Below are 288,358 nucleotides of genomic sequence, written 5' to 3' on the forward strand. Positions count from 1 at the left end.
TGAACAGATGGAAACACGCAGAGATCAAATTCCTCCTAAAGAAACCCTCTGCCGACCACAGCGAACCTGAATGCACTGGTCGCAGTCACAGACAATGTCAAAACACTTCTTAGTCACGGGGACAGTGCTGCCCTGATCCTCCTGGACCTCTCTGCATCATTCAACACTGTTTCCCACAACACCCTCATTGACAGACTCTACATCGGGCTACACGTGAAAGCCCTCAAATAGATCACCTCTTTCCTTACAGGAAGCACTCAGACTATCCGGCTGCCTCCCTTCACTGCCAAACCCAAGAACATCATATGCAAAATACCCCAAGGATCATCTCTCAGCCCCACACTGTCCACACCTACATGAACCCCCCTTGTGGAAATTGTCAGATCCCACAGTCTCAACATCATATCCTAAACAGATGACACACAGCTCATCCTCTTGCTTGCTCACCGAACACCGCCACCATCAGAACAGACTTCTGTGATGCCATGACCAACATAGCCAACTGGATGAGAGCCACTGCCTCAAATTCAACTCTGACAAAACAGAAATACTGATCTTTGGGAGAAACACATACATTTAGGACCACAGCTGGTGGCCAGCCGAACCTGGAACCAACCCCATTTCAACAGCCCATGCTTGGAACCTCAGCATCATCCTCGACAGCGACCTGACCATGAAGCGACAAATCAAGTGAGTTGCCTCCTCCTGCTTCCACATCCTCTGCATGCTCTGAAGACTGTTCAGATGGATCCCTTTCAACACCAGAAAAACCGTCACCCAGCCCCTCGTTCCCAGCTGCCCCGACTACAGCAATTCACACTACTTCGGCATCTCCACCCAGCTCCTCAAATGACTCCAAACCATACAGAACGCGGCAGCGAGACTCATCCTGGACCTCACCAAACGTGCCCACATCACCCTCCATTTCAGAAACCTCCACTGGCTCCCCATACAGAAGAGACACCAGTTCAAGATTCTCATGCACGTCTACAAAGCATTACTCGATCTAGGACCGGCCTACATCAACCACCGACTGAACTCCATCAACCCACCAGACCCCTGTGCTCCTCCACACTAGCCCTCGCACAAACGTTCCATATCCACTGCAGGAAAAAGCGGTGGCTGTTCCTTCTCCCACATCGCCGCCAAGACCAGACGTTTGCTGTCAGAGACAATAACGCTCAGTTGAGTTCAAGACACGCAACTATTTCATATAAGATCCAGTACTTGTGAAAACTGCGTTATTACCATGTCCTGGAGGACTGATGAATGTGCCTGTTTTTATGAAGCACTAAGCAGTGTAGGAGGCTGGCCCTCTACGTAGTGTGCAAACCTAGGCACACTGTGCAGGGGGTCCAGGCAACCAAACATTGGCTTTCAGACGTAAACATCAGATCACCTAATGCCCAAATTTTTAAGGTAGCTGGTCGAGCTGTTAGGATAATCCAGGAGATGTGCTAAGCATTTGTTGTACTCACAATATCAATCATGCACCACACACACTCAATGAATAACTCGAGACCAGAATTTATCAAAAATACTTCAGATTTTTATATGATTTTTAAGGCCAAGATGGTCAAGATACGTTAAGTACTTTTTGAGTTATGATTTTTCTAAGTTTTAATAAAGTTAGTCTTTCTGTGCATAATTACGCACCATAGGAATCAATGGAAGCCACCTGTAAAAATGCATAGAAAATGACACAGTTGAGTTACCAGTCTCTTCTTTTGCAGGATGGTTGATGAGGTTGGTGGACACACCGTGCCAGATGGAGAGTCTCAGGTGGCTCCCGGTTCTGGCAGGAGCAGTGCTGGAAAGTCTCTTGGCACAGGGCCACTTGGAGGGGCCACCTGGAAAAGGAGCTGGTTTGCAGATTTAAAGGTGGTACCTTTGGGTCCCCTTGGGCTATTGAGTTCACAAGGGGTTAGGGACTCGTGGCACTCAGCAGGTTCAGTGATGCAGGGCTCAGGGTGGTCGAATGAAGGGCGAGTTGGAGGTCTTGGAGGCTGTGTGCAATGGAGCCCTTCGGGCTGGAGGTAAGTCTTCTGCCGGGGTTTTGCAGGATGACGAGGGTGCTTTGCTGGGAGGTCCAGTGTGTTTCTGAAGTCCCTTAACTGCGGCTTCCTCCTGGTCCGGTTTCAACTCTGGGGGAGCTGTTTTTGCTATTGTCCGATGTGCACTGACCAGTACCTGGAGTATTGGTACAACTCGGCCACGGGAGGGTACAGTGCCACAAAAGTTGGCACACTTGGAGATCTCATCCGGGCCGTCACTGGTGTGTTATCGAGTCTGGCTGCAACTTCCGGTTGTGGCGATATCGTCCGGTTGGTGAAGTGATCCTCACCGGTTTGCTGTTTTTTTCCAGGTTTCTTTGGTTTCTTAAGTGGTGCCTCTACTCAGGAGGGATATCTCAGGCTATTTGTGAAGCCTGAAGGTCCTCTGGGTCTTTTGAGGTCAGTCCAGTGGTCAAATCCTCCGCAGCACCGATTGTCGGGACTCCAGTGCAGCAAGCAGGGGTCTTGGAGCCTCTTCTGGTGCAGCAGGTCCTGTGTTCTCGGGCTGTCGGGCTCTTTGGTGCTGTCTTCTTTTCTTCCTGATGAATCTGATTTCTTGGTCTAGGGGAGCCCACTAAATACTGAATTTAGTTGGCGTTTTAGGGGGAACCCGGATTTTGTCCAATGGGACACTTACCCTTGGGTGGCTACACCCACTACAGTAACCACTTCCTGTGGGAAGGGTCACTACCCTAAACCTTATTGGCTATTTTCCTGCCATCCAACGTAGAGGAAAATGAAATGGAGGGTCGACTTCACCTCAAGCCCCAAGGGGTGGTGCATGCTCAGTGAGACCCCTTCTCCTACCCTTTGTGTGGTTTCCCGCCTTTGCTCCAGCCAAAAGTGGGGGTTGACAAAGGGGGAAGCTATCTGCAGCTAGCAGCAGGCCAGGGTGCTCGGGTTTCAAGGGCAGTAGCCCTTTGAAGCTTACCACCAGGGGAATGCACATTGCTGAGGGAGGGTGTGTTAGCTCCTCCACCCAGAAAGGGCTTTGTTTTACAAACCAGAGAGACAGGGCTCTCCCCCAAGGCTTGTATATTGGCTGTCTGGAGGTGGCATGCTGGATGGAACCAGTCAGCAACCATGCCAGTTAGGCTAGCTTGTGCAGGGGGCACCTCTAAGGTGACCCGTGGGTATATTTAGGGATAAATCAAATACTGGTACCAGGTTGGATTTACCATTCTGAGTTGTTTGATACCAAACAATCCAGGGTGCAGAGTGGCCATCATGTAGCTGGGGAACTCATGTTTGACCAGTGTCCAGTACATGTATTAAAATGCCTGCTCTGTTCACTCACTATCTCCCAGGTTTGCCTATGACACAGTGGGGGCATATTGCTCATACAGCTATGCCCTCACATATAGTATGGTGCACCCTGCCTTAGGGATGAAAGGCCTGCCAGAGGGGTGACTTATCCTTAACATATGCAGTGTAGGGTGGACAGGGCATACAGTGAGTGTGCCAAGTTGAATTGGTATTTTTAGGTTTGCCCCAGAACACTCAGCTTGCAATGACAGTGCTGGGTGCAGGGTCCTAGAGGGTGGCACAATCAGTGCTGCTGCTCTAAGGGACCTACCCCTACTATCCCATGACCTGGGTACAGATGTACCCATTTACTAGGTTCTTACTGTGATATTTAAGAGTGTATCCAATTGTGCCAAGCATCACAACAGATGTAGGGAAAGAGCTCTGGCCCAGGGAACCTGGTTAGCAGGGCCCTGGGCACTACAACGTCTGGGACACATCAACATCAGGCAAAGAGTGGGAGGCTAACCATGCAAAAAGAGTCCTCTTCTCATAGACATCTTGCTCTTTTCTCACTCTCTCTTTTTTGTGCCTCTTCTCTCTTTTCTAGCTCTTTATGTGTACTTCTTTCTTTTGAGCCTCTTTGCTCTGTTTTCTCGCCTCCCACTTCCCACTCCTTACCTGTTCCTCATGCACCTTTCTGTGCTCAATGCACACTGCCCCCTGAACCCCTCCCCCTCTCCCCAAGATTACTTAATGGTGGCCGCAGCACAGATGCACGCAGCTGGAGCACCAAAGGCAAGCTTGTCTGTGCCTGCCCATGAGTGGATCATGCCCATCACTACAAACTCTGGCCCTTCCACCCCAGCACGCTACTCTGCTGACCGCCTCCTGTTCCTGAACCTGGGGTGTCCATCCACGCACTGCTACCGCACCGCACTACACAGAAGAAGCGTTCGCCTGCACCCACTGCCAGTTAACCTGCACCACAACATCCACCACGCTCACACCACACAGACCTACAAGCATGTACCTCAAAACAAGCTTCCATGCATGCTCCTCAACACCCACTCACTCAGCAAACACACTAGGGAAATCTGGGACATCCTACACAATGCCACTCAGGATCTCCTCTTTCTTACAAAAAAATGGCTTACCCCGAGCCAGCACCTGACATTGCTATTCCTGCTAGATACAGACTTACACACCAACCTCCAAGGAGGCGGAATCGCAATTATTTTAAGAACTTCATGAACTGCTCTACAACCACAGAAACCACAACCCCCTACATCAAAAATCGACACCACAAGCTACAGACGTCAGCAACGTACAAGCAGGATCCTCATTTACTGAGGGCCGGGACCTAGAGCCAGTTTTGCAGCCAACTTAGCCAACTTCATTGCCTTTTTCGCCATCAACTCCAGTGACTACATTCTACTAGGAAACTTCAGCTTCGACCTTGAAGACAAGAGTGACTTCAACACCATTGCACTCCCCAAAAACCTAGAGAACTTGGAACTATCACAACATGCCACCGGACTCATACGCTCTGTCAGACATACCCTTAAACCCTGTCTTCACGACGTTCAACAAATTCGAAATCACAGAAACCACACCGCTCACTTGGACTGACCATGCCATCATCCAGTTCTGTATCAGCATTCCCCAGCTAACAAAACACAGCACCACAAAGACAGCCAAACAAAGCTGGAACAATATCCAGGACTCCAGCTGGGTAGATACCTTGTGCCGCAATCAACCAAACTCCACCAACAATCTAAGCAATTACATCAAAAACTTGGACAAATGGATCACAAAATGTGCTGACTCCCAGGCACCCTGGAAACACAGCACACAAAGAAGAACACTGAAACAAGCCAGCTGGCACACAGAGGAACTCAGCACTAAAAACAGCACAGCAAGCAACAGGAAAGGAAATATAGAATGAACCAACTGAAAGATGACAAAAAGTCTTACAAGACAGCCCTGAGACACTACCACTATCAATCAAAGAAACAAAGAAGAAGGCCCTAGCAGAGCACATAGAAAACAGCTCCAAAAGCGAAATCACCAAAGACTTCACCTTTCCACTTGCCACGATCAACTGCATCACCCCCTCACAAGAACTACGTGGCAGCCTCTTCGACCCTCAACCAAACCCCTACACCATTGCGTAGTCTCCCTTCAAACACCCAAAGCAAAGCCATGAGGGCCTGGAAAACATTCACCACGGAGGAAATAGCCAGCATCATGAGAGCTGTACTCTAGGGGTCCCCACTGTCCCTGCCCCACCACAACTATAACATGGAGCCGATCCCATTATCAAAAACCTTACCCACATCGTGAACACTTCCATCCCCCCAGAGACGTTTCCTGATGCGTGGAAGCATGCAACAGTCAGTGTGCTGCTCAAGAAACCCTCAGCAGACCCGGCACAACAAGCAAACTATCCAACCTGGCCAAAATAATGAAAAAAGCTTTAAACTTAAAGCTCTCCCGTCACCTCTACATGCACTAGATTCTTGACATATCAGGATCAGGTGTCCAATGAAACCACAGCCTTGAGACTGCCCTCATCAGAGCAACCAATGACATCAGGATGATCCTAGAATGTGGAGACACAGCAGCCCTCGTACAACTTGACTTCTCCGCCGCCTTCGACACAGTCTCCCACCCACCATAATAATAAGACTACAGGAGACGGTAATACAAGGGCCCACACTCAACCACTGATCCTTCCTCACGGACAGAACACAAAGAATCAACCTATTATTATTATTTGATTTGTAAAGCACAAAAACTGTCACCAAAACAGGCATCCTGGCACTGAAGGTAATAGAGGTGCAACATGCAGTTAAAGAGGAAGAAGCGCTTAGAAGGGGAGATGAAATCGCTAACATATAACATTAATTTGAAAAAAGCCAGGTCTTTAAAGTTCTTCTGAAAGGCAGTAATTAATTGGCTGATCTGAGATTAGGAGGTAATTTATTCCTGGTCTGAGCAGCCTTAACTGCAAAGGCACGGCCACCTTGCCCAATCTTGTGAAGTTTGTTTATAGATAGCAGGTTAGCGGTGCTCGAACTGAGACATCTCCCAGGGGTGTAATGCTTCAGTCTATGTTGTAATGGGCCATTTCCATGCAAGGGTTTGAACATGATACACTTGGCTTTGAAAGTATTCCTCTGTCTAATTGGGAGCCAGAGTAGATCACTCAAGGCCTTAGATGCCAATGATGTGGGGGTCTGTTTAAGGCCAGTTTGGCTGCTGCCACTTGAACTCTATGCAGTCTGCTGCCAGGTAATCTGGGCTCCAAGTAGGAGGGCATTACAATAATCTAGCCTGCTGAGTATGACACAACGCATATTGGTGGATTTGGTTTTGTTGGGTAGGAGTGGTAACACTTTCCTAAGACCCCTTAAGAGGACAAAACTAGTGCCTTCGACTTTGGTGGCATGCCCTTCAAAAGACATTTAATCATCGAATAGAATCCCCAGATTAAGGACTGCACTAGAAGGATGCAGTTCTTTGTCAAAAAAGGCCAGAGGTTCGGAGATATCTCCATGGGAGTTCTACTTGCTGAACGGCATAAGAATTTGGTTGCATAACAATTTAATTTAAGAGAATTTGAAATCATCGAATTGAGGATATCTAGAATACATAGATCGTGATTAAGAGACAGGATCAGCTGTGTATCATCTGCGTAATTGACAGGTTAATATAATGAGGCATTAGCAAAGAAATCAGTGACCTTATGTAAACATTAAACAGGTCTGGACTCAATACCAAGCCTTGTGGGACCCATCACGTTGACTTTTAGAGTCTGACCTTCCACTCTACAAATCAAAGGCCAAGGAACTCATCTGTGGAGTACACCAAGGATCAACCCTCAGCTATTCAACATCTACATGACCCCCATTGGCTGAACTCATCAGGTCATGCAACATCAACATAATCTCCTATGATGATGACACCCAGCTGATACTCTCCGTATCGAACAAGACCCACATCACAAAAAACTAACTTCGTCACTTGCATTACCACCTTAACCTCATAGATGAAAATAAACTGCCTCAAGCTCAACCAAGATAAAACTGAAGTAGTGATCTTCAGAAAGAAAACATCTGCCTTGTAGCCCACTAACCCTGGACTCCCACCCATCGTAACCACCAAGGCAGGAAACCTGGGAATCATAAGAGACGACAAGCTCAACATGACAACCCAAGCAAACAGATTGACTTCCCCTGCTTCCACATCCTCAACATACAAAGGATCTTCAAATGGCTTTTGGAGCACAACAGGAAAACAGTCACTCAGGCCCTGATCACCAGCAGACTCGATAACGCCAACACGTTCTATGCAGGAATCACCAAGAAGCTACTGAACCCGCTGCAGAACATTCAGAACATGACAGCAAGACTCACTCAACATCCCTCACTGCACACACATCACCCCATACTTCAGAGAACCACAATGGCTCTCAATCCACAGATACAACCAATTCAAACTGCTCACACACACAAAGCACTACACACAACCGTCCCTGCACACCGGAACAACTGCATACACTTCTGCACACCTCCCAGACACCTCCGTTCAGCCAGATACTCACTAGCAGGCATACTGGCATCTGCAGAGCCCCAGCCGGATGCGTGGAACGACCTCCCCCGTCTAATCAGAACCTCCTCTTCACTTCCCGAGTTCCACAAGTAGCTGAACACCCGGCTCTTTGATTAACTCTGCAGGTGTCAGCTGCTTGCCCACTGACCTAAAGGACACCCTTGCAGGTGATTAGCAGGCCATACAAATACCTTTAACATGGCATAACAAAAGTACTTACTAAACTGCCTCACCTTGATGCATGTCCACTTGTCGGCGAACAGCGCTTCAAGCATCAAGGGGCAGAAGGTGAGCTACAACTTCCCAAGAGCCAGTAACTGTGCATAGGTCCCTAGATTTAAATTTGGATATCTCAAGACGGGGGGCGCACAGACAAGGTTTCAAAGTGTGCACCAGCTTCAGTTCTGGGGTCTACAGGCAGGGTATAGTAGAAATGTCATTGCCTAGTTCTCACATGGCCTCTACTCGGCCCACTTGGCATGCCTGGGTTTTTGGACCAGACGCTAGGGATGACCAGCCAACAGGGAAGAAAACTGGTATTCTCTTGATTAGATATGTCTAACACTCAAGCCATCCATGAAGACTGCTCTGTAGACATCGGGGTATATCTATCAACGAGTTACGTTGCTCTTGCGCCACACAACGTGGTACAAAGAGTGACACAACCGTTAAGGTTTATCTAGCCAGGCAAGGCCACCTTGCGTGACTTGATGAATCTAGAGTAACGCAGTGCAAATTTGTGTTGCGTGACTCTGCCCTGGGGAGGTGTTCAACGGGTGGAGCGTGGGTGTTCTCATGCAGCCACCTATTGATTTTGGCGCATTCCCAGATTTACCATTACTGGTACACCTCGGAATGTGTCAAAGACATACGCCTCCCGAGGGGAGGTGCAACGAGGAGAAATATCCTTATTTCTTCTCGTTTTTTTCTCCATATATGTGTGGTACATTCAGCCGCACACATAGAAAGAGGAAAAAGTCTCCCAGGATTGTTTTTGTGCAGGAATGTGTGCGCTCCGTCACAGAAACAAGGCTGCATGCAACGCAGACAAGCTTGCACGGTGGTGCTAGGGTGCCGGTGTTGGTGCTAGGCTGCACATTGTGCACCAGCGCATGGGAAAGGACAGGAATGCGCCCAACACAGTAAGGTGGCTTGCTGCTCAGTGCTGCGTGATTTTATGATAAATATGTCCCAAATGTGAGTCATAAATTAAAAGCATGAACAGAACAGCACTGACAGTAATAAAATAAGGCATGACATTAGAAACCAGTCCCACGATGCAACTGGTCATGTTTCCTGGATGGGATGGATGGGGGTCTGTGCCAGAAAGACCTATATAAACCTTCCAGGCCCCCTGCATTGGGAGAGGGGATTGAGAGGTGGGTGGATCAGGTACACGGTGTCCTGACACATTCCTGGGCAGGCCCAGGACCCCCTGCAGTGTGGGGGGCATTGGGAGGGGTGGCTCAGGTACACGGTGCCCTGACACATTCCTGGGCAGACCCAGGACCCCCTGCAGTGTGGGGGGCAAGGGGGATGGGTGGATCAGGTACACGGTGTCCTGACACATTCCTGGGCAGACCCAGGACCCCCTGCAGTGACAGACACTCCACTGGCCCCACCCACCCCGATGTCCCGGTTCTCAGCGCGCTTCCAAGACCCATAAATCCCCTATCTGTGCACCTGAACAAACAGAGCGTGTCGGCGAGAAGCCCCTGTCCAACGGGGGCCCGAGCGCTTCCCGGGCATTTCGTGGCTTCATGAGAGAGGACTCGAGGCTCAGGGCCCACAATAAAGGCTTTTGTTTAGTTTGTCACGGAAAATAAATAATCTGACGGAGGAACATTCTGATGTTTTTCTGGCTTAGGGTGGTTGTGGTTTTAGGAGACGTTCCTCGGAGGGGATAGTTGTCTGTGGTTCTCAAGCTAGTCCTGGCCTCGCCAGTTCGGCCCATGCCACTGTGAGGCTCCGCTGCAGCCGGGCTGGGGTGGGGAGGACTGGACCCTGCTCAGGGGTAACCTCAGGGTCTTGTGGTTTTCTTACAGTACTAGGCCTCAGGTCCCAGCTTGAGCCATAGTGAGTCTGTTGTAACAGGGCGCGTAGGGACACACACACTCCTGCAGAGGTACTCAAGTTCAGGTGTGGACACACACATACACACACTCCTGCAGAGGTACTCAAGTGCAAGTGTGGACACACACACACTCCTGCAGAGGTACTCAAGTTCAGGTGTGGACACACACATACACACACACACACTCCTGCAGAGGTACTCAAGTTCAGGTGTGGTCTCACACACACACTCCTGCAGAGGTACTCAAGTTCACACTCCTGCAGAGGTACTCAAGTTCAGGTGTGGACACACACACACCCCTGCAGTGGTACACAAGATCAGGTGTGGACACACACACACTCCTGCAGAGTTACTCAAGTTCAGGTGTGGACACACACGCACTCCTTCAGTGGTACTCAAGTTCAGGTGTGGGCACACACAGACCCGTGCACGATTCAGGTGTGGACACACACACACATCTGTGCAGAGGTACTCAAGTTCAGGTGTCGACATACACAAACACACTCGTGCAGAGGTACTCAAGTGCAGGTGTGGACACACACACACATGCCGAGGTACTCAAGTTCAGGTATGGGCACACACTTGTGCAGAGGTACTCAAGTTCAGGTGTGGACACACACGCACACCCAGACACACATGCAGAGATACTCAAATACAGGTGTGGAGCGTGCATCTGATTGTGGTACAATTCTCACTCTCTGCCTGTCGCTGTTGCGTGTATGTGTGTTAGCTACCTTCTGTAAACTACTGTTAGTTTATAGCTGTCATAACACCACTTTTTTAGGATTTTACTTCTGCCTTACCAGAGCATCAGCGCGTGGCAAACCCTGACCCGGCATAGTTCGCTCTCGCTTGTAGGTTAGCTCCTACGATTATTTGTGTTGAAGTGATTGGTGGTAGTGCCATCTTCAGCCACACTGAGCTTCCTGCTCTCTCCCTCCAATGTCTTTTCCCTGTCTGAGTCCCCTCCTCCCACAATCACCACTGGGGTCGGCCTCTTTGGTCGGGTATTAGGTACCTGGCCCTGATTCTCACCTTCCGCGCAGTGGAATGGATCATGTGATCGGCCCCTCTGCTTGTGCTCATGTTGATCATGTTCTCAAAACGTCTTGAATGTGGATATGAGTTCTGGTGGCGATGGTGCCACCTGCCACTGCAGTCACATTTGTGGCCTTCTGTTCCATCACAGTCAGTGGTGACGTCTCCATAGCATCCTACACTTGCCTCCTGGGGGTTGATCCTTGGCCAATAAAAGATCTCTAGACTGGCCTTCCATCCTCATGGTCCTCTCTGCTTGCTTGCATTGTCTCTTCTTCTCCAGTTCCAGTGGTTCAGGAATCTTGCTTGGTTCCTCTTAAGGTTCTTCCACGCAGCGTAGACACCAGGTTGCGGCCCGTTAGATTTAGGGTGAGTTCACTGGAGCTCTCCCACTTGTCCATTGGCTGTTGGCTAGCGGGGCGTGAGCCGGTGGAGGTGAACGCCCAAGTTCTACACTTAGGGCCAGATATACAAAATTCATATTTTGCACTTCCGAAATAGCGATTCCATAGAAATTGCTCTTTAGGAAATGCAAAATGGTATCCATGAAATATTCTATTTCCAGAGTAGGAATCACTGTTAGGAAATCACTAAATAGGAAACCCCATGCCATTTGTTCCAATGGTCCGGTTTAGCATTTCAAAAATAGCGATTTCCTAATATGAAATCACTAATTTGGAAATGCTAAACCAAGGATGCCTATGGGCTTAAGCCCCCCCCCCTGTAACTCCCCCCCAAAGACAGTGGTTGACATGTAGAGCAGACACATGCCGTAGGGGTGTGTGTGTGCTCCACCGCACTTTAAAATAAGCATCTTTGGGTGCTTTTTGTAAATTGCACATGGTCACCATCGGATCCGAAGGTATTAGCATTTCCTAAATGCCCAATTTTCATTTAGGGAATGCTTTGTACGTGTGCTTAGGAAATCGCAAATAGATAAGTCCTATTTCTGATTTTCTATTTAGCGGATCGCAAATTGCAAATTCTACTGGGTAGAAATCACAAATTGCTTAAGAGGCTTTGGACCTATGAAAAGCCCATTTAGCATTTCTTAATGGCCCGAAAAAGCGATTCGGTCCGTTAAGAAATGCTAAGTGGCTTTGTACATCAGGCCTTTAGTCCTGGAAATTCCCTTCTCTGGAAGAGGAATGAGTGAGGGAACAGGTACGTACCAGGAGGAGTGACTGAGGCAATAGGTACATACCAAGAGGAGTGAGTGATGCACTAGGTACATACTGAGAGCAGTGAGTGAGGCAATAGGTACATACCAAGAGGAGTGAGTGAGGCAACAGGAACATACAGAGAGGAGTGAGTGAGTTAGGCAACAGGTACATACGGAGAGGAGTGAGTGAGGGCATAGGTACATACCAAGAGGAGTGAGTGAGGGAAGAGGTACATACCAAGAGGAGAGAGTCAGGGAATAGGTACATACTGAGAGGAATGAGTGAGACAACAGGTACATACTGAGAGGAGTGAGTGAGGCAATAGGTACATACTGAGAGGAGTGAGTGAGGCAACAGGTGCATATGGAAAGGAGTGAACGAGTCAACAGGAACACACAGAGAGAAGTGAGTGAGGCAACAGGTACTTAGAAAGAAGAGTTAGTGAGTCTATGGGTACATATGAGTGAACAAGGCACCAGGTACATCCCAAGAGGAGTGAATGAGGCACCAGGTACATACCAAGAGGAGTGAGTCAGGCAACAGGTACACAGAGAGAGGAGTGAGCGAAGCAACAGGTACATAGGGAGATGAGTGAGCAAGGCACCAAGTATATACCAAGAGGAGTGAGTGAGGCACCAGGTATATACGGAGAGGAATGAGTGAGGCACCAGGTACATACGGAGAGGAATGAGTGAGGCAAGAGATACATACGGAGAGGAATGAGTGAGGCAAGAGATACATACGGAGAGGAGTGAGTGAGGCAACAACTACATAAGGAGAGGAGTGAGTGAGGCAACAGGTACATATGGAGAGGAGTGAGTGAGTGAGTGAGGCAACAGGTACATATGGAGAGGAGTGAATGAAGCAACACATACACATGGAGAGGAGAGAGACAACATGTACATATGGGGAGGAATGAGTGAGGCAACAGGTACATATAGAGAGGAATGAGCGAGGCAATAGGAGTATCTGGAGAGGAGTGAGTGAGGCAACACGGACACATGGAGAGGAGGGAGTGAGGCAACAGGTTCATATGGAGAGGAGTGAGTGAGTCAACAGGTACATATGGAGAAGAGTGAGTGAGGCAACAGGTACATAGGGAGAAGAGTGAGTGAGGGAATAGGTACATAGGGAGAAGAGTGAGTGAAGCAACAGGCGCATATGTAGAGGAGTGAGTGAGGCAAGAGATACATACAGAGAGGAGTGAGTGAGGTAACAGGTACATACGGAGAGGAGTGAGTGAGTGAGGCAACAGGTACATATGGAGAGGAGTGAGTGAAGCAACACATACACATGGAGAGGATTGAGACAACTTGTACATATGGGGAGGAATGAGTGAGGCAACAGGTACATATGGAGAGGAGTGAGCGAGGCAACAGGAGCATATGGAGAGGAGTGAGGGAGGGAGGCAACAGGTACATACGGAGAAGAGTGAGTGAGGCAATATGTACGTATGGGAAGGAGTGAGTGAGTCAATAGGTACATAAGGAGAAGAGCGAGTGAGGCAACAGGGCATATGAAGAGGAGTGAGTGAGGCAACAGGCGCATAGGGAGAAGATTGAGTGAGGTAACAGGTACATATGAAGAGGAGTGAGTGAGGCAACAGGCGCATAGGGAGAAGATTGAGTGAAGTAACAGGTACATATGAAGAGGAGTGAGTGAGGCAACAGGCGCATAGGGAGAAGAATGAGTGAGGTAACAGGTACATATGAAGAGGAGTGAGTGAGGCAACAGGTACATAGGGAAGAGTGAGTGAGGGAATAGGTACATAGGGAGAAGAGCGAGTGAGGCAACAGGGCATATGAGTGATCACATTGAAGCAGGGGGAGGTGCTAGAACAAGGAGTCAGAGGGTTACCTTGCCAGGGCCAGGCTGAGGAGCAGCATTTCCAAAGGTTTTCCTTCATATGATACTCCCTCAGAAATAAAAGTAATAAAGCCATGAGAGAGGCACCAAGGATGAATTATTGGATGAAACGTGTGTCAGGGATTAAAAGCAGTGTTTGCCATGCTGCAGAGGGCAGGGACATGGACGGACTGTGTGTTCAGCAATTCACATATATGTGTCTGTTAATGTTGATTTTGTGACCAAGTCCCTTGGGCTGCAATGCCTCAGGTCAGCCGTCAGTCTCTGGGGAGTGACGGTCAGGAAGCTCTAGCTGCTGCTTTTTATGCATTAGAGCACGCTTGTTATTCTGTGCTTTGGTTTCTCATTTGTTCCAAACACTTTAAGTTATGTTCTGGTTTGTCACTGAAAAGGAACATATGTTTGGACTCAGAAGTGCCACGAGGCGTGCTTCTAAGCATTACGTTACAGTTGGTGTCTACAGTTCTGCATACTTAGAGATGGGCAGACATATGGAGTTAGGAGCACTAAGGGCCTCATTCCGACCCTGGCGGTCCTTGACCGCCAGGGCCGGGGTCGGCGGGAGCACCGCCAACAGGCTGGCGGTGCTCCTAAGGGCATTCTGACCGCGGCGGTTTGGCCGCGGTCAGAAACGGAAAACCGGCGGTCTCCCACCGGTTTTCCGCTGCCCTGAGGAATCTCCCATGGCGGCGCAGCTTGCTGCGCCGCCATGGGGGATTCCGACCCCCTCACCGCCATCCTGTTCCTGGCGGTTTTGACCGACAGGAACAGGATGGTGGTGAGGGGTGTCGTGGGGCCCCTGGGGGCCCCTGCAGTGCCCATGCCAATGGCATGGGCACTGCAGGGGCCCCCGTAAGAGGGCCCCACTGAGAATTTCAGTGTCTGCATAGCAGACACTGAAATTCGCGACGGGTGCTACTGCACCCGTTGCACACTTCCCACTCCGCCGGCTCCATTCGGAGCCGGCTTCCTCGTGGGAAGGGGTTTCCCGCTGGGCTGGTGGGCGGCCTTCTGGCGGTCGCCCGCCAGCCCAGCGGGAAACACAGAATAACCGCGGCGGTCTTCTGACCGCGCAGCGGTATTCTGGCGGCTCCCGCCGGCACCGCGGTTACCGCGGCCGGCGGGAGTCGGAATGACCCCCTAAATCTATACTTCCCTACATATTTTTACCTTCATGCTATGTATGGTGATAGTCGATATTTTGGCTGTGATATTTTTGTAGCACAATATTTGAAATATGATATTCTTGTAGAATGAGTGCCCACTGGCTTTGTCTCAGCTCTGCACACTGAGTGCACAGTAACAGTGCATTCATTCATAAGGATATGATGGGCGTAGAAAGAGTGAGCCCGGGTACTCTGGCAGAGTGAAATATCGGCATGTTCAAGCTGGGGTGAAGATGCAGGTACCATACCCCAGTTGTGGGCACACTGACCCTCTCCCGGGAGATTTAAGCAGGTCCCTGCTGGGCAAGTCAAGGTGGAACTCTAGTCAAGTCCTAAAATCTGAGCCTACGCTGTCAATAAACTTTCCATCAGAACTGCATCAGCTGAACCAACCCTTTTATGGCGATGCGGTTTCATCGCTAGTGTGGCACGCCTGCGCAACGTGGTGACCACAAGCAATAGCCGCCCTGGCTGCACAATACGCACTGTTCCGTGCCAGCACCTCAGTGCCCGGGACATGGCTGCACTGTTCACAAATAGTACATCAAATATGGTCCAACCTGACATCGAACCCTAAAAGGCAATGGAAAGACATGGGAGCGTAGAGCAGTCCTGGATGATGTGTCAAGGGAAGGTCTGGTTCCAACACACTCATGGACCTCTTGCGCAATAAATAGCCGAAGAAAGTGTCAACTTTGAGCTGTCGAATTGAGAAGCCACCCGAGCGGTGAGGAAGACTTGGCAGACCGGTCCTAGCGATGAAGACTGTGAGCAAGAAAACACTCTATTTCCAATCTCATCTCCCTTGGCTTCCAGTATTAATGTCCGTCACTCTCTGGCAGAGTGCGACCTCCTTCAGTGCTTCCAAGACAGCAGCGAGACAGCATCCATTTTAATGCTCCTCATAGGAAGCTGCCAGCTGGGAGAAGCCCTCTCGTAGATTTATGCTGTAAGAGCTGTGGTGAAAACTGATCTGAGAACAGGAGGACCGACTAAGAGAACTGAGATTACTTTTGTAGAGAACATGCATTTAGAGACACACGGCATGCACGTGTGGAGACAGACGTGCACACACACAGTGTTATGTTGTGTTGATTTTTATAGTGTCCTATCACCCATGAGAGCTGGTCTGCGGGGATTGCAACAAGGTGCCTCACCAAAAGTGCCATGGCTTCAGCTTCTTGCAGAGTTCAAAAAGCCATGAGGGGGATCTGATGTGGTGTGGGAGGTTGTTCCATGCTTTAGGAGGAATGTATAGGAAGACACAACCTTCAGATCTGCTTTTGTGCATGCATAGAACGTGTTAGTGAGAGTTTGACTGAGAGAGGGTGCTTCAATGGTTGGTGGAAATGCACACAGTTCTTCAGGTAAGATGAACCTGTATTGTATAGTACTTTGTATGTGTCGGTGAGAAGCTTCAACAATGCACACTTATGTATTGGGAGCCAGTGTAGTTTTTTGAGGTTTGGTGTGAAGTGAGACCGGATTAGGAAATTAAGGACAATTCTGGCATCTGCGAATTTGGCAGTCTAAAGTCTTTTTCTGTGGTGGTTCATGATTCCTGTGCAGAAGATGTTCTAGTAATCCAGTCTGCTGGAGATAAGGGCTTGGGTGATGGTCTTCCTGGTGTTGTTGGGTAGCCACTTGAATATATTTTTCAGCAGCCTCAGGGTATGGAAGTAGGCCATGGAGATGGTGTTGACCTGGGGCAACATTTCCAGCTTCTGAGGTTTCTTCCTTGTGTGTTGGGGGTGAGGGCAGGTCCTAGATCCATCGGCCACCAGGTGGAGTCCCACAGAGATGCATCTTTTCAAAAGATTACTACTTTGGTCTTGTCCGTGTTCAGTTTGAGGCAGTTGCACTTCATACAGACGGCCACTTCAGTCATGTCCAAGTTGAAGTTGATCTTGGTATTGGGTGTTTTGTTTGAGAGGGACAAAATCAGTTGTGTGTGATCGGTGTAGATGAGTATGTTGATGTTGTGTTCGTATATGACGTCTGCCAACAATGTGCTGTATATGTTGAAAAGGGTTGGGCTAAGCGAGGGACCCTATCGAACTCTGTAAATGAGTTTCTGTGCTTCTGAGTAGTAGGGTGGCATTATGACTGTGTGTGTTCTTATGATAAGAACGGTTCATATCCATTCAAAAGTGGGTTCTTAGATGCAAGCCTTGTGAAGTCGTCTGATCATGATGGGATGGGGACACTGTGATGAAGGCTAAAGAGAGGTTTGGTAGGATGAAGGCTGCAGTTTTTCCTCTGTGGAGGATCATATAGATGTCACGTGTTATGAGAGTTGTCTCTGTACTGTGGTTAGGTCTGAAGCCTGAATGTGTGGCCTCAAGGAGCTGGTGGTTGGCAAGGTGGTCGGCAAGGTGTTTGTTGATATCTTTCTCCAGGACCCAGGCTGGGTATGGAAGGAGGGAGACCAGTCTGAATTTTGCGACTTTGGCTGGGCCTGCTGAAGCCTTCTTTGGGCTAGCCTTGATGGCTGCGTGCTTCCAGGCTTCTGGGAAAGTGGTTGTGTCTATGGAGGTATTGAGGATGGGGATGAGGCTTTGCTGATGGAAGTTAAGCCTTTGTTGGATGCGTGATGTGGCATGAGTCAGACGAGGCCCAAGAGTGCATGGTCTCCATGATTTCTGTGGTTTTCTCAATGGTGATAGGGTTCTATGTTGTCAGAGTGCCACTTTTGTCTGATACCAGAAGATTTATTGCAAGGCTGATGGGGTCCGGTTGTGGTTCGAAAGATTACTGTGATTTTTTGCAGACGAAGTCTGAGAGGTTGTTGTACATTTCTTGGTTTGGGGTGATGTCGCTGGCAGTTGCTACTGGTGTGGTAAAGTCTTTGATGATAGCAAACATGTTTTTGCTGTTGTCGATATGCTCCGCTAGAACCTTCCTTTTGGTTTCCTGGATTTTCTGCTGGTTGTAGTGCACACATACAAGTAGACAAAGCAAGACATTGGTTGGCATCAATGAAGAAATAATACATCTACAGATCAACGGATGTAAAAGTGCACAGACTGCAAGACATCCAGGCATCTATACATATGCAGGCACTCATGCCTCCTGACCAAAGGCCATTCAAGCAGCCATGCAGACAGGCAACAGCGGTCTCGTGAAGCCAATCTTCCAGAGGAAATTAGCACTGATATAAAAAACAAGAATTATCAACACGCACTCATTCCAATTACTTATCCTGAACACTCGTGAGCTATTGTCACACATCAACAGCCATGTTGGTCAAAAAGAATCAAGGCCTTGTGCCATTTAACTACAATTCTTATTGCCACTGTTGCAGGAGAGTTCCAAACTATCTAAAAGATTAGAAAGTCTAAGAGAGGGAGAGGGTTGTCTCGAGTTGATACTTCCTCTTCCTGCATAGAATTCTGTTGTAGTCGGATGGCAGGGTCTTCACACAAGAGTCTGAAGCCAGTCAGGTAGGAGGTAAGTGCCTTACCTTACATCATTACAAAGCCCAAGACCCATAGTTAGATCTTTGTGTTGGAAAATCAAGACACACAGTCCATTCATAGCTGTGATGATCCACTGCCACCTACGGTATAGCTCATCCCTTCTAAACTAATTGTGAGAACAGACCATTCCATTCACGTACCAGCAGAGGCCAAAAAAACATCCTGATCGTTGGCGCTTTCAACTTGAGGGTCAACAGACGGAAGTCAAGGCAAGCAGAGGATTTACTTGAAAATATGCAAGTGTGTTAAGATGTTCTCACAGTGGAGCTAGTAGCCAGACCTAACAGAATCCTCTGTGTCGGACTTGGTAAAGTTGCAGTCTTGGGATTATGAGTATCTCATTTCTCTCAACCTGCTAAGTTCTCAACCTCCCTTACATGCCCCAGGAAAAGTTTGGAAAGAGTGGGTACACGGCGGCTTCAATGCAATCTGAAACTAAATCACTTCCAGCATGACCATGGATCTGGGATCAGGCCTGTGAAGGGCAATCAGTCAACCTTGGTAATATCCTGGAGGAAACCATCCTCCACTTGGATGAGAACAGACGCTCAACCCTCACTCTTCTCTACTCCGAAACAGCCAACCACACCATGAGCCAAAACAGACTGAGGAGGATGTGTATGGAATAGGCTGGATGGTTTGTCTCAGCCTTAGAACACCTCTCCCTCTTCTTTCCAAACTCTAGTCAACAAGGAGGAACTTGGTCATTACATCCGCCATCATGAAGGACAACTTCAAATCTGTCCAACGCCATTCAGAGAACACCCCGGTAAACCGGGGTAATATCACCTCGTGCCTGGACCATGGACCTGATTCACAAAGTTAAATTTACACTTTTGGGTAAATGGACTATTTTTTTGGTATTCACAAACTACAAGTTTAATTTTATCTATAGTACTTTTACAAATGCGGAGTCTCTGCACTTCTGGCGGAGACTCTGCACATAAGCAGATAGACCTGTCCTATCTTTTTATGTACAGAGTTCTCCACATGGACTGCACAGTCTCTGCGGTCGTACAATTACTATTAGTAAAATTAAACTCATAGTTTATGAATGCCAAAAAACTGTAGTAAATCTACACAAAAGTTTAGGGGGCTTATTTACAAGAATGTGATGGGGCACTGCAAGCCACGTTGCTGCGCTGTACTGCATCACAGGGAAAGGGCAGGACTGTGCCGCACTTAAGGCAGTACAGTGCATTCCTGCCAACGCAGGCACTCATGCACCATGGTGCAAGGGTGTCTGTGTTGCATTCAGATTGTTTTTATGCAGGAAGGGGCACCTTCCTGCACAACAACAATCAAGAGAGGCATCTTCCTCTTTCTATGTGTGCTGCAGAATGCACATAGAAAGAGGAAGTAACAAGGGGAAATAGAGATTTTTCTCCTCGCTACGCCTCACCTGAGAAGGCGTATCTTTTCAGCGCGTTCCCAGGTCTACCAGTTCCGGAAAATCTGGTAATGCCCCAAAGACCATGGGAGTTGCGTGGGAACACTGACGCAATGCCCATGGAACGCCTTCCCAGGGCAGAATACACAATGCAGCAATTTGTGCTGCGTTGCCTTACTCCAGATTTATGGAGCCACTCAGAGACACGTAAAGTGGCCCCCCACAGCTTCATAAATCCCATGTAAGGTTTGTGTCGCTCATGGCGTGGTTCAAGAATGACCAGGGTGCAACCAGGATACTCAGGATCTTCCAAACCAGCTATGGGTGGAGCTAATGGCACACATCAAACAGTTTATTTTTAGGGATGTGCAGAACGTATGTAATTTTCTTTCTTGTTACTACACAACATTTTTGAAAAATTATTTGAAATCATGCATAATTATGGAAAAGGCAAATCCATCATTTAGCGCTATATTTTAGTACAAAATGCATCCTTCCATCAATTTTTAACCCAGGTTATACTAAAAAAAGGGCAACAACCACAATTGCAGCAAACAATACCTGTTTGTATCTTGCTTATTCATGTTCTACCTCTGCGCCTGTGCTATAATTATTCAACATGGCATACTGGTGTAATTTTGGCAATTTTGTGTAACGCAAACTTCTCAAAATTATGCCAAGCCCTATTTATTTTACAGGGTTTTGTAATGCACCAATATTGGTTCTTTGATGTTACTTCAGAGTGCAGGTAGCACCGTGGTAAGACGAGAGTGATGCAGTTAAAAGGAACTGTGGCTGGAAGTTAGAGTCCAAGGGGTGCGAGATGTACCCCCCAACATTGCTCTCCTGGAGTCAGAGTTTAGTTGAAGGCCATACGGCCCCCACTGAGACTTAACAAGTCTACCAAAGCCCCCAAAACACTTAGAATTTGCCTTAACTTGCTTTGGTGTCACCATGTAAACAAGGTCTGAAATGCTCCACTAGCTCCTTGTAGAAGCAAGAATCAGCTTTAAAGCGCTCCGCACTGTGTATATAGCCTATGGTTGGAGGGACAGAGTAAATGCCTACACTAGCACACCTATGGGCTAAGGGAGGGGATACTTGCTGGCACTTCTATGAGGCAAAAGGTATGACTCAAGCAGACACTGTGGGACAAAGAGGTAAAATGCAAGGAGAAGCTCACATCCTTATGGTGCAGAGGGATGGGGCACCTGCAGAAACTCACACCCCCTATGGAGCAGAGTGATGGGGCACCTGCAGAAACTCACACCCCCTATGGAGCAGAGTGATGGGGCACCTGCAGAAACTCACACCCCCTATGGAGCAGAGTGATAGGGCACCTGCAGAAACTCACACCCCCTATGGAGCAGAGTGATGGGGCACCTGCAGAAACTCACACCCCCTATGGAGCAGAGTGATGGGGCACCTGCAGAAACTCACACCCCCTATGGAGCAGAGTGATGGGGCACCTGCAGAAACTCACATCTTTATGGGGCAGAGTGATGGGGCACCTGCAGAAACTCATACCCGTACGGTGCAAAGAGATGGACACCTGTAGAAACTCACACCCCTATGGTGCAGAGGGATGGGGCACCTGCAGAAACTCACACCCCTATGCTGCCGATGGATGGGACATCTGCAGAAACTCACACCCCTATGCTGCAGATGGATGGGACATCTGCAGAAACTCACACCTCTATGGTGCAAAGGGATGGGACACCTGCAGAAACTCACACCCCTATGGTGCAAAGGGATGGGGCACCTGCAGAAACTCACACTTCTATGGTGCAAAGGGATGGGACACCTGCAGAAACTCACACCCCTACGGTGTAAAGGGATGGGGCACCTGCAGAAACTCACACTCCTATTGTGCAAAGGGATGGGACACATGCAGAAACTCACGCCCCTATGGTGCAAAGGGATGGGACACCTGCAGAAACTCACACCCCTATGGTGCAGAGGGATGGGATGCCTGCAGAAACTCATACCCCTCTGGTGCAAAGGGATGGGGCGCCTGCAGAAACTCATACCCCTATGGTGCAAAGGGATGGGGCGCCTGCAGAAACTCACACCCTTCTGGTGCAAAGGGATGGGGCACCTGCAGAAACTCACACCCCTATGGGGCAAAGGGATGGGGCGCCTGCAGAAACTCATACCCCTCTGGTGCAAAGGGATGGGGCGCCTGCAGAAACTCATACCCCTATGGTGCAAAGGGATGGGTGCCTGCAGAAACTCATACCCCTATGGTGCAAAGGGATGGGTGCCTGCAGAAACTCACACTCTTCTGGTGCAAAGGGATGGGGCACCTGCAGAAACTCACACCCCTATGGGGCAAAGGGATGGGGCGCCTGAGGAAACTCACACCCTTCTGGTGCAAAGGGATGTGGCACCTGCAGAAACTCACACCCCTATGGTGCAAACGGATGGGGCGCCTGCAGAAACTCACACCCCTCTGGAGCAAAGGGATGGGGCATCTGCGGAAACTCACACCCCTATGGTGCAGAGGGATGGGGCACCTGCAGAAACTCACACCCTGCTGGTGCAAAGGGATGGGGCACCTGCACAAACTCACACCCCTATTGTACAGAGGGATGGGGCATCTGCGGAAACTCACACCCCTATGGTACAGAGGGATGGGGAGCCTGCCGAAACTCACACCCCTCTGGTGCAGAGGGATGAGACACCAGCAGAAACTCACACCCCTATGCTGTAAATGGATGGGGCGCCTGCAGAAACTCACAACCCTAATGTGAATAGGGTTGGGAAACCTCAGAAACTCACACCCCTATGGAGCAGAGCGATTGGGCGCCTGCAGAAACTCACACCCCTCTGGTGCAAAGGGATGGGACACCTGCGGAAACTCACACCCCTATGGTGTAAAGGGATGGGGCGCCTGCAGAAACTCACAACCCTCTGGTGCAAAGGGATGGGGCATCTGCGGAAACTCACACCCCTCTGGTGCAAAGGGATGGGGCACCTGCAGAAACTCACACACCTCTGGTGCAAAGGGATGGGGCACCTGCAGAAACTCATACCCCTATGGGGCAGAGGGATGGGACACCTGCGGAAACTCACATCCCTATGGGGCAGAGGGATGGGACACCTGCGGAAACTCACACCCCTATGGTGTAAAGGGATGGGGCGCCTGCAGATACTCACACCCCTCTGGTGCAAAGGGATGGGGCATCTGAGGAAACTCACACCCCTCTGGTGCAAAGGGATAGTGTGCCTGCAGAAACTCACACCCCTCTGGTGCAAAGGGATGGGACACCTGCGGAAACTCACACCCCTATGGTGTAAAGGGATAGGACAACTGCAGAAACTCACACCCCTATGGTGCAAAGGGATGGGGCATCTGCAGAAACTTACACCCCTATGGTGCAAAGGGATGGGGCACCTGCAGAAACTCACACCCCTATGGTGCAAAGGGACGGGACATCTGCAGAAACTCATACCCCTATGGTGCGAAGGTATGGGGCACCTGTAGAAACTCACACTCCTATGGTGCAAAGGGATCGGACACCTGCAGACACACACACCCCTATGGTGCAAAGGGATGGGGCATCTTCAGAAGGACCAACCTCTGTGAGGCAAAGTGGTCGGACCCCGTATGCCTCAGTTCCTTACTAAGCATAGGTCAGGACACTTATCCTGCACATCTGATCATCTGACAAGCCTTCAAACAGATGAAGCTTAGAGAAGGACCCCAACCTTCCAGGTCTCGTGATGTGGAATGTATTGAACCTTGATCCAGAGTGACAGGTTCTCCAGGAGACAACAGACGGCCACACTAATCTTGCTCACAGACACCTGAGCTCCACCCAAGGAGGGTGAAGCCAGAAGGACACTTTGCTGGGAATCTTTCTTTCTCAGATGGACTCAAGCCTGCTACCCTTCACTAAGCACCGACTCAGCATCATCACAGGGATCTAAAGATGTTCTTCTGAGCTCTCTAGAACTATATGGGAAATAAGTACATGTCCTGTCTCACTACACCGCCTCAACACCAATGCCCCTTTGACACACTGAACAACCATCAACAACAGTCTTTGCAAATGTAACTGAAGAGCTTCTGACACCTGACCGGCTGTGATGGTGGAGACTTCAAGTTCCACAATGACAAAAATGTTGGATTGAAAAGAAAGCACCCTTCTGTAGCGTCAGAAGAAGGACACACTTTAAACGAAACCCTGATTTCCTTTCACCGTGGAACCACCTTCAGAAACCTCCTTCCATTTTCCATAGTAAAATGAGTGCCAAGGATTTAATGATGAACTGTACATCCCTCAATAAGTTGCCAGCATTCTTTCCAGGTGCACTGTATCTGGACTCGTTCCTCTGTGCCAGGGCAGAATTATGTCTACACCAGCGGATCTTAACCTCTTAACTTCTGTGGACACCCACTATATCATTACTGGAACCCTGGGACCCCGCAGTCATTATTGGAAGCTGGGGACCCCCCCCCCCCCCCCACTGCATCATTACGGGAACCCTGGGTCCCCCACAGAGTCAGTATTGGCAGCCGGGGAACCCTCCCAAACTAAATCATTACTGGGACCCCCACTGAGTCATTATTGGATGCTGGGGACTCCCCCACTGAATTATTACGGGAACCCTGGGACCCCCACAGAGTCAAAATTGGAGACCCCCAGCCTATGCAGTTTCTATGATTTGGACCGCAAAACAATATACAAAAATACAAAAACAATAAACAAAACAAAAGCTCAAAAATTGAAAGATTTTGTGTAATTCACACTCAAATATAGAAAAAGTTTTCAATTTTTCAATGTTGCTTCGTTATTTGTGTATACTCTATTAATGTTTTATTATTTAATGTTGTAAAACAGTAGCGGACCCCCTGAGTAGGCCTTGCGGACCCCAGGGGACCTCTGACCACAGGTTCAAAACCGCTGGTCTACACTATTCACAACCAGCTCTCTACTCCTCCAACCTCCCTGCCACAGAATAAAAAAAATACACGCCCACTTCAGCAGATCGTTTCTTGGAAAACTGATTAAAAAGTCCTATCTGGCGGGATTTAATATTTATTTGAGCAAAGCAGTTTCTCCAGTGCCTGACCCGGAAGAAGCAGCGTATCATCCTCAGCTGTGATCCGGGATGACCCCTTGTTGACCCCACTCCAGTGCCGCACTTCCCATCCTTGGCCTCTCAAGCACCTCTGAAGCTGTGGAACATCAAGGACTGCAAAGGCTACATGACCGTCTAATTCAAGGCGGTGCCTGATACCCTCAGGGGTGACAAGAAGCGCTCTACAAATGCACGGATTGATTGCCTTAAAAGGAACTGAATCCGACTTCACTGACACACATGTGACTCCGTGGTCACTTACACCCTGGCAGACGTCTGCGGCTCCTCCAGAGGAGGAACTCATCTAATCGAACTAGGGAGATGGACAACTTTACAAAAACTACACCAAGGGCTGGTTTCCAGCTTGTACCACATTATACAAATAAAACTACGAGTCCCAGAATGAATATGTGTGCTGAAAATACCATATACTAAGCAGATCAGAGTGCATAGAATGTAAAAATGTCAAAATAACTCCGGCGATTAATGTTCTTTTTGGAGAGAGAACGTACATTTGTCTATATGAAGTTTGGACACATTATAAGGTAGCGCAGAAGGTTAATGTTCTTTCTGAAGAGAGAACATACTTTTGTCTAGTAGAAGCTTGGACTCCTTAAAAAGAGGGTTAATGTGTCTGCTGCAAAGAATGTGTGCTAGGCAAATCACAAGGTGCATATAATGTAAAAATGTCAAATTAACTCTGGCGATTTATGTTCTTTCTGAACAGAGAACGTACTTTTGTCTGGTGGAAGCTTGGAGTCATCATAAGGAAGCGCACAGGGTTAAGGTGCCTGCTGCAAAAAATGTGTACTAAGCAGATCAGAGTTTATATAATGTAAAAACGATACCGCTGGTAGAGTTCGCGCTCTGAGTGCCATGGCAGCCTAGAGAATGTACTTTTGTCTAGTCGAAGCTTGGGGTCATGATAAGGTAGCGCACAGGCTTAACATGCCTGCGGCACAGAACGTGTACTAGGCAAATCACAAAGTGCATTGTAATGATGAACTGTACATCGTAGCATTAAGAAAATAATATTTATTGAAAAAGCATCTGACCCCAACAGGAAAGCGTACAGAAGACAAAACACTGCAGTGCTGCCTTCCTTTGAACTCCCCTCCAATGCTCTATATCCCCTCAATAAATATACTTTGGAGAGCGAGATCACAATTCATATCAACACAACACATCTTCTTCCTCAACAAATTGACCTAACTAATAGAATAGAAGCTAATAAGTAAATTACATCCAATTAGCATTAATAGAGCTTAGTATAAACTGATGCTAAAGATGAATACAGATAAAAGGTGAGCACGGTGCATTACATGCATACACAATCACTGAATTTAGAAGGTTTGTGAATTATTCTGCCAAATCTTCCACTTTTAACACTTCCAGGAATTTGAAGTTCTCTTCCAGATTTATTGGCAGTAGGATTTGGGGTAACCCCCCTGGATACATTAGTCGTACCATCATTCCAATCGTTATGTAGTTGATTATTGTCAGTATCCCCATACAAGCAATCATTCCTGCTATGTACCGTGACCTCGTGTGTCAACCGTTCCACTAGAGAACCCCTGTCTTTGTAAAGTGATACTCTGCCTAAATGCCAGACCTTGTTATTTTCTAACAAAAACAAATTACAAAACACTTTCGCAACTCTTACCAGATCGTGAAACCTGCCTTCCCTTTTTTTGTACATTCCTGATTTTTGCATTCTTACTAAGTCTCCTACCTTCACAGGAGTTAATTTACAGCTATATCTTTGATCATAATATTTTTATACTTCTCTTTGGCTTTATCCAAATTGCATTTTACTGTATCAAGAGTCCAATCACGCAACCTGGCTTTACTCATCCATCCCACATTGTCCTTCCTCAATGGAAGTCTTCCCCTCATGAGCTTGAAGGGACTGAAACACGGCGTAACTCTATATGCCCACACAGTTTTCCGTAGTTCTTTCTCCCAACACTACCCAGCACATTTGGCCAATTGGATACTGTTTTTATGACACTGTTGAAGCGCTCCACTGCACCATTCCCAGCAGGGTGATAAACAGATGTTTTGTTGTGAACAATGGCATTTCTATGCAAATACTTTTCAAACGATTCACCTACAAATTGTGGACCATTGTCTGTAATATACATGTTTGTATTCGTCCCATCAAGAATATACGATCTACAAAACTCATCACGTTGTTTGTATCAGCCTAACAACCTATTCCAATCTCTGGCCACTTGGCGAAATGATCATTGCATACCAGTATATATTTTTCCTTGGAGTGGTTCGATTTAGGTCTAACTATATCCAACCCCAACAGCTTCCAAGGCATGTTAGGTGTCTTAATGGGTACCAGAGGTGGCTTGTGAGTAATCAGAGTCTTTTCGGAATCATTACACAATACACACTCGCTTACCTTCCTTTCCACTTCCACATCAACCCTCGGCCACCAATAACACTCTTTTACTCTACTGTTGGTTTTCACAATACCCAAGTGACTCTCATGACCAATCTCCAATATTCTCTGTTTTAGGGACATTGGTGGAATCATTCTCCCGTTATACAATACAACACCCTCCGCTACAGACAGTTCATTTCTCAGTTCCCAGAATGCACATGAGTCATCATCCATTTTGTTTTTGTTGGGCCATCCACACCTTACCCATTCACATATCTTTTGTAAAACTACATCTTTTTCTAAAGTTTCTTTCCACTCACCCTTCATCACACCACTAACTTCTTCACATACGTCCACTACGCAGAAGTCTTCAAATTTCTCATCATTATCTGTTTCCCATCACGAGGTTGTTCTGTTACAGACTGAGAATATTTGCTGTCTTCTTTTTAACTCTGGGAACATATTTGACAACATAATTGTAATCTAACAGTTTTATGGACATTCATGGGAGACGAGGAGAAGCATTGTACAGACCCTTGCGGGTAAATACCTTCGTAACTGGCTTGTGGTCACTGCCTAACTCCACTGGTAACCCTCGGATGAAGGATCTGAACTGCTGTAGGCCCCACACAAGCTAATGCTTCTCATTCTATCACAGAGCACTTCTGTTCAGACGGAGACAAAGAACGTGAAGCAAACACCATGACAAACTCACTACCTTGAAAATCAGTCTGAGTGAGAACAGCCCCACGACCTTTGCTGCTAGCATCTGTGGTAACTACAATTTTGTAAACTTGGGTCGAAGCCTTGAAAGGGAGGGGCACACGCTATGTCACTCTTAATAGACATAAAATCTTCATTAAATTCATTCGACCACACAAATTCACATTTATCTTTGAGTAGTTGTCTGATGGGAAAAAGTCTTACTTGAAATATTTCGGATGTATTTAGAGCAAGGAATGCTCTGACATGTTCCTTGGTAGCAGGGGCATCTTGTATTGCCTTAACTAGGGAAGCCTTAGGCGTGATTCCCCTACTGCTGATTTCATGCTCTAAATATGATACCCCAGTCCTGGCCACCTTACACTTGCTATATTCCACAGTCAACCCCTTTTCCTTCAATCTGTCCGTCACTGCAAACAAATTAGTATCATGATCTTACTTCTCTCTTCTCATTTTCAAAATGTCATCGTGGAAGAACAATACATTTTTTAAGTCCTTAAATATTAAGTACATTAGGCGTTGAAACATAGCAGCAGCGGAAGCTAATCCAAAGGGAACCCTGACAAATTGGAAACATCCGAATGGCGTAATAAAATCAGTAAGTCTGCGACTACTCTCATGAAGTGGGACTTCATGATAGGCAGATTTTAGATCTAAGGTAGTGAACCACTTTATTCCCTTCATTCTTAGAACAATTCCTGAATCTTAGGAAGAGGAAATTGTTTCACTAAAATATTTCTGTTCAGATCTCTCAAATTCACGCAAAGGTGTAATTTTCCACTAGCCCGTCACACTACGACCAACGGTGCCACCCAGTCAGAAGATTCTACAGACTCTATGATTCCTGCACTTAGCAGTTTGTCTAGTTCGTATTTCACGTCATCTCTAATGTTTAAGGGAATCTGTCTGACCTTATGTACACCGTACTGCTTTCTCCTTTAATATGATTTTATGTTGGAATCCCTTTAAGCACCCTACCTTATCAGAAAATAATTCAGGATATGTTAACTTCAAACTGTCATTAATTTGCTTCTTTAGGTCACATATGGTCAAAACAGGTTCAGAACTGTTGGGTTCTAGCACTGTCCCAAGTTCACCCTGATTCCACCATCCATCGACAGATGGTCCTATCTCAGATACTTAAAGTTTACACAATGCTTTTCTGCCTTGAAAAACAAAAGGAAGCTTCCTGTATCCCAATATATTAATGGTATCACCGGTAAAACTCTTGGGAGAAATATCTGGTGGCAAAAGTTCATTCCCTAACATAGGTGTAAACTTCTAGTCCCATGTATGTTTACTAATCAGGCAACACGGAGAACCAGAATCGTCAGTTAATAATATTCTAACCACACCCATAAATATTTCCTATTTGGGTTTACTTCTCTTTGCGTTCGGTAACACATCATGCTCCATATTCAGCACATTCTTATTATGTTTTTCATTCGTATTAGTACAATGCTTTCCATTGGCTTCCACACTCAAAACACACATATTGATTGGTACTGTCTTCTTCGTCACTGGATTGTGAATTTTGACTAGAATCATTGTCTAGTAATTTTATCGGCCCACTTTTGACCTTCCTACAAACTTTTCTAAAATGGCCAATGATGCCACAAGCTGCACAGCGTTGCCTCCTAGATGGGCATTTTATGTCATTGGCAAAGTGTCCCAATAATCCACATCTGAAACATTTAACATCCTTTAAACTATCCTTGCTATAAGATTTTTCTTTTGGAACACTGGGCAAAATTTTCAGACGAGTAGAATCTTTGTCCTTTTGATTCTTACTTTGTTTGATAGCCTGGACAGCTTCATTAGACTTAGTCAACTTGTCCACATTGTAACCTTTGCTATTTGCAAGTACTGCCTGGGCGCATCTTACTCGAGCGCTGCGTGTTTAACAATGTCAATTATTTCTTGTCATGTAGATTTGCCCTTTGCCCGCAAATTTTCTTGAATAGCTGAATTGGTAGATTACATGTCGATCTGTTCCCGGATAAGTTTGTCATATAAGGGACCAAAATGGCATGTAAGTGCCTAATTCTTTAAGACTGCCACATAGTCATCAATAGATTCTCCTTGCTTTTGTTTCCTGTGAAAGACTTTGTATTGGTTTACCCCTACACACAGTTGGAGCAAAATTCTTGTCTAAATCTTCTAAATTGTTAACATAAATAATTCCCTTGAGTCGATCTTTTCTCTAAATGATTCTATACTTTTAAACGAGCAGGACCTAAACAATGTAATAAAATGTTTGTCTTCTTTTCAGGTGTGAATTCTTCTTCATCTCCTAATGTAGTAAGTAGTTTGTGAGATGCTCACGCCATTCTTGACGTTTTAACGAGCATTCACCAGTTGACACTACAAAAGGTTGTGGTGGCATTAAATTTAAGGGATTATTGTATGCCATATCCAAAGAGAGCAGTACAAATCTGTAATGCTACCAAGTAAGCACTTAAGCAGTTAAGTAACTTCAATACCCGTAAGAACAGAAATGTGGAATCTCACTTGCATTTGTATAGCGCGCGCGTCGCTGCGTTGAGCTGCAGCTGAGGGTGGACCCTTTGGAGAAAGTCCTGCTGCGGTACAATAAGCGTGAATTTTATGTAAATATTAAGAGGCGTGCGTTCCGCTGTAGTTATTTGGTAACTCCTTTGTGACACGCATATGATGAGGTGTGCGTGTCACTGTGCTTAGAAGCCTGAAGGCGTGAAGGATGTTGTGTGTGCGTCCCTGGAACTCTGCTGTTGTAATCGCGGGATGAGGCGTGCGCATCATCAGAGATGCGCAGCATGCAGCGACCACATCCCAGTGCGGTTGGGAGGATGCGCACTGGGGCCGGTGCGCTTGAGCCTGGTGCGTGAGAGCTACAGAACCCAACGGATGATCGGTGAGAGCGTTAAAGCACACAAGAAAATTAAAGTACTCCTGATACCCCTCAGTGGAACATAAAAGATGGGGAAGGATCAAGGCAGTTGGTAGTCATTCCCGATCCCCGATCATAGCAGTCAATAGTTGATGAGAAGTTCATATATTAGTACCTGTGGTAAATACTAAAAGCAACGCGTAGGTTCGGTGTTGAGGTCAGCTAATCACCATAATATGTAATGATGAACTGTACATTGCAGCATTAATGAAATAATATTTATTGAAGAAGCATCTGACCCCGACAGGAAAGCGTACAGCAGACAACACACCGCAGAGCTGCCTTCCCTCCAACTCCCCTCCAACATTCTATATCCCCTCAATAAATATACATTCCAGAGTGACATCACAATTCATATCAACAGGACATGCATGTAATGTAAAAATGTCAAAATAACTCTGGTGATTTATGTTCTTTCTGGAGAGAGAACATACTTTTGTCTAGTGGAAGCCTGGAGTCATCATAAAGTAGCGCACAGGGTTAAGATGCCTGCTACAAAGAACGTGTTCTCAGCAGATCAGAGTGCATATAATGTAAAAACGATACCGCTGATCGGGTTCACGCTCTGATTGCTGTGAGCACCATGGCAGCCAAGAGAACGTACTTTTGTCTAGTGAAAGCTTGGAGTCATCATAAGGTAACGCACAGCAGTAATGCGCCTGCTACAAATAATACGTACTAGGCAAATCACAACGTGCATGTAATGTCAAAATAACTCTGGCGATTTATCTTCTTTCTGGAGACAGAACTTGCTTTTGTTTAGTGCAGGCTTAGAGTCATCATAAGGTAGTGCTCAGGGTTAATGTGCCTGCTGCAAAGAACGTGTACTAGGCAAATCACAAAGTGCATGTAATGCAAAAATGTCAAAATAACTCTGGCGATTTATTTTCTTTCGGGAAAGAGAACGTACTTTTGTCTAGTGGAAGCTTGGAGTCAACAAAAGGTCACGCACAGGGATAATATGCCTGCTGCAAAGAATGTGTACTAAGCAGGTCATAGTGCATATAATGTAAAAACGATACCGCCGATCAAGTTTGAGCTCTGAGCGCTGTGAGCGACATGACAGCCAACAGAATATACTTTTGTCGAGTGGAAGCTTGGAGTCATCATACAGTAGTGCACAGGGTTAATATGCCTGCTGCAAAGAACATGTACTAAGCAGATCAGAATGAATATAATGTAAAAACGATGCTACTGATCGAGTTTGCGCTGTGAGAGCTGTGAGCGCCATGGTAGTCGTGAAGTGCAGACAAAAGAAAAAATGTGTTCGCCGACGCTGAAGTATATCCCTGTAAGAAGGCTCGGTGTCCAAGGCGGTAACCAGACCTCCCAAGGCAGGACAATCGTAAAGCATTTACCAATGACATCAGGTGATGTTTGAACGGGAAGCCCACGAACGAATGAAAGTGATGGGTGTGAGGTAGGTGTGTTAAAAGCCCACAATACTTACAACAGGTCAAAGCACTTGTGTACTCGACATAACAATGGGGCAAAAAGCAAGTAGAAGACAGGAGCAAGAGCAATGCAGCAGCTCGGAGAGACCTGCGTCAGGGACCTGGGTTACCCTGGGTCAACCCCTGACAGTTTGAGATGCTCACATATGGACTATAGGAACCTTTGATGCCCCCACATCCTGGCCCAAGAAGACTAGATCACCCTTACCCACTAGTAAAACATCTGGTGTGATTATGCACTCCAAACTCTCCCTCCAAAGTCAGGTCAAAGATGTGATGAAAGCACGTTCAGCGCAGTGAGAACTTTACGATGCTCCTTCCTTGGGTTACCACCACATGGTCCTGGCCTCAACAGCGCTAGTGCTATCTCAACTTGACTATCCCACTGGATTTTATGTTGGTTTCATGACGTGTTTAATCAAAAAAAGAGCTGATCTAGATTGCTGCGGTAAAGTAAGTTAGGAGTGTGGATCGATGGAATAATATATCTTTTGTCCTCGAGACCCTATCCTGGCCGCCTGTCACAACAGTGATCTTCTTCAAAGCTCTCTGCACCAGCTATGCTCTACCTTCAAAGGATGAACCATAGGTGAAGACTCTCACTGTTATCACCTCCGGCACTCTGGAATGGTGCAGGTAGCTGCAGAAATCTCCAAAGTGACAGCTGGACTCCTGCACTTTGAGATCCTGCAGGTACCTTCAGAAATCTACAATAGATGCAACATTGTCCCTGCAGAAACCTTCACATCCAACAAAAAACATCTTTGCCACCCCCAATGTGCAATCCTGCAAGAACCAACAGGCATATCCAATGCAAACAGCGACAAACTGCTTCCTGCACTGCGGAATCCTGCAGGAACCTACAGACATCTCCAACAGAAAGAGTGGCACGCTTTCTCCTGCACTGTACAATGCTGCAAGAACCTATAGAAATCTGCAATAGAAACAGCACCACATTCATTCTGGCAGTGGAATCCTGCAGGAACCTACAGACATCTCCAATAGAAATAGTGCCACACTGCCTCCTGCACTGTACAGAGCTGCACGAACCTATAGAAATCGCCAATACAAACAGTAGCACATTCTTTCTGGCAGTGGAATCCTGCAGGATCCTATAGACAGCTCCACTACACACAGTGGCACACTGCCTTCTGCCCTGTGGCATCCTGCAGGAACCTAGAGACATGTCCAGTAAAGGAAGTGGCACACTAGAGCCTGCATTCTGTAATCCTGCAGGCACCTCCTGAAATCTCTAATAGGAACAATGACACAATGGCTCTTGCACCATGGAATCCTGCAGGAACCTCCTGACATCTCTAATAGAAACAATAGCACACCGCCTTCTGCACTGTGGAATCTTGCAAGAACCTACAGAAATCTCCAGTACATAGGGTGTCATACTACCTCCTGCCCTGTGGGATCCTTCATCACACATCTCTAATAGAAACAGTGGCACATTGCTTCTAACGGTGAAATCCTGTAGGCATCGCTATTGGAAGTAGTGGAACATCCCCTCTGGTAGTTAAATTCTGCACGAACCCAAAGACATCTCTAGTAGGAACAATGAAACACTGGCTCTTGCACCATGTAATCCTGCAGGAACCTACTTAAATCTCCAGTACAAACAGTGGCACACTGCTTCTGACAGTGGAATCCTGCAGGAACCTACTTAAAACTCCAGTACAAACTGTTGCACACTGCTTCTGACAGTGGAATCCTGCAGGAACCTACTTAAAACTCCAGTACAAACAGTGGCACACTGCTTCTGACAGTGGAATCCTGCAGGAACCTACTTAGAACTCCAGTACAAACTGTTGCACACTGCTTCTGACAGTGGAATCCTGCAGGAACCTACACAAATCTGCAATACAAACAGTGACACACCGCTTCCTGCACTGTGGCAACCTGCAGGAACTTACAGAAATCTTCTGTACAACGAGTGGCACACTCGTTCCACCCTGTGGAACCCTGCAGGAACCTTCAGACATCTCGAAGAGAAGCTCCAGGAAGTATTCATACCACCCCTGTAGAATACAGTGGAACTTTTAGATTGTTCTGACAAAGCCAATAGGACTCTGTCTGCTGTAATGCGGGGTCCTGCAAGGCACCCTGGAACCTCGTCCAGAGCCAGGGCGGTGCAGAAGCTCACACAAGGGGTGATTTACCACATGTGACGTACGCTCCTGCACGTGCTTACGACACTTTGGGTATTGGAGAACGTTTTCTTCCTCTCTAGATAGAAATAGACTAACCAGGTTGTCAAGAAAGGGAGACAACGTTACAATATTCACACACATGGCACACTGACACCTGTTGTGATAACTCTGGGTGTGTGTGTGTGCTGAATAACACATATACGTGTAGACACTGCCTGTGTGTGTGTTTATGTATCGACAAAAGCGCCTATTTTGTGGGGTCACTCAGTGGCACACTTCAAACCTTGCCTCTGCTTGGTGAACATACGTAGTGTACACATGCACATATTGTATTGTAATATTGTATTGTAATAGTATTTATATAGCGCTTACTACCCCTGACGAGGCATCAAAGCGCTTTTCGGCAAGTAGTACGCTACTCCGGAACCCAAGAGGAATCAGTGGTGGATTAGTATCGGGAAATATGAGTACAGTTTTAGTATTATTATGAGTTAATTTGAGCCGTGGATATATGTGAGTTAGTTGGATTGACTAGAGTAATGGAGGGGTACAGGAGGGAATAATCCAGAAGTGTTAATTGGGAGTTTGTAGTAATAGGATGAGGCTTGGGATGAGTAAAGGAGAGATGGAGGAGGGAAGAGTCTGTGGAAAGGATTAGGGAGATCATAGTAGCAGGAGGGTTTTGGATGAGTCAAAGGTGAGATAAATGCTGGAGAATTTAGTAGGGCTGTTTGGGAGATCATAGCAGTAAACTGAGGTTCGGGTGAGCTAGATGTGGAAGAGGAGGGAAGAGCTTAGGCAGGGTTATTTTGGAGATGAAAGTAGTAGAATGGATTTGGGATGAGTCAGAGGGGGAATGAATGATAGATTGATGGAGACATGACATATGGTGACGGGTAGATAAGTGTGATATAAGATGAGACCAGGATTCATACGTATCTAATATAACAACTTATCTAGGAGCCATGCAATGACCTATGAACATGTTAAGCATAGGATAACATATATACACACATGCACAAACACATACATACACACGTGAATACACACACATATGCACACATATATGTACATACATATACATATTTAAACTATGAGTAAATATACTTAGTTAAACAGGTTTAAAGAGTGTGTGTGTAGTTTATTGTACTATGGCATAGTAGTGATACATATTTTTTAAAGAACTATATATAACTAGAATATACACATGATCAGAAACAGATATTTATCGACATAGGCATATGCAGTCCATAGCTGTTTGAATATGGTGGTTATGAATGAAAGAGCCAACTCTTGAGTAGTCTTCTGAAGACAAGATAGTTATCCGTGGATCATATATTTGGGGGTAATGAATTCCATAGTTTGGCTGCTTGAACGGAGAAGGATGTACTACTTATTGTCTTTTTCTTGTATGGTGGTGTTCCAATCTTGAGTGGATGTTTCTTTGTTGAATGTATTTGGTTATTTTGTTTCTGATAAAAAGCGGTCATGTTCCATGTATAGCTTTGTGGGTGACACAAAGCAGCTTGAAGGTGCATCTTCTGGCAACGGGTAACCAGTGTAGTGCTCTCAAGGCAGGGGAGATGTGGGCTTGTGGCTTTACATGTAACAGTAGCCTGGCAGCGGAGTTCTGAATATGTTGTAATTTTTTCATAATAGTTAGAGATGATCCATGGTAGAGGCCATTGGCATAATCCAGTTTGGATAGTACAAGCGAGATAGTAGCTTGCACCTTGTGTGGAAATCCGAGGTGGGGAAGATGCGTCATAGAGTCTTCAAGGTAATGAAGCTTGTTTGTGCTAATTTGTCCACTTGGGCATTCATAGTTAACTTGGAGTTCATGGTGATCCCAAGGTTTTTAACTTCCTTGGATAATTGAGGATGTGGTCCAAGATCGTCAGGCCAGGCACACAGTGGGTCATAACTTTTCCAGTCACCACATGAGTATTTCTGTTTTTGAGGCATTTAGTTTGAGATGGCTCCAGGTCATCCACTGATCAATGGCTCTGAGGCAACTGAAGATTTCTGAGTTTTTAATGTTTTTGGGGCATTCTAATTTAAGTAGTATTTGTGCGTCATCTGCATAGTTGTAGCATGTGAGTTGAAAATCATTGATCAGTTTTGGTAATGATATCATGTAGATGCTGAAAAGCAAATATGTGTCTTTCAGATCTAGTGTAGTCATAAAGTAGCCTTATTAAAACAGTGTAATCACATCTTGGAGTGACCATGTGAAAATGCTCTGAAAGAATATATTCGTTGAGTGGCCTTAGACCTGGGATTTGCCTCAAAGGGCCATCCTTTTTTGTGTATGAAGCAGTATAGAGAACCTCTCAGAAGGAGAGCCTGAACCCCCTGTTTGAGTAATGTAGGATGTTATATTGAGAGCTGATGAGTGCGACGTGGAACGTTGTGAGGCGTGGTAATCAGCTCCAGACAATACCCATGTCACTGTCTGCTGGTGGTAGTGGCACCACATGGAATCACTCCTCCCTCATGTGCAGGAAAGTCTCCTCTTTCTAGCATGGTTACCCCCACTTTTTACCTGAGGTCAGTGTGCTTAGACTGATTTCACCGAGATCCTGCTAATCAGGACCCCAGTGATTGTGCTCTCTCCTTCAAATTTGGTTGTCTTCATACTTCTTACACCCCAGAATTGGCGTACTGGTATACCGCTGTGGGCACTTGGTAATTGGGTACACCAGGGGTATCCCATGGGCTGCAGCATGTATTATGCCACCCATGGGAGCCTATGCAAACTGTGCCTGCAGCTCTGCCAATTAAGCCTTAGTGAAATGGTGCATGCACCCTTTCACTTCTGGTCACTACACCAGGTCACTTTAAGTCACCCCTATGGTAAGCCATTTCAGCCAAAAGGGCAGAGTGCAAGTACCTGTTTGTGGTTACCCCTGCATAGACAATTCCATGGACTTCGTAAGTCTGGGAAAGCCATTTTACCTCTGGTCCAGCTACATGATGGTAACTCCAACCATAGGCATGTTTGGTATAAACCGTGTCAGAATCATACCTGAGTACTAATGCCAGAATTGGTAGCATGATTTCATGCCCTCTGGGGGCTCCTTAGACGACCTTCCAGTATTGCTCTTTCCAGTCTTCCAGGGTTTGTGGGCTGCCCATGCTGCTGCAGCCCCTCAGATAGGTTTCTGCCTCCTGCTGCTTGACTAGCTCAAGCAGGGGAAGGCAGAACAAAGGACTGCCTGTGAGAGAGGGAGGCAACACCCTCTCCCTTGGAAATAGGTGTTAAAAGGCAGGTGAGGGGTATCCTCCCCGCACCACCAGCTTGCTTTAAAGGGCACATTTGGTGCCCTCCTTGCATAATCCAGTTTGCACCAGTCCCGGGACGCCAACACAATCCTCCCCACCCCAACCCCCTCCACTCCTCCAGGTGGCCACTTGATTCTGCCATCTTGAAAACAAGATGTGCAGAGGCCCCTGGGAGCATCTGGTTTGTCAGGACAGGTGACTGACATCAGTGACCCTCTCTGATCGTTGGTCACCCTGCTCCGTGAACAAGCCCCTATTAGGGCTATTTATGGACTCCCTTGCAGGTGGGTCACCAGATCCGGCGGAAAGACTCCACCAGGGCTCCACTGCATTGACCTCTTCTGCTCCTGGTCACCAGAACCACTGCTGGACTTAACAGGAACCAAACAAGCATGCAACGTCCGAGACGACCTCGCCTTGCAACATTGTTTCTTCGGCTGCTTCCAGTAATTGCAACAGTCTGCAAGACTTCAGCTGCACCAAAGAAGCAAGAATGAATCTCCTTTGGAGTGAAGGAGTCACAAGCATGCATCCGCAGGCACCTAATGCAACAACGTCTTGCTGCTGGGATATGCTCTCCACAGGAACTGTATGGGTCCTCTAACACAGGTAACCGGATCCTCTCTGCCCTCTGTCCAACGTGGGAGTCAGTGAGCCCTTGCCTATCATTGCAGGACAGTACCCCTGTGCACTGCGACTCTTGCAGCAACCACGGCTTGTTGACTCCTGCTCAAAGGGATCTTTAGGCTCCAAGCAGCCCCAGAAACCAGCACTTTATCCTTGCAAGGACAGTCTCTCCTCTGCTGCTCCAGCGACGTGGAACTCCTCTCCAGGTGTACTGACTGGGCCTCACTGCAACTTACTGTGCCTGCTGCCTGTGGGTTTCCTATGGGGGTTGCGGCTGCTTCTGCTTGTTCTCCCGACTGCTGAGGGTCAGCCCGGACTCCCCTTCACATCCCACAATGTCTAAGTTATTTGTGAATCGGACCAAGTCTCTCGTCCTGTCTGGCAGGGAACCCCAGAAACCTGATATTCCACTCCCTACGGAGCCCCCGGACGTGCTGGCTCTCCTGTGTACACAACAGGTGCAGTGCTCTCTCACTAGGCCGTCAGTGAAACACTGACTCACAAAACATGCACGAGTCCTGGGGCCCAGCGATGCAACTGCAGAGATTTATTCACACTCAGCATCCGTGCATCAGTGTCAGGGGAGCCTTCACACTTTCTCATTACAAACCAGGCCTGTCAGGGACAAGGGCAGATGGTCTCAGTCCTGCGTGGCTCACTCTGTCCAGCCTAGGCCCAGACTTACCAACCTTTTACGCAATGCAACAAGGTAGCTTCCTGCACTGCTTTGTGTGAAAGGGAGAGAGCAGAAATGTGCTACACTACACAGTGCTTAATTTGTAAATAAATAGGTGCTGGTGCCCAAAGCTCTCTGAAACAAATGGCTGCTCCAATTAAATGTGCGAACATGGAATACTGAGGCAGCTAAAGCCATCTCTGGCATCTTTAATCCATTTACAGCCACTCCCTGCCCCTTCAGCTCACTGCTGCAGCTTTCTGCTTTCTTGCTTGTGGCGCTTTTCCGTCCTTCTCTTTCTCCGTCTTTCCCATCTGTGCTTTTGCTCGCAGTAAATGCCTGATGCAGAAAAATAAGTGCCGGCCCCCAAAAATAAGTGCTGATGCCCCGCACCGTCACCCACCGGTCCAAATTAACCCATGGCCATACCTCACTTCAGGCAACCTAACTCCTACTCAGGTACCCTTTTCCCATGGTGCAAGGATGCTAGCGTTATGGACAGTATTTTTTTTGTGGAGAGAGGGATGTCTTGCAGCACAAAAACAATCCTTTGAGGAATACTTCGCTTTCCATGTGTGCTGCAAAATGCCTCACACATGGAAAGAGTAAGTAACAAGGACAAATGAAAATATTTATCCTTGTTACTCCGCATTTGGGTAGGCACGCTATTTGGTGGAAACTCAGGTTTACTGCCTTCAGTGAATCTAGGTTTGTGTCAAAATACATGGGTGGATGCAAGGGAACGACCGTGATCCACTCATGTAATGCCTACCCGACGCAATGTAACGCAGTGCAAGGTTACAGCAAATCGGCCCTTGCATAACTTTGTAAATCTTGACTAGAATTTTGCCTTGTGGCTGCACTAAAAGAGTGCTGCAACCACGATGCAAAATTTTAGTAAATATGTGCCCTAGTTCCTATCAGCGGAACGTGCTGCAGCACTAAGTGTGCACAAGGTTTCTCAGCCCTGCATTGGAGTACCTATGAAATAAACAGGAATAATGCACAGCAGCAGGGCTTTAAGTGGGATGAAAAAGTAAGAGCTCTCTAGAAGGGGCATGGCAAATGTAAGGGTGCGGCATAAACACATAAACTAAAGGACACATTTACTAGTGTTTCACCAGCTGCTTTGCATGGAAGGGAGATATCAGAAATGCTCCATATTTACAAAGATGTGGGGTGTATCTGCTCTCTCTCTGCACTGGTGCGCTCTGGGCTGCCTAGCGCCAACATAGGCACCTTGCATCATAGTACAAGGGCGCCTGCATAATGGATGGATTCATTTTGGGCCAGAAGGAAAACAATGCTTAGGGCATTTTTCTCATTCCATGTGTGCTGCAGAACACATATAAGAGGATGTAAGGAGCAAAACCAAAGATATATCTCCTTGTTACGCTTCTGTTAGGGAGGTGCACAATTTTGGTGCAAACTCAGGTTTAGAGTTGTTTGCAAATCTGGGTTTACATCAAAATACATGGGTGGATGCACAACGACGTCGATGCTCCTCTCATGTAACACCTCCCTGATGCAAAGAAACGTAAACTAAGCGTTACTTTTTATTTACTAAGCCACACAAAGTGGCTTTGAATGGGTAAATAAACGAAAAAAAGAATCTTGTGTCAGGTCTGTGCCACAAAATTGATGCGACACAGACGGAAAATCATAGCTAATCTACGCCTACATTTCTGTGATTCCTACAGTGTGCTTCCCAACCAGTATTTTGGTGCTTCTATAAGCTTTCAGATATTGCATCCAGATGTATAATACAACAACTGACATACATTGAAAACCAGCAAACATAAATCTTGATGGATTAAACCCAGATCTGTGACTGGGGGTGAATATTTGAATGGTTCCGCATTCTGTCCATCATTTGTGTTTGCTTTGCTTTTATTGCCATAAGTGCGCCGGGTATGCCCAGACGTGGGTCCCGTGCTCACTGTGCCACTGGATTCAAGCTAGCCTGGCTGATGAAGGGTGATACCCTGAAACCGGTCCCAGGATGCTTGTTTCCGGTCCAGGGGGGACCTGGCCTGGCAGTTCGGGCTGGACTGTTCCCAAGACGAACAGGGTCAAGACTGATTTGCATATGGCTGGGTTCGAACTGGGGTGGCATGGTGAACAGAAGAATTGATGGATTAAACCCAGATCTGTGTCTGGGGGTGAATGTTTGATTGGCTCCGCATTCTGTCCATAATTTGTGTTTGCTATACATTGAAAACCAGCCAGGACATTTGGCTTTGTCAGTGATCACTAAGGGGCGTATTTATGAGGATGTGGTTCAGCACACAGTCATCTCGCTGCACTGCTCTGCGTCACAGAGAAAGGACAGGAACATGCTTTATTTGAAAGAATACAGCACACTCCTGTCCTTGCCCTCGCACTAGTGCCGTTATGGCTGCCTAGGGCCAACGCAGGAACCCTTGCACCCTGGTACAAGGGTTCCTGTGTTGCATGAGGGATAGTTTTTGTGCAGGAAGGGGAACCTGAGAATGCAGCACACAAAGAAAGTAATGAGGAGACATAAATATATTGGTCCTTGTTGGGCCTCCCCTGGGAAGGCGTGTCTCTTTCACGCATTCTCAGGTTTACCGGCCCTGGTGAATCTGGGAATGGGTCAAAATCTGCGGGTGTTGCATGGGAACCACCTCACTCCACCCATGGAACGCCTCCACAGGGCGGAGTAAAGCAACACGGCGATTTGCGTTGCAATTGTGCGACGTTGTGTGCTGCAACCACGACGTAACAGGGCTCAAAAATATACCCCTAACTGTTTCAGATAAAGCTCTGTCCAAGAGTAATATGACACACAGAAAAAATACCAAAAAAAACCATCCTGGAAATAGCATAGCTAACGCTCTTAAGGAATGCAAGAGTAAGTAAAACGTGAAAGATAAACAGTCACTAAATCCCTGACATGGATTTCTTTAACTTTGTTTACATTAATTGTTAAGAAATCAAGGACAATGATATAGTGCCTGATAGGGACCCACTTCAATGTTCATTTTTAATCACTCCTGGGTCTGCGGCCCTCAGCGACCCAGCCCACTTAAAGCCCTAGGCGTGGTACACAGTAACCCCCCTGCAAGTACTCTGTTGAGCAGTTGGGGCGCCACAATAGCAATAACAACATGTAACACAAACATTGTGGCCTAAATATTGTTACCAAAAATATCACTCCTTTGTGTGTCAACTTCTTATTATGATGCAATGGGGCTATAGTTTTGTAAACACTATTTAGAACACTATGGGCCAGATTTACAAGAAAGTGGTGCATCGGTCCTGATGTGCCACTTTTCGTACGTCGCCTCTCTCCCACCTAACAACGCCATGGCTGCGCCGTATTTACAATACGGTGCACCATGGATATTGTTTCCACAGCAGCATCATAATTCATGACGCTATTGCGGTGCTTTGCTGGATTAGCTCCATAAATTATGGCAGAAGCGCAGCAAAGCACTAGGGAGGCCCATAGGCTGCTATGGGCCCGTTACGTTAACGCCCGCCCCGAGCATGCGTTGACAATGATAGAAAAAATTTCGGAGTGCAATCTTGTAGATTTCTCTGCACCATTATTTGTGGCCTCCTTGCATGGGAACACCCCCTTGCATACATTATGCCTGGCACAGGCTCAATGCGGCGCAAGGGGTTACAAAGTGGTGCAATGCCACCATTGTGCCACTTTGTAAATATGGTGCGGGGAAATGGCCATCTTAACACTACAGTAGTGCACAAACAATGCTGCTGATGTGGTACAAGGAGGCGCGAGGGTGTTGTAAATCTGGCTCTATATTTTTTTCAGATGTGATTTAGGCCACAATATTGTGGTACACTAATGCCAGCAAACAGTTACACCAGACATGTCTCCTAACACTCGTATCTCCTGCTCCTCAGCTGGGAAGCAGCTTATTCCTATTCAGTCTCTTGCCCTCTCCTGTGTCTGATCCCCCTTCTCCACTCTCTGCTTCGCTGTCTTCTATCAGAGCACCATTTTATTCTCACGCCGTCCTTACTTCATCTGCAGGTTATTTCCCTTCTATTCAATATCTTCAATATTCCTTCTTTTCAGCGTCCAAACCAAGGGGCTGATTCACAAAAGCCTTTTGGAGTATTGGAAGCAGTCCTGCAGCAGTACCCTTTTACATACTCTTGCAGGATGACTCTTACACGCCCAAAACGTCCAACTCCCTATTAGTAAAACTTTAAAGAGGGCAAACTCATTTCTTCTAATTGTATATGAATATGATGCCAATATTACATGTATGTATGCATGTATGTATCTGATATTTCTGTAGCGTGAACCTAGCCACAAGGCAGTTGAGCGTTGTGCATAGTGGAAGATAAGCATGAAGTCAACAATAACAGGAGGGGAAGCTGGGTTGTGGGCGGTCAATGCATTCTGATGTAGTGTTCTTTACAAAGGTGAGTCTTAAACTCTTTCCTAAATTGAAGTAACTCTCTGGTGATTCTGACAGATACAAGTATGTTGTTCCGGATCCTGGGTCCATAGGTGGTAAAGATAACCAAGGGGTACTCCAAAAAAGGGGAGAGGGTCCAAAGAACCAAACTTCCTGTGTAGAATGCCTTTTTAATAATGTGGGAGCTTAACCAGAGGACATGGACCCAAATCCTCCAAAATAAATATACTGATGAGGAGAAGGTAAGATCCCACTTAGAAAGTCTTTTTAAAGTCAATATGCCATGAGTTCAATGAATTTTGTGTATGAGATTACGACAAAAAGCCTTTGTTGCTCCAATGAGAATTTTTATTTTAGAAGACAAATAGCTTCCAGTAGAGATATAGCAGGATGGGTTCTTTAGAAGAAACAGAGGGTCAGCCAACACTTGTTTCGCCCCACAGGCGCGTACGCCTGGGCTTTCTCAAGGCATGTATACAATATGCAGCTTTCAAAACAAACAGTTGTATTAACATTATTCCATTCTGATTATCTGTTTGAAGTCGGTGCAGTTTAATAATGAAGCAATCGCGTCCGTCGCCATAATTTTTTAAAAGAAGGCCTTCTTTGAGAAAGCCCTGGCGTACGCGCCTGTGGGGCGAAACACGTGTTGGCTTGCACTCACATGTTGTAATTGGGGCGTGGATGTTCACATACCTTTCCAAAAAAATAAATAGGTTGTTTAGAAGTGTCAGGTAAATGGAGTTCATGGGATGAGAGATGATTTTAAGCACTAGGTTGACTATGGGGTAGTGTTTGAAGGATCTGAAGGTTTGCCCTTTTCTCTTGTGTTGACCTCAGCTTGTGGGTAGGATTCTAAGCAGGGAGATTGGAAGGGCAAAGTGGCAGGCCTGGATACAAGGCTATGGAGATTTGCAGTGGATTGTTGTTGAGGTTGAGAAGACAAGGTCAAGGATGTGGCCTTTGAAGTGTCAGGTGTGTGACATGCTGAACCAAGTTGAGTGCGTCAATGAGATTGAAGAGGGTGTCTCTTGCTCTTGTGTTTTTTTAGCTTGTGTTGTCTGGGAGGTTGAAATCACCCAAGAGGGTGGAGTGGGCACATCGAATGGATGAGGAGCTCTGAGAATTCATCAATAAAGTCCTGATCTGGGAATCCTGTAGATGAGATGTAATATGGCATCCTGAGTTGCAGAGAGTGGGAAATGGGTCCTGTATTCGCACTGAATATTAAGTGTGATATATCCATTCAAAATGTTTGGGGCCAATTCACAGAGGCAGGTAAGAGTATGTAAAATGCCTTTGTGAATAGGCCTCTTGGTTGTCTTTCATTTTCTGAAGTATACTACCATCCCTTCTCAAGCTGGTGGTTGGTGCAATGTGGGTGGGCATGGGTTCTAAAAAGGGGTTCCTGCTGACTGTCCTGCCAGAGTCAGACCTCCAGTACACAAACATGTGATGCTGGAATGCTTGAATTAATCTCAGACACTAGTACAAATTCAGGCCAGATCTCAGTCCATTATTATTTTGCACTCCATGCCACCTCAGTGTGGACCCAGTCATGTGCAAATGAGTCCTGTCCCTGCTCCAGTAGGAACATTCTAGTCCAAAATGCCAAGTGAGGTCCTCTCTGAAACGGAACACATCCAACCCAAGTCTGGTCTTGTCCTACTTGGGGCTCATTAGTCAGGTGCAGCTTGAATGCAGTGGCTCAATGAGCAAGGGAATGATGTTGAGTCGTACCCGTCCCATTTAGGGTTCAAACTAAACAAGAAAAAAGTCATGGATTGAATTGAAGGTGTAAATATCAATGGGTGTGATGATTGAGTAGGTTTAGTGTAGGAGGCTGGACTGGCTTGTAGTGAGTACCAAGGGGTACTTGCACCTTGCACCAGGCCCAGTTATCCCTTATTAGTGTATAGGGTGTCTAGCAGCTTAGGCTGATAGATAATGGTAGCTTAGCAGAGCAGCTTAGGCTGAACTAGGAGACGTGTGAAGCTACTACAGTACCACTTAGTGTCATATGCACAATATCATAAGAAAACACAATACACAGTTATACTAAAAATAAAGGTACTTTATTTTTATGACAATATGCCAAAGTATCTTAGAGTGTACCCTCAGTGAGAGGATAGGAAATATACACAAGATATATATACACAATAGCAAAAATATGCAGTATAGTCTTAGAAAACAGTGCAAACAATGTATAGTTACAATAGGATGCAATGGGGAAACATAGGGATAGGGGCAACACAAACCATATACTCCAAAAGTGGAATGTGAACCACGAATGGACCCCAAACCTATGTGACCTTGTAGAGGGTCGCTGGGACTATTAGAAAATAGTGAGAGTTAGAAAAATAACCCTCCCCAAGACCCTGAAAAGTGAGTGCAAAGTGCACCAAAGTTCCCCTAAGGACAAAATAGTCGTGTTAGAGGGAAAATGCAAGGAAAACACAAATCAGCAATGCAACAATGATGGATTCCTGACTGAGGGTACCTGTGGAACAAGGGGACCAAGTCCAAAAGTCACAAGCAGCTCGGAGATGGGCAGATGCCCAAGAAATGCCAGCGGTTGGTGCAAAGAAGCTCTTACTAGGCTGAAGAACTGTGAATACTGCAGGAACGACAAGGGCTAGAGACTTCCCCTTTGGAGGATGGATCCCACATGCCTTGGAGAGTCGTGCAGAAGTGTTTTCCCGCCGGACGGACGCCAACAAGCCTTGCTACACGCAAATCATGCGTTTGGCGTTTTTGGACGCTGCTGGGGCCCAGGAGGGACCAGGAGGTCGCAAATTGGACCTGCAGAGAGAGGGGACGTCGAGCAAGACAAAGAGCCCTCACTGAAGCAGGTAGCACCCGGAGAAGTGCCAGAAACAGGCACTACGAGGATGCGTGAAACGGTGCTCGCCGAAGTTGCACAAAGGAGTCCCACGTCGCCGGAGACCAACTTAGAAAGTCGTGCAATGCAGGTTAGAGTGCCGTGGACCCGGGCTTGGCTGTGCACGAAGGATTTCCAACGGAAGTGCACAGGGGCCGGAGTAGCTTGCAAAGTCGCGGTTCCCAGCAATGCAGCCCAGCGAGGTGAGGCAAGGACTTACCTCCACCAAACTTGGGCTGAAGAGTCACTGGACTGTGGGGGTCACTTGGACGGTGTCGCTGGATTCAAGGGACCTCGCTCGTCGTGCTGAGAGGAGACCCAAGGGACCGGAAATGCAGCTTTTTGGTGCCTGCGGTTGCAGGGGGAAGATTCCGTCGACCCACAGGAGATTTCTTCGGAGCTTCTGCTGCAGAGAGGAGGCAGACTACCCCCACAGCATGCACAAGCAGGAAAACAGTCGAGAAGGCGGCAGGATCAGCGTTACAGAGTTGCAGTAGTCGTCTTTGCTACTATGTTGCAGGTTTGCAGGCTTCCAGCGCGGTCAGCGGTCGATTCCTTATCAGAAGGTGAAGAGGGAGATGCAGAGGAACTCGGCTGAGCTCATGCATTCGTTATCTAAAGTTTCCCCAGAGACAGAGACCCTAAATAGCCAGAAAAGAGGGTTTGGCTACCTAGGAGAGAGGAAAGGCTACTAACACCTGAAGGAGCCTATCAGCAGGAGTCTCTGACGTCACCTGGTGGCACTGGCCACTCAGAGCAGTCCAGTGTGCCAGCAGCACCTCTGTTTCCAAGATGGCAGAGGTCTGGAGCACACTGGAGGAGCTCTGGACACCTCCCAGGGGAGGTGCAGGTCAGGGGAGTGGTCACTCCCCTTTCCTTTGTCCAGTTTCGCGCCAGAGCAGGGCTAAGGGGTCCCCTGAACCGGTGTAGACTGGCTTATGCAGAATTGGGCACATCTGTGCCCAACAAAGCATTTCCAGAGGCTGGGGGAGGCTACTCCTCCCCTGCCTTCACACCATTTTCCAAAGGGAGAGGGTGTCACACCCTCTCTCAGAGGAAGTTCTTTGTTCTGCCATCCTGGGCCAGGCCTGGCTGGACCCCAGGAGGGCAGCTGCCTGTCTGAGGGGTTGGCAGCAGCAGCAGCTGCAGTGAAACCCCAGGAAGGGCAGTCTGGCAGTACCAGGGTCTGTGCTACAGACCACTGGGATCATGGAATTGTACCAACAATGCCAGGATGGCATAGAGGGGGCAATTCCATGATCATAGACATGTTACATGGCCATATTCGGAGTTACCATGGTGAAGCTACATATAGGTAGTGACCTATATGTAGGGCACGCGTGTAATGGTGTCCCCGCACTCACAAAGTTCAGTGAATTGGCTCTGAACAATGTGGGGGCACCTTGGCTAGTGCCAGGGTGCCCTCACACTAAGTAACTTTGCACCTAACCTTTACCAGGTAAAGGTTAGACATATAGGTGACTTATAAGTTACTTAAGTGCAGTGTAAAATGGCTGTGAAATAACGTGGACGTTATTTCACTCAGGCTGCAGTGGCAGGCCTGTGTAAGAATTGTCAGAGCTCCCTATGGGTGGCAAAAGAAATGCTGCAGCCCATAGGGATCTCCTGGAACCCCAATACCCTGGGTACCTCAGTACCATATACTAGGGAATTATAAGGGTGTTCCAGTAAGCCAATGTAAATTGGTAAAAATGGTCACTAGCCTGTCAGTGACAATTTGAAAGTAATGAGAGAGCATAACCACTGAGGTTCTGGTTAGCAGAGCCTCAGTGAGACAGTTAGGCACCACACAGGGAACATATACATGCACACCTATGAGCACTGGGGCCCTGTGTGACAGGGTCCCAGTGACACATACATATAGGCCACAAACCTATGAGCACTGGGGTCCTGACCAGCAGGATCCCAGTGACACATAACAACCATACTGAAAACATGGTGTTTTCACTATGAGCACTGAGGCCTGGCTATCAGGATCCCAGTGAGACAGTGAAAACAGTGACAAACACCCTGACATACTCTCACAAACAGGCCAAAAGTGGGGGTAACAAGGCTAGAAAGAGGCTACCTTCTCACACAACCCCCCCCCAAACGAAGGACAATAAGGCTAACCTTGGCCAGTTGAGACTTTATTGTGTAAGTGGTGATAAGTAGAGAGTAGCTCTGCAATAGACTGGTTACTCCCTTTATCATCCACTATATGGTTACTTCCCTGTGGGGATGTAAACCACCCTGTTTGAAGTTTTTTAGCTAAGCAACAATGTGAAGATGTATTTTCAGAGTTTCTATCAGTAAGTTTTAGTTTAGAGCAGTGGGAATTGTCCACTGAACCTATTTGTAGTGATGGAAATGCCAGACAGGGATGCTGTCTCAGAAAAGCCATAGCTGGGCAAAAACTTTGTCCATCTGGCTGGAAGAGAGAACAGGGATGCTGTTTCTCTTGAGTTGGAGCAGGGCAGGGATGCTGTCCTATGAGCTCCACACTAGGGCAGGGATGCTGTCCTAAGTGTTGTGAGGTAGTGCAGGGTTTCTGCACTAAAGTTTCTCTGGGAGGGTTGGAGGGATGCTCCATGTTAACTAAAATGGTGCTGTTTTTCTCACCAATGTTAGTTATCCCACAGAGAGGTACTTCCACCTCAGGGAGTCCAGCTTTGCCAGCTGATGATTCCCTTGGAACAGGTGCCACCCCAGGAGAGGTTTCTCCCACCACAGGAATAGTATCCTGAATGGTAGGGTGGTTAGGGGATACTGTGATACCCTTTTTACCTGTTGATGGAGAGGGATCCTGAGTTTTCAGGCCTTCTCTCCTTTGCTTTTTCATTTCACTTGAAATGAGAGGGAACAATTCCTCAGGGATGCCCAGCATGGCTGCATGGGCATAAAACTCTACATCAGCCCAACCTGAGGCCTCTAGGTCATTACCTAAGAGACAGTCTACAGGTAAGCTAGGTGATACCACCACCTGCTTAGGGCCAGTAACTCCACCCCAACTAAACTGAATTATAGCTAAGGGAAGAAACTTAGTGGAGTTATGGACATCAATAATCTTATACTGTTGTCCAATGATGTGTTGATCAGGGTGCACTAGGTTTTCAGTCACCAAAGTGAAACTGGCACCTGTGTCCCTGTAGGCCAAGGCCTCAACACCATTTATTGAAACTGTCTGCCTGTACTTATCCATTGTAAGGGGACAAGCAGCCAGTGTGGCAAGGCCAATGCCACTAGGTGTGACAGAAACTGTCTTGGGACTGATGACATCAGTTTCCACTATGGACCCATAAGTGAACCCAACTACACCCTTTGCTTGACTGTTGCCAGCAGTCCCACCACTAGTACCACTACTGCTAGGGGCACTAGAGCTTGATGTATTAGTGGTGGTAGGCTCAGGGGGTTTACCTGGACAGGACTTATCCCCTGGCCTATGGCCTCTATTTTTACACACAAAGCACCAAGGCTTTTTAATGTGTGCAGGTTGGGAAGAAGAGGAAGAATTTGTTTTATCCCCACCCTCTGAAGAGTGTTTAAGATTTGAAGTGGGATCTTTGGTTTTACCCTTATCCCCATGCTTATCTTGAGATTTTTCACCATCTTTCTTCTTATTGCCATCTTTGTCACCCCCTGTATGAACTTTTCTGTTCACCCTTGTTCTGACCCATTTGTCTGCCTTCTTTCCCAATTCTTGGGGAGAGGTCAGATCAGAGTCTACCAGGTACTGGTGCAACAAATCAGACACACAATTATTAAGTATATGCTCTCTCAGGATTGTGTTATACAGGCTTTCATAATCAGTAACTTTACTGCCATGTAACCACCCCTCCAAGGCCTTCACTGAATGGTCAATGAAATCAACCCAGTCTTGTGAAGACTCCTTTTTGGTCTCTCTGAACTTTATCCTGTACTGTTCAGTGGTTAAGCCATAACCATCCAGGAGTGCATTCTTAAGAACTTGGAAATTATTGGCATCATTTTCTTTCACTGTAAGGAGCCTATCCCTACCTTTTCCACTAAATGATAGCCATAGGATAGCAGCCCACTGCTTTTGAGGGACATCCTGTACAGCACAGGCCCTCTCAAGTGCAGCAAACCACTTGTTAATGTCATCCCCCTCCTTATAAGGGGGAACTATCTTGTGCAGATTCCTGGAATCATGCTCTTTTGCAGGATGACTATGGGGAATACTGCTGCTGCCACCATGGGTATCTAAACCCAACTTCTGTCTTTCCCTCTCTATTTCTAAAGACTGTCTATCCAAATCCAGCTGTTGCTTCATGAGCTTCAGTCTGGTTTGTTCCACTCTCAATCTATTGAGCTCCCTTTCTAACAATCTGTCATCAGGGTGGGTGGGAGGGACATTTCTAGATACAGAGGTATGATGGGAATGAACAGAAGGAGACCTGTCCCTTACAGAGGGCACCCTAACAGCTTGGCTACCAGCATAATGTGAGAGCACACCATCAATATGGTGTGATTCAATTTCTGTACCAACTATGCTAGACTGTCTAGTAATGGGCAGGCTGAGAAGTTTCTTTCCTGAACCTTTTCCTGGGGGAGTCCCTGGATCAGATTGAGAACCATTAGCTACTTTTTCACCAGATTGGGCACTTATGGCCTTATCCTGTACTCTAAGCATATTAATTAACAGTTCTAAGGAAGGATTCTTCCCTACACTCAAACCTCTCTCTATGCAGAGACTCCTTGCTCCTTTCCAGCTAAGGTGATCATATGCAATTTTGGACAGTTCAACATTTTGGCCTGTACCAGACATTTTTTAGAGAGAGTTAAAGTGATAGAAAAAGAAAAAAAGTTTTCAGAACTTTTTGGAAAGACAGAAAAAAACTTTTTAAACTTTTTAAGAACTTTTTGAAAGTTTTAGGAGTACTTTTCAGCACTTAGAAAAGAGTGAAAAGAAGAAATGCAAAACTTTTTGTCTATGTGTATATACACTGACCTTGTTTTGTATATTTTTCTCTTATGAAAAGTACAATGACAAGAGTGGTAAGTAGTCTCAAGCACTTATCCCACCACTGCACAACCAATGTAGGAGGCTGGACTGGCTTGTAGTGAGTACCAAGGGGTACTTGCACCTTGCACCAGGCCCAGTTATCCCTTATTAGTGTATAGGGTGTCTAGCAGCTTAGGCTGATAGATAATGGTAGCTTAGCAGAGCATCTTAGGCTGAACTAGGAGACGTGTGAAGCTACTACAGTACCACTTAGTGTCATATGCACAATATCATAAGAAAACACAATACACAGTTATACTAAAAATAAAGGTACTTTATTTTTATGACAATATGCCAAAGTATCTTAGAGTGTACCCTCAGTGAGAGGATAGGAAATATACACAAGATATATATACACAATAGCAAAAATATGCAGTATAGTCTTAGAAAACAGTGCAAACAATGTATAGTTACAATAGGATGCAATGGGGAAACATAGGGATAGGGGCAACACAAACCATATACTCCAAAAGTGGAATGTGAACCACGAATGGACCCCAAACCTATGTGACCTTGTAGAGGGTCGCTGGGACTATTAGAAAATAGTGAGAGTTAGAAAAATAACCCTCCCCAAGACCCTGAAAAGTGAGTGCAAAGTGCACCAAAGTTCCCCTAAGGACAAAATAGTCGTGTTAGAGGGAAAATGCAAGGAAAACACAAATCAGCAATGCAACAACGATGGATTCCTGACTGAGGGTACCTGTGGAACAAGGGGACCAAGTCCAAAAGTCACAAGCAGCTCGGAGATGGGCAGATGCCCAAGAAATGCCAGCGGTTGGTGCAAAGAAGCTCTTACTAGGCTGAAGAACTGTGAATACTGCAGGAACGACAAGGGCTAGAGACTTCCCCTTTGGAGGATGGATCCCACATGCCTTGGAGAGTCGTGCAGAAGTGTTTTCCCGCCAGACGGACGCCAACAAGCCTTGCTACACGCAAATCATGCGTTTGGCGTTTTTGGACGCTGCTGGGGCCCAGGAGGGACCAGGAGGTCGCAAATTGGACCTGCAGAGAGAGGGGACGTCGAGCAAGACAAAGAGCCCTCACTGAAGCAGGTAGCACCCGGAGAAGTGCCAGAAACAGGCACTACGAGGATGCGTGAAACGGTGCTCGCCGAAGTTGCACAAAGGAGTCCCACGTCGCCGGAGACCAACTTAGAAAGTCGTGCAATGCAGGTTAGAGTGCCGTGGACCCGGGCATGGCTGTGCACGAAGGATTTCCGACGGAAGTGCACAGGGGCCGGAGTAGCTTGCAAAGTCGCGGTTCCCAGCAATGCAGCCCAGCGAGGTGAGGCAAGGACTTACCTCCACCAAACTTGGGCTGAAGAGTCACTGGACTGTGGGGGTCACTTGGACGGTGTCGCTGGATTCGAGGGACCTCGCTCGTCGTGCTGAGAGGAGACCCAAGGGACCGGAAATGCAGCTTTTTGGTGCCTGCGGTTGCAGGGGGAAGATTCCGTCGACCCACGGGAGATTTCTTCGGAGCTTCTGCTGCAGAGAGGAGGCAGACTACCCCCACAGCATGCACAAGCAGGAAAACAGTCGAGAAGGCGGCAGGATCAGCGTTACAGAGTTGCAGTAGTCGTCTTTGCTACTATGTTGCAGGTTTGCAGGCTTCCAGCGCGGTCAGCGGTCGATTCCTTATCAGAAGGTGAAGAGGGAGATGCAGAGGAACTCGGCTGAGCTCATGCATTCGTTATCTAAAGTTTCCCCAGAGACAGAGACCCTAAATAGCCAGAAAAGAGGGTTTGGCTACCTAGGAGAGAGGAAAGGCTACTAACACCTGAAGGAGCCTATCAGCAGGAGTCTCTGACGTCACCTGGTGGCACTGGCCACTCAGAGCAGTCCAGTGTGCCAGCAGCACCTCTGTTTCCAAGATGGCAGAGGTCTGGAGCACACTGGAGGAGCTCTGGACACCTCCCAGGGGAGGTGCAGGTCAGGGGAGTGGTCACTCCCCTTTCCTTTGTCCAGTTTCGCGCCAGAGCAGGGGCTAAGGGGTCCCTGAACCGGTGTAGACTGGCTTATGCAGAATTGGGCACATCTGTGCCCAACAAAGCATTTCCAGAGGCTGGGGGAGGCTACTCCTCCCCTGCCTTCACACCATTTTCCAAAGGGAGAGGGTGTCACACCCTCTCTCAGAGGAAGTTCTTTGTTCTGCCATCCTGGGCCAGGCCTGGCTGGACCCCAGGAGGGCAGCTGCCTGTCTGAGGGGTTGGCAGCAGCAGCAGCTGCAGTGAAACCCCAGGAAGGGCAGTCTGGCAGTACCAGGGTCTGTGATACAGACCACTGGGATCATGGAATTGTACCAACAATGCCAGGATGGCATAGAGGGGGCAATTCCATGATCATAGACATGTTACATGGCCATATTCGGAGTTACCATGGTGAAGCTACATATAGGTAGTGACCTATATGTAGGGCACGCGTGTAATGGTGTCCCCGCACTCACAAAGTTCAGTGAATTGGCTCTGAACAATGTGGGGGCACCTTGGCTAGTGCCAGGGTGCCCTCACACTAAGTAACTTTGCACCTAACCTTTACCAGGTAAAGGTTAGACATATAGGTGACTTATAAGTTACTTAAGTGCAGTGTAAAATGGCTGTGAAATAACGTGGACGTTATTTCACTCAGGCTGCAGTGGCAGGCCTGTGTAAGAATTGTCAGAGCTCCCTATGGGTGGCAAAAGAAATGCTGCAGCCCATAGGGATCTCCTGGAACCCCAATACCCTGGGTACCTCAGTACCATATACTAGGGAATTATAAGGGTGTTCCAGTAAGCCAATGTAAATTGGTAAAAATGGTCACTAGCCTGTCAGTGACAATTTGAAAGTAATGAGAGAGCATAACCACTGAGGTTCTGCTTAGCAGAGCCTCAGTGAGACAGTTAGGCACCACACAGGGAACATATACATGCACACCTATGAGCACTGGGGCCCTGTGTGACAGGGTCCCAGTGACACATACATATAGGCCACAAACCTATGAGCACTGGGGTCCTGACCAGCAGGATCCCAGTGACACATAACAACCATACTGAAAACATGGTGTTTTCACTATGAGCACTGAGGCCTGGCTATCAGGATCCCAGTGAGACAGTGAAAACAGTGACAAACACCCTGACATACACTCACAAACAGGCCAAAAGTGGGGGTAACAAGGCTAGAAAGAGGCTACCTTCTCACATTTAGTATATGTGTTGTTCAATGGTACGAAAAAGACAGTTTGTAAAATGCTCAGCTGTGCACTTTTCTGAAATGTATATCTGATCTTGCTACTATGCAGACAGACTTTCGTACAGCTCACGGCACTGAAGTTTCCCTCGTTGTGGTTCATAATGCCGTCTTCATGATCGTCGACCCGTGCAGAGCAGTCGCCTCCAGCTTGCTCGATCTGTCCCCACCTTGTTACAGTATCCCATAAGACATTGATAACTTGGCTGCATGAGGTAGATCTTCATGGACAACCTTTGGGCTGGGTCAATTCCTTTCTATCTGATCCGAAGTCCTTCTCCCACCATACCGTTCTTCTTCGGTTCAACTAACTTGTGGTGTCCCTCAAAGCTTCTCCCTTAACCCCACCGTCTTTCACGTCTATGCTGCCCTTTTGGCCAGCTCAGTAGCTCTGCAATTAACCATCTATGTGCTACAAAGGTGATGCTTAAGTTATTCTAAGAATAAATGGAAAATGGGAGATGACCCATCATTTTTGAACATGCATTGAAGAAGTGGCAACTTGGAAGAACAACTGTCTGAAGCTAAATGATTTAAGAGAGAGGTGGCAGTGCTCGGAGGGTGTCCCTTGATCTGGTCACTGGTCTGGTATCCAGACTCTTGTGAACCCTGTCACACTCTGTCTTCATCAGGAAGAAATCTTGGGGCCAGATTTCACAGCACGTTGTGCTGGTGCAGAGCCACCAAGAGTGATACAAACCAGTGCAAAATGTTAATTTGGGATTTACTTTCTAACTTGAATATTATTTTGTGCCGGAAACTAGCCCTAAAGTAACTCAAAGTAGTTCTATTCACGTCTTTTGGGTACTTTGCACCAAGGCAGCATCCCATGGGGGGGACATTTCCCAGGGACCCGCCCAGGAGTTTTGACGCAAAGCCCTCTTTGCTAATATTTGTAAACAGAGCTTTGTGCCAAAAATGTATGCCTCTTCAAGGCAGGAGCAGAGTTGGAGAAAAGTTTTTTCTCCAAACTTCTCAAACTTTGTATGTATGCTGTACTTTACCCCAGGCATGTAGCGTTGGAAAAGATTTAAATTATGTCTCAGTATAGTTTTTGTACGGCATAGTACGCTTCTGGTGCAAGACCTATGCCAGATATCATGCAGATACACTTAGAGGCATATTTAAACTTTTTGGTGCAAAACTGTGCTAACGCAGTTTCGCACCAAAAACTTTACTGCCGGCTTGCGCCATTCCTGAGTGCCAGCTAGGTGCCATATTAATAGAATGGTGCAAGCCGGCACTATGCTTGGGCTAGCGTCAACAAAAATGACGCTACCCGGGTGGGGGTGGCAGTATGAGGTTAGGTTGGTTAGATGCAAAATAAATACCACTAACCAGCCTTGTGTAATTTCCAGGCACACAACCATCCTAAAACATGACTCCTGTCTTAGAAAAGACAGGAGTCATGCCCACCACCTCAATGGCCAGCACAGGGGACCAGTGTCCCCTGGGCATGGCCAATGCACCCAGTGCCACGCAGGGGGCCCCATGTTGGGGCACCCGATGGCACTTAAAAAAAAAAAAACGAAATACTTACCTATACTTACCCTACTTACCTGGGATGGGGTCCCCATCCTGTGTTGCCCCTCTGATGTGGATGGATTGTTCCTGGGGCTTGGGGTGGGCACCTGTGGGCTTTTTCCAGGGTGTTTGACCATAGAAATGGGTCCACAGGTCCCCTAACGCCTGGTCTGACCCAGGCATAAAAAATGGTGCTGAGCAAGCTTGGTGCCATTATTTGGGGCCACATCCCAACCGTGTGCCATTTTTGCACGCAGGGATAAATATGGCACTATGGGGATAACGGCATTTTACGGATGAGAATGCCTACCTTACATCTCATTGACGCAAGGTAGGTTCACGCATCCAAAAAATGGTACAAACTCGAATATTTTGACGCTAGACGTGTCTAGCATCAAAATGTAAATATGGAGCATAAATATGTCCCTTACACTCTTGTGCAAGATGGGTGCATGCATCTGGCAGCCTAAAGGTTGCCAGTGCTGGAGTAGAGAACAGCAGCACCATATCTTAGTGGATACGACTCTGTCCTGCTTTGTCCTTTTCATGCAACGCAGTGCAGAATCTTTGGGGCATATTTGGGGAGTTGGCACAGGGCAGCAAGTGGCTTTGCTGCACTGTCCTGTGTCAAAGTGAAAGGGTAGTGATGCGCCCTATCTATGAAACACGGCACATTCCTGTCCTTTGCCACTGCACTGGCATCATTTCAGCAGCCCAGCGCCAACGAAGGCGTCCTTGCACCATGGTGCAAGGGTGTCTGCATTACATACAGGATTGTTTTTGTCCAGGAACGAGCACTTTCCTGCACAAAAAAACAAACCTAGGAGCCTTTCTTCCTGCCCCAGGTTTACGTCATTAATTAAATCTGGGGCAGAGCCAAAATCCATGGGAACCACATGGGAACGCCCACCGCAACGTCCATGGAACGCCTATCTGGCGCAGAGTAAGGCAACACAGAAATGTGCACTGGCTTGCCTTACTCCATATTTATAAGGCCATACAAAGCCACCCAAAGTGGCTTTGCACGGCAACAAAGATATCGTTAAAAGGTTTGTGCCGCCGTTGCGTCACTACGGAGGCGCAAGCCTCTCAGAAATACGCCCATTGGTTTTTGTGCTACGTTGCATGACTACTAAGTAAATTTGTCCCTTGGTATTTATTGTGATGACCAGCTTTGTTTTGAAGGTTTCCTCGACTTGTACAGCGATTCTAAAGTCTAGTTTGGTGTGGCACGGCCTGCTTCTGCAGAGAAGGAGAAGCTGGACCCACGCTTCTGATATGAGCTCTGAAGGTGAGGTTGTTGTCGATGACGAAGCCAAGTGATTGCCGCAGGTGGTGGTGTGAATTCTCCCAGTTTCCTCTTGGTGAAGCCAGCCCTAGATCCGCACTCCTTGGGAGTGGTAGGAGATGAGGATACATGTGGTCTCGGTGGGGTTCAGTTCCATGTAGGTGCTTGACGTAGCAGCACAAACGAGGGCAAAACCATCACTGGGCTGGATGAAAGTTACTATGACCCAAATTTATGGGCTTTTGATGAGTGGCAGGGCAGAAAGTCACCTTGCTGCACTGCTCTACATCAAAAGGAAAGGGCAGGATTGTGCCATATCTATGCAATACGGCACATTCCTTTCCTGTCCAGTTGCACTGGTGCTGTTTTGACTGCCTAGCGCCAATGCAGCCACCCTTGCATCATGGTGCAAGAGTGCCTGTGTTGCAAACAGGATCATTTCTGTGAAGAAAGGGGCACCTTCCTTCACGAAAACAATCTTGAGAGGATTTTTCCTCTTTCTGAGTGTGCTGCAGAATGCAGCAGATATAGAAAGAGAAAACAAGCATTTGCAATGCAATAGGTCTCGCATTTTCTTGAGTTGGAGCTATTGGCAATGTAAATGCAAAACTAGACTTTTCTTGCCGCATAAATTGGTCAATCCTGCCTCATAATTTTGTCTTTTGCTGCCATATAATTCCAGTGGCCCAGCATTTAACTAAGGCACTTCTATTTACCTTCTTTCTCTATCTTAAAGCATATAAAATTAACATATAAACCTTTATCAGAAATAGACTTTTGGCATTTAGAGTGTAATGCTCAAAACACCACAACAAAAATATAATTTGGGAAGGATGGAAGATGAAAGGAAAGAGGTAGTCGAGAGTAAAGAAGGAGAGGACAAGTGGCGTAGTAACGGTTTTTGGGAGTTTGAATGAGGGGGTAGCAAGAGGAAGAGGGAAAGAAAAAAAAGGAGAGGAGTAGAAATAAACAGTTGAAAGAAAGAATTAAACTGTTACTTGTGGATTTTAAGAGCTGGAAAGAAATAAGCGAGTGAGGAAGAAAACATTGAGAGTAAACAGAGTAAAGGAAAGAACGGAGTGAGATAGGTGAAACAGATCCTCCCAAATAAAGATGGCAGCTAAGAACAGATTTAATTGGCCTCGCCACGTCCTCAAACGAGAGTCAGCGTATGGAACAGCAGGGAGCACTGCAGAACAGCAGGAGGTGCATTAGCAGAGTTGTATGTGAACCCCGATACAGCAATATTGGGGCACTTCAGATCAGGATTGGGGGTATAGACAGAGCTGTGTTCCGGCCCAGTGCTGGTATAACAGAAAGGCAGTGGGTGAGGAATGAGAAACGGAGCACTGCGTAATTCCTGGTATTGGAATAATGGGGCGCTGCAGGTTAGAGTTGAGGTGCACTGACAGAGCTGTATGTGTGCTGCAGTACTAGAATAGTATCGGGCACACAAGGTCAGAAGTGAGGTATATTAATGGCGCTATGTGTGGAACCTAGTATTGGCGTGCCAGTGTTGCCAAGTGTTAGCCTGAAAGTACCTTGGTGAAGCTGCGGGTGGGCCCAGCATGGGAGTGGCATTGCCTATGAACCACAGAAGCGAGGAGTCCTGAAGGGATTGTGTGTGAGCCTTACTAATGAGAAGAAATGTGCACTGACTATTGGAATTGATGGATTCTGGCGGAGCCTGTGGTGGTTCCAATCAACAGTGGTGTTGGATGTTAGACTTGAGGTGCACTGCCTGAAATGTGTTTTGCTCTTTTGGGCCAGTATTGGTTTGGCAGTGCGACTGAATATAAGAATTGAGCTGCTGTAATGGAACTGTATGTGCACAGGTCCCAGTATAGGAAAGGAAGTGACCTCGTCGGGGTAGAACTGAGGTGCACTGATGGAGCTGTGTCTGAGGTCCTACTACTGGAACAGCAGAGTGTACTGACTGTAAGAACTGAGGTGCTATGGCAGGGTGTGTGTGGGGGTCCTGGCGCGGGCACGGCTGAGGGCTTGGAGTGTGTGAACTGCGGTGCACTGATGGAGCTGCGTCGGAGGTCCCAGTACTGGAACAGCAGAGTGCACTGACTGTAAGAACTGAGGTGCTCTGGCAGACGGCGTGTGTGGGAGTTCTGGCACAGCTGAGGACTTGAAGAGTGTGAACTGCGGTGTACTGATGGAGCTGCGTCGGAGGTCCCAGTACTGGAACAGCAGAGTGTACTGACTGTAAGAACTGAGGTGCTCTGATGGAGCTGCGTCGGAGGTCCCAGTACTGGGACAGCATAGTGTACTGACTGCAAGAACTGAGGTGCTCTCGCAGACAGCGTGTGTGGGATTTCTGGCACTTGCACGGCTGAGGACTTGGAGCGTGTGAACTGAGGTGCACTGATGGAACTGTGCCTGAGGTCCCTGTACTAGAGCAGCAGAGTGTACTGACTGCAAGAACTGAGGTGCTCTGGCAGACAGGGTGTGTGGGGTTTGTGTCACTGGCACGGCTGAGGTCTTGGAGTGTGTGAAATGAGGTGCAATGATGGAGCTGCACCTGAGGTCCCAGTACTGGAGCAGCAGAGTGTACTGACTGCAAGAACTGAGGTGCTCTGTCAGAGAGCGTGAGTGGGGTTCCTGGCACTAACATGGCTGAGGTCTTGGAGTGTGTGAAATGTGGTGCACTGATGGATTTGCAGGTGGAATCCCAAAATGGATCAGAAGTGGGCACTGTCTCCAAGGATTGCGGAGCCCCGGTGGAGCACTTTGTAAAGAAAATCCAAGCCAAGAAAGGGCGGGACCTAGACAGCTGAGAGAGGTTGCAGAGAGCCCACAAAGATCAAAAGTGACCAAGATAACAGCCTGACTTATAGCCTTGTTTACAGCTAAGCTCAGAGCAAGAATTCTCTGCAAATGAAAAGGGAAGCTTCCCTGGACAGGAGCAAGAAACAAACTAAAACAAAAGTCCCCAACAGACCAGATAAACAGGACAAAGCGTAATCATACAGTAGTTGGTCCCTGCTTCCACACAGAAGAAGGAGGGCTAAAGAGGCAAGCAAGGATTTTTGAATGACTCTGAAACTAACAAATGAAATAGCAGGAAGCCCACAGAAGTACACTCAAAAGTATACAAGAGGTTGGATGCTTATGCCCGACCTAAAAACGGGGACAAGTAAAGATATTTCTCCTTGTTGGGCCTTCCCTTGGGAGGGATAAAGTTTAGCGCATCCCCAGGTTTACAGGCTCTTGTAAATTTGGGGATGCACCAAAATCCTTGGGTGTTCCGTGGGAACACATACCGTAACACCCATGAAACACATCTCTAGCGCAGGGGAAGGTTACTCAGTATCTTCCGCTGCTTTGCCTCACTCCGTATCTATGAGGCCGTTCAAAGCCACGCAAAGTTGCATTCTGTCACCTGATAGATGTGGTTAAAGGGTTTGCGGTATCGTTGAGTCACTAAAAGTGACACAACCGCGGCAGAAGATTCTCATAAATATGCCCCTATGAGTGGGAACAACTATCGGCGTGCTGCTGAATTATAATTCTGACCTTGGCCAGGGGTCTCTGGGAGTGTTCAGTCATAGGTTGAAGTTGCCAAATTTGGCACTTAATTCACTTTTGCTCCATGAAATGTAGATTCCATCTAAAAAAAATTTTCAGCTCACAGCGAGCAGAGCTTGTTAAGAGCGCTGTTTCCAGGGGAGTGGCTTGGTGAACGCAGTTTCCAGGGGCGTGGCTTGGTGAACGCTGTTTGCAGGGGCGTGGTTTGGTGAACGCAGTTTGCAGGGGCGTGGCTTGGTGAACGCAGTTTGCAGGGGCGAGGCTTGGTGAACGCTGTTTCCAGGGGCGTGGCTTGGTGAACGCTGTTTCCAGGGGCATGGCTTGGTGAACTCTGTTTCCAGGGGGGTGGCTTGGTGAACGCAGTTTCCAGGGGCGTGGCTTGGTGAACGCTGTTTCCAGGGCGTGGCTTGTTAAGAACGCTGTTTCCAGGGGTGTGGCTGGGTGAACATTGTTTCCAGGGGCATGGCTTGGTGAACTCTGTTTCCAGGGGCGTGGCTTGGTGAACGCAGTTTCCAGGGGCGTGGCTTGGTGAACGCTGTTTCCAGGGCGTGGCTTGTTAAGAACGCTGTTTCCAGGGGTGTGGCTTGGTGAACGCTGTTTCCAGGGGTGTGGCTTGGTCAGTAAGATTATTGAGGGAAGGGGTGAGCTTCAGATTTGCCAACAATCAGGCTCCCACATAATGTTTAAATACATCATACAATGAGCAGGGCGCGTTCGAGGGGCTGAAGGGGCAGCGGAAAGTGAGAGGATTGGAACTAAGTGAGAGAAAGCACAATATTTTGTGAAATAACCAACATTTAGGAAGTCTTTCCAAAGAGAGTATGTTTGTTTTTATCAGTGTGCTTGAAGCTTCCTGGTGAAATCCGACAGAGGCTGCGCCATACTTGACTGAAAGCACCTGCACCCAACTATTTTTCACAAAATACATTTATTAGGGGCAATGCTTAAATTGTAAGTGGTGCCCAAAGTCCTCCTCTTAAACATGTGGCAGCTGCAATTAAATGTGCAAACACAGAATACTGAGGCAGCGTAATCCTGAAGCCATCTTGGGCCTCTTCAATCCATATAAATGCACTCCCTGCCCCTTCACCTCACTCTTGCAGCCTTCTACTTTCTCCCTTTGTGACGCTTTTTGTTTTTTCTCTTCCTCCGTCTTTCCCAGTCTTTTGCTCGCAGCAAATGCTTGAGGCAGAAGAATAAGCCCCGGCCCTCAAAATTAACTGCCGGTGCTCAGCACCGGAAGCAACAAGCACAAATTAAGCACTGATTGGGGGAGGAGGGGTAACACCCCAAACACCACCCCTGGCTGTTTCCATACGTGTGATGCAGCTCCTGACACTTCTCAGAAGTGCCCTGGCTCCCTTCACCGATGTGCTTAGATTCTAAACAGATCTGACTTCCGCTCGGAGGTAGTTAATATTCCACACGCTCTTGCATTGAGGGACGCGCCTCTGTGTTTTGTCTACAGTAGAAAACCAGAGCTCCGCATGTTTTTAAGTATTTCAAACCGGCTGGAAAAAAAGATTCATTCTGTGTCATGAAAATGGTTTGTTTGCTGGTGATGACAACTCATGTTTCACAGTCCAAGTAGCAGTTATTGCAAAGGTTCAGTCGGACTTTAGAATAACCACAGACAATTGTCATCTCTTTTACGGTCTAATCGCCTTTCACAGCCCGTCCCGTGAGGCCCTTGTGCTGTACACGCGAGATGCGTGACCCTGTCCCGCAGGCCTGTTTCTTGTTGCGAAGTTGTGCTCTGAGAAGCCACACTGTGTGAACACAGAGGAAAGCAGGCGCTCAAGCCCGGGAGCCAAGTTATAATAGATGGCTCATGTGCCGAAGAAAGGAGGCGGCTTTTATTACACAAGTAGTGCACGCAAGGCATTGTGGGCCGGGCCTGCTGAGGACTTGGTTGTACTTCTACTTCTACTTGACACAATCCCAGATTCACTAAAGCCATTAGACCTGGGAATGCCCAAAATGGTGCGACTAAAACTGAGCGGCATAAGAAGGCCTTGTTATTTCCTCTTTTCATGCAATTGTTTTTGTGGAGGAAAGAAGCTGTCCCTTCCTGCACAGAACCAATCCAGCCTGTAACGCAGGCCCCCTTGCACCATGGTCTCTGCGCTGGAGCTGGGCAGCCTGAAGTACCCCAGCGCCAGGAGGGAGCACAGGTGCATCTACTTGACCCACAGTCTCATCATGTGCGCCCTCGCCGGTGGCATGTGGAGCTGGCTTCTAAAGCAAGAGAAAATCATCTGCAGCACACTATGCTGTAAAAGGCAAAGTTTAAAGAAGCTTCTGTGATAATATTTTGTAGCTATTTCACATTTAAACGTTTGTAAATTATGTACAAGAAAGAGAATTATCAATATTTTAAGAATAATCCCAGAACATTTGCAAGATATTAGAATGGTTTGTACAAACATGGCTTTGTCCTGCATGGAAAGACTTAATCATCATGTTGTAATCTTTTCATGTTTTAAACCGCTCCTTTCTGTCTCCCAGAGCAGCACAGCTTGTGAAACATAATGAACGATGTTTCCTTGGAGAGGACACAGGGCCAGACTTACTAACGGTTCAGGCACCGCAGCAAGGGAACTTGCAGCACTGCGTGAACTGAGAGGGCAGAGATGCGCTGTATCTACTAAGATATGGTGCACTTTTGCTCCCTCCTAGCGCTGGTGCACTTTAAGCAGCCCATCGCCAACGCAGAGTGGCATAGAGTGGAGTGGTGTAGAGTGGCATAGAGTAGTAGAGTGTCATAGAGTGGAGTGGTGTAGAGTGGCATAGAGTAGTAGAGTGTCATAGAGTGGAGTGTTGTAGAGTAGCATAGAGTAGTAGAGTGTCATAGAGTGGAGTGGTGTAGAGTGGCATAGAGTAGTAGAGTGTCATAGAGTGGACTGGTGTAGAGTGGCATAGAGTAGTAGAGTGTCATAGAGTGGAGTGTTGTAGAGTGGCATAGAGTAGTAGAGTGTCATAGAGTGGAGTGGTGTAGAGTGGCATAGAGTAGTAGAGTGTCATAGAGTGGAGTGTTGTAGAGTAGCATAGAGTAGTAGAGTGTCATAGAGTGGAGTGGTGTAGAGTGGCATAGAGTAGTAGAGTGTCATAGAGTGGAGTGGTGTAGAGTGGCATAGAGTAGTAGAGTGTCATAGAGTGGACTGGTGTAGAGTGGCATAGAGTAGTAGAGTGTCATAGAGTGGAGTGTTGTAGAGTAGCATAGAGTAGTAGAGTGTCATAGAGTGGAGTGGTGTAGAGTGGCATAGAGTAGTAGAGTGTCATAGAGTGGACTGGTGTAGAGTGGCATAGAGTAGTAGAGTGTCATAGAGTGGAGTGTTGTAGAGTAGCATAGAGTAGTAGAGTGTCATAGAGTGGAGAGTTGTAGAGTAGCATAGAGTAGTAGAGTGTCATAGAGTGGAGTGGTGTAGAGTAGCATAGAGTAGTAGAGTGTCATAGAGTGGAGTGTTGTAGAGTAGCATAGAGTAGTAGAGTGTCATAGAGTGGAGTGGTGTAGAGTGGCATAGAGTAGTAGAGTGTCATAGAGTGGCATAGAGTAGAGTAGAATGTCGTAGAGGGGAACAGGGTACAGCATCGTGGAGTGGAGTGTCATAGAGTGGAGTGGTGTAGAGTGGCATAGAGTAGTAGAGTGTCATAGAGTGGCATAGAGTAGAGTAGAATGTCGTAGAGGGGAACAGGGTACAGCGTCGTGGAGTGGAATGCCATAGAGTGGAGTGGTGTAGAGTGGCATAGAGTAGTAGAGTGGCATAGAGTGGAGCAGAATGTCATAGAGAGGAACAGGGTACAGCGTCGTGGAGTGGAGTGGTGTAGAGTGGCATAGAGTAGTAGAGTGTCATAGAGTGGAGTAGAATGTCGTAGAGAGGAACAGGGTGCAGCGTCGTGGAGTGTCATAGAGTGGAGTGGTGTAGAGTGGCATAGAGTAGTAGAGTGGCATAGAGTGGCATAGAGTGGAGTAGAATGTCGGAGAGAGGAACAGGGTGCAGCGCCGTGGACTGGAGTGTCATAGAGTGGAGTGGTGTAGAGTGGCATAGAGTAGTAGAGTGGCATAGAGTGGCATAGAGTGGAGTAGAATGTCGTAGAGAGGAACAGGGTGCAGCATCGTGGAGAGGAGTGTCATAGAGTGGAGTGGTGTAGAGTGGCATAGAGTAGTAGAGTGTCATAGAGTAGAGTGTTGTAGAGTAGCATAGAGTAGTAGAGTGTCATAGAGTGGAGAGTTGTAGAGTAGCATAGAGTAGTAGAGTGTCATAGAGTGGAGTGGTGTAGAGTAGCATAGAGTAGTAGAGTGTCATAGAGTGGAGTGTTGTAGAGTAGCATAGAGTAGTAGAGTGTCATAGAGTGGAGTGGTGTAGAGTGGCATAGAGTAGTAGAGTGTCATAGAGTGGCATAGAGTAGAGTAGAATGTCGTAGAGGGGAACAGGGTACAGCGTCGTGGAGTGGAATGCCATAGAGTGGAGTGGTGTAGAGTGGCATAGAGTAGTAGAGTGGCATAGAGTGGAGCAGAATGTCATAGAGAGGAACAGGGTACAGCGTCGTGGAGTGGAGTGGTGTAGAGTGGCATAGAGTAGTAGAGTGTCATAGAGTGGAGTAGAATGTCGTAGAGAGGAACAGGGTGCAGCGTCGTGGAGTGGAGTGTCATAGAGTGGAGTGGTGTAGAGTGGCATAGAGTAGTAGAGTGGCATAGAGTGGAGTAGAATGTCGGAGAGAGGAACAGGGTGCAGCGCTGTGGACTGGAGTGTCATAGAGTGGAGTGGTGTAGAGTGGCATAGAGTAGTAGAGTGGCATAGAGTGGCATAGAGTGGCATAGAGTGGAGTAGAATGTCGTAGAGAGGAACAGGGTGCAGCATCGTGGAGAGGAGTGTCATAGAGTGGAGTGGTGTAGAGTGGCATAGAGTAGTAGAGTGTCATAGAGTAGAGTGTTGTAGAGTAGCATAGAGTAGTAGAGTGTCATAGAGTGGAGAGTTGTAGAGTAGCATAGAGTAGTAGAGTGTCATAGAGTGGAGTGGTGTAGAGTAGCATAGAGTAGTAGAGTGTCATAGAGTGGAGTGTTGTAGAGTAGCATAGAGTAGTAGAGTGTCATAGAGTGGAGTGGTGTAGAGTGGCATAGAGTAGTAGAGTGGCATAGAGTGGCATAGAGTAGAGTAGAATGTCGTAGAGGGGAACAGGGTACAGCATCGTGGAGTGGAGTGTCATAGAGTGGAGTGGTGTAGAGTGGCATAGAGTAGTAGAGTGTCATAGAGTGGCATAGAGTAGAGTAGAATGTCGTAGAGGGGAACAGGGTACAGCGTCGTGGAGTGGAATGCCATAGAGTGGAGTGGTGTAGAGTGGCATAGAGTAGTAGAGTGGCATAGAGTGGAGCAGAATGTCATAGAGAGGAACAGGGTACAGTGTCGTGGAGTGCAGTGGTGTAGAGTGGCATAGAGTAGTAGAGTGTCATAGAGTGGAGTAGAATGTCGTAGAGAGGAACACAGTGCAGCGTCGTGGAGTGGAGTGTCATAGAGTGGAGTGGTGTAGAGTGGCATAGAGTAGTAGAGTGGCATAGAGTGGCATAGAGTGGAGTAGAATGTCGGAGAGAGGAACAGGGTGCAGGGCCGTGGACTGGAGTGTCATAGAGTGGAGTGGTGTAGAGTGGCATAGAGTTGTAGAGTGGCATAGAGTGGCATAGAGTGGAGTAGAATGTCGTAGAGAGGAACAGGGTGCAGCATCGTGGAGTGGAGTGTCATAGAGTGGAGTGGTGTAGAGTGGCATAGAGCAGTAGAGTGGCATAGAGTGGAGTAGAATGTCGTAGAGAGGAACAGGGTACCACGTTGTGGAGTGTCATAGAGTGGAGTGGTGTAGAGTGGCATAGAGTAGTAGAGTGCGATAGAGTGGAGTAAAATGTCATAGAGAGGAACAGGGTACAGCGTTATGGAGTGTCATAGAGTGGAGTGGTGTAGAGTGCCATAAAGTAGTAGAGTGGCATAGAGTGGTATAGAGTGGAGTAGAATGTCATAGAGAGGAACAGGGTACAGCGTCGTGGAGTGGAGTGTCACAGAGTGGAGTGGTGTAGAGTGGCATAGAGTAGTAGAGTGTCATAGAGTGGGGTGGTGTAGAGTGGCATAGAGTAGTAGAGTGTCATAGAGTGGAGTGCTGTAGAGTGGCATAGAGTAGTAAAGTGTCATAGAGTGGCATAGAGTGGAGTAGAATGTCATAGAGAGGAAAAGGGTACAGCATTGTGGAGTGGAGTGTCGTGGAGTGGTGTAGAGTGGCATAGAGTAGTAGAGTGGCATAGAGTGGAGTAGAATGTCGTAGAGAGGAACAGGGACAGGGTCGTGGAGTGTCATAGAGTGGAGTGGTGTAGAGTGGCATAGAGTAGTAGAGTGGCATAGAGTGGAGTAAAATGTCATAGAGAGGAACAGGGTACAGCGTTGTGGAGTGTCATAGAGTGGAGTGGTGTAGAGTGGCATAAAGTAGTAGAGTGGCATAGAGTGGTATAGAGTGGAGTAGAATGTCATAGAGAGGAACAGGTTTCAGCGTCGTGGAGTGGAGTGTCACAGAGTGGAGTGGTGTAGTGTGGCATAGAGTAGTAGAGTGTCATAGAGTGGAGTGGTGTAGAGTGTCATAGAGTAGTAGAGTTTCATAGAGTGGAGTGCTGTAGAGTGGCATAGAGTAGTAAAGTGGCATAGAGTGGCATAGAGTGGAGTAGAATGTCATAGAGAGGAAAAGGGTACAGCATCGTAGAGTGGAGTGTCGTGATGTGGTGTAGAGTGGCATAGAGTAGTAGAGTGGCATAGAGTGGAGTAGAATGTCGTAGAGAGGAACAGGGTACAGCGTTGTGGAGTGGTGTGTCATAGAGTGGAGTGGTGTAGAGTGGCATAGAGTAATAGAGTGGCATAGAGTTGAGTAGAATGTCATGGAGAGGAACAGGGTACAGCGTCGTGGAGTGTCATAGAGTGGAGTGGTGTAGAGTGGCATAGACTAGTAGAGTGCCATAGAGTGGAGTAGAATGTCGTAGAGAGGAGCAGGGTACAGCGTCGTGGAGTGGAGTGTCATAGAGTGGAGTGGTGTAGAGTGTTGTAGAGTGGCATAGAGTATTAGAGTGTCGTAGAATGAAACGGGTATACCATCGTGGAGTGCTGTGTCATAGAGTGGAAAAGAGAGTCGTAGAGTGGAGGGTTGTAGAGTAGAGGTTGTAGAGTGGAGGGTCGTAGAGTGAAGGGGCATAGAATGGAGGATTGTAGAGTAGAGGGCATAGAATGGACTAAAGTGTCGTAGAGTGGAGTGTTGTAGAATGGCATGGCGTAGAGCGGAGTGGCGAGGAATGGTGTAGAGTGGAGTAAAGTGTCATGGAGTGGCATAGAGTGGAGTAGAATGTCATAGAGAGGAAAAGGGTACAGCATCGTGGAGTGGAGTATCGTGGAGTGGTGTAGAGTGGCATAGAGTAGTAGAGTGGCATAGAGTGGAGTAGAATGTTGTAGAGAGGAGCAGGGTACAGCGTCGTGGAGTGGGGTGTCATAGAGTGGAGTGGTGTAGAGTGGCATAGAGTAGTAGAGTGGCATAGAGTGGAGTAAAATGTCATAGAGAGGAACAGGGTACAGCGTTGTGGAGTGTCATAGAGTGGAGTAGTGTAGAGTGGCATAAAGTAGTAGAGTGGCATAGAGTGGTATAGAGTGGAGTAGAATATCATAGAGAGGAACAGGGTACAGCGTCGTGGAGTGGAGTGTCACAGAGTGGAGTGGTGTAGAGTGGCATAGAGTAGTAGAGTGTTATAGAGTGGAGTGGTGTAGAGTGGCATAGAGTAGTAGAGTTTCATAGAGTGGAGTGCTGTAGAGTGGCATAGAGTAGTAAAGTGGCATAGAGTGGCATAGAGTGGAGTAGAATGTCATAGAGAGGAAAAGGGTACAGCATCGTGGAGTGGAGTGTCGTGATGTGGTGTAGAGTGGCATAGAGTAGTAGAGTGGCATAGAGTGGAGTAGAATGTCGTAGAGAGGAACAGGGTACAGCGTTGTGGAGTGGTGTGTCATAGAGTGGAGTGGTGTAGAGTGGCATAGAGTAATAGAGTGGCATAGAGTTGAGTAGAATGTCATGGAGAGGAACAGGGTACAGCGTCGTGGAGTGTCATAGAGTGGAGTGGTGTAGAGTGGCATAGACTAGTAGAGTGCCATAGAGTGGAGTAGAATGTCGTAGAGAGGAGCAGGGTACAGCGTCGTGGAGTGGAGTGTCATAGAGTGGAGTGGTGTAGAGTGGAGTAGAGTGTTGTAGAGTGGCATAGAGTATTAGAGTGTCATAGAATGAAACGGGTATACCATCGTGGAGTGCTGTGTCATAGAGTGGAAAAGAGAGTCGTAGAGTGGAGGGTTGTAGAGTAGAGGTTGTAGAGTGGAGGGTCGTAGAGTGAAGGGGCATAGAATGGAGGATTGTAGAGTAGAGGGAATAGAATGGACTAAAGTGTCGTAGAGTGGAGTGTTGTAGAATGGCATGGCGTAGAGCGGAGTGGCGAGGAATGGTGTAGAGTGGAGTAAAGTGTCATAGAGTGGAGTGCTGTAAAGTGGTGTAGAGTGCAATAGATTGGAGTTTTGTGGAGTGGTGTACAGTGGAGTACAGTCAAAGAGGAGTGAGGCAGAGTTGAGTATCATAGAGTGGAGTAGAGTGTCTTTGAGTGGAGTGGCATAGAGTGGGGTGGAATAAAGTAGTTGGCATAGCATAGCACAGAGTGGAGTAAAGTGTCCTAGAGTGGAGTGACACAGCATGGAGTGGAGTAGAGTGGAATAAAGTCATGTGGAGTGACAGTGTTGAGTGAAGTGTTGTAGAGTGGGCTGTCGTACAGTGGGCTGGCATAGAGTGAAATAGTGTAGAGTGAAGTGATGTTCAGTGAAGTGGTGAGGAGTGTCATGGAGTGGAATGGTATAGACTGGCATAGAGTGGACTGGTATAGAGTGACAATGTGCAGTGGTGTAGAGTGGCACAGAGTTGAGTGTTGTAAATTGGAGTGCCATAGAGTGGAGTGTGATAGTGTGGAATCTCGTAGAGTGGAGAATTGTAGAGTGTTATGGAGTGTCATAGAGTGGAATAGAGTGTCATATACTCGAGGGGCATAAGGTGGAGTATGCATTGTGTGGTAGCGCACTGCCATTACAGACAACTTATTTTCAATTGAAATGATCATTACTGCTAAAATATTACAGTGCATAAACAGTGGCATCACCCAGTGTACTGATTTGTTTTGATCGTATTAGAATATTTTTTTCCACCACACTATAGAATTACAAAATATTGTGCTCCATTTATGAGTTCCTAATTCTGAGATAGTCTGAAATATTTGCACAGTTAATTTACAGATATTTATGTTGTGTTATGTGGTAGAAAAAAATATTCCTTTCCCACCACCAGTATCCATAAATCCTTTCACTTTGAAGTCAGTGAAAGAAAAGTGAACACCAGGCTCCTTTAACCTACCCTGACATCTCACCCCTGTCTTTGAATGCACAGCAAGTGTGACAAGAGAAGAACAAAATGTAAAGGCATGTTTACAGAAACACTTGCAGTGTTAAACGGGCTATCCTCCACAGGAGTGGAAATAAATCAGCAAACAGAAAGCAAGCAAATGTGAGTAACAAACCACAAAGCCATTGGTAAGCAATTGGCGGAATGTATTCCCCGGGAAGCTTTCAGAATGTCCTCAAGAAGTCTTTTTGCAAAAATGGAATTTAACACCAGGACTGATATTCACATTAAACAAACTAGCATCATTTTACATCTTAATACAGTGACGTACACCATCAGTCCATAGGCCAATGTTTTCATATCGTATCATGTGTTACATCCAGACCAAATTCATAACTAATTCCGTTTTATCGTTTACTTGTTTCCTTACACTCGCCCGTCAAACTCATGTAAGTGTTACAACCATAACATTCAAATCTTATCTTAAGTCATCAGACCATATTACAGTGTTTTAATAACCTACCATGCATAGCATCCAGGCCAAGTTCATGACTAACTCATTTGTTTCTTTTGATTGTGTCCTTGGCACACCAGTCAAGCTTGCGTCTACGCATCTTGCAGCTGTGTCAGGATTCAGGTGCATGGCAGGAAAACAACACAGAGAATATTTGGTGGTTAAAGAAGGTGGAAGACAGGACAAGGGAAACTACGAATATTTGGAACACTAGATCATTAACTCCCAGCCAACCTGTTACTCACTTTCTGGGTTGGGAATAATTTCTGTGTCATTACTGGTAGACCCTATTTAAGATCCCTGTTGTCTCATCAACATTTCCTGACAAGTCGTTAGTCACAATGGCTTCTTCACATCCTTATCAGTCACACCCATTTCATCCCTCACTTGTGTTATTTTTTCCCCTCTTGGTGTCCTCATTTCCTTTTTAGTTCCTTTCTCCCTTGCTTGTCCTATGTAGCCTCTTCTAATTTGCCTCTAGATGAGGACCGGTGTGTGTCAGCTGCATACTTGGGCAGTCACCTGAAGCCCAGGTCAGTTCATGCTTGTAAAACCCATACCTGTTACTGGAACTGTACTCCTTTCTACCTATTGCTCTCCCATCCTTCTGCTCAAATAGTGGAGTACTTTCCTGTTGTGTCATGATGAATTGTATAGCACACTAAACACCCATGAAGGTATGCATGTGCTTGAGCAGGTGTGTAGGCATGTAGTCCTCACGGAGTTACTCGAAAAGTCAGGTTTCAGCTTGTTGCGGAACTCAAGAAGTGAGGAAGAGACTCCAATGTGCTGAGGGAGGTCATTCCATGTTTTGGGTGTGACGAAGGAGAATGAGCGGCCTCCTTCTCTGATTTTGTGAATGCAGGGGAGGGTGTGTGTGTGTGTGTGTGTGTGTGTGGCAGGGCATAGATGGCTTGCAGGCTGGTGAATGTGTGTGTGGCTGTTCAGATATGCTGGTTCAGTGTTGTGTAAGGCTTTGTATGTGTGCAGGAAAAGTTTGAATATGCTGGGAATGGGAAGTCAGTGACGCTCCTTGAGATCAGGTGCAGTGGGGGTGAGGCATGGAAGGTCGAGTGCGAGTCTTGCAGAGGTGTTCTAGATGCTCCGAAGTCTATGTAGGTGTTGCCTAGAGATTCCTGCTAGAACTGGGGCTTCTGGTTGGCTAGGGTACACACCTAAGCCAAGCAGAACCCACAACTCTAGTCAGGGCAAGTCAGATACACAGACAAAATTATCCTGTGCTCACCCCCTGGTAACTGGCACAGAGCAGGCAGGCTTAACTTAGAAGGCAATGTGTAAAGTATTTGCACAACATGCAGGCATGAACCGCAGTGAGGCACCATGAAAAATAAGGAAGCTCCACACAAGATTATATAGAAAAGTAGATACGTTTTTATAATTGCAAAAAGAGTTTAAGGTCAACTCGGCAATGATTCACTTAGGAAACCCCTAAAAGGTTATCCTCAAATATCGTCAGGTTAAAGCAGTGCTCTTATTATTATTACGTGTCAGTTCAGGTGAGAACGGAATGCGCAGTCCCTTTTAGGAAGGCTTGGCCTGTCAAAAGAGCCACATTACACCCATAGCCCACGTGGGTTGCAGACACGATCCAGTGCGGGCCATAAGATAACCGCGTTCCGGCAGTGAGCCGCCTGAGCCTCCTCCACACCCAATACCTCCAGTGTCCTGAGGCCCGATCCCAAGGTTCTGCGATATGGCAGTGGCTCCAGTACTATCCGGGGGAACCACGTCGCTGAAGAGGGAGGGCCGCACTGGGGGATGCCAAAGGACGGCTGTCGCTGGATCCGGCCTGTTCAGCTGGAGGAGCTGTACAGGACGGTGTACCTGAAGGCAGCAGTCGCAGGATGCAGTTTGTTCAGCTAAAGGGGCCATGCAGGGGGGGTTCCGGAAGGCGGTGGTTGCGGGATCCGGCTTGCTCATCTGAAGAGGCTGCGCCTCGATGTGGCGGCAGTGAGGTGCCTTTGCTCAGCACTCAGGCAGGATGGCTGGTCGTCCCTGGGGAGAAGCGGTCTACTAAAAACAAAGAGACCGCTGCACTGAGTTTCCTGGTATTGCAAGCAAGCAATCCCTTGAAGACACTCTGAAGCGCTGATGAATCCTTTAGGGTGCAAGGCAGAGATCAGCAGGCCAGCTCAGCAGGGCAGAGCAACAGTTCCTGGGAACAGTCAGGTCTGGCAGAATGACAATCCTGGCACAGCAGTCTTTACTCCAAAACAGTATCTTTGAGTCCAGAAGTGTACTGTTGTAGTGGGTCAAGAGGCCCAGTACTTATACAGGAAAGTGCCTTTGAAGTGCACAGGTTCCCCTTTTAGGTCAGTCTCGGCGCCAGACAGCCAGTGGGAAGTAATCAGTCCCTCTGTGTGAACTCCAGCCCTTACCCTTTGAGATATAAGTGTGAGTCCCTCCCAACCTCCTCCCCAGGAAGACCCATCAGTGTGCAGATGAATGCAGATGTGCCTGGGTATCCTGTATTGTGAGTGTCTGAAGGGAATGCACAAGTGTTACTGTCAACTAGCCCAAGCCAAATAGGTATTGGGAATAGTCTGTAGGCACACAGGGAGAGAGTGCAGAGAAATATCCACTTTCTAAAAGTGGCATTTCTACAATAGTAATAATAAATATGACTTTATCAGTAAAGAGGATTTATTATTACCATTCCAATGGCACTAAACCTGATGCAGCTACTCCTCTCAGATCAGGAATTGCAGTGTAAAGATATTATAAGGAATTCCCAATGCTGGCCTATGAGAGGGACAGGCCTTCCAGTAATGAAAAATTACTTTAAGCATTTTTCATAACTAGTATAAGAAAGCTTAAAGGTACATGTCCTGCTTTTTGCTTAGATGGCACTCAGCCCTATGGGCTACCTGGGACTACCTTAGGTGTGGTTGACTTATATGTAAGAAAAGGGGAGTTGTAAGGCTTGGCAAAAAAGTTTAAAATGCCAAGTAGGGGAGTCAGCAAAACTACACATGCAGGCTCTGCACTGGCAGGCCTGAGATGAGGTTGCAGGCCTACCTAAGTGGGTGGCACAATCTGTGCTGCAGGCCTACTAGTAGCATTCAATTTACAGACCCTGGGTAGATGGTACACCACTGTACAAGGGACTTACATGTAGACTGAATATGCCAGTTGTGGATACGCCAATGTTCCCATGTTGAGGGGAGAAGCACATGCACTTTAGGACTGGTCAGCAGTGGTAAAGTGCTCAGAGTCCTTAGGCCAACAAAAAGATACAGAAACAAAACAGGAGATAAAGGCAAAATGTCTGGGGTAAGACCACCCTAGGGATGCCAGCACTAACATTTCTGGTGTAGTGCGTTGCCGTAGCCGAGCCTACTTGCGATGAATGCTTGAGTGAGACTGTCCGTCTGGTGTTTTGTGGCAGCCACTTGAAGATCTTTCATAGAATGTACAGTATAGGATGTGGAAGCAGGAGGTGCTCACTGAGTTGACTTAAGCCGTCATGTTGAGCTTGTTGTCTAGGGTGATCCCCAGATTTCTTGCACAGTTGGTGGGTGTAGATGTTGGTGCTAGCTCAAACGGCCCTCAGGTAGAGTCCTATTGGAGGCCTTATTTCTGAAGACCATGTCTTCAGAATTGAGCTTCATCAGTTGGTTTCCTCTACTCTACTGCATTGTTCATGCAATTGGTGAAGTTGGTTCTGGTGGTGATTGTCATGTCCATCAGGGAGAGGATGACTTGGGTGTTGTCGGCATAGGAGATGATCGGATTGGATGATATTGTCTAGTGGTGTCATGTAAACGTTGAACATGGTGGGGCTGAAGGGTGACCCATGGGGGACTACGTAGATCAGGCTACTGGTTTCTGATGTGAATGAAGGCAATCTGATCCTTTAGTTTCTTCCTGTGAGGAAGGGGCAGATTCATCTGAGTGTGGATCCTTGGATGCCAATCTCGTGGAGTCTTCTGATGAGAGTGTTGTGGGAGACAGTGTTGAAAGCCACAGAGAGGGGGAGCAGGATGAGGTGCGTTGTTTCTCTTCAATCCAGGATGGTCCAGATGCAATGAGTGCTGTTTCGATGCTGTGGTTCTTTCTGAATCCTAATTGGGTGTTCTCCAGTCAGTGATAAATCTCAAAGAGGGTAGAGAGTTGCTTGCTGACTGCCTTTTCAATCACTTTGGCTGTGTAAGGGAGCAGGGAGATGGGTCAGAAATTGATCAGTTGGTTCAGGCCGGCGGATGGATTTTTGAGGAGGATGTTCACTTCGGCATATTTCCGGTCATCTAGGAAGATAGAGGTGTTGATGATATGGGTGAGGGTGATACTGGTTTGTGGTGCTACCAGGTTGTAGACATGGTGGGGGCATGGATTTTGTCCGGGGCACCTGACTGGATGGTCGGTGTGATTGTCACTGTGTCATCTCTGGTGAGGGTTGTCCATTTGGTCAGGTGGCTGTCTTGGTCACCAGTTTTCCTCTGATGTTCCACAGCTTTGTCTTTTTCAACTATTCCTGCAACATCCGCTCCATGTTGTGTTGTCTGTTGAGAACGATGCTGTGGTATTGGAGTATGAGCTTCTGGTGTTTCTCTCTCTCTCTCTATCTGTCTCTATCACTCTCTCTCTCTCTGTTTTCTCCAGGATCCTATTGCAGGCAGCCAGTTCTGGTTTGCTACTGGTGCAGGCATTCAAGGGTGGCACAGGCTTTCAGTGGGTCTACAAACTTGGGATTTGGAATAAGCTGGGGTCTTTTTATGCCACAAATTCTCTCATACCTTTTGTCTGCCTCTATTGGAGTTTCAGCATACTAATGCGGTAAACCAGTTTTACGCTGCCATACGCACTTATCTTGTGTTTTCTCTAGTTCTGTTGAAATGTCAGTGCATTTCCCCCCTCCACACATTAAAAGGTTACAATTCATGTTGAGTAGCTATGTGCAAGTAGAATGGTGGTACATCACATGCATATTTTTCAAAAAACACACAGAAAAGACCAAGGACAACAACCTCTAGTAATGCCGCCTAATGTTTTACCAGTACATTTTCCCCACCAGGTTTCTGCCTCAATTTAAATTGCTCAGTGTTATTCAGTTTACCAACACAAAGTATGATTTTATATTTTTTACAAGAAAAAATTGGCAAAGACTGTTCCATTTGGTTCCTTAGAGAAGCTTGCCTGTAATAATGATATCCACCAGATTTCTCATCATAGCAGCTTCTTCTTAATGTCACATCCTCCTCTGCAGTACCACTCACATATTGGGAATTTCATTTTGAAATATCATGTTTTATTTCAATAAAGTGTCTCACCAGAGAGAATTATATATTTTTGTTCCTTATGTCTGATTCTTCTCCACCAATCAAACCCTCATCAGTCTTGATATCTGTCCCACATAGACTTTTCCACAGAGTACCCAACATTGCTTGTCTTACATGTTGCCTAGTATGTCACAGCTATCCTCTTTCCTGTTAGAGGATGCTGTATAGGGAACATTTCAATTATATTGTTACCATGTCCCCATTTCAAGCAAGGAAATGTTCCCTTAGATTTTCATCAACAATTAACTTTGCTTAGTTTCTTTTGTTGTATCTGTTCTAACTAAGATCTACTGTAAATTATTGTTTTTTGTATACACAATTAAAGCTTTTCATATTCGCTGGGCTTCCTAAAGCATCGTCATTTTTAATGATGTTCCAAAGTTTTAGCACTATTCTCACTATTTCATATTGTAGTGTGGTCAGTTTTTACGTATTCATTGCGCTTTAGCTTCAGGCTTTAGGCCTTTGTGCACTTTGCCCTGAATATATTTTATTAATTTGCTGACAGCTTAGAGCCTCCGTGCACTTTGCTCTACATGCTTTTTATTAGGCTTCGTACTGTTATTTTTCAAATAGCCAGTTCTACTGTGTTGTTTTTTTATTCATATCACACTGTTTTGCCTACTTTAGCACTGGAGTTCTCCATAACATATTTACTCTGTGCTTCAGTCAAAGATTCAGTCTGGTACATTGCCGATAGACGTGGTAGGAGTTTAGACTTGGCATTCCTGCGTAGGGACATTTTGTGATCACGATGACATGTTAGTTATAAAATCACTTCCTTGTCCCAATACACGCAAGAGGGAGATTCCGACCAGGGAACCACAACTAGACGCTGACTGCCTTGTTGCAGATGCTGAACCAAGATCACAGGTCTTTGCTCAGGTATGAGGGCTGATGTCTCCACAGTGATTCTGACAGGCAAGCTAGAAGCTTAACATGCTGTGCTCTAAATAGAACAAGCAGAGGGAGAGTAGAGACTGTTAGACAATATGATAGCTTTGTTCTTATGTTTTACTCTCCTGGTGACTATTTCAATCCTACTGTGTTGTATCGTTCTGGTTATTGCGGCTCACGCCTTAATATCTAAAATACAGTTGTTTTATTAAAATATTATATAAAACTTATACTGTCTTTGTCATTTGTATATGAGATCATATTGGAAATAAGAGAGTTGGTTTGGATCTGAGTGACCACGACTTCCCTGAGAAGTTCCAAAGATGTCATGCGCTCGGGCTGCCAAATCATTCCTTCCTCATGGGAAAAATGAGGCACTGCTAGTTAGCCGGAGCAAAAACCGGATTTAGGGTGACAGAGTTCTTTACACGTGGGTCAGACTCAGTCCCCCACACCGTTATCGATCCTGCTGCCTAGAAATCCAGTAGTCTCATTTAGAATAATGAGAGCCCACGCGACAATATCTTTGTCCTGTGTAAGGTAAAATAATTTTCATCCTGTCTGGCAACATTTGACTTGGCCAGTGCCTGTTAGCGATTTTCTTTAATGTTTTGTCCTTCATCCTTTGCTATTTTCTTTTGAACAACTGCTCATACATTTTGTGAGCTCTTCTGTCAAAGATGTTAGCATTCATAACAATTCTTTTGAATCTTACAAACTGACTGAATGGCAAGTTTTCAAATGAAAGCTATTAGCATGTAAAAAGCTGTTTTCCAGTCTTCTTGTAAAGCCAGTCTATCATTTTTCATCCTTAATTTGTATATTCATTTCTACGAATGTTAATCCACATCATCAGGGTTCATTGTACATTTTGTAATACAATTATATTTTTAGGTATATCAATTTTACAATAATCATTTCATTTTTTTTTTGCACAGCTGGTTCATTTATAGCATCTATCTATCTATCTATCTATCTATCTATCTATCTATCTATCTATCTATCTATCTATATATCTCTCTCTATGAGGCCAGAAATGCTGCTCAATTCTCCATTTACCCTAAAGGACCTTACTCCCTACACATCCATCAACATACAAACACATTATCAGCAAAGACTTCCAACTCTTGCATCATAAGCTAACCTCATACAAATTGCAATCTCTCATCAACCAACACAAAACCCCACATACCACACCTATACACATATCAACCACAATTACAATAGTAAAACACCTTCATTCCCACAGCAAAACCATATTATACATTACTTTCAGCCATCCAGGTACACATTCCCTGTTCATACAAACCAACAGCACTATCCTCAATTTGCTCCTGCAGACCCCCTTTTATCATGACAATACCTAAACCCAGCCTTCCAACACGCCATCTCCAAACACCCTTCTCATCTCTTCAGCAATTACACAATCACACAATCCTCACACTCCACTCCTCCACACATATTACCTCTTCCAGTGATAAAAACTAACACAAACACCTCTGACACACATCCATCTCCTCTTACACACCTCATACACTCTTCTCCAAAACGCATCAACACCCCTGTAATACTCTAACACCACTCACCAGCACTAGCTTGCATACAAATACTTCACAGAAAACCACTACATCAATATCCCCTCTCACTATTCCACAAAAACAAAACAGACCAAACACATCAGCACATCAAAATAACACAAACTTTCATTATACTTTCCGTCACACCCACTCCCACCCTCATGACTACACAAAGAATACAAATCCTGACCAGTCTTTACCCCTACCATCTCACTCTTCACAAACATCTACCACAATCACACCAACACAGCAACATTCATTCACCGCCTGTCGTCCATTGCACACATTAGCACCTTACATTACGATCCACATGCTCCCCCACCTCCCCTAACCCAAACTCCTTCCTCACTAATCAGACGCAAACAAAATAAACAACATGCCACCCCTAACAACTTTGCATTCCTTTGTCTATTACACAATAGGGCTACAAAAAAAGTACACTCTTCATGTCTTTCTCAGCCACCAAGTCCACCACCAACACACACAGACCCAACAAGATGCCTCCTAAGCCTGCTGGAAGAGGAACACTATATTGAAAAACAGTACTATTGTGACCCTCAAACAATTATCACAACTAACAACACACCTGCTACAAGCTCAAAATATACTGTCCACCCTTCTCCTAAACAAAACAACACCGCAACTAACACACTTTTTCTAAACTGCCTGCTCATAAATGCTCGATCACTCTAAAAACACAAGCACCACATCTACGACCTGCACACGGACACACAACCTGACTTACTATTCATAACAGAATCATGGTTGGGAGATGATATAGCCCCAGTGTTGCATGGAGCCGTTCCTCCCGGCTATCAAACCATCACACAAAACTGTATAGGCAAGGGAGGAGGTGGACTAGCTGTTATATTCAAATAAGCAATGAATCTCAGTAAATCAGACAACATTTCCATACAAGGTTGTGATTACCCTCCTCATCAGATGCAACCCTACACCAAATTCCTCCTTTAACTTTCTCCTCCTTCACAGACCTCCACCTAATAACTCAACATTCTCAGACACTTTTCTAGATACAGTTTCAACCCTTATTACATTATACTCAAACCTATGCATTCCTGGGGACCTAGATATTTGGTTTGACAAACCCAATATGCCCTATCTAAAAGCCATCACCACTGGCCTAGTCGCATTGAACCTACATCAGATTGTACACAATCCCACACTCATCACTAGTCACATCCTAGATGTCATTTTTGCAAAGCCTGAACCAGTTACTGTTCATAGCATCACACCAATCACATGGTCAGACCACCATTTGATAACTTTCCGACATAAAACATCACAAATGAACACACCACATAGCAACTTACATACATGCATCTATCGACCATGGAGCACTCTCAATTTTGAAGACTTAGAAACACAACTAACAGCCAACACAGATCTAGATACAATTAATTCTGTTCCAAAACTTTATGCGTGGCTACAGGAAGCTTTTGATATCCTAATACCACTTAGAAAAACTAGACAGGACAAAAGAAAACCAACACATTGGAGAAACACAGAACTTAAAAAGATAAAGCAACAAATTAGAAAGTTGCAGCGGACCTGGCTCAAAACAAACAACATTCAAGACAATCTGCAGCTACACAAATTTAACAGAATATACAAATCATAAATCACAAAAGCTAAAAAAAGAGGTACCACTCAGACAGAATTCTAAATGCTAAATCTGCAACCAAAGGATTTTATAAAATTCTCAATGAATTTCAAAAACCTGAATGCATGGAAGGAGGTCTTCCCACTACTCAAGATTTCACAAACAAACTGGCAACTCATTACACAGCCAAGGCAGACACATTGGACTCCTATTTAAAACAGAAGAAAACCATCAGCACCAACCCCTTTCCTAAAATCTCTTCTCAGAATAAACCAACCCAGCATCTACAGTCCTTCAAACAAATATCACAAGGTGAATTTGTGTATTTGGTCTAAGCAAGCAGGCATTCCAGTTTCCCTTCTGACCCTTGTCCACCACACATCTTCAAGAACATTCTTTTATCTACTTCTGCTGCCACACCTGTAAGAAGAATCATCAATAACTACAGGAACTTTTCCTGATGACCTGAAAAAAGCATACATACGTCCGCCATTAAAGAAAACAAACCTAGACCCACAGGACCCCAACTACAGCTCAATCACAAATGGACCTTTTCCTGGGCAAACTGATAGAAAGAGCAGTTGTAAGGAAATGCCTCCTTGGCATGGTTGCCCCCTGACTTTTTGCCTTTGCTGATGCTATGTTTACAATTGAAAGTGTGCTGAGGCCTGCTAACCAGGCCCCAGCACCAGTGTTCTTTCCCTAACCTGTACTTTTGTATCCACAATTGGCAGACCCTGGCATCCAGATAAGTCCCTTGTAACTGGTACTTCTAGTACCAAGGGCCCTGATGCCAAGGAAGGTCTCTAAGGGCTGCAGCATGTCTTATGCCACCCTGGAGACCTCTCACTCAGCACAGACACACTGCTTACCAGCTTGTGTGTGCTAGGGAGGACAAAACGAGTAAGTCGACATGGCACTCCCCTCAGGGTGCCATGCCAGCCTCTCACTGCCTATGCAGTATAGGTAAGACACCCCTCTAGCAGGCCTTACAGCCCTAAGGCAGGGTGCACTATACCATAGGTGAGGGTACCAGTGCATGAGCATGGTACCCCTACAGTGTCTAAACAAAACCTTAGACATTGTAAGTGCAGGGTAGCCATAAGAGTATATGGTCTGGGAGTCTGTCAAACACGAACTCCACAGCACCATAATGGCTACACTGAAAACTGGGAAGTTTGGTATCAAACTTCTCAGCACAATAAATGCACACTGATGCCAGTGTACATTTTATTGTAAAATACACCACAGAGGGCACCTTAGAGGTGCCCCCTGAAACTTAACCGACTATCTGTGTAGGCTGACTAGTTTTAGCAGCCTGCCACGAACCGAGACATGTTGCTGGCCCCATGGGGAGAGTGCCTTTGTCACTCTGAGGCCAGTAACAAAGCCTGCACTGGGTGGAGATGCTAACACCTCTCCCAGGCAGGAATTGTCACACCTGGCGGTGAGCCTCAAAGGCTCACCTCCTTTGTGCCAACCCAGCAGGACACTCCAGCTAGTGGAGTTGCCCGCCCCCTCCGGCCAGGCCCCACTTTTGGCGGCAAGGCCGGAGAAGATAATGAGAAAAACAAGGAGGAGTCACTGGCCAGTCAGGACAGCCCCTAAGGTGTCCTGAGCTGAGGTGACTCTGACTTTTAGAAATCCTCCATCTTGCAGCTGGAGGATTCCCCCAATAGGGTTAGGCTTGTGACCCCCTCCCCTTGGGAGGAGGCACAAAGAGGGTGTACCCACCCTCAGGGCTAGTAGCCATTGGCTACTAACCCCCCAGACCTAAACACGCCCTTAAATTTAGTATTTAAGGGCTACCCTGAACCCTAGAAAATCAGATTCCTGCAACTACAAGAAGAAGGACTGCCCAGCTGAAAACCCCTGCAGCGGAAGACCAGAAGACGACAACTGCCTTGGCTCCAGAAACTCACCGGCCTGTCTCCTGCCTTCCAAAGATCCTGCTCCAGCGACGCCTTCCAAAGGGACCAGCGACCTCGACATCCTCTGAGGACTGCCCCTACTTCGAAAAGACAAGAAACTCCCGAGGACAGCGGACCTGCTCCAAGAAAAGCTGCAACTTTGTTTCCAGCAACTTTAAAGAACCCTGCAAGCTCCCCGCAAGAAGCGTGAGACTTGCAACACTGCACCCGGCGACCCCGACTCGGCTGGTGGCGATCCAACACCTCAGGAGGGACCCCAGGACTACTCTGATACTGTGAGTACCAAAACCTGTCCCCCCTGAGCCCCCACAGCGCCGCCTGCAGAGGGAATCCCGAGGCTTCCCCTGACCGCGACTCTTTGAACCTAAAGTCCCGACGCCTGGGAGAGACCCTGCACCCGCAGCCCCCAGGACCTGAAGGACCGGACTTTCACTGGAGAAGCGACCCCCAGGAGTCCCTCTCCCTTGCCCAAGTGGAGGTTTCCCCGAGGAATCCCCCCCTTGCCTGCCTGCAGCGCTGAAGAGATCCCGAGATCTCTCATAGACTAACACTGCAAACCCGACGCCTGTTCCTACACTGCACCCGGCCGCCCCCGCGCTGCTGAGGGTGGAATTTCTGTGTGGACCTGTGTCCCCCCCGGTGCCCTACAAAACCCCCCTGGTCTGCCCTCCGAAGACGCGGGTACTTACCTGCAAGTGGACCGGAACCGGGGCACCCCCTTCTCTCCATTCTAGCCTATGTGTTTTGGGCACCACTTTGAACTCTGCACCTGACCGGCCCTGAGCTGCTGGTGTGGTGACTTTGGGGTTGCTCTGAACCCCCAACGGTGGGCTACCTTGGACCAAGAACTGAACCCTGTAAGTGTCTTACTTACCTGGTAAAACTAACAAATACTTACCTCCCCTAGGAACTGTGAAAATTGCACTAAGTGTCCACTTTTAAAACAGCTATTTGTGAATAACTTGAAAAGTATACATGCAATTTTGATGATTTGAAGTTCCTAAAGTACTTACCTGCAATACCTTTCGAATGAGCTATTACATGTAGAATTTGAACCTGTGGTTCTTAAAATAAACTAAGAAAAGATATTTTTCTATACAAAAACCTATTGGCTGGATTTGTCTCTGAGTGTGTGTACCTCATTTATTGTCTATGTGTATGTACAACAAATGCTTAACACTGCTCCTTGGATAAGCCTACTGCTCGACCACACTACCACAAAATAGAGCATTAGTATTATCTATTTTTACCACTATTTTACCTCTAAGGGGAACCCTTGGACTCTGTGCATGCTATTCCTTACTTTGAAATAGCACATACAGAGCCAACTTCCTACATTGGTGGATCAGCGGTGGGGTACAAGACTTTGCATTTGCTGGACTACTCAGCCAATACCTGATCACACGACAAATTCCAAAATTGTCATTAGAAATTGATTTTTGCAATTTGAAAAGTTTTCTAAATTCTTAAAAGTCCTGCTAGGGCCTTGTGTGTTAAGTCCCTGTTTAGCATTTCTTTTAGAGTTTAAAAGTTTGTAAAAGTTTGAATTAGATTCTAGAACCAGTTGTAGATTCTTAAAAAGTATTCCAACTTTTAGAAGCAAAATGTCTAGCACAGATGTGACTGTGGTGGAACTCGACACCACACCTTACCTCCATCTTAAGATGAGGGAGCTAAGGTCACTCTGTAAAATAAAGAAAATAACAATGGGCCCCAAACCTACCAAAATACAGCTCCAGGAGCTTTTGGCAGAGTTTGAAAAGGCCAACCCCTCTGAGGGTGGCAACTCAGAGGAAGAGGATAGTGACTTGGAGGACAATTCCCCCCTACCAGTCCTATCTAAGGAGAACAGGGTCCCTCAAACCCTGACTCCAAAAATAATAGTCAGAGATGCTGGTTCCCTCACAGGAGAGACCAACACCTCTGAAATCACTGAGGATAGCCCCAGTGAAGAGGACATCCAGTTAGCCAGGATGGCCAAAAGGTTGGCTTTGGAAAGACAGATCCTAGCCATAGAGAGGGAAAGACAAGAGATGGGCCTAGGACCCATCAATGGTGGCAGCAACATAAATAGGGTCAGAGATTCTCCTGACATGTTGAAAATCCCTAAAGGGATTGTAACTAAATATGAAGATGGTGATGACATCACCAAATGGTTCACAGCTTTTGAGAGGGCTTGTGTAACCAGAAAAGTGAACAGATCTCACTGGGGTGCTCTCCTTTGGGAAATGTTCACAGGAAAGTGTAGGGATAGACTCCTCACACTCTCTGGACCAGATGCAGAATCTTATGACCTCATGAAGGGTACCCTGATTGAGGGCTTTGGATTCTCCACTGAGGAGTACAGGATTAGGTTCAGGGGGGCTCAGAAATCCTCGAGCCAGACCTGGGTTGACTTTGTTGACTACTCAGTGAAAACACTAGATGGTTGGATTCAAGGCAGTGGTGTAAGTAATTATGATGGGCTGTACAATTTATTTGTGAAAGAACACCTGTTAAGTAATTGTTTCAATGATAAACTGCATCAGCATCTGGTAGACCTAGGACCAATTTCTCCCCAAGAATTGGGAAAGAAGGCGGACCATTGGGTCAAGACAAGGGTGTCCAAGACTTCAACAGGGGGTGACCAAAAGAAAGGGGTCACAAAGACTCCCCAGCAGAAGGGTGATGAGACAACCAAAACTAAAAATAGTAAAGAGTCTTCTACAGGCCCCCAAAAACCTGCACAGGAGGGTGGGCCCAGAGCCTCTTCACAAAACAATGGGTACAAGGGTAAAAACTTTGATCCCAAAAAGGCCTGGTGTCATAGCTGTAAACAGCATGGACACCAAACTGGAGACAAGGCCTGTCCCAAGAAAGGTTCCACTCCAAACTCCCATCCAGGTAACACTGGTATGGCTAGTCTCCAAGTGGGATCAACAGTGTGCCCAGAGCAAATCAGGGTCCACACTGAAGCTACTCTAGTTTCTGAGGGTGGGGTGGATTTAGCCACACTAGCTGTCTGGCCGCCTAACATGCAAAAATACAGACAGCAACTCTTAATTAATGGGACTAGAATAGAGGGCCTGAGGGATACAGGTGCCAGTGTCACCATGGTGACAGAGAAACTGGTTTCCCCTGGCCAATACCTGACTGGAAAAACTTACACAGTCACCAACGCTGACAATCAGAGAAAAGTACATCCCATGGCAATGGTTACTTTAGAATGGGGAGGGGTCAATGGCCTGAAACAGGTGGTGGTCTCCTCAAATATCCCAGTGGACTGTCTGCTTGGAAATGACCTGGAGTCCTCAGCATGGGCTGAGGTAGAGCTAAAAACCCATGCAGCAATGCTGGGTATCCCTGAACTGGTGTGTGTGAAAACAAGAGCACAGTGCAAGGCACAGGGTGAAAAAGTAGAGCTGGAGTCTGGAAAAATGGCCCAGCCTACCAAGAGAACAGGAAAGTCAGTTGGGAAACCAACTGCAACACAGCAAAAGAAAGGGAACCTCTCTTCTCAGGAAGAAGTTCTGCCCTCTGAGGGAACTGAGCCTTTGGAGCTTGAACCTTATCAGGTTGAGCTCTTAGGCCCAGGGGGACCCTCAAGGGAAGAGCTGTGTAAGGGACAAGAAACCTGTCCCTCTCTTGAAGGCCTTAGGCAGCAAGCTGCTGAAGAGTCCAAAGGCAAGAAAAATGGAACACATAGGGTCTATTGGGAAGATGGGCTCCTGTACACTGAGGCCAGAGACCCCAAACCTGGTGCCACTAGGAGAGTGGTAGTGCCTCAGCTGTTCAGAGAGTTCATCCTAACATTGGCCCATGACATTCCCCTTGCTGGACATTTGGGACAAACCAAGACGTGGGAGAGGTTAGTCAACCACTTCTACTGGCCCAATATGTCCAACATGGTTAAGGAGTTTTGCCTCTCCTGCCCCACCTGTCAAGCCAGTGGTAAGACAGGTGGGCATCCAAAGGCCCCCCTCATTCCACTTCCAGTGGTGGGGGTGCCCTTTGAAAGAGTGGGTGTGGACATAGTTGGTCCACTGGAACCTCCCACAGCCTCAGGAAATATGTATATCCTGGTAGTAGTGGATCATGCTACCAGGTATCCTGAAGCTATTCCCCTTAGGTCGACTACTGCCCCTGCAGTAGCCAAGGCCCTCATTGGTATCTTTACCAGAGTGGGTTTCCCTAAGGAGGTGGTGTCTGACAGAGGTACCAACTTCATGTCAGCATACCTAAAGCACATGTGGAATGAGTGTGGAGTGACTTATAAATTCACTACACCTTACCATCCACAAACTAATGGCTTAGTTGAGAGATTCAACAAGACATTAAAAGGCATGATCATGGGGCTCCCAGAAAAACTCAAAAGGAGATGGGATGTCCTCCTGCCATGTCTGCTTTTCGCTTACAGGGAGGTACCACAGAAGGGAGTAGGGTTCTCACCCTTTGAACTTCTGTTTGGTCATCCTGTAAGGGGACCACTTGCCCTTGTTAAAGAAGGCTGGGAGAGACCTCTCCATGAGCCTAAACAGGACATAGTGGACTATGTACTTGGCCTTCGCTCTAGAATGGCAGAGTACATGGAAAAGGCAACCAAAAACCTTGAGGCCAGCCAACAACTCCAGAAGTTTTGGTATGACCAAAAGGCTGCACTGGTTGAGTTCCAACCAGGGCAGAAAGTCTGGGTTCTGGAGCCTGTGGCTCCCAGGGCACTCCAGGACAAATGGAGTGGCCCTTACCCAGTACTAGAGAGGAAGAGTCAGGTCACCTACCTGGTGGACCTGGGCACAAGCAGGAGCCCCAAGAGGGTGATCCATGTGAACCGCCTTAAGCTCTTCCATGACAGGGCTGATGTGAATCTGTTGATGGTAACAGATGAGGATCAGGAGGCAGAGAGTGAACCTCTCCCTGATCTTCTGTCATCAGACCCAAGAGATGGCACAGTAGATGGAGTGATCTACTCAGACACCCTCTCTGGTCAACAGCAAGCTGATTGTAGGAGAGTCCTACAACAGTTTCCTGAACTCTTCTCCTTAACCCCTGGTCAGACACACCTGTGTACCCATGATGTGGACACAGGAGACAGCATGCCTGTCAAGAACAAAATCTTTAGACAGTCTGACCATGTTAAGGCAAGCATCAAGGTGGAAGTCCACAAGATGCTGGAATTGGGAGTCATTGAGCGCTCTGACAGCCCCTGGGCTAGCCCAGTGGTCTTAGTCCCCAAACCTCACACCACAGATGGAAAGAAAGAGATGAGGTTTTGTGTGGACTACAGAGGGCTCAATTCTGTCACCAAGACAGATGCTCATCCAATTCCAAGAGCTGATGAGCTCATTGATAAATTAGGTGCTGCCAAATTTCTAAGTACCTTTGACTTGACAGCAGGGTACTGGCAAATAAAAATGGCACCTGGAGCAAAAGAAAAGACAGCATTCTCCACACCTGATGGGCATTATCAGTTTACTGTTATGCCCTTTGGTTTAAAGAATGCCCCTGCCACCTTCCAAAGGTTGGTGAATCAAGTCCTTGCTGGCTTGGAGTCCTTTAGCACAGCTTATCTTGATGATATTGCTGTCTTTAGCTCCACCTGGCAGGATCACCTGGTCCACCTGAAGAAGGTTTTGAAGGCTCTGCAATCTGCAGGCCTCTCTATCAAGGCATCCAAATGCCAGATAGGGCAGGGAACTGTGGTTTACTTGGGCCACCTTGTAGGTGGAGGCCAAGTTCAGCCACTCCAACCCAAGATCCAGACCATTCTGGACTGGGTAGCTCCAAAAACCCAGACTCAAGTCAGGGCATTCCTTGGCTTGACTGGGTACTACAGGAGGTTTGTGAAGGGATATGGATCCATTGTGACAGCCCTCACTGAGCTCACCTCCAAGAAAATGCCCAAGAAAGTGAACTGGACTGTGGACTGCCAACAGGCCTTTGACACCCTGAAACAAGCAATGTGCTCAGCACCAGTTCTCAAAGCTCCAGATTATTCTAAGCAGTTCATTGTGCAGACTGATGCCTCTGAACATGGGATAGGGGCAGTTTTGTCCCAAACAAATGATGATGGCCTTGACCAGCCTGTTGCTTTCATTAGCAGGAGGTTACTCCCCAGGGAGCAGCGTTGGAGTGCCATTGAGAGGGAGGCCTTTGCTGTGGTTTGGTCCCTGAAGAAGCTGAGACCATACCTCTTTGGGACTCACTTCCTAGTTCAAACCGACCACAGACCTCTCAAATGGCTGATGCAAATGAAAGGTGAAAATCCTAAACTGTTGAGGTGGTCCATCTCCCTACAGGGAATGGACTTTATGGTGGAACACAGACCTGGGACTGCCCATGCCAATGCAGATGGCCTTTCCAGGTTCTTCCACTTAGAAAATGAAGACTCTCTTGGGAAAGGTTAGTCTCATCCTCTTTCGTTTGGGGGGGGGTTGTGTAAGGAAATGCCTCCTTGGCATGGTTGCCCCCTGACTTTTTGCCTTTGCTGATGCTATGTTTACAATTGAAAGTGTGCTGAGGCCTGCTAACCAGGCCCCAGCACCAGTGTTCTTTCCCTAACCTGTACTTTTGTATCCACAATTGGCAGACCCTGGCATCCAGATAAGTCCCTTGTAACTGGTACTTCTAGTACCAAGGGCCCTGATGCCAAGGAAGGTCTCTAAGGGCTGCAGCATGTCTTATGCCACCCTGGAGACCTCTCACTCAGCACAGACACACTGCTTACCAGCTTGTGTGTGCTAGGGAGGACAAAACGAGTAAGTCGACATGGCACTCCCCTCAGGGTGCCATGCCAGCCTCTCACTGCCTATGCAGTATAGGTAAGACACCCCTCTAGCAGGCCTTACAGCCCTAAGGCAGGGTGCACTATACCATAGGTGAGGGTACCAGTGCATGAGCATGGTACCCCTACAGTGTCTAAACAAAACCTTAGACATTGTAAGTGCAGGGTAGCCATAAGAGTATATGGTCTGGGAGTCTGTCAAACACGAACTCCACAGCACCATAATGGCTACACTGAAAACTGGGAAGTTTGGTATCAAACTTCTCAGCACAATAAATGCACACTGATGCCAGTGTACATTTTATTGTAAAATACACCACAGAGGGCACCTTAGAGGTGCCCCCTGAAACTTAACCGACTATCTGTGTAGGCTGACTAGTTTTAGCAGCCTGCCACGAACCGAGACATGTTGCTGGCCCCATGGGGAGAGTGCCTTTGTCACTCTGAGGCCAGTAACAAAGCCTGCACTGGGTGGAGATGCTAACACCTCTCCCAGGCAGGAATTGTCACACCTGGCGGTGAGCCTCAAAGGCTCACCTCCTTTGTGCCAACCCAGCAGGACACTCCAGCTAGTGGAGTTGCCCGCCCCCTCCGGCCAGGCCCCACTTTTGGCGGCAAGGCCGGAGAAGATAATGAGAAAAACAAGGAGGAGTCACTGGCCAGTCAGGACAGCCCCTAAGGTGTCCTGAGCTGAGGTGACTCTGACTTTTAGAAATCCTCCATCTTGCAGATGGAGGATTCCCCCAATAGGGTTAGGCTTGTGACCCCCTCCCCTTGGGAGGAGGCACAAAGAGGGTGTACCCACCCTCAGGGCTAGTAGCCATTGGCTACTAACCCCCCAGACCTAAACACGCCCTTAAATTTAGTATTTAAGGGCTACCCTGAACCCTAGAAAATCAGATTCCTGCAACTACAAGAAGAAGGACTGCCCAGCTGAAAACCCCTGCAGCGGAAGACCAGAAGACGACAACTGCCTTGGCTCCAGAAACTCACCGGCCTGTCTCCTGCCTTCCAAAGATCCTGCTCCAGCGACGCCTTCCAAAGGGACCAGCGACCTCGACATCCTCTGAGGACTGCCCCTACTTCGAAAAGACAAGAAACTCCCGAGGACAGCGGACCTGCTCCAAGAAAAGCTGCAACTTTGTTTCCAGCAACTTTAAAGAACCCTGCAAGCTCCCCGCAAGAAGCGTGAGACTTGCAACACTGCACCCGGCGACCCCGACTCGGCTGGTGGCGATCCAACACCTCAGGAGGGACCCCAGGACTACTCTGATACTGTGAGTACCAAAACCTGTCCCCCCTGAGCCCCCACAGCGCCGCCTGCAGAGGGAATCCCGAGGCTTCCCCTGACCGCGACTCTTTGAACCTAAAGTCCCGACGCCTGGGAGAGACCCTGCACCCGCAGCCCCCAGGACCTGAAGGACCGGACTTTCACTGGAGAAGCGACCCCCAGGAGTCCCTCTCCCTTGCCCAAGTGGAGGTTTCCCCGAGGAATCCCCCCCTTGCCTGCCTGCAGCGCTGAAGAGATCCCGAGATCTCTCATAGACTAACACTGCGAACCCGACGCCTGTTCCTACACTGCACCCGGCCGCCCCCGCGCTGCTGAGGGTGGAATTTCTGTGTGGACCTGTGTCCCCCCCGGTGCCCTACAAAACCCCCCTGGTCTGCCCTCCGAAGACGCGGGTACTTACCTGCAAGTGGACCGGAACCGGGGCACCCCCTTCTCTCCATTCTAGCCTATGTGTTTTGGGCACCACTTTGAACTCTGCACCTGACCGGCCCTGAGCTGCTGGTGTGGTGACTTTGGGGTTGCTCTGAACCCCCAACGGTGGGCTACCTTGGACCAAGAACTGAACCCTGTAAGTGTCTTACTTACCTGGTAAAACTAACAAATACTTACCTCCCCTAGGAACTGTGAAAATTGCACTAAGTGTCCACTTTTAAAACAGCTATTTGTGAATAACTTGAAAAGTATACATGCAATTTTGATGATTTGAAGTTCCTAAAGTACTTACCTGCAATACCTTTCGAATGAGCTATTACATGTAGAATTTGAACCTGTGGTTCTTAAAATAAACTAAGAAAAGATATTTTTCTATACAAAAACCTATTGGCTGGATTTGTCTCTGAGTGTGTGTACCTCATTTATTGTCTATGTGTATGTACAACAAATGCTTAACACTGCTCCTTGGATAAGCCTACTGCTCGACCACACTACCACAAAATAGAGCATTAGTATTATCTATTTTTACCACTATTTTACCTCTAAGGGGAACCCTTGGACTCTGTGCATGCTATTCCTTACTTTGAAATAGCACATACAGAGCCAACTTCCTACAGCAGTATTCACCCAGATGCCACAATTCATTGAAGACAATTCTATACTTTCAGACTCCCAAACTGGATTCCGCCCAGGAAGAGGCACTGAATCGGCACTTATAGCAATCTGGGATGATCTTAAAAACACAGTCGACCACAGTGGAGTTGCTGCACTACTTCTCTTGGACCTCTCGGCTGCCTTTGATACGGTTGACCATGACACCCTAATTCAAAGACTCCATGAAACCGGCATAGAAGGGACTATTTTCAACTGGATCACATCCTACCTTCAAAAAAGATTGAATATCATCCACTCGCTCCCCTTCTTGTCCGAACCCTACGTCACAAAAGCAAGGGTCCCCCAAGGATCAATCATCTCACCTTTGCTTTTCACCATCTACATGATATCATTGCCAGAACTGATCAATGATTTTCATCTCACATGCTACAACTATGCAGATGACACACAAATACTACTTAAATTAGAATGCCCCAAAAACATTGAAAACTCATAAATCTTCAGTTGCCTCTGAGCCATTGATCAGTGGATGACCTGGAGCCATCTCAAACTAAATCCTTCCAAAACAAATATATACTCACATGTGGTGACTGGAAAAATTATGACCCACCGTGCCCCTGGCCTGACGATCTCAGACCACCTCCTCAACTATCCAAGGAAGTTAAAAACCTTGGAATTACCATGAACTCCAAGTCAACAATTTATGCCCAAGTGGACAAATTTGCACGAACAAGCTTCATCACCTTGAAGACTCTACAACGCATCTTCCCCCACCTCGGATTTCCACACAAGGTGCAAGCTACTATCTCTCTTGTACAATCCAAACTGGATTATGCCAGTGGCCTCTACCATGAATCTATTATGAAAAAACTACAACGTATTCAGAACTCCACTGCCAGGTTACTATTACATGTAAAGACACAAGCCCATATCTCCCCTGCCTTGAGAGCACTACACTGGTTCCCCATTGTCAGAAGATCCACCTCCAAGCTGCTTTGTATCTCTCACAAAGCTATACATGGAACAGGACCACTTTTTATCAGAAACAAAATAACCAAATACAGTCAACAAAGAAACCTCCGCTCAAGATTGGCACCCCGCCTTAGAACACCACCATACAAATAAAAGACAATAGGTGGTACATCCTTTTCCATTCAAGCAGCCAAACTATGAAATTCATTACCACCAAATATAAGATCCACGGATAACTATCTTGTCTTCAGAAGACTACTCAAGAGTTGTCTCTTTCCTTCATTACCACCATGTTCAAACAGCGATGTACTGGATATGCCTGTGTTGTTAAATCTTTTTAATCTGATTATGTGTATATTCTAGATATGTATAGTTCTTTAGGAAATATGTATTGCTACTATGTCATAACAATAAACTACACATATACTCTTTAAACCTGTTTAACAAATGTATATTTACTCATGATTAAATGTGTATATGTATGTGAATATTTATATGTATATATTATATATGTGTGTGTGTGCATGTGTGTATGTATGCATGTGTGTGTGTATACATATATATGTGTATGTTATTCTCTGTTTAACATGTTCATAGGTCATAGCATAGCTCATGATAAGTTGTTATATTAGATACTTATGAATCCCTGCTCTCGTTTTTATATCGCACTGATCAAATGTTTTATTATCATAAGCATTTTGCTATTCAAAATTGAAGGAAGATAAATAAATGTTAGAAAAGTACACTTATTAATTAACTTCAAATATTACAAATCTTGAAAGTCTGTGTTTGTACAATACTACTTTTCTTCTCATAATATTATACCCATTATTATATTCCTTGCACATATATTCCCTTACTATGTATTTACATATCTATTACTCTAGTCCTACTGTACTAGAGAAAAATTAAATAAAAATAAATAAAATAAAATCTATAAATAAAATTCAAATGATAAATAAGTTAATTAACGTTTAAAAAGAATAATAATAAATGCATTAAATAAAAATAAAAATAATGATTTTAAAAAATGTGTATATAAAATTAAACTATAAATAAATAAAAATAATATAAATGTACTCTCTTGTAAGCTTTATTTTGTCTACCCATCACCATGTGTCGTGTCTATATCAATCTATCCTCCTTCCCCAATCTGACTCATCCCAAACCCATTCTACTACTTTCATCTCCAAAATAACCCTGCCACATCTAGCTCACCCCAAACCTCAGTTTACTACCACGATCTCTCAAACAATCCTAGTAAATTCCCCCTCATTTATCTCACCTTTGACTCATCCAAAACCCCTCCTGCTACTATGATCTCCCTAACCCTTTCCACAGACTCTTCCCTCCTCCATCTCTACTTTACTCATCCCAAACCTCATCCTATTACTATAAACTCCCAAATAACACTTCTGGGTTTTTCCCTCCTCTATCCCTCCATTACTCTAGTCAGTCCAACTAATAAACTCACATATCCTCTGCTCAAACTAACTCATAAAAATACTAAAACTGAACTCATATTTCACTATACTAATCCACCACTAATTCCTCTTGGGTTCCGGAGTAGCGTGCTACTCGCCAAAAAGCGCTTTGACGCCTCATCAGGGGCAGTAAGCGTTATATAAATACTATTACAATTACAATTACAATATATATAAAGAATAGTTATGTTATGATTTCATGTAGAATGCCGTATCTGAGATATAAGTATATGGAACATTTCGGGACTGCCTGTGAAATAAGGATTTCATCTTCCTAATGGGAGGCTCCAAACCACTCTCTGGGGCTTTAACATTGTCAGGGCCATTAGGATATGAAGCGTGGAAGACCAAATTATGCATCAAGAGGGTGTAAATTAGGTGGCAAACATACAAATTATGCAGCACACTCTCTGTCAGTATTATTTTTATCCATTTGAGATAGAAACAACATTTTTGGTGAAATCTTCAAACTTTACAAGCTGCCGCCTCAGAACCACCTAAACCCACTGGCCCTCGCCACTGCATTATGCGTAACTAACAATGTGTTCAAGAAGATAAACAAAACCTCAATATTATAACTCCAATCAGTGCCCATTGTTAACTGCACTTTGAAAAAACAGCTTTCAAAAGATAACTGCCCCCAAAATAAACATGTAATGTAAAAAATACACAGAGGGTGCCATGTATAATATGGTCCTGTATTGCCATTAAAGGGTTCTGGAGATATTTAAAAATCACTTGGCCCTCGACCTCCTGGTTTATGATGTCACCAGCCAGAACCCCTTATGGCAATATTAACCCGTTATACACAGTTACCTCTTGTTGAATGTTTGCCTGTGGCTTCAAAGGTCACAGAAATTAGATCTAAAGTATGAATTATTTTCCATAATTCACAGCACCTAATTCATTTGCAGGATATTTATCTTTCCTAAACAATTTAATAAAAAAGTTGTATGGATGGATGCAGCATTTCGTGTTTCAGTGCTGGAGACATTTTTACTTTCACTTTTACAATGACAGTGCTGCTCTCAGAGCATGTATCAGCACACCTGACAAGCTCAGCCTTGCAGGCCCATCCTTGATGCAAGCATCTACCAATGAGTCCTCCCAGTGTGTGAATGTAAACATTGTAAACTCAGAACTGTCAGGATCCGCAGACCTTGAAGGCAGAGTCTGGTGACAATCCGCCCACCCCTCAGGACAGAGTTCTGCCTGCACTTTGGTAAGTACAGATAGCAGGAGTAAACTTTGGGGAGAAGAGGGAATGGTAATCAGCGAGAAGAGAGACCGCTGGAGCACCTCGGTCTCGTCCGGTGTACAGGTGACTCGCAGTAATATTACTACAGGTTACCTGAAAAGTTTACTGGTGATGTGACAAACAACGTTTACTCTAGTTCACAGCCTGAAGTGATGAATTAACAGCAGTGGTTTGCGTTATTATGCCTGGCGGCTTCAGAATGGTGGGTCGCAGTGGCCCTAAGCCAATGTAGAAGAAGCCGGTATCAGAAATGAGGAGCTCCAGGTTGAAAGAATCCTGGACATAAGATAAAGGAAAGCAGAAACAAAATAGAGGACACCAAGGTAGATCATGACCCATGAAGAAGTCAAACCTCAAGCAAGACTCAAGCAACTGAGGGAACCAACCAAAGATCAAAACAACCAGTGAAAGAACTATAGGAGCAAAGGAGCTCCACCAACATGAGAAGATCCAGCACCTTCCCAAGGAAGTGAATGGTTTATAAAGCACTCCTGCCAGTCACGACCTGGAAGTCCCACCCCTTGACCTTCCAGGCAATGAGTCCCAGTGCTCCAGCTTCCATAGGTCCACAGTCTCAGGGAGAACCTCCTGCAGACTCGCTTGCATCTTCTCCTATGGCGAGTCCCCGTCTCCGCGCAAACGCCTTATTCCCCTCAGCAAAATGTTATACTGCCGCCCATTGCACTTTATTTTCTTTCTTTATATATGACTTCTTAAACCTATTCTATACCGTCAATGTTGTACACAGGCACATTTAAATGTTATTTTTTTACTTTCTCACAATGCACGTTGTATTTAAAGTTTGACTTATAATGACACACTGTTCCATAAAACACAGTTCTAGTAGCACCCTACCCCAACAAAAACACACATTTCTCAAAACATTGACAGACATCTCTATACTGTCCCGCAAACAATGAATACCAAGCGGGTGGCGTTTAAAGGACACTAAAATTAATTAATAAATCATGCAATATAAAAAATACATAAAGAGTAACATGTGTAATATGGTCTTATATTGCCATCTTGGGGTTCAGGTGACATTTATGAACCACTCAGCTTTTGGCCTGGTGGTGTATAAATGACTGAGTTGCTTTCGGTGCCAATCGACTGATCCTGGCTGTAGGCCTCCTCGAGTTTTATGGAAAGTTACTACAGAGGCTGTGGGCCTGACTTACTTGATGTGAAAAGCACATGATGGCATTTAAAGGTGTTCTGTAACTCCACTGTGAACAGGTATTTTGCCACATGGATTACTGAAGCTGGTACGGGGGTTGGTGCTGGTTACACCCTGTGACAAGGACTAAAGATATGCATTTAATAAAGCTTGTTATGCCGATAAGAAAAGGTTTTATATTCTTTTGCTGACTGTAATTTTGCACATATTTATATTTTTATGACAGTATACAGATAGTTGCCTCGTGGAAAGGTTTATGTAGAATCCAATTGGTTTGATCTGGTTATGGTGACAAGCCACTGATGAAGGATGTAGCTCTGATTGGTTCATTACTAAAAGTTGTGTCACAGGCCATAGATGCAATCTCTTTATTATGAACATTTATGGCAAATCATGCACACGTGACATTTCTAATCCTAAAGGATTTCTTAAAAGACAGCAGGGCTATCCGAACCTACAGATGTGTGCCTCAGACAGCAGCAGTTCTCCCTCGGCTGAGGGCGGTCTCTCGGCCTCAGACAATGTACAAACTTGTGCCCCAGAGTGCAAAGATGTCCCTCGGCTGAGACACAAGGTATGCACTCAGGCCTCAGACAGCAGAGCTATCCCTCTTCTGAAACAGGGTGTGCGCTCAGACAGTAGAGTTGTGCCTCAGTCTATACCGAATGTACAGATTCATGCCTCAGACAGCAGAGCTATCCCTCAGATGAGACATAAGATGTGCGCTCAGACGACAGACAGCAGAGCTGTCCCTCAGCTGAGACATAAGGTATGCACTCAGGCCTCAGATATCAGGGCTGTGCCTCAGTCTGCACCGAATATACAGATCCTTGCCTCAGACACCAGAGCTATACCTCAGATGAGACACAAGGTATGCACTCAGGCCTCAGTATGTACGGATTCATGCTTCAGACAGCAGAGCTATCCCTCAGATGAGACATAAGGTGTGCGCTCAGACCATAGACAGCAGAGCTGTCCCTCAGCTGAGACATAAGGTATGCACTCAGGCCTCAGATATCAGGGCTGTGCCTCAGTCTGCACCGAATATACAGATCCTTGCCTCAGACACCAAAGCTATCTCTCAGCTGAAACACAGGGTGTGCAGGCTCAGACAGCAGTGCTGTGCCTCAGTGTACACCAAAGGTACAGATTCATGCCTCAGACAGCAGAGCTATTCCTCACGTGAGATAAGGTGTGCGTTCAGACCACAGGCAGCAGACCTATCCCTCGGCTGAAACAGGGTGTGCGCTCAGACCTGAGAGAGCAGAGCTGTGCCTCAGTCCACACCGAATGTACAGATTCATGTCTCACACAGCAAAGCTATCCTTCAGGTGACACATAAGGTGGTGCTCAGACCACAGACAGCAGAGCTATACCTCGGCTGAGTCATAAGGTTTGCGCTCAGGCCTCAGACACTAAGGCTATGCCTCAGCCTTCACCGAATATAGATATTGAAGCCTCTAACAGCAGAGGTATCAGTCAGGTAAGACATAAGGTATGCACTCAGACTTCGGACAGCAGAGCTATCCCGCAGGTGTGACATAAGATGTGCGCTCAGACAGCAGAGCTACTCCTCAAGTGAGACATAAAGTGTGCACTCAGACAGCCGAGCTACCTCTCAGGTGTGACATAAGATGTGCGCTCAGATAGCAGAGCTACCCCTCAGGTGTGACATAAGATGTGCGCTCAGACAGCAGAGCTACCCTTCAGGTGAGACATGAAGTGTGCGCTCAGACAGCAGAGCTACCCCTCAGGTGAGACATAAGATGTGCGCTCAGACAGCAGAGCTACCCTTCAGGTGAGACATAAAGTGTGCGCTCAGACAGCAGAGCTACCCCTCAGGTGAGACATAAGATTTGCGCTCAGACAGCAGAGCTACCCTTCAGGTGAGACATAAAGTGTGCGCTCATACAGCAGAGCTACCCCTCAGGTGAGACATAAGATGTGCGCTCAGACAACAGATCTACCCCTCAGGTGACACATAAAGTTTGCACTCAGACAGCCGAGCTACCCCTCAGGTGTGATATAAGATGTGCACTCAGACAAAAGAGCTGCCCCTCAGGTGTGACATAAAGTGTGCGCTCAGACAGCAGAGCTACCCTTCAGGTGAGACATAAAGGCCCATATTTATACTTTTTGACGCTAAACTGCGCTAACGCAGTTTAGCGTCAAAAACTTTTGCGCCGTCTAACGCCATTCTGAAGCGCCATGCGGGCGCCGTATTTATGGAATGGCGTTAGCCGGCGCTAGCAGACCGGCGCTGCCTGGTGTGCGTGGAAAAAAAACACGTAGACCAGGCAGCGCCGGTGTAGGGGGAAAATGGCGTTAGGGCGTCTTAAAATGGGGCAAGTCAGGTTGAGGCAAAAAAATCGCCTCAACCCGATTTGCGCCATTTTTTTCGACGCCCAGACGCCATTTAAATGACTCCTGTCTTAGTAAAGACAGGAGTCATGCCACCTTGCCCAATGGCCATGCCCAGGGGACTTATGTCCCCTGGGCATGGTCATTGGGCATAGTGGCATGTAGGGGGGCACAAATAAGGCCCCCCTATGCCACCAAAAAAAATTAAAAAATATAAAAAATTATACTTACCTGAACTTACCTGAATGTCCCTGGGGTGGGTCCCTCCATCCTTGGGTGTCCTCCTGGGGTGGGCAGGGGTGGCAGGGGGGGTCCCTGGGGGCAGGGGAGGGCACCTGTGGGCTCATTTTGAGCCCACAGGCCCCTTAACGCCTACCCTGACCCAGGCGTTAAATAGTGGCGCAAATGCGGGGTTTTTTGACCCGCCAACTCCCGGGCGTGATTTTTGCCCGGGAGTATAAATACGACGCATTTGCGTCGCCGTCATTTTTTTAGACGGGAACGCCTTCCTTGCATCTCATTAACGCAAGGAAGGCGTTCACGCAAAAAAATGACGCTATTTGCCCATACTTTGGCGCTAGACGCGTCTAACGCCAAAGTATAAATATGGCATTCGTTTTGCGACGAATTTGCGTCAAAAAAAACGACGCTAATTCGGCGCAAACGGAGTATAAATACGGGCCAAAGTGTGCGCTCAGACAGCAGAGCTACTCCTCAGGTGAGACATAAGATGTGCGCTCAGACAGCAGAGCTACCCCTCTGGTGAGACATAAGATGTGTGTTCCGACAGCAGAGCTACCCCTAAGGTGAGACATAAGATGTGCGCTCAGACAGCCCCTCAGGTGAGACATAAGATGTGCACTCAGACAGCAGAGCTACCCCTCAGGTGAGACATAAAGTGTGTGCTCAGACAGTGAGACATAAAGTGTGCGCTCAAACAGCACAGCTACCCCTCCGGTGAGACATAAGATGTGCGCTCAGGCAGTAGAGCTACCCCTGAGGTGACACATAAAGTGTGCACTCAGACAGCCGAGCTACCCCTCAGGTGTGACATAAGATGTGCACTCAGACAAAAGAGCTACCCCTCAGGTGTGACATAAAGTGTGTGCTCAGACAGCAGAGCTACCCTTCAGGTGAGACATAAAGTGTGCGCTCAGACAGCAGAGCTACTCCTCAGGTGAGACATAAGATGTGCGCTCAGACAGCAGAGCTACCCCTCAGGTGAGACATAAGATGTGCGCTCAGACAGCCCCTCAGGTGAGACATAAGATGTGCGCTCAGACAGCAGAGCTACCCCTCAGGTGAGACATAAGATGTGCGCTCAGACAGCCCCTCAGGTGAGACATAAGATGTGCGCTCAGACAGCAGAGCTACCTATCCTTCAGGTCCTGATTCCCTTCTTACATTACCGATGAAGCCTGATTTAAGTCCAGCGAGTTGCTGAGGATCACACCGAGCTGGGCTGGACAGTGGGGCTCACGGCTTGCAGCCGGGCCCCTGGAGCGCCTCTTCCCCCTGATAGAGGCTGCACGAGAGCTTCACGTATTCACGCTTCACGTGGCTTAGTGCAAGTTGTTGCAAGGCTTGCAGCTGTCTGACTCTGGCACAGTGCGCTACCAACCTCCTCCTAACAAAGTGAGCGGATGCCCAAGATAGTTGTGGAAAAAAACTTCTAACACAGCAAAAGGTAACGCAACACGCAGATGAATTTATTAAAGAAAAGTGAAAATAACTCCATCATCCTTGGACCTCTGACAGAACTCTCTGTGATCCACGTGGATGACACACCAAGGCCCATATATATGTGGAACTGCCCTAGGGCAGCGCCACAGATTGCAGCAGACAAAGAAAGAGGAAAACATGAGGAGAAATAAAAATAGTTCTCTTTGTTATGCCACAGCTCAGGAGCTGTAAAGTGTTGCAGCATCCCCAGGTTTACAAGTTCTCGTAAATCTGGGGATGCGTCAAAATCCATTGGTATTGTGTGGGAAAAACCGCTGCAACGCTCATGGAACGCCTCCCTGGCGCAGAGTAAGGCAACGCAGTCTTATTCCGTATTACGCGGCCGTTCCGCGAGGCGTCATAGGTATGGTTGAGAGGCTTGCGCCACAGTTGCATCACTGAAAGCCTCTCGTAAGTAAGGCCACCAGGGCTCACCTTGTTAGGACTGTGACGAGGAGGACTATGGATCGGAGTAATGAAGATAACTGGTAGGTAAGGGTGTCATCATGGCTCAGACTGAACGTGCCGTTTCTCTCTTATCTCTTCGGTCTCATTCCGCCCCTCTCTTTCTCTCTGCTCCTGTCTTTTCTGTTTCTGTGTCACTCATGTCCTCATTAGGTCTGTCTCGCTAATTCCCACACTCAGCCCCTGGACCCCGTCACATCCGGTGATTAGGCCTCGGGTGTCCTGGAGATCTGTGCTTGGGAGTCTTGGCGTGTGAGCTGCATGGGCGACATTAAATGTGCTGATGGTTCCTTGTAGAGGGCCGGGCCCTCGGAAAACGTGGAGATAAAAAAAGCATTTGCAATGCAACGGATCTCGCGTTTGCTCAACTTAGAGCCATTAGCTTTATAAGTTCCTAACTGGACTTTTCTTCCCACATAAATTGAAAATGAAAGGTAAAACAGTTGACAGAAGCAAGTCAATTCAAAGTGCCACAGCCACCGTGACGTGAGAGTTATTGGCTCCCTGCGTGAATGTCTAGAAAGGATCTTGGATGGGATGAAAGGCAAACTGAAACCCGAGGAGGGGCCATCACACCTGTAATAGGAAGTGATATAAGGCAAACCCAACCCAGAGGAGGGGCCATCACACCTGTAACAGGAAGTGATGTAAGGCAAACCCAAACCGGAGGAGGGGCCATCACACGATGTAACAGAAGGAAGCATGATGCAGTGTGATGGCAATCAAAAATGTTCACTTTGTGAAATAGCCTGGGAGGGAACTAGGCACACAAAGGAGGGACATTTCACAAAATGCACCAATAAAAATGAAGCATTTGAGACAAGCACAACAAACAATGAATAGCAAGGGTGGGCGTGGTTAAAAGCCCACACAGAGATTACAACAGGCCAGAGCACTTGCGCTCTGTTCCCTAAACAGCAGAGAGTTTTTAAACAGCCGCGGGGTGGGCTTGAGGTAACAAGAGGACCTGACAGACAGGAGTGACGCTGGTGTCACCTCGAGCGAGGGGCAGAGTGGGTAGGCTGGAGATGCTCACCCGCCTTCCAGTGTTTCCATAGAAACCGCGTCCTCTGCTATCCCCGTCTGTATTTTTTATGAGATAACCTCTCACGCACCTCTCCTCGACCTCCGGATTACCTCTCAGCAGCTGACCTGGCGAGCAGACACCAGCAGCGACTGTGTCACCAGATCACAAACCTGAGAGTGACTACTTCCCTCGGGGCCAGGTGTGAGCCATGGGGCCCCTTTCTCACAGGCCCACAGAGCATGCCACTGGCAGAATATAGACCTTGTCAGCGGTCGGGTGGTGTTATAATGCCAAACAACACAACAGAACAAAAATAAAACACAGTGTAATGCAATACAAGTGAAACGCCACTGCGTTCCTTTAATGTGACATGTAACGAAGCGAAGCAACACAGCACAGCACAGTGTGAATGACAAATCAACGTAATGCAACATAGCACAATGCAATACAACGTCAAACAATGTAGTGTAACAACACAATGTAACACAACATGTTACACTCCCTTCTTAGTGTTCACAGCCCACCTCCCCACTACCCACAGCCACTTGCCCCCTCCTGAACATTAAAAGAACGCGCCCTGCCAGGACAAACTCCGCATGCCAACATAGTGCCATCGGCGCGGAGGGATATCTGATGGACGTGACGTGTCAAGTAAAAGCCCCACAATGCTTCTCTGAACTCAACAACATCACAAGGTGGGCCCTGGGGTCTGCATTGTCACTGATGTGTTAACATCTTCAAGAAACCAGTGGACCGGTTTGGCAGTAACCAAAACCCAGGACATGTTGTGGTGGTAACTAGACATTGTGTGGTGCGCAATGTTGGCTTTTTGTATGGCATTGCCGTGCTTGCAGGGATTCAGGATGACTTTCGGAACAGCTCCAATGTTTCCATTGGTGAAAGAGAGTAAGGTTCTGCTTCTGAAGATGTGCACTCAGTAGTGTCAACTGGTGTGTTTGTAATGTAAGACAATGTGGCAGCTTCAGCGGGTTGTGAGTAGGGGTGGGCGGAAATCATGGAATTTCAGTCCGCGGAATTCCGTGGAGTTACTAAGAGAGATTTCGCAGAGTTCTGCAAATGGGTGGAAATATGCACTTTGCTATGCTCACGATTTGATTTACGGCTGATAGTACATTGAAAAATCAGCGCAAACAGCACCACGTGGAGCGCAAGAGCGCACGGCCACTCAAGTTGATTTTGCTGCCGTTCGAGTAGAAAATCCACATGAGAAGCAGCCCTCTGATTACAACTGCAACCACTTGCAACTGCCCACATTGTAAAATCTTGCCGGAAGTCCTCCTAGTGATGTGGAAATTGTGCTAGGGGCGCCAAATCTTGCTTATTCTCACTCACATTTCTGAAGCCTCTTGGGAGGAAAAATTCTGCCACGCAATGATTGGTTATAAGAGTAACACACCGTCGCAAAATTCTGCAAATTCCACAAGCGGAATGAAATTTTGCGCCCAGGATTAGTTGTGAGTGACTGTGGGGGTGTCCAACAAAGGTATGGAGACTCACCTCACCAAACAGGGGTATCTGCACCATGTCTAGAGGATGCTACAAAGCTGGCTCAGCCTCATGGATCCAGGACCGCCGTTGTGCCCCTGTGCCAGGTCGGTGCCTGTCTATGGTTGAACTGTCCCTAAGGGACCTGTAATTGTTCCTGGGGGGCCCCTAGCAATGGAGCAATAATTAGGCCCCTCCATTGGTAGCCCGATAGGTTTGCGCTTCAGATGTACTAACACATACGTACATACATACCAGGATTATTGACATAACAAGAAAAAATGCAGTCCTACCAGTCAGCCCAGACCTGCAATGCATGATTCTCTTCGGTGGCACGGTGGCGGGGCTGTAACTAACAATAAAGTGGAGTTGCCAGTACAAATGGGAAATGCAAGATACTTTTCACCAGCAGAGAACTGGGGGTAGGAAACTGGCAGAAAATGTGGAAATGCCATGAGAATCGGGTGAGGTAACACCAAATTCTGAGGTAATGCCTCTTTTTTAAGGGGCCACTTACAGTTCTCCTCAGAATTCCAGAATATTTCAGCATCCCGGAATTTCAGATACTCGTGGTATTGATAATTCCAGGAGCAAGAATATCTTCAGTCCCAGCCCCTTGTGATCAGGGGCACAGGTGGGTATTGTGGTGAGGTCACAAGTCGAGGGTAGACGCGGGTAGATGGGTGGATAGGAAGATCCTGTGGAGGAAACTTCACGAGCTGGGTGTCCCGCCTTGCCTGCTGCGCCTGGTTATAGCCTTGCATTCATCTACCTGGTGTAAAGTCCTCATGGGGGGAGAGCAGAGCTTATCTTCAAAATTTCCCACAAAAAATGGGCTGAAGCAGGGTTGCCTACCCACTTTTTTTCAAAGGGTGGAGGCCGGCTTCCCTGCCAAGAGGCAGGGCCCAACAGAAATATGCTAAACTTTGTCCCTGTGTAATCAGGCGCCTCACACCTAAATGCAATGGAGAGGGAAAAAAGGCCCACAGTTTATCAGTGGAGAAGTGTGGCACAATGGTTAGAGCAGCAGACCCTGATGCAGGGGTCTGACCTGAGACCAGGGTTCAATTCCTGCCTCTGAGGGTCTTGGGCTCAATTCCCTTGGACCAGATAATTCTCGCCTTGGTGCCCAATCTAATTAACTGGTCCAACTCTGGGCAATAGTTTGTTTAATCTCCACAACAGCCCTGACAGCGCTTGGATGCCTGGCTTCACCCTGGGGTTTGCCCAGGAGTGGGTGCCTCATAGGGAAAAGCCAGGAGGGGTTCCACAGTGGTATGCGTACAGCACCTTGAGACCCTCATGGGTGAGTAGTGCTCTATACAAGTGTGAAGTTTACATTTTATGATTTTACTTCAAAGGTAGGCAAGCTAGTCACACTTTTGACTTTGTTCAGTCCCTGTATATAAGACACATTCATGCACTGTAAGAATGCCAGGGGTGTTGGTCTGTCCTAGTATTTACACAAATAACTATTTAAATACCACTATTTTGTTTTAATTCTTTCATATCGCTATTGCACTACTCATCCAAATGCAGGGTGTCAGAGCACTTTACATAACACCTGCCAATTTATGTGTGTAAAGCAAGTACAGGGTGTTACATAACACAGTGAGGGTTACAAGGTGTAGGAGACACGTCCTTCATAGTTTACTGTGCAATATTAGAAGGATTGCAATGTATCAACTGCAAAAAGGGTCTCTGTGATGAAAGCAGTAACCCACTCACCGATTTACATAAAATTAAAAATGTTATCTGTGATACATGATGCTCTTTGCAGGAGGCATATTAACCCTGTATGCTATTATAATTCAAAATTGAGACTAGACAAAACACAGCTCTCTCCGGCAGATGCATTAGCCTCCAGAGCTATCGCACCATTATTACCTGAGGTTTAGTTGGCACACAGGCACCTCTGCAGCAGGTGCCTTAACCCCGTAAGATATTTTAAAGTGCAAACTTTGCAATCAATTAAGCAGAACAGATTTACTGGCACATGTCTCTATATTGCCAATTTCTTTGTGGCAGGATTTTAAGAAATAAATGTATAAGTTGAGGCCCTGATTTCGAGTGAGCGTTGTGTCAAATTTTGGAACATCCCCAACACAAAATATCAGTTGTTAAATATTGTAACGCGCTCAAATGTATTCATGATAGACCTGCTAAACATACGTGTCGGGTCTTAAGATCTGATGTCACTTCTTGTGATGTCATGTTCGGTGACGCCACTTCCTGTGATGTCATGTGTGATCTAATGAGCCATGCTCTCACGCGCCATGATGTGACTTGCATACTGCTTAACTTGGTTAGTCCCCCCACTTCTTTTTTTTAGGACTTTAACACTGGCTGTGGTCACAACAGCACATGCCCAACACAAGACACTTCGCCACCACCCAGTGGGTGGACATTTTATCTCCAAAACACCCCCCCTGCCACCAACTACACACAGACATCACACCCACACAAAATACACAGATAACAAACCCACACAAAACACAAACGTCACACTCACACAAAAGCACACAGATAATACACCCACACAAAACACGCAGAACTCACACCCACACAAAACACAAGACTTTTCACCCCATCCAACAGGGGTCAGTGGATGGACTGTTTATCTCCAGAACACCACCGCCGCCACCAACTACACACAGACACCACACCCACACAAAACACACAGATAACACACCCACACAAAACACGCAGAACTCACACCCACACAAAGCACAAGACTTTTCACCCCATCCAACAGGGGTCAGTGGATGGACTGTTTATCTCCAGAACACCGCCACCAACTACACACAGACATCACACCCACACAAAACACACAGAAACATACCCACACAAAACACACAGATGTCACACACACAAAAACACACAGATAACACACCCACACAAAACACACAGATAGGGGACACACACAAAACACACAGACATCACACCCACACAAAACATACAGATAGGGCACCCACACAAAACACACAGACATCACACCCACACAAAACACACAGATATCACACCCTCACAAAACACACAGATACCACACCCAAACAATACACACAGATATCACATCCACAAAAAACACACATACATCACACCCATACAAAACACTCAGATATCACACCCACACAAAACACCCACCCACACCACACCCACACAAGACACACAAGTCTCACATCCACACAAAACACACATACATCATACCCAAACGAAACACACAGATATCACACCCACAAAAAAGCACGTACATCACACCCATACAAAAAACACATACATCACACCCATACAACACACACATACATCACACCTACACAAAACACACATACATCACACCAACACAAAACACACAGATAACATGCCCACACAAAACACACATATACGTCGAACTCACACAAAAACACACAGATAACACACCCACACAAAACACACAGATAACACACCCAAACAAAACCCACAGATATCACACCCACACAAAACACACAGATAACACACCCAAACAAAACACACAGATAACACACCCAAACAAAAGACACTTACATCACACCCACACAAACACACAGATATCACACCCACACAAAAACGCCCTGGGCGGAGGACAGCTCATTATGAAACTAGGCACGGATCTCTCCTTCAGGCAGTTGTGCGCCAGGTGAGATATTGTGGCGCTGACTTGTGTGATGGACAAGGAAAGAGCGGCCCCGGGTTTAGCAGGAGCCGCCGGCGGCGCTGGTGGTAACATGTCTGTTCTGGGCGACCCCGGCCTTGCACTGGGGTACAAAGGACAGCGCACGGTGTGTGGCATAAACCCTGAAGAATGCATTCCTGTGTGTGGACAGCGGCACCGGGGTCAAACCTGTATCGTGACTAAAGCGCACACATTACACAGGGGTTTGTGAGGCGCTATCACTTGCGCTTGCACTTGGGTCCTCGTTGTGTTTGCACTTGGTGCACAGCTAGATCACTCGACTTTAGTAGATTTTTGTGCAAACCCCCTTTAGTTTGTATCACAACAGTGACGCTTCTGTAACGGTTTAAGGTAGGACTACGTGATAAAGGGTGACCCCGTGTTCCCTGCTCACCTCTCACACTCAGAAAGCATCACAACTTTCTGAGGAGCGGACCCGAGCGGGCCTCGGCCTAGCCCAGAGCCCCCAGCATCACGTGAGCATCAGGGCGCCCCAGGCCCCCAGCATCACGTGAGCATCAGGGCGCCCTGGGCCCCCAGCATCACGTGAGCATCAGGGCGCCCTGGGCCCCCAGCATCACGTGAGCATCAGGGCGCCCTGGGCCCCCAGCATCACGTGAGCATCAGGGCGCCCCGGGCCCCCAGCATCACGTGAGCATCAGGGCGCCCCAGGCCCCCAGCATCACGTGAGCATCAGGGCGCCCTGGGCCCCCAGCATCACGTGAGCATCAGGGCGCCCCGGGCCCCCAGCATCAGGTGAGCATCAGGGCGCCCCGAGGGCCCCAGCATCACGTGAGCATCAGGGCGCCCCGGGCCCCCAGCATCACAGGGCGCCCCGGGCCCCCAGCATCAGGTGAGCATCAGGGCGCCCCGGGTCCCCAGCATCACAGGGCGCCCTGGGCCCCCAGCATCAAGTGAGCATCAGGGCGCCCTGGGCCCCCAGCATCACGTGAGCATCAGGGCGCCCGGGCCCCCAGCATCAGGTGAGCATCAGGGCGCCCCGAGGGCCCCAGCATCACGTGAGCATCAGGGCGCCCCGGGCCCCCAGCATCACAGGGCGCCCCGGGCCCCCAGCATCAGGTGAGCATCAGGGCGCCCCGGGTCCCCAGCATCACAGGGCGCCCTGGGCCCCCAGCATCAAGTGAGCATCAGGGCGCCCCGGGCCCCCAGCATCACGTGAGCATCAGGGCGCCCCGAGGGCCCCAGCATCACGTGAGCATCAGGGCGCCCAGAGGGCCCCAGCATCACGTGAGCATCTGGGCGCCCCGGGCCCCCAGCATCACAGGGCGCCCCGGGCCCCCAGCATCAGGTGAGCATCAGGGCGCCCCGGGTCCCCAGCATCACAGGGCGCCCCGGGCCCCCAGCATCAAGTGAGCATCAGGGCGCCCCGAGGGCCCCAGCATCACGTGAGCATCAGGGCGCCCCGGGCCCCCAGCATCACAGGGCACCCCGGGCCCCCAGCATCACGTGAGCATCAGGGCGCCCCGAGGGCCCCAGCATCACGTGAGCATCAGGGCGCCCCGAGGGCCCCAGCATCACGTGAGCATCAGGACGCCCCGGGCCCGCACCATCACATGAGCATCAGGGCGCCCCGGGCCCCCAGCATCACGTGAGCATTAGGCCGCCCCGGGCCCCCAGCATCACGTGAGCATCAGGGCGCCCCGGGCCCCCAGCATCACGTGAGCATCAGGGCGCCCCGAGGGCCCCAGCATCACGTGAGCATCAGGGCGCCCCGAGGGCCCCAGCATCACGTGAGCATCAAGGCGCCCCAGGTCCCCAGCATCACGTGAGCATCAGGGCGCCCCGGGCCCCCAGCATCACAGGGCGCCCCGGGCCCCCAGCATCACGTGAGCATCAAGACGCCCCAGGTCCCCAGCATCACGTGAGCATCAGGGCGCCCCGGGCCCCCAGCATCACGTGAGCAGCAGGGCGCCCCGAGGGCCCCCAGCATCACGTGAGCATCAGGGCGCCCCAGGTCCCCAGCATCACGTGAGCAGCAGGGCGCCCCGAGGGCCCCCAGCATCACGTGAGCATCAGGGCGCCCCAGGTCCCCAGCATCACGTGAGCAGCAGGGCGCCCCGAGGGCCCCCAGCATCACGTGAGCATCAGGGCGCCCCAGGTCCCCAGCATCACGTGAGCATCAGGGCGCCCCGGGTCCCCAGCATCACGTGAGCATCAGGGCGCCCCAGGTCCCCAGCATCAAGTGAGCATCAGGGCGCCCCGGACCCCACAACATCACATGAGCATCAGGGCGCCCCAGGTCCCCAGCATCAAGTGAGCATCAGGGCGCCCCGGACCCCCAGCATCACGTGAGCATCAGGGCGCCCCAGGTCCCCAGCATCAAGTGAGCATCAGGGCGCCCTGGACCCCCAGCATCACGTGAGCATCAGGGCGCCCCAGGTCCCCAGCATCAAGTGAGCATCAGGGCGCCCCGGGCCCCCAGCATCATGTGAGCATCAGGGCGCCCCAGGTCCCCAGCATCAAGTGAGCATCAGGGCGCCCTGGACCCCCAGCATCACGTGAGCATTAGGGCGCCCCAGGTCCCCAGCATCAAGTGAGCATCAGGGCGCCCCGGACCCCCAGCATCACGTGAGCATCAGGGCGCCCCGGGCCCACAGCATCACGTGAGCAGCAGGGCGCCCCGAGGGCCCCCAGCATCACGTGAGCATCAGGGCGCCCCAGGTCCCCAGCATCACGTGAGCATCAGGGCGCCCCGGACCCCCAGCATCACGTGAGCATCAGGGCGCCCCAGGTCCCCAGCATCACGTGAGCATCAGGGCGCCCCGGGCCCCCAGCATCACGTGAGCATCAGGGCGCCCCGGGCCCCCAGCATCACGTGAGCATCAGGGCGCCCCAGGTCCCCAGCATCACGTGAGCATCAGGGCGCCCCGGGCCCCCAGCATCACGTGAGCATCAGGGCGCCCCGGGCCCCCAGCATCACGTGAGCATCAGGGCGCCCCAGGTCCCCAGCATCAAGTGAGCATCAGGGCGCCCCGGACCCCCAGCATCACGTGAGCATCAGGGCGCCCCAGGTCCCCAGCATCAAGTGAGCATCAGGGCGCCCCGGACCCCCAGCATCACGTGAGCATCAGGGCGCCCCAGGTCCCCAGCATCACGTGAGCATCAGGGCGCCCCGGGCCCCCAGCATCACAGGGCACCCCGGGCCCCCAGCATCACGTGAGCATCAGGGCGCCCCGAGGGCCCCAGCATCACGTGAGCATCAGGGCGCCCCGAGGGCCCCAGCATTACGTGAGCATCAGGACGCCCCGGGCCCGCACCATCACATGAGCATCAGGGCGCCCCGGGCCCCCAGCATCACGTGAGCATTAGGCCGCCCCGGGCCCCCAGCATCACGTGAGCATCAGGGCGCCCTGGGCCCCCAGCATCACGTGAGCATCAGGGCGCCCCGAGGGCCCCAGCATCACGTGAGCATCAGGGCGCCCCGAGGGCCCCAGCATCACGTGAGCATCAAGGCGCCCCAGGTCCCCAGCATCACGTGAGCATCAGGGCGCCCCGGGCCCCCAGCATCACAGGGCGCCCCGGGCCCCCAGCATCACGTGAGCATCAAGGCGCCCCAGGTCCCCAGCATCACGTGAGCATCAGGGCGCCCCGGGCCCCCAGCATCACGTGAGCAGCAGGGCGCCCCGAGGGCCCCCAGCATCACGTGAGCATCAGGGCGCCCCAGGTCCCCAGCATCACGTGAGCAGCAGGGCGCCCCGAGGGCCCCCAGCATCACGTGAGCATCAGGGCGCCCCAGGTCCCCAGCATCACGTGAGCAGCAGGGCGCCCCGAGGGCCCCCAGCATCACGTGAGCATCAGGGCGCCCCAGGTCCCCAGCATCACGTGAGCATCAGGGCGCCCCGGGTCCCCAGCATCACGTGAGCATCAGGGCGCCCCAGGTCCCCAGCATCAAGTGAGCATCAGGGCGCCCCGGACCCCACAACATCACATGAGCATCAGGGCGCCCCAGGTCCCCAGCATCAAGTGAGCATCAGGGCGCCCCGGACCCCCAGCATCACGTGAGCATCAGGGCGCCCCAGGTCCCCAGCATCAAGTGAGCATCAGGGCGCCCTGGACCCCCAGCATCACGTGAGCATCAGGGCGCCCCAGGTCCCCAGCATCAAGTGAGCATCAGGGCGCCCCGGGCCCCCAGCATCATGTGAGCATCAGGGCGCCCCAGGTCCCCAGCATCAAGTGAGCATCAGGGCGCCCTGGACCCCCAGCATCACGTGAGCATTAGGGCGCCCCAGGTCCCCAGCATCAAGTGAGCATCAGGGCGCCCCGGACCCCCAGCATCACGTGAGCATCAGGGCGCCCCGGGCCCACAGCATCACGTGAGCAGCAGGGCGCCCCGAGGGCCCCCAGCATCACGTGAGCATCAGGGCGCCCCAGGTCCCCAGCATCACGTGAGCATCAGGGCGCCCCGGACCCCCAGCATCACGTGAGCATCAGGGCGCCCCAGGTCCCCAGCATCACGTGAGCATCAGGGCGCCCCGGGCCCCCAGCATCACGTGAGCATCAGGGCGCCCCGGGCCCCCAGCATCACGTGAGCATCAGGGCGCCCCAGGTCCCCAGCATCACGTGAGCATCAGGGCGCCCCGGGCCCCCAGCATCACGTGAGCATCAGGGCGCCCCGGGCCCCCAGCATCACGTGAGCATCAGGGCGCCCCAGGTCCCCAGCATCAAGTGAGCATCAGGGCGCCCCGGACCCCACAGCATCACATGAGCATCAGGGCGCCCCAGGTCCCCAGCATCACGTGAGCATCAGGGCGCCCCGGGCCCCCAGCATTACGTGAGCAGCAGGGCGCCCCGGGCCCCCAGCATCACGTGAGCAGCAGGGCGCCCCGAGGGCCCCCAGCATCACGTGAGCATCAGGGCGCCCCAGGTCCCCAGCATCAAGTGAGCATCAGGGCGCCCCGGACCCCCAGCATCACGTGAGCATCAGGGCGCCCCAGGTCCCCAGCATCAAGTGAGCATCAGGGCGCCCCGGACCCCCAGCATCACGTGAGCATCAGGGCGCCCCAGGTCCCCAGCATCACGTGAGCATCAGGGCGCCCCGGGCCCCCAGCATCACGTGAGCATCAGGGCGCCCCAGGTCCCCAGCATCACGTGAGCATCAGGGCGCCCCGGGTCCCCAGCATCACGTGAGCAGCAGGGCGCCCCAGGTCCCCAGCATCACGTGAGCATCAGGGCGCCCCGGGCCCCCAGCATCAGGTGAGCATCAGGGCGCCCCGGGTCCCCAGCATCACAGGGCGCCCCGGGCCCCCAGCATCAAGTGAGCATCAGGGCGCCCCGAGGGCCCCAGCATCACGTGAGCATCAGGGCGCCCCGGGCCCCCAGCATCACAGGGCACCCCGGGCCCCCAGCATCACGTGAGCATCAGGGCGCCCCGGACCCACAGCATCACGTGAGCATCAGGGAGCCCCAGGTCCCCAGCATCACGTGAGCATCAGGGCGCCCCGGGCCCCCAGCATCAAGTGAGCATCAGGGCGCCCCGGACTCCCAGCATCACGTGAGCATCAGGGCGCCCCAGGTCCCCAGCATCACGTGAGCATCAGGGCGCCCCAGGTCCCCAGCATCAAGTGAGCATCAGGGCGCCCCGGACCCCCAGCATCACGTGAGCATCAGGGCGCCCCAGGTCCCCAGCATCAAGTGAGCATCAGGGCGCCCCGGACCCCCAGCATCACGTGAGCATCAGGGCGCCCCAGGTCCCCAGCATCACGTGAGCATCAGGGCGCCCCGGGCCCCCAGCATCACGTGAGCAGCAGGGCCATGCCCGTCTGTGGTTGATGCATGTCACTGAGGCGAATGAGAGATTTCCCCCACACTGCGCCTTGAAGCTGCGCCAGAAGGGGCTTGAGCCGGAGCCTTGGGAACGCGCAGGGCAGCGGCTTCTCATCACTCCCCGGCCAGGAGCCCGGGCCAGGGGGAGGCAGACACCGGGTAAGTTATGGCCCCGTGGCCCGCACCACCGTCATGGCGCGTCCTGGCCCAGACTGGCGTGAAATGCACCGTTTATAAAATACATTGCGCCCATCCGCGTGAAATGCGCCGTTTCACCATGAAGGAGCATGAAAAGGATTTCTACACTTGTCTCAGGGTGACAGTGAGCGGCGGCAGGTGGCCACCAAGGGCAGCATTTTTTCTTCATTTTATTTTCAGGATCTCCTCTCCCCCCACCCCACTTCTACCTTGGATCGGAGGAGGGTCTGAGATGCGCCTACTTTGAGAGGATAGTTCTCAGGGGGGCCCTTCAAGGGAGACTGTTGCTGCACGCTACCAGTGTCGAAAGCATTTGAACCCCTCTTAGAACACACTATTTTATTGGAGGGTGTTAAAAATACAATCACTGCAAACATAGATAGAACTTGAAAAAACACACAACTTAAACGCCTCGTCAGGGGTAGTAAGCGTTATATTAATACTATTACTATTACAACAGCGAACAAAGAGACTGGGGCAACATGCTACACACCATTAACCCACGTGCAACTGCACCACGTAGATAGTGACGTCACACTCAGGGTCTGAAAGTAAAAGCATTTGTCATACATGCATGGACTCGTGTGTGTGGGTGTGCAGGCATGACTGAGTGCAGCAACACGGAATCTACGGCCAGATGTATCATCACGGCCCTTTGCGATTCAGAAATTGCGATTTTTAAGAAATCGCTATTACCGACTCGCACAGGGCCATGTATCACATTTGCGATTCGGTAATAGCGATTTCTTAAAAATCGCAAGTGCTATTACCGAATCGCAAATTACAATACCGCCCCCATTCGCATTTATGGGCCTGTTGTTCCATATCTGCAAATTTTTTGCATTTCCAAAATTGTGATTTCTGAACCAGAAATCGCAATTTGGGAAATGCAAAAGCCCAGGGTGCTGGGGGCCGAAGGCCTCCTCTGCTGCAACCCAAACATTTTTTGGGGGACATGTGAGGTGCACACATGCCAAAAGGGCATGTGTGCTTTACATGTTCAATTTAAAAATGCATTTTAAATTCATTTTTATATTTTGCACCTGGTTACCACCTGGTTTCTTTTCATAGTATTTTGCATGTGCAAAATGGCATTCTGCGAAAAATCGCAATTTGCAATTTTTTGCTGCATCTCCTGACGATTTGGATTTTGCGAATCGCAAATTGCGACTCGCAAAACCAGGTCGCAATGCAAGAAATCACAATTTTTGCGATTTCTTATTTGTGGTCTGCGAATGCCTTTCATGCATCGCAGACCACTTTTTTTGCACTCGCAAACGGCTGAATTTTGCAATTCGCACCGTTTGCGAGTGCAAAAAAATGTCATACATCTGGCCCCAAATTTCTCCATTTGCATTGCAAAACATTACTCCTATTCAACATGGGGGGTCAGTCATTACATCTCAGTCCACAGCATGCTCCCGCACTGTTCTGCTGCCTCTTGAGATCACATAGATCTATAGCACTCCCTCACCCCGGACCTTCTGAGGGCATCGCTCACCATAGGTCTGAAGGACACTTACAACCTAGGTTTTCTGAAGTTACCACTCACCTTTCATCTATAACAAGCCTCCTCAAAGCCACCAATTTTACCTGAGAGCTCATCAGATCTATAGTGCACCCTCATCTGGACATTCAGAGGTCACCAAGCCCACCTGAGATCACAGTTCATCATAGGCCTAAAGCACACCGTCACAGAAGGATTTCTGAGGTTACAGCTCACCTTCAGTCTATTGTAAATACTCTGCCAAGGACCCAGCGCCCCCCCCACATCATCCTCATTGAAGGACTTCGGAGATAATAATGCAGTACAGGTCTGCAGCACCCCTCACTCCTTCCCCTGGTTTCGGGGGGCACTGCTCAGCATAGCTCTGTAGGACACGCTCACCCTAGGGTTTCTGAGGTTACCACTCACCTCTGGGACATAATAAAAACCCCTCCACCCTCCCCCAAAGACAACCTTCCCACATTGATCCATAGTACACCCTCAGCTCAGATCATCATAGGCCACCGCTCTGATCATAGGTCTATAGCACACCGCGAACAGAGGCCACACAAGCTCACTATTCATCATGGTCCTAAAGAACACCTTAACTGAAGGCTTTCCGAGGTCATAGGTCACCACGGGTCTAGAGCACACCCTCAGCCAAGGCATCTGGAGGTCCCCCCATCACCACCACCCTCATCAAAGGTCTTCTGAGATCACAGCTCACCGCACGTCTATGGGACACCCTCACCCCTGGCCTCCTGAATTCACAGCTCTCCACAGGATATAGAAGGGATACAGTGTACGCCCACTCTTTGCCTCCTGAGGTCCTCTCTATCACCAGTGTAGGAGACCTTCATGAGCCCTCCTGAGGTTGCACTTCTCAACCTTCGTCTCTATAGCTGACCCTCATCCCAGGACTCCAGAAGTCGCAGTTGAGCACAGGTCTATAGCACACTTTCACTCAGCCTCCTGAGGTTAAGGCTCATCATAGGTGTGCAGCACATACTCATCCCAGCCCTCCTGAGGTCACCCCTCTCACCATGGATTTATATCACACTCTCACCACAGTCTTCTTCTGGTCACCAGTTCACCAGAGGTCTATAGTATGCTTTGAATTCAGCTGTCTATCCATCAATCAATCAACCAGGGAATTTGTAAAGTGCACTACTCACCTGTGAGGGTCTGAAGGTGCTGGGGTTGTAGCTGCTACTGCTCGAACAGCCATGTCTTGCAAGGTAAGGAGGTCCTTGGTCTGACGCACGTGGGTGGGAAGAGTGTTCCACCTCTTGGCGGCGAGGTGCGAGGACGATCTGCTGCCGGTGGTTGTTCTCCGGATGCGTGGGACGGTAGCAAGGGCAAGGTCGGCGGAGCGAAGCTGGCGGGTCTATATGTCATTTAACACAATAAGTCTGTAGCACACCTCACTCCAAGACTCCTGGGGTCACTGCTTACCACAGGTGTAAAGAATGTGCTGCCCCTAGGCCTCCTGAGGTCACAGTGAGCCACAGGTCTACAGCACACAGGTCTACTGACACAGGTCTACAGCACACAGGTCTACAGCACACAGGTCTACTGACACAGGCTCATGTGGCCACTTCCCCTAAGAGGTCTATAGCGCACACCCTCACTCCAGGCCTCCTGAGGTCATTCTTCTCACCAGAGGGCCTTGCAGGGTCACTTGTCACCATAGGTGTGAGGCACACCCTCTCTCAGGCATCCTAAGGTCACTCCTCTCACTATCAGTCTATAGCAGATACCAACCTCAGGCTTCCGAGGTCACTGCTCACCATAGATTTAAAGCACACCCTCGCTCCAGGCTTCCTGAGGTGCGAGCCAGCCATAGGCCTATAGCAGACTCTGACCTCAGGCCTCCCGAGGTCACTGCTTACCATAGGTGTAAAGCACACCCTCCCCAGGCCTTCTACTCTCACCACAACTCTGGTGCAGACTCTGAACTCAGGCCTTCTGAGGTCACTGCTCACCATAGGTGTAAAGGGTACACTCCCTCAGGCCTCCTAAGGTCTGTGCCTCACCACAGGACTATAGCAGATTCTGAACTCAGGCCTCCTGAGGTGACTGCTCACCATAGGTGTAAAGCACACCCTCCCCAGACCTTCTACTATCACCACAAGTCTGCAGCAGACTCTGAACCCAGGCCTTCTGAGGTCACTGCTCACCATAGGTGTAAAGGGTACACTCTCTCGGGCCTCCTAAGGTCTGTAGTCTTACCACAGGTCTATAGCAGACTCTGAACTCAGGCCTTCTGAGGTCACTGCTCACCATAGGTGTAAAGGGTACACTCCCTCAGGCCTCCTAAGGTCTGTGCCTCACCACAGGTCTATAGCAGATTCTGAACTCAGGCCTCCTGAGGTGACTGCTCACCATAGGTGTAAAGCACACCTTCCCCAGACCTTCTACTATCACCACAAGTCTGCAGCAGAGTCTGAACTCAGGCCTTCTGAGGTCACTGCTCACCATAGGTGTAAAGCACACCCTCCCCAGACCTTCTACTATCACCACAAGTCTGCAGCAGACTCTGAACTCAGGCCTTCTGAGGTCACTGCTCACCATAGGTGTAAAGGGTACACTCTCTCGGGCCTCCTAAGGTCTGTAGTCTTACCACAGGTCTATAGCAGACTCTGAACTCAGGCCTTCTGAGGTCACTGCTCACCATAGGTGTAAAGCACACCCTCCCCAGACCTTCTACTATCACCACAACTCTGGTGCAGACTCTGAACTCAGGCCTCCTGAGGTGACTGCTCACCATAGGTGTAAAGCGAACCCTTCCTCCAGGCTTCATGAGGTCACAGCTTACCCCTGGTCTGTAGCACCCTCCAACCATCCCCACGCGGGGCCCCTCAGCATCACATCACAAACGTGCACAACTCCGGAGCCTGCGGGAAGGTCATGTGAGGATGAGGAGTTCGGAGGTCTCCTCAGGGCCAACATCTCCAGGTTTGGGACCAATGAACACAAATTCCTGATCTCGTCCCGCAATCCTTTGCTGTTTTTGGATGCTTCTGAGCCTGAGATGGAATGAAACAAATTTTGCTGCCACGGGATTTCAAATTTAATTTAAAAAACAAATAAATTAGAGCATTGTTATGGGCTCCGAAATAATTTCTGCTGAACTGGGAACAAAGACCAGTGCTCTGTTTACAACCTTAGAAAAGTTACGAGCGTCGAGGAAAAAAAAAACAGAAAAATCCTACGACGAAATGAAAACACACCGTCACATGGAGTTTGTTATTTTGCGTGGGGTGGGGGTTAGAGCCCCCCCTCCATCCGCCCCTCTCTGATATGGTCTGAAACGGAGGAGGCAGATTAAATCACTTCTGTTGAAAGTAGAGGGCTGATCATAACAAACACGACAGCTTGTTAGGACCCAGGGAGATTGGGTTTCAGCAGCCATGCCTCACATTTTCCAAGAATATTTGCGTATTTTCGTAGGTTTCTGTGAGTTTTTTCGGAAGGCTCAGGCGGTTGGTCTCTTCCGCCCTTTTTCAAGACTGGTGGAAGCCTCAAGATGGGTACAGGACCCTAAGGCAGCGTGGGACTTCGCCTTACCTCACATACTTACCGTCACAGTTTGACCAGTGGTCATGGCTGTTGTTTGGTAAAATGTGTATATATATATATATATATATATATATATATATATATATATATGTGTGTGTGTATAGGGGCATAGTAATGAGACCCGTGCGCTGTTGCAGCACCACTTTTTTGATACAATGATGGCGCATTCCTTGCACCATTACCAAGGAAGCCAAGTAGAGCCACTTTGCGTGGCTTTGAATGGCCTCATAGATATCAGGCACGGTAGAGCAAATCGCTGCGTTGCCTCACTCCGCGCCAGAGAGGCGTTCTATGGGTGTCGCGGTGGCTGTTCCCTCGCAGCGCTCATGGAACTTGACGCTTCCCCAGATTTACAAAATCGTGTAAACCTGGGAAAGCACCAAAACCTGACGCCTCGCGAGGTGAAGCGGAACGAGTAGAAATATTTGTATTTCTCCGCTAGGGTGACCAGGTGTCCTGGGTTTGCCGGGACAGTCCCGGGTTTTCACCAGCTGTCCCGGCAGATTTTGAGAAATGTAGCGCATGTCCCGGGCTTTTAAAGAAGATCGACTGAAAACATAGAGAGGCAGGTTTTTATGTGCTCGAAAGCAGGACGGGTTTGCAGCTTTTTTCAGAGCGCTATTTAAATAACACCCACCCTACTGTGTTTTTCTATACTGATGAGCACTGTCACGTAAGTCATTTTGAGCTCCTTGGCTCATGTAAAAGTGTAGTCCTTCTATGTTTGCTAAATGTCCTGTTTTTCGGTTTTCAACATCTGGTCACCCTGTGCTCCTCATTTTTTTAGGGTCGAGCCTACGTTTCATGCGCTCGCGCATGCGTATCACAGCGAGACGCTTTTGTATTTAGAAAAGGGCTCGGAGCCCTGTTAACTTTACGTCAGTGTTTTTTATTGGTTCGTGGGCTTGCCTAATAAAATCTGCTTGCTTTCATTAGTTGAAGGCACGCATACGTCATGCCTTTTCCGGTGGCTAGCCCTCCTCGAGCACAGTGACCAAGTACAGAAAACATGCGAGGCTCGCTGTATTCCATCGGGCTCGTGGACTTCTTTTTCTCTAATTTACGAGCGCGATCTCGCTTGGCAGAAGTCGAGCGCTTTACATAGTTCATTTCACTTTTTCGGGTTATGTACATAAATGAACTTTTCCCCGATAAGTGAAAAGTCGGGTTAGGAGTTTACAACGCGATCAGCTCTAACATGAGCAAACGCGAGACCCGTTGCATTGTAAATGCTTGTCTTCTTTGTATGTGCATTCTGCAGAACACATACAAAGAGGAGAACGCCTCTCAGGATTGTTTTTGTGCAGGAAGGTGGTCCCTTCCTGCACAAAAACAATCCTGCATGCAATGGAGGCACCCTTGCACTAGGCTTCTGAAATGGCACCAGCCCAGGTTAAAGTACAGTAATGCACCATGTTGCATAAATGTGGTGCATTCTTGCCCTCTAAGTTTGGCGTAGGGCAATGCAGCATGACGACGTGCTGGGCTGCCCTACACCACATCCCCATAAATATGCCCCACAGTGCCTTCCTATCCCTTGCAAGGTACATGGCACTTCTGGGTGGTTGAGTTAGACCTAACTCTAATGGTTGTGCATGGCTGGGGGAGGTGTATATTTGTTTTGTGGTCCACGTGGGGAGAGGTTTTGGTGTGGTGCCTCAAGTTTGGAGATTGTGTTCTAAATCATACTGCAGCAAACTTACAGCTATTGTTAAGAGACAGGTTCTCGATCTCTTGACTAGTGTAACCGCTACATCGGCCTAATCACGGTCTAGGTTAGTAGATCCATAGATAAGAGTAGCAGGTATATACCTACCTTGCAGTGCAGTGCCAGACAATCCACTCAATACAATATATTTGTGAGTTGATATGGTCAGCTCCAGTATAGTACGCGTGGCATGTAGCAAACACATGTGGCGGAGTCTATGTACTACTCTGGACACTTACCAAGTTTACCCTACAATGTAGGGTCTATGAGATCCACGCAGACTAGGCGAAGGAACCAACAAAGGATTACCACTGACTCCACAATTCAGGGTCTATGGTGTGCCACACAGAAGCGATGGTGGCACAGCCCACTGGCTCTCCAGTAGAAAGTCCATCTTGGAGGCAAGGAAGTTATGAGACAGCTCTTTCGAGAGTCCAAGGTTAACTACCCAGAAGCTAGGATGCAGACCTGCCAACTCACATGGTGCCACCGTGTGTCACACGATATTGGTTCCCCAGACGCGGCCACCCAGAGAGGACGTGATCGGGGAAAACAGCTTAAAGCCACAGAAGAATAGTGGCTTTTCAGCTGCTTTTAAAGGCTCTGAGTAGTCAGTGTCAATTAAGGAGTGCAAAAACACCCCAGGACTTCGGCGGCAGCAGCCTCAGCAAGCTTTTGTTCTGTTTTTTTTTTGCTTCCTTGCTTTCTGGAGTAGGGCGGGCAATTGAAGGTGGAGGGGGCAGAAATGCCTGTGAGGGAAGCAGTTCTCTGCAAGAGGCACCCCACCTTTCACGACCACGCCCCACTTCACATTGTGAATACTTCTATTAAGTTGGCAGGTATGATGGTGACTCAATGTGCAGATGCCTCTATAATAGGTCTATTGGGTCTGCCTTGGAAAAAGAGGCACAAACCATGGAAAGTTTCATCTCTAGAGGAGCCATGACGTACCACACAGAGGCGGTGGTGGTCAGTCCACTGACACCACAGTAGAGGATCCATGATGTTCCACCCTCAAGTAGCGGTGGCAGAACCCACAGACACCTCAGCTCCACCTTGGTGAGGAACAAGCCAAGGAGATCACCAGACCCCTCAGTAGAAGGTCTAAGATTAGCCATCGAGTAGCCCTCATGGCGCAGTCAGCAGACACCTAGGTACAGGATCTGCCAAGCACCAGACAGAACCAGTACCACTTGGAATGTGTCAGATTGACTTTTTACTCTTCCAGTACACATTTAGAACCACATGCGCACTTCTGTAGACAGTGAATCGGTTCCCTGTACGCAGATGCATGTTCTTTATTCCTTCTTGACTTAAAACAATTCCTTGAGATGAATCAACACTCACTGGACTGGTCCCACTTTAACTTGGAATTTAGGCCCAGGGTCCAAACTCATTTAAAATGTTATACCTGTAGAAATGCAGTATGTGCAGAGAACGTTCAAAGAGATCTGAAATCAGGGTACCATCCTCAGCATCAGAACACTGCTCCAAGGTCAACGGCAAAAGGGAAAACAGCCTTGTGGTCCATTCAGGCTTTAAATGGAGGATAGGTCACCTGTAATTCAGGGTGATAAGGGGGCAGTGCAGGCTCACCACAACCTCAGTCCTCTAAGGTCTCCCAAACATTCTCAACCATCAGCATGTCCTGTTATCCTTCGGCCGCCCCTTGAACCCTGCTGCCATCACATACAAAGCAGGCGGAAATGGGTGCACCGGCATACCTTGCCGAATACTGATGCGCTTCACGCAGGTAACATAGCACAAGATACCAAACTAGAGCCGGACTCAAAGCCAGGAGGTGCAAGGAAGAGAGGACCAGGAGGCAAGCCTTCTCTGTGTGCAGCACGCGTGTGGAATGACATCATGCGACATAGCTGGCTTGCACCCTCTCTTGCAATTTATTGTCCATTCATGGGACCATCCTATGTCGTTAATTTATTCACTTATTGTTGCGCATAGTGCTGCATTGCTCCCCAGCTGTAAGTACCACAAAAATACTCACCTCATTTTACTTTAGTCCAAGTAAGTAGAAATGAGTCAGCTCTCATGGGTGCACCCACACCAGGATATCAGTCTTCTTCAAGTAGTCATGATGCTACTGGTGCATTCTTTCATTAGATGCTGCTGTTTTTTCCTCATCAGATCCCTTCATCAGGGACAAGGAACGCATCTTTTCCCCTAATGTTCTTCTGGGACAAGACTCCACCAACTATGTGTTTCGGAAGCTCAGGGAGCACACCGCTATAGCCTGTTTTCACTTATTTCATCATCCTCAATCCAGAGGGCTTCTGAGTGGACACTTCTGTCCCTGGACCTCCATGGAATGGTTGGTTAGACGTCAGGAGTGAGACGGCTTCCATCAACCACTTGCGAACCATATTCTGGGCATCACAGCTTCAAACAAATCTTCTTTATGTAAAGAATAATGCACAGACCGGCATTCAAGTTTGTAGGAAAACTCATCCACTTTTTGATAAAACATTCAGGTCTTTAGCAACATGAGTGTGTTCAGTGGAGACATCAAGGGGCTTGAGGTGTAGATAGTAGTGAAGTCATCTCGCGATCAGTTGATCCTCTAATTAACTGTGGTACCTGGACCACAGCAGTGCCAAGAAGCCACATCCAGGACAGGCCATCAAAGCCCGATCGCAGAGGAAGATGCGCTCTCCTCCTTCAGAGTCCGAGGGGCAAATTGTTCATCATTTCACATAGCACAGCGCAGCAAGTCAACATGCTGAGCTGCACGATAGGGAAAGGGCATGAATATGTCGTACTTAACACTGTATGGTGCACTCGGGGTTTCCCCAGCGCTGGCGCACAATATGCTGCCTTGTGCCAATGCAGGCACCCTGGCACCATGGTGCACGGGTACCTGCGTTGCTTGCAGAATTGTTTTTGTGCAGGAAGAAACACCTTCCTGCACAAAATGGATCCCCTGAGGCATATTCCTCTTTCTGTGTATGCTGCAGAATGCGGCACACATAGAAAGAGGAAATAACAAGGAGAAATAAAGATATTTCTCTTCGTTACGCCTCACTTTGGGAGGCATACGTTTCTGACACATTTCCAGGTCTGCCAGTGATGATAAATTTGGGAATGCTCAAAAATCCATGGGAATTGCTTGGGAACACCCACGCTCCCCCATGGAACGCCTTCCCAAGGTAGAGTAACACAACGCATCAATTTGCCCTGTATTGCGTTACGCTAGATTTATCAAGCCATGCAGGGCCGTGCAAGGTGGCCTTGCCTGGCTTGACGAACCTGCCTTTAGTGCGTTGCTCTTGCACCATGCTGTGTGGCGCAAGAGCAACGCAACTCTTTGTTAAATATAGCCCTGAGAGTAGTACCACATCTGCATCATACCAGTGTCAGAGACCAGCACACAAACGCTACATGATATGAAATATCAAACATCTGTGAAAAGTTAAGAAAGCAATGGAGCGCACCCTTGAAGCCTTCCTTTGGTTCGAGGGGGGGATGCTTGTTCCTACAGTTTGAATTTCAGCACAAGTCCTTAAAGTTTAATATAATTCTTACAGGCATGAAGCGAGGCCTTCCCATCTCTCTTGCTGGCCTTGACCCTCTTACCCAGGGCCACGAGTGACACACCAGAGAGTGTTCCAACCACAAATGTGGATCAGCTGGAGTAACACCAGAGAACCACTTCCTACCCAGCCACAGCGATATGGATCTCTTGGCGAGGTCCGATCCATTGGCAGGCGCCATATGATTGGAAACGGAGGGCCCTACGTGTGAACAGATCAGGAAAGAGAATTCAGCACACCATTAGTCTGGCAGGAATGTCAGAGTGTGTCACATTCATAGTGTTATTGACTCCTCTCAGTTTCCATCTGCACGTAACCTTGACAATGGTCCATGGAGTGCCTACTCTTTTTATGGGAAATGGGCCAGCTGGAGAGAAAACACTTTAGCTTTTTACAGCAGAACTTGGGATGTAGACCACAATGACTGGTGGTGCCAGGAGAAATAGTTCAAGGAGGGGGACCATCATTGTGCATGCCAAAGAATCCCAGCAAGGCTTGCAGCCTCAGCGAATCTTCACCCTGAAATCCCACATATGATTCAATCGCTGCTTCCTCAAGTCCGTCACTTGGGTTGTTTCAATCGCTGCCTCCTTACAGTCCATCACTTGGGTTGTTTCAATCGCTGCCTCCTTACAGTCCGTCACTTGGGTTGTTTCAGTCGCTGCCTCCTTACAGTCCGTCACTTGGGTTGTTTCAATCGCTGCCTCCTCACAGTCTGTCACTTGGGTTGTTTCAATCGCTACCTCCTCACAATCCATCACGTGGGTTGTTTCAATCGCTGCTTCCTCAAGTCCGTCACTTGGGTTGTTTCAATCGCTGCCTCCTTACAGTCCGTCACTTGGGTTGTTTCAATCGCTGCCTCCTCACAGTCCATCACTTGGGTTGTTTCAATCGCTGCCTCCTTACAGTCCTTCACTTGGGTTGTTTCAATCGCTGCCTCCTCACAGTCCGTCACTTGGGTTGTTTCAATCGCTGCCTCCTCACAGTCCATCACTTGGGTTGTTTCAATCGCTGCCTCCTTACAGTCCTTCACTTGGGTTGTTTCAATCGCTGCCTCCTCACAGTCCGTCACTTGGGTTGTTTCAATCGCTGCCTCCTCACAGTCCATCACTTGGGTTGTTTCAATCGCTGCCTCCTCATAGTCCATCACTTGGGTTGTTTCAATCGCTGCCTCCTCACAGTCCATCACTTGGGTTGTTTCAATCGCTGCCTCCTCATAGTCCATCACTTGGGTTGTTTCAATCGCTGCCTCCTTACAGTCCGTCACTTGGGTTGTTTCAATCGCTGCCTCCTCACAGTCCGTCACTTGGGTTGTTTCAATCGCTGCCTCCTTACAGTCCTTCACTTGGGTTGTTTCAATCGCTGCCTCCTCACAGTCCATCACTTGGGTTGTTTCAGTCGCTGCCTCCTTACAGTCCGTCACTTGGGTTGTTTCAATCGCTGCCTCCTTACAGTCCGTCACTTGGGTTGTTTCAGTCGCTGCCTCCTTACAGTCCGTCACTTGGGTTGTTTCAATCGCTGCCTCCTCACAGTCTGTCACTTGGGTTGTTTCAATCGCTACCTCCTCACAATCCATCACGTGGGTTGTTTCAATCGCTGCCTCCTTACAGTCCATCACGTGGGTTGTTTCAATGGCTGCCTCCTCACAGTCTGTCACTTGGGTTGTTTCAATCACTGCCTCCTTACAGTCCATCACTTGGGTTGTTTCAATCGCTGCCTCCTTACAGTCCGTCACTTGGGTTGTTTCAGTCGCTGCCTCCTTACAGTCCGTCACTTGGGTTGTTTCAATCGCTGCCTCCTCACAGTCTGTCACTTGGGTTGTTTCAATCGCTACCTCCTCACAATCCACCACGTGGGTTGTTTCAATCGCTGCCTCCTTACAGTCCATCACGTGGGTTGTTTCAATGGCTGCCTCCTCACAGTCTGTCACTTGGGTTGTTTCAATCACTGCCTCCTTACAGTCCATCACTTGGGTTGTTTCAATCGCTTCCTCCTTACAGTCCATCACTTGGGTTGTTTCAATCGCTGCCTCCTTACAGTCCATCACGTGGGTTGTTTCAATCGCTGCCTCCTCACAGTCCATCACTTGGGTTGTTTCAATCGCTGCCTCCTTACAGTCCATCACTTGGGTTGTTTCAATCGCTGCCTCCTTACAGTCCAACACGTGGGTTGTTTCAATCGCTGCCTCCTCACAGTCTGTCACTTGGGTTGTTTCAATCACTGCCTCCTTACAGTCCATCACTTGGGTTGTTTCAATCGCTGCCTCCTTACAGTCCATCACTTGGGTTGTTTCAATCACTGTCTCCTCACAGTCCATCACTTGGGTTGTTTCAATCGCTGCCTCCTCACAGTCAGTCACTTGGGTTGTTTCAATCACTGCCTCCTTACAGTCCATCACTTGGGTTGTTTCAATCGCTGCCTCCTTACAGTCCATCACTTGGGTTGTTTCAATCACTGCCTCCTCACAGTCCGTCACTTGGGTTGTTTCAATCACTGCCTCCTTACAGTCCATCACTTGGGTTGTTTCAATCGCTGCCTCCTCACAGTCTGTCACTTGGGTTGTTTCAATCGCTGCCTCCTTACAGTCCATCACGTGGGTTGTTTCAATTGCTGCCTCCTCGCTGCCTCCTTACAGTCCATCACGTGGGTTGTTTCAATCACTACCTCCTCACAGTCCGTCACTTGGGTTGTTTCAATCGCTGCTTCCTCACACTCCATCACTTGGGTTGTTTCAATCGCTGCCTCCTCGCTGCCTCCTTACAGTCCATCATGTGGGTTGTTTCAATCACTGCCTCCTCACAGTCCGTCACTTGGGTTGTTTCAATCGCTGCTTCCTCACAGTCCATCACTTGGGTTGTTTCAATCGCTGCCTCCTCGCTGCCTCCTTACAGTCCTTCACTTGGGTTGTTTCAATCGCTGCCTCCTCACAGTCCGTCACTTGGGTTGTTTCAATCGCTGCCTCCTTACAGTCCTTCACTTGGGTTGTTTCAATCGCTGCCTCCTCACAGTCCGTCACTTGGGTTGTTTCAATCGCTGCCTCCTTACAGTCCATCACTTGGGTTGTTTCAATCGCTGCCTCCTCATAGTCCGTCACTTGGGTTGTTTCAATCGCTGCCTCCTTACAGTCCGTCACTTGGGTTGTTTCAATCGCTGCCTCCTCACAGTCCATCACTTGGGTTGTTTCAATCGCTGCCTCCTTACAGTCCTTCACTTGGGTTGTTTCAATCGCTGCCTCCTCACAGTCCGTCACTTGGGTTGTTTCAATCGCTGCCTCCTCACAGTCCGTCACTTGGGTTGTTTCAATCGCTGCCTCCTTACAGTCCTTCACTTGGGTTGTTTCAATCGCTGCCTCCTTACAGTCCATCACTTGGGTTGTTTCATTCGCTGCCTCCTTACAGTCCGTCACTTGGGTTGTTTCAATCGCTGCCTCCTTACAGTCCGTCACTTTGGTTGTTTCAGTCGCTGCCTCCTTACAGTCCGTCACTTGGGTTGTTTCAATCGCTGCCTCCTCACAGTCTGTCACTTGGGTTGTTTCAATCGCTACCTCCTCACAATCCATCACGTGGGTTGTTTCAATCGCTGCCTCCTTACAGTCCATCACGTGGGTTGTTTCAATGGCTGCCTCCTCACAGTCTGTCACTTGGGTTGTTTCAATCACTGCCTCCTTACAGTCCATCACTTGGGTTGTTTCAATCGCTGCCTCCTTACAGTCCGTCACTTGGGTTGTTTCAGTCGCTGCCTCCTTACAGTCCGTCACTTGGGTTGTTTCAATCGCTGCCTCCTCACAGTCTGTCACTTGGGTTGTTTCAATCGCTACCTCCTCACAATCCATCACGTGGGTTGTTTCAATCGCTGCCTCCTTACAGTCCATCACGTGGGTTGTTTCAATGGCTGCCTCCTCACAGTCTGTCACTTGGGTTGTTTCAATCACTGCCTCCTTACAGTCCATCACTTGGGTTGTTTCAATCGCTGCCTCCTTACAGTCCATCACTTGGGTTCTTTCAATCGCTGCCTCCTTACAGTCCATCACGTGGGTTGTTTCAATCGCTGCCTCCTCACAGTCCGTCACTTGGGTTGTTTCAATCGCTGCCTCCTTACAGTCCATCACTTGGGTTGTTTCAATCGCTGCCTCCTTACAGTCCAACACGTGGGTTGTTTCAATCGCTGCCTCCTCACAGTCTGTCACTTGGGTTGTTTCAATCACTGCCTCCTTACAGTCCATCACTTGGGTTGTTTCAATCGCTGCCTCCTTACAGTCCATCACTTGGGTTGTTTCAATCACTGTCTCCTCACAGTCCATCACTTGGGTTGTTTCAATCGCTGCCTCCTCACAGTCAGTCACTTGGGTTGTTTCAATCACTGCCTCCTTACAGTCCATCACTTGGGTTGTTTCAATCGCTGCCTCCTTACAGTCCATCACTTGGGTTGTTTCAATCACTGCCTCCTCACAGTCCGTCACTTGGGTTGTTTCAATCACTGCCTCCTTACAGTCCATCACTTGGGTTGTTTCAATCGCTGCCTCCTCACAGTCCGTCACTTGGGTTGTTTCAATCGCTGCCTCCTTACAGTCCGTCACTTGGGTTGTTTCAATCGCTGCCTCCTCACAGTCCGTCACTTGGGTTGTTTCAATCGCTGCCTCCTTACAGTCCTTCACTTGGGTTGTTTCAATTGCTGCCTCCTCGCTGCCTCCTTACAGTCCATCACGTGGGTTGTTTCAATCACTACCTCCTCACAGTCCGTCACTTGGGTTGTTTCAATCGCTGCTTCCTCACAGTCCATCACTTGGGTTGTTTCAATCGCTGCCTCCTCGCTGCCTCCTTACAGTCCATCATGTGGGTTGTTTCAATCACTGCCTCCTCACAGTCCGTCACTTGGGTTGTTTCAATCGCTGCTTCCTCACAGTCCATCACTTGGGTTGTTTCAATCGCTGCCTCCTCGCTGCCTCCTTACAGTCCATCACGTGGGTTGTTTCAATCACTGCCTCCTCACAGTCCGTCACTTGGGTTGTTTCAATCGCTGCCTCCTCACAGTCTGTCACTTGGGTTGTTTCAATCGCTGCTTCCTCACAGTCCATCACTTGGGTTGTTTCAATCGCTGCCTCCTCACAGTCTGTCACTTGGGTTGTTTCAATCACTGCCTCCTCACAGTCCATCACTTGGGTTGTTTCAATCGCTGCTTCCTCACAGTCCATCACGTGGGTTGTTTCAATCGCTGCCTCCTCACAGTCCGTCACTTGGGTTGTCTCAATCGCTGCCTCATCACAGTCCATCACTTGGGTTGTTTCAATCGCTGCTTCCTCACAGTCCATCACTTGGGTTGTTTTAATCGCTGCTTCCTCACAGTCCATCACTTGGGTTGTTTCAATCGCTGCCTCCTCACAGTCTGTCACTTGGGTTGTTTCAATCGCTGCTTCCTCACAGTCTGTCACTTGGGTTGTTTCAATCACTGCCTCCTTACAGTCCATCACTTGGGTTGTTTCAATCGCTGACTCCTCACAGTCCATCACTTGGGTTGTTTCCATCGCTGCCTCCTCACAGTCCATCACGTGGGTTGTTTCAATCGCTGCCTCCTTACAGTCCATCACGTGGGTTGTTTCAATCGCTGCCTCCTCACAGTCTGTCACTTGGGTTGTTTCAATCACTGCCTCCTCACAGTCCATCACTTGGGTTGTTTCAATCGCTGCCTCCTCACAGTCCATCACGTGGGTTGTTTCAATCGCTGCCTCCTTACAGTCCATCACGTGGGTTGTTTCAATCGCTGCCTCCTCACAGTCTGTCACTTGGGTTGTTTCAATCACTGCCTCCTTACAGTCCATCACGTGGGTTGTTTCAATCGCTGCCTCCTTACAGTCCATCACGTGGGTTGTTTCAATCGCTGCCTCCTCACAGTCTGTCACTTGGGTTGTTTCAATCACTGCCTCCTTACAGTCCATCACTTGGGTTGTTTCAATCGCTGCCTCCTCGCTGCCTCCTTACAGTCCATCACGTGGGTTGTTTCAATCACTGCCTCCTCACAGTCCGTCACTTGGGTTGTTTCAATCGCTGCCTCCTCACAGTCTGTCACTTGGGTTGTTTCAATCGCTGCTTCCTCACAGTCCATCACTTGGGTTGTTTCAATCGCTGCCTCCTCACAGTCCGTCACTTGGGTTGTTTCAATCACTGCCTCCTCACAGTCCATCACTTGGGTTGTTTCAATCGCTGCTTCCTCACAGTCCATCACGTGGGTTGTTTCAATTGCTGCCTCCTCACAGTCTATCACGTGGGTTGTTTCAATCGCTGCCTCCTCACAGTCCGTCACTTGGGTTGTCTCAATCGCTGCCTCATCACAGTCCATCACTTGGGTTGTTTCAATCGCTGCTTCCTCACAGTCCGTCACTTGGGTTGTTTCAATCGCTGCTTCCTCACAGTCCGTCACTTGGGTTGTTTCAATCGCTGCCTCCTCACAGTCTGTCACTTGGGTTGTTTCAATCGCTGCTTTCTCACAGTCTGTCACTTGGGTTGTTTCAATCACTGCCTCCTTACAGTCCATCACTTGGGTTGTTTCAATCGCTGCCTCCTCACAGTCCATCACTTGGGTTGTTTCAATCACTGCCTCCTCACAGTCCATCACGTGGGTTGTTTCAATCGCTGCCTCCTTACAGTCCATCACGTGGGTTGTTTCAATCGCTGCCTCCTCACAGTCTGTCACTTGGGTTGTTTCAATCACTGCCTCCTCACAGTCCATCACTTGGGTTGTTTCAATCGCTGCCTCCTCACAGTCCATCACATGGGTTGTTTCAATCGCTGCCTCCTTACAGTCCATCACGTGGGTTGTTTCAATCGCTGCCTCCTCACAGTCTGTCACTGGGGTTGTTTCAATCACTGCCTTCTTACAGTCCATCACGTGGGTTGTTTCAATCGCTGCCTCCTCACAGTCCATCACGTGGGTTGTTTCAATCGCTGCCTCCTCACAGTCTGTCACTTGGGTTGTTTCAATCGCTGCCTCCTTACAGTCCATCACTTGGGTTGTTTCAATCGCTGCCTCCTTACAGTCCATCACTTGGGTTGTTTCAATCGCTGCCTCCTTACAGTCCATCACATGGGTTGTTTCAATCGCTGCCTCCTCACAGCCTTACTGGGTGAATTGCATGCACATGTGGCAATTTATATTTTAGCCAATTTGGTTCAACCTCCAACATCATTCAGTTTATACAAACGCAGTCGGTGTGCTACAGTTTCAATAGGTTTGTATAACACAACCAATTGTTTTAAGAACAGGCAATGCAACAATTCAACCTACAAATTCACCTAAACTCATCCAGGCTTAGCCCTATCTTCCATCTGCAAATTAGTCACTCAGTATTTCCTTTGTACAACGTGAATGACTCATCTGAGCACATCCTTCCACACTGTGATCTGCAGTCAATCAACTCATAATATTTATTCTGCAAGATTAACACTAGCCATAAAAGAACAAGAATAAAATACAGCAACGAGTACAAGTCTGATAAAAACAAAGTGCGTCGATGCAATATAAAACCATACAGTAAAACCCTCTGCTTATCATTTATAAGAATAACTCCCCAAATATATGAGGCAACACTGAAACATAAAAAGGGATCCACCACGGCACACAACAGACTTGTCTACACTTATCTGATTGAACGTTCACCCCACCTGATCCTACACTTATCCCAGAGCAATTTTTACACCGTCTCACCTACGGTATACCTGAGCACACCTTCATGACCTGTGCTCTCCTGCCCTCATCCTCATTCCCATCTGTCTCTGCACTCACCCAAGAACATCTTCTCACCATCCTAGGTATAGTTACCTGAGTACTCCTTCGTGACCTGTGCTCTCCTGCCCTCATCTTCACTCCCATCTGTCTCTGCACTCACCCAAGAGCATCTTCTCACCATCCTAGGTATAGTTACCTGAGCACACCTTCGTGACCTGTGCTCTCCTGCCCTCATCCTCATTCCCATCTGTCTCTGCACTCACCCAAGAGCATCTTTTCACCATCCTAGGTATAGTTACCTGAGCACACCTTCGTGACCTGTGATCTCCTGCCCTCATCCTCATTCCCCTCTGTCTCTGCACTCACCCAAGAGCATCTTCTCACCATCCTAGGTATAGTTACCTGAGTACACCTTCGTGACCTGTGCTCTCCGGCCCTCATCTTCACTCCCATCTGTCTCTGCACTCACCCAGGAGCACCTTCTCACCATCCTAAGTATAGTTACCTGAGCACCTTCATTCCATATTACTTGTACTCTCCTGCCCTTATCTGCACTCCCATCTGTCCCCACACTTACCGAAGAGCATCTTCTCACCATCCCAGGTATATTTACCTGAGCACGCCTTCATGCCACATGACCTGTACTCTCCTGCCCTCGTTTCCACTCCCATCTGTCCCCATTCTACCCAAGAGCATCTTCTCACCATCCCAGGTATAGTCACCTTAGCACACCTTCATGCCACATGACCTGTACTGTCCTGCCCACATCTTTACACTGCCTGTGCCTGTACTCACCCAAGAGCATCTTCTCACTATCCCTGGTATAGTTACCTGAGTACACCTTCTTGCCATATGATTTATACTAACCTGAGCTCAGCTCCGCACCCATCTGATCGCACATTCACATGAGCACCCTCTCACACCCATCAGATCCTACGTTCACCTGAGTTTATCCTCACAACATATTAGTTACTCTCACGATGCACTCCTTTACAACATTGTCAACTGCATTGATCTACATTTACCAAATAATGTCCACTCACCGGAGCCCACCTTTATACCCATCTGATGCTACAATCTGCTGGGCTCACCTTCACCCCATCTGGTCTTTTACTTACATGGGTACACCTATGATCTGCACTCTACTGACCTCAGCTGTACACTCATCTCTTTCTACTCTTAGCCAAAGGCACATTGACATCTTCCTATGTAAGTTACCTGAGCACCACGTCTTGCCACATGTTCTATGCTCACCTGAACTCACCTTTACACCTATCTGATACTACAGTCATCTGGGCTTGCCTTCAACACATTGGGGGCCAGATGTAGGAACCGGTTTGCATGTCGCAAACTGCGAAAAACGCAGTTTGCGACATGCAAAACGGCCATCGCGATGCTGATTCACATTTTGCGAGTCGGTACCGACTCACAAAATGTGAATCCGACTCGCAAATAGGAAGGGGTGTTCCCTTCCTATTTGCGACTCGCACCGTGATGTTGAATTGCTTTTGGACCGCGAAAGCGGTCGCAAAGCAATTCGCAGTTAACACCCACTTGAAGTGGGTGGTAACTCATTCGCAAACGGAAAGGGGTCCCCAGGGGACCCCTTCCCCTTTGTGAATGTCGCTGAAAATATTTTTTCAGAGCAGGCAGTGGTCCAAAGGACCACTGCCTGCTCTGAAAAAATGAAACCAAATGGTTTCATTATTTTTTTGAATTGCAACTCGTTTTCCTTTAAGGAAAACGGGCTGCAATTCAAAAAAAAAAAACTGCTTTATTAAAAAAGCAGTCACAGACATGGAGGTCTGCTGTCTCCAGCAGGCCACCATCCCTGTGAGTGCAGGGACTCGCTATGGGGTCGCAATTTGCGACCCACCTCATTAATATTCATCAGGTGGGTCTTTGCGACCCCATAGCGAGTCGCAGAAGGTGTCTGAGACACCTTTCTGCATACAATTTTGCGAGTTGCGAATTGCGAGTCGGTATGACTCGCAATTTGCAACTCGCAAAATTTTCTGTTCCTACATCTGGCCCTGGATCCTTTATTTACCTAAGCACACCATCATGCCATATGATCTATGCTCACCTGGCCTCAGCTTTACGCCGATCTGATCTTACAGTCAGCTAGGCTCACTATTGCCCATCTGATTCTTTACTGACCTGAACATCTCACCTGCTCTTACCTGAGTGCATCTTCAAGCAGCCTAGTATCACTTTCACATCCATGTGCACTTATGGTCACACCCAAGTGATCTCCACTCACCTTTATTCTCATTTGATGTTATAGACGCCTGATGTCATCCACGCACCATCTGATCTGTGACCAATGAGCTGACCTCCATGCCTATCTAAACCTATAATCATCTGATCTCCTCGTCACACTCACTGGTCCTACACTCAATTCAGTTCACTGTTCAATACCTGTTGTCCAACAGACTTAAGCTGACATTCACAGTCAGTTCCTACATTCGTACATTCAGCTTGAAATCCAGCTCAGCCTACATTCACCTCCCCTTACCATCACACCATGTATCCAGCAGTCATCTGAGATCATCATCGTATTCATCCGCTATCCCACTCGCTGCATCTCAGCTTCACACCCACCTGATTTACGTTAATCCGAGTCTACCTTCACAGAACACAATCTACATTCATCTCAGTTCTCCGTCACAACTGTCTAACCAGGCCGTTATGTAACATCACTTTCACACTCACTCCATCTCACCAATGTGATGCTACACTCAACAGAGCTCATCTTCACATTCAACTCCTCCTGCACTGGCTGCACTCATCTTCACCACCCCTGAGCTTGACGTCACATTGATCCAAACCTCTCGCAGACACACCCCAGCTCGCCTTCTCACTGATCTAAACGTACACTCACCCAAGTTATGATCACCTCAGATCACCTTCACTGTTACCTGATTCTGCACTCACCTTCACACCCATTTATTAGGACTGAACAGAGATTTCCTTCACAATCATCTGATCAGCACTCCCCAAAGATCTCATTCACACTGTGTGATCCTGCACTCTTCTGAGTTGAAGGGACCCTCTAACCTGAGGGTACCTCCATGCCTACGGATCTCCTTTCACATAAATTCTATGTTTACACCTACAGAGACTATACTCATGTAAGCTCACCCGCACCAGCACTTACCTTCACATTGTAAGTCAAAACTCACAAGACCTCATCTTGGCTTTCTAGTTTTGTGACAGCTGTAATACTGCCATGAGCTGCACTCGTGTGGTTTCACTTTTCACCTTGACTTCTCATGCCTCGTTTAAAAATGTTGCCCATTCTGTGGGTCCTGCACTAGTATCCAGGACCCTCCCCACCCCCAGTCCACCACCCACCCAGGTTCCTTTTGTAGAAGAACCAGAAAGGTGCTAGGAAGTTGACCCAAGGTCTAGCTCTCTACTAGCTGCGTGTAGATAAGAAAGTCTTCATATGCCTCGGAGAGCTGGGCCACGCTGCCCCCTTCAACATTTTCAAGCATGTCTTGTGTTTCTAGACTGAACAATCTGTGAGCATACTGAAGGTGTACAATGTTTTTGTGGTGCTTTCCAGCAGAGCTATGCTGAGGAGAGGGATCTGCACATGGATGAGTCAGCTAACTGCCATTTCATAACATCAACTGGGTTTACCTTGGAAAATTGATTCTACACAAAATGGTGGTGGACCCTTAGGTTGTCTGTGGCCTTGCCTCTGGATGTGACCGTTTTCACAATGCTGTGTCCTGTAGGTGCCAGGTGGCTGGGGAAGTATGCCTCTGCTGGCCTGTTGGTCCTTCTCTGTCTGCTATAGTACTTGACCTCCTCTTCCCTTGTGTTGTGCAAGGAGCAGCCTAGCAAGCAGAAGGTATTTGCTAAGGGATTCTGTGATTAATCCACATTCACTTTTGCAGCTGCTGCCAGCCTCCCTGGCCCTTTTGGAAAGCCAGGAAATGCCCTGGGTCTCTATTGGAGGTTTGCTTAAATTTTCTGCAAAGTTTGGGATAAGGTGTGCATTTTTTTATTGTTTTTATCTCAAAAGTAGCTGCATCATTTACAAAGCCTTCATGATCATCACCCCGCTTATTTTGCAAACAAGCTCACCATCACTGCTGGACCTCTGCACACCTGTGTCCAGGTCACCATGAGACTGGAGAAGAAGAAGTTCGAAAAAGGAAAAACAAGACAGCAGGCCTGTTCAAACTATGCACCCAAGATCTGGAATAACCTCCCCATATGCATCAACACTGCCCCAATTTACAAAAGAGTTGAAGACGCGCCTCATAAAGAACACTATATAACCATGCAGTAACAACGCAATTGGTGTGCAATTCCATAATTATTTTGCCAAATTCTAGTAATTGGACCAGCAGGTAACCAAAGATGTCCGTTATAGGAAGCACAAGCCCTCACCCATCAGAGGTGGCATGCTTCATCACTGACCTATGCTCCTCGTCATGCTAGTGCTGCAATGAGTGATGGGACCCTAACAGGGGACTCTTTGCTAGAGATCTTTTTCCTCTACTCATGTGGGTTTCCTAATCAGATAGTAATTAAAGCCCACCTGAAGTGAACTAAAAAAGTGTCCAAACTAAGGAGCATATTTATGATGCCCTAGCACCACTTTGCGCCACATTAACGTCATGATTTTTTACGTTAATGGGGCTCAACGAGGCCGAAATACCTGCGCTGTATTTACAGAGTGGCACAGTGCATGCATTGCGCCACTCTATAACCCTTTGTGCTACATTATGCCTGAACCGGGCATAATGTATGCAAAGGGGCGTTCCCCCATTAGGGAGCCAGAAAAATGGCATAAGGAAATCTATGAGAATTCCTTGCGCATTTCTACTGCAGAGCAGGCATTAAAAGGGGGCCTCCAATCTTTAGAATGGGGCCCTATGTACTCTGCAGGAGTAGCACCAATATTTTGGCTCTACTCCTGCAGAGTCCATCAATAGCGTCATGAAAAATGACACTATAGCCCCTTACCCCGTGCCATGGTGCGCGCTGTTTCGAATATGGCGCACACATGGTGGCGGTAGGGGGTGCTAAGGGGCGCAGGGAAAGTAGCGCTGCACTCGGTGCAGCGCCTCTAGCGGCAGCACCACTTTCCATAAATCTGACCCTAATTTGTTTAATAGCAACTTACTTCCCTAATTTGGAGGTAAAGTCCTATACAGGTGCATGACCTAGAAAAGATACACACAAATGACAAACAACGTATAAAATGTCAATTTGAAACAGTCACGGCTGCAGGTTTATTCACACTTTTTAGCTGACCTCAAGAGGGTTTTCTCACCCAAATTCTGATGTAATCAGGCCTCTTGGGAACTTCAAAGGAGTCCTTAGCCAGATTCTGAAGTGATCAGGCCCTTTGGGGACTTGTAGGAGAAGGACTTTTAAGTGGCCATCTGTGGGAAAGTAGAATTGTAGTCAAAGTTGGAACCCAAAGGAGCATGTCCTAATTGAACCTACTCATCAGCTGCCTTGATAAAATCTAATTTGGCTACTTCATTTGGAATATACCCATCTCCTACCACAGTCATGTTTCCCATGGATTTCCTTCAATTCCTAGTGAATACTTAACCTTTCACTGGGAAACCCGTAAGAGGTATATTGTTCCTTTCAGAAGCTGACACTTCTGTCGCTTAGGGAAACTCTCTATTTTAGTCTTAGACGTTGCAGTTTTATACCTTAAAGGTGCATATCTATCTGCAGCCGCATTGCTTCTCTTGTGAGTTCCTTCCTTGGGCAATGCCAGTGTGCCTTGTGCATCTGGCAGTAGAAGCAGAGCTTGCAAACTAGCTACTTGTCACAAAAATCTTCTTGCTTTTAAGGTTTTTCCTTTTGAATCTCTGTATCATGGGATTTTCAATGTTCGATATCGGTGTTGTAACCCTGAACTCCGAACAATGAATCTGACACTACTACCGTAAGAACTCTAGGCCAGTAACAATGCATATATATAGTCTATAGTTGGAGAATTTCAAGCTCACCCTTTTTAAAAACTGCCTGTACTGCAGCACAGGCTGCAGAGCGTTTTAGTCATGAACCTGTGACAGGTTGAGCAGAACTGTCATTGTAAAATGCTGTGTCATAGAGATGCAATGGTTTTACATTTGGTGTAAAAGGCACAACCAGTTTGTGTTCCTAATGTTGTTGATTCTTCAGTAAGGGATCATATGCAAGCTGAATATCGGGAAAGGTCTACATTGATCCCATTTCATCAATCTAGTATGAAAATTCCAACAGTTTGCTACTTTAGACCTAGTAGCTGGTTTTAGTAGGAGGATTGAAGTCACTACAATGGTATTTTTTCCTTGAGATGCAGGTTGGTCTTTAACAAGACCCACCTGAACTGCAATTGTCTCAGTCGGTCTGGCAAGATCTGGCTTAATCTGAGGGTCATGGGTTCAAGCCCCACATTGGGCGCCAAAATGTCATGACTTGGGACCTGATTTAGAGTTTGTCAGATGGGGTTACTCCATCACAAAAGTGACAGATATCCCATCAGTGTATAACAATCCCATTATATCCTATGGGAATTGTAATACAGAAGACGGGATCTCCGTCACGTTTGTGTTGTACGTGTGGCACATTTATGATGGATCAACCCATCCATCAAACTCTAAATCATGCCATTAGATTCCCAAACACCCCTACAACACATACTAGCCATGTTTCTTAATGTTGGAATCACTCTCACCATCTTTTCCAGATTTCAGTTGGGTTTAGAGGCTTCGTACCCTAACATATCTCGGCTGATAGCAACATGTATTTGTGAAATTATTTTAACGATTGCAGCTTCCCTATTTTCAAGAGGAACTCCTGCATATCTCTGCCTAACAGCTAGAAGTGCTGCATACCTTTGATATTACTTAAAACAAACTCTCCAACACTATCAATATTACCTAGAGACCTTGTTCCAAAATCAACTCATGGTAAAGAGCACCATGGTCTTCCCATTCTTTCCTCAAAACATTAGGTACCACTGCAAATGAAAAAATGCAATGTGTGGCAGTCCATGGATTAGCAAATATCCGTGCCTACAAGCTGCATTGTTCCTCCTCAGATGCCAAGCATGAAGACAAGCACATAGTCCTATTCTGTTTGTTTAAGGGGGTTGTATTGGATATATTGCATCTAGCTGGTGTGTTTTCTGTGATACTCTAAAGGAGGTTTCTCCCTGAACTCTCAGGCAGGTTACTGCATTAGTTTGATTAGCTTAGTTTGTGGGTCCATGCCTCCATCAGTAGATGGATGCGATGCAGGGAGTACTGCAGTACCTTTAATCTGAAAACAGCTGTCTGTATGTGTTGGATAGTTCAGTCAACAGAGCTCTAGTAATGTCCACATTCTGCCAGACTCTCTGAAGATGAGTAATATATGTAGCTAAAGTTGTGCAGGTCTGTTCTTCTACTGGTAATGGGCCCATTGGAACAGGTCAACCATTAAAATGCTTGATGTTCAGCACATTTGAGTGAAAATTCGGTCTGAGTTTATGCACTATACGCAGGAGGTGGATTTACCTGTTCATACCGGGTGAAATACCTACGGGGCTAGTCACAAAGGTAAATTACACTTGTGAGAAAATCTACACGTGTCATTTAAACTTGCACCTTTGAGTAACTTTACTACTTTTGGTTATCCACAAACCACACATGCAAAGTTACTTAAGAGAGCAGACTTACACCTCTCCAGCCCCTGAAAAAGGGGGGTGGAGTCAAATGTGTGAGTGTAAGGATCTACTACACAAAAAATGCAGGTAGGAACTTAAAATAAAACCCCATAGGAACTAATGGTAAATTAAATTAAATGAGTTACAATAGTTAAGCTAAAAACACATATAATGTAATGTTAAAAATGATATATTAAAATGATGCATGTTCTTAATTTAATAATAAAGTATGATTGTTTTGATAACCAAATTTTATTATGTTTAACAGTGCATGCATCATCCACTGCAACACAATTAAAATTTCCACTATAGTTCTGGAGTACAATATTGAATTGGATAGCCATCTCAAACAAAATTTCTGCTGTGGCAGTATCCCATGATATGTCCACCACCTTCCCAATATTTTATCATGTTTTGGTGGACATATATTGGATTCCTCTGATGTGTGAACGAGTCAACCCTTCTTCGCCATGCCAACAGTGAGGGGGATGAAGGCTGCTTTCCTTCCAATAGCACGTGAGATACCTCTTTGTAAACAAACAAGCCACCCCATGAAGATTCTTAAAATAAATGTTTTAACATTTTGTGCATTTCAAAATTAATGTAACTACAAAAATATAATTATGTTACTTTCAAGTAATTCTATAAATCAATTTGAATAATTATCGATGCATATTTTTTTACTTTAGGCTGGAATTTAGTTTGTAACATAAACTTCAGAAAAATACTTTTAATGCAATTTATTATATTTACTTTCATTTGAAGATGTAGGTCAAGATTAAGTTAATAATACTGTAACATTTTTGATTTTGTTTTACATTAAAAATAAATATATAAAAATAATCTGCTGTGATAGTTAATATACAAATATGTGAATAATTTTTTAACTGTTTAATAATCATTTGAAATTTCCGGTGAGACTGTTTCTTGAGGTATGTGAGTCTGTCAGTAGTTACCAGACAGGATCCTAGGCTGTTGTCTTTACCGGTGGTGGTGTGGTGCCACCAGTACTGTTGCACTATAATTGGATAACTAAGCCACATTATTTGGACATTTGACTCTCCAGGGGGAGCAGCGTCCAGCAGTCACGACTTACTGTAGCAGCTGGAGACCTGTATGGAGGATGACTCAAAAGAAACAGTTTGCTCAGAACCTACACAAATAATGATCTTGCTTGCCAGTGGGTGGCCAAAAGTGTGGTGCAACCCCCCCACCACACATGCATGAATCACATTTGATGGACTACAGAGACAGTCATATACCTTGCAGTAGAGTTGAGTCAAAATCAACAGAACAGAGGCTCCTGCTGAATCAAACGTCAACATTACAACAGCGTAATATTCACTATAGTGCCAGGACAAGCCAAGCTCAGCTCCATGATGAGTAGGGGGGCACTACAGGCGGTCCATCTTCCTGATTGTGTGTTTCCCTCTCTTGGGCCAGGGTCCACTCCTACTACCGTCTGATCAGGGCCATAGTCTCTTGTGTCCTGGGCTTGACCCTACTGTGCTAAATACATGCTAAATGTGCCTCAAATGTCCGACGGTCGGGTCTTGGCACTATGCCACATCTCTTAACCAGCTTTTTACATCCAGAGAGGATTCTCGGCCCCAGTGCATGGCCACTTTGTTTTTATCCAAAAGGAGTATGCAGCACCCACATCACATCGCACCTCAAGAAGGTTCACTGACTTCCCATTCACAAGCGCAGCCAATTGAAACTTTTCACACACACCTACAAAGCCCTTAACAACACAGGACCAGAATCCCTAAACAACTGCAATTACAATCACCAGCCCACCAGTCACCTATGCTCTTCCTCACTCTCTCTCGCACGCACTCCCTGCGTCCACAAAATCAAAACTGGAGGTTGCTCATTCTCCTACACCGCACCCAAGATATAGAATGACCTCCCTCAACACATCAGATTCTCCTCCTCACTTACTGAGTTACGCAAGAAGCTGTAGACCTGTCTTTCCATGTAAGCAGCTTGAGGACCACACACCCACACACCTGCCCAAACGTGGATACCCTGTTGGGAGATAGTGCTCTATACAAATAAGCTAACATAACCTATTAATGCAGTCAGTTAGCGCACGCCAGGTGGCAGTTTCTTTGCAAACTCAAGTGTTGCACCCAGCAGACTATACTGAACTCTGTTGCCAGTCACTTCATGTACGCAGTCGCCCACCATAGTGCAAAACCTCACTACCTCGGGGCACAGCCAGGCTGGGTGTAAGAAGTCTGCATTTTCAGCATCACCCCTCATACCATGTGTGTTGCCAGAAAGCCAGTTTTTTGCAAAGTGCGAGGGGTATGGTCAGTAGCGACTGATGTCAAGGAAACGTGGTGAGACAGGTGTTCCGGGGGGAAGGGGGCGGTCAACAATAACAATATAAAACAGAACAAAAAAGAACTTACCTGACTACCGATGCATCGCCAATCTTCTACTCTGGCTCCACTTCAGCATAGGCTCCCAGACTCCCCTATGGCCAATCCAGATGCTGCTGTCATGCTGCTGGAAGCATGAAAGAAACACCAAGATTGGCCTGAGTGTGCTTGATTTGTGCTCCCATGGGGACTGGGTGCCTGCAGTCTCCAACCCGACAACACAGCTCATGTTAGAGAAAAGCTCAGTGCGCATGTCAGTTTAGCCGTCCTGAGACGGGCGGCCAAACCCACACGTGCACTGACATCAGTTCGAACACTCCTCCTCTATGCCTGTCATCACGATGATGACCCCCCCCCAGAATTGGCCAGTGTAGAAAAATAAAATATAATAAACCTGTTTTATTATAATTTTATTTTTCACGTTTTGCCTCAGCTGGCAGGGGAGGACGACACTCCTCCGTTTTAATGGTGGAGCCGCCCCTGCGTGCAGTACAGTTTATGTCAATACTAGGAGTATACCAAACACAGCCTCTATCTGGGTTACAAGGCTTCAGTTTGAGCACAGCCATAGTGCCATTGGTTGTCCACCAGTTCTTTGTCAAGGTCAGACTGCCCTTGTTGCCTGGCCACTGTCTGGACTTGGCAACTGGTACCTTGGCTTGCATTGTTGAATACAGTGGAGTTATCAGTCTTCTAGAGGAGGGAGATGACAGAATCATGTCAAATGTGTGGCTGTGCAAATGTGATAGGTATTGCTCCACTTGTAATACCCAGGCAACAATATAATAACACATTAGGGGCGTATATCTGCATTGTCTTGATGGTTCTGGAGTGCAATTAAGTTCCCATCAGGATAGAGACCCCTGTGACACACTAGTTTATAACTTCATGTGCCCTAGCTGTTGGTGAACCTCTGTGTCACAAGAAAAGTGCAATATTGGGTTTTGTGCCAGCGGTATCCCATCAGCATATAAGCAGGAAGTGTGGTAGTTCGCTTGAATACCAAATTACCTACCAATCCATGCCCATGTATCAACTGGCACCCTGAGCATTGGGTCGGCCAGGTTTGAGGTCCCACTAATCCCTGTACTCTACCTAGGAAAACTGTATTACCTGCCCCGGGGGTCTTGGTCCCAACAATTTGACATTCATAAACAAGAGACCAACCCAGTGTCTGGTTTGACCACTAGTTGCACCATTTTATTGTTTGTGGGAGTGAGGAGGGCTCCCACTTTGCTTTGGTTAGCCGTTGTGCATTGGATGTGATTGCTGCAGCAGGGGCTTAGACCCACTGAGATATAATCCCTGAAAAAAGAGCTGTAGGGAAACTTGGACAAAGCGTAAACATCTCAACAGTATCTTGTTGATCCAACCCATCCACAGAACTGTACCTGATACCTCCCGAGTGGTCTCCGGTGTTACCAGTGGGGTTTGTATGGAGCTGCTAAGTCCTTCCAAGGTTCACAATCAGAGTAAAAGGTAGCATCATTTCAGTGTTCTCAGTTAAAACTTCTAAGCACTCGAAACCTGTCCCAAGTCCTATTTGGTTCCAGAAAGCGAATAAACCTCCTGTTTTTCTCCACACTACTAATCTTGAGTGCCATAAGTTTGCAATATGTAAATAAGGGCAGACTCCTTTCCTTTTATTGCACATGGAGGTTATCCTGGGTGACTACTGGTCCATACTGAAGTTCAGCTCCAAGCCTACATTCATCTTCCGGACTGAGCCTTAGCTGGTTGACCAGGTGACACCTGGAGGGTCTGGAGTCCAACGGGAGTTTCTGGTAATTGGAATGGGGAACACAGGTACCCGGGGGCGAGGGATGGGGCTTAATGCAAGTACAAGGCCTCAACATTGTTTCAGCTCAGTGATGACTGCACCGCCACAGGCTGAGACTTAAACCAGGACTACCTATTCCTGAGTTTTGGGAATGCAGATATGCTCAGAAAGTAGATCTGTCGCCATCTAAATTAAACGCTACATATCGCATTGTAAACACCTGGGAGAAATCTGTACACTGTAAAATAAAATTATGCAATCGCAATGTAAATTCTAATTAAACTAAGGAACCATCAAGCTGTTAATTTTTGGAGATTCTTGGTCATTTCTTCTGATTAACTTTTACCCATATCCCACATTGCTTTACCCTGGGCTAATGCCCAGTGCCCTGGGGCACAGGGGTTCCTGCTCTAAGTTGCTGAGGTGCTGGGAAACCAGAATGTGACATCTTTGACTGTGAGCTATGGGGAGAGCTGACCAATCATACTGCTTATTCCCCTTCGCTCTCCGGCCACTCACAATGCAACCTTGCTGCAGAGTCTTGCCTGATTTAGAACAGAATATCTTTGGCTCCCAGCAGACTCCTATCAGTATGACGTAATTGCTAGAATGGAATGGAATGAAAGCTTGGTTTAGAATGTTGAAGTTCTCAGGTACACGCAGAGGGATAAAGATCTGTGATTTACATCTCCGTGTGTGGTGGGTACCCAGGCTGGGGAACATGCTACACTTACTTCCTGGTGAGGAGAGAAAATAACAGTCCTTTCTTTATTTTTATTTTGGTTCGTGGCAATTGTGGAAGGACTACAGATTCGCAAACTGCATAATGTGTGTTTCCTTTTGTTTCCATGGACCCCAGTGAAAATAAAAGGACATAAAGTGGAGGTGGTCTTCAGCCCTTCTGCTCTCCATACAGTGCCTGCATGAAGTGTATTGTGGAATTTGTGGTGCACCTTCCTACCTCCTGTTGAGGCCCCAAAACACTTTAAAAGGTTTGGATGGGTAGTGCGTGAGAAGAGGAAAGCCATTGGTGGCAGTGTTTTCTATTAGTGTTGAGTTTTGGTGCTGTGGGTGAGGCCAGCGAGTTTGAAGTCTTTATTGTAATTCTGAAGCCGCAGTGTGAGATTGTTATTCTCTATGGAAGCATGCTACAAAGCTTGCATGTCTGAAACAGAAAAGAGCTCATCCTTATGTGTCTTTTGTGGGAGCCCAACTCACAGCAGACAGTGCTACATCACCAGGAAAAATTCAAATGGAGCCCAACCAAGAGTAACAAGAGCCCAAACCTCTGGTAGCACTGTTCAAATAACTTTTATTAGAGTTACAACAAATTATCAAACATTAAAGAAGAAAATGAGAGCCGCATTACAATAAAAGGAACAATGTAAGAAAATATAATTTGATACATAAGTAAAATACATTATATGCTTATAATACAGTTAATTATGAAAGATGGGACGAGAAGGAGAAAGAAAAAGGAGAGAGGAGAAGGAGCGTAAGAAGAGAGTAGGTAAAGACGAGATTATAAGAAATAAACAGATGTGGATAAAAGGTATGACCAGCAAGGAAATAGCCACACATAAATATTACAAACAGGCAATTAATATGCAAAAAAACCTTGTTCATGGAGGTTTCAAGATTTCTTCTAAAAAAGCATGATGAGATGAGAAGTCTAAAAAGATAGTAACAGGTGACCAAATAATATCTTTTAATAGCAAGTGACATAAAGTTAACATATGCTCTTTCAAGTTGGTGATTGTAACAAATGACATACACAAGGCTTAGAAAGTGAGATTTGAAGAGTTTTTCCATTCGTCTATTATAAATGAAAAAGATGGGTTGAGTGGTATTGGCAGACTGTGAGGTTCTGCAAAGCTTTAATCATGTTTTATTCCATAATGTAGTCAGCCAGGAAATTTGGAAATTGTTTTCCCATTGTAGTTCAGTTTCCGATTTATCTGTAATAACTGGGAGGACAGTATGTAACTTGTAAATACTAGAGGCTGAAGGGGAAGGGATATATAGAGGGCCTAGTTCATAATTACATTGAGGAGGTGGCGTACAAGAGGACAACATGGATAAGGCGTGTGTAATGGCATGAGCTAAAAGAGTACATTTAACTTTAAAAGAATTTGGGAGTTTGAAAAGAAGTTGGGCCTGATGGAAAGAAACACAAGCGTCATTGAGGATACACTGATATACCTAAATCAAACCTTTGTCTTTTCAAGGTCTCCCAAAAATAGGTTTCTTATTAATTTTAAGAAGGTTATTATACCATAGTTTTGCATGAAGAAATGGTTCCTTTTCAAAGAGGTGAGAGTAAAATAATGACAGTATTAACTCGTAACTATTGTTGTGGATGGGCAAAGTCATTGAGGAGGGTTTCTGAGTAAAGGACAAAAATTCCTCAAAGGAGAAAAGCAATATAGATTATAGTTAAATGTCTCTTTAGAGGGGGAAATCAGTAGAAGTGTCCAATGAACAAAGGGAAGTTTGCTTTAGGAAACAAACAGTATGGTAAGTTTGAAAGTCAGAGACATTTTTCACCAGCTTCTGTTTATGTCTGAGTTTGTGAAGGAATACACACAACATTTTCTTATTTCAGAGGAAAGAAGGGAGAACGGGATATACTTTAAAAAAATAGGTTGGAATTGGGAGAGGAATTGTGAATAGAATAAATGAAACAGTAGGAGTAAGCATCATTTTGATAGAGTCAAACCTACCCCACCAGGAAAGATAGAAAGGATGCTAAATAGCAGTTACTTCATTAATTTAGTAATAACAGCATTTAGATTTAAAGAGATTGAGTCTTTAACATTAGGTGTAAACCATAGGCCTAAATACTACATTTTAGAAGGATTCCAGGAAATATTAGGTTGAGCAAAATCTTGTTTATGCTTAAGAGATTATGGGGAAGAATTTCACATTTATCAATATTGTGTTTGTTTCCAGCAAGGGCAGCAAAGGAATATACTTTACTTGAGAAAGTTGGAAGAGAAGAGTCAGGTTTAGAAATAAATAAAAGGATATCATTCGCATACACAGGAAGTTTTACTTGTTTCTCACCATAGTAAAAACCCTCTATGTCAGGATGTTGTCTTATTCTCACAAGAAAAGGTTCCAATGAAAAAATGAAAAGTAAAGAGGTGGGAGGGCAATTTATTTGAACACCAATATGTGGTAAAAAGGAGAAGAAATTAAACCATTTACATAAATGAAAGCATTAGGAGTATTGTAGAAGAGTGTATATATTTGGGTCGAAGCCAAACGAGGAAAGGGATTGAAGAAGAAAATTCCAATCCATGTGACCAAATACTTTTTCACCATAAAGGGATACAGCAGCCAATGAGTGTGTATATCTTTTGGATTTAGTGAGAAAATTCAAGAGGAATCAAGAATTGTCTGAAAGATGTCTACCTTTGATAAAGTCCTATTGTTCTTTGTAATAAATTTAACATCCATAGCTTTATGACAAAGTATAAGGACTCAATTTTTTACCCTCAGCCTGGGGAAGAAAAACATTACCCACTCATTTACGTTTTAGGGTTTGAACTTCCAAAGCATTAACATGAGTTCCTTGGAAAAATACAATATCAGTTTATAATTTAGATAAATAAGCAAGAACCTGCTGTCTTTTGATAGGGAAAAGTAAGCCTTTAAAATTCCAAGAAATAATTTGTACAGTCATTTAAAAATCAGTAAATACATTAGAATATATATATATATATATATATATATATATATATATATATATATATATATAAAGAAAACTATGAAGATATAACCACAACAAAATACTTTTCAAAGAACATGCAGCAAATGACATCTGCAAGAAAGAAAGGGAAGAATGAAAAAGAAGAAAGGGGGAAGAAAGAGCGGAAATCGACAAAAGAGAGAAACAAACTACATGGAGAAAATAACAAAGATGGCATATTTGAAATAAAAACATACATTTGAGGATGGTGAAGCCCTATGAGGAAGACAACACAATCGGGCTCCAGGACATGTCACGGAAGGGAACTAAACCTTCTAGACAGACATGAGAACGATTCAGCAAACTGAGGTACGACACCTAACATGGAGAGACAAACATAAGACAAAAATCATTAAAAAGCAACTGAAAGAATCCATATATTGCAAGAGAAGTTAGGAAGACAAGAAATTGTGTGTATAATTGAGCAATCAAGTATTAGAAAGTCAGGTCACATTCATTGTGTCTTTGTAGCAATTATACAGAAACTGCTGTAAATAAGTTAGGTCCTCATAAGTAGTAGATTTATTGTTGTGGGTAACTTTAAACAGAAAAAGATGGAACAGATCAAATCTGGCATTAACGTTTAGAAGAGCCAGTCGCATGTTGAAAAAACTATTTCTTCTGTCAGTTGTTGTTATAGCCAAATCGGGAGAGAAGAACAAAACAGAACTAAGAAATGCCTCCCTTACTTTTGGCTACATGAAGGACTTTTAGCAAATCAGTGCATTCCCCCACAAAAAAACACCTCTAGCTTTTTGAGAAGTTGAAGAAACATGAGGACTGTGACCAAGTCTATAAACCTTTTTAATATTTAGGGCAGGACACAGGATTGGAACATTCCGGGACATTCTGCCAAACCATAAATACAAAGATATTTTAGTCGACTTTGATTTTTGAGATCTTCAACTTGTTTCTTGAGGTGACACACCTCGTCTTATAAGTAGGCAGTTGGATGAGTAGCACCTTGCATTGAATCAAATTTTTGCTCCACCAGAGTAACTCTGTTTTCAATGACAGACCATCTGTCATCCAGATTTTGAATGTGTGTATTTGTTTCCTCCACACATTGCTTGAGAGCTTGTTTTTCTTCAAGAAGGAACTCCATGGAAATGGGAGGAGGAGATTTGACTGCTGAAAGTGGGTCTTTTCTCTCCCGTTTATGTGAAGCAAGTTTGAATGTGATATTGTTCTCTGATCGTGATTTGGGATTATCAGTGACTAACATAGGCATGGTTGATGGAGTGAATGACAATTTGTTGCATGAGGTACTGGGTCTGAGTTCTCCATGATATATAATAATATAGAGAAGGGGTTTGAATCCTCCAAATTCGATGGTTTGGGCTGCATCACCGTGTGGGGCAAACAAAATTTTAAGTTTCATGTTTTTCCCATAAAAGAGGCACCCCGAAACTGAGATGATAAATAGAAGCGACTTATAAAATTTCTGATTGCTAAGGTCCTTGCTCAAAATAAAATAGAGATTGACTCTTGCTTTATGTCTGATTTGTGAGGAACATATGCAAATGTAGTAGAGGAAGGCAAGAGTTCTGAGTAAAAGTATGAGGCATAATGTGAAGGGATTCTAAGAAATCGCCTTGTTTATTTTGGTCAGCTGTTCGGGCAGTGAAGAAAAAACAAAATGGTGGGTGCAACTTCAGTCAGGCACCACACCCGCTGCAGCATGTAAAACTGCAGTCCAATGCCGCTCACCTGATAATGCAGGCAAATGCCCTGAGGGAGAGGTAGTTCCTTCTGTGAATAAGTAGCAGAATAATGTCGTGGGTTGAGGCAGCCTGCCTGGTAGCTGGCAATATCCCCCGTCTGCCTTGGAGCCATGCTAACTAGGGTGCCTCTTCCTTGGCGTCAAGCCGCACACACAGGACAGCATTGTTAATCCACCAGTAAAAACTATGTGGACTCCATCCACAAGCAATAGTAGCCCACAAATGTAACAGCACTCAGCCCCTCATTCCGAGTCTGGTGGTCCTGGGACTGCCAGACTCGCGGAGGAAGTCGGACCACCGCCAAAGCAGTGGTCTAGCTTCCACATTACGACCCTGGCGGAGTCGCTACTTTCTGACTGCCGGCACTGCCAGGTTGCCGCCAGTCAACAGCCTGGTGGTGCGGGCAGACTTAATCCGCCATGGAAACGCTGCAAGCCAATTTTCCTTCATTGAATTAGGCCCTATGGCATCCTTGATACGTCACTGCGCCTTTATGGTTTAGCTCAGAATGCCTATAGGAGTGAGGTGTTCATTCAACAGCTGCTGTTTCTGATTTTGCTTTCAGTCACAATAACTGAGGCAGTATATTCAATAGATAAACTGTTGTGTGCGCTACACTTCATCGCAGTTTTTAAAAATTATCCTCTTTGTCCAGACATAAGATTTTTATGGGCACTTTTTCTGCTGGTGTACAACATATGATAGGCACTATTCCAAAAGTAATTCCTGTGCAGTGTGTATTTCTGATAGGCACATTGATAGCTGATCTGCTGAAGAATATTTCTGCTGGGTCCTGTGGCAAACTTTGGAGCAGAACTGTTTCAAGTCTAAACTCATGGTGTATTAAGCAGTACATTTTGAAAAAACACTTTCGAGGCAGAGACTAACACCATTTTACTCATCGTGTAGCTGCAGAGGAAGTGAACCCACTGCATTTTCAGTCATCCATCTGCAAAATAAGTGACAACACTGGATTTCCCATCACCCACCTACATTGAAAATAACACCACTGGCTTCCCACTAAAACTGTCTTTAAAAGAAGATGCCAAGCAAGAGGACTTTTCTCATAATCCATCTGTACAGGAAGTGACACCACTGGATTTCCCATCATTCATCTGCACAGGAAGTGACATCACAGGATTTCCCATTCTGTGTCTGCACAAGAAGTGACATCACTTTCTGCTTTCTTGCTATTTCAATTAGCTCTTCAGGGTGTCCCATAGCCCAGGCATCCCCAGACAATGCTATCAGGAACTATGCTATTGCCTGTCTGCGCCTGTTAGGGCAAGTAAGGACTTCCTTAAAGAACAATACATTACAATGTATTTACTATTCACAACCCAGCTTTCTCTACTCTAACTTGTTGACTTTATGTTTGTCTTGGACCATGAACATTGCTTCGCTGCTTTTTGGGTAGGTTTGCGCTGAAGAAACGCTATATACATACATAAATGCATACATACATATCTACATACATACAATATTGTATTTTAAAAAACAAAACTGGACTGATGACAAATTTAGTTAGGAAAAAATTTAAAATGATGATAAATATCTTAAATGGGTTCTTTAGTCAAATCATATCACCTGAATTAAAGTTATCTATCCACTTTCTCACTCAGCCGATTTCAGTGCGCCTATACAAGGGTTTCTCAGATGTATAAGAACAGCTCTGGATTTTTGTGGCAAGAATTATGGAGATCTTAAAGACAATCATGAGATGTTATCATACATTGATGACATCTCAACAGATGATGAGGTAATGGAGCACCTAAATACGGTGGGAAAATTAGTGACCCTCTTGGTCTAACACGGGCAGAAAATACATTTTTGTAAATCTGAGACTGCGTATCTTAATGTGTGTAAAATATTGGCATTAGGCTTTATACAGATGTCTGGCAGCTTGCAACCTTCAAATATACTGAGAAAATTGGTAGCTGTGATAAAGTTTTTAACTTTGAAAGAGCTTACTTCCAACACTCTGCTGAGCGAGTGAAGACATTATTTGAATTAACAACATTTTCTGAAAACAATTGGGTGAACATGCAAACTGCTATTTTACGTGGACTGCAGGCAGACATGTAAGAGACAAAATATTTAAAGATATGGGACAACAAAGTAAACTAGTAATTAGGGTTATTCCTAGCATGTCAAGCTTCACATGTGGTTTACAATGAGATACAGATGGTGCTCGTAGCTTACAGATCCTACTTATATTCTACTGCAGAGCAACAATTCACCCTGACTGAACAGGTTCTTATGGTAATTCAGACAGCCATATGGTAGTTCAGACAGCCATCTTGAAGGAGTGCCATGTGGCAAAGGTAAAGCAGTTTGTTATAATGGCTACTAAAGCAAGTATCACTAGTGCATGTGCTTGACACCTTTGTTGGGTGCACTAGACTGCAACGCAAAATGCAACTGATATAAAGTTTGAGTTTGATCTTACTTAGAAATTCCAGTAACTTCTACAGTACAAAAATGATCCCACAAACTTCAGACATCTTCCCTATACATGAATACACCAGCCTGTTCTATACGGATGGTTGTCCACAGCCCGTGATTGGAACTAGTATATAACACACAGGTTAACCTGGTAATCCTAAGAATCTGGCAGTAGTTATATGTAATACAATGATTCTGTTGCAGAGTGTTATGGAAACAATATGGTAGTAATTGAGAGGTCTATAGTGATCTTGTTCATAGTTATTGAATAAAACATATGTACATACACCAGTTACAATTCTTTAGAAAATGTAATCTATTTCTTCGAAAAACAATTAGAACATATATCTAGTATATTTTAAAGCATAAAGGTGTTCCAAAGTGAGAGAAAGATTGATGATACGTCGCAGTGCTTGTGGAACAACAGGCAAACCATTAGTGGAACACTTCAAGACGTATAATCATAACTCTCCAACAGAGTTATTGTATTACATATTATAACTAATGTGATTGGCACTAAGCAGAAATAGTGCTTGTGCTGCAGGGCAGGGAATTTTTGGAGATGGTGATTTCAACATGCTATGTACACATACACTAAAGATCTAGGTAAAATCATTACACAAGGATCATAAAACTATGCCTTTTGGCTTTCCCTTCAGAAAGCTGATCCATCTGTTTTCACACTAATTGTGTAAGATTCAACATTCTGTGTACAGGGCTACAATGCACACTTGCCACATTGGCGCCTGAACAAATTTATAGAATGAAACGGTAAATTAATTATGGCAAAACTACTTTGGGGGAAAGGTAATTCTTCTACAGTACAAACTTCCTTTGCTCCTTTCACAACACATCATGGCCCATAAATGTTAAGGAATTGACAATAAAGGGAACTGTGTGGCTGATTTAGCTGCAAAGACAGTGCTGTAAACTTTTAAGGTTGCTACTGTATTTCGATTGCTCACAAAGATTAATGCAGAGATGATAGTGGCAATACAAGGTACATTGAAAGGAGAAAAAACTCCTGATGGTTTCCTTTCTAAATACTTCTATAGCCTCACCAATTAAAGTTTTACATTTTTATACCTGGGGTCAGGGGCAGACATATACCCACTGAGTGAGCTGGACTATATCTGATTAGTGCTGCTCATGAAGGGTTAGCTTCCACTCATGTTGGCATCAATTCTGTGGTGTCCTTGTTTACTGAAGAAGTACACAAGGCAATGTAACTTTTGTCAACACGTTAACCATTCTGCTGCTGTAAAACAAGCACCTGCTCCTCTTATGATATCCAATAAACTCTTCAGGTTCATTTTCCATGACCACGTTGGCCCTTTGCCAATCATTATTATAAGCATATTGGTTGCGGTCAATGCAGGCTCTTCATTCCTATGGGTGCAGCCATAGAAGACTGACACTGTTCAAGCAGTCATAGCATAAAAGACTTGCAGTGCCTAGTAGCAATTGGCGCAATTCATACATTTCATTCAGGCAATTATTATTTTTTTCAAGACAAAGTAAATAAACTCTTCTCCAATTTTGTGGTAATAAATGGGGCATGTCAGCCCAGGGTAGAAGTGGATGGAAAGGCTTCATGCAGCGACATCAAGCTTACAGCATTTGAGAAGTTGTCCCTGGATGATTCTGTAGCCAGAATCTTGAAAGCAAGCTCAGTGTCACCTTTTGATCCTTGCCCTCCCAAGATTTTAATGTGTGGTGCTCCTTCTATTCACATCTTAGTTAACATTCTTTTCAATATGTTGTTGAAAGAAGGAGTAGTGCACATGACATGGAAAAAAAGCATTATTGATGTCTTTACCTATCTACTTACTTGCAGCACTTGAACAAATGTTGGAAAAGTGGTAAGTTGTCAGCTTACCAGGTTTATTGTAAATAAGGGAATTCTCCACCCCTCACAATCTGGTTTTGACTCTGAGTTTGGCTCAGAAGTAGATTTATAAGGCACCAAATTTATTAAGACCAACCTTGACCAGAGGAAAAAGGCAGTGATCATCTTGCTAGACCAGCTCCAATTGATATGGTGTCTCATGAGATTCAACTCAAGTGAGGGAAAAAGGCAGGAATTGAGGTCATGGGGTAGAGATGGATGAAATCCTTTTTGTCAGATATAGTACAGGTGGTGTACGTATCCCCTTTTATCTCCATACACATAAAGATATTGCCCATGCCAAGATTACCGCCAGACTTTGTTATGCTAATGTGCTGTTTTTGGGGGCCTCTGATGAAATGTTAAACTCCATCTGCAAAATGATGCAGCATGGCTAATCCTGAATGTCACCAAAAGACAATCCACCTGTGGTGGCCTGGAGGCTTTGCACTGGCTCCCAATCAAGCAACTTGTCATATTCGAATCCTTAATGTTTATTTTTAAAGATGTACATAAAAAGGTCCTATCTACCTTCACGATTGGCTCAAAGTGTATGCTCTGAATAGGGTACTTTGGTCAGCCAACCTGCACCTTTTTTACATATTTAAGGTTCACAGACCCAGCCTAGGTAAGGGATCTTTTTTTGTATGGGCAGCCAGGCTCTGAAATGCCTTGCCAAAGCAATTACAGAAGACAAAATTGGAATCGGCCTTTAAAAAGGGCCTGAAGACCTTTGTCTTTAGAGAGTTGTAGTTAAATGGAAGATACGTTTATTGGCTTAGCACCGGGATGCTTTGTTTGGGAAATGCCGCTCATGCTTTATAAGTGGATATCCATTCATTCATTCAATGGCCCTGCATTCTCCGCTAAGTTGTTTATGGATGCTATGTCCACTCTGGAAGTACAACCGCTATATCTACCTGCTATCCAATGAGTCAGGAGATGAGGATGTGACGCTAGACTACATTAGGGCACTGCACTCACACACATGCCACGTGCTCAAAGAGAACACTTAGGTAAACCAATAGAAATCGATGAATCTATCTCGGTGATTGCCAAATTGAAGCTTCAAAAAACCCCTGGCTTTTTTACTGTTTTTTTTTTTAACAAAATACTTTGCACAACTCTAGCCTCTCTTCTCACATGCCATCTCAACTCCTTCGGCATGAACTCTCCAATAACTGACTTTATGCAGGAGGCCTCAATTGTGGTCATCCCTCAGTAAGGCAAAGACCTGTCCATATGCTCATCCTTTCGGCCAACCTCCTTGCTGAATATTGATGCCAAGGTTTTTGGGGGGATTTTGGCGATCTGCCTGGGACCTTGCATGCAGGACTTATTGACGCAGATCAGACAGGATTTATTCCGAGTAGGTGTAGGGCAGATTACACCAAGTGCACCTTTGCCTTGACTGACAAAGTGCATAGGGCTCATAAACACACTTTTTTGTTGTCCATCAATGCTGAAATAGCATTTAACAGGCTGCATTGGCCTTTCATATTGAAGATACTTGAGGCTTACCGACTCAATTACATTGCATGGACTGCTAGCAATTATGTAAACCCTGTTACTCTGCCCTGTTCCAAACCAAAAGTAGTACATGACAGGCCTGCCCGATTCCACCCCATCATTTTTGCTCTATATTTGCAGCCACCTGTGAATGAGATTATGGTGAATTGTGAAATCAAGGAGATATTTGTCGGCAATGAGAAAAATATAATCTGCTTCTATGCTTTACTGACACTGACTGAACCAGTAAACTCGCTTCCACCCCTTTTAGAGGAATTGGATAGATCTGGCCAGGCTGTGGGTTTTAAAATGAACATTCCGAAGTACTTATTACTCTCAGATGAGCAGGTGGCTAACATATGGGAGAGTTTTCGCCTATTGTGGGTTGAAAACATATTACATATAGGCCCTCATTACAACCCTGGTGGTAAATGCCGCCTACCACAGTGCTGACAGCCGCCAACATCCCGTGACCGCGGCGGTATACCGCTACGGGTATTATGAACCACACAGAGAAATCCGCCACTATACAGACACCCACACAAGTCCGCCAGACCAAAGGTCAGTGATAAATTGGCAGTACCAAAACCCACACCGTTACGCCAACAGGAATACGCCCACAGTATCAGGATCCACGAATCACCACGGCGGTCTTTCAACCGCAGTAAACCATTGGAGGTACACACCGCCGCACTCAAAATACACACACTTACAAAACACCACCACATTGGACAATTCAAACTGCACACACTTGACACACATCATACCCACACACCCAATCCAATATAAAACACACACCTACATTAACCACAACCCTTTCAACGAAAAAAAAAGATTGCCAACAGAGAGAGACACAAGCCAGGAGCACCCAATCAATCTGAGCCACAGAACACCATCACCCATACACCATCCACGCACCTCACATCACACACCCCAACACATCACCCCACACATCCTCACACATATCACTCACACCACATCCATGGCACCCCAAAGACACCCCAGGTTTTCAGAGGAGGAGTTAAGGGTCATGATGGAGGAAATCATCCGGGTAGAGCCACAGCTATTAGAATCACAGGTGCAGCAGACGTCCATTGCTAGGGAAATGGAGCTATGGCGGGGAATCGTGGACAGGGTCAATGCTGTGGGACAGCACCCCAGAACAAGGGATGACATCAGGAAGAGGTGGAACGACCTACGGGGGAAGGTGCGTTTCGTGGTTGCAAGACACCAGTACACCTGTACAGAGTACTGGCGGTGGACCCCACCGCCTCCCCCACAACTAACAACATGGGAGGAGCAAGATTTGGCGATCATGCATCCTGAGGGCCTCGCAGGAGCAGCAGGAGGACTGGACTCTGGTAAGTCAAATCTTTACTACTATATCCCCCACCCTACCTGCATGCCACCACAAACTCCTACCCTCACCCCATCACTCCACCGCCACACATATACCCCACTATCACAACCCACCCATCCCAATACCAAGCCTTGCATGCCACAACAATCCATGGACCCCGATCACAGACCTGCAGGGACACCCATCACCACAGCATGCCCATTAGAGAGAATCACCTAGCCCACAAGATCACCACACACACAAGTCAAAGCTTACAGGGCAATCACAACCATAGAGGGAAACACACCCATGCACAAGATGGCACATGCAGATACAATAACACTGCATTTGCATCCCCACAGGACCCCTACCCAATATCACCGGAGAGGAGTTGCTAGCTACATCCAGTCCCTCCCAGAGGAGGCCCACAGTGTTGACAGCAGCTCTGCACGCCTGGATGACGATGACCAACCTGGCCCATCAGGGACCTCTGGACAGTTGGTTACCCTGCCACAGTCCCAACCCACCATAGAGCCTCCCCCCTCAGGAAACACCACCACAGCACCCACCCAGTGGGCCCATGCCACTGTCCCCAGGACACGTCAATCAGCAGTGTATCCACCACTACAGGGACCCCAGGCAACCCCACAAACACAGGACGATCAGGGACATGGGGTCAGTGGCAGTGGGCACACGGTTCAGGGGACAGAGGCACAGGACAACAGGGAAGCTGGGAGGACTACTGTGCGACAGGGGGAGGACAGGGCCAGGGAACCCACTTTTCAGGAGGCACTCACCAACATCCTGGGAGCATACCACCATTACCAGGAGACGATGGGCCAGATACTGGCCAAGTTGCAGGAGACCCAGCGGCTGCAGGAGGGACAGTACCTGGGGATCACGGAGGACCTCAAACACATCTACACCATCATGGTCACCATTGCAGGGGTGCTGGCTGACATGACCAACACCATGAGGGAGGCAGTGGCACACCAACGGGCCCCTGACACTAGCCACACCGAAGAACAACCCTCCATCTCCGCCGGCGCTAGTGGACAGGAGGCCCCGCCACAGGAACAACAGGCCACCAGCACCCCACCCCCTGCAAAAGGAGAACCACCCTGCAAACGGTCCCTGCGGTCCAGGCAGAAGCCAGAGTTCATTGCCAAGACCCCCGCCAGGAAATAAGACTCTCCTGATTGTCACCCTTCTGTCCCACTCTGTCACCCTGTCCACCTTGAACTGCCATTACTCCCCTTCCTATGTCGCATTGGACAATGCACCTGTGATACCAAGAGACTGGACTCTAACTGGACATTCCTCCACCATCACCGCAGCCCACTGCACATCCCCCTCTACTTATGAGTCCTTGGACAAATACAAATCTGGAGTCTGTCTAATGACTGAAATATGTAATAGTAAAACATTCTGAAAACATTGCAAGTCATATGTACAGTTCTATATACATTGGTATGACCTTTAGTGTGCAGCAGAAAACATACCAGGAGCCAGAGTGGGCCACAGAGATCTGAAAATAGAGATGCCAAAGGGTACAGTACGTGGCCATAGACATAGGGAAATCAGGCTGCCATGTACAATGTCCAACAGAAAACTGAAAAGTAAAGTGAAGTTACAGTGTCTTACCTGTGCGTCACTGGAAGTACTGCTGCATGATATTACATCTGTTGTCCACATCTTCTTCCTCTGCCTCCTCTTCCTCACTGTCCACAGGCTCCACCGCTGCCACAAGACCATCTCCAGGCTCATCCTCCTGCAGAAAAGGCACCTGGCGTCTCAAAGCCAGGTTGTGCAACATGCAACATGCAACGATGATCTGGCACACCTTCTTGGGTGAGTAGTACAGGGATCCACCTGTCAGATGGAGGGACCGGAACCAGGCCTTCAGGAGGCCAAAGGTTCTTTCAATGATCCTCCTTGTTCGCCCATGTGCCTCATTGTAACATTCCTCTGCCCTTGTCCTGGCATTCCTCACTGGGGTCAGTAGCCATGAGAGGTTGGGGTAACCAGAGTCACCTGAAATCATTGAGGGACAACTGTTAGACATACACTAACCCTTAGTGACAACCCCATATCCAGACACCCACATATACTGGGTGGGGACCTTGGGCTCACCTATTATTCACGCCCGGTGCCTTTGGAGTTGGCCTATCACATATGGGATGCTGCTATTCCTCAAGATAAAGGCATCATGCACAGAGCCAGGATACTTGGCATTCACATGGGAGATGTACTGGTCCGCCAAACACACCATCTGCACATTCATAGAGTGAAAGCTTTTTCTATTCCTGAGCACTTGTTCATTTCTCCAGGGGGGAGGAGGGGACAAATGCTACATGTGTACCATCAATGGCAACAATGATGTTGGGGATATGTCCCAGGGCATAAAAGTCAGCTTTCACTGTGGCCAAATCCTCCACCTGTGGAAATACAATGTAGCTGTGCATGTGTTTAAGCAGGGCTGACAACACTCTGGTCAACACGTTGGAGAAAATTGGCTGAGAGATCCCTGATGCCATGGCCACTGTCGTTTGGAAGGAACCACTTGCCAGGAAATGGAGCACTGACAGGACCTGCACTAGAGAGGGGGTACCTGTGGGCTGGCAGATAGCTGACATCAGGTCTGGCTCCAATTGGGCACACAGTTCTTAGATTGTGGCCCGATCAAGTCTGTATGTTGGTATAATGTGTCTGTCCTCCATTGTCGCAAGGTCCACCAGGGGTCTGTACACTGGAGGATGTCTCCATCTCATATTCATCCTCAGCGGTTGAAGCCTATGAAGGAAAACGGTGAGCAGATGGTCATAATCACACATCTATTGCAATAATGATGCATTGCTACATTTACAGAAGCAGTATGTGAATTGGAGAGTCAGTTGCTGTGCCAATGTCTGCTGTGACGAAGTTAGGTGCCATGACCTGTGCCCCCCTGAAATGGCAGCTGCCTGACCTGTGAGGAGGGACAAGTGGAAATGAGGTAATTCCGCTGGCGTTGTGCGCCGCTGTGGTAGGCGGTCGACGACCGCCTATGCAACTTCGCATTGGTTATCTTTAGGCCGTATGGGTTCCAGGAGCCAATGGCGATGTACACCAGTGGTGACGGTACGCACCGCCGCGGACATGACCACCATTTTCTATCTTTTCACTCACTTGCTACCTGACCTTCAGCAGGAGAGGACCTACACTGCAAGTGCTGCTGTGACCTGTGTCTGGAAGTGACAATGGCTCATATGTCACTGGGGAAAGGGCCCCTGCCTTCACTGCAGAGGAGTTGGAGAGACTGGTGGATGGGGTCCTACCCCATTACACGTTACTCTACGGTCCTCCAGACATACAGGTGAGTACACTGTGAGCATGATGCGTGGGCCATGAATGTATGGAGTGCTGTGTGAGTAAGCCACATGTAGGGGGGGGCTGAGGCGTCCTGCCCAGAGTGCTGCATGTATGGTGGTCAATGTATGTGCACCAGGGGATGGGAGGGATATGGTGGGCCATGAGTGTGACGGTCTGGACGGTTAACTAATTCCCTTTTCTGCTCTCTTTTTCCTGCAGGTCAGCGCCCATCAGAAAAAGGGTATTTGGCGTGCCATCGCCAAGGAGATGCGGACCCTGGGGGTCTTTGATAGGCGGAGCACCCACTGCACAAACGGTGGGAGGACCTGCACTGCTGGGCAAGGAAGACAGTGGAGGCCCAGCTGGGCCTGGCCTCTCAACGAGGAAGGGGTGCCCGTCGTACCCTAACCCTCCTGATGTTCCGCATCCTGGCGGTGGCCTATCCGGAGTTGGATGAGCGCTTGAGGGCATCACAGCAGCCACAAGGGGGTGAGTACAAAATCAGATTCATTACTTTGCCCGCGTTAAGGTTTTACCTGGGTGGGGATGTGGACTTTGGGTGCTCCTAGGCCAGGGCGAACATGGCAGGGTAGGTCCCTTGTTGGGCAGGCTCTGAAGCACTCCAACCCCAATAGTGTTAGTGGGCATCTACGTCTGGTCAGGGCCCTGTTTGTTTCAGGTGTGCAGCTGATGGCGTTAGGCGATCTACTCCGTGGGTTGGTGACTAGCGTTGTAACTGGTAGTGCATGGAATAGTGCATTGAGCTGTTCCCTGTGAGCTCGGTACGCCAACTGTAGTGTTGTTGCTGGCATTGACCAAGTGTATCCTCAGTCTCTCCCCCCCTTTTTGTTTTGTCACCCTGCCCTTGTGTGCATTAGCATCATCTGGCAGAGGAGCAGAGGCACCGGCGACGGAGGGAGCTGCATCCCACATGGGCCTGGAGGCCAAATCCACCGACGGTGAGGGCACCAGTGGGACAGAGGGCAAGGGGAGCACCATGATGGGGACAGGAGGGGTGGCCACAGACAGCAACTCCTCCTGTGATGGAAGTTCTCTGGCTGTGGCAGACACCTCTGTGCCCACTCCAACAACAGGTACAGCCGCCACCCCCCCCTACAAGCACCGCCCACCCAGAGCAGCCCCTCAGCATGTTTCCCGTGCCCGCTGACCCAGAAGGGTGGGCATCTCCTTCGCCCCAGGCACCTCAGTCCCTGCCCCAGTCAGCCCTGCTGCCCTCAGTGAGAAGGCTACTGACCTCCTGAGATCCCTCACTGTTGGGTAGTCAACCATTCTGAATGCCACCCAGGCTATCGAGAGGCATTTGCAACAAACAAATGCATACGTGCAGGGCATTCACTCTGGCGTGGCAGCCCAACAGAGAGCATTTCAGACTCTGGCCTCCGCACTGATGGCAGCCATTGTCACTGTATCCAGCCTCCCCCCTCCAACTTCCTCTACCCAGTCCCAATCCCCTCAACCACAGCCTATCCCAGGCACACCTTCAGCCAGAATTCACCCAAATCAACACACAGAAGTGGCTCAGGCAAACACAAGCACCACACTTCATCTCACAGGCACTCACACAAGCACCATCCGCATGCAGACACACCAACATCCACTGCCTCCACTGTGTCCCCCTCCTCCTCTTCGTCCACCTCCCTCCCAGTAGCGTCTCCACTCACACCTGCATGCACTACATTCTCATACACTACCTCCATCACCAGCACGCCCATCACTACACACCCCTTACTGGCAGTTACCACCCCCACATCCATGCACATGTCCTGTGTCCTCTCCCACTGTGTCTGTGACCCCTCCTACCAAAGTACACAAACGCAAGCACCCACCCACCCAACAGCCATCCACCTCACAACAGTATCCAGCCCATGCACCTGCACCCAAACTCAGCAGACAGACACCTCCTACAACCACTCCCTCTTCCTCCACTCCCAGACCTTCTCCCTCTTCCCGCCCCAGTGTCCCTAAGAAGCTTTTCCTAGCAAACATTGACCTCTTCCCTACCCCTCATCTACCCCCCATCCTTCCCCTCCGGCCAGTGTGTCCAAAACCCAGCCCAGCACCTCAGCCACCAAGTCCACGTCTCCTGTGGTTCCTGCAGCTGTCAGAGGCTCAAAGGGAGCACCCGTCAGCCCAGCCAGTGTGCCACCAGCCCCTGCCAAGGCAAAAACCATTCCGCCACCTGGCATGTTGAAGAAGGAGACAGCATCCAGTAAGGGGAAGGAGCCACAACCACCCAGCAAGGCCACCTCAAAGACTCCAGCTGCCAGATCCAAGGTGACACCACCATCTGCTAAGATGAGGAAGGGGCACAACACACCAGGCAAGGCACTTCAGCCGTCCGAGGCTGCAGGTGAAGGCCTGGTGGCCACCAGCACAACCGCCAGCACCGCCACCTGCACTGTGACCAGCACCGCCAGCAGCACCGCCGCTAGCACCGCCGCAAGCACTGCCACCTGCATCGCCACCTGCACCGACGCAAGCACCACTACTGTCAGCAGCAGCAGCCCTAGTGGGCAGCCGTCTTAGGCTGCAGGAGAAGGGCTGGAGCCTCCCCCCACCACTGGCAGCAGCGGCACCTGCACCGCGACCAGCACCGCCACCTGCCCCGCCGCAAGCATCGCTACCTGCACCGCTGACAGTAGCACCACTGGCAGCAGCCCCAGTGGGCAGCCGTCCGAGGCTGCAGGAGAGGGGCTGGAGCCTCCCTCCACCACTGGCAGCACCCCCACCAGCACCGGCACTACAACCACTGTGCAGCCGTAGCCGCCACCGGATGGGCTATCATGCATCCTAGTCACTGCAAACCTCGTGGCTCAGACTGTGAACTGTTGCATCACTGGGCACAGAGCCCCCTCCTGAACCAGTGGAAGAAGGCATCCACTCAGCCTATCCTTTGCAGGAAGAAGCACACTGGGCACAAAGCCCCCACCAGAACCAGTGGAAGAAGGCATCCACTCACCCTATCCTTGGCAGGATGAAGCACACTGGGCACAAAGCCCCCTCTAGAACCAGTGGAGATATGCATCCACTCACCCTATCTTTGGCAGGATGAAGCACACTGGGCACAAAGCCCCCTCCAGAACCAGTTGAAGAAGGCATCCACTCACCGTTTCCTTGGCAGGATGAAGCACACTGGGCACAAAGCCCCCTCCAGAATCAGTGGAAGAAGGCATCCACTCACCCTTTCCTTGGCAAGATGAAGCACACTGGGCATAAAGCTCCCTCCAGAACCAGTGGAGAAAGGCATCCACTTGAGGGACTGTGGCTTTGCACTCCCCATGAGCAAGCAGTGGGAAAACCACCCACTTGGGAGACTTGAGAGACTGTGGCTTTGCACTCCCCAGGACCAGGCAGTGGGCAAACCACCCACTTGAGAGACTTGAGAGACTGTGGCCTTGCACTCCCCAGGACATCGCTATGGGCATGGAGCCCCCTCCAGGAGCAGTGGTGTTGTCCCATCTTCCTGCTAAGGAGCCCCCCCGTCCCCCGAGGTGCCTGTGTGTGTTTTCGACCTGATGCCTCTGCAGTGTTCACTCCGTATTGAGGCAGGAGTCAAGTGTGGGCTTGGCCTATGAGTTTTGGCCCAGTGGCCCACGGACATTTTGAGCGGACAATGTACTGCCTTATGTACATATTGTATATATTGTAAATACTGTTTTTGAATTTGTAACATATATCTGACTATTTCTGATATGACACTCATTTGACACAATTCCTTTTGTCCTTGCATTTTTCCAGAGGGTTATGGGGTGTATATGTACTGTTGATGCATGTGTTTGTGTGTATGGTGTTGGGGGTGAGGGTGGAGATGTTGAGTGTTGCATGTGTGTGTACTCCTTGTAGATGAGAAGATACACCAACATGGGTAACACGTGTAGTTCGGGCTCCATGGTGTCCTAGTTCTTCCTTGGGTATCGAGAGGTGAGTGGTTTCCCTTCTGTATACTGTTTCCGCCGTGCTTTTGATGGCGTTGGTACCGCCATGGAAAAGCTGGCAGATGGGCGGATTGTAATGTGGTGGGCGGTACATTGTCTTCCGCCTGCCTGTTGGCGGTTACCGCTGTGGTGTTTGTTGCTACCGCCGTGGCGGTCGGAGTGTTAAAGTGGCTGTCTGTGTTGGCGGTTTGCGCCGTGGTTGTGATTCCATTTTTTATACCGCCGGCCTGTTGGCGGTATTACCGTCGCTTTAACACCCACCGCCAGGGTTGTAATGAGGGCCATAGTCTTTTTCCTGGAAGAAATGTCCTGTGTTAATTACATAGATTTACTGTGCGCCCTCCGTGAGAAACTGCAGAGCTCGCATAATGGAGGTCTTGGCTGATGTGCATTTCCTCACTTGGACCCTTCCCAGATTCTTATAACTAGCTCAGTCTCTTCCCCTGAGGCCACCGAAAAAGAGTTTAAAAGATATTCAAAGTACTCTACACAACTTTATATTGGTGAATAAAAATCCTAGGTTTCCCAAGCATTCAATGTATCCCCCAACTAGCGAAGGGGAGCTGGGGGTTCCCCACATCATCGTCATGCTGCCCAGTTAAGATATATGGTTGAATGGGGGAGGGTGGCCCTGAAAAAAATTAGTGCTTCGTGAACCAGATAATTTCTGGTAACCACATTTGGAAGAGACCCTGGCTTCCTAGGCGCTCCTGTTCTTGGGGACTACGCTCTTTCCACGTCACGAGGGCCACACTATCCTTTTGAGACCCGGTTATGATTAAGAAGGGGCTCGCCACATACCCATCTCCTCTTACACCCCTTATCGAAAATCCCAGTTTCACTAAGGGAATGAACCAAGGCCATTTTTCATTAGGGCGGGCAGCCAAGTGTAACCGAGTGGGTGATTTGTTTGATGGTCAAGATGCTTGAAAAAGTAAAGCTTGACTATGGCACCTAGATATCATTCAAATCGCGAATCTGAGAGACTGTGCCGAATGTGAGAGACTGCGCTACTCCCAAATAAGATGTTAGGTGATGCACTTGCATGTGAAGCCTCTGGCCTCTAGGCCTAGGACTTCCTTTGAGCGTTGGATCATTCTCAAATCCGATGATAAATCTACAAGGCTCTCAGTAGAGTTGGGTGAACAATCACAAATAAGGAGTGGGTAGAAATTCTTGCTAAACCCACTAATCGCCTCTAGCCTGGCAGTCAGGTAGCCACTCATGCCAATTTCAAGGTACTTCTTTTAAACCCTTAACAGAATGAGGCACCAAATCAATGGCCTATGTTGGGTGCCCGCTGGGCATTGCAGCGCCAGCCTAACGAGGAGCTGCCCAATGATGAAGCATGACACCCAGCTGGGTGGATGAAGGCTCTTGCTCCTGATTTTCTAATCTCTTTTCGACCTGTCCTTTCTCAGGGGATTACATAATAAGTACTTACCCTGGTAACACTTAAGAACTGCATACCCCTTTTCTCCTGTCAGAGAAACTGGTAAACCTGGGTCCCTTCTCCATTTGCGTTGGCTTTGTCCCAAACTCCAGCGGTACTGGAAGGACGATTTTGATGATGTTGATCAGATTCCCAGCATACTCGGCTTGGTTAATAGCCTCTCCCGTCCTGTAAAAACGCAGAAAGTTCGAAAGATCTCCTTATAACTGTGTACAAATAAGCAGTTCTAGGCCTACATGTCTGTGCCATGCACAGCTGTAATGATGCAGAAGTGATGGGGTGTGTCTGGGAGTTTGAGTGATACTGAGAGCAGATTCTCACCAGAATTAGAAAGGCTGTGTTCATTTTTTCTCACACTTTAACAAGCCCCGCCACCCTTGTGATGTAGGTGGGTGGATGTGTGTCTTTCTAAAACCCATCACATAAAGTTTATCCTAAAGGAGCAGACATGGTGCAAATGAAGTGTTTCCTGCAGGGAGTGAGATCTAGGGCCCTGCAGGAGCTGTGATGCGGCAGATATTGAGAGAAGACCAGATGCTTCCTGCAGGGAGTGAGGTTTGGGGCCCCGCAGGAGCTGTGATGCGGCAGCAGATATTGAGAAAAGACCAGATGCTTCCAGCAGGGAGTGAGGCCTGGGCCCTGAAGGAGCTGTGATGCACCTCATGAGCAGGCGCTTCCTGCAGAGAACGAGGCCTGAGGCTCTGTAGGAGCTGTGAAACAGCTGATAAGGAAAGTGGGCAGGCGCTTCCTGCAGGGAGTGAGGCCTTAGGCCCTGCAGGAGCTGCGATACACCTTATGGGCAGGTGCCTCCTGCAGGGAGTGAGGCCTCAGGCTCTGCAGGAGCTGTCATGCTGCTGATATGAAGAGTGAGCAGGCGCTTCCTGCAGGGAGTGAGGCCTGGCGCCCTGCAGGAGCTTTGGTGCAGCTGATAGGAAGAGTAGGCAGGCATTTCCTGCAGGGAGTGAGGCCTGGCGCCCTGCAGGAGCTTTGGTGCAGCTGATAGGAAGACTGGACAGGAGCTTCCTGCAGGGAGTAGGGCCTTACACCCTGCATGACCTTGGAGCCAGGTTTGCACAGACACCCTGAGTGCTTTAACAGATTGGGAGGGAAGTTCCTGGTTTCAACAGGCGTTCTTTGAGGAGGGGGAGCCCCCATCCGTATTTTTTGAGAGGCGGACTGACTGGTCCTATAAGCTAGTCGATCACAACACCACTACTCAAAAGCCCTACTCCTCGGTATTTCTCTCCTTCCTTTAATATTTCTTTTTCTGCTGGTGCTTTTACATGACCTCGTCGTTTCCCCCTCTGCCCTGCCCTCCCCTCTCAGTGCCTCACATCGAGCACGCCCCGCCCTCCGCCTCACAGTCCATAGCCTCGAGCACCCCCCCTCCTTACCCACACTTCTTCACATGGATTCTGCACTCGTTCTCTCGCTGTCACATCCCTTCACCCAGTCCTGCCAATTACCACGCATCAGGCGTCAGAGTGACGCATTTTAATGCAGGTTTCAGCATCACAATATTAAAATTATTTTGTCACGCACAGGTACAGCGCTGCCACGTTTCCCAGGTCCATGCGTGATGTGCTACTCCAGGTCAGGTTGTTTTCTTTGAATTCTGGGACTTACAGTCCTGTTTTTTAATGGAAGAAACAAGACTATAAGTCCCAGAATTCATAGACAAAAACCCGTACTGGAGTAGCACGTAATTCATGAACCTGGGAATCTTGGCAGCCATGGGCCATACATCCCTCCCTGACATGCTTCCAGATTGTGAGGGGCTCCAAAAAACAGCCTTGTGCGCATCTCGTCACGTCTGCACTGCCGCTCTGCCTGCAAAGCAATTTAACCTGTCAGCGGGCCTGGGGGACTTGTTATGGAGACCAGGCACAATGGGATACATTTTTCAGTTCCATGCCACAAAAACAAACTGGTGCTCCCGTGGACAGCACCATCCGGCCTCTCTGAGACTCACATGTGGGAGATTCCAGCCACAAGGAGTTGGGGGGCTGCTAAACTGTGAGTCAGTGACTGGTGGTGTATTTCCTGTACCCTCTGGTAGTGTGCAAAATGTATTGCACCCTGTCTCGTTCACACAGAAAGCATCCAAATCTTTAGCACCACTGCTCTTTGTCGGAATGAGGCATTAGGACCATGCATCCACTGCCCACCAACCAGACCAAGAACCGGACACCACTTCCAGTCAGTGAGAGGCTGGGTGAATGTACTGGGAGACAGGAAGCGGACCCACACTATGTGCATACAGAGGAAGAAAAAAGGTCGCTACCAACACCCACTTACCTGGTCTCGATGTGGTTTCTTCTGATGGGCTGTGACGATACTACATCTGGCGACAAAGGTGGGGAATCGGACACTGTGGCCGATCGCTGTACAAACCTGCTTGCCGTCCTCGGCTCCGCCCAATCGTCGGTGGAAGCGTCGCTGCTGGCGTCCTGCTTGGTGTGCACGCCAACTGCTGCCCATCCATTGCTGCCTGGGCTACGGCGTAACAACTTCCAATCGGCCCATAAGCTGATCTGTTACGTTGCTGCCCCTGCAAGGCTGCCCACATCAATGTTGCGGTAAGTGCCACTGTGCACCAGTGCTTTGGTTTTCCCGCGCGGATCTTGGCCTACAGCGAGATCTTGTGTGACTCGGGACTGTGCGACGTCAGAAGAGCGTGATTTGCAGCTGCTCCGGCTTCTGTGCACTTCTCCAAGGATTCCTTTGTGCACAGCCTAGCCTGGGTCCCCAGCACTCCGCCCTGCACTGCCTAACTCGCTGAGTTGGACTCCGACGTCGTGGGACCCTCCTTTTGTGACTCTGAGTTCACAGATCTTCTAAGTGCCTGTTCTGGTACTTCTGCGGGAGCTGCCTGCTTCTGCGGGGGCTCTCTGAGTTGCTGAGTGCCCCCTCTGTCTCCTCCTCCAAGGGGCAACATCCTGGTCCTTCCTGGTCCCCAGCAGCACCCAAAATCCTCAACCACGACTCTTGCAGCTAGCAAGGCTTGTTTGCGGTATTTCTGCCTGGAAACACTTCTGCAACATCCAGCACGCCGTGGGACATCTTCCATCCAAAGGAAAAGTTCCTAGCCCTTTTTGTTGTTGCCCTCCACCTGGAGGCAGCCCTTTTGCACCTTCATCCGGGGTTTAGTGGGCATCTGCCCCCCCTGGACACTTTCGTGACTCTTGGACTTGGTCCCCTTCCTCAGGTCCAGGAATCCGTCTTCAGTGTTTTGCTGGTGCTTGTGGTTCTTGCAGAATCCCCTATCATGACTATTCTGTCTTTCTGGGATAGTAGGGTAACATTACTCCTACTTTTCAGGGTCTTGGGGTGGGGTATTTTGGACTTACTGTTTTCTTACAGTCCCAGCGACCCTCTACAACCTCCAATAGGTCTGGGGTCCATTCTTGATTCGCATTCCACTTTTGGAGTATATGGTTTGTGTTGCCCCTAGACCTATGTCTACCTATTGCATCCTACTGTGATTCTACATTGTTTGCACTACTTTTCTTACTGTTACTTACCTGCTTTGGGTTTGTGTCCATATAATTTGTGTATATTACGTACCTCCTAAGTGAGGGTATCCTCTGAGATACTTTTGGCATATTGTCACTAAAATAAAGTACCTTTATTTTTAGTAACTCTGAGTATTGTGTTTTCTTATGATATTGTGCTATATGATATACGTGGTATAGTAGGAGCTTTGCATGTCTCCTAGTTCAGCCTAAGCTGCTTTGCCATGGCTTCCTTCTATCAGCCTAAGCTGCTAGAAGCACCTCTATTCTACTAATAAGGGATAACTGGACCTGGCACAGGGTGTAAGTACCACAAGGTACCCACTATAAGCCAGGCCAGCCTCCTAGATACATCTAGAACTTAAATCCAAACTTTTAAACTCTAAAAGAAATGCTAACAGGGACTTACACAAGGCCCTAGCAGGACTTTAATAATTTTAGAAAAATAGCTCAAATTTCAAAAATCCGTTTCTGATGACAATTTTGGGAATTTAGTTGTGTGATCAGGTATTTGGCTGAGTAGTCCAGCAAAGGCAAAGTCTTAGACCCCACCGCTGATCCACCAATGTAGGAAGTTGGCTCTGTATGTACTATCTCAAAATAAGAGATAGTGTGCACAGAGTCCAAGGGTACCCCTTAGAGGTAAGATAGTGGCAAAATTAGATAATTCTAAAGCTCTATTTTGTGGTAGTGTGGTTGAGCAGAAGGCTTATCAGAGGGTAGTGTTAAGCATTTGTTGTACACACACAGGCAATAAATGAGGAACACACACTCAAAGACTTAACTCCAGGACAATAGTTTTTATATAGAAAAATATATTTTCTTAATTTATACATAAATACAAGGTACTCCACACAGGTGAGTTAGGAACTTTGAGTTAGAGCAGTAACATACACAGTTTTAGTTAAAATGGCAATAAGCTATTTTAAAAGTGGACACACTTCAAAAATCAACAGTTCCTGGGGGAGGTATGTATTGGTTAGATTTTCAGGTAAGTAAGGCACTTACAAGTTCAAGTTCCTGGGCATAGGCAGCCCACCGTTGAGGGTTCAAGGCAACCCAAAAGTCACCACACCAGCAACACAGGGCCGGTCAGGTGCAGAGGTCAAAGAGAGGCCCAAAACACATAGACGTCTATGGAGAACAGGGGTGCTCCGGTTCCAGTCTGCCAACAGGTAAGTACCTACGTCTTCAGAAGGCAGACCAGGGGGGGTTTGTAGAGAACTGGGGGGACACAAGTAGGCACACAAAATACACCCTCAGCGGCACAGGGGCGGCCGGGTGCAGTGTGCAAAGCAGGCATCGGGTTTTGTATAGGAGTCAATGGAGGGACTCGGGGGTCCCTCTAGCGGTACAGGCAGGGCACAGAGGGGCTTCTCGGGCCAGCCACCAACTGGGCTAGGCAGAGGGTTGCCTGGGGGGTCACTCCTGCACTGGAGTTCGGTTCCTTCTGGTCCTGGGGGCTGCGGGTGCAGTGCTTGGTCCAGGCGTCGGGTTCCTTTGTTCAGGCAGTCGCGGTCAGGGGGAGCCTCTGGATTCTCTCTGCATGCATCACTGTATGGGTCCAGGGGGGGGTCGTCTCAGGTTACTCACGAGGTCGCTGTCGCCTGGGAGTCCTCCCTGCAATGTTGGTTCTCTGGAGCTCGAGCCGGGGGCGTTGTGTGCAGAGTGTGAAGTTTCACGTTTCCGGCGGGAAAAGTGAGGTCTTTAAAAGTAACAAGAAAGTTGTTGCTGTTTTTGAACAGAGCCGCAGTTCACTGGAGTTTCTTGGTCCTTTGGTTCAGGGCAGTCCTCTGAGGCTGCAGAGGTCGCTGGTCCCCGTCGGATGCGTCGCTGTGCAGGTTCTTTGAGTCTGGAGACAGGCCGGTAGGGCTGGGGCCAAGTCAGTTGTTGTCTCCGTCGTCTCTGCAGGGCTTTCCTGATCAGCAGTCCTTCTTCTTGTTTCAGGTTGCAGGAATCTGATTTCCTGGGTTTTGTGGTGCCCCTAAATACTAAATTTAGGGCTGTGTTTAGGTCAGGAGGGCAGTAGCCAATGGCTACTGTCCTGGAGGGTGGCTACACCCTCTTTGTGCCTGCTCCCTGGGGGGGGGGCACATCCCTAATCCTGTTGGGGGAATCCTCCAATCTCAAGGAGGATTTCTAAAGGCAGGGGTCACCTCAGCTCAGGACACCCTAGGGGCTGTCCTGACTGGTGGGTGACTCCTCCTTGTTTTTCTCATTATCTCCTTCAGCCTTGCCGCCAAAAGTGGGGGCAGTGGCCGGAGGGACGGGCATCTCCACTAGCTGGGATGCCCTGGGGTGCTGTAACAAATGGCATGAGCCTTTGAGGGTCACCGCCAGGTGTTACAGTTCCTGCAGGGGGAGGTGAGAAGCATCTCCATCCAGTACAGGCTTTGTTCCTGGCCACAGAGTGACAAAGGCACTCTCCCCATGTGGCCAGAAACTCATCTGGTTCTGGCTGGCTGGCAGAAACTGGTCAGCCTAGCACTAGGAGTCGGACTGGTATTCGGGGGGCATCTCTAAGATGCCCTCTCGGTGCATTTTACAATAAATTCCACACTGGCATCAGTGTGCATTTATTGTGCTGAGAAGTTTGATACCAAACTTCCCAGATTTCAGTGTAGCCATTATGGAACTGTGGAGTTCGTGTTTGGCAAACTCCCAGACCATATATTCTTTCCTTCTACCCTGCACTTACAATGTCTAAGGTTTTGCTTAGACACTGTAGGGGCACAGTGCTCATGCACATATGCCCTCACCTGTGGTATAGTGCACCCTGCCTTAGGGCTGTAAGGCCTGCTAGAGGGGTGACTTACCTATGCCACTGGAAGTGTGAGGTTGGCATGGCACTCTGAGGGGAGTGCCATGTCGGCTTAGTAATTTTCTCCCACCAGCACACACAAGCTGTGAGGCAGTGTACATGTGCTGAGTGAGGGGTCCCCATGGTGGCACAATACATGCTGCAGCCCTTAGAAACCTTCCCTGGCACCAGAGCCCTTGGTACCAGGGGTACTATGTACAAGGGACTTATCTGGGTGCCAGGGCTGTGCCAACTGTGGGAACAAAGGTACAGTTGAGGGTAAGAACACTGGTGCTGGGGCCTGGTTAGCAGGATCCCAACACACTTTCAATCATGACTGGCATCAGCAAAAGGCAAAATGTCAGGGGGTAACCATGCCAAGGAGGCATTTCCTTACAAGCGGCTATTATGGGATCAGACACCATGGTTCAATAGACTGCAGGGAAGCCCCGGCGGCCATTATAGTGTCAGGCACGTGGCCATATTGGAATCAGTCAATACGACCCAATTGGCTGCAGGAAAGCCCCAGTGATCATTTTAGGGTCAGGCCCTGCAAGAAAGTGGTCAATAACTAGACTGTACACAGTCAGAAGCCTGAATGCCTAATCATACAACAGAGTCCAAGTCATCTTGACTCCGCCAAGTATGGTATAGCTGCGACCCAACCTTACACGCGATCATGGCGGAGAAGAACAATGAAGGGTCAATTCCAAGTGCAATCTTCAGGTGCCTGTTATCGTTCGATCTCACTGACTCCCAAATGAAAGGTGCTCAACTGGAAAAATGGAACAGGCGATTTGAATGGTATCTAAGTGCCACTTGCAAAGGTCACATGGATGAACAGGCAAGGGACCTATTTCTAAACTTCGTTGGAGATGATATTGAAGACCTGCTCGTAACTTTCCCACCGGAGTCAATCACCACATACAAAGGCCTAATGAAATGCCTCACAGACAAGTTCGACCGGCAATGAAACGTGGACTTTGATCGCGAAACTTTCAACACGGCCTGCCAACAAGCAGATGAATCCCTTGACGATTTCACTGCACGGCTGCGCAAACTAGGTACCTACTGTGAGTTCGACAAGTTTGACAATGAGACGGCAATACACCTGCACATCATTGAAGGATACCATTCAACTGTATTCCGTACAAAAGCACTGAAAGAAACGTACACTCTGGACAAAATATTGGGCTACCTTACATGCCATCTAAATTGAAATGAGAAGAGCGTGAACATTGGAAAAGGCTCATTGCATGGCCGGGGGCCATAACAGACAAGACAAGCCATCACTGACACTGAAAGAGAAATATGGACGGACCTGCTACCGCTGAGACCTCGAATACCTGCATGCTGGCACCTGTCCAGCTATGGGACACAAATGTCGGAAATGCAACCGCGACAATCAGTTCGCAAGCGTCTGCATGAATGGACACATCTAGGCAGAGAGGAATCGCCCTGCTCGACACAGACAGCACATGGAATCACGAAATCACAGCTACTCCGCCAACTCTGATGCAACTAGTACAGGGTACAAATGAACGCCTTTACCTCATGTCAAACATCCCGACGCAGGAAAGCACAGCTCAACACGTCGAAGTAGTGGACAAACGTCAAATTAAAAAGACGGCAACAGTAGATATTCAGGTTGGAAGTCACAGTATGCGATTCGTACTTGACAGTGGAGCCACATGCAACATCATGTGCGTATCGGAATATGAGAAAATGATACACAAACCATTGCTCCTGCCCTCCTCCGTGGTCGTGCTCACGTGGGGAGCTAGACAACCTGTATTGAACATGGGAAAATTTGTGGAGACGCTCACATACAACAACATGTCCGTGCAAGAAGAGGTGCATGTCCTAAGGGGAGACGTCCCAGCGCCATTTTTGCTCAGCAACATAAAGGCACAATGATAGACCTCCTTGCCATGATGTATCACACTGCTGACTGTCAAAACATCTTGAAAGAATACCCTGCACTACTCAAAGGGCTCGGAAAACTAAAGGATGCACAAGTCACCCTGCACATCAACGAAGACATCAAACCGGTAGGTCAAACTCACTGCAGAGTTCCTATACACCGCCAACCGCAGGTAGGAGAAGAACTGAAGAGCTTGCTAGCACAGGACATCATTGAGTCACACATCGTAGCTGTACCAAAAAAAAAACATGCTAAAGATATAAATCTGTGTTGACATGCGCCTTTCGAACACTGCCATAGAAAGAGAACGACACTCGAGCCCTCACATAAATGACATTATCCGCTGCCTCACTGGTGCCTGCATCTTTTCTAAGCTAGACGTGTTCAAAGGCTGCCATCAGTTGAAACTAGACCCAGAGTCCCACTACATCACCACATTCTCCACCCATCTCGGACTGTCCGCTACAAGCGCCTACGTTTTGGAGTGTTATCAGCAGCAGAAATATTTCAGGAGACTGTGGGACGGATAATAAGATCCATAATAAACTGTCTAAATTATAGTGACGAGATGTGACTGACAGGTTAAACACAGTCATAAACCTTAGTTAGAGAAATTTAAATAATAATGAGACTTAGAGAAGGGACTAGGATACATCCCCACACCTAAATTAGACATTTTCAAATTGAGAATAGAGCTAGCTGAGTTCTTTCGGAAGGTAAGACTTAAGACCTTCTTCCTTGAACATCCTATCACCAATATGGAACCTAATAGAAATACCGGTCTACGACCAAAGTCCAAGTTTACCCCTTCAAGCAACCAAACGCCACCTGAGGTCCTAGCTTTCGAAAAATCAGTCAGTCGTACAATTGACAACCTGAGAGTGGCACCCACAGAGAAATTTCAGAACATTAGTACCCAGGAACTAGTAACACTACGGGGACTCACCTCAGCCACCACGATAACTATAAAACCAGCAGATAAGGGTGGTGCTACGGTGATAGTGCCAACTACAATGTACAACGTACAACGAGGAATGTATGCGCCTACTTGGGAACAGTCAACACTATAAAGACCATTCCAGAGATCCTACCCCTGCAATCCAAGAAGAAATAGCCTTTTTGATATCAAAAGGATGGGATAATGAGTGGATCACTAAACATGAGGCAGCTTTCTTGAAACAAGCAAATCCCAAAACACCCTATTTTTACATTCTGCCAAAAATTCACAAAAACAAACATCCGCCCCCCTGGAGACCAATAGTTTCTGGGATAGGGTCTATTTTAGAGCCCCTTTCACAATTCTGCGACACATTCCTACAACCCTATGTGAAAAAGATACCGACCTACCTGAAAGACACCAAAGATGTGCTCAATTTACTCAATGGCTTTGACTTTGATAGGGAAACTGAGTGTCTGATAACCTTGGGTGTAGAGTCCCTGTACACTAATATACCTCAGGAAGCCACACTTGAGGTTATTAGTGAACTCTTTGAGAACAGCACATGGAACTCAATAACTCCTCCTGAGTTTATACTTGACCTTGCCCTCATGGCTCTAACGAGAAATTTCTTTGAATTCAACAACAGTTACTACTTACAAGTACACGGAACATCACTGGGCAGTACATTTGCCCCAAGTCTGGCCTGTCTATACGTGGATTTCTTTGAAAGACAACACGTCCTACACGAAGAAATCCCATTTCAGAAACATATCAAACTGGAAACGTTATATTGATGATGTCCTCTTGATCTGGACAGGAACAAGAGATGACGCGTCAACATTTGTGGATTGGCTAAATGCCCTAAATCCCTCCCTGAGATTCACCTCAACCATAGGAGGCACAGAACTGCCTTTTCTAGACCTTCTCATATATGAAACGAATGGCCTCTTGAAGACTGAAGTCTTCTACAAACCCACAGACCGGAACAACCTCCTTCAATTCCAGAGTTTCCATCCACGTTCTCTGAAGGAGAATTTACCAATTGGTCAATTCCTCCTCCCACAACGCAATTGCTCCGAGGTTTCAGACTACACCAAACATGCAAAGAAACTTACCAGCAAACTTTGTGTAAAAGGATATCCTGCTTACCTTATAAAAAGAGCAGAGAAAAGAGCCCACTACGGTCACAGGGATCAGCTGTTACAACCGCCCCAATGAACCAAAAAGGAAGATAACTTAATCTGTGTAACCACTTTTAATCCATTGTCCAACAAAGTGCAAAAGATAATAAAGAGGACTGGAAGATTCTGACATATGGAGGATTATTATTTGATCCTCCTCTAAATGCTTTTAAAAAAGCAAAAAGTTTTCGCGACATGATTGTCCATACACGTCCTCGTGCTGGGACTCCTATAAACAAACAAACTACCCTGTGGCGTATGCCACCCCCTATTGGACATTTCCCCTGTGGCAACTGTAGCGTTTGTCAATTCACAAAAAAGACTACTAAATTGGAACTAGGTCTACAAACTCCATGGGTACTGAGAACACTCTCTAATTGCAACAGCAAGAATGTGATTTATATGATCAAATGTCCCTGCCAGCTCATGTATATTGGCATAACTACAAGGAGAGTAGGCACACGCATATGTGAACACAGAAGCCCTATCAAGTGCCGACGGGACGCAACCAGACTTACAGACCATTACATTAAGAATGACCACTCCCCTGACGATATGGAATGGGTTGTCACAGACAAATTAAACGACACAACAACAATCATGAAACAAAAACATTTACATTATGAACAGAGATGGGTCTGGAGATTACGCACAGACACCACAGGACTCAATGATGACATTTAATGGTCAACCTTGTATGATTAACCATCTAACAAACACCCCCATCTTTCCTACTTTACTTCCTTCATTTCCCTTCTCTTTCTTGTCTTAATTCCTTTTTCTTTCTTCCATTTTTCATCTTTCCATGTTTCTTCCCTTCTATTCTGATCCATTACAATCTATTATTCAGCCTGCTGATTTTGTTCATACCTGTTCGATAGGTTTTTTGCCTAGTTTGTGCCTGTCCTCTTGTTCTATGTCTATGTTTAAAGATGTATTCTTGCTCTCTTTTTGTAGGATGCTGGCCTGGCTTGTAGTGGGTACCAAGGGGTACTTACACTCTGTACAAGGTCCAGTTATCCCTTATTAGTGTAGAAGGTGTTTCTAGCAGCTTAGGCTGACAGAAGGTAGCTATAGCAGAGCAGCTTATGCTGAACTAGGAGAGATGCAAAGCTCCTACTATACCACTGGTGTCATATGCACAATATCATAAGAAACTACTAAAAATAAAGGTACTTTATTTTTATGACAATATGCCAAAAGTATCTCAGTGAGTACCCTCAGTATGAGGATGCCAAATATACACAAGATATATGTACACAATACCAAAAATAGGCAGTAGTAGCAAAAGGAAGTAATGCAAGCAGTGTAAAGTTATAGTAGATTGCAATAGGAGCACATAGGTATAGGGGCAACACAAACCATATACTCCAAAAGTGGAATGCGAATCACGAATGGACCCCAAACCTATGTGAGCTTGTAGAGGGTCGCTGGGACTGTAAGAAAACAGTGAGGGTTAGAAAAATAGCCCACCCCAAGACCCTGAAAAGTAGGTGTAAAGGGCACCTATATTCCCCAGAGAGCACAGACGTCGTGATAGGGGAATACTGCAAGGAAGACCAACACCAGCAATGCAACCAAAGTGGATTTCTGTACGAGAGTACCTGTGGAACAAGGGGACCAAGTCCAAGAGTTGCGACAAAGTCGAGAGAGGGCAGATGCCCAGGAAATGCCAGCTGAGGGTGCAAAGAAGCTGCCACCACATGGTAGAAGCTGTGGATTCTGCAAGAACGAAGAGGCCTAGGAACTTCCCCTTTAGAGGATGGATGTCCCACGTCGTGAAGAAGCTTGCAGAGGTGTTCCCACGCTGAAATACTGCAAACAAGCCTTGCTAGCTGCAAGGGTCGCGGTTAGGGTTTTTGGATGCTGCTGTGGCCCATGAGGGACCAGGGTGTCGCCACTTGGATGAGGAGACAGAGGGGGAGCCCAGCAAGTCAGGGAGCCCTCACAGAAGCAGGCAGCACCCGCAGAAGTGCCGGAACAGGCACTATGAAGAGGAGTGAACCGGAGCTCACCCGAAGACACAAAAGGGAGTTCCACGATGCCAGAGGACAACTCAGGAGGTTGTGCACTGCAGGTTAGAGTGTCGGAGACCCAGGCTTGGCTGTGCACGAAGGAAATCCTGGAAGAGTGCACAGGAGCCGGAGCAGCTGCAAATCACGTGGTACCCAGCAATGCAGTCTAGCATGGGGAGGCAAGGACTTACCTCCACCAAACTTGGACTGAAGAGTCACTGGACTGTGGGAGTCACTTGGACAGAGTTGTGGAGTTCCAGGGACAACGCTCGTCGTGCTGAGAGGGGACCCAGAGGACCGGTGATGCAGTTTTTTGTTGCCTGCGGTTGCAGGGGGAAGATTCCGTCGACCCACAGGAGATTTCTTCAGAGCTCCTGGTGCAAGAAGGAGGCAGGCTACCCCCAGAGCATGCACCACCAGGAAAACAGTCGAGAAGGTGGCAGGATCAGCGATACAAGGTTGCATTAGTCGTCGTTGCTACTTTGTTGCGGTTTTGCAGGCGTCCTGAGCAGTCAGCGGTCGATCCTTTGGCAGAAGGTGAAGAGAGAGATGCAGAGGAACTCTGATGAGCTCTTGCATTCGTTATCTAAAGAATTCCCCAAAGCAGAGACCCTAAATCGCCAGAAAAGGAGGTTTGGCTACCTAGGAAGGAGGATAGGCTAGCAACACAGGTAAGAGCCTATCAGAAGGAGTCTCTGGCGTCACCTGCTGGTACTGGCCACTCAGAGCAGTCCAGTGTGCCAGCAGCACCTCTGTTTCCAAGATGGCAGAGGTCTGGAGCACACTGGAGGAGCTCTGGGCACCTCCCCTGGGAGGTGCAGGTCAAGGGAGTGGTCACTCCCCTTTCCTTTGTCCAGTTTTGCGCCAGAGCAGGGCTGGGGGATCCCTGAACCGGTGTAGACTGGCTTATGCAGAGATGGGCACCATCTGTGCCCATCAAAGCATTTCCAGAGGCTGGGGGAGGCTACTCCTCCCCAGCCCTGACACCTTTTTCCAAAGGGAGAGGGTGTAACACCCTCTCTCTGAGGAAGTCCTTTGTTCTGCCTTCCTGGGCCAAGCCTGGCTGGACCCCAGGAGGGCAGAAACCTGTCTGAGGGGTTGGCAGCAGCAGCAGCTGCAGTGAAACCCCGGGAAAGGTAGTTTGGCAGTACCCGGGTCTGTGCTAGAGACTCTGGGGATCATGGAATTGTCTCCCCAATGCCAGAATGGCATTGGGGTGACAATTCCATGATCTTAGACATGTTACATGGCCATGCTCGGAGTTACCATTGTGACGCTATACATAGGTAGTGACCTATGTATAGTGCACGCTTGTAATGGTGTCCCCGCACTCACAAAGTCCGGGGAATTTGCCCTGAACGATGTGGGGGCACCTTGGCTAGTGCCAGGGTGCCCACACACTAAGTAACTTAGCACCCAACCTTCACCATGTGAAGCTTAGACATATAAGTTACTTAAGTGCAGTGGTAAATGGCTGTGAAATAACGTGGACGTTATTTCACTCAGGCTGCAGTGGCAGGCCTTTGTATGAATTGTCAGAGCTCCCTATGGGTGGCAAAAGAAATGCTGCAGCCCATAGGGATCTCCTGGAACCCCAATACCCTGGGTACCTCAGTACCATATACTAGGAAATTATAAGGGTGTTCCAGTATGCCAATGTGAATTGGTGAAATTGGTCACTAGCCTGTTAGTGACAATTTAGAAAGGAGAGAGAGCATAACCACTGAGGTTCTGGTTAGCAGAGCCTCAGTGAGACAGTTAGTCACAACACAGGTAACACATACAGGGCACACTTATGAGCACTGGGGGCCTGGTTGGCAGGGTCCCAGTGACACATACACTAAAACAACATATATACAGTGAAATATGGGGGTAACATGCCAGGCAAGATGGTACTTTCCTACACTTTTTTCCCCCTATTTTTCCTTTTTTTCCTCTTTTTCCTCTTTTTGCCTGTTTTTTGGTTTTTGTCTGTTTCCCGTTTTCCTTCCACCCCTTTTCCTCTCTTCTCTCCCTTTTCTTTCTTCCCCCTTCCCCTTTTCATTCCCCCTCCTCTCTCTCTTTCCACCTGTTCCCCCTCCCTCTTCTTCCCCTCTCCTCCCTTTTCCCCCCTTTTTTCTTTAGTGCACACAGCTGAACTGCCCGCAGCTCAGGGACCACATTTCCCATGAGCCCCGGCGCCGGCATGACGTCAGGCGTAAGCGCCTGTTTTTCATTGGTCTCCTTGACGACCTGGACTTCATTTCCCAGAGGCCTGGGTGATCAGGAGACGCCCTTCAGCCGTGCCCCTCACACGAGGGAAATACGCGACCTACCCTGAGGCCCTGACGTTCCTTTAACGTGAGCCCTACATATGGGCGCCGCGTCCCAAGTCATACGAGCAAGCAGCTGGGTCGTGGAACCCTTTAGGTGTACTTATGAGATGCCACCTTTGGAGTAGTAAGCGCGCCCCCCCTCTGGGTGCACGAGAGACTCGACGAACAGATAAGGAGTGTTATGTCTGTTGGTCCTATATTGTTTATGTTGTTTTGTCTATGACCCCATACATGAGTGTACCGCATACTTAAAAGTTGGATTTATTTTTTACTTTATAACTATGCCATCTCATATTATATTACATTATATATCTCATGAGCCATCCCTGACTGTTAATATTTACTGTGAGTCATACAACTAGGACTTATTAATTGTAAGTTAAAAACATTAAGCCTCTCTTTAGCCATAATAACCTTCTGCCTTCACTAATTTTCTTTACCTGAACCCTTGTTCTTCCGTAGAGTGTGACACTAAGGGGCAACTCCCCTCCCACGTTCCCAGACTTGAGGCTAATAGCCTTGATTCCACAGGGTAAGAGACCCCCATTTAACTCAATTATTGAGAGCTTGACCAACAGTCTAGTATAAGGATTTAGAATAACTTACATGAATTTGTGTGCCACCCACGGCATGGTTTTTACACCTTAGTGTGCAGTGATGTGGAGTGAATTGTCACATGCACCATATACATCACCGTTTGATTTTGTATTCACTTATTTTCTCTTCCAGGCCTCCCCTCAACAGTTCAACAAGGTAGGCACGAGTTCATTTTAATGTATCTGCTTGCTATCTAGCATATCTAACTAGCCCCTCATACATTAGGGGTCCTTGACCCTGAAGAATGCCCCTGACCGTTTTTTTTCGGCTTTAGGAGAGGACAGAAACATGTTGGTCCCAATTTCTTGTAAGACACCTTGAATCATTATATTCAAGTTTGTCTCATACTGTTTTTTTAATCTTACCAACAAACACCTTCATCAAAGCATTATATCTAATAGGTGATCTGTGAGGTAACTTCAGTAACTATTTCACTTTCAACTGGATCCCCTGATTTATTCAGAAAGATAAAATTTCAGCACTCCCTCAGAGTTCATTTAACAACGAGGTCGACTCCGCCCAGGTAGTATCATCTTACCTGAGTGGGGCTAGGTGGTCATATGATGAAGCATGACACTATAATGTGTGTGAGACCACCTAGTCTGTAAAGGGAACTCCCCCCTCGCCCCTCAATACACTTAAATGCCACTACCGTTTTCCATGTCCATGAAGTCGACCGCCTAACCGGCGTTCTACCCTCAGTCCAAACAGGCCATAACAGACCTGTTCTTTACATACCCCTGTAGGAAAGTACCATCTTGCCTGGCATGTTACCCCCATTTTTCACTGTATATATGTTGTTTTAGTTGTATGTGTCACTGGGACCCTGGTAACCCAGGGCCCCAGTGCTCATAAGTGTGCCTGAATGTGTTACCTGTGTAGTGACTAACTGTCTCACTGAGGCTCTGCTAATCAGAACCTCAGTGGTTATGCTCTCTCATTTCTTTCCAAATTGTCACTAACAGGCTAGTGACCATTTTTACCAATTTACATTGGCTTACTGGAACACCCTTATAATTCCCTAGTATATGGTACTGAGGTACCCAGGGTATTGGGGTTCCAGGAGATCCCTATGGGCTGCAGCATTTCTTTTGCCACCCATAGGGAGCTCTGACAATTCTTACACAGGCCTGCCACTGCAGCCTGAGTGAAATAACGTCCACGTTATTTCACAGCCATTTTACACTGCACTTAAGTAACTTATAAGTCACCTATATGTCTAACCTTTACCTGGTAAAGGTTAGGTGCAAAGTTACTTAGTGTGAGGGCACCCTGGCACTAGCCAAGGTGCCCCCACATTGTTCAGAGCCAATTCCCTGAACTTTGTGAGTGCGGGGACACCATTACACGCGTGCACTACATATAGGTCACTACCTATATGTAGCTTCACAATGGTAACTCCGAATATGGCCATGTAACATGTCTATGATCATGGAATTGCCCCCTCTATGCCATCCTGGCATAGTTGGCACAATCCCATGATCCCAGTGGTCTGTAGCACAGACCCTGGTACTGCCAAACTGCCCTTCCTGGGGTTTCACTGCAGCTGCTGCTGCTGCCAACCCCTCAGACAGGCATCTGCCCTCCTGGGGTCCAGCCAGGCCTGGCCCAGGATGGCAGAACAAAGAACTTCCTCTGAGAGAGGGTGTGACACCCTCTCCCTTTGGAAAATGGTGTGAAGGCAGGGGAGGAGTAGCCTCCCCCAGCCTCTGGAAATGCTTTGTTGGGCACAGATGTGCCCAATTCTGCATAAGCCAGTCTACACCGGTTCAGGGGACCCCTTAGCCCTGCTCTGGCGCGAAACTGGACAAAGGAAAGGGGAGTGACCACTCCCCTGACCTGCACCTCCCCTGGGAGGTGTCCAGAGCTCCTCCAGTGTGCTCCAGACCTCTGCCATCTTGGAAACAGAGGTGCTGCTGGCACACTGGACTGCTCTGAGTGGTCAGTGCCACCAGGTGACGTCAGAGACTCCTTCTGATAGGCTCCTTCAGGTGTTAGTAGCCTATCCTCTCTCCTAGGTAGCCAAACCCTCTTTTCTGGCTATTTAGGGTCTCTGTCTCTGGGGAAACTTTAGATAACGAATGCAAGAGCTCAGCCGAGTTCCTCTGCATCTCTCTCTTCACCTTCTGATAAGGAATCGACTGCTGACCGCGCTGGAAGCCTGCAAACCTGCAACATAGTAGCAAAGACGACTACTGCAACTCTGTAACGCTGATCCTGCCGCCTTCTCGACTGTTTTCCTGTCTGTGCATGCTGTGGGGGTAGTCTGCCTCCTCTCTGCACCAGAAGCTTCGAAGAAATCTCCCGTGGGTCGACGGAATCTTCCCCCTGCAACCGCAGGCACCAAAAAGCTGCATTACCGGTCCCTTGGGTCTCCTCTCAGCACGACGAGCGAGGTCCCTCGAATCCAGCAACTCTGTCCAAGTGACCCACACAGTCCAGTGACTCTTCAGTCCAAGTTTGGTGGAGGTAAGTCCTTGCCTCACCTCGCTGGGCTGCATTGCTGGGAACCGCGACTTTTGCAGCTACTCCGGCCTCTGTGCTCTTCCGGCGGAAATCCTTTGTGCACATCCAAGCCTGGGTCCACGGCACTCTAACCTGCATTGCACGACTTTCTAAGTTGGTCTCCGGCGACGTGGGACTCCTTTGTGTAACTTCGGGTGAGCACTATTTCATGCATCCTTGTAGTGCCTGTTTCTGGCACTTCTCCGGGTGCTACCTGCTGCTGAGAGGGCTCCTTGTCTTGCTCGACGTCTCCTCTCTCTCCTGGTCCAATTTCCGACCTCCTGGTCCCTCCAGGGCCACAGCAGCGTCCAAAAATGCTAACCGCACGATTTGCAGCTAGCAAGGCTTGTTGGCGTTCTTTCGGCGGGAAAACACTTCTGCACAACTCTCCACGGCGAGAGGGATCCGTCCACCAAAGGGGAAGTCTCTAGCCCTTTTCGTTCTTGCAGAAACCACAGCTTCTTCTGTCCAGTAGAAGCTTCTTTGCACCCGCAGCTGGCATTTCCTGGGCATCTGCCCATCTCCGACTTGCTTGTGACTTTTGGACTTGGTCCCCTTGTTCCACAGGTACCCTAGATTGGAAATCCACAGTTGTTGCATTGTTGGTTTGTGTCTTTCCTGCATTATTCCTCTAACACGACTTCTTTGTCCTTAGGGGAACTTTAGTGCACTTTGCACTCACTTTTCAGGGTCTTGGGGAGGGTTATTTTGCTAACTCTCACTATTTTCTAATAGTCCCAGCGACCCTCTACAAGGTCACATAGGTTTGGGGTCCATTCGTGGTTCGCATTCCACTTTTGGAGTATATGGTTTGTGTTGCCCCTATCCCTATGTTGCCCCATTGCATCCTATTGTAACTATACATTGTTTGCACTGTTTTCTAAGACTATACTGCATATTTTTGCTATTGTGTATATATATCTTGTGTATATTTCCTATCCTCTCACTGAGGGTACACTCTAAGATACTTTGGCATATTGTCATAAAAATAAAGTACCTTTATTTTTAGTATAACTGTGTATTGTGTTTTCTTATGATATTGTGCATATGACACTAAGTGGTACTGTAGTAGCTTCACACGTCTCCTAGTTCAGCCTAAGCTGCTCTGCTAAGCTACCATTATCTATCAGCCTAAGCTGCTAGACACCCTAAACACTAATAAGGGATAACTGGGCCTGGTGCAAGGTGCAAGTACCCCTTGGTACTTACTACAAGCCAGTCCAGCCTCCTACACCCCCACACTCGTTGTGTTAGAGTTCCTTGGGTACGGGAGATTGTGTGGAGTCGATTCACTCCCAATACTCTCTCCTTGTGTTATAGTAAATTACAGTGACGACATCTTAGTATTTGGTCGTGCAAACGAAGACCACGACTCAGCACTGCGGGAGGTGTGCAAGCAACTAACAATCGCTGGCTTGACACTGAATGAAGAAAAATGCGAACTGGGAAAAAAAGAACTGGTCTCTTTGAGCATATTAAATACATTTGATGTTGTTGTTATGATTGTGCAGAATGGACTGGGGGACTCATGGCTGAATGGATGGATGGATTGCATGAAGAGTGCGTAGATTAATGCAGAGGGTGTAGAGAAGTCGATGGATGAATAGATGTTCCACTGGTAGGAAGATGGATGGATAGCTCAGGGTGGGTATAGGGGTGTGGGTGGCAGTTTCGATGAATGGATGGATGGATTTACACACTTATGAATGGGTGGCAGGGTGGATGGATGGACAGATGGATGGATGTAAGTATGGATAGATGGATGGATTTACGCACTGATGGATGACTGACTGTGTGGATGGCTGACAGATTGGGGGATGGATGGATGGACAGAATGATCTAGGTGGATGGATGGATCCTGTTGGGTGCACGGATGGATGGATCTAGTACATGGATAGATACATGCATGAATGGATTGATATAAACAAACTATTTTTTAAAATATTAAACTTTGTTGGTATTTTCAGTAGAACATACATTTAACGAAGCACATATCCGTGCATCATCTCACAACATATCTTCTCAATCTGAGCATTCATCTAGACATCAGTGGCTCTTCAATTACAATAGGTGGTCACAAATACTTTTCTGTTGGCCATCTTCTCAGTAAGCTCTCAGTACCAGTGCCCCTTACATCTGTCACTGTACAATCTTTCTGGTTTTGTGGGATCCCAGAAATAATAAGAATGTCCAGGAGTCAGATATTTTCTAGTGATTCTCAGGGTAGACCAGGACCTCAGGTGTTGGGTGGAGGTCTGAGCCACGTGCCTAAGGTTATATGTCTAGGGTAGTCGTTCTACGCCATTTGCGTGCAATGTCTCGCTTAGCCACTATGATACTGATATGTAGAAGAGCTCTGGTTTACCCATTTATTCCAACATCCATCCAGTAGAATATTGAGCAGGCCAGATCTGGGAGTGAGCTCAAGAGATCTCCCTAGTTCTTGCAACTCTGTGTAGGTCACCCTGAGCCAAAAGGTCTTCATCCCAGGGCATAGCTGGACTGTATGTAAGCAGTCCCTTTCTGCCTCATCTCTTAAGTATTATTATGTATGTCGGAAGCTCCACAGCTCCTTGCATGCCAAGTAGATGTGGTGGAGATACTTGGATTGGATCAATCGAGCTGGGCTGAGATTGTCGCCTTTCTTGGAGCCATCAAGGCATCTTGCCGCTCGTCCTTGAGAGGGTCAAGGTCTGCATCCCAAGCGTCGCCAAGAGTGGAAAGGACCTGGGAGTGTTGCTGATGAGTAACACTCCCAGTTTTCCATTTTTACTAATTTTTACAGTCAGAAACCGTGTATTTTCCTGTCTGTGTTTATTCTTTAAATATGGATTAATACGAAAAATAGGTTTTCTTTTGGACGATTCTTCCCACTGTCAGTCATGAGTGCTAGGCCAATAGCTGTGCAGATTGACCAGCAGGGGAGTTAATAAGAATCAAAAGATTCCTTACTGAAACTTCCTGCAGCAGTACAGCTCTTTAAACTGTTCTAGGTTGCAAAGGGTTTCATGTGACTGCATTGTACTGTACATGGCTGAAACTCACTGGACATTCAAACATTTCTCGGTTAAATACGTCTGAAAAATACCCAGGGCAGCTTCATTTTTTACACTAAGCACAAATTAAATATGAATAAATGCAGATAGAATTAGCACAACAATATGGATAAATCCAGACAGAAATGTCAAAAATATAAATTCCATAAAACCGGGGGCCCTAGTGGTGAGTGGCCAGCATAGGGGAGGTAAGCTAGGCCTGCTCATTGCAGACATCCCAGTTTGGCTTCTTGGGGGTCAAACTGTGGGAGGGTACGTTATTGGGAAAGGACATAGCACAGGTGTAGGCAGGTAAAATATTGATGTTCATCGATCCCAAATTGAGATTGTATGTCAGTAAATTAGCGGACAGAATACACGACAACACCCTCCCATTTGGAGATGCCTTTGGTATCCAGCCGCTAAGCCCTGATGGAGGGAAAGCACTTCTTTTAATACTGTTCCCAGCCACAGTGGAGCTTCACCTCTGAGCAGTCTGTCCCACTCAGTGGCTGAAATCAATCATTCCACACTCAGGCCCATATTTATACTTTTTTAGCGCCACATTTGCGCCGCTTTTTGACGCAAAAGTGGCGCAAACCTACAAAATACAGTATAAAATGACGCAAACTTACAAAATACAAAATAAAATGAACCAAATGCGGGACTAAAAAAGTATAACTATGGGCCTCAGATTGTTTTTGGAAGCCGGTGTCGAGAGTCTGTAGATGGGGTTTGCCCTTGTATGAAAGGTTCAGACCGCATGAATCATCCATGACTCATTTATGTAAGTGGGGTCCAAGGTGGGGCTCTATTTCCACACTACCAGGAGTGAGTTAATATGAGAGCATGGCAGCCATGACCAAGCCTCCATCATACAAGGACTTCGGGCCTAATTCACAGTACGCAGGGCCGTACAAAGATTCCGCCCCGTAAGAAGGTTCCGCCTCGAGTGCGGACATTCCTCCCCGAGTGAGGAGACTCCGCCCTGACTGCAGTCGTAAAGTTACCAGTCATAACTCTGTTAGTGAATTAAGCCCTCTATATTTTTTTATGGCCATCCTGCAATAGCGTCCATCCCATATAAAATCCTTTATATGGCAATGAGCCATGGATAAAAGTGTCAGGGATGGAGTGGGGATAATTGTGGAGTTGGAACATTATTTGAATTATGAGGACCTGTCCCATGAAGGATAGCAGTACAGAAAGTCTTTCTGGTGACTAGCCAGCAGCGAAGCCTTATTTCCATGCCCCCACTCATCTCAATTGTTGGTAAATAGACATCAAAGCATCTTAAATCATCAATCACAACTTTAAGGCCTGAGAACCAGTGCATCACCACTGGATCGCCCTTCGCAAGGTAGAAAACTAAACTGGCCGCATTAACAACGAGGCCCGAAAATGTGTTGCTTATATACAACATTTCAAGGACTCGCGACCCAGACTAGGCAGGATATTGGAAGTATCACCTGCATAGAGGGTCTCTCCGTTCTCCTTATCTCTGGCCCAGTCAAAGCCTGTAGTTTGGCTACCTCAGGGGAACCATCCCACCAGGGGCTCAGTGGCTCGGGCCAATAGGAGTGGGGATGAGGGGGTAGCCCTGCCCCCCCTCCCTGTTCTGCTGGGAAGAAAGGGAATGTCCCAGTTGTAGATTCAAAGGCTTTCTCAAAGTCTATGTTAAGCAGAGCATGGGGACCCCCCAAACAGTGTGTCAGTGCTAATACATTATGGAGTCCCTGAATGTTATGCCTTGTAGACCAGTATGACTTTAACCCATGTGGATGTGGGTGCAGAAGGGGACTAATGACCAGAGTAAGGCAGTTTGCCAGAAACTTAACAAGAATTTTGATTTCTACGTTTAGTAGGGAGATGGGTCTGTATGAGGCGCAGGAGTCAGTTTGCCTGCTGGGCTTCTGCATCTTGGTAGTGTTGGACTCTCACAGGGTGGATTGCAGCAGACGGTCTGCCACAGAGATCTTGAACACTGCAAGAAACTTTGGTAGCTTAAACAAGCTCCACAGGGAAACTTTTGAAACCTGCCCAGCCTAGCCTTCCCCAGTTCTATAAAGCCAATAATTTGGTCAAGATTTGCTTTGTCAAAAGAAAAACATGACATAAAAAAGTCGAAAACAGAGTCCTATATTGCTTCCACATGAGGAGGGCCACATATCTCACACAGGGTTCAGTAATATCAGCAAAAGCCTGAGGAAGCCGCTGATATGCGGTGATTAGACTACCTCCAGGGTCTAGGATCTGTCCCATGAGCAGTGCTTAATTTGAGCCATTGGTTTCCGGGGCTCAGCACCAGCACTTAATTGTCAACACTGGCACTTAGGACAGCTGCCACATGGTGGGGGTGTTTGTATAATTTGGAAATGAGCAGAACAGCAATTGTATGTTAATTCAGCATACATTAAAAACAACTAATACCTGCCATCCAAGCACTTTTTATAGCTTTGGGGGCCTGGACTAGTCTGAATTGCCATACTTACAGTGTGCTGGTTAGTAGTTGTGTAGGTGTTGCCATTGGAAATGCTGGCAGTGCCAATGGGTGGTGCACGCTGCAGAGGCCTCCAGGTGACAGTCCTGGCACTTATTTTTTATACAAATTAAGCACTGCCAATGAGGTGCTGAGTCGCCTTGATTTGTGAGCCATCTTTCTTTCCCCAGTGGTACATCTGGTGCTGCGTCACCAGCCAGGACTCTAGATCATTCTTTAAATGCTTAAGAGACGTTTGTGATGGGGAATCTGTGAGAGTAGTGTATGTGAAGTAGGTAATTACGGGCGCGATTTATAATTTGGAGGTTTGTCTGTCCTCCACCAGGGTGATGGAATAAGTTACTGTTGCCCTGGTGGAGGTCCTGGGGACCACATTTATAAATGTCCATGGGGCCTGAAGACATTTAATGCATTGACAGAAACTGCCATCAATGCGGTCCCAAGTGTAACTTTGCCACACTGCTCCATCAAACATGAAGGAGCCACGGGGCAAAGTTACATTTAAAAAAAAAATCAAAAACAAAACCTCAAAGCAGGATTTTATTTTTGAAAATAAAGAAAAAGAAGACCCTTCCACCTAGCCATGGGAGTTATCACCCATGGTGAGGGGGTGCTTTTTGCAGGTTTTACTGCCCCCTTACCACCAGGGTTTGCCTGCCAGAGATGGTTCAGTGAAAAATGACCTCTCCCATCTAAATGAGGTGGGCGGGCAAACAGGTCAACTTCTGGCACCTGTTACTCCACGGGCGGTGTAACTATGGCGGAGAAAGAGTAGTTTGGACCTTGGCAACACCAAAGGTCTGCCCATCCTATTTAGATCAGGTGGGCGGCACAATAGGTTGGTGGAAAGGGTACTTACTCTGTCACTCTTGCGAAGGACTATCATTTCTGCTGACATATAAAGTGGCGGCGGCGAAACCGCGGTCCTCATCCTCCAGGACCTCTCGGCCACGTTCGACAGCGTCTGCCACCACACCCTACACTCACGCCTTAGCAATGCTGTAATCCGTGACAGAGCCCTGGACTGGGTCACCTCCTTTCTCACCGGCAGAACACAGAGAGTCCGCCTCCCCCCTTTCTGCTCAGAGGCCACCGAAATCATCTGTGGCGTACCCCAGGGTTCGTCCCTCAGCCTGACCTTCTTCTCCGTTGGCCCCGCTCGCTAACATCGCCCGATCCCACAACATCAACATCATCTCATACGCCAACGACACCCAGCTGGTCCTATCCCTCACCAAGGACTCCACCAAGACCTACCTCCACGAAGGAATGAAGGCCATCGCCGAATGGATGAAGAGCAGCTGCCTCAAACTCAATTCTGACAAAACGTAAGTCCTCATCTTTGGCTCCACCCCCTCCGCATGGGATGACTCCTGGTGGTCTGCCACTCTTGGAACCACTCCGACACCCATCGACCGCGCACACAACCCAGGATTCATCTTAGACCCTTCAATATCCATGACCCAGCAAGTCGCCGCCCTCTCCTCCTCCTGCTTCAACACTCTCCGCTTGCTCCGAAAGATCTACAAATGCATACTCACCGAAACAAGAAGAACAGTCACCCAAGCACTCATAAGCAGCAAGCTGGACTACGGCAATGCCCTCTACGCAGGAACCACGGGCAAACTCCAGAAGAGGCTGCAACCCATCCAGAACGCCTCCGCACGCCTCATCCTGGACATCCCCCGCCACTGCCACATCACAGACCACCTGAAAAACCTGCACTGGCTCCCAGTCAACAAGAGAATCACCTTGAAACTCCTCACCCACACTCACAAAGCACTGCACAACACCGGACCAGAATACCTCAACAGATGACTCTCCTTCTACATGTCGACCCGGCATCTCCGCTCCGCTGACCTCGCAACTGTCCCACGCGTCCGCAGAGCTACAACTGGCGGTAGATCATTCTCGCACATTGCCGCCAAAACGTGGAACACTCTTCCCACCCACCTGCGCCATACCAAAGACCTCCTTACCTTCAGGAAACTTCTCAAGACCTGGCTCTTCGAGCAGTAGCAGCACCTCCCCCCCCGCTCCTTCCCCCTTCCTCCCTCAGCGTCTTGAGACCCTCACGAGTAAGTAGTGCACTTTACAAATTCCTGATTGATTGATAAATCGACCCCTATGTTCCCAGGGCGAAGAGCCCTGCCTTCAGTTGTGCCACGTTTTCTTGCCAGAGTTGATTGTGGCCTACTATGATAGTAGTCACAGCACCTGGGATCATGGCCTTAAATGCTTCCCATAATGTCACTGGGGAGGACACCATCCCTACATTAATTTGAAATTGTCAAGATCGATCATTAGCTGGGTTATAAGTTTAGTGCCCATCAGCGACTATGTACTTAGCTGCCACCCTGTCTGTTCTCTGTACCCATAAAGATCAAGCCCTGGTTTCTGTCGGGAATGATCTGACAGGTCTCTGGCAAGAACATGTGTGTTCATAATGCATCCAAAGTTGAGAAGTGGCTTTAGGAAATAGTCAAGCATGGAAATATCTGTGTGAGTCCCCACTGTAAATATAAACTATAATTCATTAGATTTTGAAAGACACCAAGGACCACCCAGGCTCATGTATACACAAAGCAATCCTATTTTAATTGTTTTACATTGTAATAGGCATTTTCTATTACTGTTGCCAGCACACAAGTGCGCACATCATCCCTATTGGATTTGCTAATGCTTGTTTATGTTTTATCAGGCTTTAGTCTGACATTTCCTGTAGTACAAGACCTTGAAGCTACTACCCAAGACTAAGCCCTTTCAAGGCTGGTGGTTGCAGGAGTGGCGCAATCAGCACTGAGGAGAGGTTGGTTGAAACACCCTCTAGTTTCATCAGAAGCAATCAATGTGAATTACACACACAGACACACACACACTTTCAAATGAGAATCTGTCAGATTCTGCTTAATGTGCACACTTGATAGTTTTTAAACATTATGGGGCAGATTTATGAATAGTGGTGCTGCATCTAGTGCGGTGCCACTTTTCTAGTGCCCCTTAGCGCCCCCCTAACGCCACCATGGTAGCGCCAAATTTAAAATACGGCTCACCATGGCAGTAGTTAGGGTGACTAGCGTCATAATTTGTTACGCTAGTCCGGCGCTTTGCAGGATTAGTAAAAAAAAATGATGACGGTAATCATGCAAAGCACCCAGAGGCCCCTTGTAATCAATGGGAGCCTCTTTTTAACGCCAGCACTTAGCAGGCGTCAAACAAATGCCAATAAAATTGGTGCAAAGGAATCTCATAGATTCCTTTGTGCCATTTTTACTGCCCCCCTTGCGCCGGAACGCCCCCCTTGAATACCTTATGCCTGGTGCAGGCATAATGTGGCGCACTGGGTTACAAAGTTGCGCAATGCAAGCATGGTGCCACTTTGTAAATAAGGCGCAGAGTTTTTCCCCTTCCAACGCCACATTAGCAAAAAAAAAATGAGGCTAATGTGGTGTTGGAACGGTGCAAGGCCAGCATAACTCTGGCCCTTAGTCTATTTATATATGAATTATTTATTTAGTGCTATGCATTATACAAACCAGCGAAAACAAACTTTCTTGCACTTGCGTTAGCTGTGTCTTTACTGACTTTATATAATTGTTTGACCTACTCCGATGTGTTCATACAATGGACCTTCTCAAATAATTTTTGTTCTGAATTTGGACCCGTTGTCCTACATTTTTACAGTCTCTGCTCTGCCTTCTCTCACCTGGCGGCAAAAGTCTAGAAAGACCTCCCCATGCACCTCAGGAAAGCAGCATCGCTTCAGGAATTCAGAAAAGGACTCAAGACATGGCTGTTCCAATGAACAGAGCACCACGAAGCAGCTACAAACTCCAGCACCTTGAGACCCTCACGGGTGACTTGCTGTGCTTTATAAATCCTGATTGACTGATTGATTAGGAATGTGTCTCTATGCCAGGGTGTCCCCCAAGAAGGGATGGCCACACTATGATGACTTGTCAAATACCCCCCCCCCGAGTTCTGATGTAAATTCCTGATAAAGAGACTTGTACATGTGTTTATATCACTCAGAATCTAACCCACTAATGTGCCTATATCCATTGCTTAGTTGAGAGCCATGGAACATTACACTGGTGGTGTGGGTCAGGGGATATCCTTGCTTCACCACTGAGTGTGGTTTCACCAGTTCTATGGGGGCACCTCACCCACTGCACAGTGTCATCTAACACTGTGGAGTCCCCAGTGACCGCCCGCAAGCAGTACGGGCACACAGCTGCACCTAGCGCCCATCTTGTAGTGCAAACATCGCAGAGAGCAAAGCACACACAAGACGCTCCACTCTTCATGCGTGTGACACAGAACCAGTGAACCAAGAGTTTACACCATCGAGAGGGATCAGGAGCGAGGCAGCTGGCGTCAGAAAGGTACTTTGAAATGTTTTTTTTTTTTTTTACTTCACCACCCTGTCCCTCTCCCATCTGCCCCTACCTTTGAGATTTATGGCAGCCGCCACTGGCTGTACAACAGTAAAGTTGCAAAGACGTCTCCTAAGGAAGAAGAGAATGCTGCTACCTAACATATTAAGTTAAAATATTTCCTTGAACTGTTGAACGCCCCAGCTTCAGACAAGGGCTGGTCTCTCTTGAAACAATAAATCAAGGCAGAAGCATTTGAATGAGTGTGGAAGATCAGCCCAAGAGACGCCAAAATCAAGATTCAAGAACCAGAGTGCCCATGTGACCTGTCAGGGGGCACTTTCTTGCACACCTTTACATGTCCATTCAAAGGAAAAGACCTGTATGCAGAAAGCTCAATTATTTTCTAAAGTGTACAGTCTGGAGCTCTACCTCGTCCCTCAGGCAGATACAGGACAATAGCAACATGGCCAAACGTAAGATCCCTCCATGATCCCTCCATGATCACTCAATGATGTGTCTGACTGCATGGGGAAAGAATTTGTTGACCATGATTAAGAAGAGGAAGACAATCAAACACATGTAATATTGCATTGTGCAACAAAACGACCAACACAAAGGCTCATCCGAGATGCAAGCTCACTATGCAAATTCAGATAATTCCCACCATGTGCAATACCTTCTCATCTGCATTCTTCATGGAATGAAAGACATCTACCCCATCAACCCCTCAGCACAGCTATCAGCGACCAAAATAAAAATCTATGCTTATGGCTGTACCTGGCATCCAGCAGTAGGAGGTGTGTTCCTCAACAAAACTGAGCATATAACACCCGAGTGAGGTTCTATGTCAACCTCATGGTGGTGCCATCATTTGCAAGGGGGCACAAGCCCTGAAACACAATGCATTTAGCATTGGTGCTGTGAACTCAATCGTGTGTTACAGGAATACAAAACTGTATTTTAGGGCCTTGACTGTCTTAAGGGCAAGAGCATCAAGTAGCAAATACCACATAGGTCCAACTGATAGCCCTGCTCCATAGGAGGATTCCCTATCATGTGCAACAACAAATGGAGTTTGGGTTAAAAGAATAAGCCTGGATGACATAGTTCAGAAGGTAAATTACAAAACAAAGATACCAGGGCACTCCTGAAAGTAGTCCGAAGAGAATCAAATTCAAAATAAATGAGAGTCCAAAGTTCCAGAAGATCATTGTCATATAGTGATGAACTTTAATTCCTTATCTACAACATATTAAATATTAATCAAGAATACAGCCAACACGTGTTTCGTCCAATGGGACTTTTTCAAGGCTGAAAAAATAGAAAATTAATTTCTTGTATAATAATGCAATGAAAAGAAACAGAAAATTACAAGGAAGAAAGACAATGAGAACCAGAAAAGTTATGAGATACCCTCATAAGCTGTGATATATATACATGTATACGGCCATATACACTCGTTTGATTTGTTCACAATTTTGGGCACGGTTTCTCCTTGTAACCGTGTCGGTGATTTTCGCATGGACGAAACACGTGTTGGCTGTATTCTGGATTAATATTTAATATGTTGTACATAAGTAATTAAAGTTCATCACTATATGACAACGATCTTCTGGAACTTTGGACTCTCATTTATTTTGAATTTGATTCAACAGGCTGACCCCTTTATGAAGTGAAACCATCTCTTAATCCCCCCCCCCCCCCAAATGCTGTGTGGTGTAAACGCATTTCCAGATCCTCACCTACAGAAGATAGTTTGAGTGTTGGAAATGTATTAACTTACTTGGACTGTCGCCCAGGTCTTAGTTTATAAAAAGGTGAGTGTGAGTGTTTAGGTGTTAGTGACGGTGCAACTGCAGCTTCTATCACCAAATGCTCCTGCCAATGCTGCCAAATGCCTGCACCACTGGTACCCACCAACCATCACACTCTTACAAATCGCACAGGATGGATTATTCAAGGTCACCCAAAGCTCTAAAAGTGGCACAGATGTGCTGGTATTATTTTTTAAATATATTTTTAATATATTAAATTGATGTGCTCATTTAAAAGAATAATCATAGAGTGCCACCGTGTGGTGGACTATCAAAGTGCTGGTGTTAAGAAATAGGTTCCTGTGCTGACCACTGGAAAACACTGGCACAAAGTAAGCAAAGCTGTCTCCTAAAGAATGTGTGATAGACTTCGTAGTGTACGTCATGTGACCATTGGAGCACACTGGTGCACTTAAAGGAAGCACTGGCTCACACCACAGGAAGAGTGAATCCCTGAAGGGAACATCCAGTTCTTCAGCTCTCATTTTCATGAAAATGATGCACATCCACTCTAAAACAAGGATTAAAACCTCAAAGTGGTGGCTGCAGCCCAATTAGCGCCCAAAGCCCAGTGTTCAGGGTGTGGTTTCCTACTGCGGTGGTCCATGAAGAACCTGGTCCCTCATAAAGTCACAAAGAGACCTTCTGAATGAGACCTGGAAATGGAAGCAGAACATGCTGCTCTCCTGAACCCTGAGGATTTCTTGTTAGCACAGACACCCGTGAAGTGCCATGATGCTGAGGGATACACAGAGCTGATTGTGGGTACCAACCCTTCCTGCAGTTGTGTCACATCTGTTCTTTCTGCATGCTGAGCAATCACTGCAACAAGAAAAGCTACTCTCACATAGAAAAATAGACCATCATTGCAATGTTCTGAGGATGACATTGTTGCCATCGCTATCTATATGGCAACTAGTTCAAACTGTGCCCAGATTATATGTCACTTGTCCTCGCTAATTCATAACTCCTCATCCACACCTCCACCGTGGACAGAGAAATGGATTCTGCAGCTACAAGAATCTTGATTTCAGTTGCTATGCAGGCCAGATTCTAATGATAGCTAGGTGTAATATTGCTCATGTAATCAAAGAGCTGCCTACAGTGAATGTACGTATATTTGTAGCTGACTCGAGACCACAACCTCTAGCACCTTATTTATTGAGGATCACCCTACAGATACTTCTGAGCACTGATAGGAAGGAAATACAGTACAGAGAATACAACGTGAAAAACTGAGTCGAATCGAATAAGACACGTAACCGATCCAAAATTCTTCAGTCACATTTACAGATTTGGGTTCAGTTCAGCTGAAGGCAACTTTGACTGGGTCACTTTTCCAGAATTTACTGAACTTCATATAGTTGGAGTGAGATCTGAAGTTAGGTGTGAGCGGTAGCGGCTGGTATCAGGGAAAGTGGGGCAGTGTGGGGGGGACAAAAACAGAAACAAAAATAAAAACTTCGCGGCTTCCAGCCACCTTGCCGCTTTTCTGCACCTATGTTAATGCATAGGTTGAGGCTCCCAGACTCCCCTGTGGCCAATCCAGATGCTGCTCTCAGCCCAGCATGAGAGAAGTGCTACGATTGGCCCGAACGGGCTGGTTTTGTACTCCCACAGCGCATGGGAGCCTGTGCCTGATGTTCTCCACCCTATAACGCAGCTTGGGTTGGAAAGATACCAGTGCGCATGTCAGTTTGGCCATTCTAAGACAGCCAACCAAACCAACATGTGCACTGCCAGCGGTGCCCACCAACCCCCCTCCATTTGGAAAAGTAAGGCCAGTCAGTATAGGACCTCAATGAGATAGTCTGTGATAAGCCTTCACACAAAGATAAGGGTCAGCATGCAATAATATTCAAATTTTACAGTACCTTAAACACGATGAACAAATAAAAGTACACCTCTATATTGCAGCGTCATTGCTTGTCCACTATTTCTTCCATTGTGGTGACAGGACATCCAAGTTCTGCTCTCTTCAGGTAGCCGATCAACTCACCCACACAGCAATCACTAGGACCACCCAGGTTGTGAGTCGCTCCAGTTCTTCATCAACAGTGCCTCCCTAAGATTGTCCCCAAATTTGTTGTGGATAATCAGGAATACCAGCACGCAATAGTCACCTTAAAATAAAGGTTTATTAAAGCACACAACCTAGCGTCGATCCTTCCAGGGAGTCAAGGCACAACTGGCTTCCCTTGTACTCTTGCAACCATACAATCTAGAGTTCGCAACATCGTAAAGCAACTTACATCACAACATAGGGTAGGTCCCATGAGAACAAGCTAGAATCATCCCACACCTAACACCAGCAGACCTGGCTTAGGTTGGACAGTGAGAGCAGGGTTTTAGTATCCGAGTCCCAGCTGCAGGCAACGCTCGGAAGAAGAGAGGAATCAGATTGAGCAGGCCAGGTGAGAGCTTGTAGAAAATGCTGCAGGGTACCTGGCAGTGTGTAATGACAAAAGGCACCTAAAAGTCCAGGAAAGGAAAGTTTGAAACAATGGATTCCCTCTTTTTTCCCTTTTAATATAAATTATAGGAACAGCACCACACATTTAAAGCTATGGAGATTATCACCATAGCTCTGTTGACAGAAGGAGATTGCAACTTGTTTTGGTTTACTGGGATGCACAGTTGGCCATAGTTAAGCTTCAAATGGTTGTTAAGTTTTGAGCTTCCTTTCCTAATGATGTGGCTTTGATGCCATGTTAGGTGTTGTTGGATTTGATACGAGTAATCTGACCTTTTCACAATGGACATATGATGTCATTTGTCAGTACAACTTGAAGTGATTTACCACTGAGGGAGCAAACACTTAGACAACTGGATACATTTGACCTTTATTCTGCATATGATGGTAACAGGAATTGTGTCTAATGTGCACTGTGGTTGTAGGGTGATGTGTAAATGTGTCTCACACTGGAATCGCTACTGATCTAGCAAACACAGAACCATCTGGATGGCTTGTAGCTCATTGATTGACCCAGGAGATGTTTCCTACCCATTGGCATGTGATAGAACGCCACCACAGTTGGATCGATATAATGATAGGAATCAGGTGGCGGAAAGAAGAGTGTGGGAGACACCAAGTCCAAGTTAACATCCCCACCACCACCCCACATACAGCAGATTAGGAAGTGCCTTAACCTCTTTCCTTCCACGGATGTAATGGTCACGACCGGTGGCGCGGTGCTGAGGCACCACGGACATAACCAATACGTCCTGGTAGAGGCCCTCGGAGGAAGCGCTTCCCCGAAGGCCTCCTGCCCAAACCCCCCAAGGCAGGGCTGGAAGGGGAATTGTTTCCCCTTCCACCCCCGTGACATCTGATGATGTCAGCTCGCGATTGCGCATTGACCTCATCAAAGGTTGCCTCCCATCGCACTGGAAGCAATTAGTTTCTCCTCAGTATGGGGGCAGGGGAGGTCAGGGAGGCATGAAAAGGAAAGGAAATGCATAGCGATCGTGCTGCAGAAATGCCACTAGACACCAGGGATTTCTTTGTGTGTGAAATGACATGAGGGGAGCGACGCCTTTGGCAAGGGTCGCTACCTCAGTGGGGACATTTTATCTAAGGCCATTTCCGCCCCCCGGGAGCAGATCGGCCTATATTAATTAGGAAGCCATTAGACACCAGGGATTACATTTTTTATTATTATGTGTATAAGCGGGCGAACCCTTAGGCAATGGTCGCTCCCCAGAGGGCAATTTTATTATTAGGCCTTTTCTGCTGCGGGGGCGGGGAGAAGCCACTAGAGACCAGGGATTTTTTTTATTTTTATTGATAAGGGGAGTGAAACCATAGGCAAGAGTCGCTCACCTGGGGGCTAAATTGTTTTTAGGCCATTTCTGGCCTCCTTGGGGGCAGACCAACCTATTTTGATTAGGCCCGTCTGCCCCCAAGGGGGCAGAAACCACTAGGCACCAAGGATTTTTTTTTGTGCCAATTTCCCACACAGGGAGTGACCACTTAGGCAAGGGTCGCTCCTCTGGGGGGCAATTTTTCTAAGGCTCATCTGCCCCCCGGGGTGAAGAAAGCCCACCAGACACCAGGGAAGAATTTTTTTCAAAAAAAGAGGCTGGGGTTTGGCCATACCCCCACCCCAAAAAAATGGGGACAAAGTTGTTCTGCCCATCGGTGGGCAGATGGGGCAATTATCCCCTATCCATTCCCCCGGGTCAGAAAGCCTACTAGATGCCAGGGAGTTAAAAAAAAAATTGTGGGGTGATGGGTAACAAACAGTATAGGCATGGTTATGCCCCCACCCCAACTAAAGGGGGGTAACAATCTTTCAGCTTTCTCCCCACACACTAAAAGATCTAATCCCAACGGCAAGCAAGAGGACATTTGATTATTTGGGATTATGGTTTTACATTTGGGCCATGAGAGCTTGTCTAACTCTCAAAATCGTCCCACTTGGAATGGTGAGGGCTGCACCTTTTGGACTTTGGGATGCTGCCATGTAGAAAAATCTACGAGACCTAGACACATGAGCAAACTAACCATCTGGGGGAGTCCAGGGTGGTGTGCTACACATGTACCCCACAACATTTTCCTACCCACAATGCCCTGCAAACCTCCAACTTTGCTTGAAATCACACATTTTCCCCCACATTTTTGTGATGGAACCTTCCGGAATCTGCAGGAATCCACAAAATTCCTACTGCCCAGCTTTGTCGCATCTATACCGATAAAAATTCTGCCCCACTTGTTGGGCCAAATTTTTTTTTTTTATAAACTACCCTTTTGGACCCGCTTTGGTTCCCCCTCATTTTTTACATGTTTTTGGCTCTTTCCTGTCACAGGCACTTGTCCCACCTACACAAGTGAGATTTTATTTTTATCGGGGAACGTTGGGTGATAGGAAATTTGTGTCGGTGCGGTGAAGCCACACAGAAATGTGGGAAACTTTTTTAGCTAAATTTGAGGTTTGCTGAGGATTCTGGGTAAGAAAGTACTGGGGGATCCAGGCAAGTCACACCTCCCTGGACTCCCTCGGGTGTCTAGTTTTCAGAAATGTCTGGGTTTGGTAGGTTTCCCTAAATGACTGCTGAGCCAAGGACCAAAAACACAGGTGCCCTCACCCACAAAAACAGGTAGTTTTGTGTTTGATAATTTTGATGTGTCCACGTAGTGTTTTGGGGGCATTTCCTGTCACGGGCATTAGGCATACCCACACAAGTAAGGTAAAAACACGTCAGATTTCAAGGTAAAAATGTGATGTGTCCATGTTGTGTTTCCTGCTGCGGGCATTAGGCCTCCCCACACAAGTGAGGTACCATTTTTATCGGGATACTTGGGGGAACACAGAATAGCAGAACAAATGTTACTGACCCTTGTTCTTCTCTACATTTTTTCCTTCCAAATGTAAGACAGTGTGAAAAACAGACGTCTATTCGAGAAATGTAATTCATATGCTAGTATGGGGACCCCGGAATTCAGAGATGTGCAATAACCACTGCTTCTCAACACCTTGTCTTGTGCCCATTTTGGAAATACAAAGGTTTCCTCAATATCTATTTTTCACTCTTTATATTTGACCAAACAAACTGCTGTATACCCGGTATACAATGAAAACCCATTGCAAGGTGCAGCTCATTTATTGGCTTTGGGTACCTAGAGTTCTTGATAAACCTACAAGGCCTATATATCCCCGCAACCACAAGAGTCCAGCAGACGTAACAGTATATTGCTTTCGAAAATTTGGCATTGCAGGAAAAGGTTACAGAGTAAAATGTGGAGAAAAATTGCAGTCTTTTCACCTCAATTTCAATATTTTTTTATTTTAGCTGTTATTTTCTGTAGGAAAGCCTTGTAGGATCTACACAAATGACCCCTTGCTGAATTCAGAATTGTATCTACTTTTTAGAAATATTTAGCTGTCCAGGATCCAGCATTGGGTTCACACCCATTTCTGTCACTAACTGGAAGAAGGCTAACAGCACACAAAATAGTAACAATGGGGTATGTCCCAGTAAAATGCCAAACTTGTGTTTAAAATGTGGTTTTCTCATTCAAGTCTGCCTGTTCATGAAAGCAGGGAAGATGGTGATTTTAGCACCTCAACCCCTTTGTTGATGCCATTTTCAGGGAAACAAACACAAGTCTTCTTCTTCAGCCCTTTTTCCCATTTAAAAAAAAAAGATTGTTGTATTTTTAAAAATGTCTTGGTCTCTTCCAGGGAAACCCACAAACTCTGGGTACCTCTAGAATCCCTAGGATTTTGGGACAATAGGACACAAATTTGGCGTGGGTAGCCTATGTGGACAACAAGTTATGAGGGCCTAAGCATGAACTGCCCCAAATAGCCAAATTAGGCTCAGCACTGGGGGAGGAACGTGGGGGGGGGGGCGGTTGGGGAGGCTTGGTAGTGAAGGGGTTAAGGTAGAGGCAAATGGAAAGGAGCAAGTAGCGAAAGATTACACAATGATATCTGTAGCAAAATATTTGACCCATAAGTTATCTTAAACCTCAAATGTGTGATCTAACATCCCGTGTAATGCTCAGGTGCAGCCACATTAACCATCCAAGCTGCTTTAAGAGGATTGATCAGTACTGCTCAGGATTTTCATGCCAAGGTAAATTAAAATAGCACTAAAATCATAACAATCCTGTAATTTTCCCCCTTGGAGTATAGGCACAGCATCAACAAGATGAAAACACTTCAAAAGTGTTTTAGAGTTTTCTGGACTATTCCTAAATGTTTTTAATGAAACCAGAGGCAGAATTGCTAATTCAAAGAAAGAGAACCCAGGAGGTTTTACATAAAGTGCTTTTTAAGAACAGTTTGTTTCAATGAAGAAGGTGACAACCCTTCTTGAAGTATTGGAAGAAGATGGAGAGACCAACTGAGTGCTCACATTCATTGTTAGAATCCACAGCCATGTGCACCCCTGTGGCACCAACAGACAGTGGGTGTGATAAATGCTTCCCAAATATGAGTGGGGCAGCTCCAGGACAAGTGTCCTCCCCTCACAGAAAACATTCAGCACACCACCAGCAGAGCAAGCATGTGGATGGAGATGTGTACCTATGGATGGGTTTTGTGTGTGATGTGCGTCTGTGACCAGATGGATGCAGATGTGGATGGATGTGTGTAAATGACCTCAATGCTGCTGCAGATGGACATGCTCCCTTCTTGTGCACATGCTGCCTTGTAAAAAGAGGATAAAGACATTAAAGGACATGCTCATGAGACGAGACACAAGACATCTCAGTGATGGTGAAGCACTGCTACTGAATCTCATCATGAATCCTGATACAGTGGCTTGAGGTTGCTTTGGGAATCATACCTGGCAGCATAATGTTCTGCAATTAAAAACATGATGTCTTGGATATGACACTGTGGGGTGGCCACTGCTGTCTGTAGGAGAAGCTCATAGCTGAAAAAATCCATCCAAGCCTCTCACAATGATGTATAGCATTTTGTTGACGTATGTTCCAGTTCTAAGATCACACATTGAAAGCATCCAGCAGTTGCAGTAACCATTTACCCTAATTTATCAGGACATTCAGTAATTAAAGCGCTTGAGAATAACACAACTTAAGAACTCATCCTTAAGATGCTAATTGACTGTTAATAAAAGTTCTTGTTTTTTGCTGATATTCTCAGAGTAGATATCATCACCTGTGACCCACTGTCACGCTACAGAGACAGGGTTGCGGGTGGTGCAGTGCTGCGACATTGAAGACCTGACTAGGCATGCTGATACTTGTCACATACAGAAAGAGGGGACATGATGCTGCCCTGGGGAAGACATAATCCCTGATACACAAACACGTTCATTTCAAACTCCTCAGAAACACACTCAAGGCACTACACAACTTAGGAACCACCTACCTGAACCTTTGCATCTCCTTCTACTAACCACTCAGACACCTCTGCTCCGCAGGACTCCTGCTCACACACACCCCACACATACTCAGAAACAGGTCAGGAGGATGAGCGTTCTCTTACATGGGTCCTGAAGTGTGGAACGGCTCCCACTTCACACTGAGTCTCCTCCTCTCTTGTTGAATTCCACAAGCAGGACTCCTGCTCACACACACCCCACACATACTCAGACACAGGTCAGGAGGATGAGCGTTCTCTTACATGGGTCCTGAAGTGTGGAACGGCTCCCACTTCACACTGAGTCTCCTCCTCTCTTCTTGAATTCCACAAGCAGGACTCCTGCTCACACACACCCCACACATACTCAGACACAGGTCAGGAGGATGAGCGTTCTCTTACATGGGTCCTGAAGTGTGGAACGGCTCCCACTTCACACTGAGTCTCCTCCTCTCTTCTTGAATTCCACAAGCAGGACTCCTGCTCACACACACCCCACACATACTCAGACACAGGTCAGGAGGATGAGCGTTCTCTTACATGGGTCCTAAAGTTGTGGAACGGCTCCCACTTCACACTGAGTCTCCTCCTCTCTTCTTGAATTCCACATGCAGGACTCCTGCTCACACACACCCCACACATACTCAGACACAGGTCAGGAGGATGAGCGTTCTCTCACATGGGTCCTGAAGTGTGGAACGGCTCACTTCACACCGAGTCTCCTCTCTTCTTGAATTCCACAAGCAGGACTCCTGCTCACACACACCCCACACATACTCAGACACAGGTCAGGAGGATGAGCGTTCTCTTACATGGGTCCTAAAGTTGTGGAACGGCTCCCACTTCACACTGAGTCTCCTCCTCTCTTCTTGAATTCCACATGCAGGACTCCTGCTCACACACACCCCACACATACTCAGACACAGGTCAGGAGGATGAGCGTTCTCTTACATGGGTCCTGAAGTGTGGAACGGCTCCCACTTCACACTGAGTCTCCTCCTCTCTTCTTGAATTCCACAAGCAGGACTCCTGCTCACACACACCCCACACATACTCAGACACAGGCCAGGAGGATGAGCGTTCTCTTACATGGGTCCTGAAGTGTGGAACGGCTCCCACTTCACACTGAGTCTCCTCTCTTCTTGAATTCCACAAGCAGGACTCCTGCTCACACACACCCCACACATACTCAGACACAGGTCAGGAGGATGAGCGTTCTCTTACATGGGTCCTGAAGTGTGGAACGGCTCCCACTTCACACCGAGTCTCCTCCTCTCTTCTTGAATTCCACAAGCAGGACTCCTGCTCACACACACCCCACACATACTCAGACACAGGTCAGGAGGATGAGCGTTCTCTTACATGGGTCCTGAAGTGTGGAACGGCTCCCACTTCACACTGAGTCTCCTCCTCTCTTCTTGAATTCCACAAGCAGGAATCCTGCTCACACACACCCCACACATACTCAGACACAGGTCAGGAGGATGAGCGTTCTCTTACATGGGTCCTGAAGTGTGGAACGGCTCCCACTTCACACCGAGTCTCCTCTCTTCTTGAATTCCACAAGCAGGACTCCTGCTCACACACACCCCACACATACTCAGACACAGGTCAGGAGGATGAGCGTTCTCTTACATGGGTCCTAAGGTGTGGAACGGCTCCCACTTCACACCGAGTCTCCTCCTCTGTTCTTGAATTCCACAAGCAGGACTCCTGCTCACACACACCCCACACATACTCAGACACAGGTCAGGAGGATGAGCGTTCTCTTACATGGGTCCTAAAGTTGTGGAACGGCTCCCACTTCACACTGAGTCTCCTCCTCTCTTCTTGAATTCCACATGCAGGACTCCTGCTCACACACACCCCACACATACTCAGACACAGGTCAGGAGGATGAGCGTTCTCTTACATGGGTCCTGAAGTGTGGAACGGCTCCCACTTCACACTGAGTCTCCTCCTCTCTTCTTGAATTCCACAAGCAGGACTCCTGCTCACACACACCCCACACATACTCAGACACAGGCCAGGAGGATGAGCGTTCTCTTACATGGGTCCTGAAGTGTGGAACGGCTCCCACTTCACACTGAGTCTCCTCTCTTCTTGAATTCCACAAGCAGGACTCCTGCTCACACACACCCCACACATACTCAGACACAGGTCAGGAGGATGAGCGTTCTCTTACATGGGTCCTGAAGTGTGGAACGGCTCCCACTTCACACCGAGTCTCCTCCTCTCTTCTTGAATTCCACAAGCAGGACTCCTGCTCACACACACCCCACACATACTCAGACACAGGTCAGGAGGATGAGCGTTCTCTTACATGGGTCCTGAAGTGTGGAACGGCTCCCACTTCACACTGAGTCTCCTCCTCTCTTCTTGAATTCCACAAGCAGGAATCCTGCTCACACACACCCCACACATACTCAGACACAGGTCAGGAGGATGAGCGTTCTCTTACATGGGTCCTGAAGTGTGGAACGGCTCCCACTTCACACCGAGTCTCCTCTCTTCTTGAATTCCACAAGCAGGACTCCTGCTCACACACACCCCACACATACTCAGACACAGGTCAGGAGGATGAGCGTTCTCTTACATGGGTCCTAAGGTGTGGAACGGCTCCCACTTCACACCGAGTCTCCTCCTCTCTTCTTGAATTCCACAAGCAGGACTCCTGCTCACACACACCCCACACATACTCAGACACAGGTCAGGAGGATGAGCGTTCTCTTACATGGGTCCTAAAGTTGTGGAACGGCTCCCACTTCACACTGAGTCTCCTCCTCTCTTTTTGAATTCCACAAGCAGGACTCCTGCTCACACACACCCCACACATACTCAGACACAGGTCAGGAGGATGAGCGTTCTCTTACATGGGTCCTGAAGTGTGGAACGGCTCCCACTTCACACTGAGTCTCCTCCTCTCTTCTTGAATTCCACAAGCAGGACTCCTGCTCACACACACCCCACACATACTCAGACACAGGTCAGGAGGATGAGCGTTCTCTTACATGGGTCCTAAGGTGTGGAACGGCTCCCACTTCACACTGAGTCTCCTCCTCTCTTCTTGAATTCCACAAGCAGGACTCCTGCTCACACACACCCCACACATACTCAGAGACAGGTCAGGAGGATGAGCATTCTCTTACATGGGTCCTGAAGTGTGGAACGGCTCCCACTTCACACCGAGTCTCCTCCTCTGTTCTTGAATTCCACAAGCAGGACTCCTGCTCACACACACCCCACACATACTCAGACACAGGTCAGGAGGATGAGCGTTCTCTTACATGGGTCCTAAAGTTGTGGAACGGCTCCCACTTCACACTGAGTCTCCTCCTCTCTTCTTGAATTCCACAAGCAGGACTCCTGCTCACACACACCCCACACATACTCAGACACAGGTCAGGAGGATGAGCGTTCTCTTACATGGGTCCTGAAGTGTGGAACGGCTCCCACTTCACACTGAGTCTCCTCCTCTCTTCTTGAATTCCACAAGAAGCTGAAGACCTGCCTTTCAATTAGCAACCTACCCGAGGCAGGTCTAGGCACACACACCTGATCAGTGACAGCGTACCCTGGCGGGTGATAGGGCACTTTACAAATACACTTTCCATAACATATTTGAGAGCTGACTTCAGTTGCTGAAGCACTGTGTCCCAAGTGTCCAAGCACCGCACCCAAGGCCTGAGAATGAAGCTCCAACGCTCTGCATTGACAGGATCACTTTGATCAAAGATGTGTAACTAGGAAACCATTCCAAGAGGCATGGCCTACTTAAAGTTGTGGCTTAGGACTCGGAAACTAAATTCCTGTGCTTTACGAAAAGCGTGGTTTGTGGCCAGCAATTGGGTTTCTCTCCTTGAGTGTTATATTATTGCATCCAGATGTATAACACGACAACTTACATAAACTTAAGAAACAAGCCAGACCCATTAGCTTTACCCAATGGATGTTAGCAGTATCAATAAGGTGATTTTGTTGTGAATTCACATTACTGAAAATGGTTCAAATCTGAAAATGTAAGAATGAATAAACATTGCTTAGATTTGTGGAGGAGAGGCATCTCAATCGCTTCAATTTTGGTTCTTGCCTGTTTCTTCGAATGTATGTCGGAACGACGCCTTCCGGAACAACGAATGCCTGAACAACGAGGTCGGAACAATGACCTTGTTGTTACCACTAATGCATTTTCCACGAATGCCTTAACAATGATTTTTCATTGTAAAGGCATTCCTGGTAAAGGCATTAGTGATAGGCATGCATTGTTCCTGCATGCGTCCCCCTGGCCCCCCACCCCCACCCCTAAAAATTACCGCAACCCCCTGCACCCCCCCTAAAACCACACCAACCCCCCACCCTTGCCCCTAAAACTACCCCAACCTCCACCTCCTCCCTAAAATTACTGCGACCCCCACCCTACCCCCCAAAACCTAAAACAACCCCAACCCCCACCCCATCCCTGAAACCTAAAGTACCCCAACCCCCACCCCTAAAACTACTCCGAGCCCCCCAACCTGCCCCTAAACCTAAACCCCCCAGCCCACACCCCACGCCTAAAATTACTCGACCCCCCAACCCACCCCTAAAACCTAAAACCCCAACCCCGCCCGCTCCTAAAACTGAAAATACCCCGACCCCGCCCCTAAAACTACTCCAAGCCCCCCACCCCGCCCCTAAACCTAAACCCCCCCAACCCCCCACCCGCTCCTAAAATTACCCGACCCCTCAACCCACCCCCAAAACCTAAAACCCCAACCCCGCCCCTAAAACTGAAAATACCCAACCCCCCCACCCCCGCCCCACTTACCTGAGTCGTCGCCTCGTCGCGTCGTCCTCCTCTGCCGACTCCCTTGCTTGTACCTTAACCACGCATGTGCGTTGTTCAGCACATGCGTGGTTAAGGCACAAAACAACGAAGTCGTGGTTAAGGAAAGCGTAGTTCCGCTTTCGTTGCCCACGACTTTGTTGTTCCGGAGTCGGCCTTAAGGGCGCTTCACGTTTCTTCAGTTGTCTTTCCTTATGTAAGGCACTTACTCCATTTTTCTTTTTCCATCTTTCTGAAATCCTCAATCTGCATATCCCATGCACCATCATTTCCTCTTCACACCACTGCGCCACTCCTCTTCTGCAAAGTACTTCAGCTCATCTCCTAGCTTGACCAGCACCACACGCAACCAACCCACCAACACAGCTTCAGCCGTTCCATTTTTTGCCCTTTCGCACTGTCAACTTACAGCTGTGTACTACCTTCTCACATTTTCCCATAAAATCATAATACAAATTGGCACATATATGGCCATCGAGCTATGTGCTGTGCTGAGAGGCCTGTGCATGTGTATGAAGTCTGAACACCTTTATGACCCACTGACGACACTGTAAGAAATTCACACTACCCTCAAACTCATCTTCAGAGCTCACGTGAACGCTCACTCACAATCAGATCTCACCCAGTCGTCTAGAGGCAACTCAGTTCCCATAAAGTTTCATGGAAAAACCTTCACAAACACAACACGTGGAAACAATGCTCCTATGTAATACAAGATGAGGTTAAAATCAAATGTAAACATGGCGGCATCATTGTTATGGTTTACTCCAAGGCTTTGCATGGTTAATGGAAATCTAAACAATTTTTGCCTGTAAAGAATATGATTTTAGGACCAAATAGGAACCCGTTTCAAAGACAATTTTTAATTACTACCACATCTGAGACCTGGCAGGACCTAACCCTCTTAAGTCCACGCAGGCAGCACATTGATGGGGAGTGAGCAACAGGCGTGGACTCCGTCAGATCCGTGCACATCACACACACATCTTTGGAGGCCACTCTGCCAAGCCAGGCTGAGTCTTAGAGGTAGGCAAGCCACTGAATGCTTGGGCCAGGCTAGGGTCAGATGCTGGGCTCTCAAACATCTCCAGGTCCTCTTGGACCCTCGAGCCCATGTAGCTCCTACCCTTCCCCAGGTTGTAACCTCATGTACCAAGAATTAACAACAAGGCAGTGACCTTTGATGTAAAGGGGTGTAGAGAAAAAGCTACACATTTAGTGGCTGAATGGCACAGTGTGAATCCAGAAAACCTGGGATCAGTCCCAGCTTCACGGCTTGAACAAATTTGTGTGATCCCAGGCAAACATATTTTATTAAAACGAGCTTTCGTTTTTTTCTTTATCGCATACAGGAGTACCTCCAAATGAGTGAGTTCCAGATGTGTGTCTGATTTAAAAAATTATGTTGCTCCATCTGTATCAACAACCCAGGCCACATAAAGAGTGCACAGAACAACTCACTTGCCTCTGAATTCACTACAGGGGCTGTCATCAGGGCGGAGGTAGGGAATGTGAATCAAGTTCCTGTTTTAAAAATATCACTTTTAATAAATGTCTGTCAGCGTAGTGATATAATCTGATGTATTATGGTGAAAAGCTTCACATTAAAGAAAAACACTTTTTTGTAATTGTAATTTCGAAGCAACTTTGGGGCATCATTTACCTGCACAAAGGTAAATTTAGACCAAAAGTTATGACTTTTGCTATTCACAAAGGTAGGTTACGAGTAGTATCTTTACGTCTGCACTCGGGGTGGAAGCTCTGCATTCCAGGCGGAATCTCTGCCCCAAGTACGGAGATGTCACTCCGCCCTTTGAATGGAATCTCTGCACTACGGACGGATCTCCCCGACTGCAGACGCAAAGAAGCTACTTGTAACTTACCTTCGTGAATACCGAAAAGTAGTAGAGTTAGTACAATTATTTACTTTACTGTTTTAATTTAAATGTTTTTAAACATTATTTAGTATTGTTTCATATATAATATATACAATATATCTATAAGTATTTGATTTAAACTATTTAATTTACATCATATTACATTATATTGCATTTAAGTATTTTAATTTTTTTTTAAAAAGACTTTACGGTATACATTTAATTAGAAAGAAAAATTCTTACCTTGTTTTGGAGGCTATTCTCTTCCACAATATTCTTGACATGATATTTTTGTCATTCCTATTAAAAGAATCAGAAGAGAACATTAAGGTTAACAATAATTTTGATGCAAACGTTCTGTGCCTCCATATTTTTGTCATACAACCAGCCAGAGTTAACCCCTTTTAGGTACTGTAGGAAGCGGACCCTTCATATAGTGAACCAACACGAGGTGCACTATGCAAAGAGTCCAGGCAAAACCCAAATGTGTCACATAGGCACAAATGACACCCCAGATGCTCTTTTTTGTGGTAGTGTGGTTGAGCAGTTAGGCATATTAGAGGGTAGTGCTAAGCATGCATGGCACGCAAACATACAGTAAGCCAGACACACACTCAATAAAGAAATCCAAAACCATTTTCTAAAAATAACACACACTTTTATATAAATTTAGATACCAATATCACTGAAATTAGGTGAGTACTTTTCGAGATATGCATTTTTAGGTTTTAAAAGTTGACAGTGCAATTTATGGGTGGGGTAATGTTATCCTATGGGGGGAAAATGTGTACTGCATTTGGACACATCACAGCGACTTACGGGACTGTTCTACAGGCCTTAGGGTGAGTGTGAAGTAGGGTCCAAGGCCAAACCAACCGGTCACCTTGGGAGGCTCTGGAGCATCTGGGTGCAGAGGTGTGTTACGGCGTTGGGTGTGCCATGCACTTCAATGGGAAACTGTCCGGTCTGGAAGTTGCTGCAAGCTGGGACTGGAAGGTCAGTCCAGGGGAACCCACAGGGTGGTTCGACCCTAGATGTTCTCAGGCATGTGGGGACACTGTTGATCCACTTCTCCTCAGGCTGTGGGGCTCGGATGCAGCAGTATCTTTTGAATTCGGGTCCGGTGCTGGACTCACCTGCGGTTGGAGGGAGGTCTCTTGAAACAAGCTGCAGGTGCCACTGGGAAGTCCACAGGGGGCAAGCACAGGGTGGACTTTGTCTCTGTAGCCCCTGGGAACCATGCTAGCACCATTGGCTCACCTCAGTTCGGGCTAGCCGTTTCGGGTGCAGTGGTGATGTCAGGCATCAGGTTTTTGGTGGTCCGGGTCCTCCCAGTTCTGTCTTTGGTTGCCTGCAGATGCAAGGAAGCAGCTCCTCTTCTCCCAGGGAGTCCTGCTTGGCAATTCGCGTAGCACTGGCAGCTGTCCCAGTTTCTTGGAGGCTGCAGTGGCAGGACAGGTCAGTTGCTTCTTGAGGGTCGGTGCAGCAGACAGGCTACTAGGTTTTGCACCAAGTCAGTCGTGTTCCTTAATTCTTGGGTCAGCAGTCCTCTTTATCCACTCCTTCTTTTGTGTCCAGCGAAGATCTGTTTTCCTGGTATCAGGGGGTCCCCTAATTTATAGGGCGTTAAGGGGAGTAAAGGGTAGTAACTAATGCGCTCCTTACCCTTGGGGTCACTACACCCCTTAGAGGACCACTTTCTTTGGGGAGTGGGCATCACCCTGTCTCAGAGTTCTGGATTATGGACGCCGTGCACATTCCATGTAAAAAAGCAGTGTTTTGGGGGGGCTGGAGTTTTGAGGCACGTACTTTTGAATACTCAGCATATTTAAAAAAAAATACAGGAGAAATATGTATTGTGAATAGAGAATAAAAACAATTTCTGTAGTTTTTTAATCGGGGGGATTTTTGTTGTATATTGTGGTATTGACCCCTGTTAAACCTGGGTTTGTCTGGGGATTGTGTGCGTAGTGAGTGCATAGGACTGTGGAGAAACTGGTGAGTCATTGATTTCCAAGGGGAGATCTTCTTTCTGTCTGTTGAATATGGTGCTCTGTCCCCTTGGCACTGGGGCCCTCTTTCTCATTTTGATTAAGAATCAACAAAGACGTAGCAGGGACATATCAGCTCTTGTAGACATGTCTACATATGTAATATAATGCACCCTGACTTAGGGCTGTAAGGCCTGTTGTAGGGGTGACTTATAAATATTACATGCAGTGTTTAGGGAACATGGCACATAGGCTGTGTGCTGTGTCGTGTTTTCACTTTTTGGAGCACCTTGTCACGCAGCCTGAAATGTCAGTCTGCATGAGGTTGGTGCTGTGTCCCTTAGATTGGCACAAGTTATGCTGCAGCTCTTATGGTCCCTCTTCTGTACCCATGCCCTAAGGGGTATCACTTACTAGGGACTTACTGAAGTGCTAAAGGGCCTGGCCACTTGGGGATGAAGTGACCAGGTGCCTTGTTTTGGGGAAGGGACACTGGCACTGGGGACCTGGTTAGCAGGAACCCAGTGCACTTCAGTCAAAGTTGCATCAAAAAACGGGCAAAAAGAGTGTGTGGGCGAGTACCACAACCAGAACCAAGCTTCCTACAATCAGCACATTTGGAGCTGTGCTGAAGTTTAATTTCTATAACAACAAGGTACATTTACTAATGTTGTTAACTTATGCACAGCAATGGACTATGCAACAGACAATGTCAACCATGACCATTCACCTCATCCGCTGCTGTCAGAAGATTTTAATATCAAACTGGACAACCTGCCTGGCCCTTCTACCACTCTGTATGATTTAGAGTTTAATGATCTGCTTCTCACTCACTTTTCAGGTGTCTGTCCTCCCGAGAGCTTAAATGTATACAAATTCTTATCAAAATGGAATCTCAGAATTGTCAGACATCTTTGACAGAAGCTCTAGCTTCCCTGCCTCATCTAGCAGAACCAGGGGGAATTCAAGCATTATTCATTGTTTATTTGTTTCTAATTCATTAAGTTGCTACATTAGAAACTTTCGAGTAATTCCAATAACATACAGTGTTCATATTCTTGTAAAGATTACCTTAAAGTTGGCAGCACCCTGAAATATCAAGAATGCTGTCAGAACAACAAGCAGTGATTGGAGGTGATTGTGTTGGAAAGCTGTAGGTCACAAAGCTCTTTGGTTAAGGAGGAGTCCCCCAGCTGGTAACGAGTTCAGGGTCTCTTTAGATATGGATTCAGACTATACTGTTATTCCATGTGCTTTCCATGACACAGTCCTTGTTACCAGTGGATCCTTTCTTGTTCCTTCGAATAACTACCCCTCAGCCATCTCAATAGATAGTTTTGCTAATTGTAGACTGGGATATGCCTTTAATTAGATGCTTAGAAATCAGCTGTTGGTACAGGAATGTAGGACAAATTATAAACCGGTGATTAGGACCAGGAAGAACCTATTACTGGCAAAGCCTGGGAACACAATACGTGTTTCCTCCGAAACGTGGGACTCTGTAAGCTTTTTGAAGGGGTCAATGAACATTTGTTCACAGGAGAGTCAGGTGATGCAAGACTCTTGGCTGACATTCCTTCTGACAGGTGGCAGGAACATTTTAATTTAATTTATGATGACAACATATCCATCCTGACTGAGGTAAATGAGGGACCAATGGCCAGCACTTCAAGGTAGTACTCAGTTACAGGGAGATCCTATTGGCTTTGTAGAAGACTCTTAGGAATAAGAATCCTTGCCCGGATGGTATACTTGTTGATCTTTGCAAATGTAATATTGATCTGTGGCCCCACGTGTAATGTGTTGAAAGCTGTTGCAGGCTCTGACAATGTTCCTTCGTCCCGCAGCACTTCCATCATTCTCCTAGTTTTCTAAAAGGGACCCAAGTGCAGCCACTAATGTCATCGCCCTATTGCGCCTTTTGAGTCTACGTTCAAGGTGGAGAACCAGATACCGAAGACTAGGATTCAGAAGTGGCCTCATGACCTAACAGTAGATTGTCAGCATGGATTTGTTAAGGGTATGGGGACAGCGGAACAGAGCCTATATGTATATGTGCTATTGTGATAATATGGCAATGCATCAGATGGCTCATTACATCTAGCCCTTATGGGCCTCACCTCTTCGCTTGACAGAGTTAGCCATCCCAAAATATGGCTCATTTTAGAGAACATGGGAGTGAATCAAACAATTTATGTTTTTTTTAAACAAGAGTTTAAAATAAACTATCTGGTAAAGCGAGATGTGGACCAACTAGGGATAGCTCAGAGGGTTTTAGTTTACAGGGAGCTACCAAAATGCAGTGTGTTGGCCCCTTACTGTTTATGTGACACTGGACCCTCAATCCACTAAGACTGGACTTTTTTTATTCATTAAAGATGATTTCATTAAGGAGGTTCCCCACTATAATATACTTAGGAAGATGTTTTGATAATTTCACTAATTGGGTTACCCAGATTCAAGAGAGATCCGTAGTAGTGGTTGCTAACTTCACTTCTGAAATTAATACCAAACTCCTAAAACTGGTAACAAATATATATGAGTAAATGTATTTCTGTTGCTCCACATGGGCCTGGGATTTGGGGTACAGTGGATATTAAGGTGTTGCAAACAGAAGGAAAACGTTTTTGCAGGTGGCTGATGGGCTCTGTCTTCCTGAGGGGCTGGACTTGCAATATTTGGAGGACCCCTTACAGAGGCGCCCCTTTATAGATATCTGGCTGGGCGAGCAACATAGTGAAGCCATCTCAAGAGGTAATTTGTGATCGCATACGATTGAACATGAATGATACATTTTTTTGGTTAAAATATATCAGAAATGTCTGTAATTTGTCAGCCCAGAGTTATTTCATAATCTAGGTAACATTTGTAAAGTTTATATGCCCAACATCGAAAAAAAAATTCTTTGTAAAAAATCCCTGCAAAGACACACAGATGGCTGGATCCCACGTGTTATAGATGTGCGTTTCTGGTTTGCAACAGCGCCTTGTAGTCATTCCAAGTAGTCATGGGCATACTTTTCTTATGGGTATTTAAAGTACCATCTTGCAACATCTTTTCTCAACACCTAAGAGTTGCCCATCTTCCAACTCTATTTGCTTTTGCGGCTGAGATAAACAATTCTTGCGAACCACGCGCACTTTATGTTCCTCTGTGATCCTTTAAATTGCCTGGAGTTAAGTATCTTAAACCTCTGTCACTGGACAAATATGAGATTATGTTATAAAATCTTCAAACTGCTGGGCAGCTTTCTTATATCCACAGATGTCACCTACTGTCATTATCATGACTTCTGTAGGGGATTTTTTTTAAATGTGGTGTAAAATCTAGATGGTAATTTATAATTTGTATTTCTCTTGTAATGTACAGTTTTTAATATATGCCATTTTAAAAATTGTGTTGTTAATTTTCAATAGGTGTTGTATACCATATTTTAAAAAACAAATTCTTCCTTTCTTTGTATCAAGGGTGTTCATCCATTGATTGTGTATTTATTTCTATGTTTTATGGCCTATAATGCAGAATTGATCTATAATACCACTGGTATCACCACCACTACTGCATGATCCCTACATCCTTCACCCATAAATGTATGTCTATTGCAGACACAGCAACTTAACATAACAAATGACAGAGCATCCTTCAAAGGCAATCACACCGCACTGAGAAAACAATGCCATGGAAATTGTGTCTTCACTGTCCTGGGCTTCCCCCTGCTTGAGATACATGCGCAGGTCAATTAACCAAAATGCTGAACACGCATGATTCATACGATGAACATTTGGTTTATGTTATTATATTCCGCAATGTCATAACCAGCCGCACATATTTGCAGTGTTTCAGCTGAATGTTGCCAACTTCATTTTACACTAGTTTGTTATTGATGTCTAAGACTTTCCAGAAGGTTGACAACTACTTGATAGTCAAAAGAACATAATCTGGTGGAATGAAAATGATTAATAGGGAAGAGGCCACTTTCTGTCAGCTGATTCTGCTAAGAGATTTTGACAACAATGAGATTATATTCTAAAAGGCAAGCACAGAAAGTGAAGGGCAGAGAGCAGTCTTCACGCCAGGCAGCATTCAGCCAAGCTGAAAATCATGCCTCGGTTCCTATTGTGGGCTACTGAGACAGGAGACACTAAGGGCCTGATTACGACTTTGCCGGTCTGACCGTCGGACCGTCAAAGCAGCCTCATCCCGTCGTATTATGATGTTTCCACCAGGGTGACCGGCAGAAATGTTGTATTACGATGTTTCTGCCGGTCAGCCCAGTGGAAACAGCGTGGCGGCATGCCGTCGCACACCAGCACCCTCGGAATGCGCACTCTCTGCATAGCACTGACTGCATAGCAGACAGTGCACATTCCGAGGGTGCTGGCATGGGGCCCCTGCACTGCCCACAATATGGTCATGGGCAGTGCAGCGCCCCCTTCCCCCGTTGCCCCCATCACTAGCTTTCCTGCCAGCCTTTCCATGGTGGTTGTACTGCTGGTGGAAAGTGGAGTCATGATCCGCAGGGCTGTGCGCTATGAGCACTGCCGTGGTTAACCAGGTCTCCGATCGCCACCAACCTGTCGGGATCTCTGATCCCAGCGGAGGCAGTGGTCTCCTGTCGGTTCAACTGCCAGGATCATAATCTGGTGGTGGAACTGCCAGATGTGTCACGGTCCAGCCGCTTCTGCGAGATTGGCAGTCCTTGGACCGCCACATTCGTAATAAGGCCCTTAGCCCTTGCTTGCTGACTTATCAGTGCAGCCAGCCTCGTAAGATGAGAATAACAGACCTTGCCATTTTATTAAACATAGAACTCTATTGTTCAGACAGCTATGTGGGTGCGTTCCATCTCTGGAATTTCAAATAGGTTTAATTTCTTGCTTTGCTAGAAATGGACTACCTCTTAGAAGTACTAAATAGAAGGTAATATTGCTATATATTAATAACAGCAATCATCGTGGAGAGGTATTTGTTATTCACACATTCCGTAACCTAGCACTAGACTAGGATTTTCATTTTAAAATAAACATTTAAGATGTATCCTTTGTGTTTTAGTGTTCTTGAGTGTGGTATTCCTTATTGGAAGTGGGTTTGGAATGCCACTAATTATTCCTATAAGATCTCATGTGATTGGTTGGTGCTTAGAAACATATTTCTCAGTAGGTTTTGTAATGGTAGCAGTAAAACTGGTCTTCTCATTCAAGTTGGCAGATTGACTAAGTCCTTAGTGCCAGGCGGTCTAGAAACCCAACCTCTGTGTCTCTAGAAAAGCTAGAGGAAGTACCAGCAAGAAAAGTTCTGAATGCTGTGCACAATGTGCACCATCTACTTCTAGTGAGAGAGGGGTGTACTCTGATTTCCAGATGCACTTGTAACTCATATGCTTAAACAGGTGTGAAATGAAAATGAGAGCTTGCCAAAAGGACATTGATGATAAAGCAGAGGACATTGTGGCCAGCTCCCTTCCTTGATAAACGTCTGGGGTGGAGGTGGTGCTATCAACAGCAGCAAAGCCATACCACAGCTACAGTGAATACTCTTCATGCCTCCTCTTGCAACAGAATTCCACACAGCTCTGGTCTGCCATTCCAAGGCCACAAATTCAGTGCAATCTTTGGTCCTTGAGCATTATCCATTCCAAGCCCACAAATTCAGTCTCACCTTTGGTCCTTGAGCATTATCCATTCCAAGCCCACAAATTCAGTCTCACCTTTGGTCCTTGAGCAGTATCCAGTCCAAGCCCACAAATTCAGTCTCACCTTTGGTCCTTGAGCATTATTCATTGGATAATCACACGCCGTTGGCCTCTGGATAATGCTGGAGGATAGAGTTAATTCTATCAACAGTAGATCCATTGCACTAAACTTGCTTCTGAAAACCAACAGCCCAAAAATGCTATCTTTTCATATGGGAAACGTTTTCCTTTCTGCAAGAGAAAATGTTTAGGTGACTGATGTGGGTTCCACTCAACAGCGAAGGGAGTTCAGCAGCATTTGCCATAGATGCCACCTGGATGGCCACTAGGGTTGAGTTGGGTACTATATAAATTCACCTAAAATGTGTAACACTGTTGCCGAGTTACACGATTAACGATGCACAAGATTCAACATGCAGACGACAGACAGAATGGGGCTGATTCTGAGAAGTAGTGAAGTAGTACTGAAGGAGTACTGCTTCAAATACTCCTCAATACCTTTGTGAATTGGCCCTGATGCTCCCTAGCATAACAGTGCAAGGAGGGCACAGCCCTTTCTCTTTGTGCTAATTATGTAAGAATGTTCCCATTTTGTTCCCATTGTAGATGCTGTGGGCCAGTACACAAAGGCATTTGAGAATATGTGAAGCTATACTACAGGTGTACTACAGGTGTACCCCTTCAGGTACCCTTGTGAATAGGCTCCTGAGCGGGGAAGATCATTCTAAAATATCTGCATTTAAACTCTGTATTGAGAAAAAACACAGTCATTTTCTTTACTGTACTTTAAATAAAAGCCACATCTGCTGCTCTTTTTTGGGTTCCTTTTTAAATCGTTCAACACTGATGGAAAATATGTGACTTGCATATTAAAGTGTTGTCATAAGATATATTCAACTGGGACCTGCGCATGCAGAGGTATTATTTACTGTGAGTAACCTATCCAGTATATATCACAATTCCAGAGGGCTCAAGAGACAAATGAAAATAATGAATTTCCTATTGAAACAGCCTCTCTCACAGTAGAGGTGTAGTGGCTCAGAATGTGAGGGGATGGGGGGGCAAGTTTTACTTACCTATAATGTATAGCCCTCCACAAGGAAGGGGGCATTCCAACATATTAAGTAGAGTCTCAGAGGGAAGCTAATGTGTTCATAGACTGATAATGCTGAACCACACAATCAGAAAACAGTTATTGATTTATATATCATAAAACAACATGCTAACATTTTAATGATGGGGTATTTCAAATTTTCAGCTCATGGCTTTTGAAAATAAATGACATAGGATTCCTGACATGCCCAGATCTGAAGTTACCTTTATCTTTGGTTCTGAATATAGCAGAAGTGTCAGAGTCAGGCAGTCTTTGTTGCAAAGAAAATAAGCTGCGGAATTAAAAATATCAAACCATTTTGATATTTCTAACACATTGACTAGAATCTAAGTATCTGAAAAGGTTATTTTCAGTTTTGAAGATTAAGGAAAGCCCTCCTTACAAAGTCACTCTTCAAGGGCAGCATCTATTGGAAGGGATTGGTTCTATGCAAAGAGGAGCTACTTTCTGTAATACTTGGTAATATTAAATATTCATTTAAAAAAAAAAACTGAGTAACCACTCAAATTTCTTCTGTGAGACCCTCTCACCAAACAACACATTATGAGGTTTTCAAATAGGGTTTCAATAAAATATTTCCTAACCAGTTGTCACCTTTTCTAGACAATCAAGGCTATATTAATTCCTAATTAATCCATTGACACGTGCATTATCTGGTCCTGTGGGCTATTGCATGTAAATCAGAGGTGGGCGGAACTCACAGAGTTTCTCTGCAGAATTCCTCAGAGTTACATAAAAACTCTGTGAGATTCTGCAGAGTTCCGCGAGTGGCAGAATCAGGCACATTGCACTGCTCGTGCTGATTTTTAGCAATGGGAGCATGAATGACACCGTGTGGCACGCCAGAGGTTGCTGCTTCGTTCTGCTGCTTGACTAGATTTTCTACTCGAGCTGCAGCTATCTCAACGTGAATGGTTGTGACCTGCCACAACTGCCTGCATTGAGAACTTTTGCCAGGAGGTTTTCTAGCACCCGAAAATCACACTATGGGTTGCAGATTGTCGCTCATGCTCACCTCCTTAAGTTGGTGAGCCAAGCGTGAAACAAAACTACATTTTGTCAAAACTTAGCGCACCAAGCGGAGCGCAAAATGGACAAAACGCTGCGAACTCCGCCGGCAGAGCAACATTTTTCACCCACGCCTAACTTAGATTGAGTTCCTTACATGTGTTTAGACCCAGGTGATAAGAGATTCTAGTCTCTTGTTGGTCCTGATGAAGACTGCCTATAACCAACAGGCACATCTGAGTGGATGTCAAACATGTTGACGTGAACATATTCCTTTAATATCCATCAATATGTATAATTTTGCTGGTACCTCTAATTCAATTCTATGGTGTCCGAACCACGTCACAACAATACTGTATTGTTTGATTGTCTCACTGTACAAAAATTATGAATAGAATGGACTAAATTAAAGGTTGAATTTTTATTTACCTTCATTTTGCAGTTTTGGACATACTCTTCAAGTGCATTTCCTGTTCTTAAATTATCACATTGCATTGACTTATTAAATATCCCATTCTTTTGTGTTTCATGAATAATACTCACAATAATTGTACTGTTCATTCTTTGTGTCAGGACTCACACAGAACAGGATTCAAATTTCACACTTCAGACTCCTGGGAGTTGGTACTGCACAGGAGAATCAGGGGTGTGTCATGAAACAGAGGGGTGACATGGTGTCTGTGGGTATCGGAGAGGTGGTAGATGGGGAATCAGGCTTGCAAATGTTGGCGTGTTGGACATTCTAAGATGGCAGAGGTTCCTTGTGTCTGGAACAGGGTGCCATACCAAAGCAAGATGGTGACCAGGATCCTTTTCTGGGACACAATTGGCAGAGCAATACATAAGAGCTGCTCTTTCAGACAGACGTCACCTGTCACAAATGTGTGTTGGTGGGCTTTCTTCTCCCTCATTCTAGTTCACATTCGGCTCCCCTTCTGTTTGCCCATTTGTTGTTGTCATATGTTCCTGTGGGAAGTTCTTTTAGGCAGGAATTGTTGAGGCGGTCGCTAATTACCTCTCGCTCTTCCTCTTCAGCTCCTTTTCATCCTGGGATCTCTGGACTCACCATGTTGGTGAGGTGGTCCCATTGCTTCCGGGCGGTGTTCTCCCCATCCAGTTCCCATGTCCTGTGTTTCTGCAGAGCCTGCTATGTTATGTTAGGTTACTGTAGCTTATATAGCGCAACTACACCGGGTGGTTTCTTGGCGCTTAGGTAACTAGCACAGAAACGGCTCAGGATATTAATTATAGACTTTCTTGATGAGCCAAGGCTTCAGCACGTGTCTTAATTTCCCATAATTGGGGGTAGTTCCAGGGGCAGGGAGTACCAGATGCGGGGGCGATGACTGGAAATCGGGCTCCACCTGTCCTTTTCCTATTGAATTGGGGAATCACTAGATAGTGTAACTGGATAAATCCAAGATTTCTATTGGGAGTGCACTTTTGGATGCGGGGTTTAAAAAAGCTGGGCTTTTCATGCAGAGCTTAGTTTTGAACCATCTGGAGCCTACGAGTAAGGTCGTTGGGAAGGACCAGATAAAGAGACTTGACTTGACCAGGGCAATTATGACTTGGACCAGCGCATCGTCAGAGAGAAATGTCTTTATGTTCTTGGTTCTGCATAGTCGGAAGAGGCAGGAAGAGATTACAGAGCCAAACTGCAGTTTCAGGGAGAGTTCCTCATCAATGAGGACTCTGAGAGTTTTACCAACCTCTTTGGGGGTGCCTATCTCAGTGGACCAGAAGGACGGACTCCTGAGACTAAGCTCATTTGTAGTGATAACTATCTCTGTTCATCAGAGTTTAGTTACAGAAGTTTGCTGTTCATCCAGTCCCACATGAACAACGTCGTCTCTTGGAAATGGTTCTTGGAATTAGGAGTATTGCCCATTGTGAAGAGAAGTTGCACATTGTCAGCATAGTTAGAAGATCCTGGTTCTAAAGTGCTCACGGGTACAATATAGGCAATGAGGATACTGGTGTGCAGGGAGGCCTGGGCCTATCTGGATTCCAATCTTATCTACGGTTGTGACGCCAGGGGGGTATTTGTTTGAAAAGATATAAAGAGCTAGACAGATTGACTACCAAGTTGTCACTAGTGACTGAGCAGTGAAGGTTCAGTGTTCATCAACTGGTGTACTTTGGTGACTTTTACTAATATTCATAAGTTTTTTCAAACCTACATCTGAGCTTAGCCTAAGCCTTTGCAATGCAAGATTCATGCAGATTGGTCAGTGTGAGTTCCACATTGAAACCGTCACAGGGACAGAGAAAGTACTGAACCCATTAGGCAGGCAGAGTTTGGGCGAAGGGGGGGAAGTGCTTTAAGAAATCATAAAAAGTAAAATAAACGAGTGATGTGCTGTCCATCGCACACATTTCAGGTACACGTATCCGCATAAAAATCTGAGCTGCCCATCTCATTGGTCGAATCTAGCTGAACGGTTTTGAATCGGCGCCCAATTTAGAGCCAGGGACCCCGTTGTGAACATGTTGGGGGGCCCAGCAGCAATGCTGCGATGTTGGAATGAGCTAGGGCACGGCCTGGAAGCACGGAAAATGCCTTATCTCATTCAGAAGTCTGATCTATTCCTTAAATAAGGATTTTTGGGGCCATGGTTGTTATGTTTGTCATGGGCCAGCTCGTGACGTTCATCAGCGCAGGAAGATTCTATCAGTCTCCCCTGCACAGTAACAAAATACTGGTATTGCCCGGTGAGGTTAACCGAGGTCAATAAAAGGGCCAGGGGCTTTTCTCCAGGTGCGCAGTAACTCACAAGTGGTGTCCATGTGTTTCTTTATTAGCATTGCGTCACAAACATTGTATGATTAGGCCTCACTGCGGAAGCTTTCCAATAAACACAACAAATTGGCAACAAGTGGGTGCCTGCTCCCTCGTGCCCCTACCTGCTGTCCTGGTGCGGGAGACGGTGGAGCATCTCCGTCCTCGCTGTTCTCCGCCACATTCGCTCGGCGGCTGACGATCAGTTCCTGCCTGCCGGTTGTGAGTGTTCGAGGTGAGGCGGCGGTGGAGGCGTGTCTGTGGTGCTTGACCGTGTCTGCTGTGCCCGTCCTCCTGTTGTTACGGAGGTTGTCCCAGCGGCCCAAGGCGTTGGTCTGGGGGCGGACTTTCCCCATATTTGACCCAAATATTCATCTGTCACTGGGACAACGAAGGACGTAGGACTGAAAAAAAGGCTCCATGAGCAGGGCAAATGGTGTGCAGGAAGTTCACACGGACAGTTTTTTTTCTTCTCACTGAATAAAAAATAAAATCCAAACAAACGAAGGAAAGCAATACTACAACTTCTAGTAGCACGTGACACACCGGATGACCTGGAACAAGCTGTGCACCCATTTGGGCATTAGTGAACCAAAGCCACACATCGGGATACTGACATTTATTACAGACTACACTGTCTTATGTAAAGGTCATGAGGTGGCAGTGACGATTCCCACAAGTGCATGTTTAGGTCAGGCCACCTGTATTTTGGTGTGCATGTAAAGGACTTTTCATCTACCAGTTTTCATACCACAAGTGGCACAGGTATGAGTGAACTTTACGCGATCATACAAAAAAAACCAGGGAAAAAACCGAACACTTGCACCGACATGGCCATGTCGTCAGTTCCCGCATTAGAACCATTCTGCCCAAGCTGCCAGGTGCAAGGAATGGGTCGATAGGTTGGAAACCTATTTTGTGGCTACGGCACTGGACTATGAGAGACGCCGCCCAATGCTCCTGCACCTATGGGGTGCAGCCATTCATGAACTTGGAAGGTCTGTGGTGGAGGAGGGCCCACCTTTCAATTACCAGTCATTAAAAAGGGCTCTGACTGCCCATTTCGAACCTCTAGCGAATCCGGACTATGAGCGCTTCTTATTAAGGCAAGCTAGGCAACTCCCAAATGAGTCTCTTGATACAGAAAGTACGTGTAGCCCACATGGATGCAGCATTGCAGACTCAAGTCCAGAGTGAACCGGTGAACGCCATCACCGCAACAGTCACGGAAAATAAAAAGGTAGGCAGAAGGCTACTTCGAGCTCTCGATATTGCTTCTTATGTCGTGGGCCATTCCCTCATCAAGGTCCATGTCCTGCTCAAGGCAAGAAATGTTCGAGCTGCAATAAAATGAACCATTTTGCAAAAGTTTGTCGATCATCTGTCCGTCCAAAGTCGCAGAAATCAAAGACTGTCAACGTAGTGCATCTGCCTGTCGTCATAGGTGAAGATGACAATCTAGATGACGATGAGGAGGAAGAAGGGTCTGTCCATGTGATTCATGCTCTGCAGCCGGGGGTGGCGTCCTCAAATGCGTATATCACGATGTTCTGTCTCTCTTGCAGGCCACAAGATTCATGCGTTGATTTACACTGGTGCTTCCATTAATATACTGGTGCAGTCACTGTTGAAAACTATTCCCATCCAGCCTCAGCTAAAGCCTATCTCAACACAAGTGTATGCATTTGGGTCGTTGCAACCTTTGCCATTAGCGGGGTTTTCACCACCCCTTTATCTCATGAGGAGAGTTCAGTGCGCACAACAGTGTTCGTGACAAAGACTGGGTCTGACATGTTACTATGCTGCGGAACGGTGGAGCAACTCAACCTTATATCGTTTGCTTTCAGTGTGCACTCCTTAATGAGTTTGGACAGCTTTTCGAGGGGACTGGGTGCCTGAAAGACTGCATGCTACGGTTGCATATTGACAAATCCTTACAGCCGGTAGCACTAAAACACAGCAGGGTGGCATTCCATCTCTGTCCGAATGTGGAGGAAGAGCTCCGGAAGGTGGAGCAGGCCGACATAATTGAGAAAGTTGATGGTCCCACAACATGGGTTTCGCCCATTGTAATTGCACAGAAACCCAACCAGCCAGGAGAGGTGAGGATCTGTGTAGACACGCGCCTGCCATATGACGCTATTAAGCAAGAACTTCATTTAACACGACGGTAGATGACATCGTTGCGGAGGTTGCAGGATCACAATGGTTCTCGAAAATGGATCTGCGGGCTGAATATCATCAACTCATGCTAGATCCAGACTCTAGAGGCATAACCAATTTCTCCACTCATATGGGTCTTAGAAGGTTCAAATGGCTGAGGTTTGGGATTTCCAGTGCAGCACAAGTGCTTCAGGACACTATTCAAGGGGTGCTTGCTGGTTTGCCCGGAGTGTTCAATGTAAGTGATGACATTCTTGTGCATGCTCCCACTATAGAATTACATTGCCAACGTCTTCGAGCAACATTACAAAGGCTTCAGGATAATGGTCTGACGCTTCACAAAGACAAGTGTGCCTTCTTGCAGAACAAAGTGGCATTCTTTGGTTACCATTTCACTGGGGAAGGGGTTATGCCGGACCCTGCCAAGGTAAAAGACATTCAATCATCAGCTGCCCCCACCAATGTCTCTGGTGTCCGTAGTTACTTGGGCATGATAAACTACTGCAGGCGTTTTATTAAAAACTTAACAGCCCTGACAGCCCCTCTTAGGAATTTCATAAAAGCCAATGCGGTGTGGGAGTGAGGACCTGAACAAGAGGGTTCATTCCAAGCCACTAAGTCGGCATTGGCAGAGCACATGACACTGGTGTATTTTGATCCCGGTAAGGAGTCAGAGCTCTCTGTTGATGCCAGTCCCACAGGTTTGGGAGAAGTATTGGTGCAAAAACAACTGGATGGGGAGTGGGCTCCAGTGGCTTATGCCAGCCGTGCGTTTACAGAGACTGAACAGCAAATTGAAACGGAGGCCACTGCGGTGCATTGGGGCTGCAGACATTTCCACCTTTACTTATATGGACAGCCCTTCATAGTAACCACTGACCATAAGCCCCTAAAACCACTGTTTAATGGATCCTTTTCCAAACCAACGCCTCACATATAAAAGTGGATTCTGCAGTTGCAGGATTATAGTTTTCAAGTGGTCTACAAACCTGGATCTCTTAACCTGGTGGACTACCTATCAAGACACGGCCGACCAGCTACGTCTCGAGAGATTGCACATGAAGTAGAGGAGTATGTGAGGTTGGTGGTAGAAAGGTCTCGCCCATTACCCATTTCTATTGATGAGATAAAATTGGCCACAGATGGTGATGAGTGTTAACAGCTTGTACTGTCAGCGGTGGAATCTGGAAAGTGGCACCGTGGTCTTCAAACTATGACTCTCAGAACGGCAGAGGCTAGGATGATGTTATCCTCGTTACATAAGGTCAGGAATGAGCTGGCCATACCTCCGGAAGGATGTTTATTGAGAGGCCACAGGTTGGTGATTCCTGCCTCTTTGCAGAACTCTGTAGTGGAGCTGGCACATTCCTTGCACCAAGGAATAGTAAAGACAAAGTCAAGATTGAGAAGCAAGGTGTGGTTCCCTGGCCTTGTCGATCAGGTGGAACAAACAGTGCACCATTGTGTAATGTGCCAAGCGGTTGGTCCAACTGAGAGTCCCCCACCGCTCATAACTGAAGTCATAAATCCTATCCCGTGGTTTCAGGCCAGAGCTCATTTCGGAAGCTTTCAGACGGTCATCACATGCTGGTAGGGGTGGATGATGTCTCTAAATATCCTGATGTGGAAATTGTAGAGTCTCTTACTGCATCTCAGATCATTCCTCGTTTTGAAAAGATCATGGCCACCCAAGGTTTGATACAGGAGCTACACGCAGACGATGGACCGCCTTTTTCCAGTCAAGAGTTTGCTGAGTACTTGCAAAGTCGAGTAATCCTTCATAAACTATCACTCCTCGTTGGCCTCAGGCTAATGGAGAAGTGGAACGCTTCACGAGAACTCTCAACAAGGTGCTGCGGATTGCAGTGGCTGGTGGTCACAATGTGGACTGCGCTGTGTATGCATTTCTGAGGGACTATCGTCTCACTCCTCACGCCACCACAGGAGCGACACTTCGCTCTTTATGCATGAATCGTCAGGTTCGAGACACCATTCGTCATGTGCAAGAATCCTCTGAACTTCATGATAGAGTCCGGGAGGCAGTGCCTAATAGAGAAAAAACCAATGAAAAGATGTTAAGAAAGCGGAGAGCAAAGGAGCAGGACATTCATGTAGGAGATTTTGTTCTTGTACACAACCCAAGGAATAGAAGCAACTTTTTGCTGCCTTTTGAGAAAGACCCGTGGGTGGTGAGTGCTAAAAAGGGTACTATGGTAACTGCAAGAAGGAAGCATGAAATCGTCACAAGGGACATTTCATTTTTCAAGATATTCCGCCTGGATGGTGGTGGAATGGACAAAGAACAGAGCTCTCCATCGGCCAATTTGTGTGAAGAAGGAGATGAAGGAAGTGTGGAGTGTGACAATAGCCAATCTACGTCCCAGATCCCTGGGGTGTTGTGTGATGACCCTCTGTCGGCTGAGAGGAGGGCTGCAGATGTGAAGAGTTCAGACGTTCCCCACAAGGCTGATAGGGGGATACCTGAATCCCTGCCAGTTGGAGTGTCACCTCCTAGGCAAGGTTTGGAATGTTATAACACGTCCTCCTCCACCAAGATCAACCGGGCTGCAAGGATTTATAGCCGACTGATTACATGAGAGGTTATTTCTTTCACATATTACCTGTTGGGACCCTGTGTTATAGTTGTAATTTCTATATATATGTTTTATGTTTATTTTGGGTAATGGAATGTTATGTTTGTCGTTCGTTAGTGCAGGGAGATTCTATCAGTCTCCCCTGCACAGTAACAAAATACTGGTAGTGCCCAGTGACGTTAACCGAGGTCAATAAAAGGGCCAGGGGCTTGCTCCTGGTGCGCAGTAACTCACAAGTGTGTGTTCCTTTATTAACATTGCTTCACAAACGTTGTATGATTAGGCCTCACTGCGAGGCTTTCCAATAAGCACAGCAGTTGTGGAGCAATCCAAACTGAACAAAAGTGTCATTTAAGATGCTTCTGGTGATGTCATGTGTGACGACATGAGTGAGGTCTGTGAGTGATGTGGTCACTGAGTCCCTTTGAAGGGGTGACGTCACTGCAGTGACTGATGGGAGCCCCGGCACATTGTAGGGCAGCAGGTGGACACGGGAAGGCGTTTCTGGAGATAGCGGAGGGGGGGATGAATGGAGGGCGGACAGACAGATGGACGTGGGGCGGTGGGAGGCAAGGAAGCCAGGAAATTGAAGAGAAAGACGGACATGACAAGAGGAGTCTGATGGATGGTTTGTAATTATCTTCATATAAAACACAGAAACGCCGGTTCTGTATGTAGCTTGCAATAACAAATAATTTCATCAGATTGTTTAACTTGTGACGGTGCAGGGTCTAGGCGGGGGGGGGGGGGCAGCATTATCTAAGATTTTAGGGAAACGGACTTGGAAAGAGCGATATATCAGACCCCCCTCCGCGTTGCCCCCTCTGTGACCCCTCGACTCCCCCTTTCCTATCAGTAGCCATCATCCTCCTGGCAGACCCGCCGAACCCCCACATTAATGCAAGTCCCCACCGTTGTACGTGTCTGCGCCCTTTGGCATCCCGCACCCTCCCCTATAATGTGGGGAGTCCCCGAGGCTGTCACTGGGGGGTTCAGGGAGATGTCACTTCCCCCTGGCCGGAGACACCTCCAGTTCCTGCCTCCAGCCCCTCTGTCTCCTCTGACAGGCCTGCCTTCCCCTCTAACAGGGCGCCCCATAAATCTCCCTCCTTCCCTCCCCAAGGTCACGGGCGCTGCTTCCAGACTGGAAAACGTGGCCTGATGCTGTGGGAGAATGTCTAACACGGGCAGCCATGCCAACAGGGAGGGGCGGCCTGAAAAACACACAAGCCACGCGGGAAGGGTGCGCGATAGCGCCTAGAAGGCGCCTTAAACTGAAGGGGCAAAATGTCATCAAACTGCTGCTCCCTCCGCCCCTCAAATCCCTGTTGAATATAAGGCTAGGTCATGTACCAATGCACAAGGCCTTCCGGTGCAAAGGAGACCAACATTTTCAAAATCAGTACCCCCCCCCCCCCCCCCCCCCCCAAAGTATGGCCTCTTTACCAGAGCACAGGAGAAGCCTGAAGCAATGCCTGCTGCCCGGTGGCCAGGGTGGCTCCTGGCAAATAAGGGCGCTAGTGCGGCTCCCGCCACGGCTGTGGTGTCTTTCTTTGGTGGTCAGTGTCTTTTACACGACAGCGGTGCTTTACTTGTGCCGCCAATGCGGTTCGTCGTTTGCCCATGATCCTTTTCATTTGTGGTTCCTGGCATGACAGTGGTGTTTTACATACGCGGCCCCTGTAGTTTGTGGCATGACCATGGTTCTTTACATACCTGGACAGAGTGGTTCCTGGCATGACCGTGGTCCTTTACATACCTGGACAGAGTGGTTCCTGGCATTACCGTGTTCTTTACATACCTGGACAGAGTGGTTCCTGGCATTATCGTGTTCCTTTACATACCTGGACAGAGTGGTTCCTGGCATGACAGTGCTGTTTTACATACGTGGCCCCTGTGGTTTGTGGCATGACCATGGTTCTTTACATACCTGGACAGAGTGGTTCCTGGCATGACTGTGGTCCTTTACATACCTGGACAGAGTGGTTCCTGGCATGACAGTTCTGTTTTACATACGTGGCCGATGTGGTTTGTGGCATGACTATGGTCCTTTGCATACCTGGACAGAGTGGTTCCTGCCATGACAGTGCTGTTTTACATATGTGGACTAAGTTGTTTCTGGACTGACTGTGCTGCTTTACATACGTGGCTAATGTGTGGTGCCTTACGTACCAGTATAATGACGTTTCTTTCATGAATGTGCTACATTAAATAGATTCATTCAATATAAATTGAAGCAAAAGGCCTTATAATAAATTAAATGTAAAAATACCTTAATTTACAGCAAACACGGAAAGCCTGAGTTTGTAAATATTTATCCAGACATGTACATTTGGGGCTTTATCTAGTACAATTTTATATCTCCTAATTATCTTTCATATGCGTAGCATGTTCAGATCTCTATGAATTTATACCTTTTATGTGTGATTATGCATCCACTTATTTTATACATTATCCCAACCCCTTTTTAGTACTGTGAACGCCCAAATAATCCTTTCTAGCCCCTCCCTCGTCTATCCATCCTTTATCCGCTCGATCCAACCAACAGGCGCACGCGGCTGTCACTCCCAATGACAATCTATATGTCCCTCTGCTAGCCACCACAAATTCACCTCTGGGTTCCAGAGTAGCGTGCTACTCACCGAAAAGTGCTTCAGCACCTCGTCAGGGGTGGTAAGCGCTATGTAAATACAGTTACAATTATGTGGATCTACCGTACAAGCGCTATATACACACCGGGGAAGTGGAGACACAGCCATGGCAGCGTATGCTTTCAATGATGTGGCTGTGAGAGTACTGACCTTGCGGCAGGACCAGCGGCCTAACGGATAGCTCTGGTGTCTGAGGCCCGGGCTGGGGTAATCTAGCGCCCTGAAGACGCATCATACTCACTGAGTCCCCTCATTTGGTGACCTATCTCCTGACAGAAGTAAGAACTTGTTGAGCATCTGCAGCCACCCCAAGGACGGGGCATCACCACCCCGGCACACCTGAGGTCCACCCTCCGCAGGCTGCCATGTTTAGATCCATGATATGAACAACAAAGGTGGCCCTGGGGCTCCTACCTGGCACCTGCACAGAGATGGTGTCATGCCCTGACATGGAATCCACCGTTGGTGCTTCTCTCCTCTTAGATGTTTGGGCCACTCTTATTCATTGACGCACACTGTGTAAGATGGGCAGTGACTCCAGTAGAACACAATGGATTGGATTTTAATCAGTATATTTAAAACACTGTGGCAAATCCACTCTGTGGCCACATGTGTAATAGGCTGTCCCTGAGAGGTGACCTTTCCCATCCCCCATGTATTCCTGGAGAGGGCGAGCACACTTGCTGCTCTTGCTTGAGGGTGATGTTTCTACCACAGTTCATTTTGGGTGCCAGTTCTGGAGGTGCACCCCATAAGCGTAAGCATCCTTAGACACTAGGATTCACGAAGAATAAAAAATCCTGTAAGAAGGGCAGCAAAGATTGAACCTCAGAGCCAATCATACTGTAGGGAAATAACTGAACAAGGATGTTTTAATTGCATGCTGACGACCAACAAAGTATCTATTTCCTTACACTCTGTGCAAGAATAAGCAGGATCTCTCTGGTCACCATCACCAATGTTTAGACCTGGTGAACTGTAGAAGGCCTAAGCTCCCGACCGACCGTACCCGATGCTCAACTTCAGCACTTAAGATCCTCCCCTGGAAGCTCAAACCAACTTACTCTTAATCAACAAACTTAAGATCCTTACCCCAGAGTACACAGCAACTCACTCCTGATCAACAAACTTAAGATTCTTACCCGAGAGCACACAGCAACTCACTCCTGATCAACAAACTTAAGATCCTTTCCTGAGAGTACACAGCAACTCACTCCTGATCAACAAACTTAAGATCCTTTCCTGAGAGTACACAGCAACTCACTCCTGATCAACAAACTTAAGATCCTTTCCTGAGAGCACACAGCATCTCACCCATGATCAACAAACTTAAGATCCTTACCCGAGAGTACACAGCAACTGACTCCTGATCAACAAACTTAAGATCCTTACCCGAGAGTACACAGCAACTCACCCATGATCAACAAACTTAAGATCCTTTCCTGAGAGCACACAGCATCTCACCCATGATCAACAAACGTAAGATCCTCTCCAGGGAGCGCAAACCAACTCACTCCTATCCAGCAAACTTAAGGCCCTCACCAGGAAGAGAAAACCATCCCACTTATGACCAACTAACTTAAGATCCTTACCTGAGAGCACACAGCAACTCACTCATAATCAACAAACTTAAGATCCTTACCCGAGAGTACACAGCAACTCACTCCTGATCAACAAACTTAAGATCCTTACCCGAGAGTACACAGCAACTCACTCATGATCAACAAACTTAAGATCCTCCCCTGGCAGCGCAAAGCATCTCACTCATGATCAACAAACTTAAGATCCTTCCCTGAGAGAACACAGCAACTCACTCATGATCAACAAACTTAAGATCCTTATCTGAGAGCACACAGCAACTCACTCATGATCAACAAACTTAAGATTCTCACCAGAGAGTGCAAAGCATCTCACTCTTAACCAACAAACTTAAGATCGTCACCAGATAGTACACAGCATCTCACTCATCCTCAACAAATTCAAGATCCTTACCTGAGAGCACACAGCAACTCACTCATGATCAACAAACTTATGATCCTCACCAGGGAGTGCCACGAATTTCATTATGAACCAACAAACTTAAGGTCCTCACCAAGGAGTGCAAAGCATCTCACTCATGATTAACAAACTTAACATAGTTACCTGAGAGCACAACCCAACTCACTCATGATCAACAAACTTAACATAGTTACCTAAGAGCACAAACCAACTCACTTATGATCAACAAACTTAAGACCCTCAAGTGGGAAAGCAAACCAACTAACTTTTGATCAACACACTTAAGATCCTCATCTGGGAGAGCAAAGCATCTAACTGGGCCTCAACAAACTTAGGGGCAAATTTACAAGCCAAATTGTTTTATGCTAATCTGGCGTTAAGGTGGCCTTTTCGTCGCACCATATTTAAAAGTGGCGTAAAGCATGCATTGCACCACTTTGTAACCCCTTGCACCACATTAAGCCTGCGCCAGACCTAATGCATGCAAGGGAGGCGTTCCCCCATAAAAATGGCTCAGTGAAATTTACAAGCTTTCACTGCACCATTTTTAGTGTCATTTTTAATGGCTGCCTAAGGCGGGCGTTAAAATGACACTCCCATTGGTTTCAATGGGCCTCCCTTTACTTTGCAGGATTACCGCTATCATTTTTGGCACTAATCCTGCAAAGCACAACAATAGCGTCAACATTTTTTAGGCTACGGTCCTAACGACTGCCATGGTGCGCTGTATTGTACGTACGGCGCAACCATGGTGCCCTTAGGTGGCGGTAAGGGCCCGCAAGAAAAATGGTGCCTCAGGCCCGATGCGCCACGTTCTTGTAAATCTGCCCCTTAAGAGCCTCACTGGAAGCACAGACCACCTCATTCATGATCAGACTGCGGAAGTGTGACAGAGAAGATTCCACTGCTACAACTTCCTCAAGTTAGGGATGAACTTCAAAAAGCTGGTGAAGCTGCATTTACAAGTTTGTGGGCACCTTTTGTGCAAACATCAGAATCTGTGGACTTTTTTAAACAAAATGTTTGCTATCTGTCAGAAAATCCAAGATAACTCTGGGGATTGTTAACAAACTCTTATTGTGCAAAGAAACATACTTTTCGGGAATTCTGCAACTTTATGAAACTTTGTACATTTAATTTTATCTGAGGTATATTTCGCATGCACCTCAGGAATCTGCACATCCGCTGAAATGCCTTATTTGCAAGTAGGCAAGCCCTGGAATTAGCCCCTGGCCGCCGCTACACGTCGAAGTAGAGCTCGCGCCAGATGTGCATTAATAACTCTCTGAGGCCTGTTGGCGCCGGGCATTAATAACTCTCTGAGGCCTGGTGGGGGATACCGGGCTCCCAGCTGGGCCGCCGATGGCCTGAAGTAGAGGCCACGATCGACCGTCCCTCGGGAGCCATATGTACCTGTGTGTAGGAGCGCTGAGTTTCTTCAGGGCATTAATAACTCACAGAGGCCCGATGGTGACTCCGAGGCTCCAGCTGGGCCCTGGTGTCTTTGATCCGTAATAAGAGCTCACGGCCGGAGGCAAGACTTTTGCTGAAGCACGCCAGCCCTCACCTGAGCTTGAACCCCCGCAGCAGGGCTTGTAGGGGCTGGGGGGCATCTAGATGGCTGTTTCCCCCAGCCAGTGCTCAGTCAGGCGGCCAGCGGTAAGGGGAGCCCCTTGGATTTGGAGTTAGAAATACATCTCTTCCCAGATAGTAATTCAAGACTCGATTCCGGTGGCGAGGGGGCTCGAGGCCTGGTAATATAATCAGGTCACCTCAGGGTGGGGAAGCGAAGGGATCCCCCCCCCCCATGGCATGATGGAGGGCACACACCGCTGAGAGCAAGTGGTTAATGGATGAGACAGTCATTACACACAACAGGTGTGTGGGAAGAGAGCTCTTAAAGGAGAAGGAGTAAACACCTTAGCGCTTTGACACAGGCCTCAGGGCGCTTCACGGCTCACCCGACCATCCTACAGTCAACCTAAGTGGTTGTTTGCAAAAATTCATAATCATCTTCCCTCCTATTGTCCTCTTCCAGTTAAGTGTCTAAATACAAACCCCTCCCATACGTGCCAGGGACTCCCAGCTCATTCATGAGGTCAACTCTGCCCACAACTCGTGATCCACCCGGATCCCTCCGTGCCCGCCACCCCACAATGGCAAGGGAGCCCCTCTTGGGATTGCTGATGGCCGCAGTTCATTACATTACACCTATAGTGATATCACATGGTACATCAACATTGCATCTAGTGGTCATGAACATGTTCCATGGATGCGCCGTCGCAACATCACCCTGTTCCTATTCTGTCTGTTTGTCAAACCTGCTCGTGGCCATTATCGAGCACCACGTCCTCGCCAAAATGGCCTTCCTGGTCAGGTACTGTGGGAAAGTACCATCTTGCCTGGCATGTTACTCCCATTTTCACTGTATGTATGTATGTTTTAGCCCCTGTGTCACTGGGATCCTGCCAGCCAGGGCCCCAGTGCTCATAAGTATGTGCCCTGTATGTGTTCCCTGTGTGATGTCTCACTGAGGCTCTGCTAACCAGAACCTCAGTGGTTATGTTCTCTCTGCTTTCCAAATTTGTCACTGCAGTCTAGTGACTAAATTTACCAGTTCACATTGGCCTACTGGTACACCCATATAATTCCCTTGTATATGGTACTTAGGTACCCAGGGTATTGGGGTTCCAGAAGATCCCTATGGGCTACAGCATTTCTTTTGCCACCCATAGGGAGCTCAGGCAATTCTTACACAGGCCTGCCACTGCAGCCTGAGTGAAATAACGTCCATGTTATTTCACAACCCTTTTTCACTGCACATAAGTAACTTATAAGTCACCTATATGTCTAACCGTTACTTGGTGAAGGTTGGGTGCCAAGTTACTTAGTGTGTGGCCACCCTGGCACTACCCAATGTGCCTCCTAATCGTTCAGGGCAATTTCCCTGAACTTTGTGAGTGCGGGGACACCATTACACGCGTGCACTGCACATAGGTCACTACCCATGTGTAGCATCACCATGGTAACTCCGAACATGGCCATGTAACATGTCTAAGATCTTGGAATTGTCACCCCAATACCATTCTGGTATTGGGGGGACAATTCCATGATCCCCCGGGTCTCTAGCACAGAACCCGGGTACTGCCAAACTGCCTTTCCGGGGTCTCCACTGCAGCTGCTGCTAACCCCTCAGACAGGTTTCTGCCCTCCTGGAGTCTGGGCAGCCCCGGCCAAGGAAGGCAGAGCAAAAGATTTCCTCTGAGAGAGGGTGTTACACCCTCTCCATTTGGAAAAGGTGTGAAGGGCTGGGGAGGAGTAGCCTCCCCCAGCCTCTGGAAATTCTTTGATGGCCACACATGGTGCCCATCTCTGCATAAGCCAGTCTACAGCGGTTCAGGGATCCCCCAGCCCTGCTCTGGCGTGAAACTGGACAAAGAAAAGGGGAGTGATCACTCCCCTGACCAGTACCTCCCAGGGGAGGTGCCCAGAGCTCCTCCAGTGTGTCCCAGACCTCTGCCATCTTGGATTCAGAAGTGTTGGGGGCACACTGGGCTGCTCTGAGTGGCCAGTGCCAGCAGGTGATGTCAGAGACCCCCTCTGATAGGCTGTTACCTCTCTTGGTAGCCAATCCTCCTTTCTTGGTAGCCAAACCTCCTTTTCTGGCTATTTAGAGTCTCTCCTCTGGGGTATTCTTCAGATAACGAATGCAAGAGCTCACCAGAGTTCCTCTGCACTTCCCTCTTCGACTTCTGCCAAGGATCGACCGCTGACTGCTCCAGGATGCCTGCAAAACCGCAACAAAGTAACAAGATGACTACCAGCAACATAATAGTGCCTCATCCTGCTGGCTTTCTCGACTGCTTCCTGGTGGTGCATGCCCTGAGGGCTCTCTGCCTTCACCCTGCACTGGAAGCCAAGAAGAAATCTCCTGTGGGTCGACTGAATCTTCCCCCTGCTAACGCAGGCACCAAAAGACTGCATCACTGGTCCTCTGGGTCCCCTCTCATCCTGACGAGCGTGGTCCCTGGAACACAGGAGCTAGATCCAAGTGACCCCTACATTCCAGTGATCCTTCAGTCCAAGTTTGGTGGAGGTAAGTCCTTGCCTCCCCACGCTAGACTGCAAACCTGTGTACTGCGTGATTTGCAGCTGCTCCGGCTTCTGTGCACTTCCCCAAGGATTCCTTTGTGCACAGCCTAGCCTGGATCCCCAGCACTCCGTCCTGCAGTGCTCAACCCTCTGAGTTGGACTCCGACATCGTGGGACCCTCCTTTTGTGACTCTGGTTACACCAATCTTCTAAGTGCCTGCTCTGGTACTTCTGCGGGTGCTGCCTGCTTCTGCGGGGGCTCTCTGAGTTGCTGAGCAACCCTTCTGTCTCTTCCTCCAAGGGGCGACATCCTGGTCCTTCCTGGTCCCCAGCAGCACCCAAAAACCTCCAACACTACCCTTGCAGCTAGCAAGGCTTGTTTGCGGTATTTCTGCGTGGAAAAACTTCTGCAACATCCAGCACGCCGTGGGACATCTTCCATCCAAAGGAGAAGTTCCTAGCCCTTTTCGTTGTTGCAGAATCTTCGGCTTCTTCCACCCAGAGGCAGCCCTTTTGCACCTTCATCCAGGGTTTCCTGGGCTCCTGCCCCCCTGGACACTATCGCGACTCTTGGACTTGGTCCTCTTGTCTTGCAGGTCCTCATGTCCAGGAATCTGTTTGCTGATGCTTGTGGTTCTTGAAGAATCCCCCTATCATGACTATTGTGTCCTTTTGGGGTAGTAGGGGAACTTTACTCCTGCTTTTCAGGGTCTTGGGGTGGGGTATCTTGGACACCCTGACTGTTTTCTTACAGTCCCAGTGACCCCCTACAAGCTCCCATAGGTCTGGGGTCCATTCGTGATTCGCATTCCACTTTTGGAGTATATGGTTTGTGTTGCTCCTAGACCTATGTTCACCGATTGCATCCTATTGTGATTCTACATTGTTTGCATTACTTTTCTTACTATTACTTACCTGTTTTGGGTTTGTGTACATATAACTTGTGTATATTACTTACCTTCTAACTGAGGGTACTCACTGAGATACTTTTGGCATATTGCCATAAAAATAAAGTACCTTTATTTTTTAGTAACTCTGAGTATTGTGTTTTCTTATGATATTGTGCTATATGATATAAGTGGTATAGTAGGAGCTTTGCATGTCTCCTAGTTCAGCCTAAGCTGCTTTGCCATAGCTACCTTCTATCAGCCTAAGCTGCTAGAAAGACCTCTATTCTACTAATAAGGGATAACTGGACCTGGCACAGGGTGTAAGTACCACAAGGTACCCACTATAAGCCAAGCCAGCCTCCTACAGGTACCCAGCGTTTAGTGGTTACTAGGCTCCACCCCTGCTACCCATGGACAGCCCCCTATGGCCCCCTGGGCTACAAGTGAGGTGGCAGCCCGCTGCTGACCGTTTGGAGGCCCCTTGCCTGTTCCCCCATGTCCCTGACATAAGCCATCCCAAGGATCCTGTTGGGGCAGGCCTCTTTTTAGGATTTCATGCTTCTCGCCGCTTGTGTCTGCCTTTGCCTCCTCCCGCTCCACCCTGCTCCACCATGCGGCTGCAACTCCCTGCTTTTGTGGTGTTGGTGGGTAAGCAAAGCTGCGGGTAACCTTATTGTAGGGTACCCATTGCATACCCCATTTTAACTTAGCTCCTCACCCTTTATTGATGGCTTCAAAAACCGCCTACCAATCCTGCGCACTCATTTTCATAGGCTTGCCGCCTCCCACGTCTTCCCGTCCCCGCCCTAGGGAGGTGTTATGTGTGGGTCTCCACCTGGTTCGCTTTGTGGACCGTCACGCTTCCACACCCCCTCCATTCCAAGGACCCTGTGGGAGCAGGCCTCGTTTTAGGCTTTCGTGTTTCTGTCCCTCCGTGTCTGTCTCGCCACGCTGTATGTGGTGTCCCGACCGCATGCAGCTCCCCCTTTTGACCTAATAATAACCAAACTGATCTAGGGCTCCTGCTATGTTTAACAAAAACAAGTCCATGCTCACCTCTGACAGATCCACGCCGTCTGCCCCGTGGTACCCTGGTGTTTTGAGGTTGATGAAACCATGCCTCACAAATCCCCAAGAGTTCGCCCTGCGTATTTTTGTCATAGATATGTTCAGCTTTCTTCTTGCTCTCTCTAGTGCTCCCTGGTCCCTGGCCCCTCTCCATTCTGCTGACAAGTTAGATGGTGACCTAGAGGAGCTCCTCTCAAAGGCACACAAATTATTGGCCAGCAAAGAAGGGCACAGGGCTCAGAGGGCAACGAAGCGTGAAACACGCGGCAATGAGCAAGGTGTGCCCCCATGTGCCCTGGGCGCAGGGCACATGTGGCCAGAACGGTGGCTCACGCACTTGGTTCTAGGGCCCGGGGGCAGGGAGCAAAAAAGGAACACCACCAAGGTGTAATGTGTGGCCACAACAACATGGGGACCAAGGGTTGTGACGGGCGTACAGCTTTACAGGAAGAGGATGCCTGGTATGACGCCACCGACGAGGACAGCAAAAATGAGCTCGAGGAGGCGCCTGGAACCTGCATGTGTGAGATGCAAGCACAGCGTGGGGGGCTGCACAGCGGGGGCAGCTAATGGGAACATTACTAACTTTGGGAAACAAGTAGGGGTGGTCAACTCAACACAGCAGGAAACATCAGGGTCAATGAGCGGGTCCAATCCAATGCAACCCCAGCAAGGGCACCCCTGGTTCGGGGGTGGACGGGTCCCTGGACACAGCAACCACACTTCTTTCTGACATTCGCAGCTAGCCCGTGGTGGACTTGGTCAGGTGCAGCAACCCTCTTTCAACCCAGGTTTTCCGCCACTTCAGTGGCCTACAAAGACACCTTGGCATTCATCAGTGTGGAGGGTGCGCCCGCTGAAAATACACAGGGTGGACCTATGCAGATAGGTCAGGACTCTGTGCCAGCGGGGGCTTCTAGCAGCAAACCGCACATGGTAGGGATGGACCAGGCTAAGGAGAAGGACAGTGCCATGGAGAAAAGGCATGAGGGGGCGAAGGGCAAGGTCCTGGAAGAAGGTACTTGGGAGAAGGGTCAGGCGACAGTGATTGACAGTGCCCCACAGGGAGTGCCTGACGCCACAAAGGCTTGGTCTGGTACAAAAAAGAGGAGTGAGCAAGCCAGCAAGCGAATATATCAGAGCATCGCCGAGTGACCCCTCAATAATGGTGAGGGTAACAGGTCTCACTGGCCTGATCCCACTGGTTCTTAAAGAAAGAATTTGGAGAAAGGAATTGATCAACATATTTTCACTACTCGAAGTGCAACAGGCTGGTTTGGATCAGACTACACAGACTAGGAAGGATGAGGATAAGGCAGACCAAGGGTAGGGAGGTCCGCAGAGAACTGGTTCAGAGCATTTCACATCTTCATCAGTGTATTTGTAGAAAAGTTTCCAGAAAGCGCAGTGGCACTGTTCCTCAACTAGCAAAGAGTGCACGCCGCACAGATAAACCCCAAGGTGACGCTTGGCTGCACAATGACAAAGGTTTTAGGGAGACGATGCAGACCTGGCCAGTCATTGAGTGGGATCAGCTAGATGTAGAGTACTTCAACCATATGGTGGCCACCAGAGAAGGTGTCAGTGGACGTGACAATAGTGTTCAATCGTCGAGGGGTAAAGGAAAGGCTGAAGGGTTCCCACATGCCAACAAGGAAAAAACCCAGATGGGAGCAGACAGGGCAGGCCCAGGTCAAGGGCATCCTTAAAATACGATAAAGATGAGTGCAAGTGGGGGCAGGCCTGCAAATTTCAACATAGCTGCGCAACTGTGGAGGGTCACACCGACAATCGAATGTAAAAAAGCAAAAGGTGCCTACAAAAGGGAAGAACGCCAGCAGCAGGAAATAACATAGATAAAAGGCAACCCGAGAAAAGGTGGGACCTAGGCCCCCAATCTCAGCTCTCTCTATTTCCATTCGCATAGGTCAACTGTTAGGCTTACTAGGTAGGTACCCCAAAAAGAAGGAAAGGCATTTGCTGGCAGGATTCCTTTACGGCTTTACTATTCCATATAAAGGCCCCCGGGAGATCCGTTGGTGCAATAACCTAAAATCAGAGAGGGACAACCAAGCAATCGCCAGGCAGAAAGTGGAGAAGGAATTCTTTTTAGGGAGGGTAGCGGGTCCTTTTTTTCAGAACCCCCACTGGACAGCTTTATACTGACCCCCTTGGTGGTGGCCCCAAGAAAGAAGAGGGCAAGTGTATATTAATTCATCACCTTTCGTACCCCACCAACGTGTGGGTGAATGACCGCCTTGACCAGGAGCGCTGCTCAGTATTCTACACAACAGTGGACGACACCATGGATCGCATCAAGGCTGTAGGAAGAGGTGCTGTGTTAGTAAAAATTGACATAGAGTCTGCCTTTGATCTTCCACCGGTCCCCACTAACAGCTCCCACCTACTGGGATTCCATCTAGGTGGGGAATTCTACTATGACAAATGCCTGCTGCTGGGTTGTGCCATCTCCTGTGCATGCTCTGGAACCTTTAGTTGATTCCAGGAATGGACACTGAGCGAGAGGTGTGAGAAAGGTTGGGCCACACACTGCTTAGATCACTTCCTGCTCCTTGGGAAAAAGGGCACCACCGAGTGCACCGAGTGGCTGCAGGCCTTTCCAGTACTAGAGAGGATCTGGGGGTGCCGCTGGCAGGAGAGAAAACTGAGGACCCAAGAACACACCTCTCGTTCTTGGGCATTGAGCTGGACATGGTGGATGGGGTGTGCAGGCTACCACAAACCAAGGTTTCTGAGCACCATACTGGCAAAAAAAGAAAGCAACGCTGGGTGAGCTGCAGCAACTCATCATCAGCCTCAACTTTGCAGGCGGGTAATCCCAGCAGGTAGGCCGTTTGTGAGGAGGTTAGCATGGCGATGCAGGGGCCTGACCCAGAAACAGCACAGGGTGAGGACCACACAAGGGGTCAGTGATTCAACTTCCTGGGCGGCTTCAAGGGGGTGATCATGTCGGGAACCCTGGGTGTCAGCAAAACAACTGTACCTATTTACAGATGCTGCTGGGGGCAAAAGTTGTGGATCAGTCATGGGCACGGCCTGGATGGCAGCTTGCTAGCCTGACACTTGGTGCGAGACCGGGACAACCAAGAGACCAAGCCCTGAGCTGGCTTTGACCAATGCCTGTCTCTTGGGTGCCAGCGTGCTCTCTTCCTCATCCCAGAAGCAGGTGGGGCTCTTCCTCTCCCTGCCCCGTCCTGCGTAGCCTCTCTCTTGCTCCATCCTCCCGACTTGCTCTCTTATCCCTGTAGTGCTGAGTGGTTGCATCAGTTGCTGAAGAGGTCTAACAGGTTGCTTTGACAAGTGACCCAGGTGTGAACGTTACATTCTTCAGGATGCCGCTGCACTATGATGGTCAACGGCACCCAGCCACAATCCAAACCTTAGTACCACAAAGGGCCTGATCCAAGCCTTGGAACCGCTCTCTGGCAGCCCTACTCTGGTAGCGACCTCCTTTTATCTCGCTCCCAGTACCCACCACGTCTGTCGCCAAATCAACAACTGGTCACTCGTGGGTTCAAAAGTCCTTTGTTGCAACCGCTCTAGCTGCGACTGATAACCTTGCTTTGTTGTTCCCAATCTTGCTGCTCCTGATAATCATTGTCGGGGGAGTGCACCAAATGCTACAGGTTTATTTAGTAACCTCGTAGTCTGCACCCGTCGTGGTCCGCTGCCTTCCCACTGCATCACCCTTATGCGTTGCCGCTCATCTTCCCGCTCCAGCATCCTTGATCCTGGTTGAAGCTCGTCTTCTTTCTTGTCCAAGAGAATCTCAACAGCCAACTCTAGTGACAGCGCTGGGTTCCTTGCGGGCGGCTCTCTCAATGGGCTCCTCTGATGGCGAGAGGCACACAAAGCTGCTGGTACCAAGCTGCAGACCACAGCGATGAAGCACAACGCCAAGCTGCACCTGGTCCACTTTGTAGACCGGACCGCTTCCAGTCTATCAACTAATCTAACTCTTGTCACAGGTGGACACTTTACTCGGGTGGTTGAGTGTGCAACTCAAGAGAATTGGGACAATGATTTACCTGCTTTCCAGCGCAGTCCTGCATTTACCCATCAGATGCACCGCCCAAATAACTACAGAGGGGTTCCGATATTTGGGCATATATGTCACGAGAGAACTGAGCAGCTTTTGTGCCCACAACTTGTAACCCCGTTGGAGCGCCTTCAGAAAGATGTAGAACGCTGGCGGTCCCTTCCCTGTCACATCTAGGTAGGGCTGCCTTATTCAAAATGATGGCGCTGCCTCGCTTCCTCTATACCCTTCACAAAACACCATATCCTGCCCCTGCTTCCTACTTCCAAAATATCAACCGTGAGATATGCACCTTACTCTGGGATGCAGGCCCTGCATGCATAGCCACTAAGAAATTAACAAGAGGTTGGTATGATGGAGGCATTGCCCTAGCAGACATGCATACTTACTTTTCAGCAGCGCAACTGGTAACCATTAATCACTGGGGCCATCTCCCTGTTTCAGAGCCAGCTTATTGAATGGACTGCAGAGCCATGCAACCCGGGGGCTTCCAGCAGGCACTCCACAGAGGGAAAAACCCCAGACCTTCCCCATTCTCACAGCTGTAACTCTGACCATTTGGCATGAAACAATCCACTCATTAGGTTGGAGAAACATGATCATGTGAGCTACTCCGGTATGGGACACTGCAAGATTAGGCACTCTAGGTACAGAACCGGGATTCTGTAAATGGGATATCATCATGATTGCAAAGGTGGGTGACCTGTGGGTGCATGGTGCCATCCTTCCTCTCACCGATCTTCAGACAGACTTTCAGCTCAACCCCATAGAGACCTTCTGCTCCCTTCAAATCAAGCATGCACCAGACAAAGCATTATCAAAAGGAGAAGACCCCCAGAATCCTCCCTGCTCGAAGAGCAGCTGTTGACTGAATACATGCTCAGAAAAGCAATCTCCCTCACATATCGTAAACTCAATAATAAGTCAACTGATACATTTGGAAGCTTAAGGGACTACTGGGTGCACAAGCTAGGGGAACTAGATGACGATGAGTGGCAGGAGGCCCTGGCTTTCCCGAAGGAGGTTACTATTTGCTCTAGATTCCGTTTAGTACAGTTGAAAATCCTCCATAGATGCTACTACACCTGCACAACTCTGGCAAAGATGGGCAGAGTAGCCACACCCCTCTGTTCTCAGAGCTGTGGGCACAAGGGGACATGTTATCATATGCGGTGGATTTGCCAAGTCATACAGGGATACTGGGAGTCGGTGGTGTCTTGCTTAAATAGTATGTGGGGTATTACTGTGGTACTCTCCCCTAAATGGTGACTGTTGAATATCTGGGATAAAACAGATCTCACCCGGATGGACCCAATCTGGATGTCATTGGTGTTAATAGTAGCGAAACGCAATATTGCCCGCACCTGAAAAGCAGATCGACCGCCAGAACTGGCGGAATGGAAACTCGATCTGGACCGGTGTATGTTGGCGGACAGGGTGGTGTACAAGAGTAGGGGTTTCTCAAGGAAATGGACCAAAATCTGGGGGAAGTGGAATGATCACAGAGGTGGATTATGTGTTGCACCTGACCCCGTGAGAGCAGGTGATCGAAACCAGAAATGAACTGATGTTGCAGATGCGCTCTGGTTTTTCTATGGGCGGGATATGGGAGGGGGCACTGGGAATCTTCTACGAGAAGTAATGTTGCTTGACTATAATCTGCTGTCATTGACTTTACTGCTGCAATGTTTTGTCTGTTCATTTTTCAATAAAAAGAAGTGGAAAAAAAGAGAATTGGGGGGCTCTGAGAACTTTGGCATAACGGCCAAAGCAGCCAACTTTGGAGCTGGGAACCAGGTTCTAGTCTTGGCGTCGGCTCAACATCCTGTGATTTTGGCAAATCACTTAATTTCCCTATGCCTACCAAAAATGAATGCGTCCTTGTGTAATGTAACTAGTGCTCACGTAAACTGCTCCAATACCTTCGGTTTGAGTTTGCGCTATATAAAACGGCAAAAAACTCTTTGCACATACAAAGTAACATGGTCTGTGCTCATATACGTCACTCCCGACATGTGGCCTTTTCACAATAGACACCATTACATTTGACACTAGTTGCAGTTTCAGCAAAGAGGCCAAGGATTTCACGAGAAAAGATTCCAAAGCAGATACTTGGCATTCTAAGTAGAGTCTATGCCGAGGGGCGGGGCAACAGCACGTCTGTCATGGATGACAGGGACTCATACTAGGAGTGTGGGTTTATTGTGAACTTGGATGCATTGCAGTGGGAGGTAGTGTGTCCTCCATCTTACACCTGTGCCAACATTGGCTGGCACTGCAACAGCACATGCAAGAAAAAGGCCCTTGTGCTACCTGTGGGTGCTGCTGACGTGATGCAACCTACACCACACAGCACTACATCGGACTACAGCAACTGCTGCTGATGTGCTGCAGCCTACACTACACATCACCACACCCGACTCTACAGCTGCTGCTGACACACTGCAACTTACATCACACATCACCACACCAGACTCTACAGCTGCTGCTGACACGCTGCAACTTACACCACACATCACCACACCCAACTCTACAGATGCTGCTGACATGTCTCAGCTTACACCACACATCACCACACCAGACTCTACAGCTGCTGCTGACACGCTGCAACTTACACCACACATCACCACACCAGACTCTACAGCTGCTGCTAACACGCTGCAACTTACACCACACATCACCACACCCAACTCTATAGCTGCTGCTGACATGTCTCAGCTTACACCACACATCACCACACCAGACTCTACAGCTGCTGCTGATACGCTGCAACTTACACCACACATCACCACACCAGACTCTACAGCTGCTGCTGACACACTGCAAATTACACCACACATCACCACACCAGACTCTACAGCTGCTGCTGACACTGAGAAAATGTACATAAAGTTAATCATACACCATAGCTGCTAGGCATCTGTTTATCTTTATTATGTTGCCATGTGCTCGACAACCTTCCTGAACTTTGATGATTGACCTTGTGCTCGCAGCCTTGGGCTGCAATCTGCTTATCGCTGCCATATTACTTTTTCCAATTACAGTTCCGAGAACTGTCGTGCTTAATCAGTAACTGCCAGAACAGGTTTATACAGGTCGTTGCCACCTCCTGCCAGCTGCATCTGTACCTTCTCCCACCACATGTGTATCCATGAAATATTCTGAAGGCCGCAGAGGACCTTGAATACGATAGGGGTGGAGTTGTCCTCTGACTAAGCAGTTTTGTGTGTATATAAGGTTGGGTGCCCCAGAGTGAAGGGGCAGCCTCCGTAGGATAGTCACTTGACTGTCCTGGGACTCTGTATTAGCTCGAGCTATAATCCATGTAATAAACTTCTCTTTATTCCTCCAGTTGGGGACTCCGTCTGATTTGTGAACTCTCTGCTAAATTGACCCTGAGGACAAGGGTGTCCCTCCACCGCTGGGAAGGAGACCCCGGGTGGGGGTCTAATCTTTCCTGGTTCCTCAACACACTGCAACTTACACCACACATCACCACACCAGACTCTACAGCTGCTGCTGACACACTGCAACTTACAGCACACATCACCACACCCGACTCTACAGCTGCTGCTGACACGCTGCAACTTACACCACACATCACCACACCAGACTCTACAGATGCTGCTGACATATCTCAGCTTACCCCACACATCACCACACCAGACTCTACAGCTGCTGCTGACACACTGCAACTTACACCACACATCACCACACCCAACTCTACAGCTGCTGCTGACATGTCTCAGTTTACACCACAGATCACCACACCAGACTCTACAGCTGCTGCTGACACGCTGCAACTTACACCACACATCACCACACCCAATTCTACAGCTGCTGCTGACAAGATGCAACTTACACCACACATCACCACACCAGACTCTACAGCTGCTGCTGACACACAGCAACTTACACCACACATCACAACACCCAACTCTACAGCTGCTGCTGACATGCTGCAACCTGCACCACACATCAGTCCAGACTCTACAGATGCTGCTGACACGCCTCAACTTACACTACAAATCACCACACCCAACTCTACAGCTGCTGCTGACATGTCTCAGCTTACCCCACACCAGACTCTACAGCTGCTGCTGACAAGCTGCAACTTACACCACACATCACCACACCCAACTCTACAGCTGCTGCTGACATGTCTCAGCTTACACCACACATCACCACACCAGACTCTACAGCTGCTGCTAACACGCTGCAACTTACACCACACATCACCACACCCAACTCTATAGCTGCTGCTGACATGTCTCAGCTTACACCACACATCACCACACCAGACTCTACAGCTGCTGCTGATACGCTGCAACTTACACCACACATCACCACACCAGACTCTACAGCTGCTGCTGACACACTGCAACTTACACCACACAACACCACACCAGACTCTACAGCTGCTGCTGACACTGAGAAAATGTACATAAAGTTAATCATACACCATAGCTGCTAGGCATCTGTTTATCTTTATTTTGTTGACATGTGCTCGACAACCCTCCTGAACTTTGATGATTGACCTTGTGCTCGCAGCCTTGGGCTGCAATCTGCTTATCGCTGCCATATTACTTTTTCCAATTACAGTTCCGAGAATTGTCGTGCTTAATCAGTAACTGCCAGAACAGGTTTGTACAGGTCGTTGCCACCTCCTGCCAGCTGCATCTGTACCTTCTCCCACCACACCTGTATCCCTGAAATATTCTGAAGGCCGCAGAGGACCTTGAATACGATAGGGGTGGAGTTGTCCTCTGACTAAGCAGTTTTGTGTGTATATAAGGTTGGGTGCCCCAGAGTGAAGGGGCAGCCTCCGTAGGATAGTCACTTGACTATCCTGGGACTCTGTATTAGCTCGAGCTATAATCCATGTAATAAACTTCTCTTTATTCCTCCAGTTGGTGACTCCGTCTGATTTGTGAACTCTCTGCTAAATTGACCCTGAGGACAAGGGTGTCCCTCCACCGCTGGGAAGGAGACCCCGGGTGGGGGTCTAATCTTTCCTGGTTCCTCAGTTGGAGACCAAACAGGGACCCGAGTCAGGCATCCAGGGGACCGACCGGGTGACGAAGGACTCACGATTGGATTTCCAAGGGAGGCGCCCCACACCAGATTCTGAGCTTCGTTCTCTGTCGTGGACCTGCGGATCTCCACTGTGTGTCTTCCAGCCGGCTCGACTTCTCCTGGCGCTGTCTGAATTCGGGTCTCTGTTTTCCTTGAACTACTGGAGTCCCCAACTGTTGGACTATAACAGAAGTGTCAGGTAAGGACGGGAATTGAAAGATTCCGGTCTAAAAATAGGTCTGTGAGTATTGTACGGTTTCTATCGCTCTTTGCAAAGATCGACGTCAGTGGTAAGACTGACCTCAGTTGTCATTTAAGTATATAGGAAGCAAAAGGCATATTTGCCACTCATTTGGTGTATTCAAACCACTGGTGTAAGATTTTTATTTTTTTTAAATACTGGAAGAATGCCAGCGTTCAGTTGTTGCAGGAAATTGTGTTGTTGTCTTTGCAGTAGGGACTCCCGCCTGAAGGAAACATGCCCCGCTCCTCCCGCCGGGACTCCGAATAATGATATATATGTTAAATATGGCATAGGTCCGATTATCTGGTCTGATATATGGAGAAAAAGAACCAAAGGTAGTTCTGATTTGCAATGGCCTATTCACGGGACATTTGATAAAGATAAATTAGACTATTTACAGGAACGTTTGTTTGTGACAAAAAGTAGACCAGGGATGTTTGATTCACTATGGACTTGGCAGAAAGAAGCAGACCAAAGACGTAGGAAGGCAGAGAAAGAATTACAGAGACATAAGACCAGGACGGTGACTGAAAAGGTATATGACTCTGACGTAGCTGAAGATCAACAGAAAATTTTAGAACATGACCTAAGGCTTCACTTACAAACTGATAAATGTTACCCTTCCAGGACAGTAGTGGATAAGCCACAAGAGGAAGACCCCCTTTTAAACGATATGTTAGATAAATCCCTGTTATATACTCCACCAATATATCCTACACTACATCCTCAACCTGCACCAGGTGAGCCTATTGTGCCACCCCCGGTTGGATCTCAGGCTAGTGCTCCTCCACCCACCACCCCCCCTCCTGTCACCAGACCTATAGAGGATACACCCCGCCTGACTGTACCCACCCCTCGAATGGCCCCCGTTTGGCCCACCCCTGACTCCTGTTTAGACACCACACATACCCTCCATCCCATGACCCCGTGAAAGCGCACCCTGCGCGGACACTTGTTCTCTAATTCACAAGAGGAAGATGTCATTGAAGAAATGACACGGAGGTGGATGACTAATTGGAATGACTATGGGGTCAGGGACATTGTCCACACTATGAAACAATAGGATAGTTTAGTTCAGTTACATGCAGCCACCCTTATGTGCAACATTATAATGCAAGAATATGAGGATGGTTCCTCAGCTCCCGCGGGACTGGTGGACCTCCGAAAACGCGCCTCTACTGGGCTGCCGTTTGGTTCTGGTCTACATGATTATGTTGTTACTCTTCTTGTATATAGGGACCGCCTGTGGACATGTAGCCCTTCTTTAAGGGCATCCATGTTTCCAATGAGAGAGGTTCCGCCGGTTTGGCGAGAACCGGTGACGGATGACGCTGGCCAAGTTATTACCGCAGGGCATTTTCAACAAATGTGGGTACAGACCCCATGGAAAAGACCTGAAACATATACCCTAAAAGCTGCCTTAACTGACCCCGGTAAGAACCCTGCAGGATATTATAAAGAATTGCAACAAATTCTTGAATCATGTATTATGACGTTGTCCGATATTGACATGTTAATGGCAGCAGTAGTCCCGCAGGAAGTATGGTCAAAAGTACAGAGGCACAACCATGCTGAACTAGGGGGCACGTGGGACCAATTGCAAGCAGCAGAAAGAGACAGGGTTGGGGGAGCGAAACCAGACCCACTTATATTGGCTCTCCCACTGCGTATTTTGGATTTAATGAAGACCATACTTGCACCACACAGGATAAATTGGGATAAATTGGCTGCCTGTAAACAGAAAAAGGACGAGGGTGTTTCAGACTTTTATACAAGGTTTGAGGGTGTCTTTTCTGATTACAGCGGCCAAGACATGACTACTGAAGGGGGGATAAGACTCTTTGTTGACAAATTCGTGGACAATTTATTACCAGACATAAAGGGAAAATTTAAATTGTGTGAAAGTATGTGGCCAGTCTCTACTGCTACTGGAATACTGACAATGGCCCAATATTATGAGAACAGGGAGATAGAAGAACAAGAAAAGAACGAGAAAAAAACAAAGGAGTTGAAAACGAAGGTGTTATTTCAGCAGGCCTACCCTTAGCCCCGTCAACAGCAGTCCAGATCAAGGTCACAAGGACCTCCCAATGACAGAAGGCAGTCCCAACGCCCTCCCCGTTCTTCCCTCTCCTACAATCAGTGCGCCTATTGCAAGCAGGGGGGCCACTGGAAGAATGACTGCCCCAATAAGGACAACTCCACAGGCCGCCCCATGCCCCCACTGCAACAGGACTACAGACCACGCGGTAGGTCTGGTCCTGCAGACCGACCCCGCCAGCAGGCCCCTTCATGGTCCCACAGTACCCCCGCCCGAATTATTTTGATGCTTCATCCCAGCGTCAATATTTTAATGACGACTATGAGTCATATGAAGGTCAGGGGTCCTCCTTTGACTAGGACAGCCTTCGACAGTGGGGGGTGGGACCAGTTTCTATTCCTGTTAGGCAGAATGTCCCTCACGTTGAGGTACAATTAGACGGTACTCCACATGATTTTTTGGTAGATACTGGGGCCACCAAAAGTTCTGTTAAACAGGAAGAGGTCCAAGGGGTCCCTCTGTCTGGCAATATTAACGCCTCTATGGGTTTTTCTGGTGTTTCGGTGGCTAACCCCGTCTCCCAGCCGCTGCATGTTGCTATAGGTCCTTACACCATTAGCTCCCCTCTCATTCTTACTTCGGCCTGTAGTGAGAATTTATTGGGTTTGGACCTATTAAAGAAATTGTACGCCACCATTTATTGCTCTCCAGATGGAGTTCATGTCACTCTAGGTCCAAATATTTCCCCGTCACAATTTTTGTCAAAAGCACTTCCACCCGAACTTCGAGATTTGCCAGACACTTTATGGGCCACACATAAGGACGATGTTGGATGTTTGGACATACCACCGTATGTCATACGCTTGAAAGCCAATGCCAAATTGCCTCGTCTTCCCCAATACAAATTATCCCAACACATTGAACAACAACTCAAAAATATTGTGACCCAGTTGATTGATTTGGGTGTCATTGAAGAAACGCGTGGTAATGATTGTAACAGTCCTGTCCTTCCTGTTCATAAAATATTATCTGAAGGCACTGCGTCTCCAGGACTCCGATTTGTTATTGATTTACGGGCGGTCAATAAGATTGTAATACCCCAGTTCCCTGTTGTTCCTGACATTACGACATTATTAACAATGATACCTGCCTCTGCTACTTGGTTCTCTGTTTTCGATCTTAAGAATGCATTCTTTAGCATTCCCATTCATCCAGATAGTAGAAACATCTTTGGGTTTTCACTGGGTGGTCGCAGTTTCCGGTTCTGTCGCGCTCCACAAGGCTATACTGAATCACCTAGCATTTTTAGCCAGGCCCTCAAGGGTCAATTAGTTGCCCTTGTTTTTCCTTGCTCCTCGACGCTGGTTCAATATGTGGATGACCTTTTAATAGCATCCACTTCAGAACAAAATTGTAAAACAGATACTGTAGCCTTATTGAAACATCTAGCACACCATCACCATAAGGTCTCCCTCTCCAAATTGCAATATTATAGACAGGAGGTTATATACCTAGGACACCTCCTGTCTAAGGAGGGACGTACGTTAACGGCTGAGAGAATACAAGCTATACGAGACATACCGGTTCCAAGGACACAGAGAGAGGTTAGGGCCTTTATGGGTATTACCTCCTTCTGTTGTCAATGAATTCCTAATTATTCTCTTTTGATAAAACCGTTTTTGCATCTCACCCACAAAAATTGTCCTGAAAAAATTGAATGGAATGATGATTTTCAGTCTGGTTTTGATGAATTGAAAAATACACTCTGCACAGCACCTGTACTGGGTACGCCTGATTATCGTAAAGATTTTCAGTTATATGTGAGCGAGAGAAATGGATGTTCACTATCAGTGTTAACCCAAGAGCATGGCGGCAAACAACGCCCCTGTGCTTATTTTTCGGCCGTACTGGACCCAGTGGCCCGTGCACTCCCGAGCTGTCTACGGGCAGTAGCCGCTGCAGCGGTCGCAGTGCGCCAGTCGGCCGGGATAGTCATGGATTCACCCCTCACCCTGTTGGTCCCACACACTGTTGACGCACTATTAAACAAAACAAAAACACAGCATCTTACTAATGCACGATTAACTACTTATGAACTGACACTTTTAGCTAGTCTTATAACATTAAAAAGGTGCAACACGCTCAATCCTGCCACTTTATTGCCAATTACTGAAAAAACAAAAGATTCTTATGATGACATACTTGACTGCATTCTCCGGACGGAGGATGAAACAAAAGGGAGAGTGGACTTACAGGACACTCCACTGAGAGACCCTGATGGCATATTATACGTAGATGGCTCATGCATCAAGCTACCTGATGGCACTACCTCTGCAGCCTATGCAGTTACAACAGCTACCACTGTAGTTGAAACAGCTAGAATACCACATAACTCTGCTCAGGCCGCAGAATTAGTAGCTCTAACACGAGCCTGTGAGTTAAGTAAAGGACTTAATGTGAATGATTACACGGACAGTCAGTATGCATTTGGCGTAGCATACAATTTTGGTCGCTTGTGGGCAGAACGAGGATTCCTCACTTCACATGGGACACGTATTCAACATGGGACCCTTATAACTAACTTACTTTCTGCCCTGGCGTTGCCCAAAACAATTGCTATCATGAAGTGTATTGCACACAAAAAGGTGACAGATGAAACTGGACAGGGCAACGCCCTAGCCGATCAAACAGCAAAAGATACAGCGTATGCAAAGACAGGACACATGTATGTGGTAGATAGTACAGAGAAGGTTCGTCCCCATGAAATATTTGGGAACACGGTAGAGAGTGTCAGGAAGATACAGGATGAGGCAACTGAACAGGAGAGAAAGGAATGGGAAGAAGGGAAGGCCAAGCTAGATGAAAATACGCTGTGCTGGACAGATCTGTCACAGAGGGAAAGATGGATGTTACCCGATGCATTCGTGCTGCCAGTAGTGACTATGGCCCATAGTCCTGCACACGTTAGTGCGAAAAGCATTTGTGATTTGCTTGATCCGGTTTGGTCTAATAAAAATATCAGAAGAGTAGCTGACCAACTCGTTCAATCCTGCATGATTTGTTTACAACATAACATAAGGAAGGGTGCCTCAGTCCCCGCTGGGCATTTTCCCCCACCAACGTATCCCTTTGAAGTACTACAAATGGATTATATTGAGATGGAAAGGTGTAACAACTTGAAATATGTCCTAGTTGTGGTCTTTATGTTTAGGAAGTGGGTAGAAGCTTACCCTACTAAAGATAATACTGCCCTTACTACCGCAAAGGTACTTCTGAAGGAGTTCTTCCCACGGTTTGGGGTCCCAAGGTGTGTCTGGTCAGATAATGGGAGTCATTTTGTAGGGCAGGTGATGAAAAGGGTGTGTGAAGGGTTGGGCCTCCGCCAGAAGTTTCATGCAGCTAACCACCCCCAGTCAGCAGGACTAGTTGAAAAATATAATGGCACACTTAAATTGAAGATGTCAAAGATATGCGCAGAACGCGGTATACGGTGTCTGGACGCGTTGCCCCTGGCTTTAATGTCTGTCAGGATGACGCCTCACTCTAGATCAGGGTTGTCACCCCATGAGATAGTGATGGGTAGGCCAGCAAATGTCTGGGGGGTCCCTCGACCTCACAAGTACTCAGAACTAGAACATCCTGTTTTGATGGACTATTTAAATGAACTCACTAATTCTTTGCGTTCTATTCACCAACAGGTGCGTGAAGCACTTCCATCTGTATCCACTGATCCAGGCCACAAGATACTACCTGGAGACTGGGTCCTCACAAAGAATTTCCAGCGGAAAAAGAGTCTTGAATCTCAATGGAAAGGTCCGCGACATGTCCTTCTTGCTACTCGAACAGCAGTTAAAGTCGAGGGAGCTAAGAATTGGATACATGCATCCCACTGTAAGAAAGTACCCCTACTCGTACCCTCTGATGAAATAAAAAGTGGTGACCACCCGACGACTAAGGACAGTTTCAGCAACACTACGCGGAGTGATAAAAAACAGAACGACAGTGTGCTGCAGGAGGTTACCTCAGATTTAGGTCACACTGAACAATTGTTTCCTGACCATACCATACCACAGTCCACAAGATACGATTTCCGCCCACGAAAATAAGAAAATGAACAATAAACTGATTGCTTGTCCCCTGTATTAAGTCTGACGATAGCTGCAGGGCCGTGATTTTGACTGTCGGGGCGGACCAGAGTGTGTCAATAGGACTGCTGGAATCACCCCACCGTGAAGCAACCACAAGTCACGGGCAGCACCTAGGTTGGACTGAACTGCTAGTGGGACAAGCAATAAAGAGAAATGGATGTTATACAAGAAGACAAGAGGAAAAAGAAGAAAATAAGTAATTTAAAAAGACTATTAGGCCCACGTATCGCTTGTCTCACCATAACAATATTATTTTTGGTACTTCTGTCTTGCATTGGGTGAGTAATACATGATTCTGACTCAGAGGTCTCACCAACTACGCCACTGCCTCCAGAACACAGCCATGTTTCCTTACCACCCCATGAGGAAGGACGACGTAAGGAATATGAAAACAATACCTTCATATCTATGTTACATCAACATCAGCTGGCTGTAAATAGAACAAATTGTTGGATATGTGGCTTGCTACCGAGTTCCGTGCAAAGAAGGTTGCCATATATTTCATTCCCTTTTTCTTTTGATGGCTCCTGCAGCGCCTGGTATGAACTATCAGCCATTTGGGCTACCTCAATGGATGCTACTAATTCCGGACTATTGGTCACTCACCTATACTGGTTATGCTGGCCCACTGGAACAAGAGTTTATGGAACAAAGGAAGAAAAGTCAGAATATGCTGACCGACGAAATAGGTCTACTGACATATATTTTTTATCCTTTAATACCACACCCCGGATTGACCGAAGATTTTTTGTAACACAGGTCAAGGCTCCACTTTGTTTTCAGAAAAGTGGTAATAGAAGTGTAGGTGCCAGTAGCGGTAATGCTACAGTAATATTGAATGGAACTAATTGGCCTACCATGATACCATCACGAAACTCGTATTTTGTTTGTGGTAATAATGCCTACACCTCCTTGGTACTCACCTGGACCGGCACGTGTTACATTGCTTGGTTACTACCACCAAATTACACAGCTGGCCCTCAACACCACAGGACTCGGAGAGGGGTAATATCTGCAGAAGATACCTCAGCACAAGAAGCATTGGACTACTTTAAAGGAGTCCTTCCATTTTGGGGCCCTATGATGAACAGTAGGGATATCAGACATCTCACACGAGTCGTGGAAGCAACAATAAATGAAACAGCAGGAGCTCTGAGTAACATCACTGCAGAGCTCGCTGCTGACCGCCTTGTTACTCTTCAAAACAGAATGGTTCTTGACATTATCTTGGCAGACCGTGGTGGAGTGTGTACTTTGATCGGATTAAACTGCTGCATTTATATACCAGACAATGCCCCTTCAGTGTATAAAGCTATTCAAAGGTTGCATATGATAGCTTCCACAATACACCAAGACGAAGGAACATGGTCCTTGACCGACTGGTTTTGGGGCTTAATTTCCCAATGGGGCTGTAAGATACTAATATTTCTTTTTATGCTTGCTGCTGTATTCCTCACCTGTTGTCTTTGTGTACAGTGCCTACCTGCTTTGTGCGGTTGCTGTATGGCATCCCTTGCCCCCTGGCCTGTTCGCCCTCCTCAACACACGGCTATGCTGTCCCTTGAGCAGGAGATAAAAGACCTTATGTCCATTAACATAGACACTGAATGACGTTCAAACTTGCCTCACAATGGCAAAAGGAGGGATTGAGAAAATGTACATAAAGGTAATCATACACCATAGCTGCTAGGCATCTGTTTATCTTTATTATGTTGCCATGTGCTTGACAAACCTCCTGACCTTTGATGATTGACCTTGTGCTCGCAGCCTTGGGCTGCAATCTGCTTATCGCTGCCATATTACTTTTTCCAATTACAGTTCAGAGAATTGTCGTGCTTAATCAGTAACTGCCAGAACAGGTTTGTACAGGTCGTTGCCACCTCCTGCCAGCTGCATCTGTACCTTCTCCCACCACACGTGTATCCCTGAAATATTCTGAAGGCCGCAGAGGACCTTGAATACGATAGGGGTGGAGTTGTCCTCTGACTAAGCAGTTTTGTGTGTATATAAGGTTGGGTGCCCCAGAGTGAAGGGGCAGCCTCCGTAGGATAGTCACTTGACTGTCCTGGGACTCTGTATTAGCTCGAGCTATAATCCATGTAATAAACTTCTCTTTATTCCTCCAGTTGGTGACTCCGTCTGATTTGTGAACTCTCTGCTAAATTGACCCTGAGGACAAGGGTGTCCCTCCACCGCTGGGAAGAAGACCCCGGGTGGGGGTCTAATCTTTCCTGGTTCCTCAACACACTGCAACTTACACCACACATCACCACACCAGACTCTACAGCTGCTGCTGACACACTGCAACTTACAGCACACATCACCACACCCGACTCTCCAGCTGCTGCTGACACGCTGCAACTTACACCACACATCACCACACCAGACTCTACAGATGCTGCTGACATATCTCAGCTTACCCCACACATCACCACACCAGACTCTACAGCTGCTGCTGACACACTGCAACTTACACCACACATCACCACACCCAACTCTACAGCTGCTGCTGACATGTCTCAACTTACACCACACATTACCACACCAGACTCTACAGCTGCTGCTGACACACTGCAACTTACACCACACATCACCACACCCAATTCTACAGCTGCTGCTGACAAGATGCAACTTACACCACCCATCACCACACCAGACTCTACAGCTGCTGCTGACACACTGCAACTTACACCACACATCACAACACCCAACTCTACAGCTGCTGCTGACACGCTGCAACCTGCACCACACATCAGTCCAGACTCTACAGATGCTGCTGACACTCTGCAACCTGCACCACACATCACCACACCAGACTCTACAGATGCTGCTGACATGCTGCAACCTACACCACACATCATCACACTATACTCTACAATTGCTGCTGACACACTGCAACCTACACCACACATCACCACACCAGACTCTACAGCTGCTGCTGACACGCTGCAACTTACACCACACATCACCACACCAGAATCTACAGCTGCCGCTGACACGATGCAACTTACACCACACATCACCACACCAGACTCTACAGCTGCTGCTGACACACCTCAACTTACACCACACATCGCCACACCAGACTCTACAGCTGCTGCTGACACACTGCAACTTACACCACACATCTCCACACCCAACTCTACAGCTGCTGCTGACACGCTGCAACCTGCACCACACATCAGTCCAGACTCGCCTCAACTTACACTACAAATAACTACATCACACTCTAGAGCTGCTGCTGACGTGCTGCACCCTACCCCACACATCAATACAGCAGACTCTACATGTTGCAGCCTACACTACACATCACCATTCTAGAGTCTACAGCTGCTGTTGACGTCTGATGCAACCTACACCACACATCACTAAACCAGACTCCACAGCTGCTGCTGTGTTGCAGCCTACACTACACATCAACACACCACACTCTACAGCTGCTGTTGATGTGTGCTGCAACTTACACCACACCACACTACACCAGACTCTACAGCTGCTGCTGAGGTGCTGCAGCCTACACCACACATCACCACACCAGACTGTACAGCTGCTGTTGACGTGTGCTGCAACCTACACCACACATCACTACACCAGGCTCTACAGCTGCGGCTGACGTGTTGTGCAGCCTACATTACGTCTCTTCATTAGACTCTACAGCTGTTGCTCACATGTGCTGCAGCCACAGTTTGTCTCTTCATTAGACTCTACAGCTGCTGCTGACATGTTGTGCAGCCTACAGTATGTCTCGTCATTAGACATTACTCAGCATTAGAATATGGGTGTTGCTGATGTGTTGTCCAGTCTACAGTATGTCTGTTCATCAGACTCTACAGCTGTTGCAGACGTGTGCTGCAGCCACAGTATGTCTCTTCAATAGACTCTACAGCTGCTGCTGACATGTTGTGCAGCCTACAGTATGTCTCGTCATTAGACATTACTCAGCATTAGAATATGGGTGTTGCTGATGTGTTGTCCAGTCTACAGTATGTCTGTTCATCAGACTCTACAGCTGTTGCAGACGTGTGCTGCAGCCACAGTATGTCTCTTCAATAGACTCTACCACTGTTGCTGACATGTTGTGCAGCCACAGTTTGTATCTTCTTCAGATTCTACAGTTGTTGCTGACATGTTGTGCAGCCTACATTATTTCTGCACATTAGACTCTACATCTGTTGCAGACATGTGTTGCGTAGTATACAGTACATATCTTCATTGGACTCTACGGCTGTTGCTGACGTGTTGCACAGCCTACAGTATGTCTCTTCATTGGACTCTATGGCTGTTGCTGACGTGTTGCGCAGCCTACAGTATGGCTCTTCATTGGACTCTATGGCTGTTGCTGACGTGTTGCACAGCCTACAGTATGTCTCTTCATTGGACTCTATGGCTGTTGCTGACGTGTTGCGCAGCCTACAGTATGGCTCTTCATTGGACTCTACGGCTGTTGCTGACGTATTGTGCAGCCTACAGTATGTCTGAACATTAGACTCTACAGCTGTTGCAGACATGTGTTGCGTAGCATACAATATGTATCTTCATTAGACTCTACGGATGTTGCTGACGTGTGCTGCAGCCACAGTATGTCTCTTCTCTAGACTCTACCACTGTTGCTGATGTGTTGCGCAGCCTACAGTATGTCTCTACATTGGACTCTACGGCTGTTGCTGATTGTTGTGCAGCCTACAGTAGGTCTCTTCTTTATACTCTACAGCTGATGCTGACGTGTTGCACAGCCTACAGTATGTCTCTTCATTGGACTCTATGGCTGTTGCTGACGTGTTGCGCAGCCTACAGTATGGCTCTTCATTGGACTCTACGGCTGTTGCTGACGTATTGTGCAGCCTACAGTATGTCTGAACATTAGACTCTATGGCTGTTGCAGACATGTGTTGCGTAGCATACAATATGTATCTTCATTAGACTCTACGGATGTTGCTGACGTGTGCTGCAGCCACAGTATGTCTCTTCTCTAGACTCTACCACTGTTGCTGATGTGTTGCGCAGCCTACAGTATGTCTCTACATTGGACTCTACGGCTGTTGCTGATTGTTGTGCAGCCTACAGTAGGTCTCTTCTTTATACTCTACAGCTGATGCTGACGTGTTGCACAGCCTACAGTATGTCTCTTCATTGGACTCTATGGCTGTTGCTGACGTGTTGCGCAGCCTACAGTATGGCTCTTCATTGGACTCTACGGCTGTTGCTGACGTATTGTGCAGCCTACAGTATGTCTGAACATTAGACTCTACAGCTGTTGCAGACATGTGTTGCGTAGCATACAATATGTATCTTCATTAGACTCTACGGATGTTGCTGACGTGTGCTGCAGCCACAGTATGTCTCTTCTCTAGACTCTACCACTGTTGCTGATGTGTTGCGCAGCCTACAGTATGTCTCTACATTGGACTCTACGGATGTTGCTGATGTGTTGCGCAGCCTACAGTATGTCTCTACATTGGACTCTACGGCTGTTGCTGATGTGTTGTGCAGCCTACAGTAGGTCTCTTCTTTATACTCTACAGCTGATGCTGACGTGTTGCACAGCCTACAGTATGTCTCGTCATTGGACTCTACTCAGCATTAGATCTGTTGCTGATGTGTTGCCCAGTCTACAGTATGTCTGTACATTAGACTCTACAGCTGTTGCAGACATGTGTTGTGTAGCATACAGTACGTATCTTCATTAGACTCTACGGATGTTGCTTACGTGTTGCACAGCCTACAGTATGTCTCTACATTGGACTCTACAGCTGTTTCTTACTTTTGTTAGCAACACATGCCCCTTCAACACAGGTTGTGGCTTCTACTGCTATGAGAGCTGCAACCTACACACACATCACTACATGAGAGTCCATGGCTGCTGGTGACGTGTGCTGCATCAAAATACAAAGAAGGCAAGCGATGATGGGGCTGCACAAGATAGCACCTTTACAAGTTATATAATAGCAACAGAGCAAAGCTGGGCCCAAAGACATATCCTGGGGTGGGGAACCCACTGGTGACAGGATTGTTATAAAACCTAGGTGAATTGTCTCATCATCTTGTTGTCACATCTGCTTGGCAGTGTATTAGAGGGGTGGATGGACTTCCTACTGTTACAGGAAGTGCTTTGATGTTGTCTGTGAATTTCTCCTTCTCATGAGGTGAGGGGTCATGGTAACGTGAAAAAAATCTGTTACAATAGTCCTATAAGTAAGGTTTATTCTGGATTTCTCTGAGGAATATTATAAACAGAAAAGACGGGATTGTTGAAATAACAATTACTCCCCAACATGTTTCAGCCAATTTTTTAGCTTCCATGCTGGGTCCACACCCTCCTTCAGGACAGTTATCCCTAAATATAGGTGTAGGAAAGTGCCCTCTTTCTTGGCATGGTTACAGTGCTTAATTTGTGCTTGTTGTTTCCGGTGCTGAGTACCAGCACTTATTTTTCAGGGACGGCACTCATTTTTCTGCCTCAAGCATTTACTGTGAGCAAAAGACACATATGGGAAAGACGGTGTAAGACCAAAACGAAAAAGTGTCAAAATGTGAGAAAGCAGAAAGCTGTGAGAGTGAGCTGAAGGGGCAGGGAGTGGCTTTAAATGTATTAAAGGGGCCTGAGATGGCTTCAGGATTACGCTGCCTCACTATTCCGTGTTCGCACATTTAAATGCAGAAGCCGAGAGTTTAAGAGGAGGGCTTTGGGCACCAGCACGTTTTTATTTACAAATTAAGCACTGCATGGTTACCCCCTTTTTCTGCCTGATGTCAGTGTGTTTGACTGTGCTCACTGGGATCCTGCTAACCAGGACCCCAGTGGTTATACTCACTCTCCCAAAACTCTGTATTTCATCCCACAATTGTCATACTGGTGCCCCGATGTAAGCCCCTAGTATATGGTACTTAGGTACCCAGGGTATTGGGGTTCCAGGGGATCCATATGGGCTGCAGCAGTTATTCTGCCACCCATAGGGAGCCCATGCAAAGGGTTTTGCAGGCCTGCCATTGCAGTTTGCATGAACCGGGTGCATGCACCCGTTTTCATTATAGGTCACTGCACCAGGTCACTGTAAGTTGCACTTATGGTAGGCCCTCTCAGTCCAGAGGGCAGGGTGCAGGTATCTGTGTGTGAGGGCACCCCTGCACTAGCAGAGATACCCCCACAAACTCCAGATCCATTTTCCTGCACTCTATGAGTTCGGGGATACCGTTTTATGCATGTACTGGACATAGGTCACTACCTATGTCCAGCTACATAATGGTAACCCCAAACCTAGGCATGCTTGGTATCAACCCAAGTATTCTTTGTATGATTCCATGCACTCTGGGGGCTCCTTAGAGGACCCCCAGCAATGCTCCCACAGCCTTCTGAGGTTTTCCAGGCAGCCCCAGCTGCTGCCATCTCACAGACAGGTTTCTGCCCTCCTGTTGCTTGAGCAGCTCAAGCCCAGGAAGGCAGAACAAAGGATTCTGGGCTAGGCAGAGGTTCGCCTGGGGGTCACTCCTGCACTGGAGTTCGGTTCCTTCAGGACCTGGGGCTGCGGGTGCAGTGTGGTTTCCAGGCATCGGGTTCCTTGAAGTAGGCAGTCGCGGTCAGGGGGAGCCCCTGGATTTCCTCTGCAGGCGTCGCTGTGGAGGTTCATGGGGGTCAACTCTGGCTACTAACAGGCTCGCAGTTGCCGGGGAGTCCTCCCTGTAGTGTTGGTTGTCCGCAGGTCGAGCAGGGTGCGTCGGGTGCAGAGCTTTTGGCGGGAAACGTCTGGTCTTTAGAAGTTGCTTCTTTGTTGTAAAGTTGCAGTTTTGTTGAACAGGGCCGCTGTTATCGGGAGCTTCTTGGTCCTTTTAGATGCAGGGCAGTCCTCGGTGGCTTCAGAGGTCGCTGGTCCCTGTTGGATGCGTCGCTGTTGCAGTTTTTCTTGAAGTGGGGAGACAGGCCGGTAGGGCTGGGGCCAAAGCAGTCGTCGTCTCCATCTTCTCTGCAGGGGCTTCAGGTCAGCAGTCCTTTTTCGTCTTCAGGTTGCAGGAATCTATCTTCCTCGGTTCTGGGCGCCCCAAATAGTCGATTTAGGGGTGTGTTTAGGTCTGGTGGGTTAATAGCCAATGGCTACTAGCCCTGAGGGTGGCTACACCCTCTTTGTGCCTCCTCCCTGTGGGGAAGGGGGCACATCCCCAATCCTACTGGGGGAATCCTCCATCTGCAAGATGGAGGATTTCTAAAAGTCAGAGTCACCTCAGCTCAGGACACCTTAAGGGCTCTCCTGACTGGGGAGTGACTCCTTGTTTTTCTCATTATCTCCTCCAGCCTTGCTGCCAAAAGTGGGGGCAGTGGCCAGAGGGGCGGGCATCTCCACTAGCTGGGATGCCCTGTGGCGCTGTAACAAAGCGGGTGAGCCTTTGAGGCTCACCGCCAGGTGTTACAGTTCCTGCAGGGGGAGGTGAGAAGCACCCCCACCCAGTACAGGCTTTGTTCCTGGCCACAGAGTGACAAAGGCACTCTTCCCATGTGGCCAGCAAAATGTCTGGTGTGTGGCAGGCTGGCAAAACTAGTCAGCCCACACTGGAAGTTGGGTATGTTTTCAGGGGGCATCTCTAAGATGCCCTCTGGGTGTATTTTTACAATAAAGTGCACACTGGCATCAGTGTGCATTTATTGTGCTGAGAAGTTTGATACCAAACTTCACAGTTTTCAGTGTAGCCATTATGGTACTGTGGAATTCGTGTTTGACAGAGTCCCAGACCATATACTCTTATGGCTACCCTGCACTTACAATGTCTAAGGTTTTGCTTGGACACTGTAGGGGCATAGTGCTCATGCACCTATGCCCTCACCTGTGGTATAGTGCACCCTGCCTTAGGGCTGTAAGGCCTGCTAGAGTGGTGCCATAGGCAGTGTGAGGTTGGCATGGCACTCTGAGGGGAGTGCCATGTCGGCTTAGTCATTTTCTCCCCACCAGCACACACAAGCTGTGAGGCAGTGTGCATGTGCTGAGTGAGGGGTCTCCAGGGTGGCATAAGGCATGCTGCAGCCCTTAGAGACCTTCCCTGGCATCAGGGCCCTTGGTACCAGGGGTACCAGTTACAAAGGACTTACCTGGGTGCCAGGGTTGTGTCAATTGTGGAGACAAAGGTACAGTTTAGGGAAAGAACACTGGTGCTGGGGCCTGGTTAGCAGGCCTCAGCACACTTTCAAATCATAACTTGTCATCAGCAAAGGCAAAAAGTCAGGGGGTAACCATGCCAAGGAGGCCTTTCCTTACACAACCCCCCCTCCCCAAACGAAAGAGGATGAGACTAACCTTTCCCATGAGAGTCTTCATTTTTTAAGTGGAAGAACCTGGAAAGGCCATCTGCATTGGCATTGGCAGTCCCAGGTCTGTGTTCCACTATAAAGTCCATTCCCTGTAGGGAGATGGACCACCTCAACAGTTTTGGATTTTCACCTTTCATTTGCATTAGCCATCTGAGAGGTCTGTGGTCAGTTTGAACTACAAAGTGAATACCAAAGAGGTATGGTCTCAGCTTCTTCAGGGACCAAACCACAGCAAAGGCCTCCCTCTCAATGGCACTCCAACGCTGCTCCCTGGGGAGTAACCTCCTGCTAATGAAAGCAACAGGCTGGACAAGGCCATCATCATTTGTTTGGGACAAAACTGCCCCTATCCCATGTTCAGAGGCATCAACCTGCACAATGAACTGCTTGGAGTAATCTGGAGCTTTGAGAACTGGTGCTGTGCACATAGCTTGTTTCAGGGTGTCAAAGGCCTGTTGGCATTCTATAGTCCAGTTTACCTTCTTGGGCATTTTCTTAGAGGTAAGATCTGTGAGGGGTGTCACTATGGATCCATATCCCTTCACAAACCTCCTGTAGTAACCAGTCAAGCCAAGGAATGCTCTGACTTGAGTCTGGGTTTTTGGAGCTACCCAGTCCGGAATAGTCTGGATCTTGGGTTGGAGTGGCTAAACTTGGCCTCCACCTACAAGGTGTCCCAAGTAAACCACAGTTCCCTGCCCTATCTGACATTTGGATGCCTTGATAGAGAAGCCTGCTGCTTGCAGGGCCTGTAAAACCTTCTTCAGGTGGACGAGGTGATCCTGCCAGCTGGAGCTAAAGACAGCAATATCGTAAAGATAAGCTGCACTAAAGGACTCCAAGCCAGCAAGGACTTGATTCACCAACCTTTGGAAGGTGGCAGGGGCATTCTTTAAGCCAAAGGGCATTACAGTAAACTGATAATGCCCATCAGATGTGGAGAATGCTGTCTTTTCTTTTGCTCCTGGTGCCATTTTGATTTGCCAGTACCCTGCTGTCAAGTCAAAGGTACTCAAGTATCTGGCAGCACCCAATTTATCAATTAATTCATCTATCTTTGGAATGGAATGGGCATCTGTCTTGGTGTCAGAATTAAGTCCTCTGTAGTCCACACAAAACCTCATCTCTCTCTTGCCATCCTTGGTGTGAGGTTTGGGGACTAAGACCACTGGGCTAGCCCAGGGGCTGTCAGAGTGCTCAATGACTCCCAATTCCAACATCTTGTGGACTTCCACTTTGATACTTTCCTTAACTTGGTCATACTGTCTGAAAATATTGTTTTTGACAGGCATGCTGTCTCCTGTGTCCACATCATGGGTACACAGGTGTCTGGCCAGGGGTTAGGGAAAAGAGCTCAGCAAACTGTTGTAAGACTCTCCTACAGTCAGCTTGCTGTTGGCCAGAGAGGGTGTCTGAATAGATCACTCCATCTACTGAGCCATCTTTAGGGTCAGTGGAGAGGAGATCAGGGAGAGGTTCACTCGCAGCTTCCTGGTCCTCATCTGTAACCATTAACATGTTTACATCTGCCCTGTCATGAAAGAGTTTGAGGTGGTTCACATGGATCACCCTTTTGGGGGTCCTGCTAGTGCCTAGGTCTACCAGGTAGGTGACCTGACTCTTTCTCTCTAGCACTGGGTAAGGGCCACTCCATCTGTCCTGAAGTGCCCTGGGAGCCACAGGATCCAGAACCCAGACTTTCTGCCCTGGCTGAAACTCAACCATAGCAGCCTTTTGGTCATACCACATCTTCTGGAGTTATTTGCTGGCCTCAAAGTTTTTACTTGCCTTTTCCATGTACTCTGTCATCCTAGGACATAGGCCTAATACATAGTCCACTATATCTTGCACAGGCTAATGGAGAGGTCTCTCCCAGCCTTCTTTAACAAGAGCTAGTGGTCCCCTTACAGGATGGCCAAACATAAGTTCAAAGGGGGAAAACCCTACTCCCTTCTGAGGCACCTCTCTGTAGGTGAAAAGCAGACATGGCAAGAGGACATCCCATCTCCTTTTGAGCTTTTCAGGGAGCCCCATGATCATGCCCTTCAATGTCTTGTTGAATCTTTCCACAAGACCATTGGTTTGTGGATGGTATGGTGTGGTGAATTTGTAAGTCACCACACACTTATTCCACATGTGTTTCAGGTATGCTGACATGAAGTTGGTACCCCTGTCAGACACCACCTCCTTAGGAAATCCCACTCTGGTAAAGATACCAATGAGTGCTTTAGCTACTGCAGGGGCATTAGTGGACCTAAGGGGAATTGCTTCAGGGTACCTAGTAGCATGATCCACTACTACTAGGATATACTGGTTCCCTGAGGCTGTGGAAGGTTCAAGTGGACCCACTATGTCCACTCCCACTCTTTCAAAGGGGACCCCCACCACTGGAAGTGGAATGAGGGAATGAGGGGGCCTTTGGATGGCCACCTGTCTTACCACTGGCTTGCAGGTGGCACAGGAGGCACAAAACTCCTTTACTTTCTGGGACATGTTGGGCCAATAGAAATGGTTGACTAACCTCTACCAAGTCTTGGTTTGTCCCAAATGCCCAGCAAGTGGAATATCATGGGCTAAGGTCAGGATGAACTCTCTAAACTCCTGAGGCACTACCACTCTCCTAGTGGCACCAGGTTTGGGATCTCTTGCCTTAGTGTAAAGGAGTCCATCTTCCCAATAGACCCTATGTGCTCCACTGATTTTTTCCTTTGGTCTCTTCAGCAGCTTTCTGCCTAAGGCCTTTAAGAGAGGGACAGGTTTATTGCCCCTTACACAGCTGTTCCCTTGTGGGTCCTCCTGGGCCTAAGAGTTCCACCTGATAAGGTTCCAACTCCATGGGCTCAGTTCCCTCTGAGGGCAGAACTTCTTCCTGGGAAGAGAGGTTCTTTTTCTTTTGCTGTGTTGAGACTGGTTCCCCAGTCTTCTTTCCTTTTCTCATGGAGGGTTGGGCCATTATTCCAGGCTCCAACACTACTTTTCCACCCTGAGCCTTGCACTGTGCCCTTGTCTTGACACACACCAGTTCAGGGATACCCAGCATGGCTGCATGGGTTTTGAGTTCTACCTCAGCCCATGCTGAGGACTCCAGGTCGTTTCCAAGCAAACAGTTTACTGGGATATTAGAGGAGACTACCACCTGTTTCAGGCCAGTGACCCCTCCCCATTCTAAAGTTACCATAGCCATGGGATGTACTTTAGCCTGATTGTCAGCGTTGGTGACTGGATAAGTTTGTCCAGTCAGGTATTGTCCTGGGGAAACCAGTTTCTCTGTCACCATTGTGACACTGGTACCTGTATCCCTCAGGCCTTCTATACTAGTCCCATTAATCAAGAGTTGCTGCCTGTATTTTTGCATATTAGGGGGCCAGGCAGCAAGTGTGGCTAAGTCCACCCCACCCTCAGAAACTAATGTAGCTTCAGTGTGAACCCTGATTTGCTTTGGGCACATTGTTGTAGACTGGCTATTCCAGTGCTAACTGGAGTAGTAGTTGAAGTGGAACCTTTCTTGGGACGGGCCTTGTCTCCAGTTTGGTGTCCCTGCTGATTACAGCTACGACACCAGGCCTTTTTGGGATCAATGTTTTTACCCTTGTACCCAAAATTGGATTGTGCAGAGGTTTTGGACCCTCCCTCCTGAGCAGGTTTTTGGGGCCCTGTAGAAGACTCTTTACTTTTACCCTTGGATGTCTCAACACTCTTCCCCTGGGGAGTCTTTGTGACCCCTTTCTTTTGGACACCTCCTGTGGAAGTCTTGATCACCCTAGTCTTGACCCAGTGGTCTGCCTTCTTTCCCAATTCTTGGGGAGAAATTGGACCTAGGTCTACCAGATGCTGATGGAGTTTATCATTGAAACAATTACTTAAAAGGTGTTCTTTCATAAACAGATTGTACAGCCCATCATAATCATTTACACCACTGTCATTAATCCAACCATCCAGTGTTTTGACTGAGAAGTCAACACAATCAACCCAGGTCTGGCTCGAGGATTATTGAGCCCCCCTGAACCTAATCCTGTACTCCTCAGTTGGGAATCCAAAGCCCTCAATCAGGGTAGCCTTCATGAGGTCATAGTATTCTGCATCTTTTCCAGAGAGTGTGAGGAGTCTATCCCTACACTTTCCAGTGAACTTTTCCCAAAGGAGAGCACCCCAGTGAGATTTGTTTACTTTTCTGGTTGCACAAGCCCTCTCAAAAGCTGTGAACCATTTGGTGATGTCATCACCATCTTCATATTTAGTTACAATCCCTTTGGGGATTTTTAGCATGTCAGGAGTATCTCTGACCCTATTTAAATTGCTGCCACCATTGATGGGAGCTAAGCCAATCTCTTGTCTTTCCCTTTCTATGGCTAGAAGCTGTCTCTCCAAAGCCAATCTTTTGGCCATCTTGTCTAACAGGAGGTCATCTTCATTGAGGCTGCCCTCAATGCTTTCAGAGTTGTTGGACTCTCCTGTGAGAGAAGCAACATCTCTGACTATTATTTGTGGAGTCAGGGTTGGAGAAACCCTGGTCTCCCTAACTAGGACTGGAGGGGGGAAATTCTTCTCCACATCACTAGTCTCCCCCTCTGTAAGGTTATCTTCAGAGGGGTTGTCTCTAGCAAACTCTGCCAAGAGCTCCTGGAGCTGTGCTTTGGTAGGGTTTGATCCAGTTTTTATCTTTTTGATTTTGCAGAGATTCCTTAACTCTGACATCCTAAGATGCAGGTAAGGGGTGAGGTTGAGCTCCACCACTATCTCTTCTGCAGTAGACATTATTTCTCTAAAAGTTGGGATACTTTTTAAGAATCTAAAACTATCTCTAGAACTTAATCCAAACTTTTACAAAACTTTTAAACTCTAAAAGAAATGCTAACAGGGACTAACACAAGGCCCTAGCAGGACTTTTAAAAATTTTGAAAAATAGCTCAAATTTCAATTATCAGTTTCTAATGACAATTTTTGGAATTTAGTCGTGTGATCAGGTATTGGCTGAGTAGTCAAGCAAATGCAAAGTCTTGTACCCCACCGCTGATCCACCAATGTAGGAAGATGGCTCTGTATGTACTATTTCAAAGTAAGAAATAGCATGCACAGAGTCCAAGGGTTCCCCTTAGAGGTAAGATAGTGGCAAAAAGAGATAATTCCAATGCTCTATTTTGTGGTAGTGTGGTCGAGCAGTAGGCTTATCAGAGGGTAGTGTTAAGCATTTGTTGTACAGATACAGGTAATAAATGAGGAACACACACTCAAAGACAAATTCCAGGCCAATAGGTTTTTATGTAGAAAAATATATTTTCTTAGTTTATTTTAAGAACCAGAGGTTCAAGATTTACAATCAATATTTTAAATGAAAGGTATTTCACTCAGGTATGTTAGGAACTTTGAATAATCACAATAGCATGTACAGTCTTGGCAAAAATGGCAATAAGTTATTTAAAAAGTGGACACTGCAAAAATCAACAGTTCCTGGGGAGGTTAAATGTTAAGTTCACAGGTAAGTAAAACACTTACAGGGTTCAAAGTTGGGTCCAAGGTGGCCCACTGTTGGGGGTTCAAAGCAACCCCAAAGTTACCACACCAGCAGCTCAGGGCCGGTCAGGTGCAGAGGTCAAAGTGGTGCCCAAAACACATAGGCTTCAATAGAAATGGGGTGCCCCACTTCCAGTCTGCCAGCAGGTAAGTACCCGCGACATTGGAGGGCAGACCAGGGGGGTTTGGTAGGGCACCGGGGGGGACACAAGCAGGCACAGAAAGTACACCCTCAGCGGCACTGGGGCGGCTGGGTGCAGAGTGCAAACAGGCGTCGGGGTTTCAATAGGAATCAATGGGGAGACCTGGGGGTCTCTTCAACGATGCAGGCAGGCACGGGAGGCTCCTCTGGGTAGCCCCCACCTGGGCTAGGCAGAGGGTCGCCTGAGGGTCGCTCCTGCACTGGAGTTCGGTTCCTTCAGGACCTGGGGGCTGCGGGTGCAGTGTGGTTTCCAGGCGTCTGGTTCCTTGAAGCAGGCAGTCACGGTCAGGGGGAGCCTCTGGATTTCTTCTGCAGGCGTCGCTGTGGGAGCTCAGGGGGGTCAACTCTGGCTACTCACGGGCTCGCAGTCGCCGGGGAGTCCTCCCTGTAGTGTTGGTTTTCCACAGGTCAAGCCGGGGGCGTCGGGTGCAGAGTGGAAAGTCTCACGCTTCCGGCGGGAAACGTGTGGTCTTTAAAAGTTGCTTCTTTGTTGCAAAGTTGCAGTTTTGTTGAACAGGGCTGCTGTTCTCTGGAGCTTCCTGGTCCTTTTAGATGCAGGGCAGTCCTCTGAGGCTTCAGAGGTCGCTGGTACCTGTTGGATGCGTCGCTGTTGCAGTTTTTCTTGAAGTGGGGAGACAGGCCGGTAGGGCTGGGGCCAAAGCAGTCGTCGTCTCCGTCTTCTCTGCAGGGCTTCAGGTCAGCAGTCCTTCTTCGTCTTCAGGTTGCAGGAATCTATCTTCCTCAGTTCTGGGAGCCTCTAAATACTCGATTTAGGGGTGTGTTTAGGACTGGGGGTTAGTAGCCAATGGCTACTAGCCCTGATGGTGGCTACACCCTCTTTGTGCCTTCTCCCTGTGGGGAGGGGGCACATCCCTAATCCTATTGGGGGAATCCTCCATCTGCAAGATGGAGGATTTCTAAAAAGTCAGAGTCACCTCAGCTCAGGACACCTTAGGGGCTGTCCTGACTGGGGAGTGACTCCTCCTTGTTTTTCTCATTATCTCCTCCAGCCTTACTGCCAAAAGTGGGGGCAGTGGCCGTAGGGGCGGGCATCTCCACTAGCTGGGATGCCCTGTGGCGCTGTAACAAAGGGGGTGAACCTTTGAGGCTCTCCGCCAGGTGTTACAGTTCCTGCAGGGGGAGGTGAGAAGCACCTCCACCCAGTACAGGCTTTGTTCCTGGCCAGAGTGACAAAGGCACTCTTCCCATGTGGCCAGCAATATGTCTGGTGTGTGGCAGGCTGGCAAAACTAATCAGCCCACACCGGAAGTCTAGTATCTCTAAGATGCCCTCTGGGTGTATTTTTACAATAAAGTGCACACTGGTATCAGTGTGCATTTATTGTGCTGAGAAGTTTGATACCAAACTTCACAGTTTTCAGTGTAGCCATTATGGTGTTTGTGTTTGACAGAGTCCCAGACCATATACTCTTATGGCTACCCTGCACTTACAATGTCTAAGGTTTTGCGGTATAGTGCACCCTGCCTTAGGGCTGTAAGGCCTGCTAGAGGGGTGACTTATCTATGCCATAGGCAGTGTGAGGTTGGCATGGCACTCTGAGGGGAGTGCCATGTCGACCTAGTCATTTTCTCCCCACCAGCACACACAAGCTGTGAGGCAGTGTGCATGTGCTGAGTGAGGGGTCCCCAGGGTGGCATAAGACATGCTGCAGCCCTTAGAGACCTTCCCTGGCATCAGGGCCCTTGGTACCAGGGGTACCAGTTACAAGGGACTTACCTGGGTGCTAGGGTTGTGCCAATTGTGGAGACAAAGGTACAGTTTAGGGAAAGAACACTGGTGCTGGGGCCTGGTTAGCAGGCCTCAGCACACTTTCAAATCATAACTTGGCATCAGCAAAGGCAAAAAGTCAGGGGGTAACCATGCCAAGGAGGCATTTCCTTACATGACCTATCCCCAAGGATTGGGTAGGAAGGAAGACAAATGGGCCAGAACTAGGGGGAGCAGAAATGCTCATACTGGGGGTGACAAAGACAAGAAAAATGAAGCAGTTAAGTCACATGACAAAGGTTGAGAAAAAGATAAAAAAAAGAGTCTTCATCAGGCCCACCAAACTCCTCTGGGGGTGGGTCTAAAACCTCTTCCTCCAACAATCAGGTGAAAAGGTCTTGGTGATATATGTGTAAGAACAGAGGCCATAGGCCAGGAGACAGCTCCTACTACAACCCCCACCCCTACCTCTAGTGGCCATAGCAATATCAGTAGTGGTGGGAATAATAATAATAACCAATCTAAGGGTGTAGCAGGGCTAACTATGAGAAGTGTAGTGGGGGCTGGTTTAGTTAGGGAAATCACTGAGGCTGATCTAGTCTCTGATGGGGACATTGACTTTGCCACCCTTGCTGCTTGTCCCCTTAACATGGATAAGTACAAGTAGCAACACAGGCATATAGGGACACTGGTGCCAGTGTCACCATGGTGACTGAAAAACTGGTGTCCCCTGAGCAACACTTACTTGGTCATCAGTACCAAGTGACTGACGCACACAACAATACTGTGAGATACCCCATGGGAGCTGTTGATCTCAGCTGGGGCAGGGTACGGGTCCAAAACAAATTATAGTGTCCACAGACCTACCTGTAGAGGGTCTACTAGGGAACGACTTGGAGACTTCAGCTTGGGCTGAAGTAGAGTTGGAAGCCCATGCAGTAATGTTGGGTATCCCAGGGCACTTCTTTGCTTTGACAAGTGCTCAGGCCAAAAAGCAAAAGGACCAGGAAACTTGGTGTGAGAAAGTAGCCTCTTTCTAGCCTTGTTACCCCCACTTTTAGCCTGTTTGTGAGTATATGTCAGGGTGTTTTCACTGTCTCACTGGGATCCTGCTAGCCAGGGCCCAGTGCTCATAGTGAAAACCCTATGTTTTCAGTATGTTTGTTATGTGTCACTGGGACCCTGCTAGCCAGGACCCCAGTGCTCATAAGTTTGTGGCCTATATGTATGTGTTCCCTGTGTGATGCCTAACTGTCTCACTGAGGCTCTGCTAACCAGAACCTCAGTGGTTATGCTCTCTCTGCTTTCCATATTGTCACTAACAGGCTAGTGACCAATTTCACCAATTCACATTGACATACTGGTACACCCATATAAATCCCTAGTATAATCGTACTGAGGTACCCAGGGTATTGGGGTTCCAAGAGATCCTATGGGCTGCAGCATTTCTTTTGCCACCCATAAGGAGATCTGACAATTCTTACACAGGCCTGCCAGTGCAGCCTGGGTGAAATAACGTCCACGTTATTTCACAGCCAATTACCACTGCACTTAAGTAACTTATAAGTCACCTATATGTCTAACCTTCACCTGGTGAAGGTTGGGTGCAAAGTTACTTAGGGCCATATTTATACTTTTTGACGCAAAACTGCGCTAACGCAGTTTTGCGTTAAAAAAATTAGCGCCGGCTAACGCCATTCTGAAGCACCATGCGGGCGCCACCAGGCAGCGCCGGCGTAGGGGGATATGGAGCTTGGGCGTGAAAAAATGGGGCAAGTCAGGCTGAGGCAAATTTTTCGCCTCAACCCGATTTGCGCCATTTTTTTCGACTCCCAACCCCCATAGAAATTACTCCTGTCTTAGCAAAGACAGGAGTCATGCCCCCTTGCCCAATGGCCATGCCCAGGGGACTTCTGTCCCCTGGGCATGGTCATTGGGCATAGTGGCATGTAGGGGGGCACAAATCAGGCCCCCCTATGCCACCAAAAAAAAAAAAAAAAAACACTTACCTGAACTTACCTTAATGTCCCTGGGATGGGTCCCTCCAGCCTTGGGTGTCCTCCTGGGGTGGGCAAGGGTGACAGGGGGTGTCCCTGGGGGCATGGGAGGGCACCTCTGGGCTCCTTCCGAGCCCACAGGTCCCTTAACGCCTGCCTTTTACAGGCGCTAAAAAACGGCGCAAAAGCGGCCGTGCGTAATTTTTTTTGACCCGCCCACTCCCGGGCGTGAATTTTGCCCGGGAGTGTAAATACGGCGCACATGCCGCGGAGTCAATTTTTTAGACGGGAACGCCTACCTTGCATATAATTAACGCAAAGTAGGTGTCCACGCTAAAAAATGACGCTAACTTCATGGACTTTGGCGCTAGACGCGTCTAACGCCAAAGTATAAATATGGAGTTAGTTTTGCGTCGGAATTGCGTAAAAAAAAACGACGCAATTCCGGCACAAACGGAGTATAAATATGCCCCTTAGTGTGTGAGCACCCTGGCACTAGCCAAGGTGCCCCCACATCATTCAGGGCAAATTCCCCAGACTTTGTGAGTGCGGGGACACCATTTCACGCATGCACTATACATAGGTCACTATCTATGTATAGCGTCACAATGGTAACTCCGAACATGGCCATTTAACATGTCTAAGATCATGGAATTGTCACCCCAATGCCATTCTGGCATTGGGGTGACAATTCATGATCCCCTGAGTCTCTAGCACAGACCCGGGTACTGCCAAACTACCTTTCCCGGGGTTTCACTGCAGCTGCTGCCAACCCCTCAGACAGGTTTCTGCCCTCCTGGGGTCCAGCCAGGCCTGGCCCAGGAAGGCAGAACAAAGGACTTCCTCAGAGAGAGGGTGTTACACCCTCTCCATTTGGAAATAGGTGTCAGGGCTGGGGAGGAGTAGCCTCCCCCAGCCTCTGGAAATGCTTTGATGGGCACAGATGGTGCCCATCTCTGCATAAGCCAGTCTACACCGGTTCAGGGATCCCCCAGCCCTGCTCTGGCGCGAAACTGGACAAAGGAAAGGGGAGTGACCACTCCCCTGCACCTCCCAGGGGAGGTGCCCAGAGCTCCTTCAGCGTGCCCCAGACCTCTGCCATCTTGGATTCAGAGGTGTGCTGGCACACTGGACTGCTCTGAGTGGCCAGGGCCAGCAGGTGACGTCAGAGACTCCTTCTGATAGGCTCTTACCTGTGTTACTAGCCTATCCTCCTTCCTAGGTAGCCAAACCTCCTTTTCTGGCTATTTAGGGTCTCTGCTTTGGGGAATTCTTCAGATACCGAATGCAAGAGCTCACCAGAGTTCCTCTGCACTTCTCTCTTCACCTTCTGCCAAAAGATCGACCGCTGACTGCTCAGGACGCCTGCAAAACTGCAACAAAGTAACAAAGACGACTACTGCAACCTTGTATCGCTTCATCCTGCCGGCTTTCTCGCCTGTTTCCTGGTGGTGCCTGCTCTGGGGGTAGCCTGCCTCCTTCTTGCACCAGGAGCTCTGAAGAAATCTCCAGTGGGTCGACGGAATCTTCCCCCTGCAACCGCAGGTAACAAAAGACTGCTTCACCGGTCCTCTGGGTCCCCTCTCAGCACGACGAGCTTGGTCCCTGGAACTCAGCAACTCTGTCCAAGTGACTCCCACAGTCCAGTGACTCTTCAGTCCAAGTTTGGTGGAGGTAAGTCCTTGCCTCCCCACGCTAGACTGCATTGCTGGGTACCGCGTGATTTGCAGCTGCTCCGGCTCCTGTGCACTCTTCCAGGATTTCCTTCGTGCACAGCCAAGCCTGGGTCCCCGACACTCTAACCTACAGTGCACAACCTTCTGAGTTGTCCTCCGGCGTCGTGGGACTCCCTTTTCTGACTTCGGTGTACTCTGGTTCATTCCTCTTCCAAGTGCCTGTTCTGGTACTTCTGCGGGTGCTGCCTGCTTCTGTGAGGGCCCCCTGACTTGCTGGGTGCCCCCTCTGTCTCCTCATCCAAGTGGCGACATCCTGGTCCCTCCTGGGCCACCGCAGCATCCAAAAACCCTAACCACGACCCTTGCAGCTAGCAAGGCTTGTTTGCAGTCTTTCTGCTTGGGAACACCTCTGCAAGCTTCTTCATGACGTGGGACATCCATCCTCCAAAGGGAAAGTTCCTAGTCCTCTTCGTTCTTGCAGAATCCACAGCTTCTACCATCCGGTGGCAGCTTCTTTGCACCCTCAGCTGGCATTTCCTGGGCATCTACCCTCTCTCGACATTGTCGCGACTCTTGGATTTGGTCCCCTTGTTTCACAGGTACTCAGGTCCGGAAATCCACTGTTGTTGCATTGCTGGTGTTGGTCTTCCTTGCAGAATCCCCCTATCACGACTTCTGTGCTCTCTGGGGGATATAGGTGCACTTTACACCTACTTTTCAGGGTCTTGGGGTGGGCTATTTTTCTAACCCTCACTGTTTTCTTACAGTCCCAGCGACCCTCTACAAGCTCACATAGGTTTGGGGTCCATTCGTGGTTCGCATTCCACTTTTGGAGTATATGGTTTGTGTTGCCCCTATACCTATGTGCTCCTATTGCAATCTACTGTAACTTTACATTGCTTGCATTACTTCCTTTTGCTATTATTGCATATTTTTTGGTATTGTGTACATATATCTTGTGTATATTTGGCATCCTCATACTGAGGGTACTCACTGAGATACTTTTGGCATATTGTCATAAAAATAAAGTACCTTTATTTTTAGTATATCTGTGTATTGTGTTTTCCTATGATATTGTGCATATGACACCAGTGGTCTAGTAGGAGCTTTGCATGTCTCCTAGTTCAGCCTAAGCTGCTCTGCTATAGCTACCTTCTATCAGCCTAAGCTGCTAGAAACACCTCTTCTACACTAATAAGGGATAACTGGACCTGGTACAGAGTGTAAGTACCCCTTGGTACCCACTACAAGCCAGTCCAGCCTCCTACACTTGGATCCTGAAATAATGGACCAAAAACATCCTAAAAACCAGAGTAGGAAGTGTAAGAAATTATCCCGTACCCCACTCTTCATTGAGGATTCCCCCTTTGAGGAGGAAGAATCCATTCCCTAGACAGAACCTACACCTGAAGAACTCAAAGCTGACACAGCTGAGCTCTTAGGTGCAGGGGGGCCAGCCAGGGAGGAACTAAGTGTGGCTCAGAAGACTAGTCCCACACTGGAGGGTTTGAGACAGCAAGCTGTCCAGAAGGAGACAGGGGATGTCAGTGGGACCCACAAGGTGTACTGGGAAGACAACCTCCTGTATTCAGAGCCAAGGGATCCCAAACCTGGTGCCACCAGAAGATTGGCAGTACCTCTGCAATTCAGAGAGTTTCTGTTGACCCTGGCACATGATATTTCCCTAGCTGGTCACCTTGGGCAAAGTACGACTTGAGACAGACTATTCTCTCACTTTCACTGGCCACATATGTCTGAAGACACAAAGGAGTTTTGTCGCTCCTGTGTCACCTGCCAAGCCAGAGGCAAGACAGATGGCACTCCAAAGGCCCCCTTAATCCCACTATCAGTGGTTGGGGTATCCTTTGATAGGGTAGGGGTTGACATTGTTGGCCCCCAGACCCTCCCACAGCTTCTGGAAACAGATTTGTACTGGTGGTGGTGGACCATGCTACCAGGTATTCATAAGCCTTACCTCTAAGGACCACTACACCTCTTGCAGTGGCCAAAGCCCTCCTAGGTATTTTTTCCAGAGTGGGCTTCCCAAAAGAGTTAGGCCCTCATTCTGACCTTGGCGGGCGGCGGAGGCCGCCCGCCAAAGTCCCGCCGTCAGGTTACCGTTCCGCGGTCGAAAGACCGCGGCGGTAATTCTGACTTTCCCGCTGGGCTGGCGGGCGCCAGCCCAGCGGGAAAGAGGCTTCCATGATGAAGCCCGCTCGGAATCGAGCCGGCGGAGTGGAAGCTGTGCGACGGGTGCAGTTGCACCCGTCGCGTATTTCACTGTCTGCGCAGCAGACAGTGAAATACATTTAGGGGCCCTCTTACGGGGGCCCCTGCAATGCCCATGCCAGTGGCATGGGCACTGCAGGGGCCCCCAGGGGCCCCGCGACCCCCCCTACCGCCATCCGGTTCCCGGCGGTCGGACCGCCGGGATCTGGATGGCGGTAGGGGGGGTCGGAATCCCCTCGGCGGCGCAGCAAGCTGCGCCGCCTTGGAGGATTCAATGGGGCGGCGGTACACTGGCGGGAGACCGCCAGTGTTGCCGGTCCGACCGCGGCTTTACCGCCGCGGTCGGAATCCCCATTGGAGCACCGCCGGCCTGTCGGCGGTGCTCCCGCGGTCCTCCGCCCTGGCGGTCTTTGACCGCCAGGGTCAGAATGACCGCCTTAGTGTCAGACAGAGGTAGCAACTTCATGTCTGCATACTTGAAAGCTATGTGGAATGAGTGTGGGGTACCTTATAAATTCACAATACCTTACCATCCCCAAACAAATGGGTTAGTTGAGAGGTTTAACACAACTCTCAAAGGTATGATAATGGTTGCTCTATAAAAACTCAGGAGGAGATGGGATGTCCTATTACCATGCCTCCTTTTTGCCTATAGGGAGGTCCCTCAGAAGGGAGTGGGCTACAGGCGCCCCTTTGAGCTTCTGTTTGGGCACCCTGTTAGAGGTCCACCTGCTCTTGTAAAGGAGGGCATGGAACAACCTCTCAAGCCCCCTAAACAAGATATTGTGGATTATGAACTTGGCCTCAGATCAAGGATGGCTGAGTACATGAAAGTCCACCAAAAACATTCAGGCCAGCCAGGAACTGCAAAAGCAGTGGCATGACCAGAAGGCTGTTCTGACTGTTTACCAACCAGGGCAGAAAGTGTGGGTCCTGGAGCCTGTGGCTCCCAGGGCACTCCAGGACAAATGGAGTGGGCCACACAGTATAGTGGAAAAGAAGGGTAGATCACCTACTTAGTTGACCTAGGTATTCCTAGAAGCCCCCTCAAAGTGCTTCATGTGAGCCGCCTAAAGCCCTACTATGACAGGGCTAATTTAACCCTGCTCATGGCCACTGATGAGCAAGAGGAAAGTGACCCTCTCCCTAATCTCATCTCCAATTCTGCAGCTGATGGCTCAGTTGAGGGAGTAGTCCTTGCTGACTACCTCTCTGAGTCCCAAAAAGAAGACTGTAGAAATATCCTAGACCAGTTCTCTGAATTGTTTCCCCTTACACCTGGTCAGACCACATGTTGTGAACACACCATTGACACAGGGGTCAGTTTACCTGTAAAGAGTAAAATCTACAGGCAACCTGACCATGTAAGGGACTGCATCAAAGAGCCTGGCTTCTAGACACTGCCTACACTTCACTAGTAGGGGATACCTGGACCTTGTGTAAGTTGTAAGTACCTTAGGTACCCACCACACATCAGTCCAGCTTCCTACAATAGATCACCTCTCCTATGTAAACATGTACGTGCATACACCAATGTCTAAAGCAGGTGGTACTGTCTGTGAATGTATCACCTCTGGCAAATAGTTCTTGTAAATGTAAATTAAGCACATGATATGACAAACAAACATTAAACATATAAATACATGGGAGTTGTCATCACTGCCAGATTTTTCACGATATCCATATTTTGGATCAAGACAATTTACAATCTATAGAAAAATGACTGATATATCTCTTCAAGCACATGGATGGTGATGTTAGTGAATGTCACAGCAAAGCATGCAACATTGGCAACCCCACACTATGTTATCCCCAACACATGCGTCATATGAACATTCACTCTCTTGCCCCATTTTAAGGGCTAATTGCCACATGAAGGGAAACACTCGGTGTCCCCTGTAGTCAGACACTAGTCATGGTGGAGAATACATTTAGGGGGTCATTCCAACCCTGGCGGTCAATGACCGCCGGGTTGGAGGACCGCGGGAGCACCGCCGACAGGCCGGCGGTGCTCCCAAGGGCATTCCGACCGTGGCGGTAAAGCCGCGGTCGGACCGGCAACACTGGCGGTCTCCCGCCAGTGTACCGCCGCCCTTTGGAATCCTCCAAGGCGGCGCAGCTAGCTGCGCCGCCGAGGGGATTCCGACCCCCCCTACCGCCATCCAGTTCCCGGCGGTCCGCCCGCCGGGAACCGGATGGCGGTAGGGGGGGTCGCGGGGCCCCTGGGGGCCCCTGCAGTGCCCATGCCACTGGCATGGGCACTGCAGGGGCCCCCGTAAGAGGGCCCCTACAAGTATTTCACTGTCTGCTTGGCAGACAGTGAAATACGCGACGGGTGCAACAGCACCCGTCGCACCTTCCCACTCCGCCGGCTCGATTACGAGCCGACATCCTCGTGGGAAGGGAGTTTTTCCCTGGGCTGGCGGGCGGTCTTTTGACGACCGCCCGCCAGCCCAGGGAAAAACTTAGAATACCCTCCGTGGTCTTTCGACCGCGGAGCGGTATTTCGGAGGGGGGAAGTCTGGCGGGCGGCCTCCGCCGCCCGCCAGACTTGGAATGACCCCCTTAGTACCAGAGTGTTAATTTTTTCCATACTGATGTGACTCTGGTGTGGCTTTACTCTGGTGTGGCATTACTCTAGTATGGCATTATTCTGGTGCAGTGTCACTCTGGTGTAGTGTGACTCCGGTGTGGTGTCACTCTAGTGTCGTGTCACTCTGGTGTGTCGTCATCCTGGTGCAGCATCACTCTTATGTCATGTCACTCTGGTATGTTGTCACTCTGGTGTGGCGTCACTGTGGTGTGGTGTCACTCTGGTGTGGCATCACTCTGGTGTGGTGTCACTCTGGTGTGGCGTGACTCTGGTGTGGCGCGACTCTTTTGTGGCATCACTCTGGTGTGGTGTCACTCTGGTGTGGCATCACACTGTCTGTGGTATCACTCTGGTGTGGCATTACTCTGGTGTGGCGTCACTCTGGTGTTGTGTCACTCTGGTGTGGCATGACTCAGGTGCGGCGTGACTCTGGTGTGGCATCACTCTGATGTGGTGTCATTGCTGTGGCATCACTCTGGTGTGGTGTCACTGTGGTGTGGCATCACTTTGTCTGTGGTGTCACTCTGGTTAGGTGTCACTCTGGTGTTGTGTCACTCTGGTGTGGTGTCACTTTGTCTGTGGTGTCACTCTGGTGTGGTGTCAATCTGGTGTGGTGTGACTCTGGTGTGGTGTCACACTGGTGTGGCATCACTCTAGTGTGGTGCAACTCTGGTGTGGCGTCACTCTGGTGTGGTGTGACTTTGGTGTGGTGTCACACTGGTGTGGCATCACTGGTGTGTCACTCTGTGGTGTAACTCTGTGGCGTCACTCTTGTGTGGTGTCACTCTGGTGTAGTGTCACTCCAGTGTGGTGTCATTCTGAGCATTGTGCAAGTGAGCACCAGACTTTGAAGAGTCTGGGGGGGCAAGACTCACGTTCAGTGTGTGTACCCATACGTTTTATTTTTAAATCTGCGCAAAGCCTGCTAAAAATAAAGTTTGGAAAAGAGATAGGGATCATGAGGCTGAGTGCTCCAGAGCACAGGTGGTCCACAGAGAGGGGATGCATGACCCAGACAGCGGGGCAAGTGCAGGTCACTCAGCAGATGGGGCCAGCTCCCCCAGTAGGACTGGATTTTACAGAAGGGTGTCCATGTATAAAGCTGCATTCATTGAGGAATGAGATATATGAGCTGGACTAAAAGGCTCTCTATAAATAATGCTCTATCAGAGGGAGGTGCGGCAGTGTGTAGGACAATACCAGGCATTAACAGAAGGCTCTCTATGAATAACAGTGCATCAGAGGGTGGCACGGCAGTGTGTACTGGTCATTAATGCAGCATGTATGATGCCACCCTGGGGATCTCTCACTCACTACATGCACACTGCCTCACAGTTTGTATGTGCTGGTAGGGAGAAAAAGACTAGGTCGACATGGCACTCCCCTCAGAGTGCCGTGCCCACAACCCATTGCCTGTGGGATAGGTAAGTCACCCCTCTAGCAGGCCTTACAGCTCTAAGGCAGGGTGCACTATACCCCAAGTGAGGGCATAGCTGCATGAGCACTATGCCCCTACAGTGTCTAAGTCAATTCTTAGACAATGTAAGTGCAGGGTAGTCATACTGAGTATATGGTCTGGGATTCTGTCAAAAACTAACTCCACAGTTCCATAATGGCTGCACTGAATACTGAAAAGTTTGGTATCAAACTTCTCAGCACAATAAACCCACACTGATGCCAGTGTGGGATTTATTGAGAAATGCACACAGAGGGCATCTTAGAGATTCCCCCTGTATGCCAGCTCTGCTGTTAGTGTGTGACCGACTGGTCTGTGCCAGCCTGCCACATCCAGATGAGTTTCTGACCACATGGGGCAAGTGCCTTTGTGTACTCTGTGGTCAGAAACAAAGCCTGTCCTGGGTGGAGGTGCTTCACACCTCCCCCTGCAGGAACTGTAACACCTGGTGGTGAGCCTCAAAGGGTCTAGCCTGGTGTTACAGCGCCCCAGGGCACTCCAGCTAGTGGAGATGCCTGCCCCCGGACACAGCCCCCAATTTTGGCGGAAAGTCCGGGGAGATAATGAGAAAAACAAGGAGGACTCACCCCCTCAGCCAGGTCCACCCATAGGTGACCAGAGCTGAAGTGACCCCCTCCTTGGAAAAACCTCAATCTTGTTTTGGAGGATTTAACCCAATAAGGATAGTGATTTGCTCTCCTCCCCAAAGGGAGGGAGCACAAAGAGGGTGTAGCCACCCTCAAGGACAGTAGCCATTGGTTACTGCCCTGTGACCCTAACACACCCCTAAATTCTGTATTTAGGGGTGACCCTAAACCCAGGATTTTAGATTCCTGATGACCTACAAAGAAAAAGGACTGCTTAGCTGAAAAACCCCGCAGAGAAGAAGGAAGACGACAACTGTTTTGGCCCCAGCCCTATCGGCCTGTCTCCTACTTCAGGAAACCTGCACCCGAGCGACGCATCCTGCGGGCCCAGTGACCTTTGCCGACTCAGTTGACTGCCCTGCAACTCAAAAGGATCAAGAACTCTTGCGGACAGTGGACCTGCCCAACTAAGAAAGAAGAAACCATCTTTAAAGGGACTCTCACCTGACTCCAGAAGCGTGAGTCCCCACCACTCTACACCTGACGCCCCTGGCCCATGTCCAGAGAAACCAATGACCCAGAGCGGTTTCCCAGGTGACTCTGACGACGTGGCCAGCCTGGGCTGACCTCTCTGCACCCCAACAACGATGCCTGCAGAGGGAATCCTGAGGACCCCCCTGACAGTGACTGCCCGGGACGAAGATATCCGACACCTGGAGAAGCACTGCACCCGCAGCCCCCAGGCCCGTGAGAAACCGACCACCGGTGCAGCAACGACCAGCATGCAGCCCTCACACTTGCCCAGTCAGTGGCTGGCCCGAGAAGCACCCATGTGCCCTGCCTGCAGCGTCTGAGTGACTCCCCGGGTCCCTCCCTTGAAATCTATTGAACACCCGACGCCCTGTTTGCCCACTGCACCCATCTGCCCCTGTGCCGCTGAGGGTGTGTGTTGTGTGCCAAGTTGGGGCCCCCCAGTGCTCTACTAAACCCCCCTAGTCTGCCAACAGATGACGCGAGTACTTACCTGCCAGCAGACCGGAACCAGAGAACCCCCATCTCCATAGGCGCCCATGTTATTTTGGCTCCTCTTTGACCTCTGCACCTGACCGGCCCTGTGTTGCTGGTGTTGGATGTTTGGGGTTGACTTGAACCCCCAACAGTGGGCTACCTATGTCACGGAGACTTAACTTGTAAGTGCTTTACTTACTGCAATAACTAAACTGTCCTTCGTCCGCCAGGAACTGTTGAAAATTGCATTGTCCACTTTTAAAATAGCTTATTGCCATTTTATTTGCCATTTTATGAAAAACTGTGTACATTACGGTTTTGGTTCAAAGTTCTAAGTATTACTATACAAAGTACCTTACATTTAATGTACTTACCTGCAATCTGAATCTTGTGGTTCTAAAAATAAATTAACAAAAGAATATTTTTCTATGTAAAACCTATTGGCCTGGGGTTAAGTCATTGAATGTGTGTTCTCACTTATTGCTTGTGTGTGTACAACAAATGCTTAACACTACCCTCTGATAAGCCAAACTGCTCGACCACACTACCACAAGTAGTGCATTAGTATTATCTATGTTTGCCTCTGTCAAGCCTCTTGGGGAACCCCCAGACTCTGTGCACACTATGGGGGTCATTCTGACCCTGGCGGTCATAGACCGCCAGGGCCGGGGACCGCGGATGCACCGCCAACAGGCTGGCGGTGCATCCAGGCCAATTCTGACCGCCGCGGTCAGAAAAGGGAAACCTGAGGTTTCCCGCCGGTTTTCCCCTGGCCTGAAGAATCCTCCATGGCGGCGCTGCCATGGGGATTCCGACCCCCTTCCCGCCAGCCTGGTTCTGGCGGTTTTGACCACCAGAACCTTGCTGGCGGGAACGGGTGTCGTGGGGCCCCTGGGGGCCCCTGCAGTGCCCATGCCAATGGCATGGGCACTGCAGGGGCCCCCTAACAGGGCCCCACAAAGATTTTCAGTGTCTGCATAGCAGACACTGAAAATCGCGACGGGTGCAACTGCACCCGTCGCACCCTTTCCACTCCGCCGGCTCCATTCGGAGCCGGCATCCTCGTGGAAGGGGGTTTCCCGCTGGGCGGGCGGGCGGCCTTCTGGTGGTCGCCTGCCAGCCCAGCGGGAAACTCAGAATGACCGCCGCGGTCTTTTGACCGCGGTACGGTCTTCTGGCGGTTCCCGCCAGGCCGGCGGCATCCGCCGCCAGCGGGGGTCAGAATGACCCCCTATATCTCATTTTGATATAGTATACACAGAGCCAGCTTCCTACGCTTAGTAATTACCCCACTCTGGGTTATTGGTGTTACTGGGTGTAGTAATTACCCCTCCCTATTCAGCCCAATTTGAATTTGGGGCTTCTAAGTGACTAGAGAGAAGTCGTTGCAGTCTCATATCTGTGGTCACTGGTCCTCTAAGTCACAGGGGAACAGAAGTTACCTGGTAGCCACAGAGAGATATCTCCTGTGAACTCTGCCTTGAAGGGCAGTGCCCGGCTGGCAGAGGGCTGGGTAGACACATCTGAGAGAAGACTAGAGCCCCCTCTGCTTCAAGAGAGCAAGCGAGGAGAAACTGGAGATTCTGGCTTCACAGACGGTATGTCGTTGACCTGATGGAGAGTTTGGTGTCAGTGAAGTCAGTAGGGGTACCTATGCTGGCTGGTCTTTGCAGTGATCGAGATGTGGTCATTCATTGCAATGGAAGTATCTACAGAGTTCAGGGGGGGCACAAAGAAGAGCTGATGCATAGTGAGTGTGGCGGAAACCTCTGAACCCAGCAGTGGACGCACCTCTTTAAGAAGGGCTTTAAGTTCACAAAATGGTAGTGGCTCTTTTATGTTGTTTGACCATGTCCAGGACTGTCAGAGGTCGAGTAGTTTGGACACTTCCAATAAATCCCTTCCAGCTGTATCAAGGTAGTCTCCACCTGGTTAGCAGCTGCTGTCACTGGAGGGCTCCGAAAACAATGCTAGCCTGGTTTGCGTCACTCTTGCACCACGTTGGACAAATCTTCAGTGAAATTTATGAAGCCACGCAAGGCCACCTTCATAAATCTTGAGTAATGCAACACAGCACAAATCATTGCGTTGCATTAAGCTGCACCGGGAAGGTGTTTCCATTTGGGTTGGGTTCCAGTTGGGTGTTGCAATATCCATGGATTTTGATGCATCCCCAGATTTACAAGAATGTGTAAACTTGGGATTGTTCCAAAAAGGTACACCTCCCCAGGAGAGGCATAACAAGCAGAAATGTCTTTATTTCTCCTTGATTTTTTCTTCTTTCTATGTGTGCATTCTGAAGCACACATAGAAAGAGGGAAAGCCTTTCAGGATTGTTGTGCAGGAAGGTGCCCCTCCCTGCACAAAAACAACCCTGCATACAACACAGGCACCCTAGCACAATGGCACAAGGGTGCCTGCATTGGCGCTAGGCTGCCAAAAGGGCACCAGTGCAGGGGGAAAAGACAGGAATGCGCCTTATTGGATAAATACAGCACATTCCAGCCCTTTCCCTGTGATTCAGGGCAGTGCAGCAAAGTGACTTGCATCACTGCGCTATGCCACAAAGCCCACAAATATGGGCCTGCATTTCTTGGTGTAGGATTCTAGAAGCACGTAAAACTTTTTCTTGAGAATCAAAAACACTTTCATTTAGCTAAGACGAGCTCTGGGCCTTAATGGACTGAAGGCTGCCAATCAGCCAGGATCAAACAGTAAACCACGTGGTCACTGCACTTGAGGTGTACAGAGTCATGGGCCAACTCACAGAGAGCTGTGTGGTGCTGTGGCAAGCCTGGGTCCCTGGAGGGTTTCTGGGTCCCACTAGCTCATGGCAGCATCTCACCACAGGAGACCAACGGCACAGGGATCTGACTAAGCTTGTGTAGTGCTCCATCAGCCGTACTTCTTTGCCCAAACACAGAACCAACTGGACGTTGTAAACCTTGTGTACGCCTCGTTAGCAGCCAACCACCAGGGAGGGCAAGAAGCCCACCTCCCACCCACACATGGATGCTTCTTGGCGTAAAGCCTTATAAAATACATTTTTCATTACAGCTTTTGGTTATAATTCTGCAGTTGCACGTATAAAATAAATGTGGGCTTAACAAATATAGGCCCAGATTTACAAGAATCTGGGGCATCAGTACTGATGCACCAGATTTCTTGAGCCCCCTACTGCCACCACCTAACTACCCTATGGGTGTGCTGTATTTACAATACGGCCCATCATGGTGCACGTTAGGTCAATAGCGTCAACATTTTTTATGCTATTGTGGCGCTTTGCTGCACTAGCATAACATTTTTTGATGCTACTGATGCAAAGTGCAAGGAGGCCCATTGATGTCAATGAGTGCGTCCTTTTAACGTCTGCTTTGAGCAGGCGTTACAAATGATGCCACAAATGGTGCAATTACATCTTGTAGATATCATTGCACCATTTTTGCGGGCCTTCTAAAACGCCAGAACGCCCCCCTTGTATACATTATGCCTGGTGCAGGCGTAATGTGGCACAAGGGGTCACAAAGTGGTGCAATGCATGCATTTGTAAATATGGCGCAGCAATTTTTGCCTCCTTCAAGCCACATTAGCACGAAAAAACTGACGGTAATGTGGTGCAAGTAGGCACTAGGGCCTTGTAAATGTGGCCCATAGTATGAGAGCTCCCTCACACATGCAGGACAGCTGGAGGCCGGATAAGCCCACACCCTGGTCACCAAGGATACACTTCCACTTCCTATTCATCCATGGCCTTGTGTGACAAATGCAGATCATGTACTCCACAGTTTGGTTCTGTCCATGTTTAGTAAAGATGTCAGGGTATAAAGATAAGGAACAACATTGAAATTAAATATTTTGCCCCAGCAATTAACACTGTTTATATTCGAGAGTTCCTGTCTATATGTTTTTTGAGGAATCATCTAACGATCTAATTGGCTATTAATGGCTTCTGGTCAATAATAGACATTAATAGCCTCTGTCCTCCAGAGACCCAGGTTAAAATTAGGCAGATATGGATTTATGATAAAGGTGATCAATTTTGTGTCATATCCAGAGTATTAGTGGAGGTCAGATTTTTACTCTGTACATTAAATTAGATAGAACCAGGCAACACACATTCAATACCTCAAGAATCTAACCTGTTTTAAAAACATCAGAAGAGAAGACATACAGGAAGGGGTTGTTACAAGTTGTAGAGGAATGAGACTCTAAAGAATTTAAAACATGAAACTCGGAATGAAAGGGTAAATACCAAATCTAATAACCTGTGGGAAAAGGATATTAAAAATCTTTATCTGGAGAATTATTTATTTACTTACGCAGGATTGCATAGCACAGCCAGAGCTGACGGGTATGAGAGCCTTTTAAACAAGAACATTGGAAGAGCAAACTTTCAGCATAGAGTAGGAACAAGCATTGGCAAATGAAATAGGTCTGGCGTTTGCTGCCGCCTTTAGACATTGTCAATGCTTGCCTCGTTTTGTCATGTTATTTGCAAAACCTTACTGTTCGAAAGGATGCTGGGCCTTTGCCAATCTAAAGAAAACATTGGCTACAAATATAAATATTTTTTTGCCCTCAGACAGCACACACTGCCATAGTAGTCCCTGGTAAGGAAGGGAATTACTTTGTGAATGAATGTGTTCCTTGTGAAAGAGCAGAATGCAGTCACTCACAGTGGAGCTACTGAATGGCTTCAGTGGGCTGACACATTGCCCCATGCTGTCTGCTATGGTGGGAGGAGCTAAAATATGAATGACACATGATCACAAGCCAATAGATGGAGAGTTTACCCAACAGCCCCTATGTGTAAGTACAGTATACAAATAGATAGGCGTGGAGAGTGGTATTACAAAACGGCTGCCAGAAGCTTCACGCCCAAAAGATATATGAGCCCCTTCAGACAATGTTTACTCCTCGAGGTAACAAAAGGGGGCGCCCAGGCCTGTGCAGAGGGGGTGGTTTACATAACATTATGAAGGAGACTAGAGTTATATGATGAACATGTACAACAAATTGGACACTTGGTAAACTGTGTTCTTTGTTTGTCATGTTTCATTGTAAAACTGGATATATTAAAAATCTAGATAAACAAATAATATAGATATAATTTTAGTAAAATCAAAGGGTCTTGGCTAACACCAGACCTAAGAAATGTATGAAATAGAAGATACAATTGATAAGGAAATAGCTTAAGGAGAAAGTTGCTGAGTGGGGCTGCTATGGAAGACTGATGAACCACTGCAAGGGACAGGATAGTTCATGTTTTAGACCAGTGGTTCCCAACCTTTTGACTTCTGTGGACCCCCACTTTAACAGTACTGGAACCCGTCCCCCACTGAATCATTACTGAAAGCTGGGGCCCTAATCTGTTAATATTATTACATTTTTTAAGGAGTCTTTGCGAACCCCCAGGGGTCCCTGGTCCACAAGTTGGGAACCAATGCTTTAGACTTCACCTGCTCACAATCCATCTAATTATTACCTTTTACACTAATCTCAGAGTCAAGTTCTTTCCGGTCTTCAAAGACTAGTTTTCATTGCTAGTTGTCCACCAAGAACTTTCCCATAGTTGGAAGTGCTGTTCAAAGAGGAGTACTTGCACTTGTTTCTAGAAAGTGTCACAAGACGGTTTAGACCTTACTGTGGGATGCATGTGCTCCAGATTTTCAGAATGTTTTCTGGGGTGGCTAGGTTCAGAGTGGTTGTTTTATTGTAGAGTAGGGTTTCCAGACACAGCAGTCTGGAGCCCAAATTTTCCCCGTCAGCAGAGGAAGCGGTAACAGAGAATTTGCACCTTCCTACCAGTGGTGGCCGACACAACTTAAAAGTAGTGGGGCAGGTGGAGGAGGTGTGGGGTGAGCAGCCTGGGGGGTGGGGGAGACGTGAGGGGGCCCTGCAGGTCGCCTTGCGCGTCTCTGCTTCCTGGTCCCAGCAGTCCCTGGGACAGCATCAGAGACTCCCTGTGCAATCCCCACACTGCTCTCATGATATTACCAAGCATGAGAGTAGAGCGGGGATTGGCCTGAGTGGGCTGGTTTACAGCTCGCTCAGGCAAAGGGAGTTTGTAATGTTTCTCCAACCTGGCTGTGCAATACAGCTGGGTTGGACAAACCTAAATGTGCATGTCTGTTTGGCTGGCCTAGGACTGCTGGGCAAACTGACATGCGCACTTAAGTGCACTCCCCTCCTCCTCCTCCTCCCATGGCTCAGCCCCTCCCTGCACATGGGGTTTAGCCAGCAGCTGAAAAATAAAAGGATAATTGCAGAGGAGCCGCAGCTGCTTCCTACTAATCTTGACACCATTGATAAACTGATCAAGCCATTGGTTCTGAAGGGTCGGCTGGATTCCTTGTACCCAAGGTAGGCATGTATGAGTTTGACACAGACCCCCAGGGAATACATTTCATCCTTGGCACCGACACATTCATGTGTGAAGATAGGAGAATAAAAAAGGAACAGTATATTTTATGGGCCGAACTGAGGTGCGGTTGGGACTTAAGCCACAGTGACGTTTATGCAAGCTATGTGAGCTACAGGCCCGTAGTTACCATTGGTGCAGTAGGTGCAGTGGCACCAGCGCCTAGAGCCCTCCCGAACCTTGATAATTGCTGTATTTTAGTAAAGCAACAGTAGTCAAAGTGTCCATTTTCCTTGCATGTACCAAGGCCCTTGCCATATTTCCTACTCTACTGGTGAGCGGATATTAAAACCCCTGTCTGCTAGTTATATACATGATTGCATTTGGAGGGAGGGGCGTAAATTTGTGCTCCCTGTAAGAAGGTATTTAAAGGGAGCCAGAAATCCTGAATTCATTATAGTTATTTGCCCATCTCATTTGAGGCTCATCTACACAAATGTGTCCATGGGCCTCATTACGAGGTTGGCGGGCCGACCGGCGGTCCGTCAGCCCCATGGGGAGGAGACTGCTGCAGAGCTGGTGGTCTGCCCCTCGACCCTATTACGATGTTTCCACTGGGCTGACCAGCGGAAACCTCTGAATTTGCTCCCAGTACCCTTGAAATACACACTGTTTGCCGTAGCAGACAGTGTGCATTCCGAGGGTGCTGGGCACGGGGACCCCAGCACCAGCTTTCCGCCAGCCTTTTGCAATGAAAAGGCTTGCGGAAAGTGGTGGCCTACACAAAGTGACACTGAGCTCAACGTAGCCATGTCTGACCACAACTCCGACCGCCGCCATGCCATCGGGAGCCATGTTCCTGGCAGTGGCCGCTATCCCCTGGCGGTCCCGACTGCCAGAGTCGTAATTTAGTGGTCAGCCTGCCATGAGTGTGATGGCCCGACTGCCACCCTGAGTCTGGTGGTCTTATGACCGCCAGACTCGTAATGAGGCCCTTTATATATTTTAAATATTAAATAGTTTGGTGCTGCTTATTGTATTTTTAAACAGATACTCTTACATGGAATTAGAAACTGTTTAAATTATGATACCAATAAACAGTGATCTCCTGGCCAGTAAAGAGGTTGAGGGACTGCCTCATATGTACATTATTCAGTGCGGATTAATTCAAAACAATGTTTTTCTGTGCTGACTTTTGTCAGCTTCTTTGCCAGAATGTCCTCAAGAAACTAAAAGGCCCCAAACACGCCCAACCTTACATGCCAACAAACACAGGACATAAATCACAGAACCAACCAAGCAAGAGAAATAAATATCTGTTGACCTGATTTGTTGGTATGTTTCTGTGTAAGGAAGGCTAAATACACACATGATATTTTGATTTACTTTTCTCGTAAGATAG

The 288,358-nt window shown here is 47.7% G+C and overlaps 1 protein-coding gene across 1 annotated transcript; it reads right to left on the bottom strand.

The window, feature by feature from the left end:
- Positions 1-126,509: 126,509 nt before the first annotated feature.
- LOC138249346 (enolase-phosphatase E1-like) lies at positions 126,510-128,159 on the bottom strand. The gene has a single exon (XM_069203307.1). It carries the CDS (start codon positions 128,157-128,159, stop codon positions 126,510-126,512), a length of 1,650 nt encoding a protein of 549 aa, XP_069059408.1.
- Between the last annotated feature and the right edge of the window lie 160,199 nt (positions 128,160-288,358).

This window comes from Pleurodeles waltl, chromosome 8 (genome assembly GCF_031143425.1).
Source record: "Pleurodeles waltl isolate 20211129_DDA chromosome 8, aPleWal1.hap1.20221129, whole genome shotgun sequence".
Classification (NCBI taxonomy): Eukaryota; Metazoa; Chordata; class Amphibia; order Caudata; family Salamandridae; genus Pleurodeles; species Pleurodeles waltl.

What these genes read in the sequence shown, in the direction of transcription:
- LOC138249346 (XM_069203307.1), bottom strand. Translation starts at nt 128,159, where the DNA reads ATGGACTGTAAGGAGGCAGTGATTGAAACAACCCAAGTGACGGACTGT.